We start from the raw sequence: 216,380 nt of genomic DNA, 5'->3' as shown, positions 1-216,380 counted from the left end.
ATGTATGCACAGTCCCCCACAGCAGGGATTTTGTGAGGGGAATGTGTGAGAAGGAACTTGAGGAAGAGATTTTGGAAACCCCCTTATTTAACGCTTAAAGGCAACTCATCTGTGAGGACACTTAGGAATGGAACCAACTGTTCCCTACAGTGGAAAATGGTTTCCTCTCACCTTTCCTAAGATGCCAAAGATGCATTCAGAGCTAAATTTCAGGTACACAGATGTTCTTGCACCAGCTGGTCCTGGAGCCAAGTGGACAGGGGCTGCAGCTGCTGTTTGGTAAGGGAGCAGGGCTGTTGCTGCCAGCTCTTGTGCATCTCTTGCCTTTGGTAACTGTGGGTACAGATCTGCAAGGAGTGGGGGCAAAGGGCAGTTTAGCGAGGGAACCTGTGCCCAGAGGCTCCCTCACTGCTGATTTGGTGCAGCACTATAAAGCTTGTACTTAAAAAAAGGAAAATTAAATTATTTCACAAGTTGTAACTGAAATCTTAGTTCTCCTTCTAGTGGACTGCCGTGGACCAGAAATTAACTGGGGTAGCAGTTTGTTTTATGGCTTACACTAATTGTTAGCAGCCACTGGTGATATCCTGTATAATACTGGGGATGCAAATGTAAGAAAAAAGTGTCATTGCAATGATGATTTTTCTGTACAGCAAACTTGTGCTGAGTGCTATAAATACATTCATGTTTACTGCTTTAAAAAGAAAATTGCACATTTTATCTTTCAGTGGGATTGCCTCCCCTCTTCCCTTTCCAAAAAGAAAAATCAAAGCTCTTTTAGACTGATAGCTTCAGGTTGGGGGGAGCTTTGCCATATTATAAATATATATAAATATATGTATAAATATACTTTTTTAAGCATGAGAGAGGACAAAAGAAATACTACATTATAGAGTACCCAATATAGATCATTATACAATGGAATATGCACAATTCAATAAAGATGTAGTTAAATTTAATAATTTGTTTTAATCCTCTGTCTTGCCCTTTTTCTGTTTCAGTTCAGAGCCCACATTGTGTTCTAAGGGCACCAGTGGTTCCCCTTTAGAGATCAGATATCTGACAGCCTACAGGTTACAGTTTCTGTGCTCACACTTGATAAAATTGCTATTTATTGTTCCTTTACACAGTTCTTTCCAGTGGGTCAGACCTGGCTGTACCAGTAACAAGGTGCACAGCAGCTACAGGTCTAAAGAGGACCCAAAGTGAAGGCTCACCTTTTCCATCTGCGTGCTTCCCCAGACGTGCAGGGTCCTGGCATTACTCTGTACATCTCTGCTCACCCAAGAACAGCTGATGGCTGGTAAGTGCTGGTGCAGCCCCTCTCTGGGGTCCACTGTAGGGAATTCAGCTCTGTTCATCTCTCCCTCAGGGCCGCCCATAGGCTAGCCGTGCAGCAGTCATGAGCTATTACTGCAGGGATTTGAAAGTCAGGATTATAGGAACTCCGACTGGAATTCCTGCTTGTGTGGGGCAGTCATTCTTAGAGGCACAGAGGTACTTGGACTTGCATGTAATTGAGCTAGTCTCTGCCTTGAGCCAGGAGATGGAACACCATCCTTGGGAAGCAGCAGCTGCAGTGCATGCTCTCACCTACTGGAGAGGGAATGCAGCTCAGTGAAAGGAATTCACAAGCAGCACAGCTGTGCGCATACCACAAGGAGTTCAGAGCTGGACAGGACACAGCACATAGAGCAAGTGTCACAGCCCCAGGGCAGACATGTCACTGCTGAAAGAAGAGCAGCTCTTGTGTTCCTGCAGGCCCAGAGGAAAGGACTTCTGCCTAAACACTGGTAGTGCAGAATGTTACTTGGGAAAAGCAAGGGAAAACAGCTCTCCAGCCAGCTCAGACGAAGCCGAGCCTACAGCTGGTACAACAGGATGGCAGCTGAGAGCTGTGAACATGGCATGGGTGCCCTGTGCTGGAAGAAGAGCTGGCTACCCAGCAGTGGTAACTGCAGGAAAGGCAGTCATACAGAAGTAGAGAGAGCAGCCGCTGAAGGCAGCGGGCTGGACGCAAGTCATCATACCTGTGCTGACCTCAGGAAGGGCTGACCTCAGAGCTCCTCTGGAACAGGGCTGCATACACAAGCTACTTATCCCAGCCTCGACATGTTGAAAAGTCTGTAGCAAAAGACAAGGAATGTGACGCAGCAGTGGCACACTCACAGAACACAAGGTGACAGAACACATGGTGTGTGCTTTGTTCTTTTTATTTAGGGCTCGTAACAAGAGGGTTTAGTACACAGCAACAGTTAATTCCAAGTACAATTAAAAAAATTTAAAAATTGGGTTTTGCACTCACTTGGAAGGTGGTTCAAATGGCACACACAATAAAATGTTACTGGCGGCACACAGCTCCCCAGAGTCCTGCAGGCTTGATCATTTACAGTGGGCTCTGCACTCATCCACTGCATCAGCAGTGCCAAAATCAAAAGCACAGGGTGCTTCTCCTCTGACTGCAAACCAACGGTGTGTGTGGGGGTTCTGCTTTCAGAAAAAAAGTACATGGACAAAAGATCCATGTTAGACACTAACATTTCCAGAGAATTCATAGAAACTACTTGTCCATGCAAGTTGCAAAAGACACTTTTTCAAATGTGAAAAGAAGCACTTGGGCTTTACAGAAAAAAAAAAAATCTAGACGTCAGCACTTTAGCAAGGCGCTGTAATGGAAATGAATTTGTACAAAGCTCTTCCTCATTAGTAGATAGTGGTAGGATTTGTCTGAGGTTTTAAGAGAAATAGGAACAACTACACTGCACGTATTTCAGCAGTCACCACACAGGTATTCATCAGGATGCTGGGCCTAGGCTTACCTCTGGCCAACGGGCTGCTGACTTTACCTTTTTGTAACTCATCTTGGAATAAGCAAAGGTATTAATAAAACGGGTATGTTCAGAGTACCAAAGAAAAAAAAAACAGTTCCTGCATTCACAGGAGGGTGCACAAAACACATTGGTTCTTTTCTTTGAATGAAAGCAGCAGAACACCGTGGTCTGTGAATTATTACTTGTAACAGCAGTTGGCAAACCTTGGCCGCATCAAGCATTCAACAACCTTCCCACAGAAAGGAGACGAAGGTCCCGCTACTCTTGTACTTTCAAAAAAAATATTGAAAGGACTCTTGCTCCATCGTGACTTCAGCTACTGAAAAGAAAAATTGTTCCCCTCTTGCACTGTTCTGACCTCTGTGTAATACCATTTTAGCCACAAACTATGGCTGTGCCTAATACTGAGTGATGCCAAAGGGTGAGGAAGGTGGAAAATATATCCATAAACACAGTAAATTCTTCAACATGGGTCCCTATAAGCTATAAACCATCATCTACCTGCTCATACTGTTTTACAACACTGCCTTTTCTCAAGATTAAATATTTGCCTTAGTGACCACAACAGTTCTGCACATTTCCCACTGCCACTATTGCCAGCAAAGGCTTGTCTGACTAAGTACTCTGTATGGGTTTTGCAAAATTTACTGAAATGCTGCAGTCCTCAGTCAGTGACTACACTCAATGCTAATAAACCCAGCAGAAGCCACAGCACCAGTCCCCAACAGCCTCCTCTAGCAGCTTCAAACAAGTTGCCCTGTAAATGCCACCAGATTATTAACCAAAGAAAAGTCCTGTCCTTTCCACATGAAAATGTAAAACTTTTGCATTTGATCTATGCCTGACAGCCAGAGACATAATTAAAAGTGAGCTTATTCCTCGTGAAGAGAGGCACATCTACAGCGTTCACTGGGAACTGCTGGAAGCTGCTGAGCAGAGCACCGCAGCAACTTGCCACCCTCTGACACAGGTAGGAGACACCCCAGAAGCACAATAGGCTGCACCAGTGCATGACCCTCCACCACCAGTCAGCAACTCACAGGTACGCAGCAGGTGGGCAGCACACCCTCTGTCCAAAAAGGAGCATCAGTCCTGTCGCTGCTTCCCTTCCCAAAGGCAGCTGAAAAGCCCAAGGTAAAAGTGCTGCTTGGCAGACGCTGCATTGCTGCCATCGTACCCTTTGGTTCTTGGCTGTCACGAAGAGCGCTGAAGAACCACGCAGAGCAGGGGACCAAGCATTCTGCTCATTTGCAAACACGGCGCTGGGTCTGCTGAGACAGGCATGCTGGCATAAGCAGAAGACAGGCACATCCTCTTACTCCAGAAAGCAATGCACAGCGAGAGCCCTCAAACAGCAAAGAAAAAGTTCTCAGGAGGCATGAAAGGAGAACAACCTGTTCTAGCAAGGGCTAGCTGGTTCTCAGCCTTCCTGCCACCCCGGTAAAACACCCAGCCAGAGACCAGAGGGATGGTGGGGGAGCTGTGGTGCACACCAGCAGCAATTTCCACCCACTTCCAGGAAACCTCAACTCAAGTTCCTGTTATCTCTTACAAGACAAGGGCCATGCTCCACCTCTTGCCCTCCAGTGAGAGCAGCAGCTTGTCAATGTCCGTGTCTGCGCAGCTCTCACAGGTCAGGCTAGCAAGTCCCCCGGCACTGCCTCTGCCCTCTAGTGCCTGCTCCAGCTACTGGGCATAGAGGTGCGGTCAGGATGCAGAGGCATAAAACGGCCAGCTTGGTTTTCTTGCCACTCTCAACCAGCTGCTGCAACAGCCAGTGAGGGGAACAAAGAAAAGCAATCTGAAGGAAAAAAAAAAAAACACACACGCAAAAAACAACATGAGACACATGCAACCCCAGCCACTCAGGAACAAAGGCATGAAAATAACCTGCACCCACACTAGCTGGGGACAGTCTATGACCGCCTTTCACCCAGGCATGTGGCAGAAGGAGAGCTGTAAATAGCTTTGTCCCAAGGGGGCCAAGAGCAAGGAAGAACTCTGCTACAGCAAACCAAAGCAAAATCCACAGCTACAGATTCCCGTGCACAATGAAAACATCTGGCTGGGCTAACACAGCTCTCATGAAGGGAGAAACATTCATTTTGGCCATACAGCACTCTTTGGCCTATCCTGGAGTGTCTCCTTCCCCTACCTCTCATGCACACCTGCTGCTCTGATCAACAGCTTGTGATGCAGAACACCTCCTACTATGGCAGCAGAACTCAGTGAAGAGAAGTTGTGCATCCATGTGAAATACTGAGGGTTTTTTCCACACTTCTCCCCTACCCCCCTTTTAGGAGCATATGTAAATAAGGAGGTATGGGGTGAAGGTTTTGGAGAAGACATACAAGGGACAAAACTGGAAACACAACCCTCACTGACTTCACTAGCATGCATGTAACATTAATACACAAAGCCTGTTTACCTTGGCCTGGTCTATGACCATAACATCACATCATCCCCAAACAAGCCACAGAATTAAAATCTATACAAAATAAAAAGTATGCATAAAACTCAACACATTTATTTGCATTAGTACTGCATAATAAAGCTTAAAACCAGCAGGAGGTGACCCCAAAATTCCATCCAGAGCAGCTCTTACTGGACAAACAATACCACATGCTATCTGCAGAAACCCAACTAACCTTTGGCCCATCAAGCCAAACCAGCCTTTGAAGGAGCTTGGCACATCTTCAAGGTTTTTCAGCCTCATCTTCCGTCCTGAGCTCTGACATGCATTCAGTACTTTCCAGAGTACACACTGCTCCACTCTGGTAGCTCTCAACACAGAAAACTCACAAGATATACAACCAGCTGAATGAAAATTAAGGATATGGGTGTGTATCATACACTATGAAAGTACACACTATCACCACCCATCAGTCAGAAGTATTCAAGCGCATGCTCTTACACATACTGAGTTAAAGACATGATAGCACTAATGCATGACCTCCCAGCTGGAATATGGGTGTGCAAGGAGAGAGCATTCACTCTCCTGTACTAATGTTTTAAGCTGCCAAACTCAATACGTTTGTGCACTGTGTGCTCAGTCTTCACCAAAAACAAACCAGAAACAAAACAGAAGGCAGGAAAGCTCCAATAGTCCTGGAAAACGCAATTCTTTGGTGCATAGGGGGTGGCTGTGTAATACTGCAGTGCAATCCCCCTGATCTCTAGCCATGCAAGCACCACTGCCCTATGCAGAAGCTGTAGGCCTGCCCTGTGGCAGTGGAAAAAGACATTCCAGGTACTGGACAACCAGTGTTTCTAGGTATACTCCCACAGAAATGGGCTGAGGGAACTGACGATGGCTGCTTCTGCTACTCTTGCTGCAAGACAGAAGGAAGGTAGAAGGGTATCTGTTCTGGCTAACGTTTATTCCAAATACTAATGCTGCCAGCTTCTAGAAAGAAGACAACAGCGTCTTGGCTACGCAGCTGCAGACTAAGCATGGGAGAAAGTAACTTCCATCTTTGCACTGGTTGCTTCAGAACTGTACCTCTTGCAGGCTTCCACCAAACTAGTTCCTTTTACACACTGTTACAGGAGTTAATGCCCTCTTCTGCAAGCTCACCGCAGGTACCAATAAAACTTACCGGTATCCCCCCCACACCTCACCTGTTTGTTTCCTCTTTCTTCGCCCTTGAGCAGCTCTGGCTCCTTCACACTCGAGTTTGGATGAAACCTGCACCTCCACCCTGATACTGCACTGGCTACCAAGCAAGGGGATTGTGTCAAGTCCCCCTGCCAATATTATCACAGACTCACCCTTGGCACTGCTGTCCGCACTGCTGTTACGCACAGGCCTCAGAAGAAAGCTGCAGTGTTACCTTGCCTTTGACAAGCTACCGCTGGTACCAGCTGGAACTTGGTCAGGCGACAGTCAAAAGTTGTTCAGGAAGATGCCCTGGCCCAGGAGGCTCTCACAACGCAGGGGTCATTTGTGGGCCAACAGGACTTCAACTGGAGGTTTAATTGGTTCATTCTGTTAGTGCATCACATTCACCCAAAGACAGTGTTTAGTCCTTCCTGAGGGCAGACTAATACAGCCATCATTGTACACTGATCTGCAAAGCAGAACACTGAGCAGCATTTTAACTGAAACTTAAAAAGCAAACTATTAACCCAGGGGCCTTCACTTGGTATTACTCCACCCTAGATCCACCAGTACAGCTCTAAATATCTATTTCTTCAAAATAAGCAATGGAAAGGACTGGGAAGAGAGCTAGGACTACTACTAGTTACTGCTTGGATTTCCATGGGAAACCAGTACACACAACAGCCCTTTTTACTTCCATTGAAGAGATTTTGGCAACAGACATGAAGACGACAATTGCCGTTTGTCCTGCCTCTGCACAGGGCTCTCACAGTACATATGCAAATCTAGTCATCAAGTACAAAAAGCCAATTTACAATACCTGATTGGATTTTCAAGATTATATTGTGCATAAGACTAAAGTTGGGGGTAAGTTTCTCTAGTGCAAGCACGCGTGAGTAGATCTGAACCTTAGAGATCACAGCCCCTAGAGTTTATCCTCAGACCCCAGGAGGACCTGTAAACTTCGTTTCACCTTCACCATCAATGGCATCTGTGAGTTCCGTTTAACCCAGCAGCACCCGTGGCAGGTAGCTCGGTGCAGAGCAGCACATTTACATCAGTGCATAACAAAAACCAAACCTGTTGCAATCGAAAGATGAGGCAATGTGGGTGAGGGTCCTCTGGGCTGCAGCCATCCTAATTGTCTAAACTAAAAGGTGAGTGATTCAAAGCCAGCTCTGTGTGCCCTGTGTCAGCCTACATGTGCAGAGCAGCTGCAGAAGTGTTTATGCTAAGATGTAACCACCTGTAAGGAAGTCAGATGCGCGAACGGCTTTGTGTACAAATCCCAGTGTTCCCTAGCACACGAGCGTTCTTCCAGCTGCACAGGAGTGTAGTGTAGAAACAGGAGGGACGTCCACTGGCCAGCAACCCTTCACCACACGCATCCCAGGACATCCCAAGTGCCAGGCACTGCTGCCAAAAGTAGTACCATGAGGGCGCACAGGATTCCTGAGACAGATCCCGGAGCCTGTCAGAAGTCAGAATTTAACTGAAGGGTCAGCTGCTCAAGGAGTTTGTTACATCTGAATGGGTCAGCTTAATTCACCATCAGATGGCTCAGGATAGCCTCTCTGCTGGCAGCCGGAAGAGCCATTTGTTCAAACAACTCAAATCACTATTGTTTTATAATGAGGGAAAAAAAAAAAAAAAAAAAAAGAGTGGTTGTTACAATTATCCTTCATTCAGCTATTCTGGATGGGGCCCCAGAGGCTGGTGGAAATCCGGGAAGCCCTGACAGCTCCTGCAACAGGAGATGCAGAGCTCTGTCCTCGAGTCTTCACTCTGAGTAATGCATGATGGACTCTACATAGTTCCCTGGGAAGAGCCCCGTCACTCCATTCATGACCCCTTCGTACCAACCATCATCATTCTTCTTGATGACATATATGATGGCACCTTCCTGAAATGACAGCTCATCTTCTTTGTCCTTCGTGTAGTCATAGATGGCCACCACTAAAGAACAGAGAATCAGAGTATGGACTGTTAGGAGAGGTACAAGCATGTACCTCAGTTATCTCCACATGTAGATACATAAAATGCACATGTGCAGTCCCATTATCAGGAAATCACTCCCATCATACATAATACCAAAGTAAATAAAATCCACTTAAGAAATAGAGAAAGAAACACAGTGCCTCTCTAAAACAAAACGCATGCCTACTGTATCATCAGGATTTTTTCCTACAACCACATAATAGTGGAAAATACTAAACAGATTAAAGCTGCTTCAGAAACTCAAAGAAATATGACAAAACACTGGCAAATATGAAACAGAAGATATGTATCATCACCCAGATAACATTTAGAAAACATACATTTAAAAAACTCTACAATCATACAGCATAGCTGTTAAGAAAAGTATTTCTACAGGGAAATATATACAGACATATACATACAATAAAATATACATATTTATGTACAGAGATACCTACATAACAGATATATATATGCAATATGCAAGAAAGGTGTCTTAAGCATATGCACCACTAAGAGGGAAGACTCCTGAGTCTCTTAAGACTGGGCATGCTTTGCATGCCCCTTACAATGAGGCCGTTAGAAGAGGGCTGCACACATGCCTCTAGGACACTGGGTGTGCTTTGCACATCCCTTAAAAGGCTCCTACAAGGATCCCCATACACGGCCTCCTTAGAAGGGGTGCGGTGCACAAAGCACGCCCAGCGTCTTACAGGTGCAGGCACATGGCCTCTTCATGACGGGCACGTGAAGCCCTCACAGAGTTCTATGGGCGTGCAAAGAGCACCCACCCATGTTTTAGAGTCACACCATGGGACACTTGGCACACTTTGTGCACCTGTAAGAGAGACTTTGCACAGGGCTGGATACCAGGAGCATATAGAAACTATTACAAAAATAATCCCTCCATCTCTAGCAGCTTTAAACCTACCCTTTTCTAAGTAGGTCCGTGGTGCCCATGGAGGGTCCTCCTCCGCGTAAGGATCACTGTACTCCACCACAGCTGCTTCCTCCTCCTCGTAGTCCTCTGGAGGTGGGGGCGGTGGGGGGGATTCATCGAACACTGGCTCATCCACAGGCGGTGGCGGGGGAGGAGTATCTGAAACTGAAAATAAGCAGCAATGTGACCATGAAAGTATCTTTGAGAGCTATAGCTAAAGGTTTAAATAAGATTCCCTATCCCAATTATTGGCTCTGGCATCAATGTTTGGAACTTGTGAAGATACACTAGAGACAATAAAATTCAGTGAATCAGGATCCTCCAATTAAATTATTTTCCTTTTTAGCCCCCCTTAGGAACTTTTGACAAACTTGCAGAGACAGTAAAGTAAGCAAAATTCTGGCTGTACACAGACAGTTGTTTCATCCACTCGAAACAAAAGCCACATGCAGTACTAAATCATCGCACAAGGAAGCAGCAAACTTACTGTTTTCTTGAACTCTGGCCACAAATCCCATTAGCGGTAACTGTGGAGTTACCTGTAGGATGGAGGGGGGAGGAGGAGCAAGGGATGCTGCCACAGAAATTAAAAAGAGGCATTCAGTTAGAAACACAACAAAGCAGCAAACAGGAAAGTAGACATCATCACCACTCAGACAACATAGCAGTCTGCCAAGAAGCTGCGATAAAAACGATGGCATTCAAAGAAAAATGGTTCAGGGTGTTTATGTTTCCAATCCTTACTTCAAGGAGATTTATCTATTTTTAGTATTTCCATCTCAGCTCTTTTTCTTAAGATCAAGAATCCATGCTGAAGTAGTAGTACGATCTGACTACACGATTCCCTCAAATACATGTCTATTACTGCAGGACTTTATGAATAGGCCTAAGAAACAAATATGCCAAGAGGCTTATTTCCCTACAATCCTCCACCTTTTATATCCACTTAATATTACAAAGGTAACACCTTTTCTATAACAGCATCCATAATTCCATAGTACTGATGCTGGATATAACAAGTTTTCTCCAAAATGTAGGTAAAAACAACAACAAAAAAAGCCTCATTTAACTTGTTTTAGGTGAACCAGACAAAGATGCCTTTGAGAAACGAAGGACTTCTGACCAGGGTCCTTGTTGGCAGATTAAAGCACACTGTGCTGCTGCAGAGCAACAGAGGCTACTCCAAATGGGCTGCCTTTCTACCTTATCTTTCTATCTTATTTTGCAAACCACCAAACTCTGAACAGCTGTTTTGCTGGTAACAGGAGAACTGTCTTTGTATGATACACGTGAATTCACATTTAAAGAATACGCTTTCAGCCATCTGCAGATGTTATACCACTAAACTGTGGTTTAAGCTAGTGACAGAAACTGAAAGTTTCAGTTATCTAGTTAGGGTAAAAAAAAAAAAATTACTTAACTAAATTACTTAATATTTTATCTAGTTTTAGTCCCACTTTGTAAGGCTAATGCAGTACAATTCTTTTTTTTAAGCAAGTTCCAGGATTATTTTTCAGAAAGCACACCTCAGGAAAAGCACAACTAAATTATTTCTTGTTAGTAGTGGCATACAAAGACATTTAATCACGTCCAAAAGAACACCAGGGAAAAGGGTCTACATTTCATGTACCAGTACATTTATTTAGCTTACAGAACAGAGCTAATTAAATTTCAAGCTAATTCCAGAGCTGCTACATATGACTTAGTATTTCTCAGAATTATTTCACATCATCAAATGAAAAAAAAATCTAAGGTATTCAAAATTAATGTCTCAAATTTTCCTATTTGCTCATTTTAGTAACCACCACTTTCAATTTCTTCTGCCACTCATGTTCACCTTCCTGTCACAACCACACACCCCAAACAAAGCATGCAAAATAAACATAAAAAGCACAATGCAACAACCATCCTTTTTTTGTTGCAAGAACAACCTTGTACTTCTACACAAAGCAAGCTCCATTATCTTACCACTTAACTTATAGTTCTTGAGAAATTTTGAAATACTTTTCTAATTACAACCTCTTTGAATTGAATGAAGTGACTCCAGAACGAGTATATTCCTTCTTTCAATATAACCACAGTAGCTGGGAAAAGTTTTGGTCTTGCATTTATGAAAGTGGGAAAAAGGAACTTGAAGTACTATTCAAATGCAATAACATTCAGGAATTCAGCATTCATGTTCAGCTATGAAGCGCTCCCCTTTTTAATTATATATGCTATGAAAATACTTAGTTTCAAAATGTTTCCTCTACTCAAGTCACATGAATACATACAATCCATATCTATCATATGAGACTAGCTTCAGTTTCCTACATCCCTTCAGCATGCTGCGTTTGTGTGCTATATATAATTCTTTGAAGGAGATAACAAGGCTTTCCAGGTAGTAAAGTAGATCGCTCTAGACAAGCACTCTAGGCAAACACAAAAAAAATCCCTTTGTTAGCTTGGGTTGCACAGTTTAATCAAATGGTGATGGCTAACACTAGCTGACATCATTCCTTATTTATGTTAACCTTTTGTCAAGTTTTATACTTCAGTCTACACACAGTGCAGGCACTCTCTCATTATATTGTCTCTATAAAATACATAATGACTCTGGTTTTGGCCCTTACTGTATTTGGTCGATACAGTAATTTATTTATTTATTTATTTTTATATAATGACATTTTAAAATAATGACTTCTTATAAAGTGCATCAGAAGAACTCTATTGCATTCCTGCTATCTCAAAAGATGAGATAAACACCATCTTAAGCATTCCCACTCAACTTGCTTTTATATAGGCCACTGGTAGAATAAAAAGTTCATCAACACATTTGCTGTGGATTCATTAAGAAATGCCTGAGAGCACCTTTCACAAGATAGCTTCAGCATGATAAGAATTCAACTATACGAACAGCGTGTAGTGCATACCACCATCCCAACATGCCCCCACTTTTTCCCAAGGGTTTTCAGCCTGTACCGAGCTCCATACTGCTGGCAGCTGACATCCTACTGATATTTAACTAACGTAGCAAAGTTGCACCACTTGTTAGGTGACATAACTGACGAGGGTGTCTTTGGGACAGATTTATGCTGAGATCAGTTAGGGGTCTGCGTTTCCTTACTATTTTCTTTTCAGTTGCTGAAAAAGTCTCACCATGAAGCAGAAGAATTACCTTATCTTAGTAGCAGTATTGAACTGAATAAACAAAAATGACTATGCCACAATACTTAAAGAAAAAAATAAAAGTATTGCTTTATTGCCAAACAACTTGCAAAGCAGAACAAGCCATAAGTTTGTATTTTCTCCTCCTCTTTGGGAATGCTGAGAAGCAACCGTGGCCTCCATCCTGTTCCTTACAGACAACAGTCCCTCTATTTGTAGGATATTCATCGATTACACATATTTGAGCATCCTCTCCTCTCAAGGTGCAAAAAAATGGGTTAGTTTAACCACAAAGCTAATAAATTCTGTATTCTGCTCTTACTACAACAGCTTGTTTATGTATGTCAGTATAACTGAAGTATTTTGTTTGTGATTTACAGCTCAAGTGACTAATCACCATAATCATTACTTTCTTTTTGGGTCCACAGACTGAATCATGGTTATGTAACTTATTTGAAGTCTATTTGGCATCTTTATGATTACCTTTAACAATGCAGTGGTAAATTCCAGAGAATTATCCCTTTACTAATACAGAAATGCACAGCAGTTGTCAGAAACTCTCTGGATATACCAAAAATCCTCTTTACTGCAAAAGGTAATATCGAAAGGTTTCCCTTACAGCTATTTCCCTTTCCTTCCTGTCCGTTCTCCTTCAGATTTCAATATGCATGTAATGTGCTTAACAAATACCACATATTTCAGGCAACTGAGCTGCAGTTTACTCATATAAGCTCCTCCATCCTCACTGTCCCCAGCAGGACCATCCACTTCCTTCTCAAGTTAAATGCACACATCTCTTTGATCTCTGTGAGATTGAAAGTAATTCATCTGGCAACAAAGCCCATATTGTTCTGGGCTGCTTGCCATAGTGCAAGCTGAATGATCTGTACTTGCACCACAGCTTCAGCACAACTACCAGCACTCTACTGGAAGTTAACCTGAGACAAAACACAAGATCTGCAGTGGAGACAGAATTTCAGAGACCTGAAGTCCAGGCAATTCACCCCTGCATTGAATTCAGCACAGCAGAAAACCTTTCTTACCTGGGTTCTGGTTATAAAAAGGTCCTCCATTCATCTGGTTCTGAAGGCTCGTCTGTGATGTGATCGAAGGAGGACGCCGATATGGCAAAGATCCCCCTATTGTTGGGGGCGTGTGTCGAGATGCAGGCCTGTTCATGCTGTAGAACTGAACTGGGTGACCTGGGTTAGAAAGGGAAATGTGTTACCAAGGGAAGAATGAAGCCTTTTTTTTTTTTCCCCTTTTTTCTTTTTTAATAGCTACATTCAAGATTCAAAGGCTTGGAAAGATTTCCGTTCTTTAAAGGCAATCTGCATCCTAGGTGCATTCAGCCAGTTCAGCTACCAGATGACAAATACTGGATGTCTCAATAGCAACATAATAATTCTCCCAACTGCCTGTACTTAGTACTAATTGCAAAAGCCAAAATGGAAATGCAAAGGAATCTATGCTACAAAGTTTCAAAATGAAAGACAGTCATTCCCAGTTGCAGATTTTATATAATGTATTATAATAACTTGCAAATTCAGTCATCTCATTTATAAACCTGTGAAACATAACACTTCACAGTCCAGCCATCAAGCAACACAACATGTACAAACTGTATGTATACCATTTCTAAGATTCAGAGATGTTACCTTCTACAACTGAAAAACCCAATGCTAACTGTCTTATTGCTGTTCAAGAAATATATAGAGAATCATCTGGGGAGAAGAGAATGTTAGAAACTGCTTCAAGTATGGAATAAATGAAATCACACTCAAAGACCTAATTTTCAAGGAGCTGTCAATTGGAATAATTCCTTAAAACTTGCTCTCCATTCTAATCACTTCCTATATCAAAATAATTGATTCTGAATCTAACTAAGCAATATATGCTTTCCATAAAACATATGAACACGAAACTGGCAATTGACATTGCATGTCACTCATCACCACCCAATACTAATCAAGAAGTAGGACTATTAAGGCAGCCTTTGTGCTCACATAGAATTCTCCATCTTATATATGGTACACAACAGCACACAGTAAACTAGACTTCTTACACCCATATGGGTTATTAACTTCCCTAACTATTCTGCTTCCACCATTTGTTCTAGAGGTAAATTTCAGGGTTTGCAGAAAAACGAGGGAAGAAAGCCAGATGGCCATTGTGGCTGAGGAGGCATGCATGCAGTGAAGTAAATAGGGAAACAGAACACATGAATGAGCAATTTTTAAAAGTCTGCACTGTTCTCCTTTTACATAAGGTGTAAGGAGGTTCTCCACTATGCTTGATTACTTTGCAAAACTGCACACTAGGTCAGTAAAGAAAATGCAAGTTGCTTTCTGCGTTACTTGCTTCTAAGAGCAATTGCATTAACTAGAGATTCCCATTCCTCCTGCTTTGTACAGGTATGTGCGTCTCAAACAGCACACTTCTTACGGGTGAGGAGCAAGAGCAGTTAAGAAGCAATCCACCTAGTAAAAAAATGCTTTTCCACATTATTCCTAGCATGCCTTTTCAGTATGTCTCCCCATTACTTAAAGGACTGTGAAATTGGTGGTGATTGCAAAGAAGGGGGAGAGAAGGAATGGGGATAAGTGGTCCTTAAGGACCAAAAGCTACAACCTCATAAATGGTAAACTATCCAGTCTCTTCATGTATATTATTTCAGAGAAGCTATGCAAGCAGCCTCACTAATAACACAAGGAAGGAAACAAAATAGCAAAAAAAAAAAAAAAAAAGTTTCTCTCACAAAATTGTAAGTTAGCAGCCATTGAAATATTAATTTCTGCTTGATTTAGACTTGTCCAAAATACAGAAGCAATATGGCTTAAGAACTGGGATACTGATGGCGCATAAAAAATGGAAAACTGAAGCGCTCTGATATACCTTATCTTCTAGATGTGAAAGTAGTTCAGACTTCAGTATCATCTGGATACCAGAATTCATCACAGTCCAGAAACTTCTGTCACAGTCACGGATTCTACTATAAGTATTTTCTAATTTTATATAAACCACTGCACCTTAAATTAAATACAATTTCAAGAATGCTTCTGGCACCTGGTGAAATTCCTTCTATGAGAGATCAACACTAATAAACACACACATCAACTGATGCCCTTGTAAATCAGATTCCACTAGAATGAAAAGTAAGAAAACATGTAGCCACATATGAATTTGGCTATCTAAGACAGAGCTTTACAATACAGTGTAACACCTCATTAAAAGCTAACACAGAACTGTGCTATGGTTAGTAAGTACTACATGCTGCAACTTCAGCACATGAGAAAATAAAAAATGTGGGGTAATTTCATAAGCAGTAATAAAGCAAGTTGCATTACATGCCTTAAGTACTGACTCTAAAGCATCAAACCAAAATGCTTTAGTACTATTCTCCATAGCAAAAACTTGTGTTTTACTTTACTTCTAGAAAAAGAATGCTCTCCTTAACAGTTCATTGAAAGGAGACTTGTCATTTGAAAGCACTGAAGAGACAAATCATATAAATTATACTTTGCTAGTTGCACCATTTTTAATCCGATCCTGGAAGAGAATAATCAGACCCAGAACTCAGTAAAAGTCCCAGTATCCAAACTTCAATAAAATAATAATGTAATAAATAGCTATGTAAATGTAAAAAAGTAAAAATAATAAAGTAATGGCTGCTGTTTATAAAACTAGCACACCTTGAATTGTCTGCTCTAACTATTACCTTATAGTTGGGTATTAGCAGATACTTTTTCTATATTTAAAATAAAAGAAAAGCCAATGGAAAAAAATCAGTGCTTCTCAAGGAACTTTTTCTCGAGGAACTCAAGGAAAAGCCCTGGACCGTGATCACATCTGGGTTCATCTGCCCACACATCAGAGCAGACACTCACCTGTAGAGGGTGTGGAAGAAACAGCAGGGGGAGTTGGAGAGGTGAAGCCATCAGCAAGGGGCTGGGCTCCTGCAGCAGCATCTGGGGCAGCGGAGGAAGGGGCAGGAGCAGGAGGGGTGGGGGCAGGAGCAGAGGTAGCAGGAAGGGGAGAAGTGCCAGCTGAGCCAGCAGGGGCTACGTGAAGAAAGGAGGAAGAGGTGGAGTTAATAAGGAGATATGTTAGCAAGGATTAGAGAAAGCCTTTGACTATTCAGTGTTAGCACCTTACTAGATGCATAGTATTTTGGAATGCACAAGGAGATGGGAGAAAAATAAAGCTATTGAAGAAAGGCTCATTCTTATGTAGGCAGCTCATGACAGTCAAGCAAATCCACTGCTTCTTTCCAGCTCTGAAGGTAACAACCCTGAACTTTTCACTGCAAGTCATTATTTTGGAAAGATGTCTTTATTCCTTGTTATTTACACTGCAATCCTTATCACAGTTGCCTTTAGCTTTTGTACTAATTAGAAAACATACAGAAGAGGAAAGCCAAAATTTTCCCATTCTTTGGTTCAGAAGCATCATGTATTTCAGATCACACTGTAAGCCAACTACACACTCTTCTTCACCAAAAGTGCTGAGCAAAGGAAAAAGAAACACTGCCTGTTTCTGGGAAGACTGGGGCGGTTTACACTGAACAAATGCCTTTTCATGACAACTCAGCTAGGCTTGCATTAATGTACTGAAGATTTACATTCTGCTTGCCTCTCTTTTAATCTAATTTTCTAAAAGCACGCTTCCATAGACCTGCATGGACAGCCAATGAAAAAGCATCAATTTGCTTAGAAGGACAAGGGAGGTGTTTCCCCTGCCCACCAAAAAAATTGTGTCCTATCTGGTCCTATGCATGCAGCCAGGCAAAAAATTCTGATAAATCGAGTAATATATAAAATAAACACTAATGAACATCAGAAACTCCCAGAAAACATTCTACGTTAGTCAGATTCATACTATAAATAGCTAGGACCGATTTCAAGGACTGCATGCTTCTAGAAGATGAATTTGGAGATTCCTCTTGGGGCTTACTCATCATGGTTTTTAGGAGATCTGCAAATGCTGAAGCTAATGCTGGGTCAGAAAGAGGAAAAGCCAGTTTCCATTTACCTGGATAGACACTGGGAGGAGATGGCGTGGGAACAGCAATAGGAACACCCACACTGCCACTTCCACTGTTCTCTCGACTGCTGCTCCGACTACTTGGGTGGCTTCCTCCACTACTCCCACTGCTGCTGTAAGAAACCAAAATAACCCAGAAAATGAATATGCTGCTCTACATGCTGAAACACAAGATCCCTCAGACAGCACCTTAACTAATTCAGAGGAGTAACAGGGAACAAGGGAAAAGAAACAATGATAAAGACCAATACAAAGCTTAGTTTTCTCAGTAGTCATTGTCATTTTGGTTACAGTTTTTCACCTAGTTCTAGTGAACTTCCTCCAAAATGAAACACTTCTGAACTTAATGCCAAAGCATGCCATTCCAATATTGCAAAATCTCTGCTGAGCAAATACAGACCGTTTTGCTGTAACTCTAAAAAAGGTATCGACTGTTTAAACTCTGCTTTACGTGCTTTCATGTAAGACTACTGAAATAGGAAATTTTAAGATAATCAAGTAAAAGTCACATTAAGCCAATCTCTTTAGCCAGCATCAAGTACTCATGAAGTTTAAAAGGTAAAGATTCCAAGGGAAGTATTTAGACCTGTCATATCATGAAACTCTTCTCATTATCCTAGAGAGAAGGCTAGCTCTCTACAGAACCTTTGGTAATACAACTCAGCTTTATTCTGTGTTTGAAGTTATCAATATCCTCAAAATACAATGCTCTTTTTCAACTTCTCAATCTAAAAACAAAGACGGTTCAAACAAAAATGTGAATGGTAAGCACATCAAGCAGCCCTTCAATATGCAAAACTTAAGTTATGTACAATGTCTTTTCCCAGTTTTGTAAACATTTCACAAAATATCACAGTCTAAACACTTGGAATTTTAGTACAGCATTAAGTGCTATAACTATGTTATAGTACTAAAATTAATGCAACCATAGGATTAAACGAACCATTCACAATTCACTATTCCAGTTTTATTACAGCACATTGTCGACATGCTAAATGGCATCCATCCTCAGTTACCCTTGCTTGAAGCTTCACTGTCAAGATGCAGATAGATTTCACATTTATCATAGCATTTTTGTCCATACACTTATAAAATACTAAGTACACTTTGTGTGGGACTACTCTGAATACCTGTATGTGCGATTCCTCTGATTCACAGAAGCCGTTCTAACAGGGCTCTGCTGTGAGGGAGCCATATTGCGTGTTGGGCTAGGCACGTAGTCATTTGGTACCACCGGAGGACGTACTGGCTCCAAAGTACGATAAGGAGAGTGACGCCTACACAAGGACAAACATATTAAGATAATACGCAAATTAGCAAAGAAGCAAATTAAGATAGTATAGACAAAGACATTTTTCATTCTTTGAAACGTTTGCTACATACTAAGCATCATCAGGAGTTAAAAATGTTTTCCTGTAAGTCTGCAATATCTACTTCAGAGAATGAGAAAACAGTCAAGGGCATTTTTCATGTACTTCATGTACAACAGCGCCACATGCTAATTTTCCAGTTGTTTAGCACCACCTCTCAAAGCCACACAGCTGATGACTCTCTATGCTAAAGCATGTAGTTTTAAGTGTTCTGCAATGATAAAAAATGCTTCTGTTAGGAGGGCTGATGATGCCCTTTATCTTGTGACAGAAATGTGTTATCCAGTATATAATACATGATCAATATAAGAGGATGCTGATGCAACTTCTCATCCTGTGGATGGTTAAAGCAAAACCAACCAACCGAAACAAACCACACAAAAAGAAAGAATTTTTTTTTTTTTTTTCCTCTCCTTCTTGCTCACCTAAACCCTTTACATGCTTGGTAACTCCACTTACCCTATAGTTCCTTTTCCTGACATTGGTGGACTTGGTGGCTTCTGGGTGGGTGGTGTTGTACGAGGCAACCCACCCATCTTCATATTCTGCGTGCTGACCTGCGTGAAAGAACGGGGAGAGAAATGGCCTTCACTAAGTTCACCGTCTAGGGAGAGAGATGCCTCTATCAATTAACTCTAAGTAGGGGAAGGTTTAAACAAAAAATAAATTGAGAGGCCATGCATTCTATATGCAATTTCCACTCTGCTAAAACTCAAAGAGTTGCGCTCAAAGGACTCTTTATTACATAGGGTTTTCAAAAATTATATATACAAAGAGTGAATTTGTCTTTGGGCTATCACAAACATTAAATCAGTGACAATGCAGGCATTGTATGTGAATTGGTTAAACCTCCCAGTCACTTTTTAAGACAAAAGTTATTTCACATTGCCCTACCAAATGGTAAATTTCAAATAATATTTTTAAGAACTCTTTAAAAATATTTAGGTTTATATAATAGGCCACAACTTAATGTAATTAATACAAATACAGAGAAGCCAACACAATGTCCAAATATGTTCCATTAATGTTTTAATATTTTCACAGTATTAAAATTATTTAATAAACTGTTTGTTATAAATATTAATAGTACACATGCAAAATTACAGATAAAGCTATATATAGAAAAACACAGAGATGTATTTCTTTCCCCACCAAATTCGTAGCAAACTGACCTCTAAGAATTGATAAACACATGGGGAGAAAAATTATTTGCAGTGATGTGATGTGACTACAGTCATCCCCTTGCATTCTTTCAGGTTAAATTACAAAGAAACTTTTATATAAGAGAATTTACTATAACCTCTAAAAATCAAGAAGTCACCTGCATTCCTAACTGTCTGATCAATGTAGAAATCGTAAACAGTTATTACTGACATAGGCATTTTGTTTACCTACATACTGCCAGCCAAGCATAATTCTCTCAATGCGTGTACCATTACAGGAATCTGTATGTGGTCTTCTTAAAAATCTCCATTAAATAGCTTTTGATTTATGAATGCTCAAATTCTTGCTTAGGCACAAAAATATTCAACAAACCAAAATAAGTATGCTTACATCCCTTTTTCTGTTGTTCCTGTCATGCTGTATTTCAGTGTTTCTTATTTCCAAAGTATAAGTCTTGTCTACTGACCCCACCTCCCGTATAAAAAAAATAGCACAGTAGTCAACACATTAATAATACTTGCAAACATCGTTAAAGGCAAATTACTTCTTTATAATTTGTCTATAACAACTTGCTTAAAATCCTGGAAATGTTTACTTTTGTGAATTTGTAAATACTGAGGACAGTGTAAAGCATAATATGTTCAATATTCTGACACTGAAACTTGATTCCTTAGCTCTCAAGAACCTGTGTTACAACATTTTCAATTTCCTGGGAGGAAAAGGAGACCAAGCCTTGTAAATTTTTGTTGTTGTTGTTGTTTTTGTCAGATTCAAAGACAAACATTGGGATTCAGTTGTGCAAAAAGTGCTTTGCAATGTCAATTTAAGAAAAGTCTTTTGAATAGCATTATAAAGTCCTTTAAGCCAACTCTAAGCAGCAATAATTCTAAAGTTAAGTCAAGTGAGGGATGAGGTAAGCACTGAACTACAACTACTTGAAGGGAAAAGGGAAAATGTAAAATGAATCGTATTTTATTCTATACACGGAACATCAAGAAATAGCAAAAAATCCCCCCCCCCCTTTTTTTTTTTTAAAGTTGCAGCATCCCCTGTATTTCTTATCTCATTAACGATGTCTGTTTCATCCATCTATTTGAGTTGCCCAAACAAAACAAAACAAACCCAACACCATTTAATTAAAAAATCACAGCAACACTTGCTACAGGTTATTTCAAACAGTCCGTTAAGCCTAGTAGGACAGGGGTTTTGGATGTCTTTAGAGGACAGCAAACTTAGACCAATCTGTGTGTCCCTGAGCAGTCTTGGCAGGTGTTTTAACTAGCTACACTATGGTTTCTCCCCAGGTGATGTCAGCACTAGCTATCACTTCACAGTTAACAGAATGTGCTACAGTTAAGAGAGCATCCTACTTAACCCTACTTTCAAGAATGGTATTATGTGCATACAGTAATTACAAGAAGAAAAATGACTTTTTAGGATTTCACTGGGCTAGAATCACATGAAAAGAAGAGGAATGCAGCTGGAGGGTGAAGTGACATAGCACAGCATACAGTAAGATGTGGAAGCAATACTTGCCTGACCAATGCAGAACTCCAGTTACTGCCAGTTTCTTTTATTAACACTAACTAATATTCTGACATAGGATGGTAAGACAGCTTTAGAAAATGTGGCTGAAGAAAAAATAACCTTTGTTAAACAAGAAAGTTCAGTCACAAAGAAGCTGTTCAGAAAGACTAGTCTGAAACATGGGGAAGCGCACTGACAGAATGCTTAGTTTCAGGCTCTTTGAAATGACTTTTCAACACCGAAACTGAAATGTTGAAAGAACAAGTAAAGTTTACCAGGACTGTCTTCAAATCTGACAGGACTTTAAGACTAACTAGTGCAAGTTAAACAATTCTGTCTGAATAACTTCCCCTTTTACTTTTATTCCAACAGTTCTAATCAAAGCAGACAGACCTGTAGAAATAATATTATGCAAGACACTAAAAGGGTTACAGGTTGTCTTGAGGAAAGAAAATGAAAATAAAATTTAAAGCTATACTAGTTGTAACTTCAGTTGATACAAACATTGCAAAATTTCCAACTTCCTTCTCCTTTTGTCAAGGAAAACAGAAAAAGGAAAAAAGGAAAAAAGGAAAAAAAAAAGGAAAAAAGGAAAAAAGGAAAAAAGGAAAAAAGGAAAAAAGGAAAAAAGGAAAAAAGGAAAAAAGGAAAAAAGGAAAAAAGGAAAAAAGGAAAAAAGGAAAAAAGGAAAAAAGGAAAAAAGGAAAAAAGGAAAAAAGGAAAAAAGGAAAAAAGGAAAAAAGGAAAAAAGGAAAATATTAACACTCCCCCAAACCTTGCAAAACTTTATTCTGTTGCCTACTGCTTTTCCTGTTTTGGACATAGAGTTGGAAAGAGTTTCCATACCCAAATCCTCATCCACATACAATCCTCTTACAAACTTTTACAATCCAAAGAAATCACTAGAACTCAAGGTTACATTTGGGTTTGTCACCAATTTGCAAAAATCAGTTTTCTCATTAAGTTGGAATTTCTGAGTAAGCTGGACCTTGCTAGAAATTGCCCTGTTTTTGATGACATTTCTCCTAGCTCCATGCAGCTAAAAGCGTTCAGCTGCAACTTGTGTAATTAGAGGGTGAAAGCAGAGGGACACATCTGGTTGTTGGTTAGTTTAGCTGCAGGACTCCACAGATCGGTGGTTAGTTTGTAGCACAGAAATTTCAAATTCTTTTTAGGAAACTGTATGGTAAAATAGAGCCTGCAACAACAAAACAAACAAAACAAAACAGAAAAAAATACAAAGAAGTACTTCTGTCCTTGCTTGCTACTGTCAAAACAGCTAACCATTGTGCTAAAAAATAAATAAATAAAAAATTAAGAGAGACAATTTGGGCACAAAGCTCAGAGGAAGAAGAAGAAAAAAAGAAACAAACAGCTGAGTGTTCTACAAGAAAGAAGACAACCCAGTGAACCCAGAAAAGCACTGTACATGGTCCACACAGAATTAATGGAGAGATTTTTCCAACTTTTTTGCTTCTTTCCCCTGAAGCAAAAAAAAAAAAAAAAAAAAGCAGAAAACACCACCCACTGAAATTACATGGGGGGGTGGGTTCAAAATAGTTCTAGAGAGAAGACAGACACTCTCAGATAAGCATTTCTTTGACTGGATACTTTATAGAGGCTTTTTGTACATGAAGTAGCATGCAACAGGGCTACAAAATAAAAGGTCCAAAGACCAGAGCTATAACTCTGGCAGTGCTGGAGCTGGAATATGATGCTTTGCTGCGGAAGGAATTGCATAAACAACCTAAACCAAGCAGATCTTGGGTAAGTAACACATCCTAGAGGATGCTCTGGGATCCACCTCCACAGTAACAGCAGTAAACTGAACTTTAAAGAAATAGAAGGCTTGAAGTTATCACTACAGATTATTCTGTTTAAGAGAGGCACTGTTCCCTGAAGTGCAGAAATACATAGTTGGTCAGATACAGTTGGTCACCAGACCCACTAAACGTACTTGCACAAATGCACTGTTTTTTACACAGCTTTAAGGCACTGAACAGTTTATTTACACAGCTTTAAGGCCTTAACAGCAGCAAAGATTTAAACCTACAACATTTTTACTTTTCAGTGTAACACCTCATTGTCAGTTTCATTACCAAGTTAACCTTTTTCCCCCGAAAAGCCTCAATAGCATATATTCTACACAATCAAACCTCACAAAGAACTACTTTCTAAAGCTAAAGTTGGACTCTGCCCCAAATGTTTTAAGGGCTGTTCTATTGTCAAATCTGATTTTCTAGACCTTTCAGGTCGGCAAACAATTTGGCAAATCTATTAAGAAAGAGCATCCCAGCAGTAATGTTGCATGGATGACATTCAGAAACATCAATCCAGCCTTCTTGAATGATATTGTATCTGACGCCAGCAAAAACAACCCAATGCTGAATGAAAACTAACTTCCCACGCCTTGCTTCATCTTGTTAAAGCTACAGAGAGGCTGACAGATTTTTTGCCTGTCATCTGCTACCTCAGAGTAAACTCCTTTTCAGGCTGTGCTCAGCCACTTGAATAGTTACTTTGCAAGTCTAATTAAACCATATTTTCACCAGTTGATTAACTGTTTGATATAGAAATGAAATGTCTAAATTTTACTGTCTTGTCCAATAACTGTAAGTAAAAGCTTCAGCAAGCAAGTTTACCTGTTTTTACCACATTCACCTATGTAAAATAATTGGAGAACCAAGTCCAGCAAATAGTAAAAGGCTTAAACAATGTAATTTTCAATTGATTTGCTGACAGAAGGTGGTACAGATACTCCTCTGACTTGCAGCTGGAATTTTCTTCAAAATTTGTTTAAAATTTAAGTTTAAGCCACCTACATACAAGTACAGTTAGTCCCATCAGTCAGTTTAATTTTGTAACTGCTCACCAAGCTACGGTTTCTTTGCAGCCATGAAAAATAAATACAGGCTAAGAACTTCATATATAACCTCTCAAGTGAAGTAAAATTAGTATTCACATGAAACTATGGGCTTTTTACTTTTCTTTCAGATTGATGCACTGTGACTATGGTGAGACTTCTTACGTCCACTAAGAGGGGGGCTGTACGGTTTTTTGCCTTTTTTTTTTTAATCTTATTTTTTTAAACCCTCATGTTTTTGGCAATCACAAGTTGATTGACATATTTTATCTTCCAAATCAAACCAGGTTCACTCCAGTTAAAAATGGAGATGTATTTTAACTGCTGTTATAACAAATAATGTTATTTTTCATTCCAAACCTATAAACTGAAAAAATAATTTTCTCTGAAAAGCTGAAGAGACTCTTTTCACCACTGCAGATGATGCAGATATGGCAGTTCATGCATAATCTGTAATTGCACAATTTTTATATTTTATTTTTTTAGGATAGTCATTAGGATGGTTCATAACTCTAACTGTAGAGAGCAACAAAGAAAACTGACAGATTGCCAATTCCTTTTTTTCAAATCACTGTGAAAAGCACCACTTAGCATGGACTGTGTGCAGAATAAGGGGTATTCAGCATTAGAAGTATGCACTTCACGGGGCTATGCAGAAACAGGGAGATTAACTTTTTAATTCTCAAATATAACCAATTTAAACACTATGTGACTAGAAATACTGTACCTTAAGCACTCACGTAAAAGTAAATTTAAAATGACGTGCAAGAAATCTCCATTTATTAAACAATTTTCATTGTGATCGGATATGCTACGTACACTTAAATACCTTATTAAAATTACCAGCTGGCCAATTCAATAGGGACATTGTTAGGATATCTCCAGCAGTAGCTACTTAAAAGCCTATCTTTTCAGGAATGTGCAGTATTTTATTTTAGCTTTTCCCAGTTGTGGAAAATACTTAAAAAGAACTCCACATCCACTTGGAACTTCATTTAATTAATACTGTCATATAAAATATCAGTATTCTACATTCTAAAATACAGTTCCTTCTTTGAAACCATGGCTGCTACTAAAAAAAACTTCATTTCCCCCTTCCCCAAATAACCAAATCAGTTGCACTTCAGGAAGACGATGATACCAAAACACTAAATAAAGGTACAACCTATTTATTTTTTAAGGTACTATAAATTCCAATGTAATATCATGTAACTTCGTTAATTTCTTGTCCAATTGATTTTATGCTTTTTGTTGTAACATCTGCAGCCACTAATAATGATTTAATTTCTCTAAGATCTATGAGAATGTGCCATACTTCACTCTGACTTTTTGATGCATTACTCATTTAATATTCTACTACATAAACCACTTTGCTTGCTATTTATGGGAAATTAAGGATTTTACACAACTACCAAATTTGAAAAAAAAAATCATATACGAGTGTCTCTCAGTATTTAAATACTGCTAGCAGTTTCTGGACAACAATAAGGATACTGCAACTTTAAAAAATAATGTTCAGATTTGAATTTTTTACATACCTTTGGAGCCCCTTATTGGAGCAATCTTACACTGAAACATTAATCCCAATCAAATCATAATTCACACCGTATATAGGATAAAAAGAATATTACACAGGGGGAGGCTCCTATTCAGCTGCTAAGTATTCACATATCTTTTCATCTAGGCATGGTAAGCGCAACATTCGTCCCTTGTAAATGACCTGGTATATATGCTTAAGTCAGTCAATATTTTGCCACAAAGCTTTTAAAATGAATTGTGTTAGTTTCCTTACATAAATAAATCAATTTCTATCGTCAAACATTTATCCACAATGAAGTCTTTCAACAGAATATCTGATACACAGGAAGGAGAGCAGATGTTGTGTTAAACAATCTATAACATTCACATAACCATCTCCCCGTGTGTAATAGTCTCAGAAGAATAAGAATGGAAATCCAGCCCTGGGGTTTCTTACCTTAAATCTAAGCAACCACTTAATGCATAAATGGAGCAAATAAAAGAGGTAAGGAAAAAAAGCATTGAAAGGTTAGTTGGAACTTCAGGATATGAAGAGAAAGGAAAAAGAAAGAAAAAAGTTAAGCATTCAGCATTAACAAAATAATGTATCAGTAGATCATAAAAAGAGTGGCTAAAGCAGAATGTGTCATGAGTAAAAGATTTTCAGGCTGAAAGTTTCAACACACATTGATCACAAAGGATTTAGATTTAACACCTGAAAATTAATGCTCAAATGTTTGTACTCAGTTTACTAAAGTTCTTACAGTGCTAACAAAAAGTCACCTATTTTCAGAATGGATTATAAAATCTAGTTGGATTAACTTCAGAGACTAATTTTTGGAGCTGTCAAAGAACAGACTTATCAATACCCTGAGCTCATTTAAACTGTTAGTTGTGTTTGCATATTTACAATTAGGTGAACAAAATCCTCTAGAATATTAAGCTAACACATGCTCTTTCTTAGACAATACTGTTAGTTAATTCTTAACCTGGTGCGATGAGAAACCTCTTGCACAAAGATCGAGAGTAAATTATTATGTCTTGAACCTTTTTCTAAACTATATATTAAAACATTAGCCAAGAATGAAGTATTTTAAAGCTTAAGTGCTAGCTGTCTGGCATGAAGTCACATGACATCTTACTGGCTCAATAGCATATATATAGCATATGTATTTTCTTTCCCTATAATAAAAAAAAAGTAGTCCTTCCATTTGAGTATTTTTGATCTGTTTTCAGCTCAGCTGATCTAAACACATTGCATTTCTTAGACTTCTTGTAACACTGAAGATTATGTATGGCAGAATCTCAACAGCAGAGCATCCAGAGTGACTACTCTGGTCCATCCACACAGCTCATAATGAGACCCTAACATATTAAAGAAAACATAATCCAATTTACTAGAAAACATCCTGTCTTCAAGTTCAGTTCCATGGAGATATTAACCAAAACGGTCTCTGCTTCACGCAGTTACACAGCAAAGCCAGGTCCCCCTGTACTGGCCAGAAAGAGTGGCCAACTGCATTAAAGGGTCCATCAGTGGGAGACATTTCCCTCAGCAGTACTGCCTGATAATTACAGTACCTTAATGCAACTACACACTACTTCGAATGGATCAAACTCTCCCCTCCCCTACCCCCGCATTCTCCTGACCAGAGAACCTTTTGGAAGGAAAAGTAGATTGGAAGACTTTGTAACCCGCGAATATTTAAAGAAAAAAAAAATGAGCAAATCTCTTTCAGATAAGTTCTTGGGATTTTTGCAGCATTGTGACTTCAGGGAATGAAGATGAGGAGGGAGTGCAAGAATAATAGTGGCATTTACACTCACTCTCCCCTATTACGAAACCATACTGTAAAGCACCTTTTCCCATGGCCATAGCAGGTTAAACTATTTACCTCAACATGGCATACTGGATTTCATGGCCAAGAGTGTTCTGTGCTTCCCCTGTGTTGCTCTCTGTACAGTTTATCAGGGATTTCTCAGGGATTGCAATGAATGCTTGCTACTTTATCTCTTTGATTGCCCTGACAATAAACAGTGCTGTGTCCCAGTACTAGAGGGAAAGCCCTACAGCCAAAAAAGAAGACGGAGAACTAAGAATGCAGACAGATACTGTGATAATAACTGGAACTTCAATGCTATTTATCCAATAACTCTTGCTGAGTACTGATCTGAAGGGAAAAATGCCACAGCTCAAGCAATAAACAGCTATAGATAGACAAATTTAAAGCTCCTATTTCTTTTATTTTTTTCTCTTTGTCCTCCAGATAGAGATTAAAAAATTATTCTGTATTTACTTGATCAGAATGAATACAACAGGTTGTCAAACACAACTGACCACTTTCTCCCCATCAGCAAGAGAGTGGTTCTTTCCTATGCACTGAATGCTGGATTAACCCGATTAACTGATCCAAAGATAAATTCCACAGATTAAAGATAGCATGATTAAAGACAACAAGTTGCTCCTTCTTGTTTCACTAAGTATACAATGCTTCTTAATTTTCCAGATTAATATAGCACATTATAAATATCATTTGGATGCTATTTCAAGCATATCACAAGCATAACAAATGGATGCAAACACACATTTGAGTCATCAGCCATGTGATGAATTATGTCCTTTCAGTAGAACATAATTCACTGCACCACAGTGGGTATGATTCTGCTACACTGAGGTAACTGGGATAACAATTGTAATGGTTTAGAGCCAGTGCTAAATAACATGTTGTAGAACAATTAAAAACTATTCTTTTATGAGTTCTAAAACAATGTCATTAAAACAAAAGTGCTCATTAAAATATTAGCAATGGTAATCCTACAGGTTAATATGCTCCGTTCATACCCAGAAGGAGTTCTGCTGACGTGCATAAGTTCAAATTTTGAATTGGCAGTAGATTTTAACATATAAATTATAACAATTTCCTGGCCAAAACAGTAGCTATTAATGATGGTGTACGTGTGTGCGTTCTTTTGTTGTTGCTGCTGTTGTTCCCTCCAACTCAAAGAGTGGTTTTGAAATCTGATTTAAGGTTACAAATTAAGGCTGACTCTTTTGGTAAAAAATGGGGAAAATAGACTTTCTGTTAACTAACAGGATGTGAAGAAGACTCGAATATAATTGCTCTGAAGAGATACCTAAACAGGACTATTAAGAATTTGAAGAGTGGCCAAACAACCTGTTGTCATTACGACTATCCAAGTAGATAGTTCAAACGGAATATCATTGATGACTCAATGCAGTTAGGTGTCAAGCAAAAGAAATTCTGGTGTATTTTGACTGGAAGAAGCATCTTACCTTACTGCTACTTAGCAGGTTTACTGATTTGTCAGTTTGTCATGTAAAAATGACAATGCTTTGTGTTATTTACCTTTCTTCTCCTGGAACTTTAACACTGTCAGTGTTCTCATTTCCATATTTGTTTTCCTGGCAGCACAAGTTAACAATGAGCTCACACCTGCTAAGACTATGTTTACATTCAGGACATGTTTTAAAAAATAAATAAATAAAAACTAATCTCACACATGACATTGCTGCTGTTGTGTGCACTCATCTACCACTTGCATACAACAGCCAGAAGTTGTGTCTCCTCCTGATATTTGCCCTGAAATCCCTCCTTTTTTCCTACTTTTAAAAGGGAGAAACAGCTGGCTTTGAACTTGGCAGCAATATTCTCATTCTTAAACTCTGTATGGCACAGAAATTGCAGAGAGCTCACTTTAGCAAAGCACATTACAGGATATAACAGATTGACAGAAATTAAAGAGAACAAATAATCTTATGCAAACCCTTTTTTCAGGTGAGCTCCAAACTAAACCAAGTGCAATTAAAGCTGGAACATACTTTGCGTTGCTAATTCAGAGAGAAATCTGACAGTTGGTCATTAGCTTTTCATTACTCAGGTATATCCTAACAACTGACTTGAAGAGTAATTGCAGCATCACACAAGGTGTTTAGAAGCATTTTAAAAGCTGAGATCCACAGTCCCAAATATCCTCAGAAATAAGATTCAGTGAGCTTGCAAGGTTCAGAAACATGGGGGAAAGGACAAGGGGAAGAGCAACTGCAATCTGGGCAGAACTCCTCTTACATGTATAGACATACTGGCCAGGGAAGGAGAAACTGGTATATTATCATGAAAAGCATCAGATTATTTTGAAAATATACAAAGACAATGTATTTGCAGTTTGGCTGTTTTAACAACATCACCTACCTTCACTCCATGTCCAATATCATCTAGAATTGTATAATCAATAGGTTTCCTGATGTAGCGAACTGGTCGCTCCAGGTTAGCTGGTGCAATGATTTTGTGAGTTCTTGAGGTGTTTTTGTTTGTAGTCAAGATACCAATTTCTCTTCTAGCAACTTTCTCTTTGTGAATGTCCACCGTCTACAAAAGACGCAGTGTATTTACTAACAGTGGTATGCATTTGAATACAGAGTCAGCAGAAAAGAAAACACTGAATCAGTTCCAATGTTTTGAAAACCTCTGTATACTGTGCTGAACATATTACTATATATACTTGCTTACATCATCTTTGTCAAATTTATTGTCGAACTTGTCACCTCTAAACCCACACTGATAATCACAGGTTCTTTGGGTTTTCTACTACTTTCATTCTTTACAATTCAGCAAAATACCTTCTTTCCATTCTTAGTTCCTGTTACTGACACTCGTTTATATGATTCTTTTATTCTTTCTAATTCTACAACTGCTCTCTAAACTGGTCTTTGAAATAGTCTCCAACTAGATGAAGCAGAGGGGTATTTTTCCAAAGTTTAACTTTTACAACCTGAAAAACAAACCATAAGGTGGTTTTCTCACAGTGTAAAACAGTTTGCTAAAATAGGACTGGTAGCTATACAACAGAATAAAATTTCACTCAGACAAATTGGTCCAGGTATTTCAGTCACTACAAATTGCTCATCACAAAGTAACAATTCGATTTTAGAAGGTGCTCAGTACTAATTTAGCTATCCACTATGAAGCCAGTGGTTAAGCCCAGTGCCTTTACTTGGAATGGGTAAAGCCAACATGGAAAAGCCATTCCTCCACATAATACAATGAGTACCACAGGAGAATCTCTAGTGTAAGACAAAGCCCAACTGAAAATTCAGTGTCTGAAAACATGTACTTGAATCTTGTTTGGTAACAAGACTAGAAAAAAATAAATTATTACAAACAAACAAACAAAAAAAAACCTGCAGGAGAAAAACAAACAAACAAAACACAACTCTTAAATCAAGGTGCATGACACTGCTTGCATCATTAAAAAATAATAATTCTTTGCTGACAAATAAACTTTCCTTACAAAAAATTTGCTGGTTGTGAACAAGCATTTAAGATATAGGTTAAAGTCAAAAAACACCCAGAATTGTCATCATTAGGATTTCTAATCATTCACAACATTTCTTGTCATCGCTTCAGTGACCATGAATGGTACCAGAAAGATTTTTCATCTTTTCATACTTAAGACAAAGGTTTTGTTGCAACAAGGAACAGGTACGAATAAGAACTCATTTTCAAAACAAAGTTTTTTTTAATTTTATTTTTCTCAGGACAGGCACTGGGGCAGTAGGTTTGGTTACCCTTTTGTTTGTGCCACAGATAGCAAAACCAGTAAAAAAGATCCTGTATATATGTATTACCTTTAAAATATTTTTAAATATAAAAGCAAACAAACAAAACATTTCCAAGAAGCTGTTCCTTCACATTACTTTCAGAGAAGAATTTCAACAAATATCAGAGGCATTATATGCAAATTTAAATTACTACCTATCAAGATTACCCAGTAATTCCCAAAAACGTATTTTCAATATCTTACACCTTTGCTAAACTTAAGTACTCAATATAGCTTCTAATATTTCCACCTCTAGTACCACCTGCCCAGAACTGTAGATTCTACCAGAGCTGCATAGCTCTCTAAAACAAAGTCACAGAAAAAACAGAAAAAATATGTTGGCAACCCTATCCTTGGAAAGCTTGAGTTTGTTGAGTAACGATTTCAAACATAATAGGGGTAGCTAAAAAATCTGGGATATATTCTCCATCACCCTCACAAAAAGCCAGCCAAGTTTGTCCAATACCTTTGCAGAAATTCACAGCTCATGCAAGCTAAAAAGAAACACATATATTTCAATGACTTCTGGTTTAATAACTAATCTGCTCCCCATTCAATTTTACCTGAGACGACCACGTCTATATACAGCTCATACAGTATTATTGGTTGTGGAAGCACCAGTGCAAACAGCACATAAACATGTCCCAGTCCACACTACCAAAAACGTATCATTCTGTGTCAGGGTAGGATTCAGTATTTTCTCTTGCATCGCATTTTATAATCCCTACCAGACTTTTGGTTTTATAGCATAGCGGAAGGAAAAGTGGAAGGAATTTGGAACAAGAAGCTGTCGTACCAAAGAGACTGGCTATAGAATCCTCACCTCATCTGCTGGGGAGTTAGAAAGCACAAACAATTTTTTTTTATTTTTTATTTTTTATATAACTGTATGTGACTGAAACAACTTGGTCTCACGTTTAATATCACTGAAGAATTCAATCTCTACTATCTCAAACTTTATCTGTGGTCTAGACATGACACTAGAAAACTGCAGAAACATTATACTGCCTATCTTATGTTCTTTGCCTCATAAGCCTCTGATCCTATTTGTTAAACAGTCCCAGCTGCAACAGCATCTCAAGTGCTATATGATGTTTTGAATGTACTGCAACATCAAAATCTTAAGAATCTGAATCTGGACATTCAAAACTGTTTTATGGCTTTCACAGTACAACTTCAGTGCCTTGATTTCGATCTACAGATCAAAAAGAAATTAATTAGTCCAGTGTTGGTAAGATTATTTCCTCCCTTCTCTGCATTTGAAGTGCTTGACCTCTGTGAACTTAACCATGCACTTTAAGTATTTTATTATGCAACTATAAACAAACATAAGATGAGTGAAGATATTTAATGCACGTGCTATTGCCGTGATGGTATCTTGGCACAGTGGAAACTTGTTTCCATGAATGATGAGAGAGTTTTATTAATTATTAAAAGGAACTGTAAGCACATCCAGTTTCCTTAAGGGCTTCAGTGATCAGTGAGGCATGACTACAGTAACAAACAATGAAATGCATAAAATCTAATTAAATCCTGAAGCTCCTTCTAATGGGAATTCTCTTTCATGATGATTCAGAACATTTCCTTTATCTTCAACAGCTATGGAATAACTAAGTGTATTAAAACAGCACCCACTTATAGTAAGTACTCTCAAAATTGTATTGAAAAGCACTCTGTTGGAAGGTTTTTCCACAATTTCATTTTCTTGATTAGTAGATCACTAGAGACAAAAGATCTTAAGATCTTTTATTTTATAAAATAGCAGAAAGGAACGTTGACTTATTTGATTAGTAGAAAAAGGAGCAAAGATTAACCTGCTACTAAAGAAAATGAAAACATTTATTCTCAATGCACAGGTAATTATTGCCTCCAGAACTAGCATATATCCCTTAAGTGAGACAGAAGAATGGCAACAGAATGTTTATTCAGTGATTTATAAACATCTATGGAGAAATGTCATTTTTAAACTACTGTCTTCAGAAAATCTCCAAGAAGACCACAAAAAAAGTATAATTAAGTTTTCAGGCATATAGCTGGACTAAAAGAATACTGAGCTCGTAAAGTCTAGCATGAACAGCAGATGGGATACACTCTGCTCTTCTAGAACTTACGCTATTCTCCAATAAGAAATGTAAGGCTCCTGACAGTACTGTTATGTACCTTTTTCCCCTACTGCTCCACCTCCTTTGACAAAAGCTTTTAGGTGACAGACAGTTTGTGAGAAGTTAGGCTCTTTAGTACCATTGCTAAATACACCTTCCAAGATGCCTACAGTAAGGCAAGGCCTGGCTTAAAGAGAAACATGTATAAACCACTTCATTGTTTCTATTAGAAATTTTCTGGCCATTTTGAAACATCAAATTTCCATATCGAGTTCAAAAAAAACCCAGCTTCAATGCTTTTAAAGATTAAGACATAGAAAATATTAAACTATGTCTGGGATTCCAAAATTAACATTGTTCTCCACATCAAAATCACTGAACCCAGAGTTTTGAAAGACATTCTACCTGTAAGTGAAATTTCTGAGAATATTAAGTTAGCACTTTGAAAGTCCAATCTACAGTGAAATTTCAGAAACAAAAGCCTCCATAAGCCTTCATTTTTTCCTCTGCTCAAAACATTCCCATTTACTTTTATCAATGTATTGTCACTTTGTTAGCTTAGGCTTTTAAAATTCATTTTAAAAAAAATCTTAAGAGAAAAGGTTGCTTAACTACAGTGTTGTGAGCTTTTTTTTTTTATATTATTATTTACATTAGTTTACTAGAATTTCAACAACCTTATTTCAAATTCCCTTGAAAAATGGACTAATTACTTTTAATAATAAATAATGAGTAGTTACTCATAGTAACAATGAGTTACTGAAATGTCAGAAATGTAACATATTAGCTGCCACAACTTAAATTGTACGTATTTCATACATTAAAAGGTCACAATGATACTAAGATGCTAAAGACCTACCTGCTCCATAAACTAGTAATATCTACTGTGTAGAGTTAGACTTAGATTACCGATTTTAATAAGTCTGGCTATTCTTTTAACTTGCAAGAAAAAGACAACAGAACATGGTTAGGAGCCTTTATTGATATAGCAACTGAAGGTCTGAGTGACCATCCCTGCAGACACCAGCAAGCTCACCCATGCTGTAACAGTTCAGCTAAGTGTTATGTGCTGACTACAGAAAAGCTCCAGTCTGCGGTCAATTATGATTGACAAATTCCATAAGAAGGGGATGAAGCAGATTTCTCCATCCTACTGCATCACTGGAGATAACTGATGGCTCTTACTATATTTCAACTCTTTGTGATAGCATACTTGTTTATATAATTAGCAGCAGAGAAGAATTTTAAAGCTGAACTTGCTCACTAAGACCATTTTGTAACTAAATCTGACAAAATATTTCTCATCAAACAAATATTAAAACCTGAAAATCTGCCAGATTAAACTATTTGGATATGATCAACATGTCACAGTGTCTGCTAACTTGAAAAAAATTTAACACAATTTTTTAAAATAAGTATAAATATTTATACAGAAGATCTGTATTTAGTGTTGTAATTTTCAGCCAAATAAGAAACACTGCATACAATCTATTTCTGGACAAAGATAAAGAAGGCAAGCAAGAACACATTCATCAGCCTTCAGACCAAATCAAAGTAATAATAAATTTTAAACCAATAGGATTTAATCAGTTGCAATAGTTTCAATAGTAATGATTTCCTTGTTCAGGACCTATATATAATCTAAAAACCCACAAATGATTATCAGCTTCCTTTTCAGTTCTTTGATTAATCTGGCATTTAGAAGGAAACAGAAAGTGACATAAATTGGCATTCTGTGTATGAACAGAGAACTAGAATATTTTATATTCTGAAGTTAATCACGTGTCTTCGAGTTTGAATGTCACTTGAGCAAAACAAGCACTTTTGAAAAAAGTTTTCTTACGAAGAGCCAAATGATTTTGCTTCCCTCTTTGGAGAGTATGTGGAATTTTGAATCATAATTAAAAGCAGGGCTACACATTTATATACTGTAATTTGCATTAGTGTTTTCTATATTTAAATATCAATATCCACTGAACAAAGTATTAATACAAAGTATTAATACAAAGTTATCAAGTCAAGTCATCATTTCAAGTCAGACTGACCAAAATGTTAATTTAGCCATGAGATATTATACCATAAGGTATTTAATGTGGTGCTAAAGACAATCCACTACAGTTGACGCCCAAAGTAAAAAAGACTGAAGAAATCTTCTGCAGATTAGGCTTATTCCAATCAGAATTACTGAACAGAAATTGTGCATTACATATAAACTGTGACAAAATAAATCAATTTTTTAAGAAGTAAGCACCAAAATTAATGGGGAGAATGTATCATCTGGAACATCAGTATCATGGGATGAACCCACTTTTGAGTGCATTGAATGCAACTACATTAAGTTCCTTGGATCAGTACACTTGATGTAAGTAACATCCAAAATTCAAATACTGTCTGCTCTTCTGACATCACCTCTTTCATGAAGATTTAGGGAACATCTGACATACGGATGATACAGTAACAAAAACCACAACCAAAATATACCCTCAATTTCAATTTTACTGTAATATAAACAAATTCAGAAATATCTTCTAACTTTGCTTGGTTGTACAAATGCAGCCTATGAATTTTGGCTGTTCCATCTCTGTTATGTATTTGGTAATGGTAATTTAGCACCCCACTTTAAGTAATAGTCCATTTTGTTCAAATTTCAAAAATAATCTGGCCTAACATCTCAGTCCGTATAAAACTCAGTTTCTCAAAAGAAAAAATTAAAAATGCCTTGACGCTCTCCCCAAAACATGCTTTAGAAAAACTGTGTGCCAAATAAACTGTATGCATGTAAAAAAATGGAAAATCCAGTGAAGCCTGAGTGAAAGATTTTCTATCCATATCCTTATTCTGTGTTAGGCTCTTAAGTAGTTGAAATACTTGTCAACTGGTACAAACCACTCAAGAACCATATACACACACACACAAGCACATTCACCACACATACACACAGAGGCATATATACATATACACAGCATATATACAACACGCACACACACACAGAGTAACATAAGACATTTTCTGAGAAAAACAAACAAACAAACAAACAAAAACCACTGAGTTGTCCATGGATTAACAAAAAGCATGTAGCAGAAGAAATCAAACTTCTCAGCTTATTTCTGAGGATGCAGTTGCATGGGATAACTGATGCAATCTAATAGCATACTATCACCAGAAGGGAAAATCCACCCGGCCACTTCCTTTGCCCCTGTTCTGGAATTCATCTTACCACTCAATAAGCCAGTTTGGCTCATTAAGATAGCAAAAAATTATTCACTTCTTTTGATGGTCCAGATCTCTACCAGCTTAGCAACCCTTTCAGCATCAACAAGTTAACAGATCTCAATCCATTCTGTGGACACAACTTCAACTTTTGGAGAACTGTATGATCATTCACACAACAGAAAAGAAAAAGTAGCCATCAAGAACATGGTACCCAGGTAAAACGTTTTCTGAATAATAATAAAACACATCCATCCACTCTCATTGACCCACTGATGAAAACTGAAAATATATCTTACTACTTGTCTGTCCTGCTGTCGTGTTGCTTCCTCTGTCATAATACTGCATCATCCCCAGACTCTCTTCCAGATCTACATACTGTTTAACTACCTATTTCCTACCTTATACAGCTCCCACTTTCAAATGTCTTTCTGAATGCCACAATATATACACACACGCACACACACATATATATACGTATACATATATACATATTTACATATTTAACATTATCATGTGGAGATCAAGAAACACTAGCAGCCAAAACGTACTGGTTGAATAAGACAGAATATTCAGTCAGGAAACCTAACAATTCTCCTATAGTAGAAGGACAAAAAGTGCTGTATCATTGCTCTTACTTTCTCTTTTTAACCCATCATGGGCATGTAAGCCTCCAATAAATCTATCATTTTATCCTCAGCCTATTCTGGCAGTCAAAACTCCCTCATCAGGAGTAGGACATGGGTTCTTTATAACAGGAGCTTAATTTATTTTTAGCTCCTCAAAAAAAATGCAAACAATCACAGGCATTCTCTAGCCATACATAAACTTGAAACATTAGTTTTACTCTGTTCACATCATTGCTAATTGAATTTTATTAAGAAAAGCCACCTACGCTTTTGCCATCAGAGGCCAGTATGATAGCAACAATTAAAGTAAAAAGATGACAGATGACAAGTAGTGTTTCCCAGCTTCTGTTTCATGCTTTTTTTTTTTCTCTCTTATTTTTTTCTTTTTAAATGTTGAGTGTCTGTAGCTATTTAATACCATACACAGTAAGTCACAAATAGGAACGGGAAAGTCTAATCCATTTGTTAACATAATTTTCTGTTGGTTTGTTTTTTCATCTGTCTACCTGCGCTTTTTACTTCATACACAAAATGGACCCATCCCCACACAATAAACTGTCGAAGACTACATTTAATCTCTTATCCTATGTAAAGTGTTCACACTACCACAAATACCAAATCACACAGACACCCATTCCTAGATTAATATGAGGAGAAATGCATTCTTCTGTTTTAAATGCAACTATTTTTCTTATTCACAAAACATCAGGTAAGTCACATGCAGTGAAAGTTTTATCTACTGTATAATTTCATGAACAGAGAACAAGAAATCAGGAAAAAGGTCTCACTTGTGAAATATGATTGATTGAAGATTCCATGCGTCGAAGCTGGGATGCTTGGATATCCAGCATTTGGAGAACATTGTTGGCCAAAGTGTTGATCAGATAGGCTACGCTTGCTAATGACTGGGTTGTGTAGGCTTTGGTTTCTTCTAGAGCTCGCTGCTTATCTGCTGACTGAAAGCAGAAATGAAAGGTTTATTCAGTAAAATCTATCACACAAACATTCTTGGAATGAACTCACTTTGCCTGTCTTTAAAGGACAATGAATTATAGAGTCCAACTAATTCTACATAAGTTATCATTTCTCCTCCTTTACATTTCTTCATTACACAAAATATATTAACTTCGTATTTTAACAGTTTCAGTATTTTAAAAAAGGAATTACGCTAGTATACAACATGCTAATCTTTTCTAGAAATATTGGAAATGCAACTTCTTATACTGTGCCTTTGCAATGAACTTTAAAAGCACTCCAAAATACTTAATACTCTTTATGATTTTATATTCATGATTTGGTAGTTCATTCAATTCCTGTTACAGAATTTAGGCTCCCTTCTAAACTTTGTACTTCAATGTGTACACTCAAAAGAGCCTGCAAGGATCTGCCAAGTACCATATTCCTCTCCAATTATATAGACCTCATTATTGCCACAAACGGTCGTTAAAAATGGAAACACTCAGTCACAGTGAATGAACTATAATTATTCCCTGAAAGTGGTAGCTGAATTAAAAGATCAGAAGAATCACCGTTAAGAAGAACAAGTCTGTTTTCTTCTATTTTTCTAGTAGTAGAGCACTTAAAATACTTAGGCTACCAAGTCAGAAAATATCCACTAGAAGAACATACGTTTTCTTCAAAAAACATTAGAATTAATAAATTAAGAGGCTAGTTGTTAAGGTGTTTCTCCCATAAATAGTTAAACATTACTAGAACCTAATTCAGTATAAAGAAAACAGCATAAACCACTGGTAAAACACACAACTAAGATGCTAAGAGACTTTAGTTTCCAGTTTGCTAGACACTGTAATACACTCTGAATGTCACTTAGGTCATCTTTAGCCTCCTCACAGGCTGATGGTGCTGTTTCTAAAGTAACAGCTGACAAGTAGGTTCTGCTCCCACCTTCCTATTTTTCACACGGGTGCATATCGAGATTCAATAAACATACTTGTACTAGAGAGGGAAAATAAAGCAATTCCCTCTCTTTCAGCATAAGCTGACTCTACCTTCTGTTTGACCACATGCACTCCAGGGCAGCACAGAAATTAAGTGTATCTTTACTACAGGAAAATCATTCTTGTAGCTAAAGATATTTCCTGAGACCTTGTACCAAGATCCTCAAAAGCAGGATTTTAAGAGAAAAAAACAACAACATGTAAACATAAGCATAGGACTCCATTAAATGCCCATATGAAAAATACGCAGTACTTTTCCTGTCCTGGCAGCATCTCCCATGTCCAGCCACAACAATGATTGGTCTGCTAGCATCCACCTTTGCAGGCCATGCAGCTGCCACTTTCCATTTTGCTTCCTAGAAGGGAGGACAGCAGCAGTTGCTATTCATCGTGCAAGAGCTCCTAAGGTGGTGCAGGAGGAGGAGGATACTGTAGAAGGCAAGCATTCTTGCCCGGCTATGCAAAAAAAGAAAACGCCTCAGCAGAATAAGAAACTAAACATGTTAGGGGACAACTTCTCAGGCCACAATATGCTGATGTCCCACAGTCAAGGATGCTTATAAAGGCTTATATCTAGCTATAAAGACATCAGAAAAATATGGAGTCCGGACTTCATCTAAGAACTCCTGACTTTCAGCCAGCTGGGTAACATGCATTTTATAGAAAAAAAAGCTCCAAACGTAGCTTAAGGACTTCCAAACGGAGGAACACAACTCTCAGTCTCAGCTCTCACACCACTGGCATCTAAATGCACTCTCGCTCTCTCCGTAGCCTCAGCTCAGTCTCCAAATATCATTGCTACAGCAAGCATACACACCACAGGACACTTTCACATCTATTCAAACACTTTCTGAATGGCAATAATAAAAATGACCAGAAGCTTGTCAGTTTTGCTCCGCAGCTGCTGTTGAAGTCTATTTATAGCAGCAGAAACTGCTGATTTACATTAGCACACTGTACATCCGGAATAGCTGAGTAGAAGCCAACAAGCACAATTTGTTTCATTAATAGCCAAAGAGTTGGAGAACAAAAGGAAGACAATCTATCATTTTAGAAATTAGGAGCCTTTGCTCCAGTTTTACTGCTTAAAGAAATATAAACATAAATCTACATTCAGAGCCAGTCTTCCACTGATGTACACACCTACCAGCTAAATTTAAGTTACCCCCATTTACACTAGTTCAACAAGGAACTGGCTTCTCATAAAACAGCAATCCTACAAACACACTGGGAACTGTTATTAGCATAAAAACCTTTTTGATTGAGAGGTCCAGTCTGGGTATTTGGCTGATAACCTGAACAAATATGATTTGCTCTGCATACCTTTATACAGAGCTGAAAATTCTCTGAAACAAACTTTGAAAGCTTTTTCTTGAACTCCCAGCTTCAACTTCTCAAGCAATGTTAGGAAGATAGTTGAACATCACAAGTAGATCATCTGCACAGCCTTAAGGAGTTTGGATCATTGATGTTTTCTGTTCCCACATTCTTCAGCAGCAGCTCAGCATCAATGTTCGTCTCCACACAATGCCCACACCAGGTGGTTCCCACTGAGTCACAAAGCAGCATGCTTTGCTGTTGCTCTCAGCTGTGAGACCATCATCTTAACACCACGAAGAGCTCACCTGGTGCTTCTGCCAGCCAAGGATGTTCCTGCTACTACTGGGAATGGCCACCTCTGCTGCAGCAGGAAGTGGTACCCCACACAATTGCACTTCTATATGCAAGTCCAAAGATGGACTTAGAGGGACACTAATTCTAACAAAACTCAGGAATGTATTGAGCTCAATACAAATGTTCACCTGAAAATATTTCTATTTTTTTTATACTAGATTGTATAACCCAAATTGCTCGCAGTAGAAAGGATGTGGCATTCAGTGGTCGGCATGACAGAGTTCAACAAGCTTTCGCTATTCAGAACAAAATGTGCCTTACCCATAATTAAATATTTTATACACATTTATTCAACTGCACAGATGGTATTTGCTTAGCCTATCCAAGTGCTTTCCAAGGACCTTTGGTAAGCTAGAAAAAATGATTGAGAAAAAAGCTAGGCATCATTAATTTAATATGCCAGAATCAAGCCAAAAAGTTACATAATTGCCAGTAAAAAAAGAATAGCTTTGTTTTAAACAAACTACCTCATTAAATATGTACTTACTCAAGAATATTCCTTACTCCCTTCTTTACTACTAGAACTGCTCATTCCTAGTATTCCAGAGATCTTGAAAAAAATAACGCCACAGAACAATTAGAAAACTCCAGTATCTCCCTTTCAGATGTGCAGGAGGATCCTGCATACTGGAGGAATACAGGAGGAAATCCAGTTCACCTATTTTTCAGTATAACCAGAGCTCCAAAGTACTTGGGTTTGGGGGGAGTTTTTCTTCTGTGTCAATTAGAATATTGTTATCTCTAAATAATTCATCCCTACATGTAAACAGTCTGCTCTACATATTGCTCATTTGTGCAATTATTGGTCTTATTATATCAGCAGGGAAAAGGCCTAGCTTGATCTCTTCATGACCCCATTTAAATGTTTATACACTTGTTTTAAAAACAAGGAGAGGTAGTAGTCATCTCACTCACTTACATGTACTCTATACCCTAACCATTATGAATTAATCAAATGTTAAGAAATATAACCAAGCCATATTTCAGATGTGAATAGGAATCTCTTTCTCATACACATACTTCCGAAAACCCACTGACAGCTTTCTGTATTCAACAGCAACCACAAGCACCAAGATGCACTGGGATCATGCTTCTGAGAAAGCAACAAAATCAGTGGGACTGGTTATTTGGCATACAGCTTACGAGAAATGGGAGCTCCAGAATTTGGAGACAGTATTTACTTCACAATATTTTAACATGGCCTTATATGGATAGATAGCTCTAGTTAAAGTAACCTGCTTGACCAGCCTTTGTACCACCTGGTAAAATTGGAACATGTTAGTTTACTAGTGACTCATTTGCTTTTTTTATTAGCAAGCTACTCGCAGAAGAAACGGTGCAAGAATCAATGCTACAATTAAACTTGAGCCATGAGTGGACTGTCCACACACTGAAAGAGGTAGCAGGCATCTAAACCATCCCACATTGTAAATAACTGTTTAACCAAAAACTGTATTTCTTCACAATTGCATGAAGAGCCTCTCTAATCGACACCTAAACAAAAGCATTTAACTTGCTGCTCATTCAATGTGTTTTTCAATTGAAACACCTTTAAATGTGAAGTTACTGCAGTCAACTCTTCTGAACACAAGTCAAAAAAAAAAAAAAAAGCAATTAGGACTACTCTCATAGTATTGTGAATTTTGAATATCCTAAATGTAATCAAATGCATCACCTTTTGAGCTCAGATCACGCAGTAACGTAAGCACATCATTTAAAAAGCTGTATAGGGAACTTTTGGCATTTAGGCTAAACGTAACCATTAGAGAAGATACCAGTTTTACAATTAAAAATGCATAAGTCCTATAATTAGATTCTACAATTTAAACAGGAAGCAATGAACTTAAAAAAGAAAAGCCATTTTCAAATGCAAGGTTACTTGCATTCATCATATTCCACGGATAGGAATATAAATATAAATAAGGTTATTTCCACTTTTATGAGTAAATTATGATGACAATTTAGCTTAACTTATCTGAATACTATTAAAAAAAACATGCTAGCTGAGGAACATACTCCTATTTATACTTGTGAAACATTAGGCTGTTCTGTTTTTCAGATTACTAAAATACTAACAATGTACTAAGTCTTAGTGGAATTTCTAGATCATAAGTGTGACTTCTGAAACTTTAAGCCAGCTGAAACTCAGTATCAGTAAACCTTTGCAGTCAATATCAGGTCATTCTCACTAAGTTAGTCTTATCTTTTTACTGCAGTTGAATCATTAGGTATTTTCATTTCTGTGCTGGCCCTCTAAATGTAGGTTTGATTAGTAGCTAGGAAAACTACCTTTCAAAAAATATACACAAATCTAACTAGCCTCTGAAATGGAAAATTTTTTTTTTTTTTTTTTTTTTTTAAATGCATACTTCATTCAAGGCTGCCAGTAAGGGCAAAACTAACCTACTGGTCTGAAATTTATGACAAGATTATCAGTCTACTGCACCCAGAAGAAGAAGGTAACAAATGATAGCTGTGGTCGAGCACAACTTGCCTGACTAACATCTAATCACTTACACCACTGTTTTCATGCTGCCAGCATCATTGCAATAAATCTGTCATCTGCTTCCCTTAAATAACACCAGGATCAAATTTAGGATTTTATTTTCCCACAGATACAAGCACTGAAGACTGTTTTTCACATGCAAATGTCCTGCTCTCATCAAAACTAGCAACTTCCTATTCTTTGAAAACAGAGCCAAAGTCCTGTTTATGCCAAAATAAAAAAAAAAAAAAGCCAGCACACTAGACAAGGTTATAATAAAGGTTGTTCAACACATAAATAATATAGTTTAAAATGATGTATCACTAGAAACTGAACAGCCTGCTAGCATCCAAATACATCTGCATCTGAAGTGTAGCTAACATGAAGTTACATTAATAATAATTCATTACTGGTTTACAGCATCAAATGCAGCCCTTCCTTGAGAAGTGACCAGCAATGACAGAAATCTATTCTCCATGTGTATTTAAGGCTGTCACTGTTTATTTTGTTAATCAGTGGATTCTTCACCTCACTGTTAGCTCTTTGGCAATAACGCAGCTGAAAGAAGTGGATAATTTTCTATTTCATTCATCAATGCAATTATTAGAGTTCCAAAAACAAGGCCAACTTCAGCTTTAATATCAGTAAGCTAATCAAATTTGTGGCCATAAGAGACTACTCTTTCACACACCTGCTGTTCTACAGCTCTTCACTCACTGAGGAAGCTTTACTTTTCACTGAGTGTGCAAGTAAGAATCATTGATGCACTTCAACTCATATTTGATTTTACAGCTACTTGATAACAATTAAACGTCATTACACCATATGCAAAAGTCACTTTTCAGAATCCAAGTGGCCTTCTGAAGCCAGAACAAGCTACAATCATACAGTAATTACACTCCACTATACAAACAGTATTATTCACACCGTTTTCTCCTTAACACTATCAGAGGAACAGATTTTTTTTTTCTCTCAAGAAATCTAACAAAATCTACCCTAAGAAGGATGTCTATCTCAGCTCCCCCAAAATCTCAGAATCACAGAATTTCTAGGTTGAAAGAGACCTCAAGATCATTGAGTCCAACCTCTGACCTAACACTAACAGTCCCCACTAAACCATATCCCTAAGCTCTACATCTAGACGTCTTTTAAAGACTTCCAGGGATGGTGACTCCACCACCTCCCTGGGCAGCCTGTTCCAGTGCCTAACAACCCTTTCAGTAAAGAAGTTCTTCCTAACACCTAACCTAAAACTCCCCTGGCGCATGCAACATTTGAGTTATTGCCCAATTGTGTCAGTTTCTCCATCCAACTATAACTTCTCAGATCACTTCAGTACATAGCAACGACAGAGGCCAACTAACAGCTTTCATTTCAAATCACAGGCAGAGTTAGCTGTGGCAATAGAAGAAGGTTCTGCTTCCAAGTGTCCACTGCCAGATACTGCAACCTCATAGCAAGAAAAGCTAAGTAGGACACACAGCCGCGTCATCCATCATCATAGTTTACAGCCTATATACAAACATAATTAATCCGATGGCAGGACAGCCTGTAACTGCCGAAGAGTAACTACATCATGTAAGGGGATGATATGCACCCTGTTCAGCCAGCAGCTCCCAAAAGAGAGGCAATCAAACAGGTGGAGATGCCAGCCACATCGCTCAGCACAGCTATATCAGCCTGCCATCGGCCTATTCTTTCTACAGTCCCATGTCTTTGGGCAGCACAGAAAGGAGTCCCATGGCCCCAGGAACACACGCCACTGGGCAGCCTTTGCTGTCTGCCCCAACAACTGTGGCTGTGCCATGCCCCAAACTCTGCCTGCGTTGTCAAAACAACTAATGCAAGGCCCTCAGTGGACTTCCACTGTCCCGACCTCCTCACGCTGGCAGCCCCCTCTATGTTATCATTCTGTAAGTTAATGTATTTTAAATTAGCTACCTTTGATAACCATGCAGCTACCAAGTAACAGGAATCTGCCAATTCAGAGATAGAGAAGAAGGCCCCTTAAACCAACCAGGGGCCAGGGATTGGCATAATCATCTTCATTTTCTAGGAAATTACCCTGCTTGGCTTACACAGCCCCCTTCACAATAATCAGTTAATCATTTGAAAATCATCTGAAATGATTCTTATTTGGTGCTTTTTAAAGCTGCTGCCAATTCAGACATACTGAAAGGAACAGGTTCAGATACATAACCTGACAAAACAAAAAATATATATATTTTATTTCATAAAAGAACGTAGGGATCAAAAAAGAAACCTCAAAAAAAGAAACCTTCACACAACAGTAGCAGCATTCAACATACTTCTGTGAGGTGACAGAGCCACTGGCAGCATACTGACCCTCCCACACCTAGAGATTTATGCTCAACCAAGAGAGCCTCAAAGAGATCCAGTGGCAGTTGATCAACACTAAACCTGGGAACTGAGAAATCTGAAGAGGTTTCCCTGCATCGGCCCAGGAAAGGTTCCCCAATCTCTCCCCTCACTCCAACCATGCTCCTCTCTCTCTCTCAAGAAGAGGGGACAGCCCTTACTGCCTACTGTAGAACCAGCTAAACGCCAAAGTCTCCAATTCCTCCGCCGCTACATCACCAAGTACGCCAGAGCCTTATCACCCAAGATGCATGTTTGCACCTCATTACATGACCAGAAACAAATACTTTTGTCTGACTGAAAAATCACAGCAGTCCCCACAGCTCACAGGCCTTTTCCCTTGCCTTCAGCAGAACACACAAAGCACAAGTCAATTTGTTCATGATGCCCACAGTCAGCCTGCTGAAAGGTGACTTCTGCTGTACCGCTCCACTGAAGGTGGTGGTGACACCCGGTGCTAAACAGGCATCAATCTGCCTGGTTAACACCTGCTAACCAGTCAGAGTGCCCAGTTACACAAACTACCATTCCCAACATAAAGAAGTGGCAGGAAGTCAGGAAAAGTTCACGCTAAGAACTGCTGAACAAAACCAGAGCCTTCCTATTCAACAGATTTGTTTCTTGTGTGCCCTGAGAGCCGTATCTGCTCACTTTTCTGGCATGGAATGTTTTTCCAACCTTTTGCTCCTGTTACCATAGCACTGGACAAAACACAATATTGGCGGAGAGTGGGATTCCAGCCTCTTATGCAGCAACCTGTGTTAGCTGAGCTCTAGATCTCTGCTCTGCAGCCCTTGAGGAATTGCTGAACAACTGATAATCCGAAAGTCATCTCCTCCAGAGAGGAGGAGCCCCAGTCTTAAATCCCAAAAGGTAAATTGCTAGAAATAAGCATTTTTCAAAATTTCTTCAATTTGTTCATGTTTTTAAGGGTTGCCAGCACACAAGAACCAGAGAGCTGCAGGAGAGTTTTCATATTAATCAGACTCAAACTTTGCTACGTTTCTACAATTTAAGAATCATAAAAAATTAGCAGTGAAAAACAGAACAAAAAAATGCAGGCACTGTAAGTAGCAGTTATCCTCTTTCTTCCAATTTAACTAGCAGTTTTGGTCCATTTACTTCAAAATTAGAAGTAAGCCTTCTGTCAATTGCTATGTAGCTCCAGAATAGCACGCAAAGTGCTGTTCAACCTGCTGCATATAACTTAACCCCACAGCATCAAGTTTTCTGTAATTCTTTCCACCAAAATCTGTATTTTAGACACAGATTTTCCTAAGCATGACCTACTTTCACACTAATTACAGCGCTTCTTGCCCAGAGACTGTTCTATGTCAGCAGTAACTCTATTTTTTAAAGCAATATAATGACCTATTACATGCAATCAAAGAATGTGCATTTAATCTCCCATGTTAACTATAGTAAAACCATAATACAGTCATCTCCAAACAATTTAAATACTAGTTCCTTCTGCAAATTACACAATTACTTATTTTAGGAATAAACAAACATCACAACGAAGTATGAAAACGCAATATGCCTAACAAACAAATCTAGCTTGGGCAAAGTTTTTCTCCACATACAGTAATTTTTACATTTCCCAGCTCAGAAAACACAGTGATTCCCTTGCAGGTCACAGAGCCATTTCAGAATTCCTCTCTAGCAATACATGTACGTAGAAATTTCTTGCTGCTAAAGAAAAGCTAGAACTTGAAAGATGTAAACCTAGCAGCAGTAAGGGTCTTCCTGCTCAGCTATAAAAGACCATGATTCCGAATGCTGAGTCAGGATGGGCATGAAGAGATTATATTTTTTCTGAAAATCCATTCAGAACAATACCAAGGATTTCATACAGTGAATGTATAAGACTGCTGTCAGTTTAATAATGGTTACTCAGCGTTAATGAACTTAAGAAACCCCTGACCCACACATACCTATTCTTACATTTGAGTGTACAAAACACTTCAGATTGGTTTTAAGATTAAATACATTAGCCAAATTTACTTCTACCAAAAATATGAAGACATATAAATTCTACAAGGAGTTAGTTTGATTTCAGGAAGCTTACTGAAGGGCAAGAAGCACATCAACACTTCAATGTAGTTGCTACCATGGTAATTCTATTATTTATTTATTCTATTTATTTATTCTATTATATAAAACATAGGATAAAATATTTTGGTGAAATAATAAACTTTCTGAGTACAACAGTGAATGACAGATCAGAGAGTTGACCAAGTATAGCAGAAGGGCTGAAGTGGACATTTTTCCAGCTTTTTGTGTGTCTTAACAGTTTGGCATAACCTACTAGTTCAACAGAAAGCATTCAGTCACTGTTCTGTCTAAACACTCCACAGTTGTTTAATTTTTCTTAATCAGGACTGTTTACTTTGGCCAAACCCCAAAACTATTGTTTGAACGACTCCGCTAAGTGACTCACTGGTCATGTTAATTCTGCACACTTGAAGAATTTTCAGTAATTATTAAAATTACTGAAAAATATTCTGATGTATTTTCTGAATGAAATTTAGAAAATAATTGTATAAAATCACAGCTATAAATGAAAACCTACCGAAAGGAAAAGGAGAAACTTGGAGAAAGGAAAGAATATCTGACCTAAAGCTAGCGCTTTTCATGAGAATATGCCACTGAAGTGTACGCTTTTATTGGTACAGGTTTGACTGCTCTATTGGTTATGCTCCAGATAGGTATTCTTCTATATCTCCGTAGTCTGCTATTTGTACTTAAATTACAATAATTGATGATAGTAATTCTATGTTACAAGATGCACACAATACCTTCAAGTTGTAAAATTCAACCCTGTATTCAAAGGAAAATAAAAAACAACAGCAACATAAAAAAGTGCTTAAGAAAAGCACGGTATTGGTATTAACTGGTAGACAAAATACTAGAAATGGATGCCTCAGTGGAACTTCCATGAATTCTGTGTGGTTGTTTTTACTTATGTGCACAGAGAGTTGATTATGTACCAAATACCAACAGCACAGGAGGTTAGTAAAATTATTATGTCTAACCCCATGAGAATTGCATGATAAGATTCCTTGAAAAAAACACAATTTCAACAACACCCCGGATAACATCTGGAAGCAAATTTCTGTGCAGGACCTTGTAGAGGCAACAGACACAGAATATAGTTCTATCAACATTCCTGACAAAGAATCAGACAAATGACTTATTTTGGGATCAGCACAAAGTTCTGAAGCCCTTAAGTTCCACCAAGTCTGTCACAAAAAGAGTTGGTCATCCCAAAAATTGGAAGGGTACTTGAGAAAAGGACAGATGAATGAGCAGACAAGGCCTCTGAATACAGCATCAAGCACCTGCACTGCCCACAGATTAGCAGCTGACCATCTTTGCACATTTACTGATTATGTTCCAGACAAACACTTTGAATAAAGTATGTGGGTTTTTTTTTTTACCACAAAAGAAGTCACAGGGACCATTTTATTTCCCCAAAACATATGTTTATTTATTTATTTTTAATTTTCTGTTTGTCTAATGAGAAGAGAGACTTCTACCAGGCCTTTTAGATTTGTTCAGGTGCTAAGTTTTGCATGTACCAGTGCTATTCTGTCCAAGACCTTTTTAAATATGCGTTAGTCACTCTTGTACCAACAAGAATATATCTTTTAAAGCTACGGAACACCATTTATTTTCTCCAATCAATATTTATACAGCAGAAAGAATTCATATTGGACAGACAAGACACCATCTGTCACACACATCTTGGCAGAAGCTAAAAATGTACAGCTATTTTTCCCCTACAACAGCCACATCCATAGTCCAATTAAACTTAAGCTCAGAACTTCCACGAAATAAAACAATCTTTTATTATCCTAATCTAACAAAATTCCTACTAATGAATTCTTGCAGGTACAGTAGTCTTAAAAGTCAGTTTTTACACACAGTTTTCAAAGAAGAGCCAGATATAGACAGATACAGATACAGGTGCCTCAAATAAGGGAAAACAATTCTTTCCTGCTATACGATCTAAATCGGGTCACAAATACTTCAGTAAAAGAACAACTTTAATCCCACAGATAAGAATTATTATCCTATTCCCTGTATACGCCAAATTTCACCATATCCAGTACCAGCAATACCATATAATTTTATTCATTCTGGTAGCTCTCATAATGGCAAGAGCTCTCAACCATAAAACACATCACTAAGGATTATGTGCAGTATTGAAGCCAACCTGCTTGAACTGCACCCACAGCATGCCTGCAACTTACAAGCATGTCTCTTGACCTTTTTCCCCACAGCTGAAAGCCAACGAAGAAGTGTCTCTGGCTCAGGAACTAGCCAAGACAAATATGGTAAACCAATTCGGAGATTGCATTCAGAAGTGCTACCACTTAGATTTAGATATCTGTAATAATCCCACGTAAGAGTTTCCTTAGCTTCAGTAGAACTAAGGAAATAATAGTCATTAAAAGGAAGGATACAAACAGTAAAAGCTAGACTGCCCTGACACCTCCGGAGACATAAAGAAACAACACGCAGGAAGTTCAACACAAAAGCACAATAACACGGAACAGACTTTTAGTCAGTCAGCAGAATCTTTTTCCTGCAGTACTGAGAGATCTCTGTGCTTGGATAAATTTGGGCTTAAGGAAAACCCCTTCTCTTCACCCTCAACACCGTTTACTCTGTAACCCACAGCACTACAAATGCCCAAGGGCAATCCAGTGGAAACCTCCACACAGTGAGCTACCATGTTGGAGACAGCATAGCTCATGTCCTTCAAGCCAAATCCAATGGCCACCAGGCAACCAAGTACTCATCCCAGCTGGGTAGCTCTGTGCCAAAGCCAGTCCCACATGAGCAACAAGCCAAGCTCAAATACCAAACACCAGTCCTCTGCATCACCACCGCTTTGTTCATTACTGATACAGGGTTTTCCAGCAATGTCACAGTTTAAAAGAAAACACAAAATGGTGAAGTTCTTTTCAGTGTATCTTAATGTAGTGACCAGTTACATCATTATGCTTAGCATAGTTATGCTACATTGAAATTATAGAAATTAAAGTTTATGGCATACAAATAGAAAATGATGCTGCAAACTAGTAAAAGACCGCAGGACTCCTCTCAGCAGTTTTGTTACAGGAAATGAGAAATCCCCACCTTTGATTTTACCTTCACCATCATTCTCATACAGAAAGAGTTCTGAAGTTGCTTACTCACCCATTTCAACAACATTATTGTTCTGATAGTTCTGAGCTCTCACTTATCACAAGAATAGAAACATCAGGGAGTGCAACCACACAAGAAATAACATTTCAAATGCTGAATACCTTTTTATTTTACAAAAGGTTCTCTTGCCTTGCATTCTTTCATTTTTTTGGATGTTAATTCATTTGTTTTCAAGTTGTCCTAATAGGTTGTTACAACAGTAGATTCAGCAAGTTCTACTACCATCAGAAAAAAAAAGAGCTTTTCTCAATACCCTAATGAATTAAACTGCTGCACAAAAGGCCTTTTCATTTGACAAGACATGTTTAAATAATATCATCTCTCTACCCATCTAGTTATGCCAATAAATAAACCTACCCTGGAAAGAAGAGTTTCATGTTATGATTGATAGAGAGACTTTAAGAGAGAGGCACAGAGGGAGAGGAAATTTCCAAGCTGCTTTGTAGTCAAGCAATTCTCTTATTCATTTTGCAGGATGCCCAGCCAACTGCATAACCTCTAATTCTGCACCTCCCAGACACTGACAATTGGCTTTTCTGTAACACTCGCTATCTTCCAATCCTCTGTAAGATTGTCCCTAAAACACAGGAAATACCATCCTTTTTTCCCCCCTATGTTCCCCAGAAGAAACATATGAAAACAATTCTTAAAGGACTATGTCCAAACACAGGTTTACGTGCATATAAAACCCAGTCCAAAAAAATGAAAAAAGCTCCTTCCACTCTGTTTGTAAACAAACGTGGTACTTACCCAGATTAGTAAAGTATAAGGTCTAGAGAGGAAAAGCGTCTAATCAGAGCTGTATTACTTAAAAATGAAAGAATTAGGTAAAAAAAGCTGACTGCTCAAGTTATGGCTGTTCAAGTTGTGATTTGGCTTGTGAAGAGGCATGTATTTAAGAGAATGGTACCCTGGAGGACTCTGTATTTAGTCAAAAAAAGGAGGGGGGGTGGGAACGACATTTTGACAAACTAATACTATACATACAAATAAAAAAAAAAAAAATCAGAAATTCTCATATTTCAATCTCCACAGCTTAACGTCCTCAATCTATCTTTCATCTGCATTTCTAGCAGAACTTAAATGACAAATGCCACTTAGAGAATTTTGGCCTTTCAGAGCTGCCCTAGGAGTTTCACCAAACATAACGTTTATTATGCAATAATGCCAAGAAGCCCTAAAGCTAATGCCAAATCGGTTCAAGAAATACCACAGTAAGACATATAATAACTGTGCAGTACACCTCCAAATTGATTCCAGAACCTCAGATCTAAAATGGGTGCTCAAAGCTCCTACCTGGCCTTGAATGCTTCCAGAAATGGGGCATTCACAACTTCTCTGGGCAACCTGTTCCAGCGCCTCACCACCCTCTGAGAGAAGAATTTCTTCATGATGTCTAATCTAAATCTACCCTCTTCCAGTTTAAAGCCATTCCCCCTTGTCCTATCATTCCACTCCCTGACAAAGGGTCCCTTCTCCAGCTTTCCCCATAGGCTCCCTTTAGGTACTGGAAGGCAGCTGTAAGGTCTTCCTAGAGCCTTCTCTTCTCAGGGTTGCTCTCAACCTGTTCTCTACTCAGGCTGTATTTGGGCTTGCCCCAACCCACGTGCAGGACCTTGAACTTGGTCTTGTTGAACCTCGTGAGCTTTGCATGAGCCCATCTCTCAAGCCTGTCAAGGTCCCTCTGAAATTATGACTAAAATCAATGTAAATATCCTATATGTATAAAAGATATGCAAAATTTAAATTTTAAGCAAATCACAATATGGTAATGATTTACAGTAGTTCTGTTAACCCATATCAACAAGTCTCTTAGTGGCTGCAGAAGTGTCCTCAAGCTGGAGATGGTTTAAAGTAACTTATCACCACCAGACAATTGTAACAGAAATCCACAGTCCACAGGTAACTTTTTCTGTTATCCAGACTTGTTGATTTATACAGATGCCTATCAGATACGAATGGATTAGAGTGGACAGTGCAAAATACTTTAATATATATGGGCAAAAAAATCCATCATGGATAAATTCAAAACAAATGCAAGGCAAAAACATACAAAAACAGAAGATAAAACTGCTTATATCCTTATCATTTCTTCAAAACATCTCTTTAGCCTTTTTGGAATCCCATTAAACACTGAGCCTGAACTCATAGCAATAATTCCAAAGATTACATTAAGAAGCATTACCAAACTAAAGTAGCATTATCAAACTAAATTGAGAATCCTTGTACCTTGGTTCAAGAAAAATGGAAAACTAGTGTACTTTGTTCACACTCTTCACAACATTACTTGCATATTATTTTAATTACAGTCTTTAATTTATTATCTATCAAAAACTACTGCCCCATTTTCCAGGTCCTACTCATACATGCATTAATCGATATATCTTATGTCTATCATCCACCTCGGTCTCCAATTTTGCTGTTACTGGTATGATAAGAAGTTGGCTTTTGTTTTCACTAGTTCCCCTAATGGATGTATTTATAGAAAATGACAATGACTGTAAATTTTTCATAATGACATTACTTTAGTTATCTGGTTTATAAACATTTTTTCCTGTCTTTTGGCTAAATACCCATATACTTCATAATTGTCACATAAGAGGGGGACACCCTGACACACCCTCCAGACAGATATATGTACATTAACTGATTCCAGATAGCTATTTAATTTGGGATATTTAACATATTTACATTCCCCACAAGTTGCAGCAGGCCTGTGTTTTTTTTACATAGGCAGAGAACAAAATTCTGCAATCTGCAGAAAACATGCCTCACACATAAACAAGCTCTACTTCTTGTGCCAACTTACAAACTTACCACTTAGTTAAAAAAAAATCAGCAAGAATTACAAACTTTGGAATATATAATATCTCTCAAACTTACAGCATTAAAAGGACACACTCCAAAATCATTTTGAGAATTGGCACTATATACTCAGTAAATATACACTATTTAAAAAATATTAAGACAAATTAGTGTGCTTTGAATTAAGACTGGACTACTCGTTAATAAATGGCCTTGTGTATTTGTGAAACAGACTGAAATTTTCTCTTTGAAAAGAGAATCAGTAATACTAATTCAGCTATGTTTATATATCTCTGACTGCTAAGAAGAGCAGTACCAAGAACAGAGTTAGATTGTTCTATCACGCAGCCTATATAGAAAGATGAGCACTTATTCTGCTTTCAAAGGTCACATATTACCTAAAGGCTATCTGCCACAATCCTTTCACGTTTAACATGTGTTGGCCCCTACAGCTCACAGTTTTCATTAGGGGGAAAAAATAAAAAAATAAAAAACTGACATTTTCACTACTACCCTTCAAGCCCAGAGAACAGATTGAATAACCAACTTCAAAACGTGCTATGTGGAAGACCTTCTCTTCTACCTTAGCAGAGTCAATCTCACTGCTCACTGCCATCAGCGGGGATGGTCCCACTCCTTCCCTGCTGCTTTCCCCCCTCCTCCTTGGCTTCACCCTCCACCATCACTTAGCAAAGGAACAATGTTTCTTTGGCCTAGTTAGCTTTCTGCTCCATCAGCTAACTAGACAGGCTCACCAATGACCAGGTAAGGACCAGACCTGGCACTAGGATATAGAAAGAACTGGACTCAAAAAGATGCTAGGTGAACTCAGGGATCTTGCTCCTAAACAACAGCAGAGCCTAAGATTTGCATCCTTTGGGAGGCACTTCTCTAACTACCGTAGGCTTCTAGGTGGGTAACAGGAAGAATTTATGCACTCAGCTATTTTAAAGGCAAATTTTCAAATCTACAAAACACAGTATTTTTCAGGATGGTCCAACAGACAACCCATTCAGTATCTGCACTTCAAAACTGGACACGCCTAGGGCAGGCCTTCATAAATCTCAGCCACAATGTCTCTTAGTGTTCCTGCCCCCAGCACAAAATTTAGAGCCATAACCCACTGGCAATGCACTGGACAGAGAAAATTCGTATCTGCCCTCCAGTGCTGAAAGACTGGGGCAGCCTGCCTGAAAACCTCAATTCCATCAGTGGAACTTAGTATTTCACGCATACAAGCAAGTAACCTTCCTCTCATAAGCCACTCCAAAGCAAAATTTACTTAATTCTAGGTAACTATGATTGAACGTTTTTCCTTCAGATATGAAATCCAAATTGAACCACTTTCTCCATCAAACACAGTGAACCTATTTATACTAACACCAAAAAACAAAACCTTACAGAAATTTTTGCAAGGTTTATCATAGTCCTTGACCAGATTGACCAAAAACAATAACAGAAAATAAAATTTGCTTTCTAATGAAGTTTACCAAACACCAAATAAATTGCCTAAAAATTTTCTTCCTGTAACACATCAAAAAATATGTATCATCAGCTTGTTTATCAGTTACTTTCAACAAAACTCCTAACAAGACAGATGGCATCCAGATATAAAAGAACAATAGTTCACAATACAGGAAACAGTTCTTATGAAGCTTATGTATTTATGTAAATATCAGTTTGAAACTTAAATAATTTTGATAATCACGGCATGCAGATTGAAATGAGCATCTTCAAACAAAACCATCTCTTAAATCTGCTGAAAAAAAAAAAAACACAACCTAACAACCTTGATCTGATCTTCTAAAAGTATAGTTTTAAAAACCTGGTATGATATGTAGTAAGAATCAACTTCAGTAAACTACCAGCCAGCTCAAAAACAGACAAAAAGTCCAAAAGTCATTCCCAAGTATTCTGTTAGAGTTCATATAAATATGAACTGAATATTGCTCTTCAAGCAATATATTCATAACAAAGTTACAAATTACCCTAATAAGAACATTCACATCTATGTATAACAGCTTTTAACTCTAAGAAAATATTATATGCTTAATTTATGAGTTCAGCACAAAACTAGCTTTGGCTCTGTGTATAACTGAGACATAGAGGCTAACAAAACCCAAACCTAATAATGTTTGTCCCTCTCCTTCAATTCACTGAACATAAAACAACTTCACTACGGTAACAGTAAGCCAATAATAATAAAGCAATTACTTGTATTTCAGGCTGAAAGACCATTAAGAACAGATATTACAATGACATCTACTGGGAAATAAGCTATAAGAAAAGTGAATAGCATATGTAGAACGTGAAAGAGAAAATGCACCTAAATTCATTGTGCTGCCATTACCTGCTCTGTTTAAGTGCAAGCAGCCACATAACTAAAATTCCAGATAATGGTATTCAACAAAATTTACAGGATTTTGATTACAAAGCAAGATATTAATTTCAGATGAACAATTAAGAGTGAAAATACAGTATATTAAAAAAAAAAAATCCAGTAAATTAGGCCATCAAAGATTGGCATGTAGACTCCACTCAAAATCTGTTGCAAAACTTGGCAGTTAACACAAATCTGTCTTCTTCTCAAATAAAATATTCTGCTGAACACAGCAGAGTAAGATTTCACTCGTTCAAGTACTGACTGGAGAAAGTCTTGTTTTACTTGGTGTACCACTGTGGTGCACCACTTCCTGCCTTAAAACCTACAGCACTAAGCCACAAAGATGAATGGCTGCAAACACCGGTAAAACACAGGCAACAAACAATACATTTTAGAGAGCTTATCAACTGCAAGATGCAGAAGCTTGCTACACTGAATTACAATTCCTGATCCATCTTATTCAGTAACTGCAATCAGAAAATAACCTATAGAAGGGAACTACAAGAATGCCACTTCTAACTAACAGCATTACAAGACGTACTTGCTAATGGCAATGTGCATATTTACCAATTTTCATGTTTATACATAAAGTATTACCACCAGCAACTCCCACTGATAAAATGTCTCATGTTATTTCCATATCCACTCAACAGAAATCAATTCTACTCTTCCTGAACCCTCATTTGAACTTGTGACACTATTAAATTAATTAAATTTGCTTTCCTGGCAAAACACAGCACAGTTAATGCAAGAGGAAGTACAGTGGTTGAGTGATAAATACTTCACCAACTTTACCAGCTACTTTGACTCTCTTAAAAGAAAACAGGATGAGCCTGTATCTCCATTACCCCCACAAAACTCACCAACCTACCAACAAGCTCTCTGCAGATCTTCAGCAGAGAGCCATGCAGAAACAATTTGTACAGCCGTTTAATACAGTTGTAACCCAGAGAAGTATACACTGTGACTGAACTACTGCCATGGGATTTTATTTCAGAACATTCAAACCAAAGATCCATAAACATAAATGACATCTTTTAGCACTTTTTTTTCCTAATTTTGTCATAAATACTGAAAACATGTGGTGTCACTTCAGAGGGTTTTTCTATTTGTATACCCTAATAATGCAATATGGAGGCTATCCAACTCCCCATCCAACTTCCAGTAGCATCTGTCAACCTCCCTTTAAATTATCGAGTCCTTAAAACTCTGACAGTTGGAGATACAATAAGTAAAAGGGAAGGAGGACATGAAAAAGTAAAGGAAGACAAGAAGATCATCAGTATTATTACTAGTTCTGTTACAGCAGCACCATTACCCACCATCCAGTTACTTCTCCACTTTAAGGGAATGTGGAAACCTTGTAAGTGATCTACAGTCTGAACATGAGACAGCATGAGAGCAGAGACATTGAAGAAAGTAGTAGGGTACCCGTTTACTTTGTATTTTTAAAGAGTTTTAACCTGACAGCATCTTCCTGTAATTCTGGACAAAAATTCTCTGGATCTCATCAACACCCACTTTAACACCTGCCAAACGAGTCTTCTATCAACACTAAGCTTAACCAACTCTTCACCAAAGTTGGATTTAAAAGGAAACAAATTTAAGGAACAGGAGAACTGAAAACCGTGAAAACCACTTTCTGATCATTCAAATAAAATAAAAATAAATCAGTTGTTTTTGTTAAGGTGATACACATCTCATCTTCAGCAAAGAGAACAGAGATCTTTCTCAAACTTGTGTGTCTAAGGAATTAATAGTTTATAAGCAAGTTAGCTACTTGTACCAGTCGTTACAAGCAACTCAGCAGAAATTTCACATTAAATAACTAAAGCCCTTCCCCTTACAAATACAAGGGCTTTTCTGTGTATAAAACTCAGTACAATCACAGCAACATGAAGACTATGAAGACAGGAAAACCCATAGAAAAGCTTGATCCTCCTTTTCAGTCTCTAGAAAAGGCAAGCAAAGCTAAGAGTCTTGAAAGACCAAGAAATACAGAGCCCATTAGAAGCATCTGGAGAACACAGCACACAGAAATCCCACACGCTTTCTGAATGCTGGACAGGACACAGAGGCTTGGCTTTTCACTCAATTGTGTGAGCTGACTTTGCTGGTGGGACTTCACCCTGTATCTGTTCCTGCTAGATATGTACGGGCTGAAAAGCCACCAATCTGATAATTTTTTTTGACACTTTGAAAACGGCAAGTTAACAGATACAAGCATCCAGTTACTCTAGAAAGCTCTATGCTCTATTTACACCATTGTAATTAGAAAACTTTTCTCTGCTTTTTATGAAAGACCCAGATAAATCAATGTGGACTGCAAAAATGTTTTTATAATATCAAGTATAATAGTATAATACAGTATAACATATAATAGTATAATATTACTCAATATTATATAATATCAAATATAATATCAAGGCAGCATAAAATTTAACCCGTGATTGACATTGTGTCAATACATAGCAGTAACTCTATGATTTCTCCAAGTTATTAGAAGACAGCTTCTTAACAGAAAGCTGATCTGATTTCTGTAGTAACACAAGCAGATTTAAATGTGTAATTTATGCACTTACATTTAAAATTAAAAAAAAAAAAAAAAACTATCCTAATCTACAGTACAATCATAATCACAGAAAAAGTATTAATTGTTGTACTATGCAAATGAAAATCATTCTTTAGATGTTTAGTATTCTAGCAACTTATTTTCCTATTTAAGAGTAGTGCCTCTTGAAAAATACACCACCTTACTAGATTAATTGATTTGCTAGAGAGCTGGGAGACCAAATTTTCCTAGTGGGAAAATTTAAAAGGAACAGCCATTGTGGAAAAACAGTGAATGAAAAAGCCTTTTTTTTTAATTTTATTGTCCAAATAGTAGCTTTTCGTTTTTCATTGCTTCAGTTCCATTTATTATATATTTGCTGTATTTCCTAGTTATTTATCACAAAATTTTAAGCTGATGTGCTCCGATATACTGCTGTATCACAGACTCAGGGGAAGGGTAACGATTTATTTAACATTCCCTGTTGTTAAGTAACTGAGCTCAGTAATATCAATCACAATTTGGGTAATCAAACTCTGTCAAAATTTAAAGAACATTTTTAATTCCATAAGCAGGAGTCTAATGAGCTACAGCCACCACAGCTCTATGACTATGACCTAGCAATTCCCACACCTAAGAGAGAAGGAGCTCAATTGTTTTGAAGCCGCTATGATGTTGCAAAGATGTTGCAAATAGGAAAAACATTCACCTTCTCGCTGAACTCCAAAGCATCTATTAAACTGACCTATGCCTCCACTGACTTATTTCTGTAGTTGACAATAAAACCACCTCAAAACACCAACTGTCAAGGTGGGGGGGGGGGGGGGAGGGATGAGGTGACAGCTTGTTGACAGATACAAGGCAATGAAATGTCTTCAACACCCCTATCGCTGTCCTGCCTATCATCCAGCAGATCAAACTCAGATCTCAGTCTTGTACTGAGCCCCTGCTAGATCTCAGGAATATCCATGATAAAACCTTCTGTCAACAATGAAACATTAAAGGATTACGGTAGAATTAGTCCATCTTCTGGAATATTTTTTGACTTTCTAGAAGATTACTCTCCCACATATTTCTGAGCAATTACAAGCACATCTTTGTCACAAAATCCATAAAAACATAATTTGGACTTCAATGTGCATAATGATTTTTGGAATAATTATTATTAGAAGCAAAATCCCCAATTCTGTTAGTTATATCCAATTACTCACTCCCGCTCTTGCAGGAGTAAAATATATATATATATCTATATCTTTGGGTATGGATCCTAACCAGCAGTTTATGTAGTTTTGGCACCGTGAACATGGGGTGAACTCCCTAGCAGATTTGTTATAAGGACACTCACATTACTAATCCAGAATCTCTTCCAGTTGGACGTCTGCTCTACAGTAATCCTGCCCTCTAGTCTCTCAGCCAAATCTAAAGGCCAAAGCCTACCACCTGGCCGAGGTCCTCCATTCCCTACTTAAAAATTTAAATCTTTTCATGCAGTGACTCCACACTGCACTTCAGTCAGCACTCACAACACAATTCTGTTCTCTCACTCTCACCTCCCTCTCAAAGCTCTCTGTTGTCACGATGGTTGGACAAATTGCCAGCAGTCAGGGTGATATTGATGCGCAGTGGCCAGAACCCATCAGGCTGACCAAAAGTGTCTCATTCTCTTCCTTCACTCACCATCTGTCTGTACCCATCTCCTGTTATCTAGGCTATCTTACAGACTGTACACCAACCGGGGCAATAACCCTCTTTTTTCGTTCTCTATTTGTATGAAACAGCATGGAGGCCTCCTCTGTAGTTTTTATTGAAACAATAGAAGTGGAGCTGTTCAATACAAATTTTATATTCTTTGATTTACAGGAAGAAAACAAAAAAGGTCACAGAACAACAACCAAAAAAGCTACATCCACTTCTTCCTACCAGATCTGCCTTCCAAGACACTCTCCTCTCTCAGAAAAAAATCAGTTTCCCTGTTTTCAAAAAAAGTACTGATTTAAATACAAGCGTATCAGTTTATGGCTAGAAGAAAATATTTCACTGTATTTTCCTTAAAGAATGAACGTCACACTAATTCAGCACATGAAATGTTATTAATTACATAACAAGGTGCATCTATAGAATTTCATTGCATTGTCATGTTAGGCAAATGACCCAAAATATTCAAAGTCTTCTCTCTGCGAGATGGTTTGTCATTCAACAATTTGAAAGAAAGAGCCTGAGCTTCTTTACAGAGAAATCTTCATTATTCTGTGCCTCTGTTTAAATAAGCTCCCGTTTTCTCTGCAAATACAATCTAGCCACAGATCTCAGCCCCACTCGCCCTCAGGAAACACACAAGCACTCTCCACTTAGAGGACTGAAAGCAAAAATAAAACCAGGAGCCTTTGCGCTTTCCTCGGCACTGACACCACAAATCCATGTCCCCCTTCTCCCCTTCCCACACGCTCAGACCGTTCGGAGGAACGCCTGACAGCTGACGGCTGTTTTCTTTCGTTTGGGGAGAAACTCTTTCATTTGACCCCACGATCACCAAAGAAACGCATTTCACTTCCTAGTGAAAACAGCACGAAAGGAACAATCGGGGCCGGCCAGCTGGCTCCTCAGCGGTCACGGCAGAAAGCACAGACTGCGGTACCAACTTACACCTCCTCAGCTCCGTGCCACCGCCGCCTACCGCTGGGGAGCTCTGGATACCACCACAGCCCTGCTCGGCAGGGGAGATGCACCACGGACGGGCAGACCGCGGGCAGCGCGGGGCTGTGCAGCACAACGCCGGCTCGGGGGCAGCCGGGAAGCCCCCTGGCTCACCGCGCTGCTGTCAGCGGAGGGGCGAGCAGCGGGGATACCGAGCACAGCCGCGGAGGGGAGGCGATTTCGCATAGCAAACATTCACACCTTTCACAGCGGAGCGCTTAATTCTGGAGGCCAAGCGGCCTCCCCCCCCCCGCCCGGGCCGCCCGCCCGTTATCCCCTCAGCGCGGCGGCCGTTGGGCGACCGTTAGGCGGCACGCGGCCGTTGATCCGCTGAGGCGCTGAGGCGCCGCGCGCCGCGCCCCGCCCCGGCCCGGCCCGCACCTGGATGTAGTTGGTCTCGCAGTACTCGGCCACCCGCTCCAGGTTCGTGTAGCTGTCGAACAGGGCCCGGCGCCCCCCCGGGATCTCCTCCTCCAGCAGCATCTGCAGCTCCGCCATCTTCACATCCTCTCGCCCCCTCCGTCCGTCCGTCCGTCCAGCCGTCTGTCTGTCTCTCTGTCCGTCTGTCTGTCCTCTCTCCTCTCCTCTCGCACCCACCCCCCCCCTCCCCTCCCCACCCCGCTCCGTCCCCTGCCCGCTCCGCTCCGCGCGCGCCCCCGCCGCCACCCGCCGCACGGGCCCGGCCTCGCGCCGCGGGCAGGGAACGCGCGCGGGACCCCCACCGCGGCGGGGGCGGGGCGCGGACGGGCGAACCCCGCTGCGCATGCGCCGGGCACCCCCCCCCCCTCTTCTCTCCTTCCCTCCCTCCCCCGGACCCCCCCGCGCCCACTTCCGGCTCCCGGCGCTGAGGGGCTCGGCCGGGCCGGGAGCCCCCTGAGAGCAGGTGGGGGCTGCGCGGCCGGGGCTGGGCGCTCCTTTCCCCCAGCAGCCTCTCGGCAAGGTTTCTTCCCTTAAAAATGAGATAAAAATCCGTGCCCAGAGGGATGCTTGCCTGGAGACGCCGTCCTCAGCTTTTTAGTTCTTCCCCAGTGAAGGATGAGGCGCAGCGTTCTTCCTTATGCTGCTTTGAAGTTTCATGTGTAAAGCGTTTTTCTCTCGTTTTTAATATATGGGTTAAAATTTACACTCAACTACTTGATTATTTTAATTTTTGTCTGCTCTCTTTTTCCTACAGGCAGGTGAGGTGCCAGGAAGGGTAACTCGTATTTTACAGCTGTAGTCTTTAATTGAACCAAAAAAGTTCAGGACCCACAAACCACCCTGCTAGGGACCGTCACCGCCATGTGTGTGGAAGAAGAGGGGTACCTGTACTCGTACGCCTCTTGGGGCTCTTGTACCCCATGGTGCAGTGCCCACGCTCCAGCACACAGCTGGGTTAGCCGGGTGTCCGGCCTCCTGGATCCCGGCACCCCCTGCCCTAAAACTGCCCAACTGTTGCTGCCCCCAGGTTTATAAACCATGAGGAATGCATCCAAAAATACTGGTTTTGCTGCAATTAAAGAATAAATCCTCTGTGTCAGTCCCCCTGCTGATTCTTAGCACACCTTTTTTGAGAGATCTGAGCCTTTGCTGCAAGGGCTCCAGAAAGAAAAGCCAACCAACGTGAACCTGCAAAGTGCTGCTATGTAGCATGAGGCTCGCAGCCCTGTCTCACGTCTCCAAGAATCGGCCATTGCCAGGCTGGTAGCTGATGAATCTCGATAATGGACCCCATCTCCCTCCTCCACACTAGCTTCAGCTTGGACTCCCTTACTACACATCTGCTGCTGCAGTTCTAGTGGCTGCTCACACCTACGCTCCCAGGACTTTGCATGTGTGCCAAGCTGGAGGCAGGCTGAGGCTTTCCTTTTCCTTCATTTACTTCTCAGGTGTCAAGTCAAGCTGTCATTTGGCAGCTCCCCAATAAACCTGCATGATCCTTCCCTTGGCAAATTGAGAAAGCTGTCAAGATGTGAAGAGGAATGTTCTCTGAAGATGCTGTTTGGAGTTTTAACTTCAACTGGTAGCACCAGACTGTGGGGAGGGGGAACTTAATTGCATCATCTCTCTGTGCTCCTGGGTCGCCAGGGCCTGGCTGTCAGTGGAAACCTGTGAGGGCTCATCTGTTGCCAGCTCTGCGCTCAGCATCAGCCCCGCTTACAGGGAGCTCCCACCTGTGGCTCAGGCACCTCTTGACCTCTCAGTGGCCCCGCCAGTGATTTCTGGGGTAGGAGAAAAAGCCTTGTCTGAAATATGTGCACACAGCTGCTCACCAGAGTGGCTGGACTAACCTGTCTGCATAATTAGGTGCTTGTTATCACAGCATGTTTACATTTTAATAGGGTACTCTTTTGTGGATTTAAATTTAAATATGAAGAGCCCTCCTGTCAGAATAATGGTTATCCTATAATTCTCTGTACACATACTGAAAATGATTAGAAATACCGTTTAAATTACCCCAACTGAATCCAACTACCACTTCCCCAAATTTACATAAATGACTGCCCATCTGTCAAGTGATGTGCTAAACTCATTTTAAGTTTTTATACTCTCTGAGCCCTAATTACAGTATTACACACTTTAACTTTTCCAACTCTTTTTTTTTATATATACTTTTGTGCAATATTTTTTCCCTTGGTACAATAGCTTTGAGACTTGGCAGTGTGTGTATTTTCCACCTAAGCACACTGGGAAAACCGTCACTAGAAAATAGAAAGGCAAGCATCTAGCAAGAGTCTGAATTCAAGGTCCCTCATGCACATTAGTTATTTACCTCCCAAGGGCGTCCCCTGCACACAAAAACTTGCCCAGACGAGCAAATCATTTGGTCATGTGCAATCTCACAGCTGGGCACTTTGTGTGTCCTACATAACACTGCTTGAATCACCTGTTCTTAATTGGAGAAAGGTAATAACGGGGTAGCTTGAAGGCCACCATTTTCAGCACCATGGGAAGACATCACGATCAAAAGCCTCTTCCATTTTCTTTGCCGTATGGGAGACTGAATGGCACAATCCCTAATCCCATTTAAACAGATGACCAGGTCAGATCTCTGACAGACTGGGCTGCAGGTTTTCAGTTTGCTCGTGTAAACAACTCAGCTCTAGTTTTATGAGGTTTCCATTTCTGAGTATTTTTTCCTTAAAAGCAACAACAAAAAAATTGTATTTTGTAAGCAGTAGAAACAAAAGCCTCAAATCCCTGTACCTGCTTCATCACACGAAGCCAGACAGATTTGCAGCTGGACAAAGGGCAAAACCTCTGACATCAAGCATGGTCATGTGTACTGACCGTATACATAGGCCCATGCCCTTCAGCTGCAGGTAACATTTATTGCAGGGGCGGGGGAAGGAGGAAAAGTTGGGGGTCTGAAGAAAATCTGTAGCTGAAATAAGTACCTTCATTCCTTCAACAAAAACAGAGTTGTGCCATCCTACTCACTTTAGATAACGTCTGGATCTGCCTCTGGCTGGATGGCAGATCTTTGCTAGCCTCATAATCCAAAGCGCATGAAGGGAATAGCAGCAGCACATTTAACTCCCAAGGCTATTCCAGCACATCAGGGTGGCCTGGCACAGAATGCAGCTCATATATATCCAGTGCCTGCAACAAATGGTGTCGGGATCCCAAGGCATCTTAAACACTCAACCTCCAGCCCTTGCTGTAACACAGAGTGAAGAACCCACACACCCTGCAGCTGCACATTCTCCTGCTTCCTCGGGCATTCAGCAATTTGCTGGGCAATCAAGATTGTAACCACAGATAACCTTTCTGCTTATGATAAACTGCTGCTGGGTAAAGTGCTTGCTGCACAAAGCGTAGAAATTGTCCCCTATGGGGTAGTTTACATCTCATGGAAGTGCTTGCCCTAACAGCGCTATTTCGGAAACACCTCAGCCAGAGGCAGTCCGTGATTGTTGCAGAGCCTCTGTCTTTCTGTTCGAGGACATGTCTCATTCTAAATACCAAGCTTTTTTTCTAGGAATTCAAGTTTTCCCTTTAACATTATTTCAACATAGCATTGTGTGAGAAGGACAGAGCCAGTACAAGGGAAGAAACTCTCCAAGGGGGGAAGAGGTCAAGCTAAAGAGGAAAAATAATGATCTCTTTCTAACATTTCAGACTTTAAAAGAAAACAGGCAACAAATGGTCTCAAAGAGAAGCCAGCACAAAGCACAGTTCATCATCACATTCCCTTCCAAGAGTTCAAACAACAAAGCAGTCGGGAGGGGGGGGGAGGAAAGAACTGCTCTAATTTGTTTTACTTTCCTGCCAGTATTCCTTCCCAAAGATGCCAACCAAACCCAACCGTCGGACCCTTCCCATCCTGCCCTGACCCTTGTGGCATCCCCCAGGTAAGTCTGATATGACTGCTGAGGGGACAGAGCCTAAAGGGTCAGTTACAGAGCTAATGCTCCACTGCAGCACATGGGAAAAATCATCCTCAACTATTGTTGCAGGCTCACTTCAGACTCGATCAGATGTTACTGGCCTACTTACGCTCTCCTCACATTTGCAAGTTTCCTCTGCAGCTACAATGGTTAGAACCATTCTCTGAGGTTTTGGTTTCTTCCTGTTTTTAATTAAAGCTCAGATTCTTAGGTACTCACATAACTCCAGGAATTTGGCCGCTGGAGCTTTTTTAATCCTGTCCTGTTTGTAATTATGCTTTAACCACATAAACCACTTTAAAAAGTTTTTATGTCTTTCTATATTTGTAGAAGCCAACAAACAACTGTTCTGTTTCTGAAATTAGCATAACTCCCTTGCATGGGAAGGATAATAAATCACATCTGTGAAGTCATCTTCCCTGCTTACACCAGCATCTGGACAAGTAATCCCCTTTCACCAGCCTATGAAGGCAGCTCCTCTTTGCACAGCTTCTCATCACCATCAGTCTGCACCTCTGTCTTTCTCTTCTCTGTCTTCCCCCTTGGCCAACACCTGGGAACATTTCAGCCCTTTCTGAACCCATAGCTATTTTCGACAGTATGGTAAGAGCGCACATCCCAGTGATGCAGGACTGACTAACAGGAGATGGAGACTGATGGCTCCCCATCATTCACAGCAGCTTCACCCACCTCAGCTTGAAACTGGCTTGACAGAGTATTTATGAGCAGAAGGCAGCCAGGCCTCCCTGCGTTGTTTCCTCTGAGAGGGAGATTAAAGGAGTCATTTATTTCAAAAGGCAAGGACGTCTGTGAATGATATGAACAAGCTTTTAGCAGGGAAGAGTTACAGCCTTAGCTGTCCCCCTCCTGCTACAAACCAGTCAAAGTCACAACCTCTGCACCCTGATTTTCTCCCTATGAACAAAAATAAGAATGACAGCACTTGCCCAAAGCACTAAAGAACATGGCTGTAATATATGGACAGGGCCAAGCAAAAGGCTGGTATTGTTAAGTGGCTCTTTCTGTCTTATTTGAAGGTGCACACACCAAGGGCCATGACTTATGCCTGATACAGGCTTGACGCTGATCTGGTGTAAGGTGCAAGCATGAAGGGGTTGCTCTGTAAACTCAACAGTGCATGTAGCTTCCAGCTCATTTTGACCAGCTCATTCTAGATTGCAACACACACACACACACTCAAAGAGTCAAGTTGTAGGTGATGCTTACATGTATTTCAAGTAACATTTCTGAATGTGTATACAACAAAGAACTGAATGGTTACAGTTACCTATGAGTAATAGTTGAGGGAAACTTGGGGAAACAGTCTGCCAAGAGCTTGATTATGTCTTGAAAATATGAGAGGCAGGCCACAGGGGTGAGCAGCACCATCCAACCCTGCCCCATGACACCAGAAAACACCTGTTCACCATCCACCAGGTTTTCTGAAATGGATCCAGAGCTACCTAGAAAAGACTCACAAGCACTATTTGTTCTTGTCTGTGTTTTGCTTCTAATATCTATTCCGTACGAATCCTTCCTTCATGAAGATTGTTTAGAAATATCAGAGGTGAAACTCATTATGCTCTTATGAAGAAACTGTGTTTTAGATATCTGTTTTTTCTGTACCCTAGATTCTGTGCCTCTAAGTGGCATGTCCTGCAGGGTGCATGCATTCCCACAGGGCTGAGCTGTACCAGAAGAGTGAGTATTTCAGATCTGAATCATTTTGAACACAGGGGGCCAAATTCCTCCCCCGTGTAAGCTGGCAGAGCCAAAGGTAGAGGGTGACCCATTTCTGCATTCTGCTCTTCAATCTCCCACTACAGACTATGGACACGAAGTTCCTTGCTGATGGCCTTGCTGATGTCTCCGAGGGTTCACACACTGATTTGGTGGGACCTGGGCCTTTAACTGGGAATGTGGGGATGATATCAAATGCAGGAGTATGAGGCATTTTCTCTCCCCCACATAGCCAGCTCTGTCTGGTACACACAGTGCAAAACAGGGCATACCATGTGACAGACGCATTGTGAACATCAGTCACAAGTGAAATACTTAGGTTATTCCAACACTAGCCCAAACACCTGCACTCCTTGAAAAAAAAAACAACCATACAAGCCTAAGTTATGAACTGCTTCTCCTCACCCAACTGTTTTTACTCATCATCCAGGAATCCTCACTTTGTCCACATAACTTTTAGTGTTACTTAGTTTAGTATTTATTGGGTTATGTGCTTTTTAAAAAAATGTTATTCTTGAGGACATGTTAACTTCTGCTCATTTTAAGGTTTCCTGAGTTGGAGTCCTTGTTTCTCAAATCACAATGTACTGACCAAAAAGCAGATCCTCTGCCTCGCCCTTATCTCTCTGGCTGCAGACTGCCACGTCTCCTTTCCCACAGATGACCAGGAAACTGCACAAGGACAGCTGACATGTATGTGTTGGCTTAAACACATTTTACTTGAGGTCCTGAGAAAACATTCTCTCCTTCCACCACTTGTCTTGCACAGAAGTTCAGATTTAACTCCTCTTTGTAGAGAAGAATAAAAATAGAAATGTTTCTATGGGCTTGTGGTTTTACTGGTGGGTACCTGGTCACCCCACAAAATAAGCTTATCTGTCTAGCTATGAAAAACTGTTTCTCCAGCTCTTCCTTTAAAGCACTTACAAGCACCATCCTGCATCGGCATGCTTTGCAAACTACATGTACTTGCAGATCAGCGTAACGTTAGTCCTTCTAGTTAAAGCAGTGACCTGATTCTCAGGTAATACAGGGCCACTTCAAAGAACTGGCACAGATTTCTTATATGAGCTAAGTTGCCTCTCTCTTTACAGGCATTTTTTCTCCCCTTCTTTGTCTCTTTAGAACTGGACTTTCCAAGGAGCCCAATGGATTGACGCCCCCGATTTCAGATGGGGCAGGGTATTTCACCTATTTTGCAAATGCCAGTCTTAGGTAGCAAGCTTCCAGTGGGTTGGAGCTGAGCTGAGCGTGCAGCTGCAGTATACAGCAGCTTGTAACATTGGCTTTAAGACCTATCAGACTACTGGTTCCAAAGCTAGGGAATAGGATTGCTGCAGAAGACAACCCTAGCATGGAGCCAGAGGTGAATTTAGGGTTCACAGGCCACAGGTTGGTTGCCCTTCACCTAACAGTCTGCAGCTGAGCTATTACTGAGGGATAAATAAAAGCTGAGCTCTACTGCTCAAAGTCATCATACAGGTCTGTGCAGATCCCTGGCCTCACATTTTTTGTATCAGGAACACCAAAGCAATTCATCCTCTCCAAACAGCCCTGTTCCTTGTTGTATGCGCTCGCTACCCATGGAGCTCAGCTATGCGCTAGTTCCCCTCCTTCTCTCTCTGTGCTTTTCTGCAGTGTATACTTGCTAAATATAATCTGACAGCTTACTTACTCAGGTCCACAGCCTCAACACCCATGCATTGCTTCTCTGTGCCAGCAGCTCTATTTTACAAGTCAAGCCCTAGTCTCCCTCCCAGCTCATCTTGCATGAGGAATGAGACCATCCTCATGTCCTCTCCCTTTTCACACTCCACTCTTCTCTTCTGTTGGAAGGGGCTCACACAGCCATTTGCAGTAGCACACCCCTCCATTACCTAGCAGCCTCAGAGCCACACAACCAAGAATTAACTGTTGTGGTTGTTTTGTACAGGCAGCCCTCAGCTCTACTTAGTTTGTCTTCCTCCACTAGTCCTACTTTTGTCTTAATTCTAAGTCTCCCTGAAGCCATAATACATGTATAATTTCATTGCATAAGGGGGCTCTCACATCCATGCGGTATCTCACTATTTTTACAAAAGTGCCCATATTCCTCCATTGTGCATCCACTGAAATGTCCCACTGAAATCTGCTTTGTAGTTGTATTACCTGGCCTACTGTACACCAAATCTCAGGGACCCACTTATTCTAGAAAACTCTGGTCCGTGTCTCTATATGCAATATCTCCAGCCAAAGGATTCATTTAATCACCTGCTAGCTGTACTCTTTGATTCAGGAATTCATTGAGTGTTGTTTAAATATATACATTGCTAGGATGAAGAGACTGATTTGGGGCAGAGACTGGCTATCATTTCTAATATGTAGGAAGGGAAGGAGAGAAGCACACATATACTGCCAGGCTACTTTTGTTCCTCTATTGTCAATCTGATTTTTCAAGCTGTTTTTATACAAAGAAAAAAAAAAAGCAGACCAGAGAAATCCTTATCTTAAAAAAATGTCTGGGAGCTCAGTGAGTTCAGCAGTTCTTAGGATAAAATACCCGCAGTAGCCTTCCCCCTCCCCTACCTCCTCAGGAACCAGCAGTATTTCTCACTGCTTTCCATTAACTACTTTTATTATCTGAATGTCTGCCCACATGAGTAATTGAGTGAGTCACATCGACAAAAGACTTGGAGTTTTATGAGGAAGCTGCACGGTTACATTTTTTTTAAATCACAGTTTAATTTACAGAATGAGGATTTTTAGCTGTGATGACAATTTCAAGACCAGTGCAGTAGTGGGAGAAAGAAACACAGAGGTGATAAGGATTTCTAGTTCTTGAGGGTAATTAAGAAAATGTGATTGCTCGACTCAGTTTACCACACCAGAACAGTACAGCTCTAAGATATATAAAGGCTAATGCAGGATGTAGGTTTTGCAGTGTTTTTACCTTTACTGGGTAAAGTGACCAATAAGCTTCCTCAAACACCGAAGAGGTTCACTATGAACTACGCCCATCCAGCAACAGGCCCTACCTGGTTGGTGCTGCTACAGGGGTATGAAACCAGAGGCCAGATCCTTTTCTTTGCTTTATGACAATACCAGATTTACAAAGACGACTAGGCACTTATATAGTCAGGTAGGTGCTTGATGGGATATTCAAAATCCAAACACCTGAACAGCTTCAAAAATTTAGTTTCTAGTTACTAAAAGCCACAACTACGTTGTAGGCTAATATATGAATAGTCAATGGCATTCAATGCAATCACACAGCATAAATAATAGTCACAGTCATACAAAGGTTTGCAGGCCTGGGCCCACGCCTGAGGTTAATTTAGAGCAGACTGCTAGCAAGCAGTGAGTTTTCTCCTTTCTTTTACAAGAAAAATGCCATCAAATCAAGGCATAGGCTCCTGCAAATTTAATATGAATTCTGCATGACGGAAATACTAAGTGCTTCAAATACCCTCTCTGTTCCCAAATACCTCACTCAACAATGAACGTGGGGTAGCTGCAACCATTGGTCCAGCTGATTTTCTACAATACACAATGGTGTATTCTTGCAGGCATCCCTGTCAGCTCCCATTAACTCACAGGGCTCACTCTTCTCCCAAGGCACCTTTCCCCCATTCAGATTCCTGGAAGAGCTTGCAAAAACAGAATGGCCACATCACAGAGACAGGACATGGTCAGAAGGTAATTTGCCACACAGTGGGCAACCTCCTTTCTCCCCAGGCAAGACAGGCAGGCAGCCAGCCTGCCAGAAGGCACGTTTTTTTGGCCTGGAAACTGTTTTTGCAGAAGCTTAGAGATATATGAGGATGTTCATATATGGTGCAACAATGGAGCAGTTCAAGGGGGCAGCAATCCACCTACTGCCATCTAATGCCCATGGTGTCCTGAACCCCACCACTGTAACATGCTATCCTACAAGCACCTAAAGATGGAGTAAGAAACAGCTTGTGACATACTGGATGCTGAAGGCTGCCAAACAGGGATTGAAGTTGCTGCACTTCTGCTATTTAGATATCCCAGAGCTGTCGTATCTCCCCAGGTTCAGCTGTAAGGCAAATGCATGGAGCTAGAGCATCAGTTTGTAGCACAAAATACCACAGCAGTCTGAACGGAAGGGATGGAATAAACATGATATATTTAATCAATAACTCACGGCTAACAAGCCCTGCATCAGCAAGACAGTTGCTTTTCAGTCCAAGAAATTACAAAGCCAGAGTATGCATTTTCATGTTAGTGCTGACATCAGGGCTTGAATGTTAGTCCTAGAATTTACAATAACATATCTGATAACAGTGGATTCCAATAGAAGATCCATAAAAAGTTCATTTTTCCACACTGCCTGTAGGCTTTATCAATCAAGACACAGGGAAGCTGACAAGGGACATAGTCACCTTAGCTAGATGAGTGTTGTTTGTTCTGTATCAGGGTCTCAGCCAATACAAAATGCTACCAGGTGGCAATTTCCAGTCTGACAATATGAACTTTGCTTTTTCAGACACCCTCATTTGTTTCCCCTCTCTCACCTCAAAAGATAAACACCCAAATATGACTTACTACGTTTCTCTTTAGTGTTTCAATAGATCTTTGTTTCTTTATAGGATTCTCAGCCTAGGGAACTTTGCTCAGGGCAAGAGCCTTAATGGGCAAATCTCATCCTCTCTTTATGTATGACTATTCTTTTCCTCCCAGCCTCTTCTCCCCAAGACTGCTAAACACAAAGAACTTGTAGGAATCATTTAGTCTATTGCTGAAACACAGCCCTGTAGCCAGCAGGGTCACAGCACTGTAGGAACATCTGGTTCGATCAGGTAACTTAAAGAACTGAATCCAGGTGATGGCTGTGCCCAGCAAGCTCCGGCTTTTCACAGAGGATACCCAGGACCTTCTGCTGTAAAGGTCTGAAAGGGAAGATGATCGCTTTACCCTTGCTGCAGTGTCTGAGTCATTATTGAGTTGGAAGCAACTGCTAAAAAAAAAAAAAAAAAAAAGCCTATTTTGGTGAGATGAGAAAGTTGGCAGCCAAGCAGGCTCAGCACTGGCTGTCTCGCTGCCAGGCTTGTGACAGAGCTGACCTGCCTGGATTCCAGCAGGGAGGTGAGAGCAGCACAGAGCATGCCAGTGCCTCCAAGTTGCTCAGCTCTGCAGATAGGAGCAGAAAAGCTTCAGAGATTCAGGGGTAGCCCCAGCACGGATAACTCATAAAGAGTAAATATTTCTTGCCTAATAGTGTCACAGGAACATCCGCTGCCTACCTACAGTGATGTTTCACTGTCATTGTGGCAATGAAGGCACTCACCAGGGACGCATTTTACCCAGCTCCTCTGCTCTTTCAGTTCTACAACCTCTCCTCTTTGGCCAAGGCCAAAGACCTCAGTTACCTTAAAACCACTATCACTTAGCTGAGAGTCAACTATAAAGGTCTTGCTCTGATTTACACGGGATTTAACCTGGAATGCTGTAGGTTTGTCCTTTTGACTTTGCACTGGCCCAGCATTGTTCTAATTAAACTATTTTTCCCATTAAAGACATGATCAAATGCTTGGGCCAGAGATGTCAGTGCAGATACAGTACTATGACCAATGCTTCTTGCTCTTGGAAAGGCCTTTCTTTACAGGAGCGTTAGCATCAGAGCAATTGCAAGCACTTAATTTATCTTAGGTTCAGGCTCCTATGTAAAAGGAGGAACGACCTGAAAAGCAGGGGAAAAAATCTTTCCACTCCAGCCCTCCCCCAAATCTTTTTGTGGGAAACACAACTGTGTTTTGAATGCTAAAATTCACACAGATTTAAATATACTTATCTTCAAGGAATGTTGCCATGGAAACCCTTATCTTCTCTCCTTCCCCACCCTCCATATGTGAGGAACATTTTCTTCATTTTTTTTTTTTTCCTGCGTGTGGTAGTTCCTCTTCTCCGTCTGCTGTTGCCAAAAACCTGGCATTGAATCCTAAGAGATGTCAAACAGGCCTTTTGTTTAGTTGAAGACTGATTGCTAAAAAACAGTCCTGAGCTCAACTAGAGAGATGCCAAGATGGGTGCATACTCTCTGGCTACAGAGAAAGATACCTATAATATTTTCCAGCAATTTCTGATTTGGACAAGTGGAAAGCAGCAACAAGCTGTCACGGTAACCACAACCGTTCTACTTCCTGGTGGCATAACCCACTAGTGATGAAGATTTGACTTCTCATTACAAGCCTTTTTCATCCTTTTCTGTCATTCTTGATAGAAGGGGTAGAGAATTGGGTGAAATCCTGTATGCTCTAAGTGCTTTCGTAAAGGTACTGCTCTACTCGCTTCCATTTGCCCCCAAGCTACAGGAGGATCTGAGCTTAGAAAAGAAGCCAAAAAGTTGTAGACTTCACTCTGCTGATTATGATACATCTATATCCAAGGGTGCCTGCCAGAAAGCCCTTCCTGCAGCAATAACAGAAACCTCAGGAAGGTCAGCCATGCTGAGTGGCAACACCTGTTTTAAATGAGAATGCATGCACAGCACCTGAGACAGAGATTAGGAAGGCAACACGAGTTAATTGTGGGTTAAGGAGTACCAAAATGTTGATAAATTAACTATGCAGTGAGACAGATAAGTGGTTTCCCCATTTTGCATTGCCAGCAGCCCCTGGTTCATGTAATTGCACGGCTAATGGGAGAGCTGGCAGAAGAGCAGCCCAAGGTATTTTAAATTAGCAAACATCCACTCTGTCCAACAACTGACACTTACTTTTGCAGCAAGCAAGACAGAAGTTGCAAAGACCATCCTTCCCATTTAATGACAGAAAATAAAATGTACAGTCCTCATCCCTGAGCTGCATGCCACAGCTATTACTGGCAAGTCCTGAACTGCTGGGAAAAGGAGAGGAATATTACTACATTGCAATAATAACTCTATATGTAACCCAGGTTAATTAAAACCTAGACATAACATCACTCATGGACATTTTGGAGGTACTGGGAAGCAAATTCAGGTAACTTACTGAAGCAGACAGCTTACTAACTGTTTCACCAGTTGCCATCAGTACGAGGGGCAAAAGTATACACCTGTGTCAGACAGAAACAGCCATGACAATCAATTTGCAATGGCCTGACTGCTCCCAGCACCTGTGCTGGCTGCCTGCTTCTGAGAGCAGCAGGTTGCATAGACAGAGATATATTTAGCCTCTTGCCTTCCATTAATTTGCAGCCCTCTGTTGAAGCTTGTTCTACAGTAAAAGCCCAAGGAATGAAATGACAGCTTTTCTGTATGCTCTTCAAAACCACCCAGTGGAATTTGTGAAGTAGCTTTCTGGTGCAGAACAGGAATGTGAAGCATAAAAAGCAATAGTTTCCTATGATATAGAAGCAACCTTCCTCCTCTCAATTCCTAGACTATGGCATTTTTTTCCACAGGTTGCAATACTGCTTGCACCCCCATGTCATGGCCAGAACGTGTGTCTTTAGTGTGGGGTCTATGAGCAGCAGGAGTGACAAAACCCTATTCTCTACTGACTGGACTTCTGAGAGAATCTACTCTCAGGTTTCTGCTACAGTGCAGGCTCTGACTCAGGTTTTTCCGCAGGCTGGCATCTAGCAATGCTTTGGCTTTGGATGCAATCTTGTGACACATCTAGAATACACTCTCTTCCCTATGACCGGCCATTTTTTCACAAAATTTGTAGGAACAAAGTTGTGTTGAGATTTCAAACCCCAGTCCCTGCCAAATGCAGCTATTTGACCCAAGGGCTCAAAGCTACTTCTTGTGAGAGGCACAGAGAGGGGAAGCAGTCAGACATAAGTGGGGTGGGGGCACACTCTGAACACAGGCCTTCCTCAGGGAACCAGGCCAAAAAAGAACCACTTGACAGTGAGGGGAGAAATGGAACAAAATTGGTATTTCGTTTTCCAACTGAAATATATTAAACCTTCAGAGACAGCTATGATCTACAAAGATTCCCATACAAAGAAGGGGTTTTATTGCATAAGAAAAGGCGCTACAGCTGGATTGAGCAGTGGTGTGCTGTATCTTGAGAGTTAAACTGTTTGAAGTGACAGACACAAAAAGAGTGAGCAATGGAAACTTACAGACTGCAGCAAACAGTGTGGCTGTGCCCTCAGTGTCACTCCAAGCAATGCATAATGAATGCCTGAGAGATCCTCACTCCCCTTCTTTCTCCCAACACTTCACACATACCTTTAACTGATGAGCCAGGGACTTTTTTGGCAGTAGTTTTGAGCAAATGCAAACTAACCATTGGCTTTTTTGAGCACTTTAAGCCACATTCTTGTCTCCTAGCAGCCACAAACTCCCGTTTGGCTACTGGCCCACACTGAGAATACTGTCTTAAAGGATGCAATACCTGTGCAGACTGACAGAAAATTTGTAACAAATTATACAGAATTACTCCTATTTTTGTTTCCTGCAACTGGGTAAAAACTATTGCAAGGCAGTTGGCCCATGCAACTCCAGCAAGGCAGAGAAACACTGTTAACAAAGTCTGAACAATTACTCCTGGGAAGCTTTCTGCTGTGTGAAAGCTTCCCTAGCACCACATGGCTGTAATAAAGCAGATCTTAGCCACTCAATTATATGACCAAGTCAGCTATTCCTAGTGTGGTTCTTAGCAGGGACAGTGCTATGCTACCATTTTTTCTCCAAGAAGGCAATAACTTCCCTTCTATTTTGCCCCCTCTGTACACCAGGGATGCTTTAAAGTAAAATCCTTTACCACACTGATTTCTCCAGAAGGTTTAGGGAACATCTGCAGCCTTGAAGAAAAAGAGGCATTTCTACATAAGCAGTGAAGCAAAGTCTAACATGAATTGCCATCTGGGGACATGACCAACCTTCAGTTAAATGGAGGTCAGATTAGCAAAAGCTTTCTTGCAGTTCATTATAAAAATCAATGCATGAGAGGCAGCAAGATGAACTGCACAACTCTCCTTTTCCTGCCCAGCAGACAAAAAGCAGTAGAACAGAATCTCTGTCCTACATCTCCCCCAACACACACTGCACTGCAGGGGGGGGGCAAATCTGAATCTCCACAGCTCCACCAAAAGCAGAGCTGACACATTAAACCCAAGAGCTGAATTTTCTTTGTCTGGTGCCCACAGAGGCCGGCATCAGATATTAACCCTGTGAGAGCTGAAAGGACTGCATTCAGGCCAGCACTTGGCAGATACACAACAGCCAAAACATTTTTGTAAAAGCAGCAGATTTCCTGACCTGGAAGGTGACAGTGAAAGAAATAATGTCTGTAGAAATGGGAATTGCTGTTACTCAGATACATAAAGAAACAGGTGTACCTGTGTGAAGTGTGCCCTGTCTACAGAGGCAGTGAAACTGGGAGCCACATGTTCCTGACCTTTTCTGTGACGCATCAGTAGCTGCGTGCAAAAGCAGCTCGGGCACATGTAGCTGCAGACTGAGCAACAGTTCACCTATGACAACACCGCATTTGGATAGGAAGGGGGCTTGGAACTCATGTTAACAGAGAAGTCAGGTTTACAGGGAACAGACCTACCGAGATCAGGTAAAGGGTGATTCTGTGTAAAATGGGAAGAGAAACAGAACCGTAGTAGGTTGGATGGCAATAAGTAGTACTGAGATAAAGAGGTAAGAGGTCCCTGCCTTGCAAGCCATTCAGTTGGGCTCTGAAAAATCTTCCACAGGATGGCCTGTTACAGCTAAGAGAGGGAGAAAGAAGCAGGGAAAAGCACGTGAACATGTGGCTACTTTGGCTCACACACATTTTGGAAGAGGGCTCTCTGAAAGGCTTTTAAGTTATTAAGCACAACATTAATTCAGAGCCCTATAAAATCAGCACTCTCCCTTTCCAGTACTTGCATGTCCAGTCTCATGCTGACCCAGAGCTCAATGAATTGCAAGCATCTGTCATCAATTTCTGATGCTGATTAGATTAGACACTGCCCTCAGAACTGTCAGGATAGAGAATCCCTTTCTCAGGGCTTTGTTCTGTGGTTTTATTTCATTTCATTATATCATTACTAATGCTTCTGTTTTCTCAGGGGCCAAACCAATTTTATTCCTCCTGTTTACTAGCATTTCTCAGTCATCCTTTCTCTTGCAACCCTAGAGCACAGCAAGATTATATACTCAGCATGAGACCCGATGGTGCAATTCCCACCCCACTTTCTTTTTCTTTCTCTCACGCACACTCACACATACTTCTCACAAGATATATCTGCTCTTCTTGACAGTTATAGCTCTAGCTCAAGGGTAGGAAAGACACTTTGAATAAAAATACCTATATATAGAGAAAGACTGTGTCCTTGTGTCTCCAAGGTCTTATCTAGCCGGGATCCACAAAGAAGTATTCCCTGTGGCAGAGTCCCTTCCTTATCCAGATCTGGCTGTTGTCGGAAAGGGATTAGACTAACCAGCAGCCTGGTCTTTGACTAGCTGGAACCCAGCAATTCATAGATACACTGCTGCAAGTGCTTTTTTGTTTGTTTGTGTTTGTTTTTGTTTTTGCTTCCTTTACAATGGTTTGGGCAAAAAGTAATTGTAAAGAAGCATACAGATTAAATCTACTTTAATATGACTATTCGTTGAGTTAGAAAAAGTACCCAAGCATATGTGGTTAAGAATGTGGAAGGTAACAATATATGCATGTAAAATTCCCTGGCTGTGTCCTTTTGCTGCCAGCACAATTCCCTCTATGACACTTGCCCAGGACTTCACTACTGGCACTTTCAGACCCTTATTTTGCTTGTTCTTAGCTTCTCTTGGACACCGTAATCCAGGCTTCCTCCTTCGGTGTGGTTACCAGCTCATATTTGGTCTCCATGACTTGTCCTTTCACTGGGTGCAGGTATAGTTTCCTTACTAGGATGCTGAGCAGAACTGTAGCCACCATATAGGCAAACCTGAGGAAGGAGGCAGAAGAGAACAAAAACCTTGCCATGATATAAATCTGCCAACGAACAACTGCCAGCTTGGACAGATTGTCTCAGCAGTAACAGGAATGGGCTGAAACAAACTCCTCTTTTCTCTACCACAGAAATGCGCAGAGACCTGCTTCCCTTTGCTCACCTCAACTCTGGGCACTCCTGGCTTCCTGAGAAACCCAACAAGGAAAGGTTTTTCATGGCTGATTCCTCATTGAATCTCTCTGGGTCAAATCTACAAAAGACAAAACACAGAGGCTTTTCGTGAGGGCACAAAACCCTTCCTCTGGACACATGTCCACACACACACAAGAGTAAGAAACTGGCAATGAAATACAGAATCTCACTAATTTGCAAACAGCATCAATCTAGTGCCTCTTCTCTCTAAATCATGCTGGGTAATTCCACACAGATACAGGAAGGCAACTGTGCATCACTACATCTATGTTTCCAGATGGTCAGCTGTGCCCCAGCTTGGTCAAAATGCTGAATAACTAAGTTACTGTGATACAGGGTTAAAACTAATATGCATGAACTCTCAGCAGTGGGTATTTAGCTCGAGTACACAGCTGAGCTGATGCTGTAACTTGCCACCTATTTCCCTCCAGGGCACACACAACCTGATTTGTCTCCCTCTCCCCCTCTCCCACCCCATCTCTCTGCATCCCTCCCTCTCTCACTTCCAAAAATATTTTCCTTTTTTTCCTTGCCCCTCGCCCTTCTCTTCAAGCAGCTGGTGTGTGTGTATGTGTATATGCTGGGGGAGGGAAGCTGGTGACTCATTCAAGTGAGAAAAGTGGCTTCCAGCATTAGGATGGTGGAGGCTGTGAAAAAAAATATTATTCGGGACTAGCACAAGTTAAAATGAGATTCCCACAATCCACTAACCCAAAGGAGACTAACAGAATACCATTCAATTTAAACATATGGTATTAGAGAATAAAAAAGCAAACAAACAAACCCCAGGAAATTTAATGGCCAGGAGGTAGTTCTCTTTCAATTTCTGTTAAATATTTCTTATACTTCAAGTCTTCGGGTCCCTGCCTATACATCCAAGCTCTACTACCAAGGTGAACATGTATGTGGGTGCTGACCCTCAGCTAAAGCAACATCAGGCTTACATTCCCTCTGAAGTGGCACATTGCAGATACTGTAATAGGAAAGAAATCACAGCTGTCTAGCCATTAAAAATAAATAGGGAGGACAAAGAGCCATACATATTGTTTTTATATGGTAGGTAGGAGAGAAGACCACAAAGTGCTGATTTCTTGTCCCTGTCATGTACATACGTACACATCTGTCTCAGGCTCAAGCACAATATCAATCCTCCTTTTTCTTGGAATAAACAATGTTCACAGCACTCCTCACCTGTTATTTCCCTGTGGCCCCCAGTGAACCTCTCCTAAACACAGTGCCTGCTCTATCCTACTGAGCAATCAATCCCTGCCGAGATATTCATAAGTTGTGTATCAATGCATGACCCTTTTGCAAGAGATATGCTTGCAGGAGCAGACAAGCACTGTTCCAAGGGCTCTGTTCTTCCTCCTAGATTTCAGCTGTCTCTTCTCTCTCTCTAGAATAACTGACCCATATTTTTTTCTAGCCCAAGTGAAAGAAGTCAAACTAATGTTAGTATTTGCCACCTAGAGGCCACAGTAAGCTACAGCATTTTATTTCTTTAACCTCCAAAATACTACCTGAAATCCAGAATTGTTTTCCCAAAGTAATGAAGTAGCACTTTCTTCCCCCTGAAAACAAAACTTCCGACTGGCTGTTCCTCCCTTGTGTCACTGTTTCATGTTAACAAGCAGTGATTCCATAACCATTCAAATCATTGTTTTTCTTCCTTTCTCCCCTCTTTCCTCCAAAAACCTTAAAAAGAATTTATCAGCTTGTCAGGGAAGCAGTGTGTGTGGGAAAAACAAAAAACAAAAACAACTATTAAAACCTGACAGACACACACAAACACAGACTGGAGCCCAGGACGATCGTAACTTGAATTACCCCATATTCCTGCCCATGGAGACCAACAAATCAAGATCTTCATAAATAGATTTTCTTACAGACTGCCTTTCATCTCCAAAATCTGCTTAAGGCAGGTCCTGCAGTAAAGCAGGCTGTGCATGGAAGTAAGATCTAAAGAGTATCAATTAAAAAAGGAAATGAATTAGTTTGGAAAGGAATAAAGATCTTGATTCTACATACTTGTACGGTGACAGCCAAGATGAACTATCCTGCAGCATCACACCAAGAGCATAAAGTACAAGTGTCTGCAAAGAAAATGAGGACAAATATGTCAGACCAGGATGAAATGCATGATTAAAGACAACTCTGGACAACTCTGCCAGACAATTATTCTGTGGACCTCTCATTTTAGTAAGTTGTTTAAAAACATAATATGTTATACATGTATTCATCTACAGATTTCTATAAACACACATATTAGGATTTTAACTTCTTAAGGCCCATACTGCAACTCTTAGCGGTTAGAGAAGGCCAGATCCCATTCCTTTACTCTTACTGGCATGCATGTATGCACTACTTTATTCTCTGCAATGGAGGGTACTACTCTGTGTGGGAAGCATAAATGATATGATTATTCCTGAAACCATACACTGTTTTGCACAGCTGAGCTCATAAACCCCTTCAAAGGATGATTCATCCCTGGTGGACCCAGAACCAGAGGCAAACCTGCTCAGGAAGAGAACATGGATCCCAGAGCCTATCCCACAGAGGAACCACATGGAAAACTTTGACTATATTGCACTTTCAGATGACAGACCAGCTGCTCAGATTAAACAAGTGACAGAAGAAACGCTCTCCCTCTGTCAGCCCTCCATGAGAAGAAGTATGATAGAAGAGGAAACAGCAAATTCCCCTCCAGGAAACCAGGGTGGCCTAGTACTGCCCTACCTCTTTGGGGATAGTATGTTGGTCAACTCTGCCCTCCAGCTCCTGCAGCTGTGCAGCAATGGGAGTAAGCTTTGCTGTTCGCACTGTCTCACACAGGACTTGACGACAGTATCTGCAACCAATAAGTCTGGGTCAATTTAACCCTCCCAGAAAGATGCTTATCCATGTCCTTGTTGTAGGCAAGGAGAGTTGAGTCACCTGCTGCATTCAGGGTCACAGTCTGCTCCTGGAGCTTTCTCCAGCCACAATTAAGAGCTGCTTTTTTTTTTTTTCCTGACAAGTAGTCCCAGCATCTTTCCAATAAGCATTAAATCTCATCAGCAACATTTTCCAGATTTTAAACCAAATTATCCCCACTAAAAAGCATAAACATACTATTCCTTTTCCTAGAGCTCTCAGCCATACAAGAAGCAGCAGGAAATCCATACACATTCTCCTTTACTAAAACCCTAACGCCAGTACAAATACAAAATACACCCAGTTGCACCACCACACACAATTAAAAAAAAATGGCACAGAGTTTTTCAGGCAGCCAGGGCACTGATTCTGTGCTCTCCTCCCCTGCCAATGAACCTAAAGAGTTTCCTATAAGCACCCTGACGAGAACAGCCTGGTCCCCACTGTCTGGAGCCCTACAGCAGATACTCTGCAAGTCATCATCCTGTGGTTTGATCACTTTCAGGAAAAGATGGAAGTAGCTTTTGGATGCCTTCTGCTGGCCCAGCGTAGACGGGGCATCAGCCTCCAGCACATGAAGCCCCTATCCCTACTTCACAAGATAACCTTCCACTGCAATTCCTTTCAAGGGACCCACCTGAGTTGCTCAATTTTCTCATGCGTAATTGGTCCCTTCCCCAGAACACGGTCCACCTCCTTGTAGAGATTCTGCTGGACATCTTCAGAGGTTGCCAGGAAATACACTGCCCAGGTGCACACTGTGGAAGAAACCAAGATAATATTAGATCGAGAAAATTCAAACTTCACTAACTGTATTTGGTTTTCTTACTTGCTGTATTTGCAATGTTATTTTTCTGACCCCAAAAGGGTGACCTCTGTTCTCAGCAGGTTGTACTGATTCTCTGTTCCGAGGGAGAAGTAGAGGTTGAACTCTTGTGTAACAAGAGACTCTGCAAGCTTAAATTCCCTTTCCAACGCTATGAGGAGCTTAGAAAGTTGTGCAGGAGACTGACCCATTCACTCTCACAGTCCCAGGGAAGGGACCACACAGTCCAGCAAAGCATCAGTCAAAGAGTTTCTCTTTCCCAGTATGTCTAACAGCTGTGATGTTCCCTTCTAGGAAACCAGGGTTTTTAGACCAAACATTCAACTGAAAGGCTGGTTTGTCCACAGCATTGGAAAACCCCCTTATTTAGCTGGTTTCCTCAGCACACTTCTAACAAGTGATGCCAGGCACCCAATGTCCAGGCTCCTGACAGCGAGAGAGAACAATATAGCTCTCTACACCAGGATGACCAGCATTTTTCTCCTCCACATCTATTTTGTGAGGTTCTCAGGAGATATCTTCAACAGCACAAAGAAAAAAAAAAGAAGCCTTGCATAAGAAATAAGTGTGTAGGATGCAGTTTCTCTAAAGCTACAAGGGAATGTTTCTACCATTCCTAACTGTCTATTCCTGAGAACTTTCTGGCAATCTCTAAGGAGTCAAGCTTCTTTAAAAGACTGTCTTCCTGAAGTACTTGGAGAGTATATTCTCTGGGGATGTTATTAACATAGCTGCCATTTTTACTTTCCATGTACCCAGCAGCACCTCAGAGTTTTTCTTTGGAGTTCCAGTCCCACTGGCTGAGATAGAGGGCCTGATAATCAGGGGTTCAGTTTAAATCATCCTCGTATCATAAGAGATTTTACACAGCCCCGGTTTGTATTTTAATTTGCTTTTTTTTTAAAAATCTAAATCCCAATGTAGCTTCTTGGAAAATGTTCCCTATATGGAACATACCTATCCTCCATAGATTTAAAGCAGCCAGTCAGATTTTAGCACTCTGCTCTGATTTCTTTCCTGTGTATCAGAACCTATTTTATATCATGATCTTTGTGGCTTGCAATTTTTGGTGCTCTTTCATCAAATTTAGCATCACTTGAGTCCGAGCAAAAACCAACAGGAAGAAATTCTAAGGTTCACCAAAATAATGGGAAAGTTGTCAAACCTCAGTTTCAACTCACTAGCTGTGAGGCTGTATTGAATGTCTGCTATAAAATTAGCTGCTTCTATACATTTGTAGCTCGAGAGAGACAGAACGACGAGCATCACTTTTTATTAGTCTAGATTAAGTCTCATGTCATCATTCTCAGTTTTAGGCAACTGAGTCCAGGGATAGAAAGTTACCTGCAATCTATACTTACAGTTAGCAGTAATTGTGCATGCTGCCAAGGAGAAAATCATCGTATCTTCCAGAATCTAGGAAACAAAATCTAGTTCAGAGAATGAAGTCTGTAAGATGCAAAGATTAAAAAGAAGCAGCACATTCTCCACTCAAGCACATGAAATCCCTTTAGTGCAGAGAGCAGGAAATTCATCTAGAAGACTGAGCTCTCCACAGAACTTCTACTGTAATAGCACTTGAGACATGCTTAATACTAACACACTTCTGGTTTATAAAAATAGCAATGAAAACAGTGACAAGGAAAGCTACTGATGTCTAATTCAATTAAGCACTGTAGAAATGGAAAAAGAATCAGAGAGAATGCTGCTTTAGTAAGGAATCTGACCCCTGCCAGATGCAAAAGCTTAGATTAATCAAAGGCTACAATGTAATGAGTTGCCAATCTACTAGAATTCCATTACTTGCAAATGACATAACAGCTGCACAGACCTGCTGGTCACTCAGGCTCCCCTGCAGCAAAGTGTCTATAAAGACATGCCTGTTGAATGATCTGCCTCGACGTTCCTTTGTGACTTTCCTTAAGGTAGATTCCATCTCCTTCAGAGCTTTGGAAGCAAAAAGGAATGGTTATTTTAAAACCTGGTCAGATTGAGAGCTGCAGAGACGTGAATCCATTTCCCCAAGCAGATTTTCAGACCAGCTGTCCCTGCTGGGCTCACTTACAGAAGCAGCCTCTGTTACACATTAGCGTCAGTTTGGACATTAGCGTCAGTTTGGAAGGTGTATCTCTAATTTAGTTGAAAATGTAGGAACCAAATATCACAGGCTACCTACAACAAGTCGCCCTTACAGGTATAATCAAGATACGTAATCTGTGAGTTGAGATCATGTAAAGGAAGGTCAAATAAGTTAGTTTCAACACTATAACCACCAGATAACATGTTTAAACAGCTCTCATAAAAAAATAAAATGTTTGAACCAGATAACTCCTTGCATTGCCTGTTGAGTTATAATTACTAGTGCTACAGCACCTCCAACTACTGATATTCTCCCTTTTGCTAGGGGTTCTATAGACATAATGCTAGAGAAAGGCTAAAATGTCTGTGGATTTTGGCACAAAGGTTCTACTTATCTGAAGATATTTGGGTGCCTAACTCCTAGTGGCTGTTCTGGGAACTGGGGAGAGTTAGGCAACAGCATCTAGGTCCATGTCTCATTTAAGTGACCTAATTCAGATAACCCAAGAAACATGGAGCAGAAGCTGGATCTGAAACTTGATTTCCCAAAATCCAATGCAGCCCTTTCATCTTAGAACTATCTGTCCTCTCTCATCTCTTCTCTGTACAGGAAGGCCAGCAATGCTTAAACACCAAACCTTACCAACCGGAGTTTGTGAAATTGCATCCTTAATACAAATCAGGAACAAGTATCTGTGGCAGAAGCCCATTTTAGTGGGGCAGTAGCTGACTTAAGGCTCTTAAACCCACAGAATCAGCAACATGAGGAAGGAAACACTGGGTCTGAAGGATTTACAAGCAAATCCTTAGTTCTAGATACAGGCTACTTTTCTGTAACATCTTATCAATCAATATTAAGAGGTCTTAACTATGAACAACTAAAAAGACTTGAAAATTGAGGAATAAAAAAAATCAATCCGAAGCGGCAGTACATTCATAAAATGGTGCATCATAGGAATGATTATACAAGCCAGACCAAATGACCTCATCTTTTTCCACTTAGCACAGTTGCCTGCCTCCAACAGAGGTCAAAAGCAGATACTAGGACACAGAACAGGAAGGTAGCAAGCACACGAAGACCTCAGAACTAGACCTAGATGCAGAGTTCTAGTCCTATACACTTTTTGTACAATGGCAGGCTTGTCACTGAACTGCAAAACAATGATTCCTTTTGATCTTCTGCACATCTATGGAGGACACATCCAGTAGCTTATGTCATGGTGATCAACTGCAGAAAAGCCAATACATCTGGACAAATTAAGTGCTTCCATATGCTAGCTAACTCTAAGCATTTATCAGAGTGGAGCAGGGGAGTGACTGTGATTTTGGAAGGAACCTACCATCTTCATACAGCTTCTTCCTAGTCGTGTTTTTGTCAAGGGACCCATCCAAGAAACCTTTCCCAATCTCCGACCAGATCTGAAAGAAGGACAGAGAGAAGAGCACCATCACTTACCACAGGCGAATGCTGAGGCTCTTTTATTCTTCCCTATTCATCAAAATGAAAACATCAAATAAAGACATTCTCTGAATATGAATCTGGTCTCCTCTTTAGAGCATCATGCCTCATCCCATTTATTACATTTATAAAGCTGAAGCTGAGTTCAAATGAAAAAACTCTAATTGAAGCTGTAAGGGAAAAAGCATGGGCATCCTGAGTAGGAGATGAAATAGCTTCTTTCCCATTCTATCACCAACAGATTTAACGTCCCCAGATGTGGACATAGCTTGACATCTCCACAGTTTTAATTTTCTTCACAATGCCAAAGAGCCTTCAAAAGATCTCTGAAAATGCGAAGTTCCACTGGCTTTCCCTGGAGAGCTTAACCGACATAGGTACCAAACACCTCCCAACTGCCATTGGATCTGGGTTCCTGATTCTCACACATCCTTTAGAAATATCTGGCCTTAGACTAATAACAGCAGGATTAGCAGTAGGATCTTTCTGATTGTTTTGGTTTGGCACAACTGAGTAAGAGCTCTTAACCTTAATGTTAGTTTAATGTTAATGTCTCAGCAGTAGCTTGTGCTATCCCTTACTACACTGCACACAGATGCAAACTGTTTGCTGTTGGCTTGGAAAAATGGCACAGGAAATTTCCTGGCTCTTCATGACACTTACTGCATCATGGTGTCTGCGGAATCGGATGACTTCCCGGTCATCTTCAAAGCTGCTGCCCATAGCTGTCTGCGTAACTGACTTCATGGCAAAGCCCAGCATGTGCTGGCAGAGCGGCACATGTTGTGCCTCAGGCAGGGAGAGCCATTTGGCTAGCAACTCTTCTGACAACTTAAAGAGGAAAGGAACCATTAGTTGGCAGTAATAGCAGCAGCCTATTTACAAAACATATCCCGAACTGGAGGCATTCCCACCCTAAGTTGCTAAGGCAGAACATGCTTTCAAGGCCATGGCACTCATCTATTCTCTTTTCAGGGTTTCCTTTCATTGTTATCTTAAACCAGCAACATTTAAGTCTCATATATCCTGCCTGACCCCATGGTTTTCCCCAAGTAAGCCAGCTCTGTCCATCTCTCTTGTTCCCTTTGTTGCAGAAAACACATTAAACCTTCTAATACTAATAGCTCACTATTGGGAAGATGGACCTTATTCTGGCTGCTGGACTGAGGTAACACAACAGTTCTCCACCTGTTCGTGGTTCCAACAGCTGGTTCCTTGCTCCTCCCTCCTGTCCTGTAAAATAAATCTAGAAATCAGATGCTACCTTTAACTGCATCTGATACCTTGGCATAAAATGACACAAGGCCAACCCTTTCCCCCAAACCCACTGGAGCTAACAGAAACCAAATTTTCACACTGTGCTCAAACAGGCAGAGGCTGTTCTCCACCTCAGATGCTTGTAGTTCCAGCACAAATTTGAATGCAGCTCCTTTATCCTAGTAATCATTCTCATTCAACTTTCCCCTGCGAGCCACACAGGGCTTCTCTGCTGCAGAAAAGCAAGTTACCTTCTGGATGAGAGCTAAGTTACTTTGAAGGGACTTGGTCACACCATTTTCATACAGCTTTCTCCTCAGGTGGCTCTCTCCTGTATCCCCATTCAGGCTGGGCTGGTACCTCAGGAAGGACTTCAATATTGCCTCGAAGGGATTCGCTGAAAGCAAGTAAAGGAAACACCATTCCAGTGTGACAACCACCTGGTCACAACAGCAAGAGTGGTAGGTACACTCCTTCCCCTTCTCCTCCATCTCTCTTGCCTGATCTGCAGCCCCCCAGCAGATTGCCTCTTCACAACTGGGGTACCCTCCTGCTCCGACTACATCTAAGCACACAAGCCCTATCAGCTCACAAGAGTTTAGCCAGCCAGATCTGCCTCCAGCGGAGAAGCTGCAGGTCTCTCACAGAAAGCAGTGCCCCATTAAGCTACAGAATGCTTTCTACTTCCAACCGCTTTCCATCTTCCTTGCACAGACTCTTGCAGCAGTGTATAAATAAGGCAAAAACACAAATCCTCCATCTCCTATAACCACAGCTTGCTTCAGTTACACCTTTAACTTTGAGTTTCATCACCAGGGGCCTCTACTTAATTAACCTGCTGAAGTACACTAGTAGTCAATGCAAAAACATGCAATAAGGCATGGTCTACTACATGCTTTTCTGTTTCTGTACAATTTTCTGTTGGTCTCACGAACTGGCAGAATCTTTAAGGAACTGTTTGGAAGTAGTAATCGGGAAAGTTTCAAAAGAGGCTTTCACTATTTATCACAGTCTGTTATTTCTCCCACATGGAGAAAGAAGCCTCTGAGGCATCAGAAAACATCAAGGCTAGGCTAGACACCTATGACTCAACCTACTGTGGATGAGTCTAACATTCCCAGCAGAGATCAGGGCCTCATTATGCTACCGGACAAACATCCAACAAGAGACAATTCCTACTTTCAGAGGACTTACCAGCTAATAACACAAAGGCAGCTAATGAGGCCAGAGGCAAGAACACAGTAAACTTTCCTAAATGCTTTTTTTCTCATGCCATTTCCCTTCCAATGTTTTAAAGCTTTACAGCTTGCCCTGTTTCCTACTTCAAATGACAAGAAGTGTACGCATATGCCTTGTGGCACAGCAGATGGTACCTGTGGCTCTGCACGTGGAACAGGCTGTTGTGTGACTCTAGCTGCTGCTGACAATTCCTCCTCCATGGTACTTTGCCATGAAGTGGCTGCTGCTATTCATGCCACCATCCCCTACTGATGGGAAAGCTAACAAAGCAATCTGGCATACAGAGGCATTTGGAGAGGCCAGAGGATGCTTAGCACCATCATCTGCAGAAATTGCATAGTTCTCCTGGTGTGTGTGAAAGAAAACTGCTGGTGACTGATGGGCTCAATTTTTTTTCCTTCCCCATTCCCAGCACAAACCATCAGTCCTATGCCACTGCTACACTCACTGTTGTGAGTTTGGGACTTCAGAGACTAGGCTGCCCTTTGCAGATGGTTGCCCTCATCTTGTAGTGTTTGGGTAACACCTGTTTTTCCACAACTACAGGAGACTAATGACTCCACAAGGCCATCCTCCACAAACCATCTCTCAGAAACAGAATACTGTCCTACCAAGCACTTCCACAGACTTCATTTGTGCTTTGTCCTGGTCTTAAAAACAGCGCTAGGATTATGTTTTCACCTTTTAGTGAAGCATATCAGACTTTTAATGGTTTGATAGCCTAGCAACACCGTTCTATCACTTTCCTTTTCTGGAAATCTGATTATCAAAGAAGTATGGTATGACCACACTTTATTGCATTTCCCACTTATCCCTTCCTGAAAAAGTATTTTTAGCCCTCAGCATCTGTATGAGGTCAGACTAGTCTGTAGCTGCCCTGGTCACTTAACTTCCTGCATCTAAGCCCAGGTACTGTATTTGTTTTCCTCCAGTATCTGGACACTCTCCCAAATTCAGTACATTTCTGAAAACTTGTCTGCTTAAGGGCCTGTCACCACTTCTCTGAACTTTGAGAAAGTGTCTGCTCAATATTCCCCAAGCACACTTGAGTGCATTCAGATTTTTCAGGGTGTGTTTCCACCTTCTGGTGTGCCACTGCTATCCGCTATGTCTTGCTGATCTTTGTTAACTCCTACGCCTTTCCCAGATCATCAGCGTTTTTTTGAGTCTGACATGCAAACGTACAAGAAGCTTACCCGTCATGACCCCAGCGTACAGTGATGCTGAGATATCTGCCTGTGCCTGAAAATAACCTACACTATCAGGTCAGAGGTGTGCAACCAGCACCTCAATCTACCCTAGAGGATGAAAACTGGAAAAACAGCAGGTTAAACCCAAACATCAGCCTAGTCAACTTCCTGTCTGTGATCACCTTCGGAAGCAAAACCTCTGAGAGGCTTATGCTAGAAATTAAAACACTCTCCCAGGACTAAGCAGGTCAACTCAACAACCAGTTCCACTAACCACTTCCAAGGCTAGAAGACCATTAGTGTTTGACTCAAAACTCTATAACTCAAAGTAAAATGAAAATTAAAGAACTACTTGAAATAACACTTTAAAAATCTCCACATTGAACCGTACACGGAAGCTATCACAGAATATCAGAGCTCTTTTCAGACTTCATTTAGCAATATTCCCCATCTTCAATCATACTTCAAGTTGCTTTTAAATTGTACCTCAAGTTGCTACAGGATCTTCACCTGGCTGCTTCAAGTGACTAATGAACGTGATGCTCTCTCTCCACAAATATTTGCCCTTAGGCAGAAAGTAAAAGGCAGAAGCACAGGAATTTTTGACAGCCACTGGACAGCAGCAACTCTAGGTCGCTGACATTCAAGTCCAGTAAGCAGGACCGTGGATGTGTCTGAACAACATCTGCTGCAACTTAGGGTTCATTTTCTTTCTACTCAGAACGAAACCCCAGCTTCCTTTGTTTGACATACGATGCTCAGCAAGGCCAGAAGGAACAAATAAGCTCAAAGACAAGGCAGAGGGCACTTACATATCCGGTTGGGGTTGATGTGTTGTTTCAAGAGATCAATGGAGCCAATGCTGACAACAAGGCGCCTTCCAAACCAGAACGAGACCACTGGGCCATATTTCTCATGAAGGTTCACCAGGAACTCGTGCAGACTTCTGCTAGCAACGATATCCGGCAGATTGCCGTCCCTGAGGAACACAAGGAGGTTACCTGGGCACGAGCCACACACAGTACCGAGGCTGAGCGTGCAAATTGGAAGCACTTACTTCTCGTCAGTCGGAGCTAGCCCGGGGATACCCGATGCTTGCCGAGATGCCTGCAGAGCAAAGGGAACACGTCAGCCTCTCTGAACTGAGGTTTTAGGCGGGCTTCCCTGCAAGAGAGCTAGTCCTCCGAGCAGTGAAGCCTTCCCAAGAGAGGCTCAAGGGGGCTGGTTACACGCGGGGTGCCGCAGGGCGCTGACGCCCAGCAGGGTGCAGGCACGGCCCGGCCCAGCCGCCACGTCCCGGGCCGATGGCAGGGGCCGGGCCGGGCCGGGCCCCGCGGCCGCCCGCTGCCTGCCCCGGGGCCGTGCCGCGCCCCCGCCGCCATTACCGGGTAGAGGTAGAGCACGGCGCCCACCAGGACCAGCAGGAAGGTGACGGCGAAGATGGCGAAGTCCAGCATGGCCGGGCCGGGACCGGGGCAGGGGCAGGGGCGAGGCCCGGCCCCCACCACGGGGCAGGAAGGGGCGGGCCGGGCCGGGCCGGGCTGAGGCAGGGCGAGAGATGGGGTGTCCCAGGCGCCTGCTGCTGGTCTCCAACTCCACCCTGCACGGAGGGGGGTACCTGGGCCACTGCCAGCAGCACATCCAGAGCTTCCTCGGGGGGTAAGCGCCGGGGGGGGGACCCGAGGAGGGGGGGCAGAGCCCTGGGGGGCTCCAGCAAACCCGTGCCCTCTTCCCGCAGGAAGGTGAAGCGGGTGCTCTTCGTGCCCTACGCCCTGCACGACCGCGACGCCTACGCCCGCACCGCCAGGGAGAAGTTTGAGAGCCTGGGTAAGGGGGGTCCCCGGGGGGACGGGGACGGGGACAGGGGAGCTCTGGCGAGTCCTGCTTCAGCTCCGGTCAGCGAGGGGGCGAGAGCAGCCGGGAGCGAGCTGCTTGCAAACTTTCACCTAGAAGTGGGTATTTCAGAGGCCTCCGGCAGAAAGCGCCTTGCAAACACTTGTAACCACTTCAGGGAGGAAGCTTGTACACCCGGATGCAAAGCAGCGTATTTTTATCCTCCTTAGTGACACGGGGGAATATTTCTTCCCATATACATTAAGCCTCTGCTCAAGCTGTGCACCTACTGCTAGGTGAAGAAGACAATTACTGTATCGTGCTGCAGGCAGGTGTTTGTGGGATGAGCAGTGACTGAGCTTTGCTATGAGCAAAGATCTTGCCAGAGTGGCCTACTGTAACAGCCCTAGTTTGTGTCTGTAACCTTCCTGGTAACTTTGGACTTGTTACTGTAGTAACAATCAATACTCACTTCCTGGTGTATCACACTTTGCTCCTTATCTTGCAGAAAGATTGCTATCAACTGTCCATGTTCTTCTGGGGCTCCTGGCACATACTATACTCAGTGAACCACAGCAGAGCAAATCTGTCAAAGCCAAACATTTTAACCATTACAAAAAATATGTTCCAATACAACATTCATACTACTAATGCTAGAGCAACAATGGCAGATCCTGTTCAGACTCATAGCTGCGCTGGGCAGTGACAGCTTTTTCCTCATTTTCTAACTAGCTGGTACTGCTATGCAGGACTTCGTACCACAACCAGCACATGCTGACTGAAATGCTCTGCTCTTTTAGACACTGAGCATCTGTATCTTTAAAGGAAACATTTGCTTTGGTACAGCTGCACACAGAAGCCCTGCATGAACATAGGGTATATAGTGTTTTTCCCCGTAGAGGTCTCTGAAGGTTCCCTGGTTGTATTGTGAGACATTTGGGGGGAAGGGGGGGCAAAGAATAGGATGGGGGGATTGAACGTATATTCCTCCTCCAAACTGAAGCAGCAAAGGTAAAAAACTTTTAATTTAAGGTTACGGGCTGGACAGCATTCATGAATCCTGTGATCCAGTGGAAGCTGTAAGGAAATCTGAAGCAATATTTATTGGTAAGTTTTACTTTTTGCTCTCTGAAGAGGGCTTATATAAGATGCTGCATTAGTCTTTGGTAGAGCTGGTACTGTAGAGACAAGCATGAAAAAGTCTCACCTCACAATTAGAAGCAGCTACAGAAAACAGTACTTTATTTGGGAACAGTAAGACCCTAAATTTAGTGGTGGGAATAGAAGTAGGGAAGACCTATCAATGGAACTGCTCCTTCAGTAAGTTTCAAACTCTTCACTTGAACAGTACTTCAGCATTAAAAACATGATTCTAGATGTTTTATTGTCATTTTATCAAGACTAAGAGGATCCAGGCCTACTGTGCTCAGATTGAGCACAGTCCTAACACCACACTCAAGGGTATTAGAATAGTATCTGCTGTCAAAGAGCCAGTGTCATTTGTCAGAAGGACCTGGGACACAAGCCCGTGGCCTGCCAGACAAGCATTCCTCTGAAGCTTCTGGGTTTTTTGTTGCTCAAAGCCGGATACTGTCCTGAACAGAGCATTGAGTCTGGCAAGCTTGTAATGGCATCAATTAAAATCAATGGTAAAGCACATTAAATAAGCTGGACTCTTTTTCTGCAGGAGGTGGCAACACATTCCGTCTCCTGAAAGCTCTCTATGACAACAGTCTGATACAGGAGATCAGGAAGAGAGTTCTTGAGGTAACAACTAGATGACTCAGGCCAAGTCTGAATGATAGGATCTCATGCATAAACATTTGTTCAGATAAATTCAAGTTGATTCTACGTCTTTGTTTCTAATGTACTTCAAATATTGAGCCATCTCTTGCAAGCTGGTGAACTGAAAGCTGTAGCCTAATAAAGCTGTCATTAGTCATGAAAGCCTGAAAAGACTAGGGTCAGTAAACTGTCCTACAGCAGTTTCTATGATATGGGACTGCAAGACTTTAGGACGTACAATGCTATGCCATACCTTAGAAGTAAGTCCCTCAACTTGAAATACCAATGAGGAGCAGTGCAAGGATTTAATCATTGGCCAAAACCCATGTTTTTCAGGTTATGTTCACTTTTCATCTTGTTAATAGATATGCTCAAGCTGCAGATTATCTAATAATAAACCAACAGTACAATTTAATCTGCATGTGCCTTTTAGACAATCAAGTAAATGAGAAAGTGTTGTAATTAACTTGGGTGTCTGTTTGACATAAAATTGAGAGATATGAATGCCATCAAGCCCTTCCAGTCAGCAGCCCATTCTAGCATAGTGAATCTCATAAAGCACAGTAAAGATAGGTCACCAGTAGAAGACAACAGAAGCAAGGTGTTTCCCTAGTAATGTGGAAGTGTGAATTACTTCAGACAAATTTATGCAAGCCACAGAAAGTTTGAAGAGGCCAGCTGCCAAGAATAAAGGTCAGGTAGGCCATCTTAATATACACAAATACACAATGAGGCAGCACGGTGCTCAGCTTTGGGTGATCCCAAATACCCTGTTTAGAAGCTAGTTAAAAGCTACTTCTGGTATTTCCTGTAACTGCAACATAGGCAAGCCGCATCTCTTAATAGCAAAGTCTGTCTGAAATGACAACCTTGCAAGTTTCCCTCTTGTGAGAGGATCACACTGTTGTGAGTACAGGGCATTCCCTAGTTAGTTCTCTGCCAACCATTATTACCTGGGAACTATTGCCCACCTCAAACTGTGAGCTCTTCTTTTTCTGCTTTTCACTTGTGAAGTTAGCAGTGAGATGAGCTAGAAGGACTAAGTCTGATCTGACTGCTGAGTCTCCAAGACTGATAGAAGATGCTATAAAATGTTGTTCCCAATTGTGTTACCTCATACTAATCATTGCTTTTGTCTTTCAGGATGGGGTTCCGTACATGGGATCCAGTGCAGGAACTAATGTTGCTACCATCAGCATCAATACTACCAATGACATGCCAATTGTTTATCCGCCTTCCCTGCAAGCCCTAGGTTTAGTTCCTTTTAACATTAACCCTCACTACCTGGATCCAGATGATAAAAGCACTCACATGGGTGTAAGTAAAGCATGCCACAGCAAATGCAGGGCACCAAGGTGTAATGATAGTGTGCATTTGCAAGGGATTACAAAGCTATAGAATGTCTTAACAGCTGCTCCCTCAAACAGTTGGAAATACCAAAGAGGCAATAACATTTTACTCCCTCCTAAAGCTTTTCTTTGAGTGGGAAGAGGAGCTGGCAACAGTGGTACTGAGGTGGAACAAAGTGTTTTTCACAAACAGCAGCTTTGCAATGTCTGAAATAGTGTTAGTTCATACCTGGCATGGAATTGGGGGAAAAAAAAACAAAAAAAAAAAACTTAATGTGAAGATGAAATGCAGTGTGTTTCTGGAAAGTCCTGGAATATGCTGCTTTGCTTCCTGATCTAGAAGACCTAATTTAAGCATACTTTAAGAGGCTTAAACATCTAAACACCTGAAAGAGCTATCAGAACAGGGAAAGCTTAAGATTGCATGCAAACCTGTAATATAAAAAAATACCTACGTGTGAGTGTCCCTGCAAAGAGTACACCTTGTAACAGCCAGTACTAAGTAAGCACATGTACTAGTATAGCTGAAAGAAAAACGGTTAAACATCAGGCACAGAGATTGACATCTCCACTGTATGGAAGAGCTTTTTCTTAAATAGCTAGTCAGGAGCTAACCAGGAGGCTGTTTCTGGAGTGCATCCATTAACAGCCCAAATACTTTTTGCCCTTGTAATCAGAATTTCTCTGTGGCTAGTGGAAGTATTAAGAATAAGGGAACAATGAAGAGATGGAAAATCAAGATGTGCTTCTAGAATTTAGATGAAGTTGTAGGTGGTCACTTAATCTGCTCGCTTGTCTCTAGATAAGCAAGAGATATTTACAGGAAAAAGACTGCCTCCTATTTTTCCGAGAGGAGGATGAAAATTCTGTGCTGCAACAAGTACCTGTTGTGTTCCTATGTTTCCTTATCAACAAAGCCTTCTGGTTTGATTTTTTTAACTGCTGTTGTTCAGTTGAGAAGCAGCGACCCTCAGGAAACATGGCAGAGCCATTCACAGAAGAAAATTCTTCATTGTGATTCCTACTTGAGAAGGAAGAAACAGATATTTAATTAGTGGAAATCCTTGGCTCACTATCATCTTTCATGAAGAAGGCACCTCAGGCATCTGCTTCCTCTGTACTCTTGTTCTGAGAGTGAGCACATAGAGAAAATATTTGAAAAGATAAAAAAAAAAAAAAAAGCTGGATGAATTAACTGGAAGCTTTCGGGCTTTTAGGGGTTGGGACTATGCAAGTTCTGTTTGATCAAGCTACAATGGCTGCTAATGATGAAAGGGAAAAAATGTATCTACTGAAGTCAATCCTACCACTTTCTTCAATACATAAGTCTAATTAAAGCATTCTCCTCAAGGGGAAGTGCCTGCTTTGTTTATCATTAAGAAGTTGCTGAGTGTCATAGTACTTGGATGGCTTTAACTTCTACTTTACTGCCTGGGCAGCTAAATCTACACTCATTATTGCAGGAGACAAGAGAGGAAAGAATTCGCCAATATCATGAAGAGCCAAATACCCCTCCAGTTTTGGTAAGTAGTAGTTTCCAGTCAGGAAAGTCATGGCTGTAGCATGGTAAGCACTTTAAATGCATCCTTGCCAGTTTTCAGTGTGGGTTCCTCCTGACAAGCCTTCCAGAACTCTAGCAAGAAAGGCTAGTTATACTGTTGCTAACAGCTTCAGCCTTGGATTTTGCTCATTTGTTCCATGTGCCAGCTTTTAACTTGAAGTATAAAGTTTGCACTCTAACAAACTCAGCTTATTGTTGCTTGGACAAAAGTGAATCTAAGAATGGGGGGTTACAGAAGTAATTGTGGAACATTTTTCTTTTTCTCCTTAATGGTTTGTATAGCCTTCCTTAAAACCAAAATTAAATACACAAGAAAACAAGCTTCTAAAATAAAATAACCCACCTACCTTTGTCTTTGCATCTCTGTTAAAAAAAAATGAGCCAGGAAATCTTGTTTGTAGTCATGAGGAGCTACACTTAAAACCGCCCTGCTTGTGACAAGTGTTCTAGCTTTTCAAATAACTTGAAAATAACGTTAAAATGTTTCCATGTTAGGGCTTGCGGGAAGGTGCAATGCTGCTAGTAGAAGGAGACAAAGCCACCTTACAAGGAGTAACAGGAGCACGACTATTTTTGAGGTAAATGGCTTCATTTGAATTTGAGTGAAATACAAAAAGGAAGAGAGATTTCTGTTAAACTCCTGGCACATACTGCCTATAGCCTCATGTCAGAAGTTATTTAATCCTTTGCTTCCATTTCTCTTTAGGGAACACATGAGTATTGCTTAGTGTTCCAAAAGAGCAGTCAGTATGACAACACTCTGAAGTGCTATGGCACTACATATGTTGATGCTCACGTTTCTGATCGAATAACTACCATTCATCCAGAGTGCCCCAGCAGTCAGGCTGTGGTCTGTACTGAAGGCCAGGGGAATGCTAATTTGATCCTAATTATACTGTATTATAGAAAAAGGGGTCTCAGGACTTCAGTTGTATGACCATTACTAAGAAATCAAATCTGTATATCCCAGGATGGAGGCAAGGAAGGGAGTCAAAGCTGCTAGTTAGGAACAAGGATGCCTCGTTCTATCCCTGGTAACAAATGGAAGAGCAGTACTGCTAGCTGCTGTGCAAACTTACAGCATGGTTGATCTTGTTTACAGGGGTAAGAAACCAACTGAACACGAGCCTGGAACAGATTTCAGTTTCCTCCTGATTGACAGTAATCTCCAGAAGCTGTAGCCTTGCATATTCTGCAGCAGAAGTCGGCACATGAGGAGGAAGGAAAGAGATGCTTCTAGTCCTAGGGTGGGTGGCAAGCCTTAACTTTATAAATAAAGATAAATATGCATTATTGGACTCTTTCCCTCCACCCTGTTCACTTCTCAGACACATTTCTTTCCCAAGAAAAATGACATTTTTATTGCAATTCTTGAGTAATAATAGAATAAGAATAGCCTTACTCTGAAATGTTCTGTACCTTCCATGCATCTCCACTTTGATTCCTCCCCCATCAAAAAAGTTACCTTAACACAATTAAGTCAAGACACTGAGTCAGCTGTTCCTGCTCCCTTGTTTTACCTGTGTAATAGAAGAATTACTCATTTAGTGTACTCCCACAGCATTAGTTTCATTTTTACACTATTAATAAAGTGAGAAGTTGTGCATTCAATTATTTTTATTGGCTTCAGACTCATGTTAAATATATACAATGCTGATCATGTACAAAAGTGTGCATGTTAAAAATTGTTAGGTTACAAACTTGCAAATCCTAGAAAAGTGCAAAATTTTAAAACATCTTCCACCATGCTGTACAGAAAAAAAATCCATCATTAGCCAATATACACACTCTCAAAACATACTGATCAAACCGAAATAAGACATACAGTATACACTTAAAGCACCCAGAAGGGAGATATTGCACAGAAGACTGACAGCAAGTTTGTTACAGGGCCCGAAGGCTCATTTTTGAAAGCAGATATTTTCAACACTCCTCAGACCTAACATATAATTCTTAAAAAGGCATTTTTTGGCATTTAAAAATCCATTTGTAATCATATAATTGCACAACGTGTAAGAATCAGAAGATACGATTAACTGTTGCTGTAAGGAAGGACTCTATTTGCACTGCCCCATTAGCTTTAGTAATTAAAAAAAAATGCTGAGACATGTTGAAGTGTCTTGCTTACCAAATTTCATCACGCAAACTAAGTAGCAGCACAACTTCCAACAAAAGACTGACCAAAGGGAGGTAAGTCTTACAAGCAGTGTTTCTCTAATTTTATAATAAGATGCTCCTGCATAAGCTAAGAGTTGAATCAGAACTTATCAAGTTTGCCTTGATTTTTTTTTTCCTCATGGCTTTAAGTAATAGCTCAAAGCTATGTATGATTAAAGCAGTACTACCAGGTACATGATTAAATTTATTTTAAACATTTCCTCAAGGCAAAAAATATGGCTCCCTCAAGAGGGAATACAGACTAGATAGGAAATTAAATACACAAGTGGCCTCTAACTTCATTTAGATATATGATACATATGGCTGGATGTTTTATATTTCAAATTCAAGACACCTTAGCAGCATTAAACTATAATCTCTACTGATGATCATGCTTCTGGGATAAAACGTAAGTTAAGACATTGTGTCTGCACAGAATCTAGTCACAGACCTAAGCTCTGGAAATACCTTCCAAATTTCCCAAGTCTAGAAGACAAAAATAGAAAGCACACACAACCGAAGGAATTCTCTTCTGAAGAAAAGTGAAATGCTTATTCTATTTGGGCCCTTTAGGTAAACAGTAACTAAAAGAAAAACATGAGTTTTCTTCTACAGATACACTGCAAAAAAAGTGAATTAAAACTGAACAAAGGGTATCTGAATAAGCACCACAAGCAGTTCCTCACCTATGGGGTGCTCCAGACTGCAATAAGAGGAATAATAGCACTTGACTGAAAAGTAAACCTGTGCAGATCATGCTGAACTGCCACTCAGGCATCTGATGACTATAGTAGTGAAGAAGAGGACAATAATATTCTACCATTTTTTATAAACTGCAGTAGCTTTTCATGAAACCCTGGCTTTCTTTAAAAGTATGTGCCTCCAAGAGCTATTAGTAATAACAAGGAGAATTTGATTCCTTGAGATAGAAAGGAAGATATCTTCCAATCACTGGAGTCTGACGTTGGTAATACGATGAACTCACATGCATACGACTGCACAAAAACTTTCTGCTCCTAGAAGGTGGAAATATGTCTTGTGTTACTGCCTGGACCTGCACAGTCTTAACCAAATAAATGTACACAATTTTAAAGCAATGCAAGTTAATACAATCTGTTGATGGGTTGCCTTTTCATTAACTTTGTTATAGTTGCTGTGCTGTTACTGATTTATTACAGCACCAAACATGACTGACTGCAAAAACAAGGTTCAAGTTCAGCAAGATGAATGAAAAAAGGTCTGCATAAGTGTAGCACACTGTGGCATATCTCATTTGAGAACTATCCACTTCTCCCATCTATAATACTTCCTGAAGGTTTTGCTAATATATGCTGGTAACTAGATCAGAGAGTATATATACTTGCACAGCTTGAGTCCATTCTCAGCAGAACTTTCACAAGCAACTGACTTCTACCAAAGTGTCACGTTTACAACTGAAAACTCCATAGGTTTTAAACCAAAAGGCATGAAAAGCCCATTCAAGAAAGCACTGAATTCAAGAAAGCACTGAATACTTAAATTCCCACCAAATTAAATATAACCCTTTATAGTGTTTTCATCTAGCAATATGCATTAGATTAGGCCTTAGGTTCACATTAGGATACATATTTATATGCAGGAGAAATGTAGTTTAAGATTGGGATTATTATTTTGTGCTGGTGTTGGTAAAGTACACAGGTGATAGAAGACATGGTTTCTAGATATCCTATGATTTAGTATTAGATAACAAGTATATTAATATGGTATAATTAACATAAGTTAGATGCTACCTTGAACTGCAAACATTTCACTTTCTGAATGCTGGTATAGTATAAAAACTGCACAGATGAGATGAGATTCTTCACTATAGATATAAAAGACAATTAAAAATACTATCAACAGTTACAAGTTAATTGTGAAAATTAAACATTTTTCTTGAAATAAGGGAGAGATGTATTCTAAGTATCATCCTTTGGTATACACTTTTAAGTTCTATGGAAAATTTAATCAATACTGCTAGCTGCTTGATCTAGACTATACACAAGCATCAAAAGAAAGTTTTCAATATATGTGTGTGTATATATATATATATATATATATATATGCATATATATATATATATATATATATAGTTACACAGATGCTTCCTTACTCAGCTTCAGAGATAAGTATATATTTAGCTTGGATAAATATCATTAAGGTTGTTCCAAAAATTAAATGCAAGAAAGTACCACCAAGAAGGTCTTGACAAATCTAGTGTTATGAACAACTATGTTTATTCTGAATTCCTATTCAGAATTGTTTCATCTCACAGCTTTACTTTTTAACACTTAAATAAATATTAGTTCAAAAACAGAGGATAATCTTACTTCACAAGTACGCATTTTTCTACATGAAAAGCAACATGGTGGGATCCAAAGCTTTACTTAACTTGAAGGAATCAAAAGTAAGAGATCAGTTCACTAATACATAAGGTTGACTGAATTGCAATCTATTAACAGCTGATTAGAAAAATGATTTTCTACTTGAAAAAGACATAAAACTAAGTTCAAACAGAAACAAAATACCAGCTAATACTCACACTTACCACCTATATCTTTTATTTAAAGCTGGTTTTAAATAAAGGCAAAGTGCAGACCTTCAAACCTTTGGAGTCGTTCCAAAAACACTGTGATGGTATATACCCCCCTCATCCTCAAGGACCATATAAAAGATGAAAAGGTAATAGTGTATGTTGCCATTCTGCATAGAGCATGAAATAGCTCAGAGTTCATCTCTCCCCATCCTCATTCTGCTGCTACTTTGTGCAGAGCACAAACTATTCTCAAGTCTGACAGCCCTGAAACTGTCTACATTTAAGCCTGTCCCACATATTTGTGAAGATCACCCAATGCTCATGATGCACTGAAATTACAGCACTCAAATGTCAAAACTGTTCACCACAAATCCTCTCATCCTCAATTATTTCAACTATATATTTTACTTAAGCTGACACCATGTATTCAGTATTCCTGAATATTAAATTACTAAAAAAATTAATCCATCTCTTCTATAAACTTGTCTAAAACAGAGGATGATTTCAAACCTTTATGTGATCTTCTGTGCAAGTGACAGAGGTCTTTTGTAGGGTTTGGTGAGTACATATCTCGATACTTTTTTCCACTTGATTCTGCTAACCTAAACCAAAATCTCCACTCCCTTCCCCTGCAAGCATACACTTAATCTCATATACGCATTTAAGCAGAACATATATGTGTACTTACAAAAAACATCACTGCAATGCCCCAAATGATGTGCTTCTTTTTTCAACTTCCCACAACACAGAAGATTCTTACATTCAAAGCTGCAATTCTTAGGAACTAATCTCAAAAGAGCTCCCCTAAAATCCCTTCTTCATGAAATCATAATGGACAAACATACTTCACATTCTCATATACACATTTAATACTTCCAGAGTATCCTTAGTATTCTCATTGGATAGGCAAGTGATTAAAAACAGTATTTCACTTCGCTTTTGGAAATTTAATGCTCTCTTGGCAAGCGACTCAGGGAAATTATTCTGATTTTCTCCTGACAATCAGACAATCCAGTCTGTCACAGTGATCAGTTTGAATATTGCAACTATGGATAGACCCACTTGTTCACAAGGCTGATTTACTATTTCATTTACAAAAGAAAAAACAACACAACTTTCTTTACAGAGCACACAATCAGTCATTAAGAGGAGGAAGAGTAAACAGTTTTCTTGAAACTAATTGGACTTTTAAAGATTATCTTTTTCCACGGGGCAAGGATTAACTTTATTTCTATAAAGATAATAAATATTATGCCAAAATTTAATGAAATGAGATTATACATAATGGAGTTCTCAGGTAGTTCAACAGGTCCCCAGTCACAGGGAATACCTGATAACCTTTACAGGAGGTACAACACATTCACATCCATAAATAAATAAAAATAACACAAAAAAGTGATGGCAGAGGGAAGAGATGGGTAGCCAAAAGGGAATATACTAGCTAGCAATCAATTAGAGCTCTGCCTTATATTTATACTCCCCTTACCCTAAAAGATGCAAGGGGAATATCTTCTCTTTTTAATAGACAAACATACATGTATATACATATATATACATAGACACATATACACACATGCACACATACCTTTGCACACCAGTCAAAAAAAATCATGTTTTTCCCTCAGCACCAGGCTTTTCCAGCAGTATAAGGTTTATAACTTAAATCACTAACATTATAAAAACGCCAGAATGACAGGAAAACACAATCCCTTCCAACATCAAATATTACATAACAAAAAAACATTCAGTAATGGCTTTTCCAAAATATAGCAACAAATCCATAACTATTTTGTTGCATATAGAGCATGTAAGGATCTGATATTTTCTTCTCGCAGTTATTACACACATCTTGAAAATGGATACATCATCTGTTTTCCTGCTTGTTTTACAGAAACAAAAATATGGATAACAACTGGTTTGGTGAATACCAAGCCAAGAAACAAACAGGTGCTTTTTCATTAAGTTGTTCTGCAGTGTTGTTTAAATGATTTTGCAGCGAAAATTTGTTGCCTTACTAATGAAGAGGATAGATCTTTGACCAACAGGGATATATGATTTTTCCTGTTATTTCTTCAAGATAGTAACTATATTATGGGATTTCTTAGTGTGCATCTTAGTCTACTTAATATAAATAATTTTCAGCAGCAAGTATTTCCTACCTCCTTCTGCTCCTTCACCACCTTCAACTTCTTTGAAGTTATTCATGTCTGTACTTTAAAGAATTTCTGATAATCAAGTAGTGCAACACAGATGTTCCTTGCAGAACAGCCTAAAACTGGAACTACATAAAGGAAGATAGCAATAGGCATTTACAGGAACAAATCACAGTAAGTTGTTCGTTGGTCTAAAAAACATACTGAAAAGGTCATAATTGTCAGCTATCCCAGTTTTGAATCATACCACTGCAACAGACAATTTTAGACTGACTGCTGGGGAATTACAGTGCTGTGAAAGCAATGCCAAATATCTTTCCTGTGATCAAGGAGCATCTGGCCCTATTCATCTTTAAATCAAATGGTACTTATCTTAAGTTCGATTAGCAAGCTTGGGTTTGGAGGTCTGGTGTTTTTGGTTTGTGTGTTTAGGTTTTTTGTTTTCCTGAAACACTGTTTTAGCAGCTGTTTAGAGAGGGATTTTGTTGTGACCAAATCAACACGGTTAAGGAAAAATGTGCAAGCAAGCTAACTTGCATGGGTACATACGCTTATTACTAAACCTCTACCATAAGTTCGTCTTCAACAGACTGTTAACAGTCAAGCCCCTGAAAGCTGAGATATACATTTAAAGTGACCAAAAGATTAAATATATTTCTGGCATCCATGAGAGAAGGTAGAAGCAGCAATCACTTGGAATCTTGAGTGTTATATTCAGTCTCTCCTGATGAAATCTGGCTGAGCCGTTTGCTTGATCCCCACAGCTTTCGGGAAAGCTGACCTGAGCGCATCTGTTTAAAAGTAATTCAGAGAAACAAAAGGAAGGGGAAGGGATAAGGTGGATAAATTAAAAAGGAACTTCAGACACTGATTTTGGTGAAATGCAGACACTACAATGTACTGCATAAACAAAATTACACTAACAAAAGTCATTAAAAAACAAACCAAAAGTTACACTTAGGAATGATTCTTGGGACTGACAAAAAAAAAAAAAAAACAAAAAACAAAAAAGCAACAACAAACAACAGACAAAACACTAATCCCTGTTGTCTTTGACTTCGAACTGCTAAAGGGATATTGCCAAGTAATGCATATTCAATACTTAGCCTACTTTTAACACCCTAGAAACAGTGTTGAGTTTAGATATTTTGATTGGAAGAAAGAAAAAAAAAAGAGGTTAATGTCAAAAAAATGAATCAAATTAGCAGAAAGGACACTTTATTTTAGAGAATTCAAACAGAAAATTGCTAGAATTTAAAAGGAAAAGATCACCAAAACTGATCCTTGAATATTTCTTTCAAGTGATGGAGTATCACAGGACAGTTATGACAGATTGAAGGAAGGAAAAAACAAAGGATATCTCCTGGTTTCAAATTTACACCAGCTTCCAAAGATCCTGGGTGAAGTGCTCAGAGTAAAATTTAAACCAGAAATAATTCATACTGAATATCCCGTAAGTAAACAGATAACAAGCAACCAGAAGCCATCAAATCCAGCACCTGGTGAATCTGCCATCTGACAACAATTTATAAGAAACATTTAATTCACTTATTAATTATAGAACTTATGATTGGCTAGTAGTAATTAACCTGGCAGCTGATTAGGTTATGAAATGCCTTGCAATTTAATAAACAAGATGCATGCCTTAACTGTACAAGCTTGAGAACCATTCCCAACAGTTAGTACTATGGCTAAACTTGCTTAAAAAACGTATCATCACAGCAGCAAGGTTGTAGAAAAGGCACAGTGCTGCTTACAGGTGATAATCCCACGGGTTTTTGCAACATCCCAAAGAGCTAAGAGATTGTTAAAAACACAAAAACATTTATTATACTTTACTTCATAGTGGCTGCTGTCTGTTGATGCAGAAAGACTAAAGGCCAATCTTAACACCAAGCAGCATTTCACTTTGTGCACAATAAAGAAGCTATTTCCTTTTAACCCTATGGATCAGTATCATCATCGATAGTCAAAATTAAAGTGTCTTCTGTATAAGGATAAAATTCTTCTAATTCCTAACTACAAATAAATAAATAAATACCCCCCACACACACACACACTTTGCAAGTGTATTGGTTGATGCCATTATAGAAAACTAGAAAATCTGTGACATAATTTTGTTCCTCATATATGTGTGTGTGTATATAAATAAATTTATAATCTATTTACATGGATATTAAGCTTGCAGATCATCTGAGTTATAAACAGAAAATCCTGGAAAAAAAATTGTTGGAAAACCTCTACGTTCACAAAAGGAATCCAGACCTTGAAACAAAACCTTCTTCACAGTTAGAAAAATATGATTAAGAACTGAAGAGGAAAGAGCTGAAAGCCTTCAGTCTAATGAAATACATACATTTCAGCCTACAAAAGATATTTTCTAAGGATTAGGAAACAGAAGTGAAGGTGACTTTAAAGCTGTTGTTACAAACATATGTTTAACAACATCATAAGCAGCTCTTTATCAACTCTACAGTAGGAAAAAACTGTCCAGCTGGAAGGCAGTGGAAACTTCCCCTCCCTATTTGCTGCAACCAAAATTAGACTACCATTCCATGAAGCCTTTTTAAAATATTAAACAGCGTATCTAGCTAAAACATTTTCAAACACTGACAAATAAAGCTGCTCTGTTTTCACAACCCAACTATAAAATTGGGACAAACTCTTCTGGCATGTACTAAAGGTCATGCAAGAGCAGTTACCACAATTTCAAGTAAATACACTGCAGCACAATGGAAATCAAGTTATAAAGAGAGGCAAGTTTAAGTTAACTAAAGCACTTTGAAAGTTATGACAAGAAGTACTTAGAGCAAAACCTGTGTTTTGCACAAGAAAAAATGGGCATAGCTATTTGACAGATGGATGCTCTGTATTTGATATTGCATATGCAGTACCAACAAGTTTATATTCACCATATGGAGCACAGAGCATATGGGGAACCTACACAAGTAATTCTTTACGCATTACAATTAGACACTCTTAACAGCAAGTAATTTGTTTTCCCCAATGTCAGTCAATGCATATTAAAGGACATCTGATGGAAACCATAAAAAAAATAAAATAAGCTTGCTCTCTTTCGTTTCCATTTTTCTTCTGGAAATTGTTTCATCAGAAAGTGGCTGACAACACTATCACATACAGAAGAGAATAGCTACTAAGATTTTGCTTATTCAGATGTCAGTGATAAAGTCTGCAAGTTAGTCCAGCTGAGCTTCCCATCTGTGATCCCTATATATCTTTGATTCTTTATAAGAAATTTCAGTACAGCAGTCTCAAAAGTTATTTCTTTCCCACTGAAAACTGAAACTTGCTCTTAAATTTACCCTGCCATAGAGGTGACCTCTTGCTCAGCTGGAAAGCAGAAATAAGTGAACTTCCCACTGTTCGGTAGAAAAAGTTCTTGATGGTGGGTTTTACCTCTGCTGGCTTGCCAACACCAACGATAATCAACTTGCCATCCTCCAAGCCAACAAGGATGTGGCTATACTCTTTAGTGACAGAAATGCAATGAATTGGCAGTCGCATGGCTAATGGGGAGATGCTCAGATTCAGGCTGAAATGAACAAGAGACAAAGTACATTATGTATGTTTTTTTCATATTGAAAAGAATCACATTGCAGTTGAGATTACAGATCATAGGATGTGCTATAAAAGAGTTTCTCAAAGATCTAGTTTGCAATTCTGATTATTATGAACTCTTACAGAAAGCTCAAATCATACCTCAGAATACAGCTTCAATAACAAGAAGGGGCACAGCAGGTTTAGTCAGAAAATTAAGAGACTCTGACTGGAAGATCAGTAACATTAGTCCCACAACTGACTAAGTGACAAAGATCACTCCCCATTCTGAGAACCAATGGAGCTCTACAGAGCAGTGCAGAACTATACAAGGTTTGATCATGATACCAAGTTGTTGCTGAGCTCCCAATGACTAACCAGACACGGGGACAACCACAAGTTGCCTGCATTAGACACAGCTCTTCCTAAGTTTTGTCAGCAACAGGTCTATGGTTGGGATATATATGTGGGAGGAAAGTAGACTGGTACAACTTCTCATTTTTCATTCTCCCACCTAAGTTCCCCTTAGGTGTTTTTTGTTGTTGTTTTTTTCCTCTTCAGGAACACAGAAAAAAAGCAATTGCTACCACCTATAGCACCAAGCAGAATTGATATTACAACAGCCATTTCTAAATGAACCTCTCTATTTGCATCTCAATCAATTCATTGGTTGCACATTACCTGTAGAGATCCCGTATGGAAAGAAATCCCTGTAAGCTGCCCATCACAATATACTCTCCTGTCACACACATATCTGACACTTCTTCCTTCAGAGTCTCAGAACTCAGATGCTTTCCATTGACAGAATAGAGATGTAATGCATTCTTATCCTGAATAAATCAAAAATAAATATATCACAGAGGACTGGTTGGCTTCAAAATTTATTATCTGTATATTTAGTTCACTGGTAAGAGTTGACTTGGACAGTAACCTACAGATAATATCGCTGACAACAGCTTGCTTGTTGAGTGATATGAAAACTGAGCCCATGTCTTACGTGTACGTATACCTGGTCCTGTATGGAAAGTTTTGAAGTTACTTTTCATTACCTCTTGAGGTAACATAACATCCTACCTATCAATGTAATCGATTCGAAATTTTCTGGAAACATCCATGGACTTAATGGACAGGTCTCTGTCTTTTGGTGTTTTTTTGTTAAGGAAGAAGGAAAGAGCCCTCTTATCTTCAGCCCCCTCACCTCACCCTGAATTGAAAAGCAGAAGGAAACAAGTTTATTTTGTCAAACTACAGCTGGAAGCACTTCTTGGACAAGGCAACAAATTCTTGATGGATCGAAGACACGGCTAACATGACCTTCTGAAGTTCTTCCAGCCTGGCAACACCTTGGTGTTTCATCTCTCCCCAGTCTTCCCAATGCAGCTAGCATACCTATATCCAATAAATTTGTCTTACAGGAAAGTTCCCATTCTCACAGAAATCATAACAGTTCTACACTTAGAACAGCTACACAGCCACTCAATAGACAGAGTAAGCTATATAGCAAACCTTATAGGTGTCTCTCCAATCCAAAACTAAGAAACATTGGTGTAGTCCCTGAGCATCTTGCATCTACATCTTACTTCTCCCCTTATGAACCTCTGTTTTTGTGAGTAGTGGAACTTGCAAAACTCCTAGTTTTGCATTTCAAAACAGCTCTCACAGGATGATTAATTAGTGCATGCCTGGGTATCTGCCTTGCAGGTGTTTGGAGATTCTTGTGAAACATACAGGAGCACAGTATGTCTGTGATTTGCCTTATCAAATTACACTAAAATTGGCTAGCAAAACTTAAAAAAAAAAAAAAAAAAAAAAAAGACATGTCATGATCAAAAAAGCCTCAGTTTTTAAGGAAATAAGGGTAAAGCACAAATATGGCACATTTATGATTAAAACCTTCAGCAAAAGAAACAGAGGTATTCCATGAAGCTAAGTACCTTAAGAGTGGTCTTTCCTTCTATGCTGGTGTGGACAACTATATGGCCTTCCCAGGACACAGCCAGATTGGGAACAGTCAACAGGAGGGAACTCTCACAAGGTGGTCGCAAAGTTCTCATGTATTGACCTTTCCGAATAGTGCGCATAATAACTGTCCCATCCTGCAGAGACCAAATTTAGGTAAGTTGTTGGCAACAACCTCTGAAGTAAGTTACCGTAACAGATACAATGAGTATTTAAATAGAAATGAATGATTTTTAAAGTACTTAAAATCTTAACTGGAGATTAGGACTTCTGAGCTTTAGGAACCCTGCATGAGGAATCCTTCCCCTCAAGGCCAAGTACTATAGGCATATGTAAAAACAAATGCAAACAGAGCAAGGGGGCAGGATAGACAACAAATCAGCCGTTTTACAAGCCACATTTATGACTGGGCATTATGTGCATTACAGAGTTCAGCAGCCTGACAATGCAGTACAGAAATGCAGAGCTTGAGTAAGCTGCAAAGAGCCTTCAAGGTTAAGCAAGCAGGGAAGGAGCTGTCACAGAATTGTTTCTGTGAGAAGGTTAAGTTCTCCAAATAGGTCCATACACCTAAAGGCTCATCTGTACAAACTAGCACAACATGGGTAGCTGAGGCCTATGCTGTGTAGAGCACTGTTTGAGACAGATTGATTTAAGTAGGCAGCAAGAGAGATGGCACATATGTTCTTGATGTGCAAGGCTGAAGAAAAAAAAAAGTGAAATAGTCACATTTTTGGTATTATTCTTCAAACATGCTCTAGCATTTTATTGAAGAAATGGCAAAGAAGGGAAAAGCATTAAAATTCTTACCTTGGATCCTGACACTGCCATGTCCAGTTCAGTGCTGATGCCAACACTCGTAACTTCATCAGTGTGCCCATAAAGGATCTGTAATGGCTTAGGTGCCAGGCCGACAGGCACTCCTCCCTGAGAGTAACAAAAAGTGCAATGACACATTCTCTTGCAGCTGAAGGACAAACAAAAATAAGTTTCTGGTATCTTCAGCATTAGTTGTGCGATATGTATATTTGACATAGGCCAAAACCAAAAGCACAACTCACCCATTCCAATTTCAATTTATGCTTTTATGTCAGCAGTCTTATTTACTGAAATCAAGGAATGAATGCACATACAGGTACTATGTGGATGTGAATGACAGAATTACTTAGCTGATTTCTTTCTAGCTATACAGACGACTGAGTGTGCAACTACCACAGCGAGCAGTCCTAACAGGAGTCCTTTGTCCATCCACCTATTTTTTTTTGTCCATGTGTCTGGGCTTATTCAATTCTTACAGCTTACCACAGAATTAAGCACTGCCTTCATAAGTTTCATATTTCTTGAGATTAGCTATTTTTTTGCTTAAAAATGAAAGTAACTGTTCTATTTTCTAGGGGAAAAGCAAGTAAATAATACTTCTAAGTGACTGCTGCTAGTATGATATAAAATGGAAATCTTGCAATAATGCCCATTAAAAATAGTAAGCTAATTGCTCACATGACTGCAGGATGTCAAAACAATTTAGTACTTTTGTTCCAGTAAGCATACTGTCAGCATATAAAGACATTCTCAGACCAGTTCTGAGGCAAGATCTGTGCTTACAGAAAAGGAGTTCTGCAGAGAACTCTCCAGTCTAGTTTGTGTGTTAGAAATCTGCCAAGCAAGTCCTGAAATCCTGAAGCATATGCATTGCCCATGCAGAACAAGTGTCAGATTAAAGAGCTGGGAAAGAAGAGACAATACAGGGCAGAGAAGTAGAACAGAAGTTGCAGTCTGCAGAACATTACTCTCACTTTGTAACGACCAAGAAAAAACTCTCATGAGAAGAATTTACAATACATAAAACATCACATATATCCACTAAATAAAAAAGTAATTAAAAATACTAAAGCAAAACAATTCTAAACGGTAATCATCTCCAGAGGACTCATCATTCAACTGACTCTGAAAAGATAAACTATGAAGTTTCTAACACTTATTCTGTCTTGAGGAAAAAAAAATCTGTTTTAAGCACTTAGGTCTTGCCTTTTTGATGATGCACTATTTTGTACAAAGTACAGAATACGTCTTGAAAAAAACTATAAATACTCTCATCATAAAAGACAGCTAACTTTTCACAGCATGCATCCACTAAACACAGTTATGTTCCACATATGGTTTAATGTGCTAACTTTAGGTTCAGTGGTAAGAACAGGGTGACATGACCAAATGTCCTGTCCATAACATGTAAAAGGCCCATTCTACAATTAATGCTATTTGTACTCATATGAAGCAGCAGAAATGAACTTTTAAAATGCATAACAAAGGAGATACCTCACACTGAGTGTAAGCACACACATGCATCACACAACCTCTTTCACAGGGTAAAAACAATATCAAAGAATTCTAAAATGCCAATGTAAACTCATGTAACATATTAGTGATATCTTTGCTAACTCCTGGTTATCATGCATCAGCACTTCCCACAGAGAAAATACAATGTTAAAATGCAACTATTATAGTTAAAAAGCAGCCTAGAAATGTAAAAATCCCTAACTATAAGCATTTCTTTAGCATTTGTTCTAATTCCTGTAGTCTCAAGCAGTGTTTCTGTTCTCCCATTCTTCTGTCTGTACAATAGGGATGATATTAGCCTATCCTGAAAATAACCTGTGAAATGTTTGATAGTGCCTTTAAATAGAGCAAAGTAACCTCAAAGAACGATCAGCGTTACTGTACTTTAGCTATATAGTAACTCATGTATATAGTAAATATTTCAAACATAGAAGATAATGGGACTAACAAAATTACTAAGTTAATCAGGTTTTATGGGCTATTTTTCCCTGCAAAGCTGGCAGAAAGGAAATCAATAAACCATCACAGCAAAACAATGAAACAAAAGAAGCATGCAGAAACAGCTTCTCAGAGTATGCCTAAACAACATACCTGCTGAACTATTTGCCATATGATACAGGTAGTATCTCTGGAGCCTGAAATTAAATGGATTCCACAGTAATCTATTGCCAGGCAGGTCACAATATCTAGACAAAGAAAGGATAACAAGAAGTTTATATAGTTTAAGACTAATTTCTCCACAATTTGACAAAAAGCACATAAGATGTCAACAATCTATCCTCATTTACAGCCAGCATGAAGCATTCTGCTGCGATAAGGACTGATGAGATTGTATCAACCAATGACACCATTACACAACCAGGTGTACCAGCATGATTTAATCATGTTTGTTACCTGAAAAAGGAAGTCTTATTTTGAAACTATATTAAACCATCACTACAATTACTAAAAAGCCATACTCAAATATACGTGTATAATTACAGTTTAAGTATTTCTCTGTTGTTACATTGCCATTCTTTTATGACCACTATGCCTACCAGCCCAGGTGCACTGAGTATAATTTGATCAAGAAGGACAAAAGTCACAGTGCAATACATAGAATCGTAGAAACATTAAGGTTGGAAAAGACCTCGAAGAACACCTGGTCCAACCGTCCCCCTACCACCAATATTACTCACTAAACCACGTCCCTATGCAACACATCCAACCTTTCCTTAAACACCCTCAGGGACAGTGACTCCATCACCTCCCTGGGCAACCTATTCCAATGCCTGACTACTCCTTCTGAGAAAAAAATTCTATTTTCCAACATAAAACCTTTCATTTCACTATAGAGGTACTAACCCATGTGCCTGATGTGCTGTCCAATCAGCTTTCCTTTTGTAAGAGATGTCACTCTGATGCTATTGTCCCAGTGTCCTCCACTAAAGAGGAGTTTTGCATCATGCGATACTGCAAATAACTTAGAGGTGATCTCCAGCCCAGGTGCAAAAGGACCACTCATGCTGCGCTGTGTTCTGTAGGCAAATGATGAGCAGTTGAAATTAAACTCAGTTCAAATCAATTTATCTTGCACCTCTTATATCCTTCAAAAGTAGTAAGTTCTATCTTTAGAAGAAGTTATACATAAATAAAGGTGAAACTTTGCCCCTCGATATCCATGGCAAAACTGTCACTGCCATCAGTGGAAACCAGATTTCACCTTACATCTTTTCAGTCATTTAATTCTGTACAGATAACTCATGTCCCCAGTAAATATTGGAATATTAAAGAAAAAAGAATTTTCTCAAAAATCAAATACAAAAGTGCTGTGCTTTCACTATAGTTTAAGAATGTGCAAAGAGTATTCATCTCAGATTTCAATATGAGTTTTTATGATATGGTAACTAGAAAAAATAGAATTAGAAATAGCTCTAAGAATTAAGAACCCTGAAATGCTACTTACAGGACTTTTTACTCGAACATTATTATTGTTGAACATTAGAAGATATATTCTTAGCTGAAAACTCAGCCAATGAAAACAGTACAGTCCATTGATTATCAGACAATTACTGTATTTTGTTACCACAGATGCATTCATCTGTACCTATCACCACCATTTGCTTACTTGGGATTTGTCACTGTGGTATCTCTGATGAATGTAAAATAGTTGGAGATATTTTTATCATAAGGTAGCCAACCATGGGTTCCAATAATGCAATTCAGACTTGCTGTTACCTGAAAAAGTTTGATAGAATTAAAATCGGTGAAACCCAGAGACTTATTTTCTGATATTGGAGCTTACATCAGGAAAAAAAAAAAAAAAAAAAAAAGCACAGACTACTTGAGAGTTCACCACTAAGAAAAAAAAAAAGGAACACCCCACACCCTTGCACATTAAAACAAAGTCCAGCTCAGATAAGCAGCTTCAACAACAAAGGATCAAAAAAGGAAATCTACTTTTCTTTGCAAAGATTATAATCCACATGTGGTACTTATTACCAAGTAAAAATACTGCATGTTGTAGACAGGTCAACGAAAGCTGATTTGTAAGAAGAAAAAGACAAAACCAACCAATCAATTCCCTCCAACCCCAAACATTTAATTACAATTCTATCATTTAAGTTTTTTCTTCTCTTTGAAATAGTCACCAGTAATAGTTAACATATTAATACAGGTAGTTTGAAAAAAAAAATAGCACTACAGCTCTGTTTCTGAGAAAGCAAGGAAGAAGTTGAAATATTCAAGATTATTTTCATCATATATTTAGAAAAAATACAATGAGAATTTTAGATGTTTTCAGATTCCAAGCGACAAACATACTACATGAAGCCAGGACAATGAATTTGACCTACAAAATATCAATGTCAGAAAGTATTACTTCCTAAAAACCACAGATATTATTGCACAGGGGCCATTATGCAGACCATGCATATAGACATAAATGCCAACACTGCCCTCCTTTCATCATTTGGACATCTGCCATAGTACCAGAGCCAGTATTAAGTACCAGAGCCTGTATTAGGCAGTGCGAAGTTTAATTTTAGGAACAGTATAAGCCTTTGGAGTGTGCACATGCCAGACATGGCACAGTTTAAGATATGGGTTGGAAAATAATGATAAATGTAATGGTGTCATTAATAACTAACCCTGTCGTTTTAAAGCCGGACCGCTTTACATTAGGAAATTGATTGCTATTATGGAAGTGGATCAGGTGACAACTTACAATACACCTCACCACTACTTACTCATGTCTCATAAGCACTTAAATGCCATTCAACAAATCAGCCTAACTTCTCCAGAAGACCAAGTTTTAACTGATAGCTGATGTTCATCATAGGTAAAGGAACACATTTCAACAGGAACAGTTAGAAAGTATTTCTCTACAAACTTTGTATGAAAAAAAAGACTTTGTATGAAAAAATGCACCTATTTGTTTTGACTGCTGTTAGTCTCAAGTTTAATATTAACATGTGTAACTCACCAAGATCTCTGGGCTTCCCTGAGACATAAAGGAACGTGACTGATTCCTGGGGACAACAGCTTTGACAATGGGGACACCATCACTGATTCCCTAAGAGAAATGACATGATTTTGGTCTAATTATAAACAAAAGCTGAGGGATAAATACAGAACCTGTAAAGAGTAAGACCCAAAGCCTCTGGAATCAATACCAGACCCGTAAAGTACTCTTGGACATGATACACACATGCTCAGTTCATACAGGTATAGTGCATAACAAATACCAGTGCTTAAACCCTGGCTCTGTCTCAAATCAGTGAATTTAGCCACCAAACTCAGTGAGCCTCCAGATATCATCAGTGTTGTTCTTAGTTTTCATGGAGTGCTGGCTAACTCAATACTTAAAAAAGATGCCAGCAGATACAAATATATCAACTTTTACAAAGCTAACTAAAAAGGCAGACAAAAATTGTATTTAAAAATATTTCCTTCAAACGGGAAGTAAGTTTGTTTTCATCTAGGTTACTGCTTTTTGTTTCAAGTAGATCAGAAGTTTCAGATTAGACTTTAGACAATCTCGAATAATGTGTCTACCTCTATGAAGAATGACTTCAGTTCAGTGAGGTGCTGGAAGAGATTCAGAGTAGAGGTATCACTTCTAGTTAGTTTTTGCACTACCTCTTCTGCCGACAGCCTTTGAGGATGGGGCTCCTAGGAGACATTTGAAGGAGTATCAAATTAGACAATCAAATTAGAGAAATCTACCAATTCTTCAAGTCATACATGGTACTCTCAGAATCTTATTGACAATCAACAGGAAAACAGACTCTTAAGCACCTAATTCACTTCCTGAAAGAATACTAATTTCTGTGAAAATGCTATGCTAAATTTCCATCAATGTGACCCTTACGCATGTTGATGTGGCAAAGAATTAACTTTCTTAAAATTACAAACCATTATCTTTTTCAAGTCCTTTGTAATTCAGTTGGATTTAACCTCAAGGATCTGACTGAAAAGGAACAAACAGCATTACCTTTAACAGCTGACAGGGAGTTTGCCCAAAATTGTTTATCATCCCTTCTAAAGCTTTCCTTTCTTTTTCATCTGTTAAAGCATCCAAATCCACAGCCCCTGGATCACAAGAAGAAAGATGAAGGGTAGAAAAAAAGAAACATAAACTAAACAATATATTGAGCAAAGACATGGCAAACAAATGTAACAAAACAAATTAATTGAAGCATTCTCAACCTTTCCCCCAAGAAAGCCTCCAAACAATGCCTCCACATAAAATACAATCTGAAAACTGTACTCTGTATGTGGAGTTCTAAGTATATCTGCCAGTGCAAGAGTTGCAGGGCTTTGTCTTGTCACATGGATTTAATATACTTCATGCATGCAGTACATTGCACACAAAAGCCACCCAAAACTCAATTTTGGTATTAATAGACTGCATCTTCAATATATTTATTATTTATTTATACATTTTTCCTTGACCCTAATCCATGAGAAACCCCTTCACACAAATGTTTTTAGTCAAGCGAACGAAGAGCTAACAACAACAACTAAAAGCCCCCATCACATTTAGAAACAAAACACAAGCACTTGAAATAGTCCCCTCTTTTAAAACCTTTATTAACATTTTAGGTTCACAACTTCTGATCAAAGCATCAAATATTCTAGGTGTCTGATAACAAATTATAAGTTATGCTGCCACATTTCAGCCATAATTCTCTTGCTTTACCATATGCTACTGTGTGGCATGATCACAAATCAAGTCCTCTGTAGCTAATACTGAAACCCCACAATTCTGATGACAATGACAGAAAAGCATATTGCTTTGTACCTTCATAAGTACAATAATAGAACACATTGAGTGCTTCCACCGCAGCTGGTCCCCTCTGCTTGTAGCCAAAAATCAAATCTATCCATTCATGAAGATGAGCAGAAACATACTCAGATTCCTGGAAGAAAAAAACACTCTTGTAATGTGAAAAGTCTGCTCCCTTCTTGAAGTATTTACTATTTTCTGTGAAAAAGATTTAATTCCTAAACTAAGAGTATTTACAAACTAGGTATATACAACCATATAGAGCAGAAGCATTAGAATATATATATGCATTAAGTGCATTAACTGCCATGTAAGATGGAACTTTAATACAGCAAAGCAGCACATCTAAGATGTCTAAGCCCTACCACCCAAAACCACCTAATTCTGCATTTTATCTCCTAAGGCAGCAAACTCCCAAATCATTAGCATCCTCAGGCTTTAATTTTTTCTTTCCTTTCAAGCATTTTATTTACATGAACAGGACTTTAAAGTGAAAATTCTAGTGATACTTGTAGCATCAAATTCAACACCAACTCCAGTTCAAACGTAGTCCAAGTATTTTATATTTGAGCCACAGTGACAATGTGTAGATGTACTTTCTTTATCATTATTTCAGATGCATAACCATCATCTTACCAGAGCCTTCCTATGTTTACAAATGAAGTCTTCTGGAGAGTGGGCCCATTTGGGGAGAACAACATCATTTACCACTTCTTTGGATATTTGAAGCTGACCCAAGTTAAAACCTAATGAATAATTTGGAGAATTTTGTTACTACAAAAATAAATCTCTATTTCTTTATAAAGATTAAAAGGGTTCTTTCTCAATGCATGGGAAGGATATTGAAAACTTCTTTATATAAATCTACAATAACCTTACTACTGACGTAGGAGACTAAGTTCTCCTATGAATCTTTAAAATGTTAAGTGAAACGTAAGTTAACCAAAGCACTCAAATGATTTAAAAGCTGCAGTGCCAATCTCAAAAGTAACATTAATCATTTTCACACCTAACTTTAAACATATCTGCACTTGCTTTATTTTACCAGGATTAAGAGTCCAAAATATTTAAAAGAGAGTATTTGCTCACAACTATGAAGTTACTTACAGGTTTAAGTTATTGCAGAATCAAGGCTTTTAAGCCTTAAATCCCACCAGCTTTCATTAGAATAATTCTAAATATTTAAATGACTTTTGAAAGCATGACTTAGGTGTTTCAAATTTTTATAACTTAGAACTCCAGTAGACTGTAACTACCAGACAAAATTATCATCAGCATAAACACACAAATCTATTTTTAAATCATCTAGTAGGAAGAACAATTCTCCTATGCACTAAATGTGAAAAAAAAAATAGCTAGGAGTCCTATACTAGAATGCAATGTTGTCTTTCTAGTCAACATTACATGTTACTGAAACAGCTTATTCTCCACACGCACACATCCTTCTTCTGATGGGTATTGGAATCTTACATAGCTCTAAAATCAAGAGACTTATTATTGCACTGGTAGGTAACAATAAAAAGCAGCAAATACACCGATTGCCTGGAACAAGTATGAGACCTCACTTTTGAAGATGTCCAGACTATCACCCAACAAAACCAATAAAACAAATACTAATTAATCTCCACTAACTTCCACTATCTGCTCAGTATGAACTCTTTTGTTAACTTTCTCATTTTTAAATATCCTGAGTACTTCTGATCTTTTACATTAGGCAGACAACACTATTTTAGCCATCCTTAAGATCCCACTCTTAAGTTTTAAACAACATTCAGGCTGCTGCCTAATGCAACTGGTATCTCACTAAACAGTTTGAAGCCAGTGTGATGACTGAAGTAATTTATACAAATACATTATAAAACTTAAATAATGAGTGTTCCACAGCATTCATAACTGCTTGTATTTCTTTTCAGAAGAATACAAGAAGAGAGTTCTATGCAGAATATTCTGAGCGATCTATTTACCATTTTGATTCTCCAGGAACTCTGGGAAGTAGAAGAACTCTGGGATAAGTTCCTTGACATCATTGGGGTTATCCATGAGTGCCTGCCAGGTAGCAGGAATAGAGTGGAACTGTCGATCAGCACAGTCAAACCTGCAGGTAAGAGAACTCAGATCAGGCCATTCATCCTCTTGGTAAAATAAGGAAGAAAATACAGGTGCTGTTTACATGCTCACAGTATACCTTCCACTTTGAAGTTGGATATGAAGTGTTGTGAAAGGTTCTACCCGAATGAGGTAATGCATGACACCAGCAGCATTTGAGTAATGTGTTCCATAGTGAAACTTGTCAATCATCCCAAGGGGATCCTCAAAATTCTCGTATCTGCAAAAAAAAAAAAAATAAAATACAATAAAGAAAATATTTATAACCATAAATAGAATTGAGCACTACAGCTGATATACACATGGATTGTACTTATTGGAGGAAAGGATTCAAAAGAAATGATCACAGGAATTTGTAAGATAAAAATACATCATGTTCTATTAAACATGAGAATTCAAATTCTGTCTCAGAGTCCCCAAGCAAAAGACTACAGAAAGACAGAAATGTACATGAGATGATGGATCACCCTTTTCATACTCATTCTTATACTCTTCCCTCGGCATTTGCTATCAGCCATCAGAAACTGGATAAAGGGCAAGACAAGCTTGATTTAGCATGACTGTACATAAGAGATAAAACAACCAAAAAAAAAAACAAACCAGAAACACATGAATAAAGCTGAATATTTATTACTGAAAAAGGACTTGAGAGAGTTTCCTGCAAGATTAAAAAAAAAAACAAAAAACAAAAAACAAGCATGTGTGATTCTCTCAGGATGCAGAGAAGAGATTTATTTAACACTCATGCCTATTTTCCTTTTCTACTGGCAAACTCTCTACAGCACTGTGCCACCATCTGGCTGATATATTCTTTAAATCACAAGGCCAGAAAGAGAAACTACAGCTAAACGTACTGCTAGGAAACCAGTTTCATTACAGTCAGGGATAGACCCTCATCATTCAAAGAAAATGCTCTGTGTTCAAAGTTTTCTGAAAAAAGATGATTTTGCAAGCAGCCCGGCAAATGCAATCTGGTATGACAGCACTCACTTCTCACACTAGCAAAAAGGAAGGATAGCTACACTGATGTGTGGATGTAAGTACTTGTCACTCCTACCTACAGAGGAGTTGCTGGAAGTGACTGAGTTATATTTTAGTTCAAATATAATAATCTATGCTCAAAAAAAAGAAAGAACAGGAGGCACAGATCTAGGGATCAGTGCTACCTTTCAGCACAGACAGCTCAACTCATCAGTAGGATTTTACATTCCTCATCTTGAAACAGATACAGGACACAGTATGTCTCTTCAAACTGCTGGACCATTAAATTGAGCATCTCTACATACTGTTTCTCATCTCCACATCTGAGAAACAACAGTAAATTGTCCTTTCAGTGCTGTATAAGCTAACTAATCTGAATGCAGCAGGAACAAAGAATCAACAATCTTTGCAAAAGCATCTGTGATGTTATAAAACTAGCTTTTAAAAATTTTAGTGTCACCACTTTATTTATTTACACGTATTATTAGCCTCGAGTCTCAGAGAAGACAGAAATATAAGCTTTCAGATACATACTTCTCTTTCACAGCCTTAGCATTCTTCTCATTTACCACCCCTATGGGTTTGGACAGATCCCTAAAGACTGCTGGATTATTCAGGTCCAGTTCTTCTGAAGTATAATCTCGTAAAATCCAGGGGAACTGAAAAAAATAAAGTCAAAAATCAAACAGATTAAAGATCCCTCTTTTAAACACAGGAAAAGTGCACTCTGTCAGCTAAAAGTAAAAAATGAATTTTTTTAAATTACCACAGGATATTGAGCAAGGTCGTTGTAAGTTCGTCCTGCCATTGTGTTCAGCTGAATAAGGTAGTCGAAATTGGATATTTCTCTATTCACCCATTTCTGAAGGACAAAAAGAAAAAATAGATACCACAGAAATCATTATATCAAAGCTGCTACTATTGCAAATTACACGTCTTGTCAGTATTTATCTGCTAGGGGATAGTATTCACAAGTAAAAGGCACGAGTCTATAAGCATGGTATGAATGTTCAAATTTCTCATAATCGATTTTATTTCCCCTTTGATTCAGTGATCGCACTGCATTTCACTGAAGCACTGTATTTCATTGAAATGCATTGATTGTGTTGAAATTCACTGAAATTGTGCCCGTGATCAATACCAGTTCTGTTGTAAAATACAATGCAGCTGACAATTAGCTGCCCCAGAATAAAAAAGTGGAAGCAACACAAAAGTGAAAAAAACAAAGAGAAAGAAGGTAAAACAGGCACTGAGAAAAAGGGGAACAGAAATTTGAAATCCATTAAAGTTTTAAGGTTAAAGCTTATTTATGAATTGTTCTCCCATTGACTAACAGTACAGGAATTTGTAAATTTAGTATCCTTGCTCCTCTGTTCTATTATTGTATTTTAAACTAAAGAACAGACAGGGCTGTGTTCAGAAGGTCTCAAAATCTTTCTGTAGCATGATGGAGACATTTCATTACAGAAAATGTTTTTCTCTACTTAGGTATGCAACACGATACCCCATGTCCCTGGGCAAAGAAAGAAAAAGTGAAGTACTCCCAATATTCTTTATCTGTTCTGTAAAGCTCCCTCAGAGAAAACCATGATCATTTCATAAACAGATGGAAAATAAAAATATATTTACTCTATCTAGATAAATTATCTATGTTTAGGGTAATACAGACATTTTGACATTTTATTATTATACCAAAGTTACCAATTCCTTTAACACTATACTTCATACTCAATCTTCACATAGGCTTTCTTGAAAGCCTTATAATGAAGAGATAGCAGGGAACATTGTTTGCACGGGTACTGAGAGAAGTTCCAAAATGTACATTAAGAACCATGGACTAAAACCAGAAGAAAGTCTGCTGCATATTCGCCATTCTTGTTGGAACACTTGCTGTAATCACATCAGAGCTGAGCTCTGTCCATTTCCCATGGCATAAACTCACTGACTGCAAACACAAAATACAGCAATTCTTAAAATATGCATGTTAAAGTTCAGACACTGGACTGAGGGTACAGAAGTTGGCAATTGCCATCTAAAATACTGAAAAAAACCACTGAGAACTCTGGAACCTTCCAGGATTCCTTCAAGAAGCAGAGGAATGCTCTAGACTGTTTATGCTCAAGTCTCATACCTGCATCAAACCTGAAGCTTTAAAGAGTTCCTGTGGAGATCTCGTTCCAGAAATATTTGGAGAGCGCAGGGACAATATTCGACTGTATACTTTGTTTCTTACCTGTTTGAAAACAGCATAGAAATATTTGTTCTAGAAATTAAAGCTGACAATTAAACAATTGCTCTGTTAATTAAAATGTGAAGTAAATGGAACACAGTTACACTTTTAAGCACTCCTGTCTCTTGCTGTATAAACCTTTGATGTGTATAGATCAACATAGATGAACAACCTTCAATTTCAGGATATAAAGGCAGTATACTTTATGAAGTAACTTCTTTTTTATTAATGCTACACCAAAAAAATTATTCCCACAGAACTCTTCTAGGAAGACTGTTGTTCAAATAAAATTACACCATACTGATATATTCCCTACCAAACTACTACAATGATTTATTTATTTAAAAAGCCATTTTACAGCAGCTATTCTTAAATTGACCTACTAGTACGTAAATCACCTTAAGTTCTGATAGTTCCACAATGGATCACTTAGAGTAATGCAGAGGAACATAAAGTTCACTAATCCTACGCTATGGAATACAGAAATCTCAATGATTTCCAATGTTGTGGTAAAATAAAAGCTCTTTTACTTTGTAATTAATATACTCAGATTATTTTTTAAGATGTGTGGGCTTAAAGTTAGATTATTACTGATATAACTTTCGTTGAATAATAGTTCTGTATTATTAAAGAGAAAGAGACAGGAAAAAGTCTTGCTTTATTCATCCTTTCAGTTACTCAGTTTCTAGATGCCAGACTGAGGTTTTCAGAGACTGCAGTCTGATTTCCCATAATGACTGTATCTAGCAAACATTTTGTTATTAATGCTCTAGTATTATGAAAGACACCAGGCTCACACTAGATACGATCAGTGAACTAAAACTTGATACTTGTGCTAATAACACAAATCAAGGAAATTTGGGAAATGTGTACCTCCTTATTGAAGTTGAGGAAGTAGTTGGTTTGATCCATAAGGAAGATCTCCAAAGCCGACCTCCTCAGGTTGTACCGACGCAAATGTATCTCTCGAATTTGAGAAAGGTGACATTTGAAATCAAAACCAACGCCTAGGAAGAACGTTTTGATTACTGACTTGAAATATATCAAAAACTCTTCATATATACACAATGCAGTATTATTTTCAATCACCCTAGAAAGAGCAAATTTTATACATGGCTTAGTTAACCATTTTGCTAGAAAATATTCCTAGCTTCATTTTCTACTGAAAGATTGAGACAGCAGAAAATATCTAATGGGATGGAGAATATCTTTGCATTCTGATTGAAGACACTTTAAAAATGTATTGACAAAAACATAAACCAAAACCCCTTTCATTTCTTAGTTGGGCTCAAACAGAAGATTTTTGTAGATAGAATTTCCAAAAGGCCAGCTTTTTGATATATTGATTTCTTATTTATTTATTTATTTATTTATTTATTTATTTTTACTTTACATCTATTGGTCAAATGTTTCAGTTCACTGTTTTCATACTTAGCCATGCATATTCCATTAAAGTTCGTGTTAATTTTTTACATACTACTACTTCTTAATCATCACTTACTAGAACTTTTTAATCAATGTACAGGTGAAACGTTTGTCATGTAGAACATAATTGCCATTTAAGAAACAACTTAGAGGAAATGACACATTTTGTTCATTAGCTAGACAGTCAGCACACAGGTTATTTATTTTTTTTAATAAAGAAATGCTAAGAATATTGAATCAATTTAACAGGTCAGTATGTATAGTTCCAGATATCTGATTCTGAAGTCATCAGCTGACCTCTGACCCCCAAAAGGAATATTAATTACAGATCCTCACCATTTATTTTCACAATTAGTTTGGCACTCATTCTCAAAAATCAACATTACTAAAAGCAGAATGCTGAATTGCACTGTAAAGAAGGAACTATTGATCACACTTACCTTCCTCTTTTTCAAGGCTACCATCAAAGAAATAGATGTGCTGGGTAGTGATCTCCAGTCTGCCAGGTATCACATCAATTACCGTAATGAGTTCACAGTCTTCAGACAATATTAGCTTTTCTTTCTGACTCTGCTCATCCTTCTCATCCCTACAAAAATACCACTAGGTGTTATAGGGTTGGGTAGATAATATAATTGCTGAGGTACTTGACAAGAGCACAGTTCAGAGAAGAATCAAGTTTGAAGTGCATTACAAGTACATCATAAATGACTATATGAAGTTACTTTCATTAGCAGTCCTGAATGTTTCAGACTAGACTACTAGATATTTTTTAGTCTTGTTCTTCAGGCTTGCTATTTCAGTCTGATGCTCAATGAACTTGACTCCCCTTGAAGTATCACTCCAAGTAAAAAAAAAAAAAAAAAAAAAAAAAAAAGCCATGTCTCTACCAGACTTCAAACTACATACACACACACAAGCATATGCACAACTTCATGCATCCAGTAACGCAGCACGCCTTCTTCCTTGAATGAGAATCAGGGTATTCTCCATTAAAGGCAGTTAGGCAAATATCCACATTATACAGCTGGTGCCACATAGAACAGCTCTAGCACCTGCAGGCAAGAGCTGGTTCCACTCTGGTCTATGCCTTTGCGGGGTAGACCGTTTCTTGAGAGTTATAACCAAGATACATGTACATCACAGAAAGCCTCAGCAACTCTGTGGCATCAGACCAACTGTGGACAGTGAATCACTTATGAATCCTCACAAGCATCTTCTCTGTAATCTGAGTACTCTGCACTCAGAACTTCTGTTCCTTGAGGTTCTTCATGTATTGCTGTTTACAACAAGAAATCCAATAGCAGCTTTCTAATGTTCACAATTATCAGAGCCCTGAACTGGACTGTTAAGAACAGGCAAAGAGGGAAGTTTTGCATGCTAATCAACTCCATAATTTGCTTCCCATTCCTTCCCACTTCGGAAGCACGGAAACAAATTTCAACTGTTCTGTGCCCCTGTACTTACATACTGGAACTGGCTGTTGTGTCTTCCTCTGGTAGTTCAAGTATATCATCTTCCAAGTCACTCACTTTCACTTGCTTTACCACTTCCAGAAGTAGAGACTCACTAGACGGCTGTGTCTGGTGCACACCTATTGTAACAGACACATCATCAGCTCAGATTTTTTTTTTTTTTTTTTGCTACAGCATTTTTGGAAAGTTAAACTACTGAGTGTTATCTTCCACTGTTGAATATTGTTTTTATCTGAGTAACAAGTAATTAGATTTCTTAAATTAAGAAGTCTGTTGGGCAAGCAGAACATTTTAAAAATGCTCCTCCAATTACATTGAAATATATGTCAAAATAATTGGTAAAAGTACAGTTCCGAAAATAATCAAATTTGAATGCCGAAGTGTATCATTACATATGTATATTTATATATGTCAATTATCTCTCTCCCTCCTCTATGAATTTCACCTAACTAGAAGAAGAATACAGAAACACCTCAGAAAAACTTTAAACTCAACTCTAATGCGTAGTGTTTTGTCAAACACTCTTACAGCATGCAGGCTTCATGGAAATACTTTTTTTTTTTTTTTTTTTTTTGCTAACTTGGGTTTACAAGACTGAGATTTAAATAACTGAGGTTTTTTGTTTGTTTGTTTGCATCTTGATATCCAAGAACCCTAACTTAAAGAAAAGATTACACCATTACATCTTAAGAAAAGATTACAATACAGCTTTTGGGTACACTTCAAAAAAAACAACAGTTCATACCTACACATTTAATCAAATGTTTAAAGTTTTTAAAACAATACTGCCTACTTATTCTGATCTCATTGTTTATTTTTCTTGAAAAAATAAGACTACCCAAGAAAGGTACACAACTGCTTATTTTAAAGCAAAGGAGTTCTTATTTTCCTTCAGTAAAAATACACACTTGAATGAGCAAGAGGAAATGAAGTACTCTTTCCAGGAGAAAGATGCTGTTTCAGGTCAAAGCACCTCTCTTATGTTACACATTTTACTATAGGAAAAATAAAGACAAATCATGATTTAAGTACCTACAATATACTGATTCTTAAATACACAGATCTATCAGTGAAGACTGAGGAAACCGTGTAAGCTAGTAAATACAGTAAAACATTACCTAAATTATCTCTCAGGTCACTAGCATCCTGATGTGAGTTGAAATTGTAATTCTGCACTAGTTTTAGTCTCATACGTGAAAAATTTTCCACATTTGAAAGTTTCCAGTGGATAGGATGCTGTTTCCTGTGATAACATGAATATCCACAAAAATAGTTAAAAGGTTAAAAAACAACTATGAATGAATTAATTACAAAAGAATATGTATTTAGAAAAATCCTCAAGTCACCCACCCATCAGTAGACTGCAAAACACAGAAGCAGTAAACTGCATCTTAACTATAATTTGATATTGTGGCTTTTATCATCCTAAAGCATTTTGTAAGCAGTATTTAGTTTCTACTGAAACACAGCAAATTGGTTACACTTTCTATTAATAACTATTAGAAGATCACAAAAAAAATCTCTATCCAGAGCTCACCCAAAAGACAAGACAGGCAAACTGTAATCTTTTAAATTGAAATTAGCTCTATGCATAAAAATGGCAATTTTTTATTTGTCACTTGGCAAAAAAATCTAGCGACCAGGTAACAGTTCAACATTGTACTTCAAACTTACCTTGATAATTAAAATACAGAAAACATTATCAAGCATGAATTCAATATTAACTTTACATCTCAAGAATGGCTATCCAAGTCAATTTGACAAGGTTCTAACCATACAAAATAGTGAGTAAATCATTGAGAAAATTCCTTTCAAACATCATATACAGTTTGATTCAAAGAACTTTGCTCTTACATTTCTGACCAAGGGCCACGTTCAGAGAGCAAGTAAAGCTGGGCTGCTCTCCACTGTCTCAGAGTAGCTGTGTGTTGACTATTAAGTTGCTTTAGCATACTGTTGTACCGCAGATTTTCCTGTCGAGCCTTTCTGCTGAATGGTTCCACAAAATGTTCCTGAAAGACCATTAAAAATAAATCTAGCACTGAAGTAACAGTTTTACAATTTGCAAGAATGCTTGCAAATGAAGAATGAACAAAGAAGTTCAGCAATAGCCATTTCTGAAAATTTAAGGTACTGCTTACAAGAGAAATTTTAAAAAGCTTAGTACTGGAAGATACGGCACCAAACACTGACTTAAAGGCTTGAAGAGAGGGTTATCAATGCTGAATCCAAATGAAGGCAATTTTTTGTGATAAGAAAAGTGGTCACTAGGCAAAATCCAATTATGGTAAATAGGCTTTTTCTTTAAATTCTGGTATTCCAAAATGTGATTCATACTGTATTCTACCTAGTTACTAGAATAAAGAAAAGCTTACTACATGAATCTTAAGGCAACATAGGGAAAACAAGAGAAATGCAACTTAGCTATGACATTTACTGTAGTTTAACGGTAAATTCTAGCAATTTAATGGATTCTGAACCTTATAAGGACAGGTCACTTCAGACAGTTTTTCCACACAGTAAGAGCTGCTAACTGTTTTAAGTGTTTTCATTGAAGCAGGGTTAAATTTGGACCACTAACTCATCTCATAACAGGGAAGAGGTTTTAATAGCTGAGCATAATTCTGGGTTGCTGTGCTATGGAGGAAGACCTAATGTCTCGGAGTAACTCTGCTTATAGATATGATGCTTAAATATAAAGAACAGAACTAAAAAGCATATACTAGAAGTATATATAGTCAAACTGCCCATAAAATCTTCAGCAAAACAACCAACATCCTTGCAGTAACTTGAATTTGGTCATCTTGGAATTCAATTTCTCCATCGTTTATGATGTGAATCCTGAGATGCAAGTTGCTCTTAGAAGAGCTCAAAACCTTACCTGAAATTTAAGCTTGCTTTCTCCTCTCTCCCGATCTCGTTTATGCATGTTCACCATAAACGCTTCATAACAATCTTTCCAATAAAGTGCCATCTGCTCATGACCATGTCTGAATGAATTCTCTTCATACTGCTTCATATTTGGAATAATCTGTTTCCACCAAAACAAAACAAAAAGCGCAACATGATTTCTGAATATGAATTCCTCTGCTGTAGCGTCCAAAAAGAGGAGAAGATGCTACAAAAAGAACCTACTACTTACATATTTATCAATGTACACTTGCCACTCATCAGAGCGGCAGTATTCTTGAAAGTCCTCAAAGAAAGAGGGGCTGCCATTGGTAGGAGGTAAAGAAGGGAGATGCAGATTCATGAAGAGAAGTTCATAAATTTTGGATACCAGCGTCCGAACAAGGGGAATCAAAAATGAATACGTTTCTGTTTTCTCTTCTATTGATCTACTCAAGATGCCCTCCAGCTTCCCCAAGAGGTAGCATGCTTCAGGTTGGCTCTCTATTACTTTAGTCTGAAGCAGGGTGTTTAGTTTGGCTGCTGCCATAGCACAGACCTACACAAAAAAAATAACGAAAAATGAACGCAATTCTCAAAATAGTAATTTTGAGCACTTATCTTTTAGCACAGGAGACTGTACATATTCTTGTTGTATCTCAGACAGCCTGAGGGCACACATACATTGTATACAGGCACTGATCACTTATTTATCCTGTGATGACCAACCCTGAGTCACTTAGCTGCATTAAGGCAATCACATACCTAAACTAACAGTCCTGGCTTTTCTGATGGGTTCATTATTCCAGACTCAGGTTTTTGTGCACTTATTCTATCTAAACGTGAAACCACTCAGTGTATTTTACTGTAAAGATGAAAAGTCACAATTCGGATTGCCGTCTTACTGCTACTAGCACTTACATTGCCCCATCTTCAAACAGACTGCCCTCTATCTTGTTCACATACTCAGGATGTGCACATTGACAGGACTGCAGAGTAAGCTTGCAAAAGGCAAGACCTGATAAAATATTTGCATATACGAGGATGAAAGACTGCTGTCAGTCTACTCAATGGCATAAGCAGATCCCCCAAAACCATAACAGTTACACCAAATGAGCACTTTAAACATTGCCATTTGCAGGAATTTGCAACAAACCTGTAAGTTGTCTTGTGCAATGAATCCAAGGAGTAACTGGACTTGCACCTGTGAAAGCCAGGTTGCTTCTGGGCCAGCAGAATACCAGATTGACAGGCTATCCATGAGAGTCACTAACTCCTCCAAGAGCTATCATAAAAGCAGAAGATTGGCAAGTAAAACAAGTCAGAAATAATCAGCAAATACTCCAGCTGGAGTTACAGTAATTTCAAAGAAATGAAGAACTCACACTTTGAACTTACTCAAAACCATAAAATCCCAGAAGATTGCAGCTACACCAGTCATTTGAAAAAATTCATGACTATAAAATATGGCTAGCCTAGTATGTTAACTCAAGTACCTCCCCAGTAAGACCAAAAACAGCATACACATGCCTGTCTTCTTCCTGTAACTTAACTGCAGGAAATGCCAATTCTTTAAAAATGTTACAGATTCCAGGAACAGGATTATTGGTACGCGTGCCTTTTTAGTTGCAGTATTACAGATATCATACCAACTTGCAATTTATGGTTCAGTATTTATAGGTTTTTATTTCTTTCTTTTGTTTTGTCTTATGCGATGTAAATGTAATACTAACATAGTTTACCAGCAACAGTAATATGTATGGTATACTGAGAAAGAAAGCAAGGCTTCTTTCACGAATATCTGATTTAGTATAATGCTTGAAGCTTCATAGCTATCAGTATCTTAAATAAGTTAGGAAACACTCCTTTCTGTCAGTAGATTAGGCAACATCCAAACTTTATTACGAAAGGAAGCTATTCCTAAGGTAAGTGACACATTTTACCATCTAGACATGTTTGTTCAGAACAAATATACCTTGATGAATTCCCTAATAAATTACTCAAATATTTGTTATTCCATTCTATTCTGTTAAGGCCCAAACTCATGTGAAGGCTTCTGTGCTTTGCTGAAAGCTCTTATCTTAAAATATTACAGTGCTTTGAATTCTTACCAGGCACAGTGGAAGATAACTTATGAGAGCACTGTTGTTTTCAATTCAGAGTTGGCAATAAGCACAAGTCCTATTGCTCCAAAGTTCAGAACTCATTCCTAATCAGATTTCACAAAGCTAGCTCACAACTAAAAGCAAAACCTTCACCTAGAGCAGACTTTCTAAAAACAAACAAATGTAAGCTTTGTGATTAAGCTATGTTTGTTTCTAAGCATGCACCATGAGAAATAGCTTAGCAATTACTCTGTTGTGATGACTCTTAACATTACACTTTTAGAAACAAGTAAACAGTAGCTTTTTAATTTTTTTATTTATTTTATTTTATTTTTTAGGGATTTATTTTGACATAATTTAGGCTTCCATATAATACTTCTCTTGCCTTCAGCCTCAAAAAATAGAAAAGCAATGACACTGCTCAGAAAGTAAAAGAAAAAAAAAAACATTGCTTCTAATACGAAAAAATAAGGCAAACTACGTATCTCTAAAATTTACATCAAGAAGTCAGGAAACAGAGCAGGAAGACAAAGTTTCTTTATCTTATTACTTCCTGTGTTTGCTAGTCATTTACTTCCTCAGAATTCATATTTCTGACTCACAAGGTATGTAAAATTAACCTATTTACAAATATATGCACAAAAGCATGGTAAAACTCCAATATGGGTAAAAACCTAGCAGTGATATTCCTCACGTTGCAATTGCAATCAAGGTTTTGGCTAGTGTTTTATTCAGGACGCATACACTGAGTCACACGTTCTGATAAGAGGTCCCAAATTTTCTTAGACTGCAACTGACATTGTTATATTAGCTCCTATCAGATCTTTGCTAGTCTGAAAAGACTTAGATTTTCAATAAAGAGTACCACTATAGACCTATTTAACTTGCAACAATAACATTATGTATATACTATGGGGAATATTGTTTTCTCATTAAGGGACAATCTAATTCATTTCAATATGAGCCCTCACTCCCTAATATCTAGTTTAAAAATACAAACCTAGAAGAAGTAAAATTATCAAAGTTGACAATTTTTTCATTACTATTTCAGCCTATATACAGTATTTCCATTATGCAGTTACCATACCTTTTCTGTCCACAAGTTTGAATTAACTACTCCCTCTGCCTGCAGGAAATCTTGTACAATTAGTAAGAGCCGGAAGGCATTTTCAGCGTGTGTAGGGAGAGCTTTTGAATCCCTGTTGTCAGTGACTGCCCATTCTAACATCTTCTCCAGCAGGCTGCATGTAAAAAAAAAAAAATCCCAAAGTAGTTATTACATGTTCCAAATATAAGTGGCTTTAAAAAAATCCAATTAAGTATTTAATTGAATCTCTCACTCCACAGCTATAACTATAGTCTTCTTGATAAGCCAATCACGTAAAAGAGATTTTGAAAAGCGCATGAAGCCTGGGATACAGATTTTCAAAACCTTACAATCCCGTTACACTGCCAAATAGGTAGCAAAATATATTGACAATATATGAAAATAGAGCAAAGAAAGTTATATCTTGATAATAAATATCCACCCCTTCCTACCTTAAATAAAGCCCCTTACTTTTTTCCCTTTTTCAAGAAAAAAGTTACAGAACCTGTCCTTAAGCTGTACACTCACTTGAGTTTTATTTCATCAGACGGTCGCAACAACTCATTAGATATTCCCAGTTTGGTCAGTGCAGAAAATACCTGTCCTCTCTCAATCCAAGCATCATCATCAGATCTTTCAATGCCTTTCCACATTATACACAGTAGAATGTCTGTAAGTAACTGTATCAGTTCATTATCACCTCCCTACAAAAGAAAATAAATATTTACAACCTTTCTAGTGCAAAAAGCCTAATTCATTACAGTCCTATGCTTGCATGTATTGGCATTTTTGAAAACTGTGCAGTCTAAGGACTAATCACTAAATACATGAAAATGCAAATATGAGGCACTGGCTTCCCTGAATCTGTAATACATACTGACTTGACTTCTGCATCATTACTTAGCCTGTATCATTTCTCCTTTGGAAGATAAAGGGATGTTGAAATACTGAAGGTTTTTTGTTGTTTGTTTTTTATTTCCCTTCTCCCCCCTTGCCCAAGCTATTCCAACCAGAAAACAAAAAAAGACATTACATTACAGGTGCCTCTACTCACTGTAATAGAGCTATATTGCTATTCCCCTTTGGAAGGTGAAAGGAAAAAAAGATGACAATGATTATCCCATTAAGGAGACAATTAAAAAAGCAATTGCAGACATCTTGAGAAATTAACCACACAGGGAAAGAATTACTTACTCCTTGGTTTTCAAATAAAGAGAGATCAGCACCGAAGCCCACATCATTTATGACACCCAGATCTTTGTCAGGCTGTCCAGAAAATGGTTTTGTGCTCTCTATAGGCGATGGTGTGCTGGGTAGGCTATCTGTCATCTGATTCACATCAGCCAGTTCGTAAGAGTCAACACTGGACAGATCTAAACTCAGATGCGAAGGATTACTGTGCCACAATTCTTCTTGGTCCTCTGACCTAAAAGACATCTCTCCTGTGGATGCATCTTCCAGAGGCATAGCAGAGAAATGAGCTGGGACATCCAAAGATTTGTTGTCTTCTAAACTCCACCGATCAAACAAACCATTAACAGATGAAAAGTTACCAGCTTTATCTCCCTCCATCTTATCAGCATGGTGTCTCTGAAGATCTTCAGCAGGAGGCTTTTTTTCCTCCTCCCTTGAGGAATCAGCCCTGTTCTCTCTAAAGCCAATCCGGACCTCAGACTTTTCTTTCAGGAACAGTCTAACCAAAGTGTCCTGCCAGCCTAGCTGCTGAGAAATCTGTTGTGCTGCGTCCAACTGGGAATGTAAAAGATGCAAAACCTAGAGATAGAAGATATTCCATACCCACATATTAATTTTAGCTTGAAACTGCGTTAATTTTTTCAAGTTACAAGGTTGTAAAATGTCTAATTTATTTTGCATTTTTAAGATCTTGTAAAAGAGCCACAATTGGTTAACAGAAAACATGAGTACCACCAATTAAATAAATTAGAAATCTTCTCATTAGAAATGTATATATATTAGAATTCTTCTCATTAGAAATGTATATATTTAAAAAAAAATATCATCTCAGGAATGAGAGGAAAAAAGCTATCAAAGTGTATCAATAACTCTCCATATTTCAGTAACTCTTCTGCAATAATACCTGGAAAAAACAGTTATCACAACAAATAGTTGTATGCAGCCACTTAGTCTACAAAACAAATAAAATAACTGGCATGTGAAATATGATTGATTAGAAACTATTATATAACAATGAAGAAAACTACAATATTAATAGCTTACTGATAGCATACATTTGGTTTTCTTTGAGAAACTTTGGCAGATAGCACAGTACCTCACAGTGCTGCTAATTTCAGTGACACAAGCCAGAGAGCTCAGTTAAGGAAAGAGTACTTTTTACTCTCTTCCCTGCACCCACAACTGCTCTTTTGAACCATATGTTCTATCAAAGTAACACATTAGGAATACAAACAAAATGTATTCCATGTTTGTGATCTTATGCATCCTTTGAGAAAACTCAGTAATTCAAGGAATCCAATACCTCTAAACCCTAAAAACATGCTATTTGAGCATCTTTATAAAGGCTTTGTGTTTTGTTTCCTTTTTTTTTTTAAAAAAAAAAAAAGTTGTTTGTTTTTTTTAAAGGACTTGAACTTTTTTTAAAGGACTTGAACTTTGAAAAAAAAGTTGTTTGTTTTTTTTTTTTTAAAGGACTTGAACACACTAAGTTCAACATAAAGTGACAGATTGGCTTCATTCTTAACATCCTAAGTTATTGCTAAAGAAAGCAGCAACAGCAGCAACCAATACAGCCACAACATCCAAATAAATAAGATACCAAACTGTATAACTTATGGACTTAACATTATTCCAGTTTTTAAGATGACAACTAACCTTTCTACAGATGACCACTCTCACGTTTATATCTGATTTATGTGCCAGATGCACTACGGCTATGAGATCTTTACAATTCACAACAGGATCTGTAGGGGAGAAAGAAGAATATACGTATATCAAACTATACCATGCAAGTGAATGTAAGAGCTATCTGTTAAAAATAGCTTTGGAGGTCACTTCTGTTTCCTTTACTATCCCTGGATGTAAACTTCAGGAAACTAAGAAAACAACTGAGGCTACTGTGGACTGCAAATAATACAGATCTGTAAGGTAACAGCTCTCCTTCCTTAGCAAAAACCAAACATGTTCACCTCTGAGCAACAGGAGCTTACTAATAGCAGACATAACATTTCCCAATTACCTGCATACAGAACTTGGTTAAGAAGGTTTTTAATGAGAGAAACAGGAACTGGTGATTCATTCAGAAGGAGTCCCAGTCCAGAGTATCCCACTTCTCTCAGTCTCATACGGTGCTTACTGCGTTCGTAAACTTTAGTACATTTCAGCATCTCTTCCACAATCTGCAGGAAACAGTACACGCAAATGCAATATAAGCAGAAGGAAACATCCAGACCTCTTAAACTTAATAGTGAATGACATAGCATGCTTTTCCACAGCTTACGAAATAAATTTTAAAAACAAACTCAAACAGCACAGACTAATTCTTAAACTTATGCTTGACATCAAGAGAACACTAATTCCATTGCAACTATGGCAGTAAGCAATAATATCTAGCTAACTTACCAGAAGAAAGAATTAAACTTGAACAACTAGCATCTTTCCAAGTGCATGCACTTCTGCAACCAGACCACTGGAAAACAGATTTATGTCCCAGTGATTAATTTATGAACATATCATTCAATTTGTTACCTTGAACACAAGTTCTCTAAGCCGATCAGAGTATCTTTGATGCAGTAACAAAGCGTAAAGAATATCAGCATTTCCTGGTTCAAAAAGCAGTAAAAAAAGCTGGTCTGGGGTTGGGCTGGAATGAAGTAGGCTGAAGAGAATATCCAGAATTCCACAAAGCTGCAAAATTAAGACCACTGAATGAATCCACAAGTCATACAGACTTCATCCTGTGCATGGGGGAAATTTTCCCAGCTTTTAAATTTCACCCTTCATTTGTTATACAATGTACCTCGTCTGTTCATTATTACCACATTTAAAATTAGGGTGTTTTTCTTTGGACTACTTTGTAAATACAGAACACTTTATCAAACTGCAATCAGAACTACAAAGCAAATTCAAGTAGTGATAATATCTACAAAATAGCAATCTGTATCACTACAACAAGTGATCTGTTAAACTGCAATTCATTTGGTTTTGTAACCTAAGAGAATTTTTCTAATGGCAGTATTACACATGTGCTTTTCTGCCCCTCACCTGCAGAGCACTTTTGTCAAGGTTCTAGTATGTTTCTACATACAACCTGCCTCAGCTACATCTAAATAGAACCATATACTAAGTAACACTATGCTTGTGGTCTTGCCCCTACTTTTTAAACACACAAAACATTAAGAATTCTAAACAGAACAGTACAGAATATCCCAAGTTGGAACGGACCCACAAGGATCATTGAGACCAACTCCTAATCATCATAAAACAAAACCAAATCACTTAAAGTATTAATTTATGTCATATTGGATACCTGTTCCTCTTCAGTGGTGGCAGCTATGTATCCTATGATGCTCTGTATTTCTTCATGTGTTCCACCTTTGCTTAGGAAATATTTGATCAGTCCATAAAGGGATGTCCGTATTGTTCTCAGGTCATCGGGAGCCAAATCACTGTCTTTACAGCCACTCCTACGCATCAACAGACAAGAAAAGCAACTCAAGCAAGTGCTCCATGATTCAGTAATAGCTATTTGGTTGTGCTGGTTTGGAATTTTTCATGTATCTTGATATTACGGCACAAGCTTTCTACTGAAGTAAGGCAACTGAGCAGCAATAAGACTTACCAAGCGTATAAAAAAACATGAAATGTAGACTTTTCCTGATCTGAATACAGGTCAGGACTTCAGCTTCCTCCCTCACACCCTCTAGCCAATCTTCCCCAATTACATACTTATATTCATAAGGGGATATAAATTATTTCAAGTCTACACCAAGATTGAAAACTAAATTTCCAAATTCCTAAAAATAAAAATCTACTTCAAATGCCACAAGTATATAAAAGAACAAAGTGTCTTAAAATGATGGGCATCCTCTCTTTTCATAAAGGCCATCATCTGTGACTTATTTTGTGTTGTTGATAACAAGTCCTTCAAATTAATAACTTTAATGACTTTTCCAAGCCATTTCCAGTATCATTGGCATAAATTTTATATAATCCCATAATAAAAGTCAAGGATTAGTAATAAGTAAAGCAGAAAAAAGTAATAAGTAAAGCAGAAAAACATTAATGCAATTTTGAAAATGAAATGAACCACTAAAAGACAGACTGCAGCTTTCTTTTCTCACTAGGACAAGTGGGGGCATAGGGTGAAAGACATGGACATGACTTTCAGCTACAGACAGCTACACATAACAAATGAGAAGGAGTTAGAAGAGGTAAAACTCATACCCATAATAAACCCTGAGTGTGTCTAGAAGAAACTGTACTCCATACTTCTTTCTGAAGAGCCTTCTGCTGTCTTTGATGATTGTAGAAAGATATTGTATATGCCCTACAATATAAAGCTTCCTGTTAGAACCTGGATAAAGATCTATGTCAAGTGAAAAGTTCTGCGCCTTTGTGCAGTTACTCAAGTCCAAAAGCTCACCAATTCTGAAGGGGAAGTCCCCACTGTTCCAGATGCTGAAGTCAAAAAGTAAGTGTTGATACATCTGTTGTAAAAGCTGCATGTTCTTTTCTACTGAGACTTGCTCTATCAACAACTGTACAGCCATCAGTACATTCACATCCATTAAGTTGCTTGGCACCTTTCAAAAGAACACCATGTTTTAATACTCAAAATACGAAGAGTTTCTTAAGATATTCTCTTTTTTAAATATTTTTTTTTCTCAGAAAATGAAGATTTTCTCTTCTATAGCAACTCTGCAGTTATTAAAGCAATAATATACTTGCAAACCAGTCTAGTTTGAAAAAAACATAATACACTATCAATAACCAAAAAAAAGCAGAAGAGGAAATAAAGACTAAACACCATGTTTCACTTTGTAGACCAAGATCAACTCCTTATATCTTCTTGTTTTCAGATATATGAGAAAGAAGAGCATAGATGAAGTAAGTCTTTGAGAGAGGCCTTGCATCCTGCACAAATTAAGAATGTTTCAAAGTAATCAGGACGTCATTCATAACTTGCATTACTACTCAGCTGTAACATTCATTACTATGGGTTGTTTCTCAAATTTGCTCACCTTCTGTAACAAGGCTCCTAGGGTGGCAACTCCATGGGAGTGAATCAGATTTTCCTGATTAACGTGATGCCTCTGAATAAAGTGTTTTATCACCAAGATGAAAGTTGCAACAACATTCTTCTCCAGCCGTGCTTCTGCAAAACAGAACAGTAGCAAAAGCCTCATGGATGATTGTTGGACAGTGGGGGAAAAAGTAAGATGAAGTGTTTATATTTGTCACTATTTCCTGAACTTCCTTACTCCTGATGCATTATTTCCAGAGCTGTAGGCTGTCTTTAGACTTTTTTCCAATGAAGAATCAGTCTTTCCTTGCCCCTCCAGAACAAAGTGACCCAGTTGCTTCATCTATCTGGCTATAGCATAGACAGACTTCTCTCCTTTCAGTTACAGGCTTTTGCATATGCTGCAGTTATTCTCCCTCTGCAGTTGCGTAGTCAAACTTTCTAGACATATGTAAGAATTGGGAGGAGGGAAATATACAAATATAGGTATTTATTCCACCTTCTCAATTTCAAAACAAACAAAAATGTTGTTTCCCTTGCAAACCTTGGTTTCCCAGTGTTTGCTGACAAAAGTTCATTTCCAATTTATATCAGTAGAGTGGATTTTTTTTTTTCTTGATTTGTCTCTGTGGACATTTTCCTAAGAAAATTAAAGTTTAACTGAAGTCTACACAGCACTGTTCTGATACTGCCAAGTTTGTGTTTGGCTGTCTGACCCAGCATTCATGTTGCAGGAAAGCTCCTCCTACTGATATTAGCAGGTTTTACATTAAAAAAAAAAAATTCTCAAAATAATAAGATCCACTTTTTCAGACGAGAAATAAAAATAACTGCATATTTTGATGCTAATATAAGAGTAAATCATTAAAAGAAAAGTAATGTTATCAAATACATTTATATTTGCAATATATTATTAAGTTATTTTTACATAGTGCTGAACTGCTGGCGTTCAGTAACCATATCATATGAGTAACAGGAACAGTCTGTCAGCTGTACATTGCTACTTTGGAAAACCAGCACGTAATAGAATGGCTGTCATTCACAGGAAGATTTTTAATTAAAATCAAGCTTAAGAACAATTTCATCTCAACTGTTCTTTTCTACCTGATGCCTTTGTGGATGCCAATACCACCCAGTCGCCCTCTACAGGAGTCACTGCTTCTGGAGGTGGTAGAGTTTCCCCTTCAGACTTCTCGGGCACCTGTCCACCAAGGAAACTGATCTGCTCCAGCAATGGAAACAGCACATTTATTCCACCAATGCAGTTGATCATATCCTAAATCAAGAGAAATGGGAGAAAAAGGTCACTATAAATAAAACCCTCTGAACTATGTAACCAAAATCCACTCTACATACAAGGAACCTTATGAACTCACAAATCAGACTATTTCATATCACTTTGAAACTAGTTTATAATACTGAATTTAACAAGAGAATTGCTGTAGTTTTAGGTGCTGTAGTTACACATGCCTGCTCTTGCTCTCAAAGTGTATTTTTGCATTTCCTTCCACCTCCCCTCAACAACGTGGGAACCTGAAGGATACAACTATTGGACAGAATCTATTAAAATCTATTAAAATCTATTAAAAATATTTCAAAAACAGAGAGAAACATATTTTTCTGTTACCTAAGTTACTTGCAGCAAGCAGGAAGGAAACTATATATCTGTGTTTTAATCCTATTCCTGCAAGATTTCAATTTCAGACTATTTAAAAAAAATCGAGTTTGATTTTTTTTAAAGTAACTTCACATTACCTCAATTCTAATCCTCGTTTTTAGAATTCAAGTCTCCTAAGATACATTTTATTTTCCTTCCTCTCAAACAGGGGTAGCACAACACCTCCAATAAAGTTCCTTGTGTTAAGGTATAATATATTCAAATCACAAGATTCCCAGAAGTGATTCCAAATGTCACTTTAAAAAAATCTGAGTCTCAGATAGTAACCAGAAAGCTAGCCAGAGATACCTGTTCACCTGCCCAGCTTAGTTCGGTGAAAACTATTGTTACCTAAAAGTTTTAAAAAACAAATAAAAACAATATTCTGTAAGCCAGTCTATTAATGCAGGATATCACTCTCCCTTCCTGGAAATGTTGGAGAGAAGTGGAGGAAACCATTCTTTTTACCTCCATCATGTTCCAGTTTTTCAATTGTTACTGTATTACATATGTCTTTATGATGTTCCTTCCCAGTCCAGGTATCCTCGTGTTTATTAAGGTGAATTTAATTATAATTGAACAGAAAATAAGGAAGTTTTTTTAAAAAAATTGCAAAATTTATCTCATGGATGAAGCTTTTTAGTTAGCTGGGCAAAACAATAACCACGACATTTTTGAAAATTGAAAAAACAGAATTTCTTTGAACCTAAAGCCAGCAGTAGTTTTAACTCCTTTCAGGCTGTAGCTATCTCCTTATGAGCTCCTCCTGATCAGTGTCACATTTTATCCCTTCTCAAGAGGGTGCCAAATCCCATCGTGTTTGTTAATGAAGTCAAACTATTTTTCTAAGACTTGTACTCTCAATATGCTTTCCCATGAAGTTAGAGATATGAACCATCCTCACCCACCCCTCTTCCCACTACTGGGGATAAGGGCAACAAATTACATTTTCTGCAAAGTATTAAGAGAAGTTAACTAGCAGGCGTATTTGAATTTTCTTAACATTAATCTCCACTAGTTAGAGCATATGCACAGCATTCATACATTTACCTTCATTTACCTTTACTTTTGTTGTAAGAAAAGATCATGTACAGAACAGAATTGAATATAATCCATCTAAATTAAAATACCCTTTATCATGTCAGTGTTTCTAGATCAAGCTCCTTTGCTGAAAATAAGTCGACTTTCTCACTGACATTGAGAAGCCTGACTTGAATTTTTTATGTTAATATGTGCTTGTGATTTTGGAACTAATAAGCAAACAGGCAGAGGAAATATTTATTAAGCTGGGGTGCACTTCACAGCAAGTTTTACGTCTATAGTATAACGTCAGACCTGAACTGTCAGTCTTAGAAAAGAGCTGATCAGCCAGAAGAACATATGGATCCCCCTAAGTGTTGAGTAAGAAGGAAGAGAACAAACAAACGAAGAAAAAATACAGATAGGACAGTTTTGCTATAATAGAATGTTTGAGCAAGGGACTAGAAACTGATTTAGCCAGAAAATGTAAAATTTTAATCACCAATACTAAAGAAACAGTAGTACTGTTATAAATGCTGGCAAAAGTTAAACGAAGATGATTTGCATGGCCCGTATGAATCAGATAACCCCATTAAGAGCAGCAACCCTTGTAAATTCTCATTAAAGGTAATGCAACACTACTCCAGCTACAGCATTAACCCATTAATTGTCATTACAAAACCTGTCTGTATCAGTTAAATGTCATTAGCAATATGACAATAACCTCTAGCATTCCAAAAGGTAGGTGAACATGTATGGCTACTATCACATTTCCATCAGGCTTTGCCAGCTCAGTATGCATTTACCTTGATGTCCCAGTTCACTACTTTGTTTCCAGTTAGTCTTCCATGTAAGAGATTAGCAGACAGGTCAAGACAAATTGGATTTCTGCAGGCCTGTTAAACAAATTAAAAGGCTACAGTATTATTTAAGAAACAAGGTGCAGATGCTTCAACATCAAATAAGGTTTCTAAATGACGTATGTTTCAGAAAGTTTGTGCCATTGTGTTGGTAGTATTTAAACAATTTAGGACCCCTGGAATATAATTTATGTTACCTTAGATTTGACGTTAGCAATTGCACAAGATAATTTTGTCCTTTTGCCAAATAAAAATAACACTTTAATAGGTTACCCTGCACAACAGTTTAAAAAAGCTCTCACTGCTCTTCATCTTTCCTTAACCACAGCATAAAAATGGTATATTCACTTGTTCTAATGAAACAGCAATAGCAAAACAAAAAGGAACATCTAGAACAAGTTTGAAAATTATTGCAGGTTATGTAAACAAAGTAAAACTACATATTATTTCATACCTTTGGTGTGTAATGAAGCAACACCTTACTGGGGAGGTCTGCTACTTCAGACTCTTGAGATTTCCATGGAGTTAAGCAGTTTGGACCTATAAAATAAATGTACATAATTATTAGTTTTCATTTTTAAGAAGTCACTGGATATTAATGTTGATATTCACAAATTTTATACTACTATTCTTTGGTTGGACACCCCAAAACACACTTATTTGAGACATGCTTTGAAGTAATCTTTTGACCTAAGTCATCCATTCAATACAGTCTTCTTAAAATGAAATACATATTCTTGGTAAAATGCTAAATAAAATGCTATTTAAAGATATTTTAGTCTGTATAAACAGCTATGGTTCTGTCTTTAAAAACACCTGTCTCCTGATACTTGCCACCAATCCATTTGTCATCAAGCCCAAATGACCAGACAGTGAGTAATCTTCAAGACATCTTTGTTTAGTAACAGAAAATAATTCCTTTAAATGGAAGTACTTCCATGCTTATCTCTAACAACTGCAGGTCATTATGGAACTTACTACCTTAACACCTTAAACCATAAGACATAGCTTACCAGAAAAAAAAAATATATATATATATTTTAAATCACCCCTAAATTGATTGATTTTTGTGGAAAAATCCTCAAGCATACATCACCTCAATGGCTTATCAACAGCAGCAAAATTTTAAATCATTTCAACTGTAAGCACACATGTAGGCAAACAGTAGGAAAAATTAAGAACTTAACAGTGAAAATATTACATAAAATTTTAATTTTGGCAGGTTTGTGCATATAAATAGATGAGCTTAAGTAAACCTAACATTTCAAATAAAACTAAAAATACTTAGAATTCCATTTTGAGCTTTATTGTAAGTCCCTCTTAGCAAACCCATTTAGGTTAGCTCTGCAATTCTTCTGGATTTTCACTTCATCATTATGTGTATGTATAGAGCAAAACTCAGTGGAGTACTTCCATAACTCATCCATTTTGTTCCACAAAACCAGTACAATCACTGCTTACCTGCTAAATACAACGCTTTCACCTGAGAGGGTTGCAGTGCTTCATGAAAGATGATAACTGATCCAAGGTGTCCCTCCAAAGATGTTGGACATCCCCATTCACTATCCTGAGTCCCTGCTGAGATCATCTTGGTGATCAGCTCCGGTTTTGCAAGCATTCCACCCCAACTTCCTGGAGACAGAATGCCCCCAAGTGATGTACGATGGGGCATGATAGGGGAGGAAAAAGGTGGGTCTGGTATCTGAGATGGAGGAGGAGTCGTTGTTCTTTGGCCAGCTGAACCAATGCAGCAAGAAGTAAAAGGCTGGACAGTCAAGCATGGGAAAAAAAAAGACACACTGTAAATCTAAGCTCCTTCTCCCCCCCACCCCATCAGTTTGCAAACCAAATCTGAAGACTCTGGCAAACCTGAACTAAATAAATTAAATCAGGAGTAGCAAGTTCTGGCATGTCCTCTAGAATCAGTAATCCAGCACAGTATGAAAAGAATGTGCACTCTCCATAACAGCAGAGAGTGCCCCTTCTACAATCAAAAGCAAATTTGGTAACCTCAGCTGTTGCGTGCCAAAAAAAGCTGGCAGCAGCAGAGCCAGGAAGGATGGTACCCTGGTAAGATACCTGGGTAGATATTTCTCTTCTGGATTATATTTGAAAATACTAGCCGCAGCATACGTGCTACTGTATTCTTCTTGTTACTCCACTCAAATAGATGCCCTCATGGGGAGGCTTACCTGCCTGACATTTAGCTACCTTACTTAATAGTGCTTCTTCTACAACTGAGCCAAAATCCAGAGTTTTATCTTGCAACGGAAATAGCATTTACTTGTTATACCATGACCATGTCCAATTTAAATGTTCACTAAATGTTTACTAAATTACTAAATGTTTACTAAGTGTTTACTAAAATTACTCACAATACTTAACAAATATCAAATGAGGACTTAGAAAAAGAGGAAAAATGGTCAGTATTGTACCCCAATTTAAAAATGATTCGTTCCACACAAAGAATGGACAATGCTTTCAAAGAAAACTGAACGTGGTATAGACTCATTTTGATGGCTTAAATGAGATTTTAGGTTAAATACATATACATTTGAAATGTTTAGATTAGCTGAATGCACACTGCTTATCCAGCTAACAAAGCAGGTGTAAGACTAGCCTGTATTATGGGGACACACAGAAAATAAAAGTAAGTATTTCTCAATGAATACTACCACACCAATCCTACTTGCAGAGGTGACTATTCATCATGAAGTATGTCAGTATGTCTGACAACTCCCCTAACATCTAAACAAGGTAAACTCTTTTTTAGTTTTGTTTTTAAACTGAGATGACTATGCAAGCATTACTTGGTTAGTTACACTTATTCACCAACTTGATAGTCTGCACACTGACCAAAATTGAACATAATAGCAATGCACTATCATAAACTCTTACTCAAATTCATTATTAAAAAGAAGCCAACTCTGTTCTCATTCCTCTATGCGAGTTCATCAGGACAGGGGTATGACACAGAAGGTGAACTTACTTCATTCATGGCAGGGAATCGAAGTGGAGCAGATATCTTCTGCTGTCCGTTGACGTAGATGTATACAAGGCTCTGACCAAATGGCCTCTTTCCAGGCATGTGAACAATAGTTATGTTGTGCTGGTTAATAAAATGAATAAGACATTATTAAAAAGTACTGCATGAAAATGACAGAATCACAGAATTGACCGTACATTATTATTTAACTTCATCTCTACTAATCTGGTGAGGAAACCATTTAAGAAACTGCTTTGGAAAATAAATCCAAAGTATAAAGAAGATACCACCAGCTGTCAACTGCTTCTATTTCCAAGTAGTTTACTTTTTAAACAGGTTTTGGGAAGAAAAGATATATAGCTCTTACATGATAATGCATATCAGTCCTTAAATATGGGAATAGAAAAAGGCAAGGCATAAACACAGTAGTGTGCACTTAGTATCACATCCAATATGCTTGTTTTAATTTAATACAAAAATGTGCACGTTAAAAAAACTCCACTAAAAAAAACCCACACCTCTATAAAAAAAACACAACACTAATCATCAGCTTATCAATAACAATGATCATAACAATATAGTTGTAATTTATCTTAATCAACTGCTAATCTACATGGAAAATGCTTGTATCGTTTGAGTTTAATTAATTACATAAGATCAAAACCAAGTATGATAAAATAGACTTTATAGACCTTTTATAAAACCACCAAAAAAAAAACAACTTGTGACTTCTGAGCTAACAGTACTGTCCTAAACAATGTTTTTCAGTATCAAATCTTACCCAGAGCGAGTCAAAAAAACAGTGGTCTGGAAGCATCACTGTCGTATATTCCCTCTTTGTGCAAACTGCAACCACCAATACCCCAGAGCACGTAATAAAGGCTTCAAAACCCATACCACTTCCCGTAAAAAAGCTATAGAAAGACAACAGAACACACAGTCAAGGACTTACTCCATCAAACCTACTGGAAGTCGCCTAACAGTATTTTCATTAGGAGAGAAGCAACTCAAGCTGTTTGTTGCTGCTCACATATTTACTATTTGACTAGTTATCACTTTTGTTCCAAAGAATAAGACACAGAACTACTACAAGGAAGGGAAGTGTTTTTTAAGGATTTTTTTTTTTCTTAACGTGATTATCTGTCAGCAAGAACCTTAATGCAAAATAAGATACATAACTATGACTACACTTATTTCACTCAGTATAATGAAGATCAGCTATCAGCAGTTATCTATAAATAAGCCCTGCAAGCACAGGCGTGTCATGAGAAATCTTTTTTTTTTTTTTTAAAGTGACAATGGAATTGTTAATATTTAACCAATATTTCTAAGACACTGGAATTTTTAATATTTCTTTGTATTAATTTCAATACAGAATATGTACATTCATTATTGCCAACGTCAATGCCCTGTAACAAAAATACATCAATATTGCCCTATAATGAAGCTACAGATTCTGTACTGAAATTATACACAGCTTCAAATATTGGGCATAATTTCATCAAAATTATACATAAAATGATAGAAAAACAGCCAGTTATTGGTATAGCATCACATAGAAAAAAAAAGCCGTAAGTAGACTTTTTTTTTTTTTTTTTTAAATTTCATAGTGTAATTCCACCATGCTTTTCGAGGACCACAGTCGATTTAAGAACTTCAGTGGCACACACTGACCAACTGGAAACAGTGTTATGACAGGTCATCAGGTGGCACCCTTCATCAGGGCTCTGCTGTATAAATACTGCTGACATTCCTATTGAACATTTGTACCCAGATAGTTAACCCACACTTAAATAAACTATCAAGAACAAACCATGCCAATGTCTATTTAAACTGATGAAGGTGCCCTTTTCGTTGCTCTCTTGTATGAAACACAGATTCCACTGTCTTCACAGAAAACAGTGGGAAGACTATTGTTTTGGGGTGTTTTGCTGTTGTTGTTTTTAAGCTACGTACCTTAAAAACATGATTCAGAGTCGTGGATAATGAAACTGCAGACAAGAACTACAGATAAGAAAGTAGTGTAATTGAGAAACTACATGCTTATTTCCTAACACAGCCTGGCTGTGGTGACGGATGATATTGCTCCCTTTCGCAAACTAACCAAACTAAGTGCTATATATTGCATACTATGAAGAAGAGATTGAATACCGCATGTAATAGGGTGCCATATGCCACAGGGAACAGATGACCTAGATTTCTGCTGCTGAAGTCATTATGATAACCGTACCTATAGAGTTGCTTCCGCTTGCCGTTTTTGTTAGTTGAGCTAGGGTCCACCTGGTCCTGGTCAAGGCAAAGCCAAGCACTGAAAGAAAATGCAGAGCCTGGCCACTTCTGAATTGATGGAACTGCAATTCCTGCCATGCTGTGATACAAGTTGAAATACTGCAAGGCACTCGCCATGCCTTGCTTGCGGGCCATTGCCAGAATGGCTCGCATCACTGGAACAACATAAGGGTGAGCCCGCCTTGGTTCCTCTGTCCTCAGGAGCCGTATTAGCTGAAGCAATTCTTCTGATCCCATTGACTGGCTCCCCAAAGAGCCCAGAAGGGCAATCAGGTTCTCTGCACAAGTACAGTGGAGCGCAGAATGGGAATTTAATGTCTCAATGATACGGATGACCATGTTCGCATTGACACATGTGGCACGACTCTGTCTGTTAATACAGCATATCCGCCTCAACCAATTTGAGATGAAAATCTGCAGGTCGTGTGACTCTAGCTCTGGAAGCCACTGGATAAGCAGCAATAATGGCTGGACATTACTAATGCCTAGTATTCCAACAGCCATGTGGTCACCTTCAACAGCCTGAAAAACAGCAGAAAAATCAGATATGAAACACCATAAAAGTAGAATTACTGCTGAAGAGACATAAGCATTTTAGACAGCATTCAAAGAAAGCATATCTCACCATATTCATGAGTTCTTCTAGTAATTCCCGTGAGGGTTGACCCAGCGATTTTAGTACCTCATATATATGCGCATAACCAATTCTCTCCTTGAAGACCTCCTGAGGATAAAAATCCAAGTCTCAATAACAAATAAAAGGGACACAAATTTTTCTTCTACTGCAACAAGTTTAATTTAACAAAATATTAGATACAAAATAATTAGAATGCAAGAATAATATTTTACAGGCTAGAAATCCTTCCATTAATAAGCCCATTTTGCTACAGAAGGATCTCACTACAGCATGCAGAAAAAGACCAAAATTACATTTTAGTAATTACTTATACAAAAATATAATTGCCTTGGTATACTCAAAATGTTAAGTCTATCACAAAATACCAATAGCCTTATTTTGTTTAACACAAACTACAGCATGAAATGGAGTGGTTATGTTGAGAATTTTAAGTATCCAGATATTTTCAGGGTAAAAGATTTTCCTAAACCAGCTTGATTAAAAATCACCCATCCTAAACATTCCAAAAATTAGAAAAGTGTTCTAGGAAAGTTTTTGTTTTGTTTTGTTTTTTGTTTTTTAAATGAGTCACTTCTATGTAAAGGAAAAAATAAATCATGCCGCAAAATCCAGAATGTAGTATTTTTATTTATTTATTTTTAACTTAGTACAAAGAAAACACCCATACAAAATGCATATTCTTCTCCCCACTGTATCCTGTACTGAAATTAAAATAGATGGATGAATGTACCAGCAGAAATGATACAATTGCTTAAGCAAATATGCAAAGATATGTATGTTGCAGTGGAAGCACAGGTAAAAAGTTTACTGACCTTTGTGAATTACAACGACTTCCCAACCCTACCATACAACTTTTACCGGGCGAGATACGAGTACTCTGAGTTATGCTTTGGAGGAGCCTAATTTACTACCTTATCATTTCTCACTCAGACTGTACTGAAAGTAGCAACCAAATCAGGTGATTTCCAGTCTTATGTTGGCCTGCACTGTGCAGTCATACCCCTTTCCCTGTGCCAGGAATCATTCAGCCACAGGGTGAATCTAACAGACTAAGCAATCTAAGAATAACTCTACTTCTCTGCAGCCTCAGCTTCTAGTCAGATTCACAAACTAACCACTGCCTATCTATTTATCAAACAACAATGAACTATGAAGGAAAGGCAGGGTAATGGTAAGACCACCATTTAGACAGCAGTATGGTCCTGGATTAAAGACACAATAAAGCTACAATACATACTCCCGCCTGAAGCTATACTCTGCAAATACTCATTAATTCTATCCCAGATATTCATGGGACAAGTAACGATGTACTCCCTTAACAACAGCTCCAAATACCATTAGTGCTCCATTCTTCCAGTTTTGATATCAAAATATCTCAGAATTCAGACATTGGAAACAAATAAAAAGATAAGGGATGCCAATCAACTGCTCCTATCTGGCAGAAATTAGCAGACACAAGTTGCTCATCTTAATTAGCAAGATTCCTTATCAAGAATTTTTCAGTAAAAATGCTAACTGGAGACAACATCAGGAGGTCTATTGCAAGTAGACCACTGCATATGTACCGTTACCTTAGCAGCTGGAGACTTGAGCATTACTGCTGTGAGGGCTTGAATGGTTGATACTGCCAAGCAGTCTAGGTGTCCCTGAAACACCTGAAAGTAGCAGGTATAGAAGTTACATACAAATGTGCAAAGACCATTCTATTCCAAAATCTATACCATGCCCTTCGGCCAGGATGAAAACCAAGAGTTTACTAACATGCTCCAAAAATCATCTCCCCACCAATAAAGATTTCGTAACGCCCACAGCCTACAAGAAAGATTGCATTAACAATAGACAATACTTCAGGAAGAAGAGAGAAGCATTCACAAAACTCATCGCACTTGAAATATTCTGATGGACAAACAGGTTCTCCTCATGCAGCTAATGGACAACCTCAAGAGGGAGGGAGGAAAACAAATTAAGAAGTTTCTTGTAAGGTGTGTGTGTGCTGCTTGACAATCCATCAGGCATGTGCATTTCATACAAAGTGTTTTATTTAACATCTAAGTCCCTATATACCAATGCAACCCACACACAAATTATAAGAAATTAGTCACACCAGCACAGTAAGGTGGCGTCCTCATCCATAACCTTATCTCATTGCTTAACATCTCCTTTTCCCATTTCAAGTTATCTTTTTTTGCTGTTAGTTTTTCCCTCTAATTTTTGTTTATGGTGGTATCTCTATGCTGGTTTTAAGGTCAAAAAAAATCAGAGCACCATCTCATGTCCATCAGTAATAAACCTAGAGCAAAACTGTGCAAACATACTCAGTTTCATTATCCCTGAAATATTAAACTGCATATCATAAATATTTTGAAAATGAAGTGTCAAGAATCAGAAGACCATTAGATGTGAAGAAACATTTACATGCAGTTAGTCTCGCACTGAGTTTCTAAGAAAGCCAAACCTATTAGTTAGAATCACAATTTGTAGATTACCACACTTTGTACTTCGCATCTTTACACATTTCATCAGAGTAAATTATTCTACTACAAAATTAATATAACAACAATTTCCATCTGGTACTTTCCACAACATTACGGGAAAATTAAAGCAACAGGCTATTCCTACCTCCCTGATTCAGCCTGTCCATTGTTTTGTGAACATCTGTTCTTGATGACAAGCACAGAATCAGGACATCAAATACAACCACTGAGATTCACAAACAAGGCCCCAGAATCCAAAACACCACAGTGCTGAGACAAAGAAGCAAAAAAGAGGAAAGGGAAGGAAAAAAATCACCAGCTTGATAGAATTTAGATTCCATTCATGTACTTCACCTTTTAAAAATGCATAACTGATGCTCAATTTATTGAAATATCTGCAATGTGAAGCAGATAAATAAAACTGAAGTTGAATTCAATCAGGAAAATTACTTTCCACAGATAGAAAATACTGATGGCTGCAGCAACATCAGGATTGCTGTAAAAGGCTTAAGGAGGATCATTAAGGTGAAGCACAGGAACCAATTTTCCTGCCGTTGTGTCTCAACCTCAACTGAAGCAAAATACAGATTAGGTAGGTACCTGGTCCTCATTCATTTCTGTCAGTAATTTGTTGGCAAGGTCTTTTTCACTCTTGTCTGCCACTTTATTGTTAGCATTTAAAAACAGCTGTTAGAAACAGAGACAAGAATAATGGAAATAATTGCATTAAACAGTTACCTCCAGCCAAACCTGTGGAGGCTGCCCTAGATTTGTGTTTAACATACAAGTGAGTTCTCACACTGGTGAGATGCAATCCTCCATTAACATTAATCTTCTGTTAATTCTTAGAACACTGAAGATTACTCTGTATTTTTGCTGGACACTTATTGCACTTTTTTTCCCCTGAATTAGATGTCAGTATGTAATCACTAAGACAAGGAAACAGACCTATCTAGAAGTTAAAAGTGGTCAACAGCTTAGCAACTGATTTCATTTACTAAATGCAACATGATGAAAATTTACTTTTAAGAAATAAAGACAAAAATGGAACATTGGCAAAGAAATGGATACAGGTGCCTCACTGTTGCCCACGTCTCATCCTATGTGAAGGCTGAAGATATCTAGACAAAATATTTAAACTGTCTAACAGTAACAGCAGTAGAATTTCTGGGGCACATAAGCCTTCAGGACAGGAAGAAGGGTAAAATATCTTCTTTTATTTTAAGAATTTGACAGGTTGTAAATAAAACATATACCTATCATGCATTTTCAGCATAAGCTGCTCTGTGTATAGCAGCTAGATTCCTCCCCTCTCCACCTGAATTCAGAAGTTTGAAACTCACTCAAGTATCTTCATAATCCATTGCAGTCACTTTGTGTGCAAATTTCAGTCATAATCTAATCAAGACTAAAATTTTTCTTCTGTTTTTACATTCTAAAGAGACATGTTAAATATTCCATGATCAAAATGATTTAAAAATCCTTTTAAAAACAAAACAAACAAAACCAATAACAACCACAAAAAAAAAATCTTTCCTTCAGTGGGTGAAAACTGAGCATTCCCCATTTTTTCCTCATACATTTCCTTCCATTGCCTATTAGGCATTCTCTCCTTCGAGGAGCAACCTAGGAAATCAGCTTCCATAAATAAGGGTAAAAAAAAAAAAGGGAGGACACTCAAGATACTACTTTGACTTACTTAGGCATGAAAGCACATAGAAATACAAGTCAGTTTAAAAAGTACATGACAGTCAAGAGCACTTAATACTTCAGAATTACAACAATACATTCAGAGGGTTATAGCATTAACAAGTGCAAATAAGAACATTAAACAAAAGGAAATGCAGACGTGCAAAAAAAAGGCAATTTTTTCAGATGGGTTACTTAAATTCTGACAGTACATGTCAGAAGTATTCTGTGTAAAAGCTGTTCAGACAATAGTCACACATTTTCAACCAGGCATTCTGCTAGAGGTAATTGTGCTTTGCTCAAAGTCTGATCTCCAAGAGAATTTAATCAAAGAGAATAGATTCAGGATTTACGAGCAACTAGTTACATGTCTTAGCATATAATGAGCCCCTTCTGACACCTCTTAAAATACAGTCCCTCTTCTTGGATATCACAGACTAAAGGACATTCAGATCACCAAAACTTCACTGAGTAGTTTTAAGAAACTCTTGTGGTGATCTCTAATCCTACAGCATAGTTCAGGGAAGACAATTTGTCCATAAGGCTTAAAACCAGCAAATGTGGGGAAAAAAAAGATTTAAGTTTTAGAAGACTGATGAAGAGCAAATGATTTTAAAGTATGGGCTTGAATACCTCAAATTGAGATAGCTATAGTAATAGAAACAGTGGTATGGATTTTCTTTGACCCTCCTTTCTCTCCACGAAAGTTTCTCTCTCTTCAAATCTGCTGAAGATCCAATACATTCCCAAGTTTCATATTTGTGTCTGAGCTCTCCTGCTATCTGACACAGAGCTGCAGAACTGTGTTTTACACAGCTTGCTAATGAATCCAGTACCAACATCTTCATGCACAGGGAAGAAAAAAATTAAAATCTAGAAATAGGGTCTTCTTCCTCCAGTAACAAGGGGAAATCCTAATTCCAATACTAAATTCATCTTTGCCATTTAATGTTCAAAAAGTGTAAAGATGTACTGGAAAACACAACATCTTTCCCAGATCCACACCCCTTCCCATTTATCATCCTTGGGGATATTTTCACTAAAAAAAAAAAAGTTAATAAAAATACTATGTGGTAACCTGGCAGCATTTATAGCCAATTCATCACAGTAGCATGTAAGACTATCACAAGACAAAAACTCCAAAACGCGTATCTTACGACAGACATACAAGCAGAGTGGAAATGAAAGGAACAATCAAAAAAAAAGTAAGCATTCCTGCTTTCCTAAATTATAAATCCCACTTGTTTACATAAGAGCAGGAACAAAGACAGAGTCTCCATGAACAGGTAGTTGTCTCACTGCTTGATGATTTAAGAAGAAACTAGGAAAGAAGTTTCTTACAGAGTACAAGGTCAGTATAAAAATAGGCACAGATGCCCAAACACAGTAAGAGAATGGAAAGGTGAACTATTTTCAGAACACATGAAAAACAAACAAAAAACACAAACACTGTTCAAAACATTTCAAGTAAATTAGCACTCCACCACTGATTACGAGTACAGTTAAATCATAATCCAAATAATTTTTTCATATATTGCTGAATATGAAGACGAAAATTAAATCTACAGAGGAATCAGTGGAAGACGCTGGCTTGCAAATTCTGGGATCAAGATTAATAAGCGTTACTGTAAACACTAGACCCTACGTAGGAGAAGAACAATCTAAGAACATTTGTAACAGCTTGAGCAGTGCCTATAAAGGTCTTTTTGCTCAGAACTCAAAATGAGTATTTTTAATTATAATACAGACAAGAAATATACTTCATTAGCAAAAAATACACAATTAGACCTACTTAGATCTTTCAGATCTTTCACACTATTTATGGCTCTAACCAAACTAAAGTTTTAGTTTCAGCATGTAGACACTAAAAAGAACATGACTTATTTAGAAGGAATATATAAATGGAATTAATATAACTGCAACGTTGCAAAACTGGTTTTGTTAAAAAGCACAGATAAGAGAAAACTTACCTTGCAGTTCTGCAACAGTCGAATGAGATGCTCAAAGCAGTTACTGTTAAGGAAAATTGCCTGCAGAACAGGCCTATCTGTGCAGTCTAACATGGCTGTGATGGTATCTACAAAATTAAAACAGAACTGCCATCAAAAACAAGATACTTCCCAAATCCATTAAGCTTTTTTTTTTTTTTAATCTGTTACCTTTGGAACACAATCAGAAACGGTACATAATAAATGTGAAAAAATTTTACAACAAACTATACACCATATATTCTATGATCAAAAATTATGTACATTTTAAGCACAGAGCAGTAGACCTAAAGCTACACTTTTTGACACTGTAAAAATCACATAACCTAGCATATCTGGAAAAAAATTGATCTATATAATATCTTGGATTGTTTTAGGGCTCTGTTTAAAGACTGCCATTTTTAAGTACCTAACCATCATGTCTTTTTTTTAAAGCACAGAAATATTAGCTTCCTCATCAAGCAGTTTCTCTGTATTCTACAGCAGCTTTTCATTGTAAGTATTTGTCACCTTAATACTACTCCAGTTTTCTTGGAAGTTTTGGGGAAGGAAATACCTATATTTGTATTTGCCACTCTGAACAACAAAGTGGAGGAAAAAAAACACAAATCCTGAATGCTTATCTTTTTAATCCTCCAATGACCTAGCACCAACTGTTTAAGACCATCATCTTTGATCAGTGTTTATAGTAATGCCATTTGAAAAGCAAACCATCACAAAATGGACATCATATGGGTATTTTATTACAGACCCTCCTTACTCTGCAGTTATGAAGACCATCAGCTGTTGCCTAGCAAAAAAATTTTCAACAGAAACTGGCAGTCCATGGACCTTGACACTTTGGTTAAATATGATTGTGAAAGAGCATGTCTAAAGTAACATCAACGAGAAGAATTGTTTGAAAATTTTCAATTGCATAGCAAGGGAAACACTTATTTGTAAAGCATCTGGCTATATTAGTATTATGATTGAATCATTACTTGTTTCTGAGTTATTAAGAGATATTTAAAGGAACTGCACAATTGGGTACTCACTCAGCATTTGGATCTGAAGAGCTATGAACCTGCTCTCCCACTGCCTACATCGCCTTGAATTAGGTAAAGCTGAATGGTCTGAATTAAGCAGCTTAAAATAGTTCTCCAATATTGTACTGGTCTCCACTTGCCGCTGGTCAGAACTGCTGGTAAGAAGGATATGGACAACTTCTGTCAGGCACTTCAGAGTAAGCTCTGCCTTTCTGCTCACTTCCTCAGGACTCCCGTCATCCCAGTTGTCACAGTCTGCTAGAACACGCATCAAAACTTCCATGGTAGCAGGAGATACTGCTTGAAGAGCATTCCTCTGAAACCCATGGGGAAAAAAATTAAGGATGAAAACAACTCAAATGGAAACTGCTGGTTTGAAAATACCTGAATCATGCAACATGTGATATTGTGTCCAGTCTAATTTATGCACTGTAATTGTTAAGTGAATATGAAACATTCTGCTTGAATTACATTGATGGCTACAGATAAAATGTGACCCATCTTGTCCACTTAACTAGGCCTTCTTTCGCAAAATAGAATGCTTATAGGGAAAAGGAAACATTATTTAAACAGATGTCAAAATTCTTATGAAGTAACCTTGATAACCTCCTAGTATTAAATAAACCTTAATTTGAAACTTCATTTTAGATCTGTGTTTTCACAAACTCCCTGCACCTCCTACTGAAACATGCAAGGAAATAAGCAAGGAAATAATTCCACGTGATGATACAAAATTTACATCTTTATAACTAAACTAAGTTTCTACCTGCAAAGGAATATAATTCTTATGATGCAAAAATATTATAGTAAGTTCTTATGAACCTGCAGTTACAGATAGCAACTGCTATTTGAAAAAAGAACCAATCTTTTATCTTTTAGATGCTATTGTACAAAATGGCCTCACATTTCACAAGATTAACAACTAATTCATATTAAGCAAATTTTTCTTGATTATGGGGGTATGTATAAGCCTTTAACAATGAAAAGGAGGTTGAAGACTTCAGCAGCTGAAAAAAATTTAGAACATCCTTACCTGACCACCAGCCACAATAGCTCCAAAGAGATGTAGCAGGCAACATTTCAGGCTTTCCTTGAGATGTTCACTTTCTTGAAAGCATTCTGATTGGAATAAATAAAAAGTACAAGGCTTCCTTATTTTGGTCACATAAATTATACGAAGTTCTTGTTCCCCCCTGCCTCTCAAAAACACAGGAATAATAAAAAATAAGCTCCCCTGCTCCTTGTCACCATGCAAACTTAATACAAAATTTCAACTATGTAATCTCCACTCTTTTTCCACGTAAACGACAGACACAAATGCACCCCTTTCAGCATTATCAGAAGAACATGACATTACATTTATCAGCAATTCAAACCTTCAACTCACATAAAACATGTTTCAGGAAGCCTGACAGACGTATAGAGGTACAGCAACTGTACCAAAATGGAAAATAAGCCCTTTTTTGAGGGCTATTTACTATTATTTACTATTTATTATTGAGGACAAGCTAATATGCAAAGCAGTGAGTATACACTAACACAACACTCATAGTAGCTGCAACTGAAACCAGGAAGGACTCTTATTCGGAATTACCCGTTGTAAAACATTAGTAACTTCCAAGATAAAAATGTTAATGACTTGGGTTTCTAAAAACGGAGATTCTAAACAAAAAACAGAAAGTGTAAAAATTCCATATTCATTAAAATAATAATGTAACTTTTAAGACAACTACAAGTTACCAGTAAGAAACATTTCTATACATAAGTCTTCTTTTAAAAGAAAATTGCACAGTTCTTTATACAACCTGGTCTTGAAAGGAAACAAAGGCCACTACTTCCTTGACTTTATAGCCTCTGAATCTTTTGGGGAGCTTGAGACAAATTAAAATCATTAGTAGAATGTGGAAAATCATGATCTTGAGTAGACCAGAAAAAGTCTTTAGTACTACCATGGTAGTAATGTCCTAAGCACATATTCAACAATTTAAATATATGGAAAAGTTGAGAATTCACAGAGCCAACCCTATTAAACCACAGTAGGCACTGAAAGAAGCCTGATAAATGAATAAATAAATAAATAAATAAATAAATAAATAAATAAATAAATAAATAAAAGGCAAGTAAGGATGGCAAGATGGTGCTGCCCAGAGCAAAAAGGAAGAAAAAGCATCTCAATTCATTCAGCCTCAGAAAGCAAGTAAGATGCAAGTAAGATTTATCAAACATTCTTTGGGGAATAGAACTTAGAATTATTAACTTCACTCCTCCAAAGATTAACGTTTTCAAACATGCTGCTGATAATACTTACGATAAAAGAAAGGGACAAACTCAACCGTGAGAGAAGCCGGTTTATACTTCTGTCTGCTCTTTTCAACTGTACTTAGGATACGTCTGAAATTGCATTTAAAAAGATACGACACTTTGTTTATAATTTATTACTTCATGACTTCATCATAGAGAATTCTGCAAAAATCAAAAGTTTTGCCTGCAGGTCCAAAAAACAGAAAGAAGTATTTCACCCTGAAAAAAACGAATCACAGCTAACCATGAGTTTACTTACTGTTCCACTCTTTTGAAAAATGTATTGTTTTACCATATGGTTTGGTTGAAAACAAACAAAAAAACATCAAGTCCTATTTAGTCTGTGCTTATTGTAACTAAGTCATCAGCTGGACTGCCAAAGTTCTTAACCATGCAATTTGAAATAGGGACAAAACATTATTATGAGTTCATTATGAGAGGTAGGGAGAACAAAATAAAGGGAGTTAATTCTACCAATACACTTACAAACTTATTTTCAAAGATGCAACATATTTATACTGTGATTTTCAGAAATTTATTTTGCTCTAATTCAACTGCTTTCACCTGCCCCTTTCCCTCTGGCTTCCTTGTTCCAATAGTTTAGAGAAATGAGCAAATTTTTGAAAGGAAAAAGCAATGGAAAGAGCTTCATGTTGGTCAGTTACAAACTCAAAACAAAACGTGAGATTTATAACCTCATTTAAAAAAACAAAAAAAAGTAACTCTAAACTGTCAGAAAATACATGTAGTCTTTGAAATGTACCTAAATCACATCCAGTTTCAGAAAATATAACATTTTCTACAATGTGGTTATATTGATTCATTGTAATATTCTGTTTACGTCATGAACAGCGATTCAAGCTGTTATGGAAAAAAAAGACAGTATTACTAGCTTTAGTATTGCTTGTTTTATCTAACCTAGTACTAAATAATACTAGATTAAACGTTGGACTAGTTAGTCATAGAATCATTCAGGTTGGAAAAAACCTCTGAGATCATGATTCTACCGTGAAAGACAGTCTCCTAAAACCTGCAGTCCATGCAGTGTTATAACATACTACAGGTTGCCAGCTACAAAGAAACCCCAGCAACCAGGGTACATCACTCTGTGTGACTTCCACTCTGTATGTGTGGAATCAGAAGCGACTTGTTGCACAAATGCAGCCCGGTTCTACAGGATATAAACTGTGAAAAGGGACCCTAAATTTTACAAGACAAGGTAAGATGAGATGTGTTCTTTCTATGCCTTTAGTTATTTCCACGAATAAGTCCAATATTTAGTATGCATATCAAAAGTTTCCTGATAGAAATAAAACTAAGGAACTAAAGGAAGAGCAGCTCTGAATGATAGCAGCAAGGAGCAATCAACAACTCCAGGACTTGTACACACAGCAGAAAAACTTGTTGACTATACTGTGGAAGACCACATACGTTTAACATTATTGTAACAAATTTGGTAGTAATAAGGGAGAATTGTACTTGAAAAATCTCATAGGAATTTTTAACAGCTAGGCACTGAAGAGCCAGTTACAGCAGAAAGTGAATCACTAGCAGCTTCTAAGAGCAGGGCCTGAGCCTAAAATGACAGAAATTTATCTCAGAAAGCCCATTTCCTGGCTCTCCAACCCACTTTTCAAAACGACTCAGAGCTCAGTTATACCACTGAACAGAACAGGATATACCAGTACTGACAACTCTGGTGGCACTGAAGTTCATTTTCAAGAGCGCCTGCTCAACACTTAATTTGGTAAAAAAAATTAAATTTAAAAAAAGAATCATTAACTCTATTCTCAAGTGTCTTTGAAAAAAACTAACACAGCATCAAATCAAATGCTTATGACTATCAACTCAAACAGCTGTAAAATGCAACAGCACAACAGCTGTGCACACAACTACATTTTATTGTAGTTTGACATAAGGCAGCAGTAGTTCTGTTAGAAACCTAATATATATAATTTATCTGCAGTTATAAAACACAGTTTATGATCCAGTCCTGATCCCCACTTACCCTGCAACTCGCTGCCTCCAGTTTCGATATGGATCGTAGAGACTTTCACAAAAAGCCAGTGCATGTCTCACAAATTCTTCTATTGGGGTCTGATCTGCCATTTCTTTCTCTTTTGTTTTGCTTTTTAACTGCAGAAGGGGGGTAAAAAAAAAAAAAAAAAAAAAGCTGTTGTCAGACGATTTCTAATAACTAAAAATTAATTAAAATTAATTCCTGTACTCCTCCAGAAGCTCTGAACCCTCATGTTCTCCCCCACAAACACTTTCTTACTTAGAGGGGATCACATAAGCCAGAGCAGGAAGTATCAGACGGGGAAAATAACAGACAATTAGTAAACACATACCTGTTGAATGTATAATGTAGTCATGGTGATAACGTGGTTAATGTACGAACACATTCCAATCTCTTCCACATTAGCCAAATTTCTATGAAGGCAATACAGAAACCACAAATGTACACAGTGTACTATCTATCTGAGGCTAGTTCAAACAATGTTTGTTTTAGTAGTCAATCTATAATCATAGAAAATTATATCAGCATTTCAAAATTACTCCCCAAAAGACTGCATGTACTCAAATGTTTATTTCTGTCACAGTAACATAGTACACAAGCTTTCTTCTAACAGGAAGGAAAAGAAAGGCCTGAGTCTCCCAGCTGTAGGCCAGCTCTATCTGGAATTTGGGGTTTCAGAGGTTAAGCAGATTCCCAGGACACTTTAAATAGAAAGCTTATAAATGGTATCTGATAACAGAGACAATAAATTCAATTTCTTCCACATTACTAGAACTTTACAAGGAGACTGATACTGCAGTCATGTACACTGTCTAAAAGTTTAAGCAAATATATTACCTAGAAGCTGTCATGCACTTGAAATTCTCCCAAGGAAAAGAAACATCTAAGATTATTTTAGAACACGAAATTCAACAGCAACAAAGAGGCATTCAGAACACCAAATAAATCAACAGCAACAAAGAGGCATTATTTCTCAGTTTTAGGAACGTCACAAAGATGAAATACTGAAGTGATGATGTAAGGAGAACTTTTCAGCAATTTAGACTTAAAACAGCTGGTAATTCATAAACACAGCAACCACCATCTACTCAACTTATATTTAATATTCTAGGATACTTAAACACTGCCCTACACCTCTTTGTACTGTTTTAGGGATAAGGAAGACCAAAGGACTCAAAAAAGCTTAAGTACCTCTCAGAACAGAAGAATCCCTATTATATACTTTATCCTCTTCCTCTTTCAATGCAGTTTGCAATAAAAATTTGAAGAAATGGGGAGAAATAGATCCCTAAAACCAGAAGCATTTACCTGCTTGAACAGTATTACAAAATAAAGCATAAGTTTCAGAAGGAAGCCAATTGCATTAATAGAATAAGTCAGATCCCTAAGCTGTTTATGGAATTATAAGCATGTTGAGAATGTGAAGCAGTTTTTCCTGTACAATCCTCTTTCGAGTTCTTTCATATCCAACACTAGCTAAAGTGTGCCTTTTCTTTAACAAGTATTTCTTATACCAGGTACACCATGCTTTCAATTCACATAAATATATCTTACATAATTACAAAGAATTTACTGTCTAAGCCCCTTCTACTCCATTTTTCATGGCAAACGTCACTGATTGTGTTGCTCCCTCTTTCTTTAGTTTGAAGATTGTGAAAAGCAGCACTTTGTTTCTATTAGAAAGTGTCAAACCACATTGTATACGTCATTAGAATCTATAGGCTGCATCTAGAATACTTAAACAAAACAATATCCTTGTTGAGGTAGCAACCAAAACAAATACCTGCAAAGGATGATAAAGAATTTCACAAGCAGAAGTGACAGAGCCTGCTGCTGCTCTTCTAGTCCATCTGACATTTTCTGGACACACTGCAGCAGCTGGAGCCTAAGGACCTGAAGAATATTGTCAGGAAGCAGTGATATTCCTGGAGGAACATCATCCACCCTAAAAATAAAAAAACAAACACACAGAACTCTTAATCATGGGATCGACACATTAACATCTATTTCAGCGAGCTCATGTAGAGTACCAATAAACCTGTATAAGAAAGGTTACTGAATTGTGGCAACTGATTGTTCATAAGCACTTCCTATGAAGTACAAGGAAATGTCTGGTGCCAATAAGGCAGCTTGAGCTTTCTCTTCCTCAAAGAACTGCATATAAAAATTAAAAAAAAAAAAAAAGATAAGAATACTTTATGTGGATTTCTAAATTCTCTTACACAAGTTGATCTGCTTTAATCACCACAGAGAAATCTATGATCTTCAGTAGGTAAACAGGTGGCCTGCAAAAATTCCTAAACAAAGCCACAGTGAAATAAAACATGAAACTAAACACAAGGGAACATTTTCAACCTTGTACTTAAGACTAAAGTAAGTTAAATGCCAATTTCTGAGTAGTTATAGAAGCCCAGTTGGCAATAATGCACAAGAAACTTAATGTATTTCTTACACAAACTACCCAAACTAGGAAAAAATGAGGTTTAATACAGAGAAAATAGATTTTTAGATTTAATGCAGAAAAAAAAAAACAACACAACAGTTCACAGTAAAATTAAATGAAAGAAGATTTGAAAATCAGGATCTGAATGCGCAAGAGGGAGAGCTCCCAGCAACTCATCTGACTGCTGGTACACGGATTTTGCATGAAAGCCTGACCCATCCATACTACTTTGTGTGTCCTTAACTCAGCAAATAGCTCCCCCCACCACACACATACTTTATTTTTTATTTTTTTTTAATCTTGTTTTATAGCTAACTATTTTTAGGTGCCAAAAAAAAGACTCTTGTGTTGGTCTTAAATTCAACAACTCCATCAAGGCCAGACAGGGCCCTGGAGGACATTAGGTACTCTCACTCATTGTTTTGTTAAACATTTGTAGAAATACACCAGTGAGAACCAAAAGAAGGAAAATAACTCTAAAATAAAACCAGTAGCTAAGCCAGTGCTTCTAGAATAGCCATACAGTGATTTCAGCAACACTGTAGTAATTTATAGGTGTGTTAAAGCATTCTCTGGGATGAAGACTGTTTATTGAAGCTCCTTTTGGCTCATGTTAAAGAGCAGCTGTCTGTCAGCAAGCTGTACGTCCACTGCTTCACATGGCAGAGCTTGCCTGTGGCATCAGCCACTTACCCTGAAACGTTCGCTACAAACTCCACACAGGAAGAGGAAGACAAGCTAGAGCCTTACAGCTTACAGAAACTTTTAATACAGCCAAGCCCAGGGAAAAATTACCTAAAAAAATCACACAAGAAACACTGCTAATTTGGGAACTCGTTATGACATGCATGTACATATTTGTGTAAGAAAAAGCTTCAAAAGGCAGTGGGAAATGCAGTGAGTGACAACGTGATACCAATAAATTGAGGAAAAGGAGGAGCAATGTATCAACTACACTGAAAAGGAAGTTGAAAAGGAAGCTTACATGAAAGAGAGACCACTTAGTAAAGCAACTCCACAGGCACAAGTGACAGCAAGTTCCCAGGTCCCAGAAAAGAAACATTCCCCTACATGGATACAGAGGACCTAGTACTGTTCTTTCTCTTGCTTCTGCAGTTATGTGATTTGCTTTTCAGATCTTGCTCAAGGGATCTGAAAAGTTTTGACAGAAATTTTCGTAGGACCTAGGCTCTAGCTGACAAAACTGCGAGCAACTGCTTTTTTCACTACACAGCTGCCAAAAAAAGACAAACAAATGTTAACTGCTGTGATAGCAGCTTCATCCCTCAAGATGCCAGCAGATCCATACCCTCTGGGACCACAAGTATTGCTCATAATAAGCTGCTAATTCACCACCTCTGTATTAAGAACATAATTTTGACAACTGAAGTCCTACATCAGAAGTAATTTTGCTAAAATGGCCAACGAGTCTTTTTCAGTACGATCACAAAATGCTTCATAGGTAAGCAAATGGCACTCCCTCCATGCCTTGTGTACCACAGATCGTTCCCTCCACAGGCAGCACACGTCTGTGCCATCAACCAACCCTTAAGATTTAACTGCTTTGTGTGAGACCAGCTCAAGAAATGCTCATCTTCTGGGATTTCTCAGACTGAATATATTTGCAGAGCTTAAATAATTGAACTTCTTTCCAGCCCAGAGCAAGTCACCATGGTATTACCATACAAATTTAAAAGTTAGATGTATGTATCTAACATCTGCGTTTTTTTTTTTTCCCTGACAAGACTTGTTGTATAAACTAGCTATTCAAAAGGGAAAAAAACAGAAAAAAAAAAAAACAAAAAAAAAAAAAACAACAACAACAACAAAAAATCATACCTTAACTGATAGGGTACTAGTAATCACATAAGACTACCTCAAAAATCTGAGTTCTTGATGCATTTGGGTTCTCATATTTACCATCTACTTGCACCACAGTATAATGGTTATACAGCAGCATAAATTCTCATCCCAGGTGTTTGAAAGGAACTTAAATTCATCTTTACAGTGTATTTATCCAATTACAGCCCAAATCCGCACAGTGGGACTCAGCCGCTCCTCCACCAAAGCAGTGAGCAAGCGCTTTGGAACAAAGGCTGCAGAAAAGCAGGCGTCACTTTCCAGCAGCCAGTTTCTAGTAACCGTGTAATCAGCTTTACTCTCATGATTCCTGCATCTTTTTTAATGTGGGTTTGGAGTCCATATGTTAACTAAGTATGGTGTCTGTGGTACTTTGCATGAGTTTCCTTTAAGCTCTTTTGTGTGACAGCATGCAAACCAAAGCCAGAAAAAGAGCATGACAACACTCTGGAGATCTTTGTTGTTTCTGAAAGCATTAAACCAAATGACAATTTATTCCCTTCAGTGATGGGGAAAAAAACCTCCCACCAGCTGGTAAACATTTTATCCTATCCAGTGTAAATACTGATGAGATGGCTGGTTTGTTATTTTGGTTGTTGTTTTTTTTGTTTTTAGGAAGAGATGTGCATTAATGCTTTGTGCTCAATGTTCAAAGTTGCCAGCAGTTATTTTCTTGTGCAATATCCTCATTTTCCCAGTAAAAAAGTCACTGTAGACACCATTGATAGGCATTTCACTTAAAAATATAGGGAAGATGCACAAAGATGTAGGTAGAACTGAATTTGTATAACTTTTTGTATAACTGAGCTGTATGACTGTATAAACTCTACTTATTATTACAGCCAAATCATACCAATGGATACACTCATCCGCCAAGTCTAGAGATTTCCAAGTTCTCTATTATGTGCATTTTTCCAATTTCCAAAACAGATTTCAAGAAATAATATATTGTAATTTATAGAAGAAACACTCTTATCAGTTAAATCAGCAAGTGACACTCCTACTTAAGAGTACTGCTTTCAGAAAAAAAACTAACATTTTTATTACATTTCTTAAGTGTTGTTTTCTTGAACAAAAAACAAAACATGTTTTACATTGACATGAAACTCCATGGCAGTCTTCCAAAAGGTTAATTTTGTCCAGCAATTTGTACAAGCTTCCTTGTCCTAACACAGTTGCTCATCATTTCCTGGCTTTTGCCCTTCAATACACAAGGTCTTTCAGGCACTTAGCTGGAAAGCACACCAAAACTTACATAATAAAAAAGCAGGGTCACGTCAGTCACTGTTTTTTTATTTTTTTTTGTTAATTTTTACTTAATTTTAAATTTTTTAAAATCCATCCATCAAAGCACAAGAATAACTTGCCTTCATTCCTACCTTGTTTTGATACATTTTCTCTACATCTGTTGTACAAATGACTAGATCTACACAAAACTATTCTTTCAGGCTAAACCACTAATCCTGTCATTAACCTCAGAAAAATACGGGATTTTATGCTCACAAAACCATTACTTAGCACAATGAAGATGCTGCTATTATTCTGCACAGGTAAGCTTCATGTTTCTTTTTAAAATTTTACTAAGTTGTTGTAAAAAACAACAACAAAACATGAGCACAAAAAAAAAGAGGAGAGTACCAAAATACCCTTCTCTTCCATTGATCACATTTCAATATTAAGTAGTATGTTAAAAGATAACTTGTGTTAAAGGAAAAACCTTTTTCCTGAACTAAACACATGATGTATTTTTGATATCTCACTGCAAAGATAACATATCTTCTGAAAGAGTACAGAATTTGTAGCTTTTGCTTAATGGTTGAATTAATATAAGCATGAAGAAGAAAAATTTCTTAGAAATAGATTAGATGCCCAGTTTTCATCCAGTGAGATCCAGTTGCAGCATTCTTCATTTCCTTGTAACAGGAGAGGCTATCACTTACACTTCAAACAGGATCTGATCCAAAGTCCATTAGAGAATTTCCATTGATTTCAACAGGGCTTGGACTGCAGCCATCATGCAGAGAGAGGCATTCTTTGTATTCACTCACGGGTAGCGATAGCAGCCATAGAACTGACACCGGTTCTCATGATTTCTGAGCGCTCTAACATTTATTTTTTCTTAAAACCCTTAGTTCATGCAAGCATCTCAAAAAAATCCAGTTTAAGGTTTCTATTCCTCATTTGCAAAGTTAGTCTTGAAAGCACAATCCTGAGAGCACAGAAAGCAAATTCAAAATAGTAAAGATGAATACCTGAAATTAGACTTCAATACCCATCTCATGATTATATTTTCATGATTGCAGTCAACATCATAGGTGAAGTCACTAATGCTCTTGCCACTGAACTCAAGTCTTCACAGATGGAAAGATCACTTGAAAGTCCACCATTTGTGCATTTTAATTTTTAGAAAGTTCTCAGATAAAAAAACAAAAATGTAATTGAGCATTTCACCTCATCCTCACTCTTGAAGCAACGCCAGAAATAATATTACAGACCTCTCTCCCTAGACCTTACTTCTATTCAGACACTACTGGTACAGATAGCAAATTCTAATACTAATACTATTTCACCTGTAACATTTAATAATGAATACATATTCCACAAATTCACAAGGAAGAATGATTATATTTCTGTGAGCAGGAACAAGTGAACACCGAGATGCCATCTGCTGCTAATACAAATACCAGTATTTGCCTAGTTTCATCATTCCCAGCCCAACTTGACCTTCAAAAAACAGGAGCGCCACTCAACAATTAAAAGCATTCTTTTGTTTAAAAGCGGTATTGATATTGAAAGAGACTGGGCTCTCAGCCAGGTCTGGTTCAGATATCAAAGGTAAACAGGTCTGTAATTCTACATACCTAGTTGGCAGTTTCTCAAAGTCCACATCCAGAAACTGTTCGTAGCTAGAAACAAAACTATCCAACCAAAGCTTCAGGTAATCTGGATCTTTCTGTAAAAGAAAAAAAGGGTGGGAGAATATTAAGTAATACAGTACCTGAGATCATTAGTCAGCAACTCTGTAGTATTAACTTGAATGGAAAGCTTTCTTTAACACGTTTCAACTGGGCGAAAGGAGTGAATAGACTCATTTTTTACAATCAAAGTTTTAAAAAGTTGTTTAAAGAAATTGTGTCCTTCAGAATTCTCAGCGATGTTACACGATGTGACATTCTTGCTCTGGGTATCTATTGATTAGTTCATGTTACTGGTGTCAATGCCAACCAATGTATTTCAGCTTCCCAACCCCACTCCCCAAACAACCATTACTTACTCTTCAGAGGTTATTAGTTTTCTAATACATACCAACTTTAAAAATTTACTTGTATATTGTATTTTTAATAGCATGGAAATTAGTAGATAACTAGTAAATAACATTGTATAAATCTTATGAAATTAAGCAATAACTCGTGACAATTCTAAGCACAAAAAATAATTTGAATTTTTCTTCATTCATTGATCAACACAGCAGCTAGTAGCAGATCACATGAAGTGTTCCCAGAAGCTATGCAGAGCTACTAGCGTACAAGCTACTTGTACACTAGATATCTATAAAATAGATAGATTATAAATGCAAACTGTTCTTGGTAGAACACATGGATTTTGTTCATGACCAGCAATCCCTCAGGAGTAGATACAGTGCCAGCAGGGAGGGCAGATACTAGAACCTGTAGGGTGCCAAACAGGCAAGACTTGCAAAAGCAACAGGTAAACCGTTTGCCAGAAGCATTTGGCTGATAACACATTGACAACTTCGGGCTAGGGTAATGACAACTTCGGGCTAGGGTAAGACCAAAGAAAACAAACAAAAAACTATTTATTCTAGCTTCTACTGATTTACTTGCTGTAATAACAAGGCTTCTCTTATGCCACACTCATGATGGTATCACATGCGGGTCACACCCTGGCAAACTCAAACACATCAGAAAACTTGCATCTCAGTGTGGTAGCCCTAAACCTAAAAAGCATGTACAAGCTTTATATTTCCAAACACAATTGTGCTTATAATTTACATCAGACCATTCTAAGTATAGCAAGATATTCAAACAAAGAAAAAAAATAAAGGGACATTAATAATACACTCTGAAGGGGACACCTTGCATTATGAACATGCATAGGAAAGGTGTCAGCTCTTCAGTTTGGGAAAGCTGCCAGGGAGATTTTAACTTGATTCTTCCTCCCTACAGAAAATCCTACTCCATCCACTTTACAACTGAATTACTACATATAAAGCAGTGTGGGAGTACCACACTTGGGATTATCAAGGAAAAATTCAATTTCAGTAAAAGCAGGGTAAAAATCAGCTTCACTACATTATTGTCTTTTGATTGAAGATGAAATGCCATTACCAATGCAGCCCAAGGAATCTAAGGCAATGGTTGCTACCTTTTTAATATCTAATGAATGTGACCAACCCAGCCGCCAATATGTTCTTCTGTCACCTCACTGTTCCCTATCTGAAACCTCAAAGCAATTGACTTACAGATAGAGAGGAAGGAGGATACCAAAACAACAAACAAGGAAAAAAAATAAAAAAAACCAGGAAAATTCTTTCAAAATGTCATTTGAAGTAGTCTCACTTTAAAAGTCAAGCTGCTTAACTTTCAGTAGCAAGCTGCCAGACCAAAACCAACAGCTTCCTTAAAAAGGACTGAGCAAAGGATTCTGCTCGTGTCCATTAACACACATCCATGCTCTCCCATATTTTGTTATAGTTTTTTAAATTGTTTTAAAATATTTGCATACTGTATTTTACATTTTACTGAATCTAATCCACAATTTATAAAATTTTCAAAAAGTTCTGAAGTTTTGCTCATCCTTCCCTTCTTTCTTTTCTGTATCTCCTCCCTTTTCCTTGTTGCCTTTATATTACCGCAGATGTTCCCAAACAAGAGATTATTTCCCTGCCATGTTAAGAAGGAGCAATCTGTAAACACCACAAACACACACAGCATTCAGGGGGCAATGTTGATGTAAAAGAACAAGTCACCAAGACAGACTTGCACACAGTCCTCTCAGTTCGAGACACCTACATGCAAAAGAGCCTACCAGGAGGAAAACAGCACTAAATAAAAACGCAAATCCAGAATATGAAGCACTGCAAACCTTTTGTCGGTGTTCTTTCCACAGCATCTACATGAATTGTAAAGCATAGCAATTCCCTTTGCATTCTAGACCCTTCATCCTGCCTCCAAGACCCTCTTTAACTCTACCAGTATCAGAAACCCTGACACAATAACTCTACCAGTACCAGAAACCCCAACACAATTTACTTCACCATCACTATTAATTACATATGTTCAGATACATGCACCAAATGTAACTCTCAGCTAGATATGTAGCTTCTGAGAGACTATTTGCTTTCATTGCCTTCATTATGTTTTCTTGTTCATTTTCCCTAGATTTTTCCCCTTCTTCTATTTCATTTCTAATTGCTCCTTTCTTCATAATCTTTCTTCTCCTTGTCCTTGCTTTTGTTCTCCTTGTGATGGTTTTCTTCTTGAAGTCATCAGTGGATTTGTTCTCTTCCCAGTCCCCTTTTCAACTAAGCCCTCTTTTCTCATGACAGAAGTGGTAAACCAAACTAACATCAGAATATAAATTGACCTAATTCAAACATGAATGTGTTTGTCTGTGTTCTTTAATGCCAAGTCAACTTTCTGCGACAGCACATGCTGCAATCCGACAAACACAAACGGCTGTGTAGCCACACAGCAGGAGGTTGCAGCCCAGGAATATGGGAGTACTTCAGATCTGCATCAATACTGAGATCAGCAAATCACTGACCTGCAATCCCAGCTCTAAACAATTCATTGTAACTTGTTAGCTCTCCCATTTTCTCTGTTGCCCTCCTAAGCAAGATGTGTAACTTTAGCAGACCATAACAAAGCATCTTAGATACTCAGAAGCCTTGTCACCAGTTAAAACAGTGAAACCCATGGAATATATTCTCTTTTTCACTGCTTTCATAATTACCATTTTGTTATCATTCTGCAGACAGGTAGCTGGAGGCTGTATGTCAGACTGCAGCTCCAAATTATTTTTAGTTGTGCTAGCTGAAGACGTAGCATACTTTTAAAACACAGCTTACAAATCAATCTATGTTTTGATAACACACCACAAGGACATACCGTGATAAACCAAGCTGAGTTCGGTACTCTTTCCCAACCTCCTCCCTACACACACACACACACACTCTGCAGACATTCCCCATTAGGTGAGCAAGAAAGACAGAAGGAACTTTTTGGTTTGGACAAAATCTGTAAAAGCAGGGGGGGAAAAAAAAAGAGAAAAAAAAAGATGTAAGTGGTACTAAAACATCTTCCACTAATTACAACTTTCCAATCACTAGAAAATAACAACATGTTGATTGTAGAAACCTTACAGCTTTTTAAGTAACTACCTTCAGCAATTATTTTCTTTACCGGAAACTTGTCTAGCTTTTGTGCAAGACAGAAATATATATACACACATTCTTATCTGAATAATTCATATATAGAAAATGCATGTTTTGAAAATTCAGGAAGATTTTTTTTGTCAAAGCTCAAAATTCCCAGAAGCTAAAATCCACCTTCAGTTGGCTGTTTCTCTTCAGAATGACACAATCATACTTTTAACAATGCAAACTTAAAGCTGTGTCACTATAAGGATATGTGCAAAGCTGTGAGGAGGAGGAGGAAAAAAAAACAACTCAACTACAAAGCTCTTTAGGTGATTAACTGTGAAGCAAACCACAAAGACATAGGACCTAAACTTGGGCTTCTTAGCTCACTGAATTGCAGTAAAGGCCTGTGAAACTGCTATAGCAACAATCATTCACCTGCACTAATGAAAAGAATTATTTTAAGCCTATTAAATCAACCAGCTCAGAGCACCTGAAAGCAAAAACACTTCCTTATACCTCCCTTTATTTAAATACTACTGTTTTTTAAAAACATGCTTTAGGCCTCCATTTTTATACAATTTCCTTAGCACAGTAATAGTCACCACAGCCCTTTAAAATGAAACACTGCCAGATCTGAGCACTAGCATGTTTCCAACAGGTACAAAACCAAAAACAAATAACAACAACAACAACACACCCAGCAGTCTTTGTTGTTTTTTCAACATGCTTAGTGCAATACTAAAAGGAAAAGAGTTGCTAAGTAAGATCAGTTGATCTCCACTCTGTACTCCAATACGTAACACAATACCGGAGCTAAATGCTGCCAACCGGCAATTTTCCCATGGAGTCCACTGTTTTAACAGTTGCACTATACAGAAACATTAGCAAGGCCACACTTAGCCTTGGCACAACTGCGAAACAAGCTCCTAACACCAGCACTAAAGCAAAGCCTAAAAAGAAAAGGATTCGTCTAAAGCCATTCTGACAGATACGCTCTACAGCAATGAAAATTAAAGAAACTAAGTAAAATCTACACTAACTTGAGACTGGCTCTTATCTTTGATATAGTAAGTTATCTACAAGTTATAATAGCTTTGTCTACTCTTCATGAAGACTGATGAAGTGAAAAAAGCTAATCCAGCTTTTTTTTTTTCTCAGCAACTAGCATGCCTAAGCAAAAAGGTCATCAGGAAAAGGCAATTTTTCCATCAGTGAAAACATTTTTAAAATTCCTAATAATCTATTTAGTATTGAACTCTTACAGATTACTCCAAGTTAAATGTAAACTTTCTACACAAACCTGGCACTGAAGTCCTCCCACTAAGTCTTCAGCCATGTGCCTGTGGAGTGCAGACATTTACCCACGACTTCAAATCAACATTATTGATGCAATTATGTAAGGTTTTTTTTGTTTGTTTTGTTTTTAATATAATAATTAGCTACCCTCTATTTCTGCAAAAGTTTCCTATTATGTGTAGTTCGAAGATGATGCTCTACTGAGGCTTCAAATAAAAAAAAAAGAAATCAGGGCAATGGGCGAAGATCAGCACAGTTTTTACAGCCACGTTGAGGAAGTTGCTAAAACCAAAAGCTGGATCCACCCGAGGCTATTTTCAGTGCCGCATTCCACGCTCCAAAGGCAAAATCTCCCTGCAGGGCAGCTCAGGGCGCGCCTGCCTGCCTCATCCCACAAGGCAGTTGTTTGAAGTCCTTAAATGCAACGTGCAGGCATAAAATAGCCAGCCTGCTTTGACTGCTGCGTGTAATAGTCAGTCAATCTGCAAAGTGGATTTCAGTTTACCAGCACTGCCACCAAATCTCACCAGCACTGGTACTATAGTAACTAATCCCCCATCCCCAAGCACTGTGTTTAAGCTTACAGCAATCCTTTGGTGTTAAGGCTGAATTGTACCTACTATAAGTAACATTTAAAAATTATATAGGAAAGACTATTCAACTTACCCGTGATCTAAAGGTGGTATTAAAAGTAACAGAACTAGTCTGTATAACGCAAAAATCAACAGTTTGAAAGAAGCTATTCATTAGGGGATCAGGTTTGTTAGGTTTGAATTGTGGTTTGGAAGTGGCACCTGACTGCCACCATCCATGGGATGAGCCCAGTTAACCAGAACTCTTCAATGTCTTTGCATTTGCTAGAAAGAACTACAGGTAAATTCTGTGTACAGGCTGGCATGTGGCATTTCTGTGCTCCAGAGTCCTCTGCACAGCGCACTTACCAGAAATTTACCAGGCTGTGAAGTGTTACCATCTATTAACTCACTTTTCCCCTCAAAATTGATACAATGAAAAGCAGTAACAGATGGAAGATGTATTTAAAAAAATAATCAGGGAATAAGAAGTATTTTGAATAATCCAAATGCAACCAGAATGACATGGTGTCAAAATTCCACAGTGTCAAGATAAGCCTCGATTTAATGCAAATGCAGACCATAGCTTAAGAAAGGTTTAGGGTTTAATGCCTGATTGCTTTGAAATTCCAAGTTCCGTCATCAATTTAAATAAGAAAAGGACTGAGTTGCAGCAACAACGCACAAAGCCAGCTTTTGCCCCATCACTTTCCAACTTTCACTGTGATGCAAGAGACAATATAAAAGAACAGGGAGAGACCAACACGAAGCAGGGCGGTGCACCATTATTTCACCTAATCAATAGCTAGATATTGTCGAGTCTTTGAGCAGATACAGAAAACCTCTGAGAACTTGGGTACAACTTATCAAATAAATCTGTATTCGTTTCAAAGCGTCACACGGTTACTTTCCACCTAATTCTGCCTAAAGTGAATTCTTATTTCTTTAGCCATGGATTTAACTGTTTGCATTTGTCTTCTCAACCTCATTGTCTCTTAGATTAACATTGGACTACAGCTAATAACAAACTGAAGATACAAAAACCCCAAATGAGCTTTTCTGCACCCTGCAAAAATCAAAGACTCAAAAACTAAGACATAGCAGAATTTGTGTTACTGGTGCAACTGCTATTTGGTATCCATTTCACTCCTGCTGGTACAATTTTAAAATTATTATAACAGGTAAATAATGAGATCAGGTTTCTGCAAATATCATGCTTCTTCTCTGTGCCCTGCTTTTTCCTCGAGAGCTTTGTCTATCCAGCACATTAAAAGCTGTGTGGACCTGGGGAGGGAAAAAAAAAAACAAAACACAACAGTATGCAGTCATACCTGAGCCAGTGTTCTCACTGGCACTCTCAAAACCATTTTTGTATTTTAGGTTATACCAAAGATGCATCTTTCTCATCACAATATTTTCTCTCCCAAATTCCAAGTTTGTCCTTGAAAGCATGTGAACAGTACAGGCTTAATTAAAAAGAGTTTTGAGAAGACATATATTAAGGAGCTCCATAAATATAACCATTTTCCTCCTTGCTTCTCAGAACTTGCTAAACCATTTAACTGACACTTCCCACGCAGCTTCAGTCATTTATCAAGGAAATTGTTCATTCCACCTAGTCAAAAGTTCAGCAAAAACACAGGTAAATGAAAGCCAAGTTTTGTGTAATTGAACACATTAGCCAAGCACTTATCACCAGAGTTGGTGATGTGACTTACACAGCCTGTGCCTGCCACAACCATTTTCTACAAAACTCATGTAGATTATGTCACTTGAAACTCTGGGCTGACGTCCCACATGGATTGTCAGTTTACAGCTACAATCACTCTTCCAGAAGAGCCAAGGATTTACTCTTTGTTTAATGCTGCTAGTTCCAATAACTTTTAAAACTTTTTTCAATTCCTCTACTCTCCTTGCACATTCCAAGTGAAAATTGATAGAAAACTATATGAAGGTATGATGGTTTCCTAAAATTATTACTTCTAATCTAAGAATAATCTTGTAGTCTTTTTAAAGGAGTCAAATTGCCCCCTTTTTACTCTGCTTTTTATGGATGTTTCTGCTATCTCTGCTGAATTCTTACCTCCAATATAAGCGCCACCTTTTCAACCCCTGCCTTAGCTATTAGTTTTTAAATGTATTAATGGGACACTCTTACAGGTTCTTATGCAGAACAGGTTATTGGACAATAATACAAGTACTTAGCTCTCCCTACATTAACAATTAAAAGCAAATATATTCACTGCTTTCATCCAGACTTCAGGAATATGTCCTCAAAGATTTGTCTTCATCCCTATTCCCCTTGCAAATTCCAGAATTACTAGGACTAGTTATTTAAATAAAGGTGTATTTTCTCTGTTAAATTACTATCCGTTGTATAATTAAAGGTTTACCATCTGCTTTGATTTCATGCTCTCTTTGTGTTATATAGAAGTAATATTTAACCATGAATTTATTTTGAGGTTTTGTTTATGCCTCCCTCAAACATCCTTTAGGTAAAGTTCTTAAATGAAGCTGTAAAGGCTTCTAAATCTCTTAAATTTCCTCAACTGCTTTAAAATATACTATACTTTTAGATAATAGCATTATTAGTTATTCTTGCAGTTTAATTGAATTCCTAAATTTACTGATTCACAATTAACTGTTACTCAGTGGTCAAACAGTTATTTAATGCATTTTATTCCTTATTACAGGTACAGGGAATTCTCGGTCATAAACCAGACAACCAGATTATCATAAATGCTTGAAATATCAGGGAAATTATCAATACAAGCCAGTATTTTATCAGCACAGAAATCTAACTCCTGATGTTGGGATTTGCAGATGCATAGAGCATCTGAAAACAGCATTTAATATAAGAATAATCAAGTTTGGTTTTCACTTATTGGTGTTCCTGCTGTATCTCCCAACTTCCTCTATTGCAGCCTCTCTTTTACTGGAAGATAAATCGGAAAAATTAGCTGAAAAAATGACTTCTAAAAAAAAAAAAAAAAGATTCCTGTCTATTGTTGAGACGTATGCATGCTTTGATGTTTGTTTGGTGTTCTTTTCCTTATATAAATTTATTTCATCAAGAAAAACTCCGTAATTAAAGAAGCTCTTTTCTCTTTCATGGCAGCTGTTCAGCCTTTCTAAAGCCTGTAAATATTTTAACAGTATCTATTGACAACATTTGGATTCAGGCATTAAGCTCCAATGCTGTTCAATGGGCAGCTGGCAAGCCTTCCTCCTAGTTCCATTTGTGTATTAGAGCACAAACACACTGCACATTTGAGCTGATCCTGCAATATTATTTTATCAGGACACATGCTGTCCCCAGATCTGATGTAGATGATCCACTTAAAAGCGCCATACCTCAGATACCACACAACAGCCCAACATTTCCTGTATTTACTCTTATAGTACATCACCCAGAACCAGAAGGCTGTTTTTCTTGCACTGTGATAAATCAATCCCTGGAAGAGACACTGAATTCTTTCAATTCATTAAAAGTTTCCTCTGAAATATTTTCTACATTTGCTGGTATGTTTTGAACTGGATGTTTCTCATTAAAACTGTAAAGCAGCTACATGTACATGTTGTGAAATATATAATAATACAAAACAAAAATAATTTCCCTGTAGCTAGCAAAATGCTAGGGTTTTCTAACATTTCTGTTCTGTTTAGATATATCTGCTGTCTCATCTCAATCTGAAGCCTGCGTTATCTGTGGCAGAGTCCCTGTTCTGGTTCGAACAACTGTCAACACCAGCACTAATTATGTTAGCTCTCAAACTATGAGAAGTCTCTTTAAATAGCAGACAGTAAAATCAGAATGGAAGACCAACTGTTCCTGTTTACCTCTTATCCATTCTTAGTTCAGCATCTCGAAGGCAGAACAAGGGTAGTGTCACCAACCCACCGCCCCAAGTGACTTGGGACGTGTTCTTTTGCAAGTTACATACTCGCAGAATGGCAGTGACGTATTTAAACCAATCTTTTATGCATAAAACATTTCATTACACAATTGTTGCATAAATCTTCATTCACTTTCTTTTGGCAAAGGAATGAATTTACATGACAGTGGTCTATGAAGAGTTACTTTTACTGAACACTTAGTTTGATCAAGCATTCATCTAGTTGTAAGCTGAATACTTCTTTATCTAATATAACAAAGGCAATATATAGCTATGTGATATGAATCACTGACAAATCAGCAATTGCACAAGAAGGAAGACAACTGCAAGCTGAAGTGAGGATGAGATCACATTTAGGATGCAAAGGTCACAGAACTTCCAATTTAACACCAAAGATTAGGCTGTTGTTGAATTACATGCTTCTCATCACAACTAAAAGACAATTTTGAAACAAACAAAAAAAAAAAAAAAAAACAAAACAAAAAAAAACAAAAACAAAAAAAAACAAAACAAAACAAAAAAAAAACAACAAAAAAAAAAAAACACATTTTTAAAGAAAGTGTAACATCATTTAGTTGAACAAATTCAGTTCAATCATACTGTTTTAGGTAGCCTTACAAGAAACTTGTCTAAAAGCTGACCTGATCATAACTTTTTTAGTGTTTAAAAATACTCTGATTTTATACAGAGATACAGGTTAAAGTCAAGCCAAATTTCACAATATTTAAGAAAAACTTAATACTCCCTTATAATTTCATAATACTCCTCTGGAACTCATGCGTTAGCTCTCACTTGCTGAATGCCACATGAAATCCCCATTTTTTGACGCAGGTGGCTAAGACTGAACTACAAAATATTGTCAGGAAGCAATACTTCATGAACGAGTAGTGAGAGGACTGCCTGACAATACTACAGGACCACTTGACAGCCAGTTAGTAGGTCAGCTTACCAAGTCTGTCACACCACATACTGAGGAAACTGGTACATTCTTGCTCCAAGCCAACTTTTTTTTTTAAATATAAAGATCATTCCAGTTTCATGTCATTTTTGGCCCAACACAAGGTGGATGATGCTAATGGAATTCCCCCCTTGAAAGGATCCAAAGGAACCTAAATTCTCACAACTTAGGATCAAATTTCTTTTAGTTCTATACAGATCTTAGTATACTATGAATGCACAGAAATTACTTCCACAGACTCTTCTCACAGCACAGAGCATGCATTAATTTAATTGAACTGTTTAGTCCTCATAATGCCAACATAAGTTTAGCTCAAGCAAGTTAAATGTGTGTGTTTGTGTTAAAGCTTCAGTTTCAAGTATTTGCATTGCAACGGTGTTACCATCTTGGAGAAAGCCATGGAATTACAGAGAAGCTAGCACTGCCAGCACACCACCGCCTGTAGCACTTCAGTCTTCACAGTGGTCTGTTCCCGACTAACAAAGAAATCGTGGTTTCCCACAGGACTACTTATTTTTATCATTCAAGTCTTATGATTCCTGTGAGGCACACTATAAGGAACCAGAATCTCACTGGAGATTCTTCCCAGACGAGGAAGAAAATAACTCAAATAACAGGACTTGAAATACACCAGGACATTTTTACAATACTGCATATACTCATTTCATTTTTTTTTTTCTGTATAGCTTTTGATCTAGAACTAAAACGCTCTCCTATAAGAAGTATGACTTCTCTTTCCATGCTGTAATATTATTTTAAAAAGGAAAGATAACTTACAGATATCCCTCACCAAACCAGAGAAAAAAAGTGCAGCACCTTTATCTCAATAAAATTGTATCTGTTTTTTTTAAAAAAAGCAATACAATGCAACATACAAAACTACATTTCTTAAGAAGATGGGCTATCCACAAGTCAGCTCTTCTGAACACAGAAAGTGATGCGATTGTCTCAGCAGCCTGTGTTAGTAAAGACCAGAACGTTGTAATTAGCCTTATAACTGTTAATACAAGGAATCTACTAATGATGCTAAGATCGAATACTCCTCCTTTGAAAGGGGAAGCATAGGCTAGAAACTGGCTGACAAACAGACTCACGGCTTTCCCTTCAAGCTATTGTATCACCTATCAGATAAGGAAGTGCTGAAATGAAAGCATGGCTTTACTGAAGAGGAAAGATTAAGAAAAAGCCCAGGACCAATTACTGTGTGAAACCCTGCCTGGCACAATTACAATTCTGAAAGGGGAGAAAGTCGTCTTGACAGGACTCAGCTAACACAGCACCACCATCCTTTGAATAGCTAATTCTGATGATACACTATCTTGCATGCTTTTCACTAGCTGCCTAACAAAGCAGATTCGTTTTTAAAGGAGCCAACCCAGTTTAAAAGCCTTTTACAGCGCTTTCATCACATTCAAAAAACTTTGGCATGAGTCTTGACCCAGCAGCAGTGTCCTTTACACACCACTAGCCTAATCCTGAAATGATTTTAAATTACATTTTGGATTTACAATTCATCAAGTTGTCCTGGCCCCTCAGTTAAGAGCAGCACTCAGTCTGCTTCAACCTGTTTTTATAGATATTACTTGAAAGCATCAGCTCTTCTCAGACTTTTTTGAGCTGTCAACCCTGTTTTATAGACAACTTTCAGCATATTCTTCTGAAAGTTGATCATTAAGCTTTTAGGAAAAAGATTTTCATATTGCTTTTACTGTACTACCCACAAGCCCTGTGAAATGCTCATGAAGAGTCAAGGACTTCATATTTTAACTTCCCTTTGCAAAGCATTCAGGTTTTTTTTAGAGGCATTTGTAAGTATTCAAGTAAAGTAAGGAGTATGAAGTTGTGACATATTACTCTATATATTTAAAGAATAAACAATTTCAATAAAAGAATATGGTAGAGGGTTAGTGGATCTAACCATTATTATTAGGTTTTGCTTTCATTTAAGCTGCAGCTCTTGTTTCAGCATCACTTATCAGCCATTGTTCATATTATTAAATAAACTAAATAGACTACTGAAAATCTTCAGCTTCTAGAAAAGCAAAAATTCTTTCTTCCTAGAAGATACTTTCCCCCAAACATTTATTGTCTGTTTCCTGTCCCATTCCCCCACCCTGAGTTTCCACCCAGTATAAAAATCAATTTTGATCTAGTCAGAATTCTATAGTAACTATGCACACACACAGTACTTAGCCATGTTCACTTCATTGATACTCTGTATGCTACATTTTCTGCATCTATTTCAAATACATAAGATGCTAGGAAAGCCCAGCTTTTAAAGACCACAAGTAACACAGTGCAAACAAAAAAAAAAAATCAAAAATCCTAACATAATTTATGTCAAGGAGTCTGAAATACCTATCAGAAAAACTGGAGAAGATGAAATGTGCATGGTTAAATTCTCACAGATACAATGCAGGTTGAATCTCTTTAATTTGAATCTGCAGTAAAAGTCACTTCAGAGGATAACAAGACATGAATTAATTTTGCATTCTGGTACATAATTAACGTCTAAGAAAAGGTTAATCACGTAAGATTACAACAGTAATACTGTTACAGCTATGCTGGTCTAAGAATACAAGGCAAGACTGGTAGAGCAGATCTAATGGAAGAGATTAGTTCAGTCACATGAACATGAAAAGGTCACAGAAACACTTCCATGAAAGCAGCCCTTTCCCTAGACTACCTCAGTTCATCCAGTAGATGGAGATTTACATCTCCTGCTATAAACTTAGATTACTGAAGCATTTTCAGGTATCTGCTGCATACTCACTTCAGTAAGGGTTTTATGTTCCTATGCAGATGATATTTAAGACTTCAAACTGATGATCAATAAGCTAGTGTTTGGTACTACCTTTGTCTACTTAGCCTGCTGCAGAACTTTTGCTAGTGAACTCTATAGAAAAGACTTGTGTTATCTATTCTACATTTATCTCAATTACCTCAGAAAACACACATTCCTCCATTCTGATGAAAGACAGCAGCTTGCATCCATATCAATATTCAAGTGAATAACAGCATTGTACATTAACAGAGAATCAAGCATTAGAAAAAAAAATCACCAAAAACAATCATGACAGCAATAAGCATCTTTATGCATCTTTAACATTTTTTGCAGCAATTTTGACAGCATTTCAAAAAAGAAAAAAGAACAGAAAAACAAAAGAAAAAGAACAACTCGAGGCAGAAACAGCTCAAACAATTAACAATACAGTGCTGTGATATTTAAGTCCCAGTGACTCAAAACTAAACTTCACTAAATTTAATGAGCTTCTAAACTGCTTCCAGGCAACACCAAAAGCACTGTCAGTCACATGTGGCTATGACTTTCATCGGGCATCTAAACAGCACACAAATCTGCAGCTTTGTAGCTACTGGCCTATAGAGCACAGCTTTTAAAGGAACAGAATCACAGAGGGAAAAAAAAGCACCACCAACAAAACTTACATTAGAAACTGCCAGATGAAAAACAACAGAACACCAACTAAAACCAAACTTTTGCAACCATCAAAACACAACTTTAAGAGAAAAAATAAAACAATACATCACACACAATATCATTCAAAGACTGCTTCTGTAGATATGTTGGCTACATGCTGATGTCTACCCAAGTCTCCAATTGCTGATAGTGCACAAACGTCAATGAAAATACAGAGATCCCCTCCTAATGTTACTTTGCACAAAAGTAAGTGTTGCAGCTTGTGCTTGTCACTGCACTGGGATGTAAAGTGATCACAGAACAAGAACTGTTACTGGGATTAATGGTAAGATACTAACACTATCTATCATCTATCACTTTAACACTTTAAAACGTTAAGAAGTTTTGTTGCTGTAGCACACAGTGCTGTGTTTTACATACTATTACTGAGAGCCTGATCACCTGAAAAAGACAAACTAAAAGGCTAGTTATTATTGCCAATGTCAGGCATCACAGAAAAAAAAAAAAAAAAGGATTTCACTGTTGCCTTAGCTAACAAGGCTGCAATCCCCAAAGCTGTACACTGGAGATATGTAAACTTGAGATCATTTACTCAGTTGTTTCTGTAGTTTGGAGACATCTTGCCTTTCCAGAAGGATGTAAGCCACAACAAAGTCACCTACAGGTGACAGCTACACTTCTAACTTTATCATGTTACTGGTGATTACTGCTACATCTTCCCATTGTGCTATATGTTCTAAGGAAAGCCAAGTACAACACATTCTAGATGATCTTGGTGTATGACTGACTGAACAATCTTATTTACATTACAACTTCACAAAACTTTACACCCTAACACCTAAACTGCTTCAGTTGCTCTTAACTCCACAAAACTCAACCCAAAACGGAATACTTTTTTTTCTGGTGCCTGCCTCAAGCAGAGAGAGAAATCATTTTAACCTGAATGAGATAAAGAAAAATAAATAAATAAATAAATAAATAGAAGTTGTGTGCCCAGCTTTTTTGGAAGAAGTGAAGACTGTTTTTGGAGTCACTCTAGTTGCCTGGAAATTTCAAGCTGTTTTTTTATAGCATAAATATTTCTACTTGAGAAAAAAATCCATGTAATTGTGCCCGTAACATATAATTCTAGAAGGAAAAAAAAAAAAATCAAAGAAAATCACAAAAGTGAAGTCTCTGACAGCTCACAATGGCTGAGTACATCAGAAGTTGTGTTTGTTTGTTTTCCTGTTAGGGTCTAAATAAATCTATTCCCGCCATGTTAGTGCAGACCAGAGGACACATTCATCATTCCTATTAAGAAACTGAGCATCCTCTTACTGATCTGAAGCACACACTGTAAACCTTCCATTTCCGTGTTGTCTGTATGCCACCAAGAAGGTTGCATAAAGAAAGCTGTACTAGTTACAATTTGAATGAAAGGTTCAAGCAAAGGGGGAAAAGGTGTAAGAGAGAAAAGAAATTTACGAAGAACTAGGGAAGAAAGAGACAGACTGTCTAAGCACAAAAACTCGGAGTTTGGCTCATCTCCCCAGTCCTGTCTCTCCCAAAGCTGAGGAAAGACTGGATTCTTGGAGCCTGTTCCAGGAGTCCTTGTTCTTCTCACATCGATGAACTCACTTGCAAAACATCCTTCTCCCTCAGTACTAGTGTAGTTCCCACTGCCATTGATGTTACTACATCAGTTTAAATGGCAAAGGTCTACACAAACACATTTCAACCCAACAGATAACCCACGTGGCTATCAGTAAGATGTCACACCGTGCTGTTATGTTTGCACTAGTTTTATTTTTAACTACAAATAGAGCATTAGGGTTACAAACTCACACAAATTAAGAAAAGCTACAATTAAGACAGCCTTGTGCAACCCTCATCCACCACTTTGTGTGCTTGTATTAAGACAGTCTGTACTTAAAATCCCGCATTCTGTGTTCTCGAGGTGAACATTCTCTACAAATGAACCCGGAAACAGAACAAGAAAATGTTTACTCTACACTTAATGCCCTACTGGTTTGAAAAGTTAAGGAGACCGTGATGCATACATAATGTAAGACTGCAAAGAGAAAAGGCAAAAGGAAACCAGGGAACAAGGCTACCAAAAGCTTTCCTTGCCACAGCCACAAAGTTTCTACACAGTAGGCCGGTTCCTTCCCCAGTCTTTATATTTTTTTATGTTTTTTAATGTTTCTTATTTTATGAATATCTATTTAGATAACCTGGAATCTAATTTGTGCACATACTCAGCACTTCTGGTGGCAACTCCAACCTCTGCTTTAAATGTAGGAATTGCTTTACACCATGAAGTACAAATAGAGACAAGACAGTATTTTAATAACATTCCTGTTAGGTGAAGGAAGTTCATTACTATTAATTACTTTGATGTTATGTTGATAACCAGCAAAGGAGTACTCAGAACTAACTTAATATATCTGCTTTTTGAGAAGGCTTTGGCTAATATAGTTTAAATAAAACTGGTCCTACACAGAAAACCCTGAGGTTAAAACTAAATACCAGATAGCAGCGGATTAAGTGAATACAATCTATCTTAATGCCACAGCTGTATGAAAAAATAATTTGTACATATGCATTCACATAGCTAAAAGGTATAGCTAAAATAAGTGCTTACGCTGAGCCATAACCCTGCACAATTTATACCTCATCACAAAAAAAGACCAACCTGAAGAGTAAATCAAGAGCTGAAGTTGTAAATAGTGTAAGAAGTTCAGTTATACCCTTAGAGAAGCCATGGAAGTCTATGCAACTTCTAAGCAAAGGAATTGTGCTAAGAGATGTTACAAAAAAAAAATAATTAAATACCTGATTTACAAATAAAAGGAAGAAGACACTTACCTTATTGCAGTAAAGCATCCAGAGCTCATACAGCCTCTCCCGGGATGCCATTCCTCCCCTTCCTCTTCTGCCTGACACCAGCGACTTCTGTTCAAGATCCTACCATGCTCCGTTCTCAAGTGCTCTTTCCGCAGTTTTTGGTTTATTATTAGTTATATCATAACCCAAGAAGAAGTCAAGGATTAAAATAACAGGGTCTCAGCCTCTCCTTTTTGGGTAAACAACGTAGCACAACACAAGCGACTGAAGACAACAGTCGAGCATGTCCGTTCTTCGCCAGGGGCACTTCGGGCGTAATCTCTGGAAGTGAAAACATACCCTTCAGGCCTGTGGGCGAGGAAGGAGGAAAAAAACACCACAAATCCGGACTTTAAAGCCCACAGACGACCTCGGGAACTACACGGAGGGCGGTCGCGTTGCTCTCGTGCCCGGCACTACGCTCGCTGCCTCATCCTTCTCAGAAGGAGCGAGCTGAGGGGAGGCAAGGTGGCGGAACCGCGCCTCGCCCGCCCGCCACAGGGCACGCCACGGCCCCGGCTCGGCAGCCGCAGCCCCAGCCCCGGGCTCCACAGCCGGCCGCAGAGCCCGGCAAGCCGAGGCGGCGGCTGCCCCAACACCGCCGCCGGCCGCGGCCTTTCCCGTTCCCCGCGGGAGAAGCCCAGCGCCGCGCTTCGCCGCCGCCTCCCGGGCCAGCCCCACCACCCCTCGCCGCCACCTACCGAGACCCCGACCTCTCCCGGCTCCCCCCCCCCGCACCACCGCGGCCTCTCCTCTCCCGGCAGCCTACCCGGGCCACGGCGGGGGGCGGCCGGGCAACGCTGGGCTGTGGAGGGGGCCGGGCCTCGCCACATCGCCCGCCCCGCCCGCATTCCGGCACACGCCCCGGGCCGCCGCCGGGGGGCGGGCAGCCCGCGGCCGCCATCTTGGCTGCGCCGGCCGGGCACAGCCTTCTCGCGGGCGGAGCGCCCGGGGCTGGGTTCCTGAGGGAGCCTGTACCTCACACACACAGAGCTCGTGTAGAGAGAGCACTCCTAAATGTCAGATTTCTGAAAGAATTGTGAAAAGGCTTCCCTCTGCTTACTGGTGTGGCCCTTCTCAAGCACGTCAGCAGTGTGCTGAACAACCCAAGGCAGGACACACACAGCAAAGGGCTTTTCCTGCGTGCTGCTTCCATGACGTGACGCTTCCACTGCTGCCAGAGGGATCTCCCAGACAGTGAGGCACACGGGCACCCCTCCATCCATCTGCTCCCTCAGAAAGTGAGTCTGGAGATAAATCAGGGCAAGGTAGCTGCAAGGAGACATCTTCTAGGGGCAGCACTTTTTTCCCTGTGTTCTGTCAGGAGAATCCCATCCCTACGATCCCAAGGCTTCAGCTCTACTCCTGCCACCATTTCGTCTCACCCAGGTAAATCTCAGGAAGCTTCACTTGAAGCAGAACTCACCATTCGCTGTATAGTCAATTCATTTGTAGGGGATTTCCACAGCTCTCCAATGGTTCATGTTGTATTTGGAAACCCCCTGCAAAGGAATTCATTGATCGTGCTATATAGTCATATCATCTGCTGTATAAAAAATTGCTAGAGTTGGATATGTGTTACTAAGAGCACAGATAGTTTGAGATCAATCCCTGCACATAACTTTGATTGCTTTATTCTTCAGTAAGTTTCCCTGTAAACATTTAGGAACTGATCAATGCTCAGTGTTAGGCCATGCCAATCAGCAGTGCAGGTGTAGAAGTATATTTCCCTGCAACATCTGAACATAGTTCTTGCCATGGGTGGAAGGAAACTGACCAAAAACAAAAAACAAACAAACAAACACTCTAAAATTATATTTAGTTGTGTCATACATGTGTTTTGGTGCTCAGTACTAGCCACAATGCACTCCCACCTTGAGGTTGCTATGTGATTTTTTTTTTCAGTCAATAAAAAAAACAAGTTCAGAGTCCAGTACTATCCTCAGAGCAGGGTCTGCTATGCTTAAAGCACCTCAGACCCCTGCCCAAAGGCAGCCTTCAGGAAGGGGGGACATCTCGCCTCCTCCCTGGAGAACTTATCTCAGGGCTTGAGTTACGCTGGCAGCTCCTCCGTGACAGCCAACCTGTGTTGCCTGTGGAGTAAATGCAAGTCAGTATTATTTGTCCTTTCACAATAATGAGGTGAAAAACAAGCTCTTTGTAACATACTTTGACATTTAAGAGTTATTTCATCTTCTTAGTGTCTTTTCTAGAATAAACAAAAGCTTATTTCAAACTTTCCTTACAACTTGCTTCTTTGGAGGCCTACGGAACACTAAATACAAACTCAAACTTTCTTTGAGATATTGCTCTATTTTCTTTTATTACTAATTTTTGCAAGTGATAATAGCTGTTCTCATATACAGAATACTGCAGTAGGCCTCAAGGAAGCAACAGGCTCACATGCTAATAAAAATGTGATACACCTGCCTTATTAAGTACTTCCACCCACCTAATTGGGATGCTCTCAGACTATAAAGCAGCCATTTTCCCCTCTATTAGAGCTATGGAAGTATAGTATATCTTAGGGGTTTAAGTAATGACTGATATTTTCTCCTTTTGGTACAGGCGTTTGATAGGTATTGTGTATTCACCAACTCTGTAATGAGGTCTTTGTTGTGGTAGAAAAATAAGAGAGTTGTGTGGAGAAAAATGGGCTACAGTTTCATCCTTGTAGGTCTAGTATACTTTTTATGTATGTCTTAATGCTTATCCTCAGAAAAATCTAGTTAGGGTTATAAAAGTCAAAGAACAGAGGAAGATTTTTTATTTTTTTTTTTTTTTAGAAAAGAATTGCCACCTATGAACATATGTTTTAAAGTGTGAGTACTTAAAGAGTAATCTATTCATGGAAGTTAACTGTAAACTTGTTATTGCTTGACTGACTTCTTATCACCTTTACTTCTATAATTATGTACTAATTGCTTCATGAACCTTAAGCAGCCAGGTAAGAGGTGTTCATTTGTGTTTCATTATCCTTGAGCTGCTGTCTTGTCGTAAGTATCTATTTATAACAGTGTTTTTTCCCACACTCTGTTCATCACTTGTGGTTTTGTAACTTATATCATTTCAGTAGCTGTATGTTAGTGTCTTACTACACATTGAACTTTTCAATTAGGAAGTTTCATTAATAGAATGGGTGGTGAGAAAGATGTGGATAGGGAAAAAGGCAGTAATTTAAGATCAAGAAGAGTATCAGTGATCGAACTGGCTGTATTTGTTTGCAGCTTTGAATCTAGCAGTCTCCAAAGCTGAAGAAAACAACAAAGAACAGACATTTTATAATAATGTTATTTCTGAATTATATTTTTCTTTAGAAGCAAATGGGATAGTCCATACTGACTTGCAGATAAAATCAACCGGGTTTTTTCCTAAGGCTTCTGCTAAGATCATGCCCTGGGCCAGCAGAAGAGCTCAGATACTTGGCAGGGCTTGAGTCTGAGGTTTTCCTTAATGTCTTAAGGCTGATGTATTGTTTACAAATAAAATACTAATAATGAAAATGTGAAATATGCTCAGAAATGGGCCTGCTTCTAAACTTTTCCATTGTTCTTTAGCCACAGAGCCTTGTGAGGACTCATAGAGTAATCCTTATATTGTAAGTGGCCTTGGTAGCTAGGTGTAAATCTCCAGCTACCAAAGTACCTTTTTCTGTATGTAAAGAAATAAATATTTGTGAATCCTACTTTTTAGGCCCTCAGGCCTGATTAACCTTGCATGTGGGGTGGCTATTGGAAAGGAGCATGCTGGCTGTTGCAAGATGCCAAGGCCTCTGAGATGGTGGTTTGCAGAGGGCAGCACACTGCTGGCTTCTCTTGAGTTTCTCTGCCTGTGATTACACAAACTGAGTGTGCTCTTGTTGCAATGGGTAAGGTAGCAAACTTAACCAGCATTCAGCCTTCCTTCTGTCACCATGTTCATGTTGTGCCCCAGGTAATTTAGGACTTGTTAATTGTTTGCAGGATTTGGAAATGGGAAGGAATTTGTTTGCCCCTTGATACATAAGCTAGTATCTAAAGACTTTAGTTGCTTTCTTTCCAAATGTTGGAGACTGGCCACAGCTATATGTGGGAAGTGATGATCTGGCTAATAGCATTAAGTCCCTTTTGTCCCTGGTTGCACTGCTTTTATGTATTCAGGCTTAAAACATTCAGCAGACTTAACTTCAAGAAGGAATTTACCCCAGGATGGCCTGGAACCACGGTGGTTTTGTCCTCTGTACTTTCAGCTTGCTTCCCTAAGGGGCCTTCAATATAATGAATTCTGTTGTAAGGGCCTGGGCCTTTTTGATCTTTCACTCCTTTTCTGTATCAGGAGCTTCTTTACTAGAAGCCTTAAATCTGAAGTTGTGCTGGGAGGATTCTTGTATATGGTGCACTTCCAGTCTAGTTAGTATGCAATAATAGAGACTGTTCTCCATCAAAACTGGAACTGGCTTCTCATGCAAAGAAAACCACCTCTTTGTATCTACCATATTATTGCCAGTGCTCAGTAATGCTTTCATGTCAGATCATTCTGGTTTGGTTAAGAAGTCATTCAACAAATGATTTCATTATGTTCCAGTGCTTAGAAGGTCTACTGTGACTCCTGAAAACATTTAGTGCCAAAAAAAAAAAACACCCAACAACATGGCAGCTGTCAGGGGTTGAGAATGTGTAGGTATTGGCAGTCTGTGGCAATCTGTCTGGACTCCCTACCTTCTCTGATGGCAGGGTAAGGCTGTTTGGAGAATGTGAACTAAATAAATTTACAGCCTGTGGGCCCCCTGTCAGGTTAACTTCCTCTTGGCTTGGGCAGGACCCATATAAAGGGAAGCAACTGAAGGTAAATGGGCTCAGGAAAGCTCCAATGCTGCTAAAGGTGGCGTTCTTGCAAGATGTTAGTGTTGTGGTCTCCTAGAAGCAGGGCTGTTGGCTGCAGCACAGTACCTCCGTCTGAGTGAGGTGTGAAACCTGCCCTCTGCCCATGTGAATCCTCCAAGGGCTCTGCTAAACCAACTTTGGACACAGAAAGGGTATACAGACCTGAATGATGGCCAGTGTTGTAAAACGGGAAAGCAGAGTTTTTAGAAGATCCTGCAGTGTTGTGTAAACAGAATGTTGGTAAAGTATGTGTGAGATTTCTGGGGGCCCACCTGCATACTGAATGGGTTGTAGACTCCTAGCATAATGGGGCTCTCTTCTAGTTTCTGACCTGAGACCCTAGGGAAAGCTACTCCTTCTCCCTGCTACTGAGGGTCAGCAGGAGTTCATGCCTACAAAGTGTGAGGTCCTGGCTAAACAAAGGAGCACACTGTAAGCCCTGATCAGGAAATGGGAGCTCTGTAGTCCTGCACAGGACTGCCTGATTTGATGCCAAATGGCAACAGGAACTGTTGGGCACTATGACTTTCTTCATCATGAAGAAGTGATTAAGCAACTGAAGTTTATTTTGGTATCAGAGTGTCAAATAGTCATTGACAGAAGTAATTGGTCAATATTGCAAATACTGTAAATGCTTCTCTCTGTCTGAAGTCAGAGACCTAGTGTTACCACTGAAAGGTGGCTGAGCAGTACCTCTGTGATGAAAGTGGCTATGAACTTAGTACTTGAACTGTTTTTGAGAGTAGCATAGCTTTTATGGGGCCCTTTAAGATGTAAGGTATGCCCTATAGTAAATTCAAGCATAGTGCTGATCCCATGGGTTCAGTTACAGGTAGGATTTGTTGGTGTATTCTCTTCCTGATCATAAATTAAGAATGTATTTAATTTTTTTCCACTAAGGTCTGAGAAAATACTTTTCTTCAGAGGTGCTTCTTTTTTTCTTTTTTTGATTTGGGACTGCAGATAAAAATTCAGCTTGGCAATTTAGATACAGATTTCTTCTGTGCTTGGGCATCACTCAGTATTGGCTCATCTCCACTGGCTGCAGGGCAACTGCTCCTACCAGTAAAGTAAGGACGGGTTCTGAAACCCACCACAGTCACCAGACAGTTTCTGACTGCTGGGCTTTCAGTCGAAGGCTTAAAAGCATTGCAAGAAATAGGGGCCTAGCCCATATAGGCTCTAGAACTCCTTGGCCTTAATATAGCACTAATGGCACTACTCAGAGGAGTGTAGCTTAAGGAACTGCTGATTAGGAAATGTCCAGTGTTGGCTGAAAGGATCCAACTCTGGCAGTCATGGTGCCCCAGTCACTGAATTGCCTGTACTTGCCAGGTTGCAGGAGGTGCTGCAGTCTCCGGAACTGTGGCTGCTCATAAAAAAAAAAAAAAAACACACCTTTCTTTAGGGATGTGATGAGACAGGATGTCCCTGCAGTTGTTCTCTTGCAGAGAAGGGCAGTCACTCCTGAACTCCAGCATCCTGCCTCTGAAGTCATTCCTCTCATAGGTCTGTAGCTGGCTGTGCTCCTGGGGCTGCAAAGGCAAATCCAAATGTGGTTGCATGGGATGCCAACCAGCAGTTTGCAGGTGCATTCCGGATGCTAGTAACACAGCAGTGAATAGCCACTGATATGTGGAGAAACATCAGTTTAGTCAAATAAATCTGACTGGGCCCTGATAGGTAAAGCAGCACTATTGTGGGTCCTTTTTCTCTCTGGTGAGAGCAGGACTGCTGCTGCTTTGGAAGAGTTGCAGTAGGGCAGGGAGCACAAGTGGGGACTAGCTGAGATCACTACAATGCAGCTGTTGTGCAGTTAGGAAATAAAGGAATTAGTTCTCCTACATCTGTACTGTGCTAAAGCTTTCATCTCTTCTAATGATGCAGGAACAAAACAAGATCATTGTGATCAAACCAAGTTAATTATTGAGCACTCCAGGTCTTAGTGGGCAGCAGTATTTTAGTAGCAGTGAAATTGAGTTAGAGAAACTTAAATCAAGTGGCATTGTCTTGTGATATTACATTTGTTTGAAATACAGCACTTCAACCTTCTTTTCCTGTATATCTTAGAAGTATAAAAATAGGTGAAGCTTTAGGTCTCTTTCAGCAGATGACAAACTCAAAGGAAAACCAGACAAAAATTAAAACAATATTTCTGCATTTGAAAGCTTCCAAGTACACTAAAGCCTTTCTTCAAGTCAAGTTCTAGAAAGCCTAGGTAACAAAACTAACATTTGGCATTTCCTCTCTGCTATTGACAGACTACTGAACGATGTTTACAAACACACTTATCCCCAAGGAGTTGTATGTGGACTAGGTTGTTTGTCAGTGCTCTGTTCACTTGCTGTTCATACCTTTGCAATTTTTGCCAGGGCTTAGTTGTGAGACTTGAGCATGTGGGAGGAGCTAGCAGTCCTTTATATAAAAGGCACAGTGCTGCATCCAGAGGAATAGGATAAAATCTTTTTTTATTCTTTAAAAAGAATAGATGTGTTTTCCTCTCTGTTGGCTTTCTCTAAACAAAAGGCAATAACAGTAGATTCTGGGGTACCAACTTTGTAACCCTCAGTAAGCAGAGGATCAAAGCAAAGAGTAAGTCAAGTGATATTTCCTTTATTTTACTGATGGGAACATATGCAAGAGGAAGTGCTGGAACTCCTGTGTCTGAATTGCCTCATGTCACTTTATTTTTAATCTCTCCCTGTTCCTTCATTATATGAGACAAAGGCTTTCTAAAGCATATGGATTCCTGGTGACTTTGCTGTAAAACAACTATCAGAGTGTGCTAATAAAAACTGCGCTGGTTTTCAACAGCCTTCAGAACCTGTGGGTTCATCTTAGACTTGAGCCAAAATATCTGCAGTCACACAGTATCTGTGATGTGAGGAGCCTGGTTATTCACATCTTCCAACTGCCTGCAACTGGTATGTTGTTGTGACAGCTGTTTTTTACATGGAGACTTGAGTTTTTCTGGGGTGCAGAAGCACTCAGTGTAAGCTAGAGAAAACACGCTGCAGGCCAACAACTGTAGTGCCTTCCACCAACCATAAAATAAGTTTATGTAAACTCAGAAGACTTGTTGACAAAAACTTGGATGCTATCTGTGAATTGCCAGTACTCCTCTCCCTCTCTAGCACCCTTTTTCTTAATGTGAGCTTGACATTCTCTGAGCATTTGCAAACAAAATCAAGTAAAACCTCCCAGCGCTTCTTGAAAACCAGGTGTTCTATTTCAGGTGGAGAACTTGAGTCATTTACTCTGAAAATTGTAGGACAGGGCAGTCAGGAATCCAGGTACCCTGACTATCCCTCTGATCACTGAGTAACACTTCTGTTCATTCTTGCCTTTGCCAAAAGGAATGCCAATGTGTAGAGTACACATCACTACAGAGCCATGTTTCTCAATTGCACTAATGGAGCTAGATACTTTGGAGTACATCAGCATATTGTAATTGCCATCTGCAGAGCTAGTCTGTTTTTCTTCATTTCAGTCTTGCTGAAAGCAAAGACTGAAATTTTGATTCTGAGCAGGCAAGCAGATAACTGTGCTTGAACTAATGTTATTTTGCAAACCTGGGTTAGTAAATTAACCCAAGCATGGTGGCACGCCCATTTGCAGTTCCTACAAATGCACAGTATTCAGCATTTGTGAACAAGAGGAAATGCTTTTTCAAACCTCTGCCTTGGGAGCTGAATGTTTCATGCACCATTGCTCTTTGGCTGAAGAATAGTGTTCTGCAAACCAGATGATTGTGGCAGCTGGACAGCCTACTTTGTGCAATAAGGAAGGGCAGGCAGGAGGACAGCGTTCCATGTACAAAAGGAAGGAAGAGAAGGGTAAGACACTATTTGCCTCCTCAGTGTTGCCAGGGAAAGGTTTGTGAAGCTCACTAACACGTTATTGTTGCTAATGGGTTGTATTTGAGTGTGAGACAATGGATAAATGAGGCCTCTGGTACAGCAAGTAGAAATATGGATTTTAAGCAGTCTGCCTCACTGCTGTAGGAGTTGCTTGGCCTTATTAAAGGACTCCATTAACTGAGTGTTTACCAAGTAAAACAAATAAAAGCCAGCCATTTAAAGCCCAGATGAAATGACTTAAAGATGTAGATAAAGTTAGAGGGTGTCCTGGTGGTTCAGTTCTTCCTACTGCTTTCTCTTTCCAAATCTACAGCACTTTGATAAAGAGGGTCAGTATACCTCTAACTGTGCCTGAAAGTCACTTGGAGGGAGCAAGGGATATTTAGAACCTACTAGCCAAATTAGGGAGAGGTTAAGATGTGAGATCCCCTAACTGTGTTTTGTTACATTTTATGATGGCTCTCATTCATTACTGCACAGAGTGCCTGCTGGCACAGAATTCAGGTGATTAGTAAGCATATATGTAATTACCTGAAGGATAATTAATGCTGCAGTAGACTTTCCCCAGCACAACAGGATGTGGTCCTGTTTCTAATCCACTCTGGTATGCTTATGTCATTCCTTCTGCATGCCGAATAGCCTGGCAACTGAGGGATTTGGCTGGATCTCCTGCCAGAGCAGATCAGTGCAGCTCTGCAGTTGGTAGAGGCAGGGTGACTGACACCAGCTGATCGCCTAGCTCATGAAGTACGGGTTCACTGAAAGGTGCTTTATATAGGTGGTGTGATTTAAGGAGTTAAAATAATTTCTGGAGGAAACTGAGTACAGCTGGGACTGGGGTGGTAAGCGTTGCTGGACTAGTGGTAGCATAGAGTAGCTTGTTTGTACCATGGGGTGTAAAGAATTTGATGCCAAATACAGTGTTCACTTTGTTCTGTGTTCCACTTCATCCTTCTGTCCTTTTTCACCTCAGTATATCACTAGATATAACTATTAATAGGTCTGATTCCCTCATCTTATTTTTTCCTCAATTTTACAAGTTCTGATCTAGGAATGGGTGCCAGTTCTATGGAGTCTGGTTAGCAATATGCAGTCAGACCTTTAACATTTATTTAATGTACTCTGAAGAAGCTGGATAACTAGTAGTTTTTTTGTAGGTGTTATCCCTTTCCTCTGAAAAGGCAAAAGAAATCAGATTTCACTCTGGACTGCACAGCTATAATTCATTTGTAGTATTGCAGGAACATTAGTTTGAACAAGGATTTTGGAATGCAGTCACTGTTTACTTAGCATGGGAGCAATAACTTGGTGCAAGTCAACCAACCTCCGCAAAGAGCATTTTGGTATTTACTGCGTCGTAGCCAAGGAATCTTTTGTATTCCCCAGGTTTCAGCCTGAAGTTGAGCATCTCATACGAGATTCAAGAACCATCTAAAACACTGAGGGAATAGGTCTCAGGGAGAGGGCTGTCTTCTTGGACTGATGGGCAAGCATCAGGGAGTTCATTTGACCTTGGAAGCAGCCTATTTCATAAAGCTAAATCTTATGGGAAACAGATCTTAGCAGTGGCAAACATAGCAGAAATGTATGGAAGACTGGAATTTAACTTTCTGATATTACTGAACAGTTTTTCTGCAGAGTTATGAGAAGCATGGGTATGTAGGGTACTTCCATAGTTGGTAAGATACTATACAGTGTAACCCAGAGCAGTGGAAGTGCTTTAACAAGTACTAATTCTTTGTTACGATTCAATGACAAAAAACATATTAAGTCAATTTGAAATAGGTATAACTTTCCTAGCATAAAATGGTTCAATTGGTTATGAGCAAGCTGTGCACATCGTCCCACAGCAGAACTTGACAATGGCATGTGTTGCTAGATGTTCTTTGTGTAATATAAAAACATTCTTTACCTGGTGGCAGTCAATCAGCTTTATTTACTCATTTAAGTATGAGCAGGCCCTGGAAATAGCACTGACATTGAACAGCTTATTTACTTCATCTCCAGTGAAATTTTGCACTGCATTCCTGAATGTTGCCTGTCTCTTGAGTTACTTGAGGAGGGTGTGTAACTATACTCCTAAAGGGTAAAGCAGGTTTTTCAAACTGATAGAATGCCAAGGAGAACTCACCTGTAGTATTACATAGCAAGATCTGGTGGAGCTGCTGAGACTGAACCACTTCTGGAAGTCAGGATAGTCTCCCTGTCTTAAGTACTGATATCTTCAGCAATTGGGCTTTATGTAAGTCATCCAGCTGTCTCTTTCCCACTCACATGCAGTTGCATTGTTTCACATGGAGCTGTAGGTCAGGGTGGTCACTGCTGCATTCATAGCAGTAGCCCCAGAAGCTCTTGTCTTCATTTAAAAAAAAAAAAAGCTATCAACTCTTGTGAAGACTCCTAGTCCATCCTAGTATGTCTCAGGGCAGGGTTCTGGCACTCTGGGTCTTCCACTACCTTTCCTGTTTTGGCAGCTTGCTGAGGTGAAAGCTGAGAGTTGTGAGCAAACACTGGTTGCTTTTATATACCACAGTCCTGCTTCTGCATCTGCAAAGTGTAACACAAGGGCCTATTCTAAGCTCTGAGGAGACCTCATGTGTTTTTTTTTTTTTAGTTACCATGTTCATTCCATTTACGTCATAGGGCTTTTTTAAATCATTTGCTGATGCTGTAAGGAAATTACTGTGTAACTGTAGAGTGGCTGTGCTTTGAGCTGGTATCAGCTGCTTCAGGTGGTGTAACTGACCCAACGGGGATGTGTCCAAAAACTTTCTTCTTTATAGTACCTCCTTGTCTGAAAAGCCATCGGACTGGGTGGACCTGAGCAATTTCTAGGTCTGTTGTACGTCTTTACTCTGATCACACCTTTGTCTAAATCTGTTCCATGGTGGTTCAGTCTTCTTTTTGTGAGAGCAGGAGAGGAGCTCTGCCTCCACTTTGTCACCCGTCTCCATCTCAAGTGGTGGTGTTGGCTTTTGGCCTTCTAATCTCTTTTATTGTGTACTGATTTCTAACATAGCCATGTGTTATGAGGAAATAGCAATGAAAACTATTTCTGTTCATGGTGGGTGGTTAACTGCTGCATCCCTGAAGAATACACAGATTGCTACATCAAATGTAGGAACAACTCAAAGGATTCTATTAGATGTTTACCAGTGTATCTGAATTAGTTGCTGATACTATAAATCAGTTCTTTCCTGTGAAAGTTTATTTTAAAAAATGAAGAGAAGCAAGCTACATCAAACCTGAGTTTCTCTCTATCTGGAACTGGAAAGTGTTGTTTTTAGCACTAAAGCATAGCTATTGTGTTATGGAAAACTTTATTCCTTCCTTTTGGAGCTTCTCCTGTCATTTTTTCCTGTTTGTTTGATGTGGGGCTGGATCAAACCTTGACTAGTTCTATGGTTATCAGTTTCTTGAACCTAGATCTTAGGCTCTTTAAAAATGGGCTACATCATAGAATATGCAAAGCTGGTTATATAAATATTTTGTAACACCACTAGGTGAGACTTAAGATCAAAAGAAAACTACTATACTCCAAAAACAGAGTTATGATCTTACATGTTTGGGAAAACTCATTCAAGCATGTAAAGACCTTGTCAACATGATTTGTCAGTTAACTTGGCATTCACCTTTGTAGATCTAATTTAAGAGCTCTGTTTGCAAGTACGTAGTCTCCACCTCCAATGGAACAAATGAGCATTTGTGGATGCAGCAGGTTTGTGAGACCTAGAGTACAGCTTTGCTTACAGGGTTTCAGGCCAAAGAAAAGGGCTTTCAGTGCTGTGGTAAAGAAGGGAAGACGTATCTTCTGGGGTGGGGGGAATGTCATCTTAGTCTTGGCATATGCTCATACTCAGGTTGTTTCCTCTCAGCTCCTATTAAGAATTCAGTTCTGAATCCCATAACACGAGTTTGGGCCTGAATCTCAAGTTCATCAATGAAACAAGGTATGAAAGTCAGCATCTGCCCAGTTCTAAGTGAACTTTGCCCCTCATATCTGTCCATTACAAACCACTTAATTGCTGTTGTTTCTAACTTTATCCCTATTAAATAATAGGGTATAATGTGCACTCCCCAGATCCAATGAGGTTAGATGTCCTTTTTAGTATATTCAGCCCTATTCTTTTGAGCTTTCTGGGTTGCCTCAGACATTCTGCCTTCATCCTATTGGATTTCCTTTGCTCATTGCCTTGTGGTGGTTGCTTGACTGTTCTGGTACTTGATTTGGTATATTGTTACTGTTACTGAGTTTGATTTTTTTTTTTATTGTGTGTTCAGTTTGGATTGCTGACCTGGACTCAGCTGAATTGGCAATGGGCAGTATGAGCATGCAAGAAATAACCAATACAAAAAAAGTAGTGCAAAGTTGGCTTGGTGGTTTGAAGCAACACTTAATTATTTCAAAGTGTAATCCCTTGTGCATGGCAAACTGGTGGATAGATTTTAACTGTTCCTGTACATCATTCATCTTTATTGCTGCATGGATTGCGCATAAGAGTTGTTTGAGCAATGAATGTTAATACAGGTCCCTGTGGAAAGCCATAAAGTCTGGCCACAGCTGACTTTGGCAGCCATGGCACATACTTGCTTCATGTAAACTGACTGCATGTTTAGCACTGGCAATGTGCAAGCAACTTGCAGATCACTTTCATGACATCTGACCTGGTGACAGTCTGTAGAAACTGACTCCACTTTGCTACAAACAAGTTCTTTCTTGGAGCTGGTGTGGGCTAATTCTTATTTTGAGCACCTCTGGCCATGGTTAACTATGGAAACCACAGCAGAGAAGTGGAATTTTTCAAGTGTAACTCCTCTTGTGGAGCCAGCATCACTTACCACAACGCTGTTGCAGACAGATGGAGTAAACCTCAATCTCTCATTGCTTTGACTCCAGTACTTGTTCTTGTTGCTGTCTGTCTTTTGAAGGTGCATAGTCCTGTGCTACTGATTATCTTGGTTATCCTGTTGCTTCCTCCGAACTCCAACAGGCTTCTCTGTAATGAGCAGGAAACATTAGCCATTGAAAAATGAAGACCCAGGCGGTAATCTAATAGTAAAGACAGTGTTGTAACAGAACAGCTAATGACCTATTTATTTGTTAAAGTCTTGCTGTTTATTGCAGGTCAGTGAACAGAAATCAGTCACAAGATGTTAAGCTCTCTCTAGCTGTTTAATCTTAACCCACCCCCCTTCCATTGTTTTGCTACTCCTGTGCTCACAGCAGTACCCCCAGCAATACCCCTCCCATCTTGTATTGACCACATTTCAAAGCACAGCTTTTGCCTTTCAAGGGATCAGACTGGTGCTGTTTGAGTTGGGATTAATTTTGCTCAGGTCCTGGCACTAGCTGCTGCCTACTGCTCTACTGACCTTGTTTGCAGGCAGAACAGGAGTCTGTTTAGAAGCTGATGGATGCCCTGAGTGCCTGTGCTGAGTGTGACAGGGCAGGCCTGTCATGGCAGTGAATGTGGGCCTTGAAGAGGCAGAAGCTGCTGAATGGGACTGGACAGTGAGTTCCTGCAATCCTGCTTCCTGCAGGGTGGTGAATCAGCCAGGCCAAAACAGCCAATGCTGTAAAAATTCATGGGTCAATACTTGCTGGCTTCCTGTGTTAGGGAGGACTATTGTTGATGATCTGAAGTCCCTTTTAGCCCCCTGGTCTGAGTCTCTTAGGCCTTGAATTTTGATTCAGGTGGCTTGAAGGGGAAATGGAGAGAGGCGTGCTATGCCTGAGGAGTCCCATCAATGTCAGCATGGAAACTTACCAGTCAATTTGTAGTTTTTGGATGTACCATGTATACTGAAGTCTTCATGGGCAGTTCAGAAGTGAGATGAGTAGTGTTTACAGCAACTACTTTAGATTGATCTCAAAAGGAAACTTGTGATACATTCTTTTTGCTTTTAAAAAAGAACTGCACCTGATGAGTTGAAATCAAGCTTTGAGTCTGAGAACTTCTAAAAGACCCTTGAATCTCCGATTCAGTGTAACTATTGCCAGGTTTTCTTGTGCAGTGCTGTCTCCTGGCATCTCTGTAAATAGACTCAGTGTCTGAGGACCAACAGGCATAAGAATAAAAATGGTTTTGCTTTCCAAGTGCTTATTGATGTTTTGTTGTTTTGTTTTTTTTAGTATTTCTGCATTAGGATATAGGACCATCTCTAAGCTATGGGTTAATGCAGTCGTACAGTATGGGACCCTACTTTGGATGGCTATCACCTGGCTAGAAGTAGCAGGGAGTCTTTAATTCTGTCATTCTTATATATAAAAAGCTCTTATGGAGTCTCTATCCCACAGTGAGTGTTAAATGCACCTCTCAGCAGTGGTGTGTTTAACACTTCAATACTTCTACTGCCCTACAGAGCCCTGAAAGCCATGTGCCCAGGCTTCCAGTCAGAGGAAGGGGGGGATATGGAGAGGAAATAATGGGCGGTCAAATCTTATCCCAAGGTGGAGGTAGTACAAGGATGATAGTTGTGACAGTCCATCTAGGAAAAGGGGAGTGTTCAAGGAGCATTATAGGCTGCACAGCATGGATGTAACTAAGCTAAACCATTAGAGACTTAAAAAGAGAATGGAAGATGGACTTCAGTACTGCAATGGCGCTGCAGAAGGGAGCTTTTTTTTTTGTATCTGAGTCCCTTAAGAAAATAAGAAAGGATGGTCAAAGGGGATAATTGGAGAAAATGGGATCACCCTAATAGGTACAACCCCTATGTCACATGCAGGGATGCTTATTCCTGTCCCGCTCTGGATCGTGAGTGGAAGTTGCACGGCACTGTAGGAAGGGGAAAATGTCTAATTCCTGCCTCTGAAGTGCTGCGTCCTCTCTTTGGCTCTGTAAAAATAGCATGGTGGGTTGAGAAGCAGTAGGAATGTACTTGGAAAATGTAACCTTCCAACACAGTCAGAGAAGCAGGAGAAAGGGAGCTATGGGAAGAAAAGGAAATGTGAGTCTTGGGTACATGAGGAGTGGGAAGGAAGGAATGGTGAGTAAAATCTTAAAAGCATGAGTGCATTACCAAAGCCAAATTAGAAGACATTAATTAGTTCATTTGTTCACTTAGAGCTGAGTGAGGTACACGAAGTCTGGGTCTTTGTTGCATATTTGCTTTCTTTGCATTCTTTGCTTTCAAGTCTGGTTCAGGCTTCTCTGGAGAGACTCCTTTTTCTGCTTCTGTAGCTCGCTGCAGGATGCAAATGTTAATAAATGAAAGCACAGCATGTGGGGCTGAATCCATTAGGAGAGATGGGGGCTGTGTGGCAGATCAGCTTCCCTCCTGCTGTGCGACATGTGGTGCACATTGAAGTCAGGGCTGGGGGGAGTCCCCTTATTCAACTCCATAAATCCAGCGCTGCTGTTGCAAAACTGCTGTGCTGACTTGTTCATTTCTCCTCATGTAGTTTGTCAACCTGTTGTTTTCTTCTGGTCAGTTTGGTTGCTTGCTGTCCTTTTTAGCCCTCCGTACTGCATGAGGGTCAGTTCTTTGATTTGCTGCTGTTATCTGGTACTTAATCCCTTGGGAGAAAGAGCCTTGTGTCATTTTGGGCTTATAGAGTGCCCCCAGGGTGGTTTACAGACTTATTCTGTGGGATCAGTTGTGATACATGGTTGGAGGTGAAGAGTTCCACTTCAAATTCCCTAATGACCCTAGAGTTTCTCTCACTTCTGTCACATCAGGAGAAGCAGTGGAGATGAGAGGTAGCTCTTTCACTGGCCAGTAGCATAACTGACCTATGCAAATGTCCTGATGTTAGTCCAAGCTTAAGAACAAACGTGATTGTGAGATATGAAGACCTGTCGTGCAATCTTATTGTTTACCTGAAGTTGAGGAAAATATTCCTCTTGCAATTGTCACAAACTTCAGGAGCCTGAGCCAGATATTATTTCTAAGTTACAAGGGGAAAAATGCCTGTACCTTCCCCACACCCAAAAGAACAGGCACAGACCAAGATTTATTCTTTCACTTCCATGTGCAGCTGCTGGAGCTCAGCAGGCCACAACTTGGTGGCACTGCTGGGCCGGGTGCAGCTGCCCCATGTTCCCCTGCCCTGGCCTCCTGGGAGTTGGGGTGAAATGTACTCACTGTGCCTCCAGGTGTACTCTGCAGCTCTGGGGGCAGTCAGCATGGCAAATGGATGCAGGGAGGGCTTCAAAGGTTGAATCCAGTGGTCCTGGAAGGACAATTCACAGATGAGTATTCTGCAGAAACTCTGTGCCAAGCCACACGAGTGCACTCTGTGTGTGGTCAGCTGAAAGTGAGACAACTTCTTCAGAGCCCTGATGGACAGAAGAGGACAGCTCTGCTGGTAGCATCTGGTCTGACTGCTTGGCCCACCCAGCTTCTTGAAGTGCCCAGCCCTGCTGCACAAGCATCTCAGTTGTCCACACAGTAGACGAACTGCTGCAGTTTATAGCCCTGTCTGTACTGGAATAGCACAGGGATTGTGGTCTACTGTAATATCCTGGTGGCAGCTGCCACATGAACAGCTGAGCTGCTGAAATGTCTGGACAGTGGGATGAGAAACTCCGAGAAGCAGCAGGCAGTTGTTAGAGCTATCATCATGTCTTCCTAAGCCTAGGGTTTCCCTGCACATGAATCAGAAATCTTCTGGATCCTAAATCCCAATAGGATGTGACTTAAACTCCATAAGTATCTATGTATCTTAGTAAAGCTGGTGCTTGATTTTTTTTTTTTTTTGAGGAGACCTAAGTAAAGGCTCCAGAAGTGATGGGGGATAATAGGAATCTCCATTACTTGGTTTTGATGGGAAATGTGGGGGAAGATGATCTGAGATGAACAAACAGAATTTTGTGATGGCTGCATTCCAGTTCCTTGGCTTTTGAACTCTTAAGGATGCGTAAGTTGTCTTCCAAGAGTTGCTGTTAATGAAAACAGTAGATTTAACCACCTAAACTAATTAGGGCTTTCGAAAATGAGCTACCCTTAGTCTCCAAATTCAGCAAAAAATTTCAGTTTTGTTCTCAGCATAGGAATGAGCCCATACTTACAATGTCATTTAATTTTTGGCTGAAATAGGAACTGGAGGTCCTGATAACAAGGGATTATGTTCATCTTGAGAAAACTTTGTAACTTTGCTACCTCATGACCATCAAGGAAGTATCCCCAAGTCCACAAGGGGTGGGATTTAGGCAAGTGCACAGTAATGCCACGTGAGCAGAAACTATTTCTGTTCTTCGTCTCTGTTCGCATAATACCAGAATATAAATCAAAGAGGGGAGGGAAAAACCACCATGGGAAACAGCATGAGTAGCTGGAAAACTTACAAGAAAATGTTACTCCGCAGTGTGTGGTGCGCACTTACAAGGGTGACCTCTAAAAATAGAAATTACTAGAGAGAAGGGTTCTGGCCTATGGTGACCATGACAGCAAAAATATATAGTGTAATGCTCACATAAAAAGGAGGGAGAGCTGATCCATCAGCTTCGCCCAGGAGCTGAGGGGAAAATTCCTCATCTCAATAAATAGGCTGTGAAATGCCCCCAAGTGGCATCTGGTGGCACTTCCAGTCCTCGCCGTGAGAAAATTCAACAAAGGTTATGGCCTCGGCTGTTCTGCTGCATGCTATCGGGAGCTAGAGTGTAGCTGTAGCCCTTTCTGGACGCCAGGTGGCAGTCCATCATTAATATTAAAGCCAAGCAAGACCTTGTGTACCAGAAACTCCAAATTCCATGTGCAACGTCTATTACGGTCTGATTACAATTCCACAGCAGTTTAATTGTTTCTTAATGAACTGTCACTGAAAAGGAATCCTACATATTCCAGCAGAAATTCTCTTTTGTTAACGGCTGGGCCATACAGAATATTTTTGACTTGAGTTATTCATAAAAGTTTATAGTATGCTATTTAAGGGGTGATTGACTAAAGATTTATATCTAGAGAGACTTGTTCTGAACACAGACATGGCACTTGTGAAGCAAGCTATATCTCCTTGGACCTGTCTTCCTTTCCCACTTCTAATTAGCATTAATTAGAGTACACTGGTAGGACTGCTCTATGAAGTATTATGCCAAAGCCACAGAAGCTCAATCTCTTTAGAAGCTCATCTCTGTAATTAGCTTTTACTGATCATTGTCAGAGTAATACAGTTAATAACCTTTTCCTACATCCTTCAGAGTTATCAGTAGCCCTGCAGTTAAAGGGAATAGGATAGGAAATAGGAAGTCTGGTTATTACCGTCTTATCTAGAAAAGTGGGCTGCCTTTGTCCGCTTGGATCAAATCCATTTTCTCGTAGTCTGATGCCAACATAATCTCCCCTTAAAGCAAGAAAACAGGTTTGAATTACAACTGGTTCTAACTAATCCAGTGCTTGAGAAATGTAGGATGACACCAGAGCTAGTGCAAAATCAGGACTAAATTTGCTGTAAGTCAGTACTGGGGACCTTCTGCAGGGTTCCTCACAGACCCCTACTGCTTTGAAAAGCTGTTAATTTTGATGCATTGCTACTGCTAATCTTAGTTTTCCTCCAACCATGTTGTCTTACCAAAAAGCTCCAAAATATATGAAGAAATACAAATATAAATCAACTATTAGAGAAGTCTGGGGGCTCTAAGAAGTTCACTGTACAGGCAGAAGACTGAAAAATGCTTCACTGATGCTTGGTTTTCTCCCTTTTAGAGGGCCTGATTCAGCAACCTTATTTCAGACTGAGTACTACTGATCCATGCAAGGAGTCCTAGGGAAGATAGGTATGGGACTCACATAAAGTAGAGGAAACATTGCTTACATTTCCTAAGAGTTATCTGCTGGGCACCCTTTAATCAAAGAGCATGAGATGCTGTTGCATAAGCTAGGAGATTCCTTCCAGACAGCTGCTGCACTGGCTGTGTACTGACTGCACAGCAAGGGAGGAACTCTGCACCTCCCTGTTCACTTCCACTTCCACAGAGCAAGTTCTGTGCTGGGACCTCTCGCACTGCAGATTGCATGTAGGCTATATGAGAAAATGAGGATCACAGAATCACTTAGATTGGAAAAGACTTTTAAGATCATCTGGTCCAACCTTTAACCTAGCACTGCCAAGTTCACCATTAAACCATGTCACTAAGCACTACATCCACATGTTTTTTGAAGACCTGTAGGGATGGCGACTCAACTACTTCCCTGGGCAGCCTGTTCCAATACTTTACAACCTTTTTGGTGAAGATTTTTTTCCTAATATCCAGCATAAGTCTCCCCTGGCACAAATTAAAGCCATCTCCTCTTGTCATGGATCTCAGATGACATCTGTTGGTGCTTTTCAGCAAAAGAAGACAAAGGATTTACAGCTATTGTCCAGCTAAGTCTTACGATTCTTTGCGATGAAAACAAGTCTATCTGAAATGCAGTGCAGGAAGTTGTGGGCAGTTACAACTTACAAGAGTTCTTCAATCTCGTTCTTTAGGCATTTTCTTTCCATGTCTGGAGATACTCTGGCTGTCACTGTAACATAAGTGGCCCAATGAGATCTAGGAGAGAGAAAAAGAAGTGCATCCTGCCAAGTGCTTCTATCAGTGAAAAAACTTGAATTAGAGATAAAGAGTATGGGACACTTGGAGACTAACTTCAAAAATCTGGCCAAAATCAATTTCCAGGCAGGATTGCAATAGAAACTGGGAGAAAACCTAATCAAGGAAGAGAAGACAATGTTCACAGTGCTGAAAGAGAGGGTAAGGAGTTTGGTAATGGCAAATAGGCAGGGTAGGCCCATTTAATAGGGACATCTATCTTGAGTGTCAGCTAGCAGGTTGCTTGCATCCCCATCACAGAGATGTATGTTCTTTTGCATAATGCAATGTATTAACCTGCTGCCAATTCTGAGTTGTGTAGCACACAGCTTGCCTTCCTTCCTGTGTATTATCAGATCTATGGGGTACAAAGGTAGGTAGTTAGCTGTATATCACTGAATGGACTGGGAATAGGATAGATTGGAAGAGATGAGTTAACAGCTGGCCTGACAGGACGTAGCAAAAAGAGCAGTGCACACTTGACCCACTAATTAATTGTAAACTCAAAGTGCATGCTTTACTTCTGTTCCATAATACACAAACTAATGATGTGCCTCAAAAGCTCACTGTTACTAAATATTATTCCCATATTCTCTTTTACATGCACACAAGAAATTAGGCACTACCTATATCAGCTCTTGTAATAGGCTTCAGGATCTGGGTTTGGAGCTTCTCTGACTTCAGATAAATAAGAGATGCATTTCCCTCTTGATGTGGCTGTTCCTTTCTTGCCTCTGTCACTGAGTGCGTGTGCAAGGGAAATTGAGCTATGGCTTCATGCAGGACTGTAGTTTTCTCCTGTTTCTTAGAAACAATACTGCTGAGCTGAGAGAAATTAAAATGGGAAAAAAATAAAAACCACCCACAGAAAAGAGGTTAAAACTGCACCCTGAGGTTGAGCTATCAGCCTGAGGTTGAACTATCAGCCTCAAGTTAAATGATCCTTTTATGCTCTTAGGAATTGAGTTTCACTGTTGAGTGGCTAGTTGGAAACATAGATGACTTGCTGACAAGAGAGGCTGAGACCATTCACTGCTTTTTCTGATGGATCTAACTGCTTGTAAAAGAAGCTATTAGTAGAGGCAGGGTTATGGAACAGTGAAAAACTAAAACAGCATCAATGGTATATGGCATGGATCCTGCTAGTTGCTCTTTCATCAATATTATGTTTTTGCTTACAGTATTAGGAAGAATTCTAACAGCCAGGAAATCCCAACATAACGTACTCTGTTCTGCCGTTGTCCTTCCAAAGGATGCAGGGCATGTCTTGCACAGGGTAATATATTAGCATCAGCTAATACATTAACAAATACCACATAAAATAGTAGTAGGAGTAGGATCTAGGACTCCTGCAAAGAGCTGCCATTCCCATTTCGCACTTCCAGCCAGACATGGTAGCAGGCAGAAAGCATTTTTACCAGTCTTATTTGTATAGCAAATCACCTCTGCACCTCTGTAAGCTGCTGTTCTTCAGACTATTTTGGATGCTTTGCTTTATGACATTCCCCTTAAAATGTTTAACATGTTCATATGCAGTGCCAACTTGTTGAAGATAAACTTAAAGGTGCTTGGAAAGTTATGCACAAATTTGGACTAAAATGTAAATTACTGTGAAAGAAAAAATCCTTATAGAACAGTTCAGTTTTGATACTGAGCTGAAAGGACAAATGGTCTCTTCCTTGATAGAACAAGAATCAGATTTGAAGTGCTTTATTCGCAGATAGGTCAAACTATGTTTAGTTAGCTAGAAGGAAGTCTGGAAACTTTGTGTTACTTAACCAGCTTCATCTGTAAGAAAATACAGACTTGTATCTCAAAGTGATGGCAAGATGATCCAGGCCTGGAGGATGTGTCAGAAGAAGATTAGGTGAGGAAGTCATGCTGTGTACGTCCTTGGATGTGTAACCGTCTAAGTTCAATACGCATGCTGAAACAGTGTGATAAGAAAGAACAGAGCCTGAGCATGCACAGGAACTGGGTTCAACCAGTGAACACAGTGAGGAAGACTACCGATGACCACCAGAGACCCCCAAAAGACCACTGGTGGATACAAATGCATGTGTCAGAGGTATTTACATTGTTTAATGAGCTACGGGAAATAGTATGAATATGTTAACTATTTCACAAAAATCTGATGAATATTTGATTGTATATAACCCCCATAGTTTGGGCAACTCGGTACACACGCTATGTGAAGGATCCGATCTCCTGCACATCCAGCACCACAGTTAAAAAATGCCTGCTTTCTACAACTCCAAACTGAGTCTCAGAGAGCTTCTCTGACTGACGTTTATGGTAACAGTTGGAAGGGACCTTTGGAGATCATCTAGTCCAACTGCCTGACCTCTCCAGGGCAAAACGAAAGTTAAAGCATATTGATGAGGGCAGTGGCCAAATGTCTCTTAAACACTGTCAGATGTGGGCTTATCAACATTTTAAAGGGCTGTAAAATGTCTTTATATTTTTAATTTTCTTCAGGAGGATGTTACAAGCTAGGGCCCTGGTGCCGACTTCTGCAGCTGCCCAAGCCCTAACTTTGGGGTTTGTGCTTTCGACAAATCTTCCGGCTTCTCTGAAGCGTTTTTAGAAGCGTTTCAGCCCTGTGTGCCTGGGCCCGGCAGGAGCAGCGCCTGAGGCGCGCTGCCCGCAGCCAGCGGCGGCGCTGAGGTGGCCGGCGGGTCCCCTGGCTGCCCCTAACATGGCGGCGCGGCCTGCCGGGGCTTAGCCCCGCAGCACGGGCACCGCGGGTTCTCTCTGCACGCCGCAGCCCCGCTCGCCGCCAGAACCTCGCCCTACGCGGACCGAGGCCGGGCCCCCGCAGCCGGCGGAGCCACAGCCGTTGGGCGCCCCGTCCCCGTGCCGGTGGGCGGAGGAGGCGGCCGCCATTTGGCGGGGCGGGGCGAGGGGCGGGCTGCCGCCGCCCTGTTTGCGTTCAAAAATCTGCGGGCTGCTCGGGGCCCTCCTTCCCAGCTCCCCAGGCGGAGGGCTCGGGGGGCTCTCACGGCTGCCGTGCCTGTGGCCGCGTCTTCCCTGCGGGACAGGAGGGGCCGGGGAGGCGGCTCTTGCCGGGAGGAGCGGAGGGCTTTGCTGGGGAGCGCTCGCTGCGGGTGCTGAGCCTGCTGCGTGTGGCTCCCTCCAGCCATGGCATCGCAGGAGGTGTCCGAGGCGCTCTCCTTCAGTCTGAGCGGCGTGAGGGAGCGGATGCGGGAGAGGAGAAACGGCGTCTTGAGAACCGCGAAGCTGAACGCATCGATCGCGTCGAAAATCAAAACGAAAATCCTGAGTGAGTACATCTCGCCATGCAGCACGCGTGGAGGCGCAGGGCAGGTCAAACCTGCGCCTCTGGCCTGGCCTGGGGTGGGGTGGGGTGGGGTGGGGTGGGGTGGGGTGGGGTGGGGTGGGGTGGGGTGGGGTGGGGAGGCAGCCTCTTACCCGGAGCTGAGAGCTAACAACGGCTTCTCGGCCTCCGGCTGCCTGGGGAATTCAGTACCCGGGAGCGCAGAGTGCCCTGAGGTGCCTGAGGTGAATGTGACAAGTGTAACAAGCTGTGGAGGGACCATGCTGCTTTCAAACAGCAGCTGGGGCTGTTGCAGGCCGCTCTAGTAGCGTTTCCGATGGCATTAGGTAACTCTGTTTGTGCAGCTGAGTCCTCAGGATCCATGCTGGGGGTCCAAACACCAGAATTGAGTGTAAAAAGTATTTTAATATTTATGTAACCTATTGCAGAAGCTAGCTCAACTGTAATTTCTGTTTTTTTTTTTTTTTTTTTTTTTTTTTTTTTTTTGAGGGGGGATACTGATGAAGTAATGCATAGGGTTATATGAATTACCTTGAAAAAGTTAGATGTTATTGTTACTTCTATTTATTTATTTTTAAATTGGGAAATAAGGTTTTAAATCTGCTCAAATGATGCTGTAGAGGAAGGCAGGTTTTTCTCCTTTTTGGATGGAGATGAGAAAAGAGCTATAGCTGACTTCCTCAACCAGAAAGATATCTGTCTGTACTCAGCTCCTGAACCATACCATCATTTATTAAGAACTGAGGTAGTAGCTTGCTGACTGATCATGACCCTCTGGGACTGCAGAAGGTGTCAGTGTCTGAAGTGTGGAAGGTTATTATGGAAAGCTTCTCTGCTGCTGTCTGGAGAATTCAGTAGTTACCTCTGTATAGGAAGGAACTATACCGCTGACTGTGTGGAGGACTACTGAGTTGTAGAGATCTGAGCCTGAGGGGAAGCTCATCTGGGAAGAGGAAGGCATGGATGTGACCTTGAATGTTGATTCTTTGTGTACTTATCTATTGCTTACAGATAACTCCTCCACTATTAAAGTTTCCCTAAAGCACAACAATAAAGCACTGGCACTGGCCCTCAATGCGGAGAAAGCCAATGCACAGCGGCTCATCCAGGAGAAGATCAGCTTGCAGAAGGAGGTGGAGCACTGCCACTTCCAGAATGCCGTGCTGCGGCACAAGCTCTGCTTACTGGTATGGCACTGACAGAGGGGCCCTCACTGAGAGGGATGGTGGGCAGCACTAGTACCTCAGTCTTGGGAGAGGTGTGTGAGCTGTCACTGACTGTATCTTCTGCATCTGAAACAAGTCCCCATATTAGTATTTATTCTTTCTTCTAAGCTGTGTTTTTCCCAGAAGGGCTGAACTTTTTTTTCTGGCTACCTTTGTCATTGTTGGAACATACATTTAGATTTAACGCACTTACTGCTTCTCTCTTTATTACCTCAATGTAGAGTAACACCATGAAAGAACTTGAAAACCTTGTGGCTGCAGTTAAGATGGCTCGTCTGTCTGAGGTAAACCATAGGAGATGTGAGTGCATTGGTTGTACTAGAAATGAGGCTGTGTTTCTCTTGCGTTGTGTCCCTTCAAGTGTTTGATGTTTCTTCTGTTTTTCTTGGCTTGCTTGCTGGCTGCATTCTCATTTTAAGGTTGGTGCTAATGATTTTTAGGGTTGGATCTTGGGTAACTTCCACAGCAGAGGCTACAGTTATAAGCTGTCTTCCTCTGGGTCATTGGCTGTATTGACCGGGCGACTTCTGCTTAGGCCAGGTTGTGATTTTTGCATGCTGGTGCTGTCTGTTGCTATGGTGACTTGGAATAGGGAACAAGACATTTCACCTATGTTATGTCATTTGGGGTGTTGGGGAAAACCTTCTTCCTAGTCTCAGATTATCTGAACTACCTAAAGTATATTCTTAAGTCTGTGGAGGCAGAATCTGACTCTGCTGCAATTCATTGAGCATAACTTGTAGTAAATGACTTCTGTAAACCAGCAAATAGCTGTATGAGCCAAGGCCTGTGCCTGAAAATACCCTCCTGGAAGTTGGACAAGCAGCCTTCTGCAAAGGACTCCGTTCTTTTGAAACATTGGAGCGGGAGGATGGGACCTCTGGTTGTGCAGTTTTAAACTGAAGAGGGTAATTGGTATATTTGACAGTTTTCTGGGTGAAACTGAGTTGCTGCTGTCTCTGTGCAAGGGCTGCACAGGTGATTGCAAGAGCTCTAAACCAACCTTCTATTTCTCTGTTCTACAGTTCCGTACAAGTCCTTCGTCCCTGTCCCATGGCCGGAAGAGCAGCATAACTGAAGATAGTTGGTTTGACAGTAGTGCAGATGGTCATTTTGTGAGGTGGGCCTTAAAATGTCCGATTCTGGAATTCCTTGTGTTTTGTGTGTGCCCAGTTGTCTCTTTCCCATAAGATACCTTCTTTAGAACACCAGTTTGGTATTTTCCTTTACCCTGTGTCTTTCTGCTGCCATTTCTTGTCTTACTTCCCATAGTGCCAAGTCTTTGTATGAATTTACCCTTCTCCCTCCTGTGTTTGAAAACACATGTGGTGGTTTTAACCAACTGGGCAGTTGAGCTCTACCACAATGCTCTCACTCCCCCTCGTCAAAGGGAAAGGGGGAGAAAATAATGATGAAAAGGGCTCAAGGGTTGAGATAAGGATGGGGAGATCACTTGACAATGTATTGTCATGGGCAAAACAGGCTCAGCATAGGGAGACTAATAAAATTTATTGCCTATTACTAAAAAGCTAGAGAAGTGAGAAACAAAGAAAACAAACTAAGAACTCTTTCTTCCATCCACCATCTTCCACCTCCTCTGCCCCAAGCGGCACAGGGGAATGGGGTCTGTGGTCAGTCCATAGCACTTTGCTTCTGCTGCTCCTTCACAGTCCCTCCCACAGGATGCTGTCCTGCCTGAATGGATCCTGCAGGGGCTTCCCACAGGCAGCAGCTCTTCAAGAACAGCTCCCACACAGCTCCGTACCACTGGGTCCATCCATCCCCCAGGAGCAAACTGCTCTAGCACGGGTCCCCCACAGGTGGGTGGCAGCTCCCCCCAGCCCCCTGCTCCTGTGGGGGCTCTCCATGGGCCATAGCCTCCTCCAGGCCACGTCCACCTGCTCCCCCGGGGGCTCTTCCACAGGCTGCATCATGGAGATCTGCACCATGTGGGACCTATGGGCTGCAGGGGGACAGCCTGCTCCACCAGGGGCCTCTCCACAGGCTGCAGGGGAACTGCTGCTGTGTGCCTGGAGCACCTCCTGCCCTCCTGCTGCACTGACTTGGGGTCTGCAGGGCTGGTTCTCACTCCTCTCTGCCAGCTGCTGATGTGCAGCAGTTTTTTTTCCTTTCTTAAATATGTTCTCACAGAGGTCCAAACAACATTGCTTAGTGGCTTGGCTCTGGACAGTGGTGGGTCTGTTTGGAGCTGTCTGAAACTGGCCCTTATTCAACAAGAGGCAGCTTCTGGATTCTCAGAAAGGCCACCCTTGCAGCCCTCTGCTACTAAAACCTTGCCACATAAACCCACTGCAACACATGACTTTCAGATAGTTTTCACCAGCCACAGAGAAAAAAGTTTTCTTCCCCAGCCCATGTTCTGAGTTGCTTCACAGACAGTAGATCATAGATCATTAAGGCTGGAAAAGGCCTCCAATATCATCTGGTCCTACCACCACTGTCACCCCACTAAACCATGTTCCTAAGCACCACATCCAATCTTTCCTTAAACACCCCCAGGGATGGTCACTCCGTTGCCTCCCTGTTCTTTTGGCTTCTGAGGCCTGTTGCAGGTATGAAACATGTTCTACTGCTGTTTTTTCTCACCAGTGGTGAGCTGATGTCACTGAGGGTGCCTGTTTCAAAGCCACGTGATGGGGGACAGCAAGGCGGCAGCTCCACAGCTGTACGGAAGTCCTTGGTCAGTCTTCGGAGATCTGCTTCTGATAAGCCTCAGGAAATTGTGCCTGTTGTCTCCAAAGATGCTTTGCCATCACAGCTTGCTAAGAAGCCTCAGTCCCACCAGGAAGAAAATAAGAATAAGCAGAGTGAAGCAATGGAAGCACAAGAAGTTTTCCTTGGCTCTTCTCTCTCTGGAGGTATGTGCATCTTCTGTGGTTGTTCTGGTATGATTTGGTATGTGTGTAGATGTTGTGTATGAGTGTAGTACCATAGCTCCCCTTCGCTCCTAACTATTGCCCTGGTAGCTTCTAATTACAGTTAGGAACTATGCGCTCCAGTGACACTGATACTACCAGAGCTCGGGGTATCCCAGAATGGGATGTCTCAGTGGGAATGACTGACATTTGCAGTATCTCAAGACTACTCATTAGTTTTCCCGAATAATAGGGACTGAGCTTACATAAGATTTTTCGGAAGTGCTTGAAGGTGCTATTCCCCAGAACATAACTGGGTGCACAGCTCCTGTTCCATGTGGCTTTGCCATATGAATAACTTTCATATAGATCCTGAGCATCCCTAAATATTAGGGCTGTTTAAGGCGTTTTGCTTCAGGTTGCCTTTGTGTTCTGAGCAAAGTCAGCTGAGCAATTCTGTTACTATGGTGAGTTTGGGGAGTCCCTGTGGAACAAAACCCTGCCTTTTCTATCTTCAGGCTTCCTGGTAGTATGCAGGACGTGTGTCTAGTGGTACTGAGAAACCTGACTTTTGCCTGATATGTTCCTCAGTCTTAGGAATTAATTTTGTCTTTCCAACAGAATCCTTGTGCACCACTCAACAAAATCTCAGTGATTTGCCAGCACTTGCTTGGGAAAGTCAGCCACTTCCATATGAGGATGATGAGATGGTGAAACAATTCTGTGATCGTCTCTCAAAAGGGCATGTTACACAGAGAAAAAAGCGTTCCACCTTGTTTGCAACAAGTACTCTGCCTTCTAGTGAGGATACCTTCCTACATATCAGCTCTACTGAGGCAACCCAGTGCAGTTTGACTAAGGACAGCAGCAGCTGCAGCAAGAGCAGCACACAGGTGCAGCTGAAATCTCCCAGCTACCAAGTTTCATCTTCTCAAGCCACTGTTAGTCCCAATAAAAAATCTTTGGGTAAAGAGACTTGCTGTGATCAGCCACAGGCTGAAGAAACTGGGTGTGGTGTTGAAATGGATCCCAGCCATAGCAAAGTCTTGAAGCTTATTCCTGTAAAGGTTAAAAGTAAGGGTAACTGTAAAACTAGTGAGAAAAAAACTGTTAAAAAGGCAAGCACAGGAAAGAAAAAAAATAAAGTTAAAAACAATGTGGAAAATAGCCCTGATATACCTCAAGATGAAGGGAGTACCCTAAATGCAAAGAAGCTTTTTCAGTCAGAAGTTGCAACATATTCTAGTGAGTCAGAAGCCTCAGATATGAGGCAGAAGGCTTGTGTGGGGTCTTTGGAGAGGAAGAACAGAGGCTGTAGTGTGGAGCAACATTCCCATTGTTCTGATGAAGTCCGAGTTTCCAGAAGAACATACGTGGTGAATACAGCACAACTGAATAGTCTTGGAAGTGCTGACTTACCGCAACAAGTTAAGAAAGATGCTATCTTTGAGTTTGAAAGCATGGAGGATTTATTAAAAAGTCCAGTTCATGCCTTCTCAAGTCATAAAGTTTCCTCAGATGAGTCCACTTTACAAAACTCAGTTTTGCTGAGGAATGAGACTTCAAATGCACATGCTTTACAGGACTTACCAAGTGTGAGCACAAAGAGCATCAGACAGAAAGCCAACAGAAAAACTATAGTAATTAGGCAAATAAATGACTCTGGGGAGACTCTCATAAGCAATGTGAAGATACCTGAGGCCAAAGCTGAAAAACAGTCTAAAAGAAGCCAGACAAGCAGGAGGAAGACTGGCAGGGTAAGCGGTTGTAGCGATCAGAGAAATGAAGATAATTTTGGATCTTGTATAGGTGTTCCAGAAGTAGCTAAGGAGTGCATGAAGAATTCACTAGATAAATGTAGCAGGAAGACTTATGTTGTTTGTCCTTCAGATCTTACAGGAAACTTGGTTAGTGTCCAGACAAATTCTGAAGGAAATGAAATTGTACCTTCTACATCTATTTCTGGGAGCCAAGCTAGCAAAATTCCCAGAATTCGGAAGATGATAGCTGCTCAGAACAATAAAAAAGAACCAGGGGACCTTCAAGAAAAGGAGCAAGCTGAAGATGACAGCACAAATGCTCGGCAAAAAGGGGCTGATCCCAAAGCAAAGCCTCGGAGGAACAGGAACACCCCTACTCCTCCAAAGATGGATTTCCTCACCAGACAGAGCAATGGTGCCAATGTGCTCCCTGGAAGTTCAGTGGAACTTGCATCAAAGCAAACTGTCCTGATGGGGAAACTTTCCTGCACTGCAGATCTGCTGTCTGAGCCAGTTGTCTCCCTGGAGGAGCAGATCGCTGAGATACCACATGCAAAAAATCTTACGGGCTCTTCACAAAGTCTTGAGTCCTCTTCTGTGGTCTGCTCTGGAGCTTTACATTTCAAAGCTGGCCTTACAGATGTACTGGTTTCCAAGAGCTTAAGTACTGAGGGCAACAGAATCCCAGAGAAATCCTCTCTTTGGCCAGAGTGCTCTCAGGTTTTTAAAGAAAGGGATGGAGAAGTACCTGGGGAAAGAAACCAACATGGGTCAAGTTCTGAAGATCATTCCCAGAATTCATCCTTGGAGAAACGTGGTAGGTGGTGGGCTGGGGAAGGGACCTGTGTTTGGAGACGGGTACCAAAGGATGCAGATTGTGTCTATACTCTCATGGTTTATGGAGTTAAAGATCAATGTTCAGTACGCAATTTATGCTTCTACTTATGCTGGTCGGTCATTTCCATGGCTGCATTTGTTTGTAGTTTATCAGCTTTTCTGTTGAAACTTCTGGTGGTCTTTCATACTGGGAGGTTAAGAGCATATGCTGCAAGTCTCTTTTTCCCACGCTTGTTATCTACAGGGCATGCCTGTCAATTTAAAAAACTGACCTGCTCAACAGTTGAAAGGCATAACCTGATGCTAACCCTGGCCACTGGAGTTGGCATTACTGGGGCACGGTAATTAATTACCGTGCAATTAAAAATAACAGCTCTTCATCCCAAATGGTTAATGCTGAAAGGGTTCAGACTTTATACTTTTAAGTGGCAACATCAATGAAATTTCTTCAGGAGCTACATAAGCTTTTTTTTTTTTCTTCCCCCATTGGGGATTTCTTTTTTTTCCATTTTGTTTCCCAAAGGATTTGGAGGTATATCCCATGTCTGGTAGCAGTAGTTACTTTGACTCTTTCCGGGAGCTTGTTATTGCATGTTCTGTAAACAGTTATGTGCGGTTGTGGAGAAGGGGGAAGTTTGTTCTGTCTTCTTGGCTGACTTTATTTTGAAAGCTGCAGTAAGCATTGGCATGGTCCTGCTTTGCAGGAAACCTTGCTGGAAGTCTCCTAGGTTGTTGAGGTGCTTTAAACTTGATTTCTACAATGTGTAAACTTCTGGGGGGTGTTAGAGCTGTCAACTACCATTTCTGCAAGGAGAGGCTGCTACAGCTGGGCACAGTTATATTTGCGGTATTAGTGACTGTCGTATTTGCAGTATTTTTCAGTGAGTAACCTAATTTGATCAATGAGCTGAATTTTGAGAAGCAGCTCTGGAATTTTGGGACAAAAATGGCCTCCTGAGTTTAGAGGTGATATGATTAGATTCAGGATTATGTGGTGTTCAGAGGAACCTGGTAATGCGGACGTTCTCTGTTTGGCAGCTGTTTTTCTAAGAAATTACTTTGATTTGGAAACACTATGATCAACTCGTGTGCATGTCTCTCTTTATAGAGTCCAAACCACTACAGGACCTTACCAATGCCAGGACTCTGTCCCTCCCCAGCTCGGAAGAAGAGTCAGGGCGCTTAATCAGGCGGAGACGAGAACCAACCTGCTACAAGGAGCCAAAAATCGGAAGGTTAGGACTTAAACTATTCCTTCCTGTGACTTTTCTTATGCTGCAAACCCTTGCTCTCCTTTCATACACTTGATCTCCAAGGGTGGATCCTCTGTCGCTCTTTGTCTTTAGTCCCTCTTACCCTTCATGTTTTTGTGAGTCCTTCTGCCACAGTGTGGTTAAACAGAAATTCTGCATTAGTATAGATGCACGTGCAGGCTTCTGGTAACATGCTGCCAAAGAGCAATTTCCCTCACCAAACAAAAACTTGTCTTAGCAGACTTTGTATGTAGTAGCCTAGTGCTAGTGAGGGATTAACATGAGGTTAATATGTAGGATAAATAAAGAGAATAAAGGGAAAGCCCTGCTTTTCCTTGTTGCTGTTCTGTGCTATTTGAAGTTCTAGACAACAATTAAGTAATACCTCAATTTTAATCAGATTTCAGTGAAAGAAATGCAAGATTTTGAGGAGGATGTCTCCCCATGTACTCAGTGTACTTTAGTGTATTTTGAGGGGGGCTGACAGGGTGTCCTCTGTGAGAACAGTACAGAAGCTGCCCCATGTTAGATAAGAGCCAGTTCCAGATGGCTTCAGAAAGGACCTGCTGCTGGCCAGAGCTGAGCCAATAAGCAATGCTGCTTGCACTTGTGAGTGTATTTAAGAAAGCAGAAAAAAGATACTGCACAGCAGCTGGGAGCGAGGAGTGAGAACGTAGAGGAAAAACAGCCCTGCAGGCACCAAGGTCAGTGAAGAAGGAGGGCAGGAGATGCTCCAGGCATGGAGCAGCAGTTCCCCTGTGGCCTGTGGAGAGGCTCCTGGCAGAGCAGGTTGTCCCTCTGCAGCCCGTGGTGTATCACACCAGAGCAGATCTCCATGCTGCAGCCCGTGGTGGAACAGTTGGATATGGTCTGAAGGAGGCTGCAGCCCTTGGAGAGAGAGCCCACACAGCAGACTCTGGGCCAGAAGTGCAGCCTGTGGAGGCGAGCTCACAGAGGAGCAGGAATTGCCACCTGTGGGTGACCCATGCTGGGGCAGTTTGTTCCGGCAGGACTGCACCCCATGCTATGGACCCATATTGGAGCAGCTCTTGAAGAACTGTAACCTGTGGGAAGCCCCCAGAGGACCAGTTCAAGAAGGACTGTGTCCTGTGGGAGGAACCCCACGTTGGAGTGGGGCAGACAGTGACTGTGAAGGAGCGATGGAGACGAACCGTTCGGGACTGACCACAGCCCCCATTCACCTGCACTGCTCAGGAAGAGGAGGTGGAAGAGGATGGATGGGAGGAAGGCTTTTTTAGTTTGCTGTTAGCTCTCACTGCTCTAGTCTGTTAGTAGTAGGCAATAAATTACATTAATTTCCCTTAGGCTGAATCTGTTTTGCCTATGATAGTAATTGGTGAGTGATTTCCCTCTCCTTATTTCTACTTATGAACAATTTTTCATCATACTTCCTCCCTCTGCTCTGTTGAGGAAGGAGAGTGAGAGAACAGTGTGTTGGAGCTTAGCTAGCCATTGGTGTGTAACCACCGCAGCCCATGAGCAGGTTGGGTAATGTTTGCTGCTTCTGGCAGGGATGAGTACCAGAGCAAGGAGCTGCATCTTTTCCCGAAGAAACTGTTGCATTATCTAGTAGCTACTGTTCAGAAGCACTGAATTCCTAAAATGATGTCTTTTGTTAAATTGGTTTTGTTAAAACAACACCTGTGCTGGCTAGGTGATGCTGTGTTTTTCCCTGAAAAGTACTGCAGTGTGAATTTCATGTGAGAAATTAGTTATAATGGTTCAGAAAGTACTCTGTGTGGGTATAGCTGATCCAGTAGGGGACAACAACTAAACTGTACTACCCAGTCATCTTATGGTAGAAGCATTTCAGTAAAAACAGAAACTTTAGAGACTAAAATCATACGTGTATTCAAGAAACCTCTTGACGGTTCAGTCTAACCCTTTTGGTTCTGCAGCAAACTGAGACGGGGTGACCCATTTACAGACACGGAGTTCCTCCATTCCCCCATCTACAAAAACAAAAAGAAGATCAAAGCCAAGGAAATGACCAAGAAGATCAAAGAGGAAAAAGATTTCTGAATAGTGTACTGGTGCCAAGGCAAGCAAACTGATAACAAGTGGGGGAGAAGGAGCCAGAAGTGAAATAGTGGTTAATTGGCAGCCATCAAGCTCCTGGCTTGTGTGTCTTTGCTAGAATGTATCTAGTATTGTTTGTATCTTTTTTAAAATATAAATAAATTCTATGTGGACAGTATAAAAATCTTTGTGACATTTGATCTATCTCTGGTTGTCCCTGTTTCCCCCCCCTACCCCCCCTTGCTGGGGTGCCTGTTTTCAAAGGCTTTGTCCGTCAGTGGCTTTCATAGAATCACAGAATTGCAGGGGTTGGAAGGGATCTCGAGATCATCGGGTTCAACCCCCCTGCCAAAGCAGGTTCCTTAGAGCAGATTGCCCAGGTAGGTGTCCAGATGAGCCTTGAATATCTCCAGATGAGATTCCACAACCTCCAGCTGGTTCCAGTGCTCTGTTACCCTCACTGTGAAGAAGTTCTGACGCATGTTGGTGTGGAACTTCCTATGATCCGTGTTTTGGCTATTGCCTCTTGTCCTGTCCCCACAAACCACTGAAAAGAGGCTGGCCAAATCCCTCTGTCTCCTGTCTTGGTAGTGTAATCAGATAGCTGGCTCTGCCAGTCCTCTCTTGGCTCAACACAAGCCAGGAAAGAATACAGCTGGGAGGGGAGGGCTCATCTTCTGGCACTGCGGATACCACAAGACTGCTGCCTGGGGTTTCAAAAGAGTGCAGCAGCCTGGGTTTTGACAGCAAGCAGAAGAGGAGGCTAATGTACTTCCCAGTGTTACCTCCTGGTGGAAGGTGGTTTCTGTATGGGCACAAAGTTGCTGGGGAATCATGTTTAGGATTGAATGCTAAAGCCTTGGACAGCCCTAGAAGTCAGAGCTCTGCTGCTCTCAAAGGGAGCCATGTCAGAGAACTGATGTACACGTATTTGCTTTCTGAGGATTTGCATATATGTAGAGTTGAAAACAGCCTTCCACCACCAGTCTTAAGCATGAAACATGCACACATCTAACTACATCAGTGTCAGCCCTAAAGGTAAGTTAGGCCTTACTTTGCTTATGGACAATTTTTTGCTGGTGCTCAGTGCTGGGACTGTTGGTGCAAGGTGGTGTTAATGTTAGTGAAAGCCACAAGGGTCCAAGAGCTCTGAGTTTGCTGGTACACTGCAAAGTAGATGATCATGTTTCATGAAATCCTGTACTGTTCCATTGCACACTGAGTGTCCACTGACCTCCAGCTCTTGATGTGATAGGATCTACTGGTGTTTAACTTTGAAGGCTATTGATGTTTGAGTGAGTGATAGGGGGAAAAAAAAGGAACATACTAGTCATAAAAGAGAGG

The 216,380-nt window shown here is 39.5% G+C and overlaps 5 protein-coding genes across 31 annotated transcripts; 2 read left to right on the top strand and 3 right to left on the bottom strand.

Moving 5' to 3' along the window:
• Positions 1-2,197: 2,197 nt before the first annotated feature.
• ABI2 (abl interactor 2) lies at positions 2,198-78,156 on the bottom strand. Of its 16 annotated transcripts, XM_027461123.3 has the most exons (13): positions 74,516-78,156; positions 71,748-73,738; positions 38,330-38,497; positions 30,193-30,369; positions 26,439-26,456; positions 19,369-19,466; positions 18,670-18,816; positions 17,528-17,652; positions 16,384-16,557; positions 13,540-13,698; positions 9,837-9,923; positions 9,341-9,514; positions 2,198-8,388 (listed from the first exon to the last, which is right to left on the bottom strand). In XM_027461123.3, the coding sequence occupies exons 3-13, from the start codon at positions 38,390-38,392 to the stop codon at positions 8,213-8,215; spliced, it is 1,398 nt and encodes a 465-aa protein (XP_027316924.1). In that variant the 5' UTR covers positions 38,393-38,497; positions 71,748-73,738; positions 74,516-78,156; the 3' UTR covers positions 2,198-8,212. The 16 variants fall into 16 exon arrangements, with proteins under 16 accessions (XP_027316924.1, XP_071897159.1, XP_027316914.1 ...); XM_072041058.1 differs by having other exon boundaries at positions 71,748-78,156; XM_027461113.3 differs by lacking the exons at positions 71,748-73,738; positions 74,516-78,156 and adding an exon at positions 62,069-62,399.
• A 150-nt stretch (positions 78,157-78,306) lies between these two features.
• CYP20A1 (cytochrome P450 family 20 subfamily A member 1) lies at positions 78,307-91,338 on the bottom strand. Of its 2 annotated transcripts, XM_027461125.3 has the most exons (13): positions 91,204-91,338; positions 90,876-90,925; positions 90,631-90,797; positions 87,641-87,786; positions 86,796-86,963; positions 86,014-86,092; positions 84,426-84,541; positions 83,956-84,010; positions 82,406-82,526; positions 81,592-81,703; positions 80,884-80,948; positions 78,824-78,913; positions 78,307-78,657 (listed from the first exon to the last, which is right to left on the bottom strand). In XM_027461125.3, the coding sequence occupies exons 1-13, from the start codon at positions 91,273-91,275 to the stop codon at positions 78,507-78,509; spliced, it is 1,392 nt and encodes a 463-aa protein (XP_027316926.3). In that variant the 5' UTR covers positions 91,276-91,338; the 3' UTR covers positions 78,307-78,506. The 2 variants fall into 2 exon arrangements, with proteins under 2 accessions (XP_027316926.3, XP_027316928.3); XM_027461127.3 differs by lacking the exons at positions 78,307-78,657; positions 78,824-78,913 and adding an exon at positions 80,490-80,550.
• Positions 91,339-91,344: 6 nt separating this feature from the next.
• LOC101798742 (alpha-aspartyl dipeptidase) lies at positions 91,345-97,644 on the top strand. The gene is made up of 8 exons (XM_038182506.2): positions 91,345-91,477; positions 91,557-91,645; positions 92,684-92,758; positions 93,339-93,418; positions 94,580-94,753; positions 96,249-96,308; positions 96,842-96,924; positions 97,449-97,644. The coding sequence occupies exons 1-8, from the start codon at positions 91,377-91,379 to the stop codon at positions 97,525-97,527; spliced, it is 741 nt and encodes a 246-aa protein (XP_038038434.1). The 5' UTR covers positions 91,345-91,376; the 3' UTR covers positions 97,528-97,644.
• Positions 97,645-97,945: 301 nt separating this feature from the next.
• On the bottom strand, positions 97,946-183,015 carry NBEAL1 (neurobeachin like 1). Of its 8 annotated transcripts, none has more exons than XM_021270401.4 (56): positions 182,938-183,015; positions 181,494-181,793; positions 164,959-165,050; positions 159,578-159,739; positions 158,126-158,207; positions 157,783-157,910; positions 155,782-155,864; positions 154,507-154,592; positions 153,483-153,789; positions 152,431-152,537; positions 149,372-149,458; positions 147,869-147,952; positions 146,286-146,384; positions 145,602-146,182; positions 144,153-144,285; positions 143,375-143,494; positions 141,847-142,150; positions 140,840-140,925; positions 140,332-140,421; positions 137,953-138,124; positions 136,847-136,980; positions 136,249-136,408; positions 136,050-136,152; positions 135,133-135,289; positions 134,352-134,510; positions 133,843-134,002; positions 133,479-133,567; positions 131,823-132,401; positions 131,157-131,332; positions 130,629-130,782; positions 128,593-128,721; positions 127,690-127,995; positions 127,429-127,578; positions 126,402-126,559; positions 125,666-125,790; positions 124,540-124,666; positions 123,513-123,661; positions 122,521-122,654; positions 121,549-121,650; positions 120,184-120,279; positions 119,952-120,076; positions 118,516-118,656; positions 118,295-118,425; positions 116,967-117,076; positions 116,346-116,463; positions 115,536-115,633; positions 115,097-115,213; positions 114,525-114,614; positions 113,169-113,278; positions 112,406-112,578; positions 111,653-111,747; positions 109,538-109,654; positions 108,703-108,864; positions 107,450-107,598; positions 106,534-106,763; positions 97,946-104,001 (listed from the first exon to the last, which is right to left on the bottom strand). In XM_021270401.4, exons 2-56 carry the CDS (start codon positions 181,542-181,544, stop codon positions 103,925-103,927), a joined length of 8,244 nt encoding a protein of 2,747 aa, XP_021126076.3. In that variant the 5' UTR covers positions 181,545-181,793; positions 182,938-183,015; the 3' UTR covers positions 97,946-103,924. The 8 variants fall into 8 exon arrangements, 7 of the variants coding, with proteins under 7 accessions (XP_021126076.3, XP_027316908.3, XP_027316907.3 ...); XM_027461107.3 differs by lacking the exon at positions 182,938-183,015 and adding an exon at positions 182,281-182,421; XM_027461106.3 differs by lacking the exon at positions 182,938-183,015 and adding an exon at positions 182,213-182,367.
• LOC101801770 (uncharacterized) lies at positions 182,757-215,220 on the top strand. 4 transcript variants are annotated; one of them, XM_072041052.1, is made up of 10 exons: positions 182,757-182,900; positions 204,886-205,029; positions 206,056-206,231; positions 206,492-206,554; positions 207,296-207,390; positions 207,941-208,090; positions 208,881-209,149; positions 209,768-211,723; positions 212,852-212,978; positions 214,916-215,220. In XM_072041052.1, exons 2-10 carry the CDS (start codon positions 204,888-204,890, stop codon positions 215,037-215,039), a joined length of 3,102 nt encoding a protein of 1,033 aa, XP_071897153.1. In that variant the 5' UTR covers positions 182,757-182,900; positions 204,886-204,887; the 3' UTR covers positions 215,040-215,220. The 4 variants fall into 4 exon arrangements, with proteins under 4 accessions (XP_071897153.1, XP_071897152.1, XP_071897151.1 ...); XM_072041051.1 differs by lacking the exon at positions 182,757-182,900 and adding an exon at positions 184,306-184,458; XM_072041050.1 differs by lacking the exon at positions 182,757-182,900 and adding an exon at positions 190,104-190,209.
• The last annotated feature ends 1,160 nt before the right edge of the window (positions 215,221-216,380 follow it).

This window comes from Anas platyrhynchos, chromosome 7, assembly GCF_047663525.1.
Source record: "Anas platyrhynchos isolate ZD024472 breed Pekin duck chromosome 7, IASCAAS_PekinDuck_T2T, whole genome shotgun sequence".
In the NCBI taxonomy this organism is placed as follows: domain Eukaryota; kingdom Metazoa; phylum Chordata; class Aves; order Anseriformes; family Anatidae; genus Anas; species Anas platyrhynchos.
Note: the sequence above shows the minus strand (reverse complement) of the source record. Positions and strands in the feature narration are given on the sequence as shown.

Coding starts and splice junctions, on each gene's coding strand:
- LOC101801770 (XM_072041050.1), top strand. CDS start 190,119: ATGATTGTGGCAGCTGGACAGCCTACTTTGTGCAATAAGGAAGGGCAG. Junction 206,232..206,491: donor GGCACAAGCTCTGCTTACTG/GTATGGCACTGA, acceptor ACCTCAATGTAG/AGTAACACCATGAAAGAACT. Junction 212,979..214,915: donor AAGGAGCCAAAAATCGGAAG/GTTAGGACTTAA, acceptor TTGGTTCTGCAG/CAAACTGAGACGGGGTGACC.
- NBEAL1 (XM_021270401.4), bottom strand. CDS start 181,544: ATGGCATCCCGGGAGAGGCTGTATGAGCTCTGGATGCTTTACTGCAAT. Junction 108,865..109,537: donor TGGCAGTGTCAGGATCCAAG/GTAAGAATTTTA, acceptor TGGTCTCTGCAG/GATGGGACAGTTATTATGCG. Junction 106,764..107,449: donor TCCATACGGGATCTCTACAG/GTAATGTGCAAC, acceptor TGTTCATTTCAG/CCTGAATCTGAGCATCTCCC.
- ABI2 (XM_027461113.3), bottom strand. CDS start 62,185: ATGGCGGAGCTGCAGATGCTGCTGGAGGAGGAGATCCCGGGGGGGCGC. Junction 17,653..18,669: donor CAGAGGAATCGCACATACAG/GTATTCAGAGTA, acceptor GGTTTCTTACAG/CAGCAGTGGGAGTAGTGGAG. Junction 13,699..16,383: donor TTCTTCCACACCCTCTACAG/GTGAGTGTCTGC, acceptor TTTCTAACCCAG/GTCACCCAGTTCAGTTCTAC.
- CYP20A1 (XM_027461125.3), bottom strand. CDS start 91,275: ATGCTGGACTTCGCCATCTTCGCCGTCACCTTCCTGCTGGTCCTGGTG. Junction 87,787..90,630: donor CATCAACCCCAACCGGATAT/GTAAGTGCCCTC, acceptor ACTTGCTTTCAG/CGAATCCCTTCGAGGCAATA. Junction 81,704..82,405: donor GAGAAAATTGAGCAACTCAG/GTGGGTCCCTTG, acceptor TATTGGTTGCAG/ATACTGTCGTCAAGTCCTGT.
- LOC101798742 (XM_038182506.2), top strand. CDS start 91,377: ATGGGGTGTCCCAGGCGCCTGCTGCTGGTCTCCAACTCCACCCTGCAC. Junction 91,646..92,683: donor GGAGAAGTTTGAGAGCCTGG/GTAAGGGGGGTC, acceptor TTTTAATTTAAG/GTTACGGGCTGGACAGCATT. Junction 93,419..94,579: donor TCAGGAAGAGAGTTCTTGAG/GTAACAACTAGA, acceptor TTTGTCTTTCAG/GATGGGGTTCCGTACATGGG.